Source organism: Esox lucius, chromosome 13 (genome assembly GCF_011004845.1).
Source record: "Esox lucius isolate fEsoLuc1 chromosome 13, fEsoLuc1.pri, whole genome shotgun sequence".
Classification (NCBI taxonomy): domain Eukaryota; kingdom Metazoa; phylum Chordata; class Actinopteri; order Esociformes; family Esocidae; genus Esox; species Esox lucius.
In genome coordinates, this window is record NC_047581.1 from 35,304,145 (window position 1) to 35,592,502 (window position 288,358).

The 288,358-nt window shown below is 40.0% G+C and overlaps 1 protein-coding gene across 4 annotated transcripts; it reads right to left on the minus strand.

The window, feature by feature from the left end:
* Positions 1-25,573: 25,573 nt before the first annotated feature.
* On the minus strand, positions 25,574-187,766 carry edil3a (EGF-like repeats and discoidin I-like domains 3a). Of its 4 annotated transcripts, XM_010877132.4 has the most exons (11): positions 187,241-187,766; positions 153,260-153,295; positions 150,019-150,048; positions 135,201-135,329; positions 112,105-112,218; positions 91,946-92,127; positions 81,363-81,518; positions 79,948-80,092; positions 78,398-78,582; positions 37,435-37,590; positions 25,574-25,971 (listed from the first exon to the last, which is right to left on the minus strand). In XM_010877132.4, the coding sequence occupies exons 1-11, from the start codon at positions 187,302-187,304 to the stop codon at positions 25,822-25,824; spliced, it is 1,347 nt and encodes a 448-aa protein (XP_010875434.1). In that variant the 5' UTR covers positions 187,305-187,766; the 3' UTR covers positions 25,574-25,821. The 4 variants fall into 4 exon arrangements, with proteins under 4 accessions (XP_010875434.1, XP_010875436.1, XP_010875435.1 ...); XM_010877134.5 differs by lacking the exon at positions 153,260-153,295 and having other exon boundaries at positions 150,019-150,045; positions 187,241-187,765; XM_010877133.5 differs by lacking the exon at positions 153,260-153,295 and having other exon boundaries at positions 187,241-187,765.
* Between the last annotated feature and the right edge of the window lie 100,592 nt (positions 187,767-288,358).

A 288,358-nucleotide genomic window follows, 5' to 3' on the forward strand; every position in this document is an offset into this window, starting at 1 on the left:
TCAGTCTTATCTCGATCGCCCACTGGAGTTGTTTTTTAGTATTACCTCATTTGATCGCCCTCTGGATTTATAGTTTATGGTTCGCAATGAGGGTCGTCCACTATCACCTGAAATCCATTGAAGTTCGAAATGACTACAGGGTAAAAAAAGAGACTAACAACATACTTAACATGTCAAGCCATAACCTTTTAATTATGTTTAAATATATTTACTGAACAAAAGATATTCAGATAACTTTTTATTTTGGTTTTATTACATACTTGGTAGGTTGAGGTAATTCAGTTGGTCACACTCACTCTGGCACCGTCATAAATGAGTCCTAGCTGTCAAATGAATACTTCTTCTATAATTGGTGAATGTGTCATATTGTCTCTCATCTCAGTCTTAAAACACATTGGACAAGGAAGTCGGGAGATGGTTTCTGAGTTGGAGAAGGTGAGAAATTAAGGAATTCCAATTGAGATTCCTTCCTTTGTTTTCCTCTCAAACTGCATTGGGGGAGATTGGTGAAGGTTCCTTCAGTTGGGCTTGAATGCATTTTCAAGGTGTGGAAGTAATAAGGACAGAAGAAGCAAGCATTTAATAGCTGAAGAAAGTTGTATGTATATATATATATATATATATATACATACAACAACAAAACAAATACAGATGCAGTTTATCTTTTTCGTTCTTAAATTAGCAAGCAATTCAATTAGTTCTAGTCTGATCATAAGATTAGCTATGACAAAGCCCAAGGACATCGAAAATAAGGCTGGAAATACGCAAAGCCATTACGTTATTAGGTTTGACCATGGAAAATAGAGCTACTACTTTCATAACATTCAGCACAGACTGTTTGAAAGAACAATCAGATACTTTTGTGGGAAATATAATTACTAGCAGCAGTATGGATAATATGCAGTAAGTGTGACTTCAATGGTCTACTGTGGGAATGTACAAAATCATATTTTCTTGCCAGACCAATTTTTGGTAGGCAAGCGATGTTTTAAAACAGTTGCCTTCAGCATGTAAGGGTTAACGCAGATTAGTTACATTTGGTTTTGAAAATACCCAAGGACTCAAATCCACATTAATTAAACTTCCCAAATTTCACTAATGCTACCTTGAGGGTCTTTAGTTATAATTAGATATTATATAATTTTAATTTGGTCTGAAGCGAGTGGAGAGCAGCAAGCACATTCCAAGTGAATTATAAACAAGCTATTTGAGCATGTTGGCTGGGTTTCATAAGTTTACTGCATCACAGGATGATATAAGTCTTCATAACCTATTCAAATCTCAGAGTTATTAGATAGCAAGCGCTACATCAATGTGTGTGCCCTCAGAACTACTCTCCCTCTCTCTCTGTATGTATTGTATGCATACATATTTCCAAAAAGGACAAAGAAAAAGGGGCCCCTCGGGAAGAACATTTGAAAATGATAATTATGTTAAAACCAGAGAAGAAAGTATAACCTGAATGTCCCCTGAAAGACTGCTAGGGAGAAAGAACGCAAAAAAGGGAGGGAGTAATTGTTATATATTTTTATTTAAATGTTTACGTGCTTTGTAAGATAACAATTTCCATAATAATCTTGCTTAGCCAACAGGAAATAACTTATTATGTTAAGTTACCTGATGGAACTTAAATGAACAAGGTCTACAATGAAAATACATATTTTATAACACAGCAATGATTTTATTTGATTACTGATGTTGGACATTTTGTAATACATTTTTAGGATGCGTACAATAAGTCTTATTCTGTAGACTGAGCCTTTCACACACATTCTTTAAATACTTGAATTACACCATTAAAAGTGTGTTTATTTCTAAATTGTGTAGGTGATAGTTGTGAAGCTTGCAATTATTGGTAATCACTGTAAACTATAAAATAAAGTTATGAAGTGAATGTTAAAGACTGTTGATTCATAGTTTTTTTTCCCCAAATGCCATTGGATAAAATTCTCAGTGACCAGGCGAGGCCCGTTAAAGCTGGAATGGCAAAGAAACAGGCTTGGTTCATAGATGTGTTTATTCTAGACTATCAAAGCAGTGCAAGGAGAATGTTTTCTCTTTTGGAGAGTATCAATATTTTGTTGAATATGTTTTAAGTAAGTACATTCAATTTGCCTGCCTTATTTTTTTTGTACTTCTGATTTTATTCTACTGACAACCTTTCAGAGGCAAAATGCTTGAGGATCCAGAATGAAGAGCACCTAAGGCTGATTTTAAAGTTCTCAAGCTCCTTCCCTTTGGCAAAGAGTCCTGGTCCTCATAAAATTCTGCAGGAATGGCACCAGCCTGCTACTAATTTGAATAAGAGTGGGCCAGTCACTTTGTTCCCTCATTGGCTAGCAGATCCTGAACCACATGTCTAGCAATAAATGACAGGCGCACAGAGAACTGCATCAACTTAAAGGAAGATATGAAGAAAAGTTTGCAAACCAACAGACACTTTATTTTTCAACACAATCACCTACAGACGCTGTATGTGCTGCTAAGACCAACAAACAAGATTGTTAATTAAATATATGAAAGCAGCACCAAACACTATGGTGCTCAGAATAAAGAGGTACTGTGGTATTGGTGTCGAGGGTTGTGGTAAATCCTCGAGTAGGCCTAGTAAAAATGTTCAGAATTCCCCATTTACAGTGGGGAGAACAAATGTTTGATACACTGCCGATTTTGGAGGTTTTCCTACTTACAAAGCATGTAGAGGAAAATCACATTGTATGATTTTTAAGTAATTAATTGGCATTTTATTGCATGACATAAGTATTTGATACATCAGAAAAGCAAAACTTAATATTTGGTACAGAAACCTTTATTTGAAATTACAAAGATCATAGGTTTCCTGTAGTTCTTGACCAGGTTTGCACACACTGCAGCAGGGATTATGGCCCACTCCTCCATACAGACCTTCTCCAGATGCTTCAAGTTTCTGGGCTGTCGCTGGGCAATATGGACTTTCAGCTCCTTCCAAAGATTTTCTTTGATGCTTCTTACGGAGCCAGTCCTTAGTTGCCCTGGCTGTGTGTTTCGGGTCGCTGTCATGCTGGAAGACCCAGCCACGATCCATCTTCAATGCTCTTACTGAGGGAAGGAGGTTGTTGGCCAAGATCTCGCGATACATGGCCCCATCCATCCTCCCCTCAATACGGTGCAGTCATCCTGTCCCCTTTGCAGAAAAGCATCCCCAAAGAATGATGTTTCCACCTCCATGCTTCATGGTTTTCTATTTTATCCCTGATGTTCTTACACAGCTCTCTGGTCTTGGCCATTGTGGAGAGGTTGGAGTCTGATTGATTGAGTGTGTGGACAGGTGTCTTTTATACAGGTAACAGGAGTTTAAACAGGTGCAGTTAATACAGGTAATGAATGGAGAACAGGAGGGCTTCTTAAAGAAAAACTAACAGGTCTGTGAGAGCCGGAATTCTTACTGGTTGGTAGGTGATCAAATACTTATGTCATGCAATAAAATGCAAATTCATTATTTAAAAATCATACAATGTTTTAGATTCTGTCTCTTACAGTTGAAGTGTACCTATGATAAAAATTACAGACCTCTACATGCTTTGTAAGTAGGAAAACCTGCAAAATCGTTCTCCCCACTGTATGTCCTCGGTAGGCCTGACGCAGGCACTTACCCACATTACTACCATTGGCCATGTCCACTGGACTTGCAAGGGCAGTTGGGAAGGACCAAGGTGGGGTCACAAATGTGGTGGAGTATGTGCTTCAGTTTGTAGAAAATGACTGCTCTGACCCAGGAGCCTATATGAGGAAGACCCAGAACACAGGTTATTACAGCAAACCAGTAGACAGAAGCCTGGGCAGGACTCTAGGTGTTGTTGTTGCTGTCTTTGCTTAAGGACATTTGGCATCTGGCAAGGGTCATATGAGGTAACATGAAAGTTTGCACCTCTATTATATCTATAAGGTCTTCATGCTAACAAGGCTTAAGAAAGTGCAACAGTTTCCCATGTATCTCCTGAATGAGTTTAATGCCAAGAAAGAGTCTGCAGAGACCCAAATGTTTTTTTTTCTGGGCAGAGAAGAGAACTGAATCACATAACCCTCCCCAAACATGTCACATCTCACTCCGTACAAATAAAAGCTAGGAGTTATTTAGCCCAAAGATTTTTCAGGAGTCACCAGGGCACAACACAAAATCTGCCTGAAGGAAAAGGCTACAGTAAGACAGAAGCACTATAGTATTCCAGAAAAACTGCTTGCAATGTTAAAGGAGACAGATATTTTTGTGAGCCTGGCAATGACTAAAAGGTTATTTAGTGACTGGTCAATTTTTTCATGGACTTGAATGAGTATTCACTGAGCACAGCTGAACAGATGGGGAATTAAAGCTTCATCTCCACGTTGGGTCTGAGTCGGGCGTAGTATCACATCCCCCTAATGGAGGAGGCAAGGGAGCTCATGGCTTATGGGCTCTTCTACAACCCTGTTTTCCAAAAAGTTGGGGCGCTGCAGAAAATGCAAATAAAAACAGAGTGCAATGATGCGCAAATCATTTACCCCTGTATTTAACTAAAAATAGTACAAAGTCAACATGTCAAGTTTTGAAACTGAGAAATGTTATTGTTTATGTAAAAATATGTGCCCAATTTGAATATGATGCCAACAACACATTTCAAAATAGTTGGTGCAGGGAAATGTTCACCACTGTGCTGCATCACCTCTTCTTTTAACAATACCCTGTAAGCGTTTGGGAACTGAGGAAACCAATTGCTGTAGTTTTGAAAGTTAAATGTTTTCCCATTCTTGCTTGATATACTGTAGGATTGCAGCTGCTCAACAGTTTGGGTTCTCCATTGTCATGCTTTTCATTTCATAATGTGCCAAATTATTTCAATGGGTGAAAGGTGTGGACTGCAGGCCGGCCAGTTTAGTACCTGGAATTTTTACTATGGAGTCATGCTGTTGTAAAATGTGCAGAATGTGGTTTGGCCTTCCCTGAAAAAGACGTCATTTGGATGGCAGCATATGTTGCTCCAAAACCTACATATATTGTTCAGCATTAATGGTACCTTCACAGATGTGCAAGTCACCCATGGCATGTGCACTAATGCACCCCCATACCATTACAGATGCTGGCTTTTGAACTGTGTGCTGATAACAAGCCGGATGGTCCCTCTCCTCTTTAGTCCACAGGACGTGGCATCCATGATTCCCAAAAAATATTTAACATTTCGATTCATCAGACCACAGGACAGTTTTGCACTTCGCCTCAGTCCATGTGCTTGGGCCCAGGGAAGGCAGCAGAAGTTCTGGATCTTTATTTATTTATGGTTTCTTCTTTGCATGGAAGAATTTTAACTTGAATTTGTGGATGCAGAGACGGACTGTGTTCACAGACAATTGTTTTCGGAAGTGTTCCTATTTCCATGCAATGATTCTCTGTTTTTAATGCAATGTCACCTGTGGGCCCGAAGATATGGCCTTGTCCCTTGCATACACAGATTTCTCCAAATTCTCTGAATCTGTTAATGTTATTATGTACAATAGATGAGGATATCCCCAAACTCTGCAATTTTTAATTTAGTTATTCTTACATTGGTGCACTATTTGCTTGTGAAGTCTTTCACAGAGTGGTGAATCCCTCCCCATCCTCACTTCTGAGAGACCCATCCTCTCTGGAATGATCTTTTAATACCCAGTCATAATACTAACCTGTTTCCCATTTGAGCTAATTAGCTGTGTGATTTTCCACCAGGTTTAGTTTTTTATCATTAAACAACTTTTCCATTCTTTTGTTGCCTGTCCCAACATATTTGTAATGTGTTGCTGGCATCATTTTTCAAGAAACAATAAAATGTCTCAGTTTCAACATTTGATATGATTTCTGTATTCTATTTTCAGTTATATATAGGGATAAATGATTTGCACATTAATGCATTTTGTTCTGATTTACATTTTACGCACAGTCCAAACTTCTTTGGAATCAGGGTTATTGCTTTTTTGGCAACCAATTGCTTTAGGGCTACACTGGGCACCAGCTAACGTTCAGAGATTGATGAAGCAGGTACCCCATAACACCCAGTGTTTTGCCGCTGGGTACATGGCCAAGTGGCATGCCTTAAAGACGAAAAAAAGTAAAAGAAGCAGATTCTACACGTAGTGACAGACTGTTAAAGAATTATGGAAATCTTGAGGTTTTACTCAAGATCTGCAACTATTTTACATGCTGATAATGTCAGGATTTGAAAAAAAGTATTGCAAAACGAGCATCTCCAGGCAAACACTTTGATTTGCTTTCCCAACCCATTGCTCATCTGGAAAAACACCTTATGACCCCCAGCACTGGAGAAACAGCCAGGCAAAGTCTCACACCGTCGCCATGGAATGCATGAGAGATAATTACTCTTGCAATTCCAATTTGTAATTTTCTGTAATTCCAGAGTAGGCAGGGACACATGGCTGCAGTTGTGGTACCCTGGTTTAATGTGAGGCATAACATGGAACACCCCACCCCAGACATATGATGTATTTTGGTACATCATATGTCATTATTTTATTAAAGTGATATTTATTTGTTTACCCATTTTTACATGGATGGCACATTCACACATTCTTTAAAACAGAAATATGCACGTGTAGATGACTACGTTACTCAGGCAATTAGCGGTCGGCTTAGGGATCTTCAGGTTCTATGCGCAGGTGTTGCAACATTTAGAACGAGACCTTGAGTTTGAGACATAGGACGAGAGGTAATCGCATGTGCCTGTGTTTTCATTACAGGTGAGCTATTAAGTATTGATTTAAAGTATTGTTAAGGATAATGGCTTATGGCTAATCTATAGAAAGCAGTAAAGAATGAGTAATCCTTATGGTGTATGTTTCACCGTAATATCTAGCTAATTGGCAGTGTGGAACTTAGCATGAAGCCCGGAATATGAGCAGCATTACTGTGTAATGATTGTCTATGAATGTGTGGGCGGAGAATTTGTTAAAGTATTCCTACATTTAGATGGAAACCTTGTGTTCGAGACATGACGTGCAGTAATCGCATGTGCTTTTGCTTTCATTACAGACAAAAGAACTTTAACCATGCAGTCATGTAGTTATTGTAAGTGGCTAACGCAGTCATGAGGTATTTTCTATCCAAGTTAGGTTTTTTCAATGTATTTTTTTACTCTTTGACTGAACCAATCTTTTTTGGACTGTTTCTTCATAAGACCTCTAAGATATTCTTCAGATTTTCAGGGCATACAGAGCATAATTAACTTTCAGAGAGAAATGTTTTGGAGAGCCCAGATATTATACACAGTAACAGAGACATTTAAAGAGGTCCATTTCCACCTCTGGTAGCCTGACGCCTCCACCCTCTCCTGCCCATTCTAGGGTGGAGGTCAAACGGTAAGGTCTTCATGAGTCAGCAGAGTCTGCGCCCATTTCCCAAAAACCTTTGAAACCCTTTTTTGTCCGAGGTCAGAGAAAAGATCCACGGCCATGACATAGAAATAAACACCAGAGAGGGTTCACCACATCTAGTTTAAGGAGAAAGGAACCCAAAATAGTACCTACACTACTGTATATAGAGTACCTAAAATAGTTCTACAGCCACCAGCTCTGTTGGCTTTTGTAAACAGTTTCTGTTTTATGTTTATTATTTGTGTAGTGTTCTTTCCACCATGAATCTTTGCTTTGGTTGTTTCACCCCTCCCATTTAAAATGCATGCACTCAATATAGGCCTCACTGAATACATTCCTCAAATGCAAAATGATAATTATGTATTATGATTACAAATCTTTTAATTTGTTTAGTTTAACCTTTATTCACGGAAGGATATTAAGCTGAGATCAAGGACTCTTTTTCAGTCGAGCTCTGTATAATGGCAATATAAAACATGTCCGATAAAATGGCAGCAAAAGGAAAAACTACAGAAACATGGATATGAAGCATGCATACATTAAGATATTAAGTCACAGTTAACAGTAGAAATACCATGGGTTAGGGTGAAGGTTAGGTTTAACAAAAATATGAACTGCCTAAAAGGCACCAACACTTCATGTTTAGTATAAATTGCAAGGCATTCCATCAGTATTGTGCTTGGTAGTAACACGCAGTTTTACTCAGAACAAGCCTTCAGTATCTCTAGTACTAGCCGTCTTGTAAGGGCGTCTGATAACTGCTGTTTAACCAACATATTTCTGAGGTGAGATAATTAGGTTTTGGAAGACAGCTTTTAAGAGCATTCATTTTGTTTTATTGGAATTAAGGAGTAGTAGGAGATCCAATTTATAAGAATATTTCTTAATTTATGGTGGGTTGGGCATTCATGCTAGTTGAGGGAGCCTAACTGTAAAAACAATTATTCTGCTGACTTGGTTTTTGGATGCAAATTGTATTTTTTTATTATTGAAGCCACTGCAATGAGACAAGGTTGTAACAAAAAATTGCAGAAAAAAAAATCTCCAGACACCATACGTTTTAGATTTTTAAGCATTGGTGGCAAATTTGTAAAATGTGTCTTTGAATGGCATCTGAGATCAAGTAAACAAATTTGCCTGAAAGTTTTTTTTTTGGTCACGTCTAATGTTTCTATTTTTCAAATATATATTACATTCAGTGTAAATGACAGCATATGTTCACAAAATTCGATCTCAGTCATATTCTTTCAATTAAGAATTCTCCATTCAGAAACTTTAATTTTTTCCAGAAAAGTTTGATTGAGCCCACTGGTGGCATTAAGGCAAGCGACAGGAGAGAGAGACCCCAGGGAAGGGTTTTCAAAATGTTCTTTAACACTTAATATTCAATTAAGCATAGTGTACTAATGGGCTAGGACAATATTTCCACTCTCACTTTAAAAAGGTGCCCCAGACCCCAAAAACTCATTTTCCTCTTGACATTAGCTGGGAGCACCCTGGTACCCTGCACACGCATCTTTCAATGAGTCCGTACCTCTGTCTCTCCCTCTCCTTCCTGCTTTTTCCTTCTCTCTTTTTCAATTCCAGTTCATTTAAAAGGCTTTGTTGTCATGGAAGTTGCTACCATAGACACATGCTGCATATCAAATCAATGATAACGGAAAGATAATGAAACTAAGAAAATGTCAGTTGTCGCACGTCAGCTTTCGAGGTAACGCGGGACACTTCTGACCGACTTTCGACCTGCTGACGTCTAAAGACGCCGTCTCGCTTCACGTCTGTTGGAGTGGAACAAGTGGTGGAGTGTTTCCAGCTCCATGAACAGAATGGGAAAAATAAAATTGATGTTGTTGGGAAGCAACTGAAAACATCTAACACTGGCACCGAAGCATTGTCAGAGTTCTCATCAGGTTTTCCTTGAAACCCGGACCATTTCTGAAATATTGTTATGTTCAGGTTGATTCATTGGCCTTGTCTTACTTGTCTTATGATTATTTTACTCTTTTGTGGAAGATATCCATGCCACATTATTGGATCCAATAAAAAAAAAAAAAAAAATATATATATATATATATATATATATATATATATATATATTTTACAATTCTATACACATATACCCTGATTTTATCTCACTACCCGATCTCAAGGTTCAGGGAATTGAACAATTCTTGTGAAAGTGCACGCATGTTCTTTTATCCAGTCCCGCTGGATGTGTTATTTTTTAAATAAATGCATATTCAAAGCACACCCACTTACGAAGGAACTCCCACTTCCACGGTCAGGTGTGCAGGTGAAAGTCATTTTTACCTCAGCAAAAATAGAGTTGCACAGTTACAACATGCTATTATTTGATTGTAAGGGATGGAAACAAAACATTGTCTGTATCAGAAACGTAAGTCCCAACAGTTTCAGAACTGCTGAAGTTGATCAAATGGTTGACACAAAAACATTATGTCTGGATACAAACACCATTTTAAATGTCCATGTTATTCATTTAATTGAATCTGTTTTTAGGTCCTGCACAGGCTAACGATCCATCTACCTTAACAATAATAATAATATGCTGCTGCTACAAAATTGGCATTATTTGTTGAGAACCAGTTTTATGTTTTAACAATAACCTGAAAAACATTATTGCATTAAGGCAACAAATCAACACTTTATACAACAGGACCCATTAAAAAGGTCACAGATACATGTTGAATGGGGATGCTGGCGTGAAAGTGAATGCCAGTGCAGTAAATTCCAGTCAATTTATTTAGGAACTTTTTTCAGCAAGCTTACGGATTAGTATTTCAGGTGGAGGATTGGGTAGATTGACAATTTACCAAGGGTGTACTTAGCAATGTGAGCTATGATTAACGTTTCATTAAAATAAACAATTTCTATATTTAATTTATAGATAGATAGATAGATAGATAGAAAAAAAATACTTGGGTATTAAATGAGAGTGAGCTGCCAAGCAATATATATAAAAAAAATAATAGATTTGCATGTTTTGGAATAATCTAACTGGGCGAGAATATTCGGGGACAGGTGATTGAGGCGGGACATGTTTCATTGTTTCATATGAAAGAGTGGTGAGCACAGGATTTGATAATGCCCGTGGTGTACACTACAGTGTACACCACTGTACACTGTACACTGTACAGTGTCCTCAGCACAACGGTGGATGATGGAGTTACAGCAGACAGAACATCATTAATATCAAGCCCGGTTTAGATTCATGGCATGAGATGCAAAGTTTGGAATTTCAAAGACACCAACGATGAAATAATGAGGAGCTTGTAATGCTGATGATTAAAATTGTTCTCTTTCTGTTTCTTGTTTTTTTCTCTTCCAGTCACGCCTGGCTCTAATCTCCCTAATCATGGTCACTGCTGTACCAAACGTGTCGCTGTTCATCACCGCTGACGCAATACTTCTTGTTGTGTGTCTCCTGTCGTTCCTGTGCACATTATCAGGCAAATTCATACTTGTTCTTTGTCACTGGCGTTTCACTTTCTTATTTTTTTCACATTGAAAGTGTTGCTTTATTTTTGCATCACTGCAGTGTGTCTAGCCAAAGATGTGCTCCACATGAACTGTGTGCATTGAATTATCCCTTTCATTCATTCAGCAGGCAAGATGTCTTAGTCAGAACACCACGTGTTCTGCTCATTCTATAGACTTAATACCAGAGAATGGGGAGAAGTTATGTTGTACAATTGCAAAGCAAGCAAACAAACAAACACATATTCAAAGTATTTAATTCAAATGGTTGGTTTGGTTCCCATATAATTGATAGATCAGTCAAGTGAGGGTCAGTTCCACCTATGGCTGTAGCCAGTCCAGTGTTGTGGATATTTGCAGTTAAATAATGGAGGTGATTGTCTTTTAGATCAATGGCTCTTTTATTTCTGAACTACAGAGGAAATCAGAGATACACATCAGAATATAAATAGCTGAATACCCTGTCTTCTACTGAAACATATAGCTTATATATACATTACCAGTCACCAGCCTGGCCACACTCCTCTACCATAACAAGGTCAGGAGATAACAACATACACTCCTCTACCATAACAAGGTCAGGAGATAACGACATACACTCCTCTACCATAACAAGGTCAGGAGATAACAACATACACTCCTCTACCATAACAAGGACAGGAGATAACGACATACACTCCTCTACCATAACAAGGTCAGGAGATAACGACATACACTCCTCTACCATAACAAGGTCAGGAGATAACGACATACACTCCTCTACCATAACAAGGTCAGGAGATAACGACATACACTCCTCTACCATAACAAGGTCAGGAGATAACGACATACACTCCTCTACCATAACAAGGTCAGGAGATAACGACATACACTCCTCTACCATAACAAGGTCAGGAGATAACGACATACACTCCTCTACCATAACAAGGTCAGGAGATAACGACATACACTCCTCTACCATGACAAGGTCAGGAGATAACGACATACTGCACGAATGGAAAACTGTTTTGACAAAGACAAATGGAAATGTACTCTACATAGGATGTGTCTGTTTCTCTACATACTTTACATAAATAATAATTTCATATGTTTCTTTTGACTGTTTGATTAAATTACAGTTAAAAGGCAGTTTAAGGGAAACACATATATATCATAGATCCTTGGTTTTAGCATCACAGTAGGAACTGTTATGTACTAAATAACAGCCAAGTATTTGTGACATCACGCCAAGATCTGCCTTTTGTGCATAACATACATAGTAAGATTAACACAGTTACAAATGTATCATGAAGGTTATCAAGTGAATAGTGAATCAATTATCGTAGGTGTAAGTATAGTCATTCATCTCTATGAACCATTCCAATCATGTGTTATGTGTGACAAGTCATTGATCCTTACATCTGTTGTAAATGGCAGGTTAGTCGCATGGAGTTAGCCAGGAAGTGAAAGCCATAGAAATGCATAGCCTTCCTTAAACAGTGTGGTGCCTGGCACAGAATCAAAACAAAGCATGCATTTGGGCCGTGTGTCACCCTTGTTGCCCAAATGAATGGATATCACTGTAATGGTGTGGATGTGACCTAAACTTTGACATGTAAACATTGAAGGCTCTGGAGTAATCAACATGTTATCACAACAGTAACAAATCCATTTCACAAGAGTAAAACAGTAGCAGTAGTAATATTCTCAAGTTAAATTACACTTACAATGTTATTTCAAATGGAGTTTGTTTATGACTTTGATGATCAAAGAGTGGAACATAAGATACCTTTTGCATTCTCCCTGTTACTGTCTTCTTTATGTTCAATGGCAGGAGCCAGGAGCAGAACAGCATGTTTTTTTTATACGTTTTACCTTGACAGTTCGAGATTTAGAGCCAAGGACCTAATGTTTACTGGCCCAATTCTCTTGATCTGCAGTCCCCCATGCTCTCAGCTATCATCGCCGCTTGATCAAGACATCACCCCTTGATCAAGACATCACCCCAGGACCAAGACATCACCCCAGGACCAAGACATCACCCCAGGACCAAGACATCACCCCTTGATCAAGACATCACCCCTTGATCAAGACATCACCCCTCGATCAAGACATCACCCCAGGACCAAGACATCACCCCAGGACCAAGACATCACCCCAGGACCAAGACATCACCCCTTGATCAAGACATCACCCCAGGACCAAGACATCACCCCAGGACCAAGACATCACCCCTTGATCAAGACATCACCCCAGGACCAAGACATCACCCCTTGATCAAGACATCACCCCAGGACCAAGACATCACCCCAGGACCAAGACATCACCCCAGGACCAAGACATCACCCCTTGATCAAGACATCACCCCAGGACCAAGACATCACCCCAGGACCAAGACATCACCCCTCGATCAAGACATCACCCCAGGACCAAGACATCACCCCTTGATCAAGACATCACCCCAGGACCAAGACATCACCCCTGGACCAAGACATCACCCCTCGATCAAGACATCACCCCTGGACCAAGACATCACCCCGGGACCAAGACATCACCCCTTGATCAAGACATCAAGGGGTGATGTCTTGATCAAGGGGTGATGTCTTGGTCCACCCCTTGATCAAGACATCACCCCTGGACCAAGACATCACCCCTCGATCAAGACATCACCCCTTGATCAAGACATCTTCCTGTGGCTTGACAGTTGTAGTGAGAATTAGATAGCATTTATATTTGCCACATTTATTAGATGGCTCTGAATGGTTTTTATGTACTGTCTTTAACATGACACCATGAGAGAAATTACTAAACAATTTTTTGTTGGATCACTTCAGATATGTTTCTGTGAACTTCATTAATCACTGTATTTTCCATTTACCATTTCAAGCTGTGAGGCACAGCTGATTGCGTATACCTGCTATGGGCATGCACTGATATCATTGGGTTTTTTATTTAACTGGTGGTCGTTCTTACAGTCCTCCTGCTTTTCAATAATTACCTGCAACTTGCTACTGTATATGAATTACTGCTGGGGTAAAGAAAGTTGATATGTTAGACTACTGTAACTGCAAAAAAGATATTACAATTCTTTCAATCTGTGTTTATACCTTGCATTAAGATTTTTAATAAAATGTGTATCTTGTCCGCCCACGGACTCTGCATGTGACCAGATCTCCTGGTCTCTCGCTGAATGCAAAATACCCAGCCTGCCCTGAACTACCCCTGAACTACCCCTCAATGTTTAAATAAAAAGAACACGGCAGACTTTTACAATCATTTGTGTCATACTGTTGTAATTACAGCCTATTTTTGTTATCCAATGATTTAGGACCAGGCATAATAGCATCCTGAAACTATTTCATAACATTACATAAAACTAGCCACTGTATTAAATCAACACAGTGTATTTGCGGGATAGCATTGTCGTTACATCATTCACGTCAAAAAGGATCTACATACAGCAATGTCCAAAATCTCATAAATGTCATTATTTTGGTATGCAAAACCAGAATATCAACGAGATCAGGAAAATTTTACAGGAATTGAATTGAAAGACCACACTTTCAACTTACTGTGACAGTTGAAAATAATTCTGTCAGGGAATGGGTGGGGGTGAATGAGGTAGCTTGTATGGTGAGTGAGGTAAGAATTATTTTTTTGATGTAACAATTCGGTTGTCCGTGGAGGTTGTTGATCGAAAGCTCTTGGTGAAGGAATACATTTGTCCGAAAGCATGCTGAAGAACAGGATGGTATGATGAAGAGCCGTTGCTCTGGGGAGATGTGGTTGTCTGTAGGATAAGGGACAATAGAGGGGGATTGAGAAAATAATAAAGGAATACATCCTCAGTCAGAAAGCAAGCAGGCTAACCAGTGTAAAAATGGGTCTTAGGAAAAGACAAGCAAGTGCTCTAAAGTTGCTATGAACTTGCAAGACTGACAAAATAAATGTACTAAACTATAGTTTCCTTTACAAAAGAAGCTACACAGTGCCACATAAACTCATTTAGCGTATTTTGTTGAACATAGTTTGTTGTGGAGAATGCTACAATACTTTGCCCTGATAGTAAAAGCCAAAACAGAGAATATGTGCTTAACACACAGAACCATCACTCAGTGTGTGGAAGGGATGTGTGTGGCAAGCTAAAACCAGTGCTGAAAATAAAAGCAAATGGTTTCAGTTTCCTATCTGACATCATAGACACCACTCATCTTTAAATTGTATCTAAAGAAATTAGTGCTAACTTGAAAAAATCAGAGGACCTTTCTGCAACAAATTGACGATTGGGAGAGCCAGAGACTGGGACTTATGGGACAGTGCGATCTACCTGATGGGAGCACGCTGTCGCACACGAGATGCTGACAGGATCTACCTGATGGGAGCACGCTGTCACACACGAGATGCTGACAGGATCTACCTGATGGGAGCACGCTGTCACACACGAGATACTGACTGGCTGCAACAAGCTATGTTATGGGAATGAACAGTAATCCAATACCACCCTGACTTTTTTGCCCGTCCAAACCAATGTGCAACACGCCTTTTGCTCCTTTGTCTCTCACCCGCAGCAGTAAAATGGGCCCCCACCATAGTGTCACACATGCAGCAGCTCTTTGATCGAGTTGCATGCTGGGAAACCTCTGTTTTGTCAATTTGACAGGATTGTCCTGAGCTGGGCTTGGATCATCACAAATACAACTGGAGCTCATTGACAGACAGTCTGACAGTGCTTTGAAGGAGAAAGACAACACCGCCACAGTTTTATGGATCACTGAATGAAACAATATTTACGGACGTGAATAAGCAGCCCCATTGTTTACTACTATTCTTCTGGTTCGTAGATGAGTGAACAAACATTCTCATTGATGAACTACAACTACTTTCACAGGACACACTTAAATCAATGATGGCAGTCAGCTGTCCTGAGAATGTTCATGTAAAAAAGGAAACTTTCTTCTGTATGGGGTGTATTCAGTTCTTTGTAAATGTTATTGTTTCCTACCCATGATTGGAGTTTTTGATTCTTATTCAAAATTTGAATGGTCATTCGTCTTCATGTTTTTGATAATTTTACAGGCAATGTACAATTATCAGTGGGACATCCCAGAAACTGATGAATGCAATATGAAATCACGTGTAACATCTTGACTGTACACAGGTGGGCTTCCCATAACGAGTTAGATGACATACCCCCAGCTCATTCAGGTGTGCTATCGCAATTCCTCTGCAATCAAGTAGTTATCACTAATTCATTTCTTTTTCACTTTGCCCTGTGTGGCTGTAAAACAGGTAACCTCTAGGACAGGTTTTGTTTTAATCGCATCATGTTTTACATGGTTTGAGCCAGTCCTCTGTATTCATTTCCATGGATCGATGTGGCCAACCAAACAGGATGAAATGGAGTGTAACATCTATGATATGGTGTGAGAGCTCTGGATGAAGACTAATTGTCGGTGTGACTCTTTTGTCGTGCGAGTACTGTCAGACATTGCATCACAGTCACTCTGTGACCTTGTGCAAAACATAAAAGACACAAAGGTAAAATGCAATAGTTCTTGGTTACTGTGGCACATTATTTAGTGCCCTGGAAACCATATACAAGACAGATTTAGAAAGTTCACCTCTGGTATTTCAAAGCATTTCAATTGTGTTCAAATAGGCCTCTATGTTTCACCAAACCACCAATTACTGGGATACTCCTTATCTAATTATACTAATTGATTAAAGTCGCTCCCACAATATTAATTTAGAAACTTTGATTCTTTATAAAGATCTTCTTATGCAGTCCACTGACTATGCATGGCAGTTCATTTTATCAAGACTTGTCTGAAGGATGTCCTTCTGGAGTTGGACACTAAGAAAATCCTTTTTACAAGAGGATGAACAAGTCCAAGGTGGTGCTCACTGCTAATACATAATTCATTTTCAGGGATATTGTCAAAGAACACTTTGTAGTGATTGCATGTTATGTTCATGGACTAGAAAGGAAATCAAGTGAAAGCAATCCACAGTAAAGAATAATACTTATGATACTAGTAAAACTAATAGCACACAACAGAAATACAAACTTTGTACTTTCTAATATTACCGAAATAGTACTATTTTATTTTTAGATCTTTTGACTCTTTCACCAGTGTAGCTGGTGTTAGCTGGTTACTCTTATGGGTGAACTTACAGCTAGACAGTAAATCTACAGACATTGCAGGCTTAAAGGAATGCCCTTTTCCACAGGCAACCACAGACACAGAAATGCAATGTTTCCTGTAAAAACAACGTATTGCAGGATTCCTGTAACATATTTTCTGCATTATCTTCGGGACATCAGGGAGATCTTAGACCGCAAATTGTTTTGCATATGCAAGCACCATCATGTAAAGGTCAGCCTAAAATACAACGTTGTAAGGAGCCAGGTTTCTGAACCAGATGTTGTCGAGATGACCTTGGAAAAGGCATTAGGATGGAGCTGCTTGTGTACTGAATGTTCTCCTCTCCAGCTGACAGGGGAGCTGTGTGTCGCTTCAACAGGAAACACTGTTCCCAGACACATCTGGTGCAGAATATACTGTATAATGCTTATCAGTGCTCACTGTAGATCTGACCTGAATTAGATTCAGGGGAGAAGTTTGTCTGTTGGTCTCTGAAGCTTTTTGAGCATGTGACTTTAATGTTCCATAGGTAACTGAAATCCGAAATAACAGTAGCAACAATTTCATTAGAGAAGTGAGATTGGCCCAGTTCTGCCAAAGACTCCCCACAGACTGCACAAACCAGATAACGAGCACGGTTTCGTACCGTATGTAAAACCCATGCGTCCCCAATTGTGAGTGTGACAACCACAGAGCAATGCCGACAAATTAGGTAAGTGTTTACGACAAAAAAAAAAGCAGCTATAAATAACAAGCACTGGCTTCTTAGGAAATTCAGTCCACTCTTAGAAAACTGCTGACAAGGCCCTTTGATGCTTTGCATACCAAATATTCCTCTTGAGAATTATTTGATTGAATAGTTCTGTTTGTCCCCACACACTCTTCAAAATATGAAGTGAGCCTGAGAGACAGCAAAAAGCAAACCATGCTGCAGTCCACTCTGGCACTGGAGATAAAACACCACCTCAGTGTGACGTAATACAATCTGTAAATATGTTAACAGATTACCTGTACTTTTCTCTGTATGAAATATATGCACTCTACTGAGTAGTCAGTGACTATTGTTAGTCACTCCAGACAAAAACCAGATGAAAAGCAAAATTAAAAATCATGTAAGAGATCAATGTTAATAGGGTTATTACATTCAAACGTGATGGGTGGCAGTTTGAATGGAGGGCAGTTAATTGCATTCACACCGTTCTTTCTGGTGGCTCCATTCTATTTTCGGCACCGAAAACAACCGTGAAACCACAATGCAAGTGAATGTAGTTAACCTCTGTGGATGCGTGTGTCAAGACACTGCTGGATTCATTGTCCGCTCACACACTCATTAAGCTAACAGCATTTCATAGTATCCTACAGTCCCATTTCTTACAACAATGTCCATACTTTAGCTTTTCTGGAGGGGGTGACTGTGAAGGTCACTGCGTCTTGCAAACTTAGCTAGCCGTCTCCTACCGACAGGTACTTGTTTAGCCACTTTGCGTAAGATCTGGAAATGTTTCCTTCCATGCCGACCCTCATAATGAGCATCAGAATCCAGATTTTCCACGGCCACATAACGAGCTTGACTCAGACACAGAAGCCTTATACATTATAAACCTATCATCAGTCCTCAAAATCACATTATGCGTAACTGTGGCTGTCTGTACGAGCTGGAAGCTACCATTGTGGTTCAATGGTAAATCTCATTACGCCAGCTTGGCCGTGCATCCTTCATCTCTGTGACATGTAAAATCAAACGTTTTCCCATGAACACCTCATAGGAATCCTACGCATACTAAAAAGCACCAGTCAAACAGCCATGCTCCCCTGTTCCCTCGTTGCCTCCCTCACTCACATGCTGAAGAGTGCATCGATATCTGCGTCCATATTCACTCCAAATTGTTTGTTTGTCCTTATTTAATGGGTAACAGGCGAAGCATTATTGATTTTGCTAATGGAATGATTCTACCCCACTGAGGGTTCAGAGGACGACTCTGACAGCAAACATCTGCTTGAACAGGAGTGTTACCTGCCACTGCTGAAGATCTTCAACATGTCATCTACAGAGCAAGGGAATATTGAATGATCAATGTCTTACCATGCTTCATACATGGTTTTCTAGATGTCACCAAGGGGGTTCCATGTTCTCAGAATAGGATCCCAAAACCGAAAACACAGGAAGAGGCCAGCACTTCATTAAGGTTGAGCAAAAGAAGAACATGACCAGTGCTATATTAATTCTGTGCTTCTTCACGAGTCCCCTTGCTTCTCCTTTGGCCAACCCGTCTGACAGTGAACGTGGGCTCCGACTTTCAGAACAAATGGGACCAGCGGGGGAGACTTCTCTCTCATGCTAGAGCTGTCATTCCTGTTCAGTTGATAATGAGCCGCTTCACAGCGTGCCCACAAGAGTTGGACCCACTCCTGATGGGAACAAGACCTCTAATCTCCATGTCGTTCTGCAAATAGCCTGGCGGATACTGACAGGACTCCGAATTAAATTCCACCCACCAAGCACCAATTTTTGTTCTCAGTACTTAATGTTGCGGCTGAGCTTTTAAATAGAGATATTCTGCGTTGCCTGCTTCCTAGTGCAGTCACGTGCACGGTTGGAGAGCAGAACAGATGAGGGACAACATTATTATAAAATGGGAAATATCAATGTCGTTCTTATCCACACCATTACCTGATCATTATCCGGGTATTATTTTTATTTGTGTCACTCATTTTGGTTAAAATAAAGTACAGCTGAATTATGGCAGGCGATTTTCTTTTACCTTTATTTTTACTGCTAATTCCACTTGAGACCCAGGTCACTTACAGTTGAGCCCTGTATTAGAGCAAAAAGAAACATATACAAACATAAAGATTTAAAATACACAGACAAGATCGTTGAAAATGTCATTCAAGGACTGAAGTTGTAGTGCCCACTCTTACACGCTATTTTTGTTGCACTCACCTGATGACCCAGGTCTAAAAATATTCCTGATCAGAGGGTTGCAATGAATAAATTTGAGTAGAACTGGCTTTACGGCCTTGAGTTGTGTTTAAAGGGTGAAGGGTTTAGAGATTGGCTACTTTGAGATTGGGGTCCAGCGTTAGTCATCTATCAACATTTCAAAGGTCAGAGAATACACATGAAATGAGACAAAATGGTTGTTGACCTTTATAAATTAGGCAATGGTAATACAAATTTACTATTTAGGCAATAAAGAAGTTTAAATCAACTGAAACTTTCAGAAACCTCCCTGGAAGAGGAACCAAGTATATTTTGCCCAACATACAGTTTGAAAGAGGACTGTTTGAAAGTTTAAAAAAAAAATTAAAGGGTCATGGATTGATCGGATGGTTGAATCTTCTGGTCACCTAGTCTCCAAAACTAAAATTAGAATTCACCTCCATACTGACAAACTATTTGGATGCCTTGCATAAGAAAAATGCTAATGTAATCAAGACAAAGACATCTGACTAAAGAACCTGGTTCTGCTCAAATGACATTCAGCCAAGTAAAAGCTGATGTTTATCTTTTGTTGAGAGTGGAGTTGCATTTATTGAGTAGGCAACTATATTCTTGCAGGGCCATCCCCCCAATTACTGTCATTCTTTGATTCAGAAGTCATTCATACCCTCATGTCATTATGCATTCAAGGGGCATTGACACTTTAGCTAATCGCATTGTCACTTGTAACATCCAAATGGTCACCGATATTCCAAGTTGTTCATTCTGAGTTGGCCACATGTGGTACAGCTGCAGGCTAAGGTTATTATCACTAGCTATATAATAAATCATACATACAATAATCTACAGATTTAAAAAATATATATTTATGTAGAATTACGGAAGATATTGCACATCTTCTCACAACTTGCTCTGGGAAACCTCATTTACTGATATTGGGGACGTAATGAAGAGCAAAATATTTGTAAATTGAAAGGCCAATTCTAAAAAAAAAAATAAGAAAAGGAAAATAAGGGCTTAATTAAATTGTATGAAAGGACCAGAAATGAGAAACATATTATAATTCCATTATGGGCTGCATGATTTAGTGAATTTACAAAGTTATTGTTTTGCTAAATCACTGGTTGCTACTAAGTGCTCACTCTACAGCTCCTGTTTTACTGGTGCTATAAAAATGTAATGTTTGGCATCTGTTTGGATTCCCTCATGCTCACTGACAGTATCAGCATTTTTTGAGGATATCCATAATACCATTTGACCTTTTTGTTTGAAAGCAATTGCATACACGATTATACACACACACACACACACACACACACATACACACACACACGTGTGCACACACAGACAGGATGTGACTGTGATAGATTTTGACCTTTGTCCAAGGGGAGATAAATGTCTATGTGTTAAGGGAGGGCATTTAAAATACAGGAACGTTTGGAATAGCCACTGCACGTATGTGGTTAGGGGTTAGTGATTAGGGTTAGGCATTCATTCTGAGTGGTTAATGTTAGGGTTATGGTTCAGGTTTTAGGTTTGGGTAAAGCGTCAAACAAACATGCAAAAACATTCTGGTCAACGTTGGTTGTCCAAATCAGCCTCCTTCCATTTGAAAGGGATGCTCTCCATTGCCTTACTGGCTGTTTGTCCAGGTGGGAAAAGTCAAATGTCCAGTATTGGCGTTATCTACTGAGACCGGTCTCCACACACACGGAGAAACGATGTGAGGGCTTAGAGGGTTTGTGTGTGTTTTTTTCTGTGTCAACAGTGTCAGACCTAGTTACTGTCTGGGCAGAGATGCATGGGGGGGACTGACAGGGATTGACATTGGATCTTCACTCACACTTCAACAAGAGAGTCAATGGAGTAGTCAGGACCTGTCGGAATTGAGGCAACACACAGGGATTCACCCGTCACCGAATCAAGGTGATGGAATAAAAGTCTGGCAGGTCAAATTCAAGGTCCTTCTCTGGCTTTGACATGTGAGGCAATATACAATAGGTCTATACAAGCCTTCATAAGTACATCTCTGTTTCGTTCTTCATTCTTGGGTTATTTAAATTAAGTGATCTTGTGATTGCCATGCTTCCTCTGTCAGTAAATAGTCTTCTTCACTGATGTGTTTCTTTTCTTCTTGGTTCTTGTTTACCATTTCTCTTAAGTTAAACCAGAGTTTTCGAAGATATTACTACCTCTACTTGTATTATTTACAATACTATTTCAGTATTTCTCTGAAATAAATGAATGCCTCCTGTTTAGTTTTTTTTTACACCCAACCTCAATGGCGTCATTGTAGTTACTGCCAGAGACATTTGCAGGTACGTTTGCAACATACTGTCACACACCAGCAAAGATGGAGTCAAGGCTATGTCTATGATTATGCTAGAAGGGCCATTCTCTCTATAATCCTCACACCTCATAAGAATTGCCAACTATTATGTGACTGTAGACAATAGAAACTGTATTAATGTATGCATAGCAAAGGTATTTCTATTACAAAGGTATAACAACAGTAATTCGGTTGTTGCCGAATCAGTCAGCCATTTCTAGTCCATGGCTATGCAGAGGCCTACTAAGACACAATCCCTGTTCGAACGTGACATCTCTCCTTTTCCTGATCACGCTCTAATGGATGGGACAGGCAGGCTAAACAGATTGTTTTCTAATCAGCTTTTAATTGCTGTGCAACTTTAGTCCCTTGAGTTATGAGGCAATTATCTCCCCATACGGCTCTCACATAACTGAATCGTTACTGGACAGTGCAGTTTCTCGCTTGGCCTTTGACTCGTGCTTTGATCGCCTGCCACAGCAGAGTGACGTTGAGAGTGCTGCAATGGGACGAAGCGTGACAGCCTGAGGTAAATCAATGTAGGCGAAACACTGCAGCCCAAATTCACATTGTCAGACGCTGGGAGAAATCGCAACGGTTCACGTAAACGAGAGAAAAAAGTTAAATATTAACAAAGACAGGTAACGTCACCTTTCAGAACAAAAGAAGGCAATTCAGTCAATTCACAGACATCTTTTTTATTGGTCAAACTGAAATAGCTCTTGTTTAAGCAACATTTTTTTCAGCTGTACACAGTCTTAGTTTCAGATTCTCTCCTCTGCAAGCTTAGACTAATCAGCATATAATTGGTACACTTTGCTAGATAGCGCTTGATACTGAGACTGAAAAGATAAAAACAACAGAATGTGGAAAAGTAGACACAGAAACACGAAGTGGACCTTCTAGTTTCCATCCACCAGTTAGCCAAGGTTTTACAATGCAGCAATGGTGAGTGCAAAGTAAAGAATCTCAAACATAACAACAGAGCAATGTGCCTGTGGACATGGACATATTTGATACTGTGTTCCTCCTTATACATTATGTTGCCATCTTCATTGGTCAGTAACACTGTGGTTGTGTGAAAAGTGTACACGGGCAGACATCTAGAATGAGTCAGGTGGACAACCTTGTGGTCAGAGGAACAGCTGGACAAAACATAGTTGTAAACAGCTTGATCCAAAGCCAAGAAATGAAAATATTAAATAAATAAAAAATACAAATAAAACACTATGCCTAGCCATATACATCCATTATAAAAAAGTGAGTTAACCGAATGGCATGGTGCTTATGCTGTGTCCAAAAGAACAAAGCTAATTTTAGATATGGTTTTACACCTATTATTTCACATCCTATGTTGTTAAAAAGAAATTCTATCAGGATATGTCTCAGGATCCGGATATATGTCTCAGGATCCGGATATATGACTCAGGATCAGGATGTATGTCTCAGGATCAGGATATGACTCAGGATCAGGATATGTCTCAGGATCAGGATATGTCTCAGGATCAGGATATGTCTCAGAATAAGGATTTGACTCAGGATAAGGATATGTCTCAGGATCAGGATATGTCTCAGGATCAGGATATGTCTCAGGATCAGGATATGACTCAGGATCAGGATATGTCTCAGGATCAGGATATGACTCAGGATCAGGATATGTCTCAGGATCAGGATATGTCTCAGGATCAGGATATGTCTCAGAATAAGGATTTGACTCAGGATAAGGATATGTCTCAGGATCAGGATATGTCTCAGGATCAGGATATGTCTCAGGATCAGGATATGTCTCAGGATCAGGATATATGACTCAGGATCAGGATATATGACTGAGGATAATCATTCAAATGCATCAAGGATTTCTCTGTTCGAGACCAAAGATCCCAATAAATACAAATGTCCTTGTAAATTTCACAAACTGTTTAAGTGGTTATTTTACAAATATTTTAGTAAAATATGGGGATACGTAGGTCATTGACTATTATGCTTTTCTGATTTAATTCAATTACTTCCTATGATGCATGTGATACTTTAATATGCAACACTGAAACAGAGTGGAACACTGAGTCAACTGATTCATTGCACATATCAAAGAGATGTACGCTGTGTGTTTATAGGTTCAAAGTTCTTACATCTTTGTGGAAAAAGTATAAATAAAAAGCTGTTTGTGTGATGGTTTCATTGTCTTTTGAAATATATATACAGCTCTGGAAAATAATAAGAGACCACTGCACCTCTTTCTTTCCTTTCCAAAAAGGTCGAAAAGGAAAGTTTTGAGTGAGGAACAGAAGTGTTCAATTTCCAGTGGTCTCTTAATTTTAACCATTCTATTCCTCACTCAAAACCTTCCTTTCCAACTGTTTTGGAAAGGAAAGAAAAAGGTGCAGTGATCTCTTAATTTCAGAGCTGTATACTATTTTATATATCAGTCATTTTACTTCCTGTGTAGTGAAATTACTTTGTTGAAAGTAACTGTATGTACGTAATTAGTGACTTCTATCCTGAGCTTTTCAAATCGATTCAAATTTATAAATGTGAAAGCAGAAAACAACAACAATTGGGCGTACAGATACAAAAGCAGTTAAAATAAACAAAGTATAAAATTCTACAAATGTGACACACTTCCCAATAGATATTTCGCAAACAAGACAAATAAATGCCAATTACACTGAAATAAATTAAATACAAGATAGAAAGGTGAGAGCATTTGGACACTTCAATCAGCCAGCCCATCAATCTCAGTGTCTTTACTGCAGTGCCACTTTTTTGCTTGTCATTCATCTAGCAGATCAGTCTCTCTTAAAGATTTTGCAGTGTGTATCAGAACTACTTTAAAAATGCACGTAAAAATAGATCCCTAAAACAAAGCAATGGCTTTTAGGGAAGAGGGTTTAAATGATTTGTCATAATATACATTTAATATCATAATTTATGCACCATGCAATTATTTAGTGTTTTACATATAATACAACAGCATTGGTATTGATTTGGAGTCACGTTACTATGTCAGTGTTATAATCAAAAGTAAAAATATATTTGCAACTTTAGCATTTAGATGTGATTGTTTTATGATTCCTTGAATAGTTCAGCTATGAGTTTAAGTGGAGTTAATAATGTCCAATGAAGCATGGTAGACATGTTTCATGTTGTCTGTGTTAAAAAGTGACACTGTACAGTAACTTCCATTGCAATAAGTTTTAACCACAATGTGATTTCCCTTCCCACTCCCACCCCGATCAAATATGTTACACAAGTTCATTCCAAACATGATGGAAAATATCTTGAGAGCAATAAAAATACATTGACCACAAAAAAAAAAAAAAAAAATTCAAAGGGACAAAAGAAGAACAAGGGCAGGTTTAAATCATGGTACAAAAAAAGAAACAGAAAGGAAGAACAGCAACCCACCACTACCAAACACGTATTCTTGAAAAATCCATTGGAAATTGATTTCTTTTTACAGGTTGCACAGTTTATATTGAAATACTGGATCTGGGATCGACGATTCAGTATTAAAGAGAGGGAGAGAGGGTCGAGGCAGGGGGGTTCAGGGGTGGTCACTCTTCCTCTGTGCAGCCCAGTAACTCCGCACGTAAGGTGATCCTCCCGTACCACGACCACGGAAGAATCCGAACAAATCGGGCGTAGACGGGTGGATCCATGACGTTCTTTCTGTGCGTGTCATTGTCAAAGTTTCCTTGGAACACCTGGGGAAAGAAGGTCCGCAGGAATGAGATTAAGCGAATGGTGACACTGAACACCCGCACAGATCTCAGCCAGCTAGTTTATTGCGCGTGAGCCTCATTATGAAGAGGGACCGAACGGGATCAGAGTTTCAATGTTTTATTGGTCACATCGCAGATTATACGTAGCAGATGTTGTGGCAGGTGTAGCGAAATGCTTTGTATGGGATAGAAAGAACAAAGGCTTGAACACGCTAAATACAGATTTATTTTCAAATACGTGTTGTGTAGGCCACATCATTCTGGCCACGACATTTCCAGGATGACATTCCCAGAGGTGTGATCGAGACCTGTCCTTTTCGTGCATGAAAAACACAAAGCAGTGTTGTCGGCAAGCTTTGGTCATTTGCCTCACAGCCAACCATCTTTTAGTACAGTTGCGTCCAACACCAATCAACAAACAGGCTGAACCACGGCCCAGATGTTATTATCAATCTCTCCACTGATATGTAGTTAAGCGAGCGAGAATAAAATATTCAAATATAAACAACCATAACGGACGTATTGGGATGCATAAAGTGTTGTCGATACCCATAAGCCTTAGTGTCTCAGTGTGGTTAATCAACAGGAAAATGAAATGGAATATGGGAGAAATGTACCTTCCGGGACAGCTTCATTGAAGGGCATGATCATTTCAATTAAACAGGCGTGATTATGACTATTTAATTGGGATTTAATGGAAATCATAATTATGTGAAATGTAAAACCAGTGGGCCGGAGTGCTGGACCCCTACAGGTGCTGAAGACAATGGCCTGCTCAGACACTGCATAATGGCCTGCTCAGACACTACATGCATCAACCAATGGCCTGCTCAGACACTACATGCATCAACCAATGGCCTGCTCAGACACTGCATACATCAACCAATGGCCTGCTTCTTTTCACAATGCACACTTAACCAGTGGGACATACTGCTTCTTTTCACAATGCACACTTAACCAGAAAGACACACTGCTTCTTTTCACAATGCACGCTTAACCAGTGGGACATACTGCTTCTTTTCACAATGCACACTTAACCAGTAAGACAACCAAACCAATGTGTCAGTGGAAATCGGAGAAGGATAGAGAACACATCCATATCCATATATACATTGGATTTCCAATGATGACGTCTGTGAGAATACTTACAGAACCATTGAGGGCTTAAAGAAGTCAACCTGTTATCGGCTGATACCTGAATCCAGCAGGGTCATAAGTCATGAGAATGACCCAGAGGTTGTCAGAAGAAAACAGAGAATAAGGGCTTCTATCATTTTTATGCAGCAAACTCCACTCACTGTTGATGTCTACTGTAATGCAACCTTTTGGCCACTAGAGACCTCTATTCTACTCTGTTCTGCTGAAATACTGTTCAGCTGCTGACCTTAGATTGCTTTCAGGCTCACAACCTTCCCCAAAGAGTCTCGAGAATGCAGTGCGTGAAGGAATGCCCAACCCTTTCTTTTGTATTTAAATGTTTTGAATAAGTACAGGTTCTGTAATTCTACCATAACTAAATAGATTTGGACTTTCGTGCAAATATCCCATTGACATCTACACCTTTGATTTATGACTATTAGTGTGTTTTGTGCCAAGGATTTGCCAAATAAGACCAACCATAATAACGTGATTCCAGACATGGTTACCCAAGAGAGAAATGCCCCCACAGAAACAGTGGGAGTGGTGAGGCCTATGGCGGGACGCATGGAAAATATAGTATAACAAATAAAGTATTAAATACCATAACGAGATGCATACTGTATACAGAATAATACTGGACATTATTCTCAGAACGATTGTTATGAATATACCATTCTGTAAGAATACACAATAATACAGCACTGTGTTTACATTCAGAGGGTAGCGGGTTTCTGTATTATAGTTCTGTATGTACATTTGCCAACCTATTTTACCACTTAGAAAATATGCACTCAAAACATTTTGTCATTAACAACTAGTAATATCTATGGTAATTTGGATTTCGTACAATATCATAGTAGTTATAATCAAGGTAATCTAGGTTCTGTACATGATATATGTAAAAAATTTGAAGGCAGCTACTGTACTGTATATCTTGGCATATGGTCCATCATTCTGGTCTTAATCACTGATATGCCCCCTGATGCACTCCCATTGTATTAAAAATGTGTTATTATCTCCAGATAAACCTATGGCGGTTTTAAGAAATAAAAAGAAAAAGAACGCAATTTGATTAGAAGCTACACAATCACAAAGAGGTCATTTCTGCAATTTAACCAAGAAGCATTTTCTGGTACTATCTTAAGTTGACACTACAGGTGATTTGTGTTAAAATGGTCCTGGCTTTCTTTCAAACTGATGACTCAAACATGTGAGGCAACCACTGTGTAATACTTGTCTTCTGGTCTCAACAGTGCAATCACATTAGCACAGGATAGGTTATGACTGTTTCCCCCCAACTTGGCTCCCCAATCATTTTACACCCCAACTGCCCTTGATAGCCTCAGCATTAGTTAATAAAGGATTAGAGACATATCTCAATTAGCTTTTTTTTTTTGCTTTAATGTTTGACTAAAAGTTCCACAGCTGAAATATAAAATGCTGATAAGTCAATCAACTTAATTAGCACGGATATCAAATTGAATCAAGGTTGACTGTGAGAAAAACTATTAGGTCCTTTTGTAGGAAGTCTGTTTGCTCAGAGTTAGCTACGTGCCTTGACACCTAAAAACACACAGAGTGACAGTGTGTAATGAAAGGGCAGAACTAGTACTGATGATAACACATTTTCATGCCTATGAGTCAGATTTTGTGGAAATGTGGTTCCACATTATTGTAAATCGGCTGGCCTACATGTGTGAACGTTCAATATATAAAAGATGCTAAACGAGATTTTGTTTAGCATCTTTTATAGAGTGAAAAGTATTCATAATATATTGTGTCAAAAGCAAATCAAAATGAGTTATTTCCACCACTGATCAAAACTAAAAAAGTCCATAATGTTGAAGTGATAAATAAAATCGAAACACTTTACCAAATGAATAACAAACACAAAACAGGAAATAATTGATAACATAACTATTCACCCTTTTGGTCAATATTTGGTTTTGACACTGGCAGGAATCACAGCCATTGGGATAAGTCTTTACCAGCTTTGCACATCTGGACACAGAAATGTTTTGCTTTCCACATATTATCAATTGGATTGTGATTCAAGCTTTAACTAGGCAACTACACAAAATGTATCTTGTTCTTTTTAAGCCCCTTCAGTGTGGCTATGGATGTATGTTTGTGCTTATTGTCATGCAGGAAGATCTTTTCACAAGTCCCAGGTCTCTCGCAGACTTCAACAACATTCCTTCCAGGTATTCTCTGTACATTGCTGCATCCATTTTGCTCGATGCCGATGTAAAGGAAGCACGACCTAGAATCTTCTTCCACATGCCCTTCTGGTAAACTCTTCCAAATATATATTTTTTGGCATTTCAAAGGCCACTTTTGTGAAGCACCCAGTTTGTTGTTGCAGTATGCACAGTATCTCCCAGCGCAGTTGTGGGAAACTAACTCCTCTGGTGACCTCCATTACAGGTGCAGTTCTGGCTGGATACTCAGCTTCTGAGGACGGACTGTTCTAGACAGATTCAATGCCTTGAACATATTCTTATATCCTTCCCCTGATTGGTGCTTTTGAAAAACTTTATTCCAGACTTGCTTTAAATGTTCCTTTGTTTTCATGATGTCGTTTTTTGTTAGGACATTTACAAACTAACTGTGTATTTAACCTGACGTCAGTTCACCTTAATTGTACATGGGTAAAGTTGTACAAAGGGAGACTCCATTCAAGTAATTATATGACTTTCAAAGACAATTGGTTGTAGCACATTGCAAGTCATTCAAGTGACTCATTACAAAGGTGGGAAATACTTATGCAGATATACATTTTTTATATTTGTAGTTAATTTTGAACAGTTTTAATATTTTATTATTCAATACGAAATTATTGACTTTTGCAAAAACTCAGATAAAATCTGTTTGTTTTCATGTTGCAACACAATCAATTTAGAAAAGTCTACCGGGGAATATCCCCCCCACTCCCACCACCTGTGAAAAAAAAAGCACTTGTCTTAGATTTTTCTGGCACTGACTTTGCCAACTAACAGCTTCAATTAAGGAAAGTGTACTAACTATGATTGTCAGATGTTGGTTTTCCAAGACACCTTAAGAGGAATGCACTTAGTGTAAGTTGCTCTGGATAAAGGTGTCTGCTAAAGGACTAATATGTAAATGTAAAAATGGGATGAATACTTCTGAGAGCCCCTGTATGTACTCAAAATCTCCACCTTTTACAAAAGATAATTTTTTCTCCCTACAGTTAAATATTATAAATCATCCTCATGCTTTATTAATCATCGACAGCAGTCAACAACAATACATAATTGGTCATTTCTTGGTCATTCCTTTCACACTACAGCCTTCACTGCTAGACCAGGACCACTCTTCGGAATACCCAATTAAAAGAATATCTATCTCAGGATAATATCTCTTAGGATATTCAACCTGTTCACAAATTGAATGCACTTCTTAGGTTTGTACTTCCGTTTGTTTTTTTCACCTCCCTGGCTGAACCTCAACGCCGTGAAGCGGCACACTCATGAATGTAATTAATTACCCTCCTATGCCTTTTTAGAAAGACAGTAATTCAACATTGCTATGTCAAGTTGACAGTGTGCAGAGAAAGTCTTAATTCCATAGAGGGCATTTTGTTCTTTGGGTGTTAATGTGCCCCTTGTTAGGTCCTGGTAATATAATAGTATACTGGTATTCCACTGATGCAAAAAGCCTGAGTAACAAGTATCCCTTTCCAGATCATGAATCTGGCATTGTGAATGCAATAGATCGCTTCTGTCATTGCCAAAATAAGTGATCCATTATTTCTTAAAAATGACCGACTTAATATTGACATTGCTATGAATAACTTTTCTTCTCTCTGTGTCCAAGACCCACCTCTTAAAAACAAAGAACAGAGGTGACATTGAATCCGGTTCTCAGAGGTGAGAAGCATTTGAAAGCAGATTGAAATGACAGATAGAAAGAGCTTCAGTATTTGATCTATCACAGAAAAATCTTGGAGTGCAGGCTAAAAAACATTTTAGAGGTGGGCGCGGATCAAATCTTACAACTTTTCAAATTGATCTGTATCAACCTCAAATCTTTACTCGTGCTATTTACCGTAAAGCTGAATTGAAGATTTTGGACTTGGGAGATGAGAACCAGTGTATCAATTCCAGGAGTTTCTGCCACAACTGTAATGTGGTAGACAAAAGCTACAAAAGAGCAACAAAACAGGGATGCCAAATAGAACATAAAAGCAGCAGTTGATTGAAATGTGACAAGGATCTCTCCGGGGCTGTCCAGGGACTTCCACACAGACAGATATGTCTCTAAAACACAAAGGGTAGCAGGACCACTGAAAAAGAACAAACAGTGGAAAAAATAAGAAGATAGCGATAACAAGACCATGCGTCCTACTGACTTAACCTTGCCACTTTATCTATGGAAATTGTTCCCGGTGTTAAATGCACTATATACAATAAAATGTACAGTAGGAAGTGGATTCAATGTAAAACTGAGACCCAACCAGGTACAATAGAATTTTGAGTTGAGCTCAACTTTCGTTCAATGAATATTGAGAAAATCTTCAATACAAATTCAGGTTGCTTTACGGTTTAATGTTGAATCAACCTCAACGCTGGCTACCAAAGTGACACCCTGATCATCTCCTTCCCTTATTTCCAACCAGAATGTAGGTCTTGGAACTACAGGATGAAGACCTAGCAACAACTGGAACTATAAGTCACATGCAGTAAGGGTCTGAAGTATTTCTTCAGGTTCTTCGAAGGCATTTTGGCACACTACAACCTAAATAGTGTATTGCCATAACCAAGTGGGCAGGCTTGAAAACATCCCCCATATAAAGTATGTACTTTATATTTGAGTCATTTTGCTAATGCTCTTATCTAGCCTGACTTACATACATAACTCATGACGACAGGTGCCCCCGTGAGGTCCAACGTCCTCTCTCCCTCACTTGGACCACGGACACCTGTTGGTTTTACTTTCACCGGTGTTCCTGATTAAACTCTTCCTGTTTAAGTTCCTCCCTTCTCCGTGTGTCGCGGCCATTACGTGGTCCCCACACCATTGTAACATTGTCCTGCTCAGTTTCCTTGCCCTAGTTTCTGTTTTTATTGAAACTCCTTCGTTCTCCCTGCGCCTGTGTCCCGCCTATCAACCTGCAACGCAACAGGAGGTTAGGGGTTCAATTGGCTGGCCAAGAGGGCCAGATTGGAATTTTAACCCGGACACCTGCTTTTACAACACGTGATGGACCTCAGACAGTGAGAAAACCTGTTTAAACGTACTAGCCACATGGAGGGCAAATTTATCTAACACAGTATAGAGTTTATGAACAAAACCAGTACTACATGATGAATACTCCCAATGCTACAGTAACTCCACAGCTCAGCTACCCTTCTTAGACTCCTGAGGCAGGTGAGGTAGGGCGTCACCAGCCAGCCAGGATATTACAGAGCTCCACAGTAGAGATGTCTTTTTATCCCTGAAATAGAACAGCTGCAGACAAAAAATGATGTTGATATTTCTTGACTTCCTTTCAGCCTGTGCAGTTAGAGTTGTCAGTACTACCATAAAGTTAGGTATCCGAACGTATCACCCATTGTTTCTGTCAGAAAGGATACAAAGTCTGTTTTTTCGTTTGAATAATCTCTGATGAAATGCAGTCTGCAGTATGTGTTGCGGTGCTGTCCTAATGGTCATTTTAGTAGTTGTACTCTTCTTTACTACCGCTGGACAATCAGATCTCTTTTGACCCTTTCACCATAACGGCCTGACTAAACTACCCTGATATTGCCAACCTCCATCTCATTCTCCCTAACAGAGCTATTCAAGGCAGTTGCCTCTTGTTCCTCAACACAATTACAAGCTTTTTACATCTTAGTAACTATATCAGTTCTATCAAACAGTCTGCAGTCTACAGCGTAGGGCTATCTCCAACACATTTCACATCTCAGCTCCATCTGCAGATCGGAACGGTTGGATCAATGGAAGAAAGCAGAAGAATTTGCGAGTTCTTGTGTTTTTTCAACGTGGAAGTCCCTCCAGACCCACAAAGGCCAGACTCAGGTCAGGAGGGACTCCACATTGAAAAACATGAGAACTCACAAATTCTTCTCCTTCCTTCCATTGATCCAATGATTCACCTCGCAGACATCGACCGCTCCAGGAACCTTTCTTAGCTCATCAGCGTCAACTTCCTCTGGCACTTAAGAAACTACTTTAATGTTCTCTGCTCTGTATTGGAACGCATCGCAATGTATAATCATCAGATGGATTGAGGCCCACCACACCCCCTTTGTGGTCAACAGAAATAAAGACAAGACTCAGGCCTGGGGTGGTCTACAGGTCTAAGCCACTGCTCCCTGTACAAATGTCTGGGTGCAGCACGTGTTTGAATCTGTCCCACATCTCTCTCAGAAAAAACATTCTCATAATATATTTTTTCTTATTACCATTGAAATACAGCTTTGCGGGTATGGCGCTAATAATGCTTCACTGTCCCAATAGTTATCAAGGGCATTATAATATATTATATATAAGCTTCCTTATACCCAGCAGTCCTTCCAGTTGTTGGATGTCTTCACACTGGTGGGGTTCTGACAATAATTACGTCACATTACTTTTCAAGTGTGTTTTGAGAAGATGCGTGTTTTCATAACAAAAAGGCATGGCGGCTCATTGAATGTGCCCTAGTAGCGGCGATAAGATGGTGGGGTTTATCAGCAAAATAAATGTACACGCTTATGGCATCCAACTGTGACGGGATTGGGAATTTGTTCATCACAGCTGGTTGCCTTAAAATTTTTGTTCAATCCACATGATATTTTTTTAGTTTTTTTTACAGTGCATTCTTTCTCCCCCTTCTGCTTTAATCTAATGGCCAATGGTTACATACTGAACAGTCCATCTCCTTCTGTTTTTCAGTAAGCCTGAAGTTAAACCCAGCTGCCCTTTTCACCAACATTGATTTTACTAGCTGAGCCAGTCAAGGATGTACATTACTTGAGAATCTAAAGGGACTAAGGGGCTTGACCACTGGCAATCCTCCATTATTTAACTACCGCAGAGGCCAAGGGCGCGGGTCCCCGAGTCCTAGCAGACTGACCTACTGTAGCCAGTGGCAAGCTAGGTTGACGCCAAGGCAATCTTGGCTCAACCCTGTTTCATTGGAAAGATGATAGTGGGCCACCTGAGGAGCTAAGATCCGCTCAATCAAACTCACGTCTACGAGCCATCCACTTCTTCAAGCCGAGAGGCAATAACAGACCAAATCGCAGCTAATCTTGACCCATGGGTGTGTGTTTCAGACTCAGTAGCATACACAGCCCTGGCAATATCTTCTATAGGGGAGGAAAGGAGAGCTTTAAGTGGCAAAATCTTAAGCTATGACTGCATTTACTGACATCTAACATGCTGTTACCCTCTGACCTGAAGGGAAGTGGATGTTCCTTTGGCTAATTAACCCCTGGGCACCTAAGTGGAACCCCATTTAACATTAATCAATCACTTTTGCACTTGATTGCCCCAATCAGCACTCTCTGTAAATACTGGCAACTAGCAAACCCAGCGCAGTCTGCAAGTTCCGCAGTCGCTGCAGCTTGGAGCTATAAGCTCGATGTCTGCCCGATGTTTCGATGTCTGTTGTTAAAAGTGAGAGGTGTGGCGTGGTGGCAAGTCTGTTTGCATTAAATCCGTGTATCAGCGTGTCCGTGTTTCCTTGTATAAGTGCATTGTTCGATAGACACAGAGGACAAAAATGTACAGATTCTAAATATACGCAACATACAGTATAAATGAGTGACAGCCTGTGAGTCTGTGGCTATCTGTATTCTGATAGTGGCCTCACCACTCCCAATCTAGATCTAACTGCCTGCAGTATGTGCTACACAGGGGCTCAGAAGGGGAGAGACCTGAGGAGAATATTTACCAGGCTAAGGCACTGGGCCTGGACAGACATTTTGTCCGACCCCCACCTAGACACACACGGACAAACAAACTGCCTGTTTTGTCACACAGACACATGAACCTGCACAAAAACACACGTAAAAACGTACACGCATAAACACGCTCACTCTCTAACTCTGATTTTGTCTTGCAGTCATGCATGAATTCACAGACACACACACACACACACACACAGACACATATACTGGGTTCTTAGCCAGGCCCAACCTCCCCAAGCCTGTGGCGTGACAGGAAAAGCCTCTGGAGTCCGGCAGCCTAATATGTCCTCTAGCATTAATCCGCTGCTCCAGTCAACTGAGAGGTGGAAACACCTTGAGAAGCCATACATCTGGAAAGTTCCTCACAGCTCTGACCTGGGACACAATGATTACCATTCTTCCAGGTCTTTCTCTACAATATGCTCAACAATATGCTGTAGGACCTGAAAAATATTATGAGATTGACCTGACAAACATCCCATTGGGAACTAAAGACTGCCTGTTTTTGAACAAACAAATACATTTATCATGGGAGCATAGCATTGTCGCAGGTATTCTTTTCAATTTTTATTTGTTTTTCTGTTCAACACCTGTGAAGTCTCTAAAGATTATAGGACATAATTGGATAGTTTAATAGGATTTTTTGTTGTGAAATTGACATTTTATTGAAATAATATTTATTTCGTATGTAGCATATTACTGTGTATTAGGAATTCTTAGTCGGCACTCTACTTATGGAAACAATTTCAGTGGGGGAACTATAGACAAAACACAAAACGTTTTTGACAGCGTTTTTGATATATTCTCGGCCTTGTCAGGCTTGCCAAATGTTTGAAAGCCTTCCAGTTTGCAAAATTAAGATTGCTGGGCTGACAATCAGTCAGTAAGCAATGGCCCACATCCACAGACAATCCACTGAAATGAGAAACTCCTCAAGAAGGGGGGGCAGCAGGGGGGCCAAGTGTTCCAAGAACACGGGCCGCTAAACAAAAGTTTACGGGTTCTAATCCAAAGCCGACAAGGTGAAAGAACATGTCGTTCTGTCCCTGAACAAGAACGCTAACCTTGACTGCTCTCAGGCCATTGCTATGAATAAGAGTCTGTTCTAAGCATGGGGAACTGGTAGAATGCCAGGCTTCTGATCCGTGGATGGAGTTGTTCAGGCATGGGTTGCTACAACTTCAGCTCACAGGCACACGATGATGTGCATTTGTGTGGCTATTGGTAATGGCGAGTGTCATGAGAAGGCACAAAGAGACAGTTTCTGTTTGAGCACCCTTCCTTGTGTATGGAAGCCTGCTGCAACAAGTATCTCTGGTAATTGTGCAAATTTGGCAAATGTTTCTGGGAATGTATTTCACTGTGGCCGGTCCTTTGAGTCTCCTCGTGTTCATCCTCACATTGGTATTCTGACATTTTATGACTAAACAAAATGAGGTCTGCTGTTCAGGAAGTATATAAGACCGATGTAGGTTCATAAACGGTTCGCCCAATCTAGCCAGTGACAATTGTGTGGAGTTTGTCAAATCATTCAGAACCTACCAACATTATAAGGATCTGCTGTCGATACACCAAAAAAAAAAACACAGAAGCATGTAGCATCCTTCATTCTTACAATGTATAAAGTTATTTAGACTCAGAGCACGAAACTCTGGTGTAAAAAAAAATCCAGAGATCTGTGTGTGTGAGTGTGTTTCCTCTCAGGTTTGCCCCATTCGGTTCATTGTAAGTACCTGAGCAGCAGTGCCAGGAAGTGGTTATCTTTAAACAACACAGCGAGAGTAGCAGAGTAAACAGGGCCGCCACTAAAACAACAGGCTCAGCAGAGGGTTGCTCTTCTGATAGCAGGGGGCTGTCACTGCCGCTTTCCCTTTTGCCGGCTGGCGTGAGCAATTGGAATGGACTCCGTAAACACGATTTGGGCAACATGCCGACCAGGACTGCTAGACAATGAGCCCTTATCTGATCCCGGTGCCGAGACAAGAGACAGAGACAGGCTTTTGCAAGCTGTGCTGGAGCCCAAGATAAGAAGATGCAGCGCTAACAGGGAAAGATGAGACCGGGTCGGAGCTGGACAACTAGAGGCTGCCCAGCACATTTATAAAGTCATTCAGTCAGTCACGTTTTGGTGCTGGATTTCTTTGGTTTTTCATTTGTAGCATTTCTTCTTTCACTTCATTGTGCTTCGCTGACTGATTTAACATTGCATTCAGTGGGGTGCATAATAGACATTTACTTTTGGATGCATTTGGGAATATGGCCGTTGGCTGTTGAAATATTGTTATTCCTTACAGCTAGCAAGACCTCTGTGAAGGGAACTGTTGGCAATTTGCCATCAAATACTGTTCTGCATGTTATAACAAAGCATAGTGTGAAGACGGCTCACCTTGTCCTTCCTTTGTTTTTCATCTTGATATATTAGCCATCTCACTCCATCGTTGCTGTAGGCCACCTTGTAGGAGCCAACAAACTGGACATGGCCAAAGTCCTTGGCTCCCTGGGTGATGATGCCAGTGATTTTAGTGGGCACAAGCATGTCAACCTGGGAAGGAGGGAGAGAGAGAGAAGGGGAGAAACAGAGATATACTTTAACTCTATCAACATTCCAACCTCGGGTAAACAAAGGTGTCAGAGATGCTCAATTTCCTCCGTCCAATCAATCTGAGTCTTCTTATCTCCTGAGAGGATTTATAAAGACATTGTAAATGTTTGCAAGACGTCTACTTCCATTTTTCACAGTATGTCGGACAACAAGGCTAAGCCACAACCTCTTCTCAGCGGAACAGAAACTGATGGCCACAGCGGCTTCTCCGACCCAGGCAGCACCCATTTGGGTTAATTTTTAATGCGCTCTCATTTGTAGCTTGCACTTGACAGCACGACATGGTATGGGCACAAACAGTGTAGCTATTACCTTTTAATGGGTGCACGACGACATGCACACAATAATAACTTTATTGTGCATCGTCATGAATAATATGTTTTATTAAATACAACAATTTAAGTTATAATCCTGTTTACAAGGACGTGTCGGGAAAATCCTCCGGATTAATGCAATTGCCAATCCTTCCCCTAATCAGCATTTATGCGATTATGACCTCATGCGGACCAAGATAAGAAGAGTAATGTGTTAACATGCATTATGCCATTCTCTGCCTCCTGACTTGATAACAATCAGTTTAATATCATAAAATTAGGAATGTGCATATAAATGTGTCCATTTCCTGCCAAGGTGAAATGATGTTATTACTTTCAGGTGTTGCCTCTCAGTAGGGAGGAGGTTACTTTTAAATACCTGGTCTTTCTGTATGTCTGGCACACCCATTTTTTCTGACCAATGTAGCCTGCAGATGACCTAGCTCAATTGGAAAAGATTTGAATCATGCATGTGTGTTTGTTGTGCAAGTGCACATCAGTGCTGGCTCTTCCTAAACGCAATCACTACTTATTTTCTGTTTTTAATGGTTGTTTCACTCACTGACATCCACTCAATCAAACCGTGCTGTCGCATCTATCAGTACTTATACAGTGGGGAGAACAAGTATTTGACACACTGCCAATTTTGCAGGTTTTCCTACTTACAAGCATGCAGAGGTCTGTTATTTTTATCATAGGTACACTTCAACTGTGAGAGACGGAATCTAAAACAAAAATCCAGAAAATTACATTGTATGATTTTTAAATAATTAATTAGCATTATATTGCATGACATAAGGGATTTTCTGGATTTTTGTTTTAGATTCCGTCACTCACAGTTGAAGTGTACCTATGATAAAAATTACAGATCTCTACATGCTTTGTAAGTGTGAAAACCTGCAAAATCGGCAGTCTATGAAATACTTGTTCTCCCCACTGTAGATGGTTTTCCAGTAGACATAAGTCAGGTTTGTGCACGCAACTTGTAGGCAAAAGAACGCAAGAACCCAATGTGACTAGCCTGAAAAAAATAAATATATATTAAGATCTTTTCAATATGCTTAGACATTTGTGATGCATCCATATTACCATGTTACCGTTGACACTTGTTGTAACGCTAGTCAATACACCGAACCCTGTCGCAACGAAGTGAAACATAGCAGCTAATCTTGAGCAGATGGTGTCCAGACTCGACCGTCTTCAACATACCATGTCATATCAAGATATAAATTATAATTAGGAAGACTGTTGAGATGATGACATGATACCTAACTGAAACAGATTATGTTCTTTTGATGTCTTTGCAGGAACATATTGTTTGCATCCATCTGCTATAATTAGCTACTTCCTGACCAGGAGCTTGAGAAGGTATTGGTCGACGTGAATGGCGGTGACATATCCATTTCGGTGTAACCACTATGCAAAAATCAATGTAGCTGTTTTATAATTCAGTGACATGCAGTAATATTCAAGGGCTGATGTCAATAAGCTTATCTGTATTAGCACACGAGACCCGAACAGTGTTCCATCATTTCGTTGGGTCGTCGTAGGCTGCTAGGGGATAGAGTTCAGTGGAGCATCTGTCACAGTCTGGCAGTAATATTCTGAAAACACTGCGTGAAAAACTTTCTCTCACTGTCTCCCTCACTTTGCTCCATTCAGATTTAATGATACTAGTTAAATGATAAACCATTGATTCCTGTGCTAGCTTGGTGGTGTTTCTGTCTCCATGAAGAGCACACATCACACTCTCCAAGCAATGTTTATAAACACAGAGAGGAGTGTATATCAGTAGTATTACATCGTTCTTGCTCTCCAATGCTTTCTAGTGGAGCAGCTGAGTAGCTATCTTCCTGTCAGAGCTATAGTTAAGCAGATTAAAGAAGCAGATCCATATTTCTTAGTCAATAAGAGTCTCTATATCAAATCTTACTTAGGGACCTGAAAAGGCTTAGAAGAGCCCATATTCCTTCAGATCTTTTCTCATTCTTCCTGAACAGTCCGTTATTAAAAGCTAATGTTGAATTTAACTCCTGTATAATCAGAGAGAGATTGGACTGAAGATAATGGCTGACTGATGCAAAGCACTGAGATCACTGCTTCTGCTTGCCTTATTATAAAAAATAAAACCAAAATGTTCAATGCTGTCCAAAATCATTATAATGTTTATGCGTCAGCCGTTGTGTTTTAAGAATCTGTGCTTTGTTAATATTCTGCGATATTATTTAGTTGTACATTTTTAGGTTAGGCCTGGACATGCAATAAGGTGTACAGAATGCACAGACCCTCCGATTCGAGCCAGGTTCATCTGGCTTGCATCCCTTTATTTCTTCTCTATTAATTGTATGCTGAGTGAATTGCATTGCATCATTGCATCATCTTCCGCTTATCCGGGGCCGGGTCGCGGGGGCAGCAGTCTAAGCAGGGATGCCCAGACTTCCCTCTCCCCAGACACTTCCTCCAGCTCTTCCGGGGGGACACCGAGGCGTTCCCAGGCCAGCCGGGAGACATAGTCCCTCCAGCGTGTCCTAGGTCTTCCCCGGGGTCTCTTCCCGGTGGGACGGGACCGGAACACCTTCCCAGGAAGGCGTTCCGGAGGCATCCGAAACAAATGCCCAAGCCACCTCAGCTGACCCCTCTCGATGTGGAGGAGCAGCGGCTCTACTCTGAGCTCCTCCCGGGTGACCGAGCTTCTCACCCTATCTCTAAGGGATCGCCCAGCCACCCTGCGGAGAAAGCTCATTTCGGCCGCCTGTATCCGGGATCTTGTCCTTTCGGTCATGACCCAAAGCTGAGTGAATCATGTATGGAAATTGACATTGTCAAAAACAATAAATCATATGAATCTAAAGTCGAAAAACCTGAGAGAAATGTTGACAGCATGATATAAGATGTCTGACTGAGGAGCATAAAACAGTGCATTTAGGGCGATCAAGTGAGTTATCTTAGCATAGGAATTATGGGAATTTTCAGGTCATCTTTTATAATTTAGCATGAATAAGCATAGCTTTGCTTCAGTGGAGAAAAACAAACCACTGTGTGCGTATGGAATCCCTAATTGCCCAGGCTGCCTACCACCGAGCAGAAGGGGCGAAAATCAGGTAATGTTCAGGTCAAAATAAATAAATAATTTTATCAAAAGGCCTCAAAAAATATATTAATACATGGCTTAGGAATCAAACATTTTACAGCAGGCGCTGTTTTACAGCATAACCTGGTTACCGTGGCAGTTTGAAACACAAAGTATAAAAATACTCAGACTTCAAAGAACCAGAAGTCTGCTCTTTGTATGAATAACGTGAATGCAAAATATTTAATGACAGCTCTTCCTCACTCTGCACTAGGTTCAACTCTATAAGGTTTGGACAAAGAGGGAGTACAACCGCCCATAACTATTTGCGCAAATAATGGGATACGCTTCCCCATTCACTATGACTGGGAGTGTATGGTAGTGGCAGTTAGAAAACCATTGCCATCACAGATGGAAATAACTATCTGTAGGAAAACATATAATAAGTCGTTCACTGTCCTTCAATGATTTTGGGCTCACATTTTCAATGCTAATTAGGTGTGAAATTTCAAGAATGAACCTTGCTTCAAGAATGACTCTGGCTGACTTTTGTCATTGCAGTGAAATAACAGCGGCCAGAAAGAGAAGCCCAAAAGGCAAAAGAAAGAGAGATCTGAATTTACAACATCAGAGTCCAAGCAAAATCCTGATTAGTTTGGTCTTCTTGCACTTTGTATGTATCAGTATGAGCAGATACAGAGAGACTTCTCACACACTCTGTTCCCAAGACCGTTGCCTGACCATCCGATGGCATGATGTGACTATGCACGGCATCACAACGCTAGAAATCTCACTGCATTACAAACAAACACAATTCTCAAACACGCCTCAGTACAGTACGGCACGTAGTACACAAGCTCACATCAACACAACACAGTTGCTTCAGAGCGGGCCTTCGGTCCAATTTCAGGTAGCAAAAATCTGTATGCTTTCCTCAAAATATCCAGGTTTTCCAGAAATCCTGGTAAAAGGAGTTTGGATTTCCCCCTTTCACATATGATTCAAAGAATCTATAAGGGATTTTAGGGGGAAGTTGACAGATTTTTGCAACACTAGTCTTATTCAGCCCTCCCAAGTCCTGGCAGACTTGGTGGTGATTCCCCAGGGATTCATAGGGGTTTTCACTGGAGACAGCCGGTTGGATAAGGCTCTGGCATGGATCTCTGATACATAACAGAAAGCCATAGCTTGCCGTCAATCTTTATTTGTTTTTAAAGGACAGCGTTAGAGGATGTATAGAGTTAGCAGACATAGTTTGGGTCTGAAAACAAAATAAAAAAGATTTGCTCCCTGAGACATTTTTATTTTTTTTCATGTTACAGCAGCACTATACAATGAAGCTATACGTTTTTACTAAACAACCAAAACATGCCCATGTTTTCAGAGTTGAAATAAAAGATCCCAGATATTTTCCCTACACAAAACAGCATAGGTTTGTCTTGTGTACAAATGTCAATACATCCCTATTAGTGAGCAATTGTCCTAGGCCAAAATAATATATCCTCTTTACAGATACATATCAGGAAGCTGATCGAAAAGCATGATCATTAAACAGGTGCACATTGTGCAATGGATAATAAAAGGCCAACTTAAACATTTTCAATTTTGTCGCCTCTGAAATTTTTAGTGTGTGCAATTTGAATGTTGACTGTAGCAATGTCTAACAGAGATGTTTCCAGACACTGAAATGCCCATTTCTTTACCCCTAAGCACCCTCAAACATAATTAGGGTTTGGCAATATGTCCAACCGGAATCACAACCACAGACCACATGCATCCAGCCTGGGACCTACACAGCTGACTTCTTCTGCAGTATCATCTTTGACCAGCAAGATGGCAAGAGGAAATTATTTAACTTTGAGAGAGGATTCATTATTGGGGCACGGATGGCAGGAGCTTCAGTCACAAAGACAGCTCAACTGGCTGGTGTTCCAACAGGATCAATAACTGAAGTTATATCTGCATTTAGATCCATGGGACAGATGTCAGTTAATCGGGTTGGAAATGACGGTCTAAAGAGCACATTCGACCGGGATGCTCATGCATTACTGCAATATGTAAGGAAAAACAGAAGAACAACTCTTTCCCAGGTGACTGAGAATATCAGTGCAGGATGTGATAAGACTGTCAGTAAGAACAGTGTGTTGAGGACTAAACAGAGAGGGATAACATAGCAGGTATGCAGAACACCAGCCCCTAATGACAAAGGTTACATACACAGGAATGGTCAGTGAATGAAAAAAGTATTGGATCCCCTGCTGATTTTGTACGTTTGCCCATTTTCAATGCCCTGGCTGAGGGAAGGAGGTTCTCACCCAAAATTTGACGGTACATGGCCCTGTCCATCGTCCCTTTGTTGTGATGAAGTTGTCCTGTCCCCTTAGCAGAAAACCCCCCCAAAAGAGTAATGTTTCCACCTCCATGTTTGACGGTTAGGATGGTGTTCTTGGGGTCATAGGCAGCATTCCTCCTCCTCCAAACACAGCGAGTTGAGTTGATGCCAAATATCTCATCTGACCACAACACATTCACCCAGTTTTCCTCTGAATCATTCCGATGCTCATTGGCAAACTTCAGACGGGCCTGTACATGTGCTTTTTTTGAGCACCTTGCGGGCGCTGCAGGATTTCTGTCCTTCACGGCGTAGTGTGTTACCAATTGTTTTCTTGGTGACTATGGTCCCAGCTGCCTTGAGATCATTGATAAGATCCTCCCGTGTAGCTCTGGACTGATTCCTCACCGTTCTCATGACCACTGCATCTCCACGATGTGAGATCTTGCATGGAGCCCCAGACTGAGGGAGATTGACAGTTCTTTTGTGTTTCTTCCATTTGCGAATAATCGCACCAACTTGTCACCCTTTCACCAAGCTGCTTGGCGATGGTCTTGGAGCCAATTCCTGCCTTGTGTAGGTCTACAATCTTGTCCCTGACATCCTTGGACAGCACTTTGGTCTTGGCCATGGTGGAGAGTTTGGAATCTGATTGATTGATTGCTTCTGTGGACAGGTGTTTTTTATACAGGTAACAAGCTGAGATTAGGTGAACTCCCTTTAAGAGTGTGCTGCTAATCTCAGCTCGTTACCTGTATAAAAAACACCTGAGAGCCAGAAACCTTTCTGATTGAGAGGGGATCAAATAACTATTTCACTCATTAAAATGCAAATCAATTAATAAATATTTTGAAATGTGTTTCTCTGTTTCTCTGTTTTTTTGTTTTGTTATTCTGTTTCTCACAGTTCAAATAAACCTTACATTAAAATGATAGACTGATCATTTCTTGGCCACGGGGCAAATGTACAAAATCAGCAGGGGATCAAATAATTTTTTCCCCCTCACTGTATGTATGTATAACAATTATAGATTACAGCGTAAAGGGCTCCTACAGGACTGGGAAGCTGCTGCTTCAGGAAGATGTTGCTCATTACAAAAAGAGCAACATGTCAGTGTAGCTTGATTACCCTCTGAGCAAAGAACAGTTCAGAAGTAATCTCATTCTGGCCTACCAGTTGAGTCTGCCACAAAAAGAAGAGACAACTGGAAGGGGAACCTGTAATTGCTGTCACAGGTAGAGACAACCACCCTCTGGCACCGCCATCCTCTCAACACTTTGATGGCCCAAACCAAATTAAAGGGCAAGATAAGCTTGCTCAAGCCAAGCACCCCCTCCCAATACACTCAACTCTGCCGGACTCCCTGGGGGATTTGAGCCTATTCAGACTATGATAGTTGTATCTCTATGAATGACATTTGTGGCCAGATTTGTGTTAGACATGCATTTTTGCAATGGTGTAAAATCTGAATTGTGGCTCCTTACGTTGCCAAGTACTTGGGAATTCTTTACTGATACTCCTCGCAGATAATGAGGTCTAAAGCAGGGATGGGCACGGATATTTTTTTTACGTATATGTATTTTTTTGGTTGAAATAAATAGACTTTTATATTATTTTTCTAAATACTTTAAAAATTACAATATATATATATATATATTTTTTACATAAGACATTTTACATATACCATGACATAAAAGTTTAAAGTCGTTTTTAATAACATGAGCTCGTACGTGTTTGTTGTTTACGTTCCTCAATCAGTGGTAGTAGTGTAGTGGGGCCCAGTCAGTCAGAATCATGCAATATATAATTCTTAGCCTACTGTTAGCAAGTGGATGAAAGTCAACTCATTCAAGGGAAGATGGATTTACTGAATGAAGGTTACCTCCGGAAAAAAACATTTGGCCACAAAACGCTACGTAAAGTTCAGCTGTGGAATCGGAAGGCGGTTGAGAGTGCAGAAAAAGGTGAGTTAAGCAAATAGCATATAGCTGGCTATCTTAGATAACTAGCTTCTCTAGACTCTTCCATCCAATAATCTCAATGTTGTGTGTTGATAAATATTGTCTTCTAGTTCTGTAGTTTTGCGTGTCAACCACACGGCTTACTCCAGACAGCTTTTTTGTCACAGGAACGGTCATTGAGCCGATGTTAGATGAGAACAACAACCTGCCCTTCGCGCGTTATGTAACATGCATTCTAGTTAACCGAATACTATTTGAATAACAACACATACTATTCGGAGAGTAAAATATGGTGCAATGCACATCCCAAGTCTAAAGATGATGTCTTTCTCAGTGTGTTTTAGAGTGTAATGTCCAGCTAATTAGGTCTTAAGATGTCTTGCGCAGTGTGCTTTAGAGTGTAATGCTCCGAAACAATTCTACTATCCCGAGCAACAGCACTTGTTCAACGGAGAGAGCGCACTACGTTGGTAACCAGGGTAAAAGAAAACGTGAGTTGATATGCCTTCCAGGTCAGAGGTCTGGCCAAAGTGCTGATTGTGCATGTGTTTCGCCTCACCGCAAAGAGAGAGTAAATTGTTGCTGGTTTTTACATTTTAAGGCAATACTTTTTCTTTTGGCCTTCCTCAGGTGAATGAATGAAGACATAAACAAAACCTGCCATAATCATCAAACCCCTGCATTCTGCCTCCCATACCCAATGTTCAGCTTCATCAGTGCCTGGCCTGTCTTCCCTAACAGCGGAAGGAAAAACACAAACAAAATGATTTATTCCAGAAAATTAATTTGGTACAATTAATTAGAGCTGCCCCTTTAACACCTGGTGGTGCTGGAGCTCCTAGCAAGGTGCTAAGGGGCATCACATGCATGTGTTTCTGACAGACAAAGAGGGAGTGCTGGAGAAAAGGGGAAAAAAAAGAAGAAAAAACTGAAAGAAACTCGCTCCTCTGCTCATTAAGATGAGAGCCAGGCTGAAATCAAATGGGGAGCGTTCCATCAATGGCATGCAATTTGTGTGTGTCAATTCACATATTCCAATTGACTGGGGGAAACAAAAGTAATTCAACTGAATTATTGTCATGAAATCCATAATAAACTGTTGTTATGTCTGTTAAACATGAATATAAATAATACTATCCAGTCAAGTCTGTCAGGTTTTAGATAATGGATGCATCATTAAAATAACGGGGCAATATCATCTTTGTGGCTGTTTGTGTGCTTCTGCCACAACAGTGTTTGTGAATATGCCAAAAAGCTCTATTACAATTTCATAAAAAAGAGCTGTACCAGCATATTTCCCCCCACTGGCCAGTAATAAGCCTGTGACTTACCTGCTTCATTTTATTACTGAGAACAATGGTGCCTAAAGACCCCCACAGGGTGGAAGTCTTAAGCAAACACTGGTGTATCATATAATGCATTTCAGCATCATACAATGACTACGATGACTCTTTCCTTGTAACCCATTAATAGCCCTCATCCTTGTCAATATTAAGTTGTCTACACTGGTTTATAATCTACCAATGTATTTTCCAATTAATTAAACATCCACAGTATAAATAAATCTGTCAGGGTAATTAACTGCAGTTTTCCAATCACGTGTACTGTAAAACAAAACAACAACAACTGGAGTTGGAATTTACAAAGGGCTGAAGGGCCCTTTCAGAAAGAGTATCATCCTCAACTCCCTGATACAAACTCATCAGTCAGAAGGACAAGAAGATGGCAAGTCAAAGGCCTTTACTGGTGTGTTGGGGAAAAGGCATAGGACAGCATATATAATATTAAGTCCATAGACTTTCCCACGTAACAGTCACAGTTCCAAAACCAAATCAAATTGCAAGATGTAAAGAAGGTTGTTGCATTCATGCACAATATGATCCCCCTGGAGGAGTAGACTTGGGATGCTAAATGCAGGCCAAGCCAGCCCAGGGCAAGGTCTCCCAGACAGGTAAGGCGGGGAGGGTCTGGATGTACTGACTGTGGGTTTGGGTTTCAGAAAGTGCAGGTGACGCAGCCTAATCTGACCGTCTAAAAGACTGATGTCAAGGTCTGCACGCCAGAGCCATTTGTTAATTCCCGGGATGGTTTTGTCTCCGTGTTTTTCCGTGCATTTGGAGTTGAAAGACATGCCTGTGGGCAACCCGGCAGCTTCACATCATGCTACTTTGTTCTCCACCCTGCAACAGTTAGCCTACACATAACATTGGAACTGTCATTTAAAGAAGTATCAACACTAAATATATACTAAATATCTACTTCTAAAGACTACAGATGCAAACTTAAAAAAAAAAAAATTCTGACAAGTGATCTGCTCGCTGTAACATCAGTGTTCTGTATAATAGTGGGGATTTCTTTAAGACTGCAAGGGAAGCTCGGCTTCCCCTATAATGTCAAAAAAATTATGGTCAAATATGTACTATTGTTTAAACATTTTATTGACAAAAAATGCGTTAAAACATGTTCATCTCTAAAACTAGTTAGTTCAGAATCAGCTACAGGTCGGCTGGCTCGACTTGACTTCTCATACAATCCCGCAGCGTCACAGTGCATTTCCCTGTTGAAGACGAGCGTCCATTGACTTCAATGGGGCTGCTTAGAAGTTTTTTTCAGTGCTCCGAAAGTAGACAGTGATTGGACGCTCAGCGTCTCTGGGGGTGAACGAGGAGTGGGCTGGCCCGGACTCCGGGCTTCCGCGTGATGATTGGAGGATCTGACGATCTGTCAAACTGCATCTCCTTTTGACTGACAGCGGTCTGTACTATAAGAAGTCACTGAAGCTATTTCGCGCTCAGTCCCATCGCAGATTTCTCAAGTGTATTAGAAAGACAAACTGCAGCAATATTTCTTGATATTTGTTTGGCGAAATTGCTAGCTGATTTGCATCATACATTTCACTACACCACAATCCTTGTTTTAGTTTTACAAAGTTTAATATATAAAACTGTTCTGTTTTGTTCTGTTACAAAATTAAATGTTATTGTCTGGCGTCCAAAAGACCCCAAAGACCCCGAGTGTCACTACAAATGAAGACCATCAGAGGGTTATAATGTAGGCCAGAAATGAGCTTCCCCTCTTTGAAAAACCAGCAGCCACCACTGCTGTATAAACACCAGAAACAAATACTAAATTTGAGGCTTGACCGCTGAGGAAGAAGCATTAGGGTTTGCACATGCATACATATATATAGAAAATGTTTGCTGTATATGTCAGCATTTTATCTTGGGGAATCCAAAGTAGTTACTTTAGATACTCCTCTAATTGGTACGGCTTCAGAAGTTTTCTACAAATGGGTAGGGACTCTCTGCTTTTCTAACTATAAGGGAAAGACGATTCCACCATTGAGCTACCAGAACAGAAAACAGTTTTGATTGAACGGAGCAGAGGTCATACAGGTGGGAAAGGTAAGAGACCTGCGGGGGCAAAAACAAAAAGTTCAGGTAGGGATGTAGGGTTTGTGTTATGTATAAAGGCAGGGATGTAGGGTTTGTGTAATGTATAAAGGTAGGGATGTAGGGTTTGTGTAATGTATAAAGGTAGGGATGTAGGGTTTGTGTAATGTATAAAGGCAGGGATGTAGGGTTTGTGTAATGTATAAAGGCAGGGATGTAGGGTTTGTGTAATGTATAAAGGCAGGGATGTAGGGTTTGTGTAATGTATAAAGGTAGGGAAGGAGGGTTTGTGTAATGTATAAAGGTAGGGATGTAGGGTTCGAGTAATGTTTAAAGGTAAGGATGGAGGGTTTGAGCCTGTTACAAAGGAGAGCACAGGATTTCATCCTAGATATACTTCACTTTTACTAAGCCTGAAATTTAAACTTTTGACCATCTCAAATCATCTCCTTTCCATTTAATTAGTACATGTTAGCACACAAAGGGCTGTTAAGTTATGATACTCTTAGAAAAGGTAGGCATTTGGATGTTTTCTCAAAATGGGAAAGAACTCCACTTTCCAAGTCCAAAAGGGAAGCTAGTTGCAGCACTGGGTGCAATAACAAAGAAGACTGACTGGGCAGATCGGGAAAAGGAATAGACAAATTTCCAAGACCTTACCTACAGTGCCATCTGTGGAAATCTGAGAAAACTGGATGGAAGTGTACGTTATTGTATATTAGGGAGGTTGTTGTGCACTGAGATGCTGTGAAGATGCTCTTTAGAACTGTAAGAATGCAAAATGGATTGTAAAATGAATACCTTTTCTGTGATTTTCTACATGACAGAATTTATCCAGGTCCATAATTTCCCTAGCTATCACAGTGATTAAATTGATTCAGTAGGTCACACCACACTCTCTGGGAAAGTATTTTAAAAGGAGTGTTTGTATCGAGCAATGCGCCCGTTGATCGGTTAATCACTGTCTTGACACTTAACATCAGACAGCACTCAACAGAGAGACTCCACATGGTGTCAGAGGGAAATCTTAACACACAATGCACCACACGCGCACACACTCCCACGCTCCCAGCCACCAATACCTTTCATGACTACTGATTCCATTGAAGGCGGTGGGATGTCAAATCACATAATGCCTCGGCTGAGCGCTGACTTGGCAAAAGGCGGGTCCTGTCAGATAAGAAACATGGACCCAAGCAGAGGTTTTGTCAGGCTCATGGGTGCCTGTATTGGCATGAGACCATACCTTGCAGGGATGTGCTAAGCACCAGACACGCTAACAGAGTACTTCTTGCTCGCACTGACAAATCGACTAATGCGCTTAGCTTTGAAAGTTGCCTCCTTGCCCTCCTTGAGCAAAATAGGATTGTAGTTGTGAATCCACACAATATAGGTTAAGCGTTGAGTTAAAATACTTGGCGATGAAAAGGTTTTATGGATATTGGTGAGAGCTTCCCTGACTGGTGGGTATGCTCCAAAACGGGCTAATATCTTCAATCAGGAGAAACCCATCAGTGGCCTATCATGCCCCTTTGACACATAGTCGGACACTCAGCCTTGACCAAGGGAAGTCCTAGTGAAGATGTTTTTGTCAGCGTCTGGAAAACACATACAATTGGACTTGGAGTTTTTCTCGATTTCCTTCATCCAGGAAGAATTAGCATTTTCAAACAGTTGAAACACAGCAGAACAAAGTGAAGCTAGACAGACTGACCAACTAGATGGAAAAAAGGGCAGGCGCTTGCACCCCTTTTTCAGTTTTACCTCATGGCAAAGCAAAAAACTGCAGCCTATGGTGAAACGCTGTAGATTGATTTGGTGATTAATAAAAACTGACATTCTGATGGGTGGTAACACTAAATATAAAACCCATCCTTGAAAGGAAATATAGACTGAAAAAAAAGTTATAGGACAATTGACAAAAACCACAGAAACACCCATATTGGTTGAATCATGGCCAAATATATCATACTTAGACCAAACATTACAACATAAGGGGTTAGCTCTGATCATCATCTTGCTAGTTGAGAAATTGGAAGCTGGTGAGAGGCTTTAAGTAATTACAGTAATAGTGATTACATTAAATTAAAGGACACTATGAAGCAGAACGACGGAAGCAATTCAGGCATTCATGGCTTGTGTATTATTATGCATCACCAAGGTTATTGCAGCAAAACCACATTTAAAAAAATATATAATTTCACCTGTTTTGGAATTTGAGAACCATGTCTATTTAACAAAACAACACGTTCTAAAAAAGGTTTTGGGTTAGAAACTACAAGCACAGAAATATTCAAATAATGTAAAAATGGACATGAAATGTCAATGTCATAATTAATTATTTTATTTACATTGACTAAATATATATTTTTCCAGGATCACACTTTCTCCATCACCTATCGTAAGTACACATCTTGTTTTCCAGAACTCTCCTTTGCTATATTTGAAAGAAAATGCATGATAAAACTGTTGACTGCCTCTAAGGGTCAAAACCGATCTGAATTTGATGCAGGACACACAGGTGAAAAGACTTGACAGGCTTTAATTTAGTGGGAGCCTTTTTTCCATATACATTATTTAAACAACCATTAGAAAAAAAAATCTACGGGGGGGGGGGGGGGTGAAGTTTACAGTAGCATTTTACACCCCTCTATAATGTAAATTCCACAATATGTAGAGACAGAGATAGAGAAACAGTCGGCTGATCTTGTTAGACTGTGTTAAGAAAGTGGGGGTGGAATCAACGATGCTGACAGATCAAGACATGACACTGTGGAGGGACTCCCCATATCTGTTGGAGGGGAGAGGCCTCTGTAACCACACGCAACAATCCAGTGGGTGCATTCTGACAATACTCCTCTTTCTCCTAAAGTGTGGCACACCCTACATATTTAAAGTCATTTACTGATGGACACGTGGACTGGAGATAGTCTCCACATTCCAATAAGTTGTTTTGCACAAGCAGAGAGATCTAAGAGATTTACCAAAATCCGAAACAAGCCTGTTTTTCGCAAACCCATACTGGGAAAACAAGGCGAAACCTCAGATATGAGCCGTACTCAGTTTGCTCACAACAGACGGCTTTAAATGAATCACAGCCGTGTAGTGTGACTGACACGGGTCTATATCTACAAGGTGCTCTATCGTCTTGTGTATGCTAAATAATTATCTCAGAGAGAAAAAATAAATGAGATGGGCATATGGATACAGTTTGGTTTTGGAGTGGGACCTTGGCTTAGATATACGCTGAAAGAGCCAGATACGCACGCGGATCACATAGGAGCCAATCTGTGTTGCACTGATATGTGTTGAGGTGTGTTCAATCCCTGCATTCCTCCAGATGCCTCAGATTAAGGCTCGCTCTGCTGGAAACTCATGAATCAATCATTCAGAGATGAAAAAGACACAAGAATCCAGCGAGAGAAAAGGAAACTGGCGGGGGGGGGGGCGGGGGGGCGTGTGCTCGAAGATAAGAAGAGATGGAAGATAATGGAGGAAGAGGTGTAGCGTTATACAGGGTCAAAGGAGGGCTGTTCATTTAAAGCTCTGATGGCCGGGGGACACTAAAAGGCACCCGATTGAATCAAGGAGGCAGATGAATCTTGCGTCCCCACAGTAACTTCATTTGGAGGCTAATTGAATAAGCACGCTAGCTGCAGGGAAACTGAATAAAAAACTAGCAAAGAAAGAGTTATATTAGACTGGATAAAAATCAGACTCCACCGATAATGTTTCACAAGAATTTGCATCAGATGTGTTTTTCGAATGTGTTTCAGTTACTTCTAAGGTCATTCTGGACTCTTGAATGCACATCTGATGTCCCCATGACTACAAAAGAAAACGACATTTGGCAAAAACAAGTATTCCTGAGCAAATGCTTAGACGTGCTGGTCTCTATTAGACACAGATACTGTGAAGATTAGCAGGATGGTCACATCACTTTCTCTGCACCGAACGGCCTGTACGTATACCTGAACTGACAGTTTTGGAAATGCATGCAAGCACGCACATGCGCACACACACACACACGTTTTTCTTTTTTAATCCCCCCTGAACCTAAACATACTGTAACACTTCCCTCTATCCTGACCTTTACATCGCATTTCCTAATTAATGTGTCTACGTTTAGCCCTGAAACCTCACCATAACCCTAAACCTAACATGCCTAAACCTAAAGGTAATCGCAATTCTAACCTGAAATGTAAATTGTACCAAATTTCAAATGTAACCTCTAAGCCAGAAATATCACTTTCCCTAGCAGTGACCAAAAAAATAATAATTCAGGACTGACTTGTCAGTTTTTACTATCTTTGTGGAGACATAGCAAGCAAGTTTATTAATATAGCACAATTCATACATAGAAGCAATTCAATGTGCTTTACAAAGAAAAAGAGAAATATAAAAATACAATAGAATAAAAACAAACACTAGAATAAAAACAACAAAACATCATAATAATAACCCATAAAATAAGAAAAGAGAAATAGCATAAAAAACTAAATAAAAACAACTGGCAGATTCCGTAGTAGATTCCATGAGGAAGCTATGAAAGGTGAAAGGCTAAACAGTGCGGTTAAGTTAAGTGCTCAGTCATAGGTGCGTGAAAAGAGAAGTGTTTTTAACCTGGATTTAAAAATGTATGTTTGGGGCACATCTAAAACCTTCTGGTAGTTTATTCCAGTTGTATGCAGCATAACTGCTAAATGCAGCTTTGCCATGTTTAGTTGGGACTTAAAATATGTTCTCTAACTGACTGGAGTTAAGAACCGGAGTGATGTGTTCTGTTCTCTTGGACCTGGTTAACATTCTAGCAGCAGGATTCTAAATGAGCTGCAGCTGTTTTACGGTCTTTTTGGAGGATCCAGTTACGAGGTTATTACAGTACTAAAGATGAAAGCATGGATTCACTTTTCTTGGTCATTTTGGGACACCAAGCCCTTGATTCTGGCTATATTTTTAAGATGATAGAATGCTGTTTTGGTGACTGTGTTGAACGTGAGATCTGAGTCTATCAGAACACCAAGATTACACCATTGGTCCCTGGTTTTTAGGGCCCGAGTATCCAACTCTTGACAGCCATATACAGTGGGGAGAACAAGTATTTGATACACTGCCGATTTGGCAGGCTTTCCTACTTACAAAGCATGTACAGGCCTGTCATTTTTATCATAGGTAAACTTCAACTGTGAGAGACGAAATCTAAAACAAAAATCCAGAAAATCACATTGTATGATTTTTAAATAATTAATTTGCATTTTATTGCATGACATAAGTATTTGATCACCTACCAACCAGTATGAATTTCGGCTCTCACAGACCTGTTAGTTTTTCTTTAAGAAACCCTCCTGTTCTCCAGTCATTACCTGTATTAACTGCACCTGTTTGAACTCGTTACCTGTATAAAAGACACCTGTCCACACACTCAATCAAACAGACTCCAACCTCTCCACAATGGCTAAGATCAGAGAGCTGTATAAGGACATCTGGGATAAAATTGTAGACCTGCACAAGGCTGGGATGGGCTACAGGACAATAGGCAAGCAGCTTGTTGAGAAGGCAACAACTGTTGGCGCAATTATTAGAAAATGGAAGAAGTTCAAGATGATGGTCAAATCTTGCTCAGTCTGGGGCTCCATGCAAGATCTCACCTCGTGGGGCATCAATGATCATGAGGAAGGTGAGGGATCAGCCCAGAACTACACGGCAGGACCTGGTCAATGACATGAAGAGAGCCGGGACCACAGTCTCAAAGAAAACCATTAGTAACACTACGCCGTTATAGAAAATCCTGCAGAGCATGCAAGTTCCCCCTGCTCAAGCCAGTGCATGTCCAGGCCCGTCTGAAGTTTGCCAATGACCATCTGGATGATCCATAGGAGGAATGGGAGAAGGTCATGTGGTCTGATGAGAAGAAAATAGAGCTTTTTGGTTTAAACTCCGTGTTTGGAGGAAGAAGAAGGATGAGTACAACCCCAATAACACAATTCCAACCGTGAAGCTTGGAGGTGGAAACATCATTCTTTGGGGATGCTTTTCTGCAAAGGGGACAGGACGAATGCACCGTATTGAGGGGAGGATGAATGGGGCCATGTATTGTGAGATCTTGGCCAACAACCTCCTTCCCTCAGTAAGAGCATTGAAGATGGGTCGTGGCTGGGTCTTCCAGCATGACAACGACCCAAAACACACAGCCAGGGCAACTAAGGAGTGGCTCCGTAAGAAGCATCTCAAGGTCCTGGAGTTGCCTAGCCAGTCACCAGACCTGAACCCAATAGAAAATCTTTGGAGGGAGCTGAAAGTCTGTATTGCCTAGCGACAGCCCCAAAACCTGAAGGATCTGGAGGAGGTCTGTATGGAGGAGTGGGCCAAAATCCCTGCTGCAGTGTGTGCAAACCTGGTCAAGAACTACATGAAACGTATGATCTCTGTAATTGCAAACAAAGATTTCTTTACCAAATATCAAATTCTGGTTTCTGATGTATCAAATACTTATGTCATGCAATAAAATGCAAATAAATTACTTAAACATCACAATGTGATTTTCTGGATTTTTGTTTTAGATTCCGTCACTCACAGTTGAAGAGTACCTATGATGAAAATTACAGACTTCTACATGCTTCGTAAGTGGGAAAACAAAATCGGCAGTGTATCAAATACGTGTTCTCCCCACTGTATTTATATGTAGTCCTTATGAGTATATTTGACCTGCTGGTTATATCTTGGCGAACAATACTGGCTTAACATCCACCAAGCTTCCACATCTTCATTGTTTGCTTTAGATTTTAGGCTGGCTAAAAATTTACAAAAAAACTGTGGTATTTACAAAAATAACTTGCTAACAACCGCTGATGTAAAAAGGGCTTCATGGAATACATTTGATTGATTGATTGAACAAACATACCAACAATGCAGGCTCCATTTTTCATATTTGCCACCTTCATTGACTATCACAGCTGTGGTTAAATGGTTTTGTGCGTTTCTCTGATTGCATTGGGAACCACCTGGAGACTTTGTCACTGTAACACTGTTTCTTCAATTAGTTCAGCAAGCCAACTTGGCCTCAGGTGCTGTTCCTATTGATTCCTTTATGCATGTGGAGTAATAGGACAAATAATGATAAAATGCTGAGCAGCACAGAGAATAAAGAATGCATTTAAACTGATTAGAATTTCGAACGCTTATTGTTCCGTAGTATGTGGGCACAAAGCGCCATCATGAATACTTTGGACGAGATCAATACGGGAGGCTGACGATGACAATAGTGCCGTGCTACATGGGTCTCTGTTGACTGCCTGAGAATAGATGAGAAGGTGCCAACAGCGGTCCAATGAAAGGCGTATCCTGAAGGACACTGAGGACAGATCAGGCAACGTCATTGACAATAACATGTTGCTTTACCATGTCATTTAATCAAAACACCAGTGTCTTCTTTCTCCCAGACAATCAGAATCCCTCTTAAATCCTTTTATTACCGTTGCCTTTTTCCTCTTAGAGAGCTTTTCACTCCTTGTGAGAGAGACATGCTTAATCTCTATGCTGTGTACTGCATGAACACTCAAGACGAGATGTACACTACCGTTCACAAGAAATGATGATTCATTTTTTTATGTAATTGTGTCCTTCAAATTTTGCTTTTGTCAAAGAATCGTCAATTTACTGCAATTACAGCCTTGCAGATCTTTGGCATACTAGTTGTCAATTTGTTGAGGTAATATGAAGAGATTTCACCACATGCTTCCTGAAGCACCGCCCAACAGTTGGATTGGCTTGATGGGCACTTTTTACGGTCAAGATGCTCCCATAACAGCTCAGTATAGTTGAGATCTGGTGATGTACTGGCCACTCCATTATAAACAGAATACCAGCTGACTGCTTTGTTGGGTACATTTGTAATATAGTATGCATTTATCAATATTACTAGAGAATTGTGCTTACGTGACTAACCTTTGATTAGCCTTTGTGAGAACCTTAATGTCACCCACAGATAAAGGCTTGTGCAAAACTAATTTACTAAATGTAGATGTTGTTTCCTGATATTTGCTGGCTTTCAGCAAAAACATTGCTAAGAGTAGAAATGACCTGATGAACTATCTGATGAACTCTCTAGAATAGCAGGGCTGTGGTTAAGGGTGATAACAAATTGCATATACCTTTTATACATTTTTATTTTCTTCATATGCGTTTCCTGTTTTTCCCCGCATGTTGCCGTGTAGACAAAGGTCAGACAAAGGGCAACCCTCCACAGGTGTCACATTATAACCGTCTTAGTACACGTGTAACCAATACGAAGAGAGAGGAGTAAGGCTGTCTACTGATGGGTATACAATGTATGTGTTCTTCCAATTGTGTTAGAGCTCTCCGAATAAACGCTTTAGACCAGTTCCCTGTTTCCAGTGTTTTATTGGGTTCTTTCGATTTACGACTAATAGGTCAGAGCCTTACAACCTGAACTTGACATGCTTCTTCCCTAAATAGTTCACACATAGTATGGAGCTGTGATTTGGGTCACTGTCCCATTGCAGGAGGAAATTTAGGGCCCTACGAAATCTGTTTAATTGTTTCCAAATTCCGTCAAAAAAAATCCCAAATTCTGGTTTTTCTCTTTACATTTTTCTGATTTCTGTGTTTTCTGATTTAAACTAATTGTATTATTACAAAGAGTGTCTAATAATCTGAATGAATGCAACTTAAACAATTTAACAAGATATAATAGTAAATTTTTAATGATGCAACACAACATTACACAGATTTTATCAAGTCAAGTAATTTGTGTTAACATAACATAGATACAGTGATAGTTAGCTACGTAAATGGAGAGACAGCTGCTGACATTATGCATCGCAAAATTTCACCATGATAGCTCGTCGTTTGGAATATCACAATTCGCCAATGCCAATAATTCCCACTGCGGCATGTAAACGTAGGCTATAGCAACGGCATTTGTAATAAGCTGTTCATATGTTGGTCGAACACACAGAGAACGTGAGTTTGACCCAGCAATGCTTCTCCCTGTATGCAATGCCTCACTAGAAATGGCTGTAGCTTTCTTAGCTTTTCTTCGGGGATGTCGGGCGGTGCACACAGCCACAAAGACCTGAATAAATCCTCGTCTTTAATCTGCTGCTGTCATTGCACCAGTAACGGCCGTTTGAAGAGGCACGCTCTGGCTAACACAATGCTTTTCCTTGTTCTTCACATGGGCTTGAGATTTTGAGTGCTTATCACATATGGTTTCAATTAATAGTATGTTGACAGCATTTTCCAAATAGCTTCAACATGTTTCTCAAAGTGACAGCCAAGTTGTGAAGTGACCTGAGATTCCCATGCACGACTGACCCCCCTCAAATCAAAAACTTAATTATTTTACAATTATGAAATTATTTAGGTTGCTACAATAATTAGGCCTATGTTTGATTTTTTTTTTAAATACATTTCAGCCAAATTATGTAATATTCTGCAATATACCACGTTCTACAGTTGATTCCATTTTTATAACTAAATTCCATGATTCTGTCCACGTTTTTCTCATCGTGAAAATCATAGGGCCCTAGAAATCGTCTCCAATCAAGCACCGTCCAACAGAGTATGGCATGGCATTGCAAAATGGAGTGATTGCCTTCCTTCTTCAAAATCCCTTTTACCTTGTAGAAATCTTTACCACCCCCAAACCATCACCTTGCCTCCACCATGCTTGACAGGTGGCGTCAAGCACTCCTTTGTGATTCATTTTTTCCCAGTGTTCTTTTGCTCATCTATGTCTTTTCTTTTTATTGGCCAGCCTGAGATATGGCTTTTTCTTTGCAACTCTGCCTGGAAGGCCAGCATCCCGGAGTCCCCTCTTCACTGTTGATGTTGAGACTGGTGTTTTGCAGGTACTATGTAATGATGCTGCCAGTTGAGGACCTGTGAGGTGTCTGTTTCTCAAACTTCAGAAGAGAGATCTTTGTTTCTGGACATTTTGGGCCTTTAATCAAACCCACAATTGCTGATGCTCCAGATACACAACATTCTAAAGAATGCCAGTTTTATGGCTTCTTTAGAACAGCAGCACTGTATCTGTGCTGTATCTGTGTTTTCTAATGATCAATTAGCCTTTTAAACTGATAAACATAGATCAGCAACACAAGGTGCCATTAGAACAAAGGACTGATGGTTGCTGATAATAGGCCTCCAGCTACAGTAGTCATTCACAACATTAACAATGTCTACCCTTTATTTATGATTAATTTGCAGTCATCTTAAAGGACAAAAACATTTCCAAGTGACTCCAAACATTTCAATGGTAGTGTACGTTTCAACCCGGAAGACAATTGAACAGTTTTCCTGTGAAGATGGAAACAAACCTCTAGTCATCAACTGATTTGAAGCAGTGTAAAGCCTAGTAGCCATAATACCATTCTTTGATTAACACAAATGCCCATGAAGAGGAAACGAGCAGGAATGGATCTAGCGTCACTTCTAATTAACATCCCTGCACCTTTGGATCTGACAATGTCCACGGTGTGTTAGGGTCCACTGCATCTTGCTTCATGTTTCTTGTCTCACACATGGACGCTGTCATACCGATGAATGAATCAGTATCATAAAGAGTAAGCCAACTGTGAATAGTATCTACAAAAGGTTTAGGGTCCATTCAAAATTAGCAAGAAAATTCTGTAGAAGGTAGGCTTGAATATTAAGAAATATCATAGTTGTAAAGGAGACTCAGTTTGAGAAACACCACGTCCGTTAAATACTCTTATTGAGTTGGGATATAACATGTTTGCTGCCTGTCACTTGTATATTTACTCTCCACAAACATGTATTTGTCAATAGACGACAGATTTCAAATTCTAATCTCCTGCTTAAAATAGGATTCCATTCACACTTACTATATGTATCAAAGATTACGGATGGATATTACAGAAAACTAAAATACTCTTTACAACTTGACTTCTGACAGAAGGATTAAGTCCACTTTTTCACAAGTAATTGTAGTCCGTTACTCCCCAACTCTGGGTATGCCTATGAATGCAGTAAATATTTTAATAGGCTTGTGAAAAAGTGGACTTAATCCTTCTGTTAGAAGTCACAAAAAAACAGTAACTGTAATCCATTACGTTACCAACAAAAATATTGTAATCTGATTACAGATACTTTTGAAAAAAAAATATGATTAAGGTGGACATGCATAACCAGTTTAGTGACAGAGGAAGCGCTAGTTTAAATTACTCCGGGTTTGGTTGGTTGGATGGCTGGAAAAAACAGAGTATATCTTCAATAATATAAGCCGAGTCATATAAAATGTTATTTAGTTATCTACTCTACGCATAATTCTCAGAACAATGATAGGGAATAGGCCTACCTGGTGTTATATCTTTCAAGGTTTATTTGTCAAATGCATCGAACAACACAGCCAGGATGAGTTTTATCGAATAACTTTTACAGGAATTGTTTAATAGATTAGGCAACTATTTGTTTGATAGCTATAATTGGTCCTGCCTTCAAGATAAAACATTATGTGGAATTTACCACGACATTTGAGGAGAAAAGGTGTGTTGGGAAGCACTCTGCCAAAGGATGATTATTTGCTTTTGACGCGGCCACATCAACTCCGTCCATACAGGTAGGCCATGTGATTCTGCTTGCATTGCATCTCTGAAAATGTTGTTCATTGGTTATCATTGGCTGCTGATGTCATTTACTTTAAACTAAGAGTTTATAATCACAGTTTGTTTCTTTCATTTGCGTTTTGAAAAACCATCACTGGTGGCCGTAATAATCGCAGGTTATGTTAGGCCGGGTAAATCTTATTTCTATTCCGGGTGTTCACGATTGCAAATGTGCATTCGCGTGCCGGGGGTTTTTGCAACATTACTGCAACATTTTGACAATGTTGGTTGTGGTGCAAATCATCAGAATACTGCAGATTTAGTTTATGCGCGAAAAGCTACGGATTTCTTAATGTTTATTTACAACAATGTCAATACCCATTTGAGTAATAGCCATTTATTTTTCAACAATGTTTTGAAGCAATTTAAAAACATGAATAAAACAGAAACAACAGAACAGGCTTAAGCATCATTAGATTTTGGGTTATGTTCAGATAAGAAATCTGATTCTGGAAGATCAAGGTTTATTGGATTAACTGGAATGACTGCATATCTGACAGACCTTTAGCTTGTAATGTAGAGATGTAGCCCAATCATACTAAAGTAAAAAGCAATGGTTTCGAAACCCATTTCCAAAGGCATTGTAGCCTACACAACCCATAAGGTAAAATGCGAATTCCATGTAAACTCTAACATTGAAAAGGTGTTCAGTTGGGTATAAGCTATTCCTTTTTGTTTTCCAATGCCTCTTAATATGAAAGTAATCTAAAAGTAATTCAGTCTGAGTAATCAAAAAGTCACACTACTGATTACAAATGTGGACAAGTAACTGTAACGGATTACATTTAAAAAGTAACCTACCCAACCCTGGACATACCTTTTCATTCGCGGACATCAACCTTTAAAATCAGAACAATTGTAAATGAATCAAGCTCAGCAGGAGAAAGAAGAATCCATACTTTCTTTAACAATCGCCTTGTTTTGAAGCTCCAATTCCCTGCTGGGTCGAATCCCCCTAGAAATGTACAACAGGTTGGCCTTTTCACTCCATCATGATGCTTTACTCATGCATACAGTCCAACACGCTGTGTGAGCTCATAGCCATCCGGGCAGTACTAAAGCTACAGCTGTAGCGACTATATTAGCGTAGTGATTAAGGCGTGACTAACGCAGTTTGCAATGTTGGCACGAGCAAATTATACACAGACCAAACTTGTTCTCTCTCAAATGTCCCTTGCAGAAGTTTTAAGTTTTCTACCCCCGCCCACTCCACACCATCAGAGCCGCAGACGCTCACCGCACATATTTATCACTGCACTGGAGATAATTAGCTGTGAAAACAAAGAGGCCAAGAGATGACAAACGAGCAGGCAAAATATAATTTATTTTATAGCTTGTTTATAACCTCTGCACGTTGATACGACTGGAATAAATGGATACATCTGAACTGAGGTTGCATGATAAACACAGATAGTGTGAGGACGGTTCTGCATGATCAGTGAATGACATAGGTCCTTGTAGCAGTATGGGAAAGTGGTTTGTTATGCTGGTTGTTTCAGTCAAAAACAACCAAAAGCATCAATGTGTTAGTTCAGGAGGGGTCAAAATGTGCCCTTTAAAACTGTAACAAAAAATGTCTGAGGTCCAATAGGTAGGCGTAAGAGAACATATTCATGGCAAATTATTGTCTGCAAAAAGTGAGCGCTTTGAGATCTACTTCAAAGAAAGTAGGAAAAGAGAGAGGAATGAGCCCTAGCATTAATCAGTCCTGCCTCATAGCAGAGGAGTCTGGGAAATCCCCCCATGCTTTTATTTAACATGTGATCCCAGTTTCTGAATTCATCCCAGCAGACTTTCCAGTCAATGTTTTCTTCCTATGTATTTCAACCTGCCACTGCACAGCAGGGATGCCATGTGTAAGCACTGCCGGGACGTAAACATCATGGGGTTCATTGCAACTAACAGGACGACAGTAGCGCCAATGGCATATTAGTGAAGCAGTGCTATTTGTCAAGTCTCTGCCCCACCATTGCCGAGATCATTAACTGCGTTTGAAGTGACAAACGGCAATGTATAGCCTATCTCCAGCACCGTGGACAGCTCCCTAGGCACGGTATGGATTTGGCAAGGGATATAGGTTACTAGATAAAATAGTCGTTCACCAACAGCCTAGGTTAAAGCAACTGTACCCAAAGCTCATGAAAATAATGCTAACAAAGGGTTATTAGCCATTGTTTTATTATTCAAAGAAACCACACACTGTCAGTTTGGAAAGAATACATGTAAATAAGTAATCAAATGAATCCATACAGCCAACAGTGAGATGCAGCCATGTACAGTAAAATGCTAATTCATTATTTAAAAATCATACAATGGGATTTTCTGGATTTTTGTTTTAGATTCAGTCTCTCGCAGTTGAAGTGTACCTATGATAAGAATTACAGACTTCTACATGCTTTGGAAGTAGGAAAACCTGCAAAATCGGCAGTGTATCCAATACTTGTTCTCGCACTCTCCTGGTTTCTCATTTACAGCGTGGGACATGCTATTTTCTAAATAATTGATTGAATCTTTTTCATTATTATTGTAACCAGGAGAAATATACCAAACTAGTTATAAGCTGGTAAATATTACAAAGAAGTAAAAGAAGGAATGTATTCTGGACAGATTAGTCACTCAACCTTATGCCATATCTAGATCTATTATTGATAATGTGGACACTGACAACCTATCCTGGCCTAGAGTAGAAAAGCAAATGACTTCATCAGTATTGTTTTTTGTAAGAAGGGTATGCTATATATGATGAACGGTCTGTTCAAACCCTTAACACACAGCTCAAACACCCATCAATAAAGACATTCCACCAGAGGTCTCTTCAATATCCCCAGGCTAGTATGGGGTCTGAAAGGTGTGAAGTATGACATTCAGACATTATGGATGCCTTTTCTAACGCAGGTAACTCAGTCTAGAAATACAATCAGATGTACAAAAAAGAAATAAAACCACACCTAATAGAATGACAGGGACTGTGAAAGGTACACAGATACTACTGGTACAATGTTTTGTATTTGTATTGTCTTTATAAAAAATAAAATACAAATTATTCTATATTTTTTTCGTTTTAAGATTTGCGTTCTGAACCCAGGAAGAGTAGCTGTTGCTTGTAGCTAATGGTATTTTTAACAAAATCACAAATGGGACTATGTCTCCCGGCTGGCCTGGGAACGCCTCGGTGTCCCCCCGGAAGAGCTAGAGGAAGTGTCTGGGGAGAGGGAAGTCTGGGCATCCCTGCTTAGACTGCTGCCCCCGCGACCCGGCCCCGGATAAGCGGAAGATGATGACATGACAAATGCATAACACATTGAAATATATATATATATATATATATATATATATATATATATATATATATATATACACATGTATAAATGTGTGTGTGTGTTTCCTTGATTTACTATACATGTGACAACCAGAAATCCATGCTAGGATAGCAAAACAAGGAATGTGACCTTGAGGTTAGAATAATGTGGTATTATAATGTCACAGGATGCTATTGTTGGGCTGTTAAACTACTGCACTCTCCCCTCATCAACATTTCTGAACGTGTGACTGTAAGAGGACGCTTCCATAACCTTTCACTATTCCCAAGCCACACGAGTCAAGACCAGAATAGATGTTAAAGGGTTCTTTCGATACTCTCAGTATATCACATTTTCACAAATGTCCACATAAGTGAGCCAGTTAGAACAGCTTTGTCTAATTAGCCTAGGTCCAAGGACACAATGAGAAAGGACACAAGGACCAAGAAGACCAAAATCAATGTTCACTCTAAATAATAACAGTACTTCAGCAGAATGCCCAGTTTCTATTTAGACAGCTATTGGACTAGCAGACACTAAGAGGCAAAGATTAAGCACTTTATTCCTCCTTTGTTCATCTCTTTTCTGAGGCCTGTTTAGCATAATCAGCCAAAGTTTTATTACTGCTCAAACAACACTTGCCAGAAGTTCCTTCTCATACTGTGCAGTGGCAAGGATATTGTATAACTTGAAAAGCACAAGTCTCTGCCATTTTCCCTTTGCGATATGGACATGTTAATGTGCATAATTAACTAATCAGCTTATGCCGGCTGGAACACTCGGCAGCAAACAGTGACAGCTTCCAGTTTCCGGCGTGGAAACATCTTGAGGCTCCTTGCGCGTAATCTCATCTCCCACAAGGCGTGAATAGATTTATACCAGAGTGAGTTAGTATGTTAAATGTTATGTTTTGTTAAACAAAAAAACAAAAAAAGTAATTCACTTGTCACCTGCCATTTGTGTCTTTTATGACAAGGAAAGGTTGGGGTCACACAATCAGGTCAGGACATTTTTTTTTTACAAATAATTGCCTGCCCCAATATAATTTCTACACCAGGGGCTGACCAGCAGTCAGATTTATACTAACCAGCACCACTGAAACTAATTCGCTGTCGGTTCAGGCTACGCCGGCTAAATTAACAACATCCCCACCGCGCAGATCACTTGGCACAGAGCAAATAGCAGCACTCGAATCACTTGGATTGGTCAAAAAGCTAAAGCCCTGACTGCCTGGGTCTGGTGACTGCCCTGACCTACAAACACATTTCATCATGTTTTCTCGTTTTAGCTACAGGACGTCTACTGTAATTATTACAAAACAGACATAGAACCTTAACATCTTCCAGTAGTAATAGTATTAAGAACAACAACAAGAATATAATGAATGGCATTTAGCAAACAAAAGTATGGGAATTGACCCTACCCTCCTTGTATTGCCACAGTCTCAGAGACAGTAAAAGTGCATGTTTCAATGTTGATCGTGATAGCACATCAAGCTCATCTGCTAGTGTTAACTCCGCGTCAATTGAGAACACATGGCAGACAATGGAAAATGTGTGGTAATGTACTATAATAGCCAGGCTAGGCAGCACTAAAACGCAACCCTTAAATCTTTTACCGAAAAAGAACAGTCACTTCGCTGCCGTTAATATGGCTGTAAAACTTTGGATTATTCTCCAGGATGAGAAATAATTGTGCACAAATGTTTTTGAAATTGCTCATGTGTTGTCTGATGTTTACAAATTCAGTTTTCTCAGACAAAGATGCTTCAGCACTTCACACAAAGGAAGCCACCCATCAAACTGCCTGTTCACACTTGATCACAGTAAATAGTACAGGATTAAAGGGTGTAAATTGAGGGCTGAGGTGGAGGTAAATTGCCAGATGGCAAGTAAATGGTGCTTGTTCACAAATGATCACAGAGATTACATGAAGCTGCCAGGAGCTGCCAGGTAGTGGTTCAACTAGACGGTAAATACAGGATGCTGAAGGTTTGAATGATAACAGACCAGTTTCAGGACTCCCTGTCTTAAGTACTAGATAGAATGGCCAGGGAGTTTATGGGCCACATGTCCGGGGTTGTGGAGCTCAGACAAAATAATGTTTCTTACATTTATACACCAAAAGAATAAGAAGAATCCAAAAACCCTTTTCTGCATACCAGTCTGTGAGTGCTTAGTTCATGAAACATGTTAGATCACCTAAGTTGTTGCTTCACTCCCAATGTCCTGGACTCAGTATTGGCTGTTCAGTCACTTTTTGTCATGGATTTATGGCAGAGCTGTCGTCCATTTTTTCTCTAACAGACAAACACAGCGTTTGTCTCTCATTGCTTTATAATGCTCATCAAACCACATTATCTGACTTTCTTGAGGGGTTGTGTACTGTTCTAAACTATGAATGCACTGCTGTAGACATTTGTCCAAAGGGAGTATGTGTTGGGTAGTATTTAATATTATTTCAGATCAACCTTTGAACTGGGTTTATTGTGGGGATACTACATTTCAAGGGCTTTTTGGTTGTAGACAAACGCACACGCTATCTCTTCACTCAGTGAATAATACAGATTACTGTAAATCCTCTAGCGTTCATGTGGTCTGCTGTGACTATCTTCGTACTAATGTGTCTTATCCCTTCAAACCAGTAACACTCTGGCAAACAGGCTGCACAGTCAGTTGTTCTGCTGATGGGCGTGGCTGTCTTTTAGCTATACTCTTTATCCTCTAGTCTTCACATACAGGCAGGAAAAATAACTGCCTGGCACACAAACCAACAATCTTTATCCTAACTCTTCTCCCGTCTCTGACAATGTCACTGCAATGACTACAGTACAATACCTTTGTGTTACTTTCAGAAATGTTTTCCCCATCAGGCATAGCGTTTCATGGTCTGATTTGTTCATGTTTTGTCATTTATTGTAGTTCCTCATCGAGCAAAGAAAGCAGATCGGATAATTGTCAAGACAGCTGTATATTTGCCAAATATCACAATACGAATTCAGTTACATAATTAGTTACGTTTGTAGGGATGGGTCCTGCACTTTATACCGTATAAGTATTGAGAACATCTTTATTAAAATGCCCATGACACATTGTGAGTTGAAGTGTCCCACCATTAATTATATTAAATTGCCACTCCAGTCTCCTGTTCACATAATTTAACCACTGGTTCTCATGACAATAGAGACTGCTCAAGCAAAGGTGCTAGCAAAGTCTTGAAATAGCGCAGGTGGGATGTGAGAAATTTCCTTCATAGTTATCTATTGTGTCACAGAGAATGGGGAGAGCTGATTACATAATGAATCATTTATTGAATGCTTACTTCCCTGAAATGTTGCACTCTAAAAAATGTATTGTGTGCTTTAATGATAACATTTGTCATAAATAGATTATATCAAGGCAACATTTTCGGAATCAATGCATTGGGGTCTACTGTCATCATACCTTCACTAATAAGCACTGTGCTGTGTTGACAGAGAAGTGAAGGCTTCTCACAGCAAGTTTTTCTGGTTGACACAAAACTCTATAATCATCATTACATGAGCTGAATAATATCTAAAAGGATTTCAATAATAAACGCTCGGCATATTCCTAGTGAATTCTTGACTATTCAAAGAGATAGCATTTTTGGTGATTCATGTTGGAATAAGAGATAAGAACAGGAATTTGAAATGACATGCCACGTCTCAGAAGTGACCTCCATCCCCTTATATCTCTTTTGTTTATGTCCTGCAGGTTTGAGAATAAAGATGAGTTCAAGGGGAAAGTGAGCCTGTCCTACAGATCTTTCCAGCATAGATGATGCTGTGCTATCAAGAGTTGCATGATAGCAGTGCAGACATTTCAGTCCCTTTAAAGATACACTCTATGACCAAAGGTATGTGAACACCCGACCACTGCCTATATGAGCTTGTTGGACATCACATTTCAAAACCATGGGCATTAAAATAGAGTTGCCCCCCCCCCCCCCCCAGCTAAAACAGCCGCCACTCTTCTGGGAAGTTCCACAAACCATGAAATACAGCCCCAGATCATTATCCCTCCTCCACCAAACATTCCAGTAGGTAGCGTTCTCCTGGCATCTGCCATACCCAGATTCGTCCATCAGACTACCAGAGAGTGAAGAGTGATTCATCACTCCAGAGAACAGATTTCCACTGCTCCAAAGTCCAGTGGTGGCATGCTATACAACACTTCGGCCGACACTTGGCGTTCTGTATGTTTATGTGAGTCTTGCGTACAGTTGTTCGGCCATGGAAACTCATTTTGTGAAGCTTCCGATCTGACAAACTGACTTGTGGCAAAGGTGGCATCCTGTGACAGTGCCATGTTTAAAGTCACTGAGCTCTTCAGGACCACCCATTGTACTGCCAATGCTTGCCTATGGAGTTTTCATGGCTGTGTGGTGGATTTTATCCACCTGTGAGCAGTGGGTGTGGCTGAAACACCTGACCTCAATAATTAGTAGGCGTGTCCACACACATTTGGTGATATAGTGTATAAACTCAGCCAGCCATTGGTGAAATACATTTAATTGCTATTGCATGGGATGCATGTATATAAGTATGCATTTTTGTGAGTTATTTTGTGAAAAAAAAAGGAACTATGATGTATGTTGGCTTAGACTAATAATTCTCGCTTATACATGCAACTGTTTAGGTCAACACAAAACATACAGATAGACATTAACTAATCTTAACAGTTCATGTTACTACTTCATTTAGGCAAAAGAAACACTGCATAACCGAATGCACATGTAGCCTAATGTAGGGTATATTTTATCTTTATTTCACAGGGTCCTGAAGCCTTTCTCATTAACATTGTCTTTCCATGTTCTGTTGTTCCCTCCGGAGCTATTTTTAAATAAAATGTATGAGGTATGGCCAATGTATTCTGGCACTTACCAACCGCCATTGTATGGTGAGTGATTGAGTCAGTAATGAGTGAGTCATTGAATTAGAGAAACAAGGATTTTGGTACAGAAATAGGGGGTTTATGAGTGAGGGGAAAAGAGAGTGAGGTAAAAAGCCTAGAGTGGTGATATATTGTTTAAGCACCAAGCTTGGGTGGTAAAATGACTCCATTTCCAACAAAGTTGGGATGCTGATTAAAATGTAAATAAAAAGAGAATGCCATGATGTGCAAATCATTTAAACCCTAAATTCAATAGAAAATAGTGCAAAGTCAACATATCAAATGTTGAAACTGATACATTTTATTGTATCTAGAAAAATAAATGAAATCTGTTAATCAGCTAGCAAACTGATTAACAGTTACTCTACATTAATACCAGCCTAGTAGATAGCCAACTATCATCTGCCAGTTGCTAGCTAGAAACGTTTGCTAACATCCAAGCTAACCAATCTAAAAAGCAACATTGTAACAATGCAGGTGCAATGTAGGACACAGGTGAACCGAGGACTTTCATGAATTACTAAGATATCGTGAAACTGAAGCTAAGACGCGAATACAGAAACGTCGTTACATAAGAGCAAACAAGGAGCCAACAATAAGAAAGTTAACACCAACAAAAAAAGAAATGCAAGCTAGCTAGTTTGTTAAATTCATTGAGATTTACAGCAATGTCTATGTAACACATGGATGCCAATGGACGTATCTGTCAAAAAGAGGTCCGTATAAATAGATCTCTGGAATTAACAACGGGTCATGCACATCTGGGAGCAACAGGTTGCTGTATTTCAATAAAACATTATTTTAAAAGGTATTGATTTCATCAAATAAAACATGATCTGAATTCACTGGGCAAACATACAGTAGATATATTTTTTACACGTTTGAGTGAAAGTAGAGCTTGTCACAACTGCTTGTCACAAATGGACCTCCTTGTCATGCTACTGTAGCGCGTACAGTAGACAGGGTTTAAGCTACTTTCAGATGGCTTAAGAAGCCTGGAAAGAATTACCATCGAAGACAAAGTTCAGAGAATGTGTTTTTTAGTCTATTGGATACAAGTCTTTACCAGAAATCTCTCAGCTCCTTTGTGAAAAATCTGTCACAAACACATAACTTCAAGCTGAAGGTCCTCTGTAATATGAGCACTATATTTCAAAATACATTCATGCAGACATCATTCATATGCATTCTCTATTTGTCTCAGTTAGACAACAACATTGAGTCACAGTGGTCTTGGGAGAGAAATGTTTGACAGCTTAATCTCTCTTTCAATTTAGGACCAAACTGCTTTTACAGTATGAAAGACATACGGTTTTAGATAAACACAAACATGCAATGGGGTGACAAACAAAACAAAAATACTTTTGACTTGATTGATTACACTATAAAACATTGAGCTGTAATAAAAAAGGACTTTAAAAAGAAAATGCAAGTATACATTTGTATTATCATCTTCTACAAGCTAATTTGTATATAATGTCATCTATTATTAGAATTATCCGTCTAGTGATTCTGATGCTGGTCCTCATTTAATTGCTTTCCCTTAAAAATAGGCATTTCTTTAGCGTCCTTGCCAAAGCACTCCATATCCCTGTTAAAACACATAGACAGAGAAGGGCTTCAGATCAGTAGTATATGTAGAAGAACAACAGACCCAAGTAGAACATGCAGGGTCCTTGACAAGAAAACAAACACATGATATGGTAAACAAAGCAGTCAGGAGTGGAAGGAGGAACGCTTGGAAACACACTTTAAATCCGTAATTTGAATACAAACTTGGAGTCTGAAACCAATTACAGGGCTTTCACACTAAATTGGTTTAGAATGGTTAACCAGATTCTGGTTCATTCACCTTCTCAGTTTTCTTTTGACTGGTGTGAACAAAATAGCACAGTTGGCTCAAAAGGGGTTTGTCTTCTTCTGACTTCATTTCCATGTGTCTCAACGTTACGAGTGAAAATAAATCAGACAGGCAAGATTAACAGAGAAAAGATCCATATGATTCTCACAGTCAGGTATTGCAAAGGGAAGCCTGTCAGACTCTCTGCTGGCTCATTAATTTTGAGAGAAGTTAGTCGAGGATTCGCAGAAACAAACTAAAAGGCAAATGTGTGACAAGATCTCAGTGTTTCAAAATCTCAACACTGGAGACGTCCAAGAAGAAAGTGGGATATTATGGTGTTTAAACAGAGACAATGGTGTTCACTGGTTTATTCGAGCTGGTCATTCAACCCAATGACTCCAGACTTCAAAAGAACTATTCACAGATCATCTTGATTTCTCAATCCGTGTCATAACAAAAATATTACCACAGACTACTATCTCATAGCATTTCACCTAGGTCATAACAGCAACACTGTTATTCATCTCTGCATAATAGTTTTAATGTCAACAACTCTGAGAACACCTGCCAGAATATTGCTCATATTTCCTGCCTCAGTGGAGGATCCAGATGATCTGTGTGAAAAGTTGTGTTTATGGACACATTACTTGGAAAAGAGAGTTTCTTGATCAAGTCAAGATCAAGATGTTGGTCAATAGGGAGGAATGTATTGATTTTAGAAATCGCACCAGTTTTTTTTTGTAAATTCATAAACTGTACTTACGTTTGTATTGCAATATGTCTGACACACAAGAACCATATTCCTAAATGTTGATTTGTTCCAGCTGACTGTCAGAGGGCAGGAGGAATGATATGCTGACTACACAGTCTGCATAAGGGAAAATAAATGAATGGTACGTGTAAGTTAAACATTTTCCAAGGACATAGCAGTTCTAACGTTTGGATACATCAGTTGTGTGTGGCCTGTCCTTCACCGGATCCTACATCTCACTGATTATGGATATGACCCATTTGTGTTGCATTCAGATCTGCTCCTCCAGAGAGGTTGGTTCTCTAATTCCACCTGCACACGATTAATGTCCCACTCTGCCTCCGTTTGACACCTCATAGTCAAGTGAACGTTCCCTAAAACACACAGGCAACGTCCTCTCAACGTTCTAAATGGGATACGTCTCCCGATCTCAGTCCGCCGTTGGCGAGATGTCCGTGTGTGCGCTATCTGGTTTTCACACAATTTATGCAGCCATGAAAGTAGTACCATGGAAGACAAGGAAAAGGTACACTGTTAATTGAGCACTACATGAAAACATAGTATGCATACATCATTTACTGGCTTTCTCTATTTGCTCCAGTTACACAACAACACTGATTCACGGTAGTCTGGGAGATATATGTTAGACAGCTTAACATCACTTCCAATTATGTAGACAACTGCTTATACTGTACGAAAAAGATACGCTGTTAAACAAGTACATTTACATGAGGGTGTCAAAAAAAGGCTTTTGAGTTGATTGATTATACCATTAAACATTGAGCTGGAATAAAATTATCTTTAGGACTTTAAACAGAAAATACAGAAAACCATTTTATCTTTCATAGGATAATTATGTCTTCATCTATTATTTGAAAGTATCTGTCCTTTGATTTGAATGCTAATCCTGATTTCATTGCTTTCTAAAGCATCCCCTAAAAAATACTTTTTGCCAATGCCCTTTTCAAAATATGAATAGAAAATATCTTAACTTCGGTACTATGTGTACAGGCACATCACACAGCCCCAATCACGCTACTGAAGGTCCTTCATGGGAAAACAAAACAGATGCAGTAAACAAGGCAGGCAGCAGTAGAAGAAGGGAGCTTAGAAACAAATGATAAAGCCGCCATTTGAATAAAAACTTGGAGACTCAGTCTGAAACCAACTACGGGGCTTTCACACTAAAATGGTTTAGAACGGTTTTCCAGACTCTGGTTCATTTACCTTCTCATTTCCTTCTTTCTGGACCGGTGTGAAACCTCTTAACTCATTCGGAAGTGCACTTACAATAATAACAACACAACCGCAGATGGCTCAAAAGAGGTTGTCTTTCTCTGATTTCATTCGTCTTAACATTATGAGTAAAAGCGTCATAAGTCAGACAGGCAAGACTCTCTGAGAAAAGATTCCTATGATTCTCACAGTCAGAGGGAAGCCTGTCAGACATTCTGCTGGCTCATTCATTTTGAGAAAAGTTAGCAGAGGTTTTGCAGAAGCATACTCTGTGTCTCAAAACGTAAACTTTTAGGTTAAGAGGAAAGCAAGAACGTCATAGTCTTTGAACAGAGACACTAGTCTGCAATGGTTTGTGAGAGATGATCATTAAATAACCAATTACTCCAGACTTGTCACGAAGATGAATTGTTCACAGGCTGTCTTGATCTTTTGAGCTAAGTCATAAAAGATGTATCAACACAGACTCAACACTATCTCAAAGCAACTCCCCATGTCATAACAGCAACACTGTTAATCTTTGCATGATAATGGTTCTAAGAAACCGAATGTCAACAACTCAAATGTCTGCTCAGGGACTACACCCTTTTGTAGTCATGTTTCTGGTCAAGACTATTTCTTTCTTTTGGGTAATAAATCCCAAAAACTTAAAGTGCTATTGCATGAGTGTTGTCGGACACTGCACATTCTAAAGGACTGTGTTAACCCTGCTGTCATACACAACTGCTACAGTACTAGGATCATTAAAACTCATCTTAGGTACGGAAATTATTGTGAGAGCCAATGTGCTAATTAGTGGTCCATTCTAACACAGGTTAATGTGTTCACATGCAAACCAGGGGAGCTGTCATAACCACCCACCCAACACCTTTAGGGGAAAGGCTGCAACACTTTGTTTTTCATCAAAATATCCAGAAACTACCAGCACTGATTGCTTCTGTATTTTATCACTGCCCAAGGAGAACTTCACTACTCTGATCCAGTCTACTCTGACTGCATTAAGAAACCAAAATCTGCTTGGAGATCTGACAGAAAATATTGGTCATATCTGAAGGCTTCACTTTTCAGGCCTCATTTAAAGTGATGTGGCTTTGACCAATCTGGATGATAAAACAACTGGAAAGGAAGGCAGGAGGAGTGTGGCTTGGTTGAGGTCACCTAAAGTGAGTCCTGGAGGAAGTTGCTTAAAGTTAAAATGGAGTTTCCCGGTCACTTAATGACCAACCAAAGTGCATATAAGAGGAGTGATGTGTGTGAATGTTTGCACCAGTAATAAACTGCAAAGCTGCATTGTACACTAAATCCAGAGGTTGTAATACTGACACTTAAGCACATCACAAAAATCTAGCGCCAACATAAATGTTGCGTGCAAAGTGTCATTTATATGGGAAGACAGAGATGATTTGTTTCTATAAAATAAACTAACATGACATATCATTTGTTTTCTAGATATTGTAAATTAGACTGTAAGTGTGCAAATGAAAAAGGCAAAGGGAAAAGCCTCATAATGTACTTTGTCTAATGAAAATGACAGTTTCTCATAGAGAATCGGTTATCATTATCACAATGTAAATAGTATAGCACCCAAAATTGAAGCCTGGGGAACACTGTTGTGAATGTCCAGAAATATATTAATTTCAGTTACAATAGTTATGGTTCTATTGTTATGTTTTTTTTTACACACAACTGTCTGTGGCCATGCAAAAGCAGTTTAGTATGTATATAAAACACTGTGTACTGTACCCAAATGTTCTTTGAACATCTAAATAAATCATTTCCAGTACACATAATGCCTTTTCCTGTGCAAGTCACAGATTTCAAAAAATAATAATTTGAGTATATTTCATGTAATCCTGTGATATGGTGTTGTTTTCTTTTTCCATTCAAGGTTTTGGCAATATTATTTATCTGTTTAGAATGCTACAGTCAGATAAACAATAACACAGCTGCATATTTACCAATGACTGCAGAATTTTATCAAGACAATTCAGAGACAGGACTATAATTGTCAAGGTCACTAGCGTTGAAGCTGAGATGATATAACTGTCACTATACTTAGAGGCTTGGCATTTCTTGTTTAGGCCCACCGTATATCTATTCCTCCGTTTCCATGGAGACGGATAAGGCACCAGACATGACCATCCTGGGACGAAGCGTTATAACACAAGGTCAATTGTTAGATGGTGGGAATCAACAGAGAGAGAGAAACTAACACTGGCGAGAGCTGTGACTGTACCATCTTGAGACATGTACTATGACTGCTGGATAAACATCGAAGAAGCCTATAACTTTGATGAATTCTTTCACCGATACAAATCTACATGAATAACTATTAGCCAAAGTGTTAAAGATCCATTGATCCAACAGTCTGGCACTGCGAGATGGTTGGCGGAGTTGGATCGAAAACACTCCACGTGCCGTCAGCTAAGTCCGGAGCCAAGACAGACGGAAACGGGGATTGTCGTTCAAGCAAATCCGGAGAGACGGCAATCCTCTATTCCTGACACCTTCTGGCGTCCTCTGAAGTGAATGAACAGCTATAAATGAATATAGCACATGCAGTGAGTCGGTATCCATCTGCGTGAACGTCCGAGTGGATACGACTCTTAACTACACTATGAGCTTTCATAGCCACATACAGTAGCTTCCTCACAGAATCAATTACGAGGGACAGTAGCATCAAAGTCTGCAGTCATTTTTACATCTACATTGATGGAACCAGTATGCGTACAACTGCAATACATTTAGCAGTGTACCTATTGTTATAACATTATACACATATTTGTGGGAGAAATTGTGAGGCTATTTCAAAAACTGGTATCTGATGTACATAATCTTCCAGAGTGGTACGCCAGGCACACTCTGATTGCACATGACCTGTATGTAAAGCTCAAATCTATTACATTACATCCTTCAGAGGTGCTACATGTATCTGTGACCAGTGTGTGAAGACAAGAGTGTGGCATTTGTTTAGAAAATCCGGTATTATTGGCTGTTCAAACAGCATAAATATAATAACTCTGGTACTATTGGCCATTTATCAAAACGTAAAGGTTAATTTGAAGTTACCTCAGTGGTGTCTGTGGCAAAATCCTCTCACAGAGAAAGGGGGGGGGGGCCTAACCCCTCCCGCAGTTAAAGTAAATGACATTATCACTTCTCGGGTCTGATGAAAAAAGTTTCAATTGGACAAATGTCGGCGGGACATAATCAGAAAATATGACAACTCTGGAAAAAGATGGCATTTTTGAATTATCAGATATCGAAACAGCCTGGGGTAAAATACAGAGATTGTCAAATTCTTCCGGGAAAAAAAAAAAGTGCCGATAAGAACGAGAGTCACACGAGAAAGCCATGAAGAAGGAAAGAGAGAGCGTGAGAGCGTTGACTGAACAGAAGCAGAACAAAGATCAAGGGAGAAGATAAGGAAACAACAACTGGAGGAGGTAAGAGGAGAACCGTCTGTGCTACAGACTCCAGTATCAACATGTCCTCAGGTCACATCCATACATCCTCACACAGAACCGAGGAAGACTGCTGGGAGCCCATCCCTGTGGGACCCAACATGGGAGGAGCCAACAGGCAGCCCATTGGATGATGATGATGATGATGACGATGAGTATGCACATTATCGTCTCAGGTCTCTGTGCAAGACCGTGGTGAAAGAAGATAAGGACAACACACACGGAGTGACTGTGGACACTCGAGCGCGGCTAGACATGAGACATGAATGCGACACATGGCTGATCTGTGATCGGAGTCATTCAAAAGTCCAAGGAGTTTTCCGATTCTTCTACAGCGAAAAGAACCTGTAATTACTGCGGGCGCACAGGACACATACAGAAACGATGCAGGAAAAGGCAGAAGGATGAGGGACATGAAATGAAAACTTGCAATTCCCCTTATGTTTGGCAGCACACGGGCAGTTTTCCATAAGTAACAAGGCACCTTTAGATAGTCCTCTTCTTAGAGATAGCAATGTCATCAACATTTCTCATAATTGGCTGCAAAATGATGTTTCAATATTGTACATATACCTGTGTAAGCCACTCTGATGCAACAGTTAGGCTAAATGTGAAAATGATTACTGTCAAATAGCAGACCTGAGACTTTACGTGCCAGGTAATGACATTACCGTCAAGGATGGCCTGAGTTATCAAAGGAATCCAATGTGTGTAGTAAAAGGTGCACGGAATTCAATAAACTATCTGTGTCCCAGAAAAGCACAATGCTATCTAAGCAGAGGCACTAGAAGGCTACTGCCAGTCACCCATCTGGTATGTCAGGCACCGTTTGTTTGGAAAACGGTCTGGGCTAAAATAAATAAGTCGCATTTTGGTGGCGGGCTATTTGGTCAGATGACAGCGGGATCAGGACTCCCAACATGCGGACGGGTGCGTTCACTCTGAAATGTTTCATTCATCTTTCTTTTGGCTGCTGCTGCTGTCCTGTAGTTGTCTTGATTCATTGAAATACTTAATTTGTCATTAACTCCATTAATTAATTCCATTAATCTATACATTTAAAAGCCATCCATTAATGCCATTGGGAATCAATTGTTCACATTGGTAACTAGTGCAGAGAGGACATTTAACTGCGAGGCGCATATATATCCATTCATCTGACAAACAGATATATACGATACAACCAACACACAAGCACATCACCGCATTCTCACGTGGACACTGATACTTCCTGTTACAAACGTGCACGTTGAAGACACCCATGTTCCTATTTGTTTTCCTTGCCATAAGTCTGGTAGGTGCGCTGAGAAGCGGATATTGCCATGTATCGCTTCTCGTTAGAGGAAGCCATTGATTTTACAGCTGCCTCCATTGTTTCTTCCTCCTCCTGTAGGCACAGTGTGTAATATCACACTGCGTGTTTCCCCTCTATCCACAGCAATCAATTCAATTGAGCTTCATGGCCTGTCTGGGGCCAGTCCAACTGCCAGTCCCGCCTAACGCACAGCCTGGGTTCTTCCTTCTTAAAAGGCTTTTACTGTGATAAAAACATGTTTGACTGCAGGCTCAGCCAATCTAATTATGGCTAGACAATGGGGCGTTACTGTGAGGTGCTGTGTGTGTGTGTGTGTCTCCGCTAAACATTCACAGACCACCAGAGGTAGAAGGAGACAGACACGCCGGGGGAGCAACACATCCTAGATACCAATGATATGCCTTTTATTTTCATTCACTGGAAAACCAATGATTGCTATATTTTCTCTACATTGAGTATAGGGCCTAGAGTTTTATCTAACCATGTGACCTAAGAAGCTAGAAAAGAAGTGTCTCTTTGTCATAATAAGAGGAATGATTTATAACAGGGCTTTTGTAATGCCGAGAAAGCTTAACTCATAATTCTGGATGCAGTGAAGTCCGTTGGGGGAGAGCTTACTGCACTGGAATATGTTAACATCCAAAGTCAACAATGGAGATTGAAATAAACGGCATAAACACTATCTAGGTCTATTTTGAATCAGGATCAAAACATTCAAATTGAATTCATACTTGGCTAGGTCAAAATGCATTTCAAACAGCTGTGTCTTGGTCAGTTATGTCCTCGTCAAACTCTTCTGTTACCCTCGGTAAGTCACACACTATGGTAACCATAGCACTCTCTAGTCCCTGCTAAGACAGCAAACACGTGTTTATTGAGGAATGTTTCTTTGCTAAATTCCCCAGGCGAGTATTGTCTGAGACCACTAGTTATATTAGGATGACACAGAGCCATAACCCGACAACACAGGCCTGAAGCCAAAGATTACACGACAAAAGGTGAACAGACACAACACTGAAGGAGAAGTGGGGTTTTGCTTTCAGGAAAATGTACGGAAAAAGTGGTTGAAACCGAGCTACTTTGGACTAGTGGGGGTTATAAGGTTATGATGGGTACATTTTTAGGTAGACAGTCCTATGTTTTCTCATCTAGCTGTGAAAAACTCTGGTTCCTAAGCGTCAGTTAGGAAGAGAGTTGGCCTCCTACCTGTAACCACTGGGACTGGTCACTGTGTCCAGATGTCCAGGCGTTCACCTTGCCCTGTTTGTCCAGACGGGCCTTGCCAGGCTCCCAGGTGAACATGTCCATGTTAAGTGTTCTGAAGAGGCTGGACGCTGTGATCTGATAGTCCTGGATGTGACCAGACTTCATCCCCATTGGCTCAGAGCAGCCTGAGGAAACAAACTTATTACTGGACATTTAAAAAGTAAATAGAAAAATTATATATCACATATATCTCAAACCATTTGACAATTCTTAAGTGCGCCTCCCATAACTTGCTTTCAGTAACAGTCACAGTAAGCAAGCAAGTTTTTTTTTTTTATATAGCACTATTCATACATCGAAGCAATTCAATGTGCTTTACAAAGAAAAATATATGAAAGTACAATAACCTAAAAACAAATACTCAAATGAATACATCATAATAATAAAAAATACAATAAGAAAACATATAAAGATTAAACATAGTACACAGATTGTATATTGCTTCTGTGGGGCAATGAGATGTCCAGATCCACTTGTACCATTGACAACTATGTGCTGTTTGTTTTAATGAATCAAACAACTATGTTATGTTGTAACATTCTGTATGTTGTATTACCCACATCGGAACTGGTCATTTCTTTTCGTTGCAAAACCATTAGACATATATAACTCTATAACACAGTTACAAAGCAAGCAAAAGCACATTTTTAAAGATAACCAATTAGCTAACATCCTGTCATTTCCTGAGGCAATCATATTCATTTAGCATTTGCTTCCCTCATTTAGCATTTAACTTGCATCATCACATGTATTAGGACAGTGAAGCAAAGATATTATTTCTTTTTGGCACTACTGTACACTGCAAAAATACTTTTGGAGGGCATTGTAGGTACTAGTTATCTGCTGAGAGCTAGAAGTTGTAAGCTAGCCAAATTGACGTGATGAGTCATTAAATACACGGATAACGATTAATGAATTAGGTAATTGTGAATTTGACCTAGTTCATTAATCATTATCCGTACAGGCTTTCAGCAACGGTCGGGAAATCATATCTGAAAAAGGGGCGGGGGACGACGACATTACCCTCCCATTTAGTGAAAAATCTTCAGAAAGCACATGGCTGACCAAAAAATTCTAGGCAGTTACAGAAGGAAAAATGTGCCCTTATGCTACTTGACAGACAGCACAACGATTTGTTTTACATTAACCTCACAGTTTGTTAGCTAAAGTACAGTCATTTTGTACATCAATCAAATATCCAATGAAACATAGACAATGTTGAGAGGCAGAGGGAAACAGTTTCTGTACTGCATGGGAGCAGAACACAGACTTGCCCCCCCCCACCCCCACCCCCCCCCCCCCGCCAAATCCGGGAAAGGAACGTAGGAGAGCCGCTTGATTTAGAAACAGGTCTCCATTGAAAAAGATGCTGATTTTAAAAAGCCATCTTCTACCCGAAGCTGAATTTGTGAGCCTTTTGAGAGAACCTCTAGACACGCATGTTTCCGCTTGAACCGCTAATTACAGGAGGTGACGGATCCCGGACCCACCTGAGAGCTCGCAGCCCAGCAGCTCCATGCGCAGGGTGCAGTGTCTCCGGCAGACCTGCGGGTAGATGCGCACAAGTTGCGCCTCGATGGGCGGGGTGAAGGAGTTGGCGGACGGAGCGTTATTTTCCACATTTCCACGGAATATCTGAAGTGGGGAAATGATGTGAGAGAAGAGAGGTTAAACAGGAAGGGGGACGTGACGGGCTCTCGTACCGTCTCTAGGGCCCACTTGACGGCGCCAAGGTCGATGAGCTCAAGTTACATGGGAAAAAATGGGAACATTTTTCGCACCATTTAAGCTGGTAATTTGTAAGCACACCGATGTGTTTTGAATTAGCAGACCAATTACCTTGCTGTTCAGACGGCATTACGGTGCTATCCCAGAATGAACTGATACAGTGATGCACGGGGCCTATTCCGATGAGGGAATGTGTGTGTGCGTGTGTGTATGTGTGTGTGTGTGTCTTAGGGAGTGCAGGTCAGTGTCACAGTGTGGATGGCACCTATGGTTGAGGACATCGATGACTTCACTCTCTAGCCAGCACACAGACCTCTCAATCAGACCCACCTCTCAAGCACACCATGCATAAAAGTGAAAAGCCCTTTCTTGGGTTTAACCTTCTAACTAAGTGTTTTGCACGCCTCATTACTTTTTACAGTTCACCTCACTAGTCAGACACAAGAAAGTAAACAAGACACAAGTGTGGCATTAGACCATACCTTTAAGGGTGAAGTAAAAGGGGATGACAGAGAGAGAGATTTGGGCAATATATACATATTTTAGAGAGAGAGATTTTGGCAGTGCGGCTAAACAACACACACGTGCCTCAGCTTCTCCCACAACCATTGCTATGTGATTGTCCACACTTCTGGGTTGAGGTTTTCAAAACGTTTTCACGAAAAAAAAAAAAAAAAAACACTACAAATAAAATTGTATGTCGCTGTTCTGGTTTGCATGTTCTCAGCACATCATTTCATAGTGGGCAATATCGTATAGTTACATCACCAACATTTCAAGAACAAAGGCACTAACATGGCGGCTGTTTTGAAACATGGCCAAACACTCTCTCTACGTGTCTCTGGGGGGGCCCATTTGGTGGCTGTTCCCCAACTAGTATGAAAATTCAATCTAAAAGTCGTAGAAGTGGAGGGGGTAAGTATCAGGAAGATGGGCCCGGTGTGAGTTGGCTAATTAAAAAGCCATCTCATCATGTCCTCCACTCTGCCCTTGAGTTCGTGTGGTCCCCAGTTGCTGTTTCGGTATGAATGTGTGTTTGTGTGTGTGTGTGTAAGACAAAGATAAAGAGCGTTTTGGTGTTTGGGTGTTTTGGTGTTTGGGTGTTTTGGTGTTTGGGTGTGTGTGTGTTTTGGTGTTTGGGTGTGTGTGTGTTTTGGTGTTTGGGTGTGCGTCTCACCATGTCCTCATCTGTACCCTTGACTTTGTATGTCCTCCAGGTCTTGCCATCGTCACTGAAAGCCACTTTGTAAGACTTGATGTACTCCGGGCTGCCGATGCGCTTTGCACCCTGGGTAATTAGACCTGTGACCCTCATCCTCCTCTGTAGGTTTATCTGTGGGGAAATTAGAAACGAAAACAGCAATCAAGTGTGTGAGTGTGACTGCCTTTGCGCGTCCGCGTGTGTGTGTGCGTTTTTGTAGTGCTATGCTTGTGAGGACCATATTTCAAGTAATCACCTGTTGTCAGGTCCTTGCTTTTTGTTTTAGGGATTAGGGTTAAGTTCAGTTAAATCAAGGGAATAACAATGTTCGATTTAAATAAATAATCACCCGACCAAAGGCCTCGGATGTCTAACACTACAAGTATGTATATATGTGTCAGACATCCCCTGGCCTTGGCACTCGGATCAATCATCTATTTCTTTCACGTTCTTCCATCTTCCTCAGGCCTGGACTGTCTGAAGTCTTCAGTCCACCTTCAAACACCACAGCCAGCCAGTGACTCAAATACACTATATCCTGTCAATGTCATGCCAAACTGAAGCACATTAGGCAGACGGGTTTGATGCACAGCCGAAGTATGACTGTAATATGAGTGAGAGAGTGAGTGAGTGAGAGAAAGAGAGAGAGAGAGTGTGAGTGAGAGAGTGAGTGAGTGAGAGAGAGAGAGAGAGAGTGTGAGTAAGAGAGAGAGAGAGAGAGAGAGAAAGAGAGTGTGAGTGAGAGAGTGAGTGAGTGAGAGAGAGAGAGAGAATGTATGAGATAATGTAAGGAGAGAGACTGTGTGTACATGACTGAACATAATGGTTCAACATCTCCACATGAAGGCGGCTCACATGTAATGGAGGACAGCTTGTGAAAGGCTCAGTCACCACGACCAAGGGCCGACGCTGAGCTGAGACGACACACTCAGAGGCGCACCGTCGGACAAACACACCGACGCATACACAGAAACCCAGGAAGGCAGATGCCGGCGCAGACACGCACACCGGGACATACAACCAGACACACACCCACACACACAGGCACTGAGACACACACACCCACACACACAGGCACTGAGACACACACACCCACACACACAGGCACTGAGACACGCACACCGGGACATACAACCAGACACACACCCACACACACAGGCACTGAGACACACACACCCACACACACAGGCACTGAGACACACACACACACAGGCACTGAGACACGCACACCGGGACATACAACCAGACACACACCCACACACACAGGCACTGAGACACACACACCCACACACACAGGCACTGAGACACACACACCCACACACACAGGCACTGAGACACACACACCCACACACACAGGCACTGAGACACACACCCACACACACAGGCACTGAGACACACACACCCACACACACAGGCATGCCCACGCACTGCTGGAGCTCTGCTGTATTTGCACAACTGTCACAACATGGGTGAAAGTAATACTTGGCAACTGCTGTCTCCTCAGAATGGCTGCTACCCACACCTATCATCCCAGGGTGAAATGGGGGAAACACTAATTAACAGTATTTTCAAAAGGAGAAGATACTTCAAGATACTTCATATTGTGACATGTGAACAAGGCCCCTGTTCATCGTAATAACGGAAAGGAAACACTTCAGAAAGAAACAGCACAAGGGCACAACTCATCCCTTTACAGTGAAATATGAGTGGGCACTCTGAGCACGCACTTCTTCACTCGCGGATTACAGTGCAATCAATGCGACACCACAGTCAAACTCACAATTAACTTGCGCTCATCTCTTGTTTTTCTGATTGTCTAAAGGTGGCATCTTTTGTTTTTCTCATTAGTCGACCAAAACTGGAAGGCAAGTGCTCAGGTAACTGGGATGATCCTCATGTGGATAATGACCACTTACGAAACCGCGCAGTCACTCCACAAAACACAGACGCCAACCTGCTTTCCGTCACCATTACGCGCAACAGTGTTGTGAACATCTGCCAGGATACTGCTCAGCAGTGTTTGCCCGTTTGAGGAAATTGATTCCGTGTGTGTCGACTGACATAAAAGGCCTGTGATTCCCCGGACCGTACATCAAAATGACAGGTATCACATGAGGATAATTTCACCAATCACAATCTCAATTTCGCAGTGACAGGAATACGAAAGAAGTTCCGTGTGAGCTCTGTGGACACACAGGAGGGAGAGGGAGGGGGAAACATAGCCTGCTTCAGAGACTCTGATTTGGGGAAAGGCCCTTTGTCATTACCGCGGTCATGGCTGCTCTTCAAATGCTTCTCCTGTGCTGCTGTTTATTAGTCTGGAATCTCTCTTGTCTGTACATTGCTTCACATTTACCACACTAACAATATAGCATAAGTATGTCTTCAAAATCAACCCTTTACCAATTTACCAAAGTTACCAAAACAGGTTGAAATATATTTAGATTTGTCCTAAGCATCTAGTATTTGGCCCAAGTGTATTCCTTTGGCATGTTTTTTGCAATAATACTTCAGTTCCTTGTTGCCAGTATACATCAAATCCAATATTTGTCAAAGTTAAACCTGTCTCTCAGCAAGCTCATTATCTCTATTTGTTCCCAGGTCATCACTGGAAATAATAACATGTCATTCATCTTTTTAAATCAAAATTGTTTTAAATTTGGAAAACATTGTGACCAACTATACAGTTGTGCTCATAAGTTTGCGTACCCTGGCAGAAATTGTGAAATGTTGCCATTGATTTTTTAAATATGATCATGCAAAAAACTGTCTTTTATTTAAGGATTGTGATCATATGAAGCCATTTATTATCACATATTTGTTTGGCTCCTTTTTAAATCATAATGACAACAGAAATCACCCAAATGGCCCTGATCAAAAGTTTACATACCCTTGAATGTTTGGCCTTGTTACAGACACACAAGGTGACACACACAGGTGAAAATGGCAACTCAAGGTGAATATCCCACACTTGTGGCTTTTGAAATTGCAAATAGTGTCTGTGTATAAATAGTGAATGAGTTTGTTAGCTCTAACGTGGATGCACTGACCAGGCTAGATACAGAGCCATGGGGAGCAGAAAAGAACTGTCAAAAGACCTGTGTAACAAGGTAATGGAACTTTATAAAGATGGAAAAGGATATAAAATATATCCAAAGCCTTGCAAATGCCAGTCAGTACTGTTCAATCACTTATTAAGAAAATTTGGGGGTCTCTTGATACCAAGCCACGGTCAGGTAGACCAAGAAAGATTGAACAACAGACTTTACACCTTAAACAACAGACTTTACACCTTGAACAACATACTTTACACCTTGAACAACAGACTTTACACCTTGAACAATAAACTTTACACCTTGAACAACAGACTTTACAACTTAAACAACAGACTTTACACCTTGAACAACAGACTTTACACCTTGAACAATAGACTTTTCACCTTGAACAATAGACTTTTCACCTTGAACAACATACTTTACACCTTGAACAATAGACTTTTCATCTTGAACAATAGACTTTTCATCTTGAACAATAGACTTTTCACTTTGAACAACAGACTTTACACCTTGAACAATATACTTTACACCTTGAACAACAGACTTTACAACTTGAACAACATACTTTTCCCCTTGCCAGATCTGGAATTCCATTTAGCAACTTTCAGTTGGTGTCAAGATGCTCTAACCAAATAGACTATCAGCCGCACCACGTAATCTTCTCAAAATAATAATAATCAATGGCTATATATATATATATATATATATTTATTTTATAGATTTTATTTTATTTCTAAAGGTTAGAGCACCTCAGGAAGCTCATTGCTGCTATCCCTGCATTTCATTTGGCATCTGCCTTGGTTGCAAATTCAGAATGCCATTGTGTTTTTTATAATTGCCACTTGTATCCACACTATTTATCCCACATTTACCCCCATTATACTTAATACTTGTAAATGTTCTGTCCTCCATGTCCTCTGTTGCTTCCACTGCACATTTAGAATTGCCTTAATTGCCCATCTATACATCCCACTTGCACATACTGTAATACTTACATTTTCTGCCCTCCTCTATATGCACTTGTGGTTAGATGCCAGCTGCATTTTGTTTTACTGTACTTGTTCAATGACAAAGTTTATTCTAATCTACTTTTATAGCTGCATATTTTGTGTGGATACAAAATTAAATCAGAAGGAATCCATTTCGATCCTATTTCAAAATAAATATTTTAATTATATTCACTGTTTCTTTAACCAATGACATTGAAGTTAGTAGGGTTGTACATCTTGCCTTTGAGTACAATGTCTGAAGCCTACAGAGGAAGATGTCTGCTTCCTCTTGAGTAAAATGTCAAACTGAAATGAGCTCAGTGCTGCAGTCCACATCCACATCCATCCACCCTCCACCTGCAATATTAAATGCTTCTGTCATCCTGAAAATCCACCCTGCTTTTATAATTGTTTGAGCATTTTCAATTAGTTTAGGTAAAAGATCTCCTAAACAAGCATTTATTTTTATTTCCCTGTGGTCTTTTGAAGTGGCAGAGGAGCTGCCAAAGTACTCAAGCCCAAAATGAAGGAAGGGCTGTGTTTTAATCCGCTAATATGGCACATTGGTTGAGGCACACTGATCCATTCCCTCTTAGTGCTGACACTGACATTTACACAGGCTGCAATAATACCCGAACAAACACTTCCCAGTCAGAAAGGACCGGCTGCATAGTTGTGCACCTGTCAGATTTATGAATATGCTTCCAAGTAAGGATGAGGTGTGATGTCAGAGAATGACACTGCTCATCACTACATGGCTATTATTTGCCTTTTAAACAAGTTATCCTGAAATATAACCGTTCCGTTGGATTCTGAACGATGATACGATCAATCTGACGCGGACCTACATAAGACCACGAGTGGTGGAAAAAAAAAAATGGCCGCATTGACAGGCTGGTGGTCCACTCCACGATGCAGCAACCATATCGCTGATAACATTGGTTTTCCCGAACCTCGTCACCGGCCCCACAACCAGGGGCCCCACAACCAGGGGCCCAACAACCAGGGGCCCGATAGCCAGGGGCCCAGCAGGAATGGTCCCGAACTCGGAGTAGAGCTGCTCTTCCTTTGCGTCGAAAGAAGCCAGTTGAGGTGGTTCGGGCATCTGGTAAGGATGCCCCCAGGACGTCTCCCTAGGGAGGTGTTCCAGGCACGTCCAGCTGGGAGGAGACCTCGGGGTAGGCCCAGGACTAGGTGGAGAGATCATATTTTGACACTGGCCTGGGAACACCTCGGGTCCTCCAGTCAGAGCTGGCAAATGTGGCTCAGGAAAGGGAAGTTTGGGGTCCCCTGCTGGAGCTGCTGCCCCCGCGACCCGATACCGGATAAGCGGATTAAGATGAGATGAGAAACCTTTGTTTGCAATTACAGAGATCATACATTTCCTGTAGTTCTTGACCAGTTTGCACACACTGCAGCAGGGATTTTGGCCTACTCCTCCATACAGACCTTCTCCAGATCCTTCAGGTTTCGGAGCTGTCGCTGGGCAATACAGACTTCAGCTCCCTCCAAAGATTTTCTATTGGGTTCAGGTCTGGAGACTGACTAGGCCACTCCAGGACCTTGAGATGCTTCTTACGGAGCCACTCCTAAGTTGCCCTGGCTGTGTGTTTCGAGTCGTTGTCATTCTGGAAGACCCAGCCACAACCCATCTTCAATGCTCTTACTGAGGGAAGGATGTTGTTGGCCAAGATCTCACGATACATGGCCCCATTCATCCTCCCCTCAATACGGTGCAGTCATCCTGTCCCATTTGCAGAAAAGCATCCCCAAAGAATGATGTTTCCACCTCCATGCTTCTCGTTTGGGATGGTGTTCTTGGGGTTGTACTCATCCTTCTTCTTCCTCCAAACGCGGCAAGTGGAGTTTAGACCAAAAAGCTCTTTTTTGTCTCATCAGACCACATGACCCTCTCCCATTCCTCCTCTGGATCATCCAGATGGTCATTGGCAAACTTCAGACGGGCCTGGACATGCGCTGGCTTGAGCAGGGGGACCTTGCATGCGTTGCAGGATTTTAATCCATGACGGCGTATTGTGTTACTAATGGTTTTCTTTGAGACTGTGATCCCAGCTCTCTTCAGGTCATTGACCAGGTCCTGCTGTGTAGTTCTGGGCTGATCCCTCACCTTCCTCATGATCATTGATGCCCCACGAGGTGAGATCTTGCATGGAGCCCCAGACCGAGGGAGATTGACCGTCATCTTGAACTTCTTCCATTTTCTAATAATTGCGCCAACAGTTGTTGCCTTCTCACCAAGCTGCTTGCCTATTGTCCTGTAGCCCATCCCAGCCTTGTGCAGGTCTACAATTTTATCCCTGATGTCCTTAAACAGCTCTCTGGTCTTAGCCATTGTGGAGAGGTTGGAGTCTGTTTGATTGAGTGTGTGGACAGGTGTCTTTTATACAGGTAACAAGTTCAAACAGGTGCAGTTAATACAGGTCTGTGAGAGCCTGAATTCCTACTGGTTGGTATGTGATCAAATATTTATGTAATTCAATAAAATGCTAATGAATTACTTAAAAATCATACAATGTCATTTTCAAGATTTTTGTTTTAGATTCCGTCTCTCACAGTTGAAGTGTAACTATGATAAAAATTACAGACTTCTACATGCTTTGTAAGTAGGAAAACCTGCAAAATCGTCAGTGTATCAAATACTTGTTCTCCCCACTGTACATAGCGCCTGTTTAGTTCTAAAACGCAAATAAACATCCTTCACTCAGAATGGCGCGCGTGCACACCAGTTTAGGCATCAACGGGTCTGTTTGGCTGAAATGGTAATAGCAGTGGGTTAATTTCACTGTGCTGAAAGCATTTATATTTAAAGGAAGGAACAGATTTGCATTGTAGATTATCTGACATTTTGAAACGCGTCTCAAAGCCAGGAGGTTGTTATGGATTAGAAAAACAAAATCGATCCCTAGGCTCCTCAGTACACCGGTGACCAAGTCTAGAACGTACTCTGTGTCTCAGACAACAAGCACACAGAAGAGGAACTGAGGACGGTGTGATGAAATCAAGTTATGCCCACAACAGAGTGAGAGGCTGTTACTGGCAACACAGATCCATCCTAACAAGTTAACCTGCCATACAAACACTATCACGGGGTGCACACACAGCAACAGAGCCAGGCGGAAGAGATCGAGTGAGAGAGACAGAGAAAAGGGGGCTGGAGAACGTATCAAAGCAGAAAAGAAGGAGAGGGTGTAGAAAGCCAACGATCCAAAGACATCATCTGAGGTAGTGAGAATACAGAGACACATGGGTGGAAAGGAGAGGTGAGAATGACAGGGAAAGAGAGAGAGAGAGGAACGGAAAAGCAGCCAAACGCATGGAGTGGATCAGGAAAATCAGAGATGAAACACCGAGGCGGTTTGTTTGGCTTTAATGAAGCCACGTGGGATGAAACTAGGGATGCTGGGAACGCTCTGGGTTTCAGGAGAGTTACTGCTGGGTAATTGGGACATGAGTAGCGAGGTGCAGACTTCTCTCAGCGCTATGGGGTTTTAGGCTCGTGGGCGATGTGTTGGTTGTATGTGCGTATGTGTGTGTGTGTGTGTGTTATCTGATCTGAAATCAGTTTGAGGATTAGGGCTGGCAGCCCTTTCATGGTGTCAGGTATAACGCCCAGGCTCTGTGCATCTGTTTGTCCCTCATGGGGACCCATAGCTCTCTCTCATTACTTCCTGACTCTGCCCTGAGCCTTGTAACACTGAAGAGCAAAATCAATCCAACACAGTGTCATCCTTTTAGGAATACTAAAACAGGGGGTGTACACCAGAGGTGTCACTCATACAGATGGGGTCACATCAACATCGGCGAGACTAAATAATAAACTTAATAGTATGCGTCAAAAATAAATTAAATAAATATACTGTAGAAACAATATTCATACATTTTTGACAGTCAGGGAGCATGGATAATTCCCCAAACTACGTCACTCTTTATCATTGGATGGTTAGACATTTTCAATGTGGCACCACCGACCTCCTTGAAATCTGAACGCAGCTCCCAGGGCAAAATACGCTTGACAGCCCAGGGTATACACTATGTGTGGGTGTACTTCTATGTCCTCTATACTTCCTGTAGTACGTGTCTGCGTGTCTGTGTTTCTTCACACGTCGGTCTTTGTAAGAGAGACTAAATTGTTGTCATTAAGAGGCTCACACATATGAAATTGCTTCAGGACCCTACAGGGAAATATAGTATTGGTGGTTCTAGGATGGATTCAGACACAACAATGGGGTGTGAATGTCTAAAACAAGAACAGAATGACTTGTTTAACTCGTGAAAAGGTTCAGGCTAGACATAACCCTCTCCCATGGCTACTGCACACCAGAATTGGGGTCAAACTGAAGTTTATTTAATTTAAAAATTATATTTCATTCAAATCCAATTCAAAAATAAATGTAAGTTTAATAATACAAACAGTATGCATAGAAAGTTAAACAAGACTTTTAACTTATTATTATTTGTCACAATGTTACCTTCCATGCCTCAATATTTGATTAACCCATGTGTTATGTTAACATTTTGGTTCCACTCATTATGTTAGCGGGTCAAATTGACCCAGAGAGTTAAATCACTACCCAGTACTCACTATTGATACTTTAGCCCCAAACCAATGTGTTTGACATCCATAACCAACTCATTACTCATATAAATTATAACATTTACTACATGTTTTTATTATATAGTCCATTTAAACCACATTTACCATATGATCCCAAAAACAGAAATGCTCCTCTATTCTCTATGATGGACAAAATTAACAAATACTTTAAATGTTCTAGACAATGTTCCACTTAATAATATCTAGATGTTATGATCATGGTGACAACATCAATGTTGCGATTCAAAACATGTTGCACACAAATCAAAAGTTTAGGGAATTAGATGGACCAGGGCTGGTCATCTCTGCACAATAAGCCATGACAATGTTCACAGAGGCTAGGTTTCTGGGAAGGCTCTCACACCATGTGCTGTTCGTCTCTAACATGACATGCTGGTCTTGTGTCACAGCTATCGAAGCGAACTACTCTGGGGAATATATGAAATCGCACAAGTGTCATGGTTTCATGGGGCATATCTCTCCCTGTCTTTGTATCCCACAAGCTAGCCACTGATTAGCCACTGACTCATTTTTGGACTTAGCAGTCTGTATTCTGCAAAATAAGATGACAATTATTTACCTCATATGACCTGGTAAAGATGTACTGCAAAAAACACTGACCATGGCAGGCATAGTTTGTATGTGTGTGTTCTGAGGTGTAGTGAGACAGTTTCTACTCTATATCTGCAGGATATTCAACAAGCATTTTTATCTATTCTCCACCAATGGGTCATTTTGACCCTAACTTTTTGAATCTAACACTTTTTTTAGAGGCCTTTAAAACTGTAACATTTAGTCACCTTTCAAACACAATGTTGAGAATATCATCAAGTTCTATGCAGATCTTAAGGGTTCTATGCACAACTTAAGGGTGAAAATCATTCAGAGAAATGTATCCCATATACACAGAACATAAAACATGAATGGAAATATTGATTATTATAGAGAAGCCGTTTTATTAAAGATAACCAAAATTATCTTTTGTCTTAATTTAAATGTTTAAAACTTATGCTACATGATAATGGTAGCCATCCATTATGTCAAAATGAGCATTACTATGCTGATGTGTAAAATACATTTTCATAAAAATAAAGAACAATTTGTAAGTAAACCAGTCAACAGCTGTGAAGGATGTCTAGCTAGCTCATTTCTGCTCTGATTTGTGGGCTGATGTAAGCAAACATTTGCTAGCTTGCATTCAATGGCTGACTTGTTGTCTTGGCAAGTACGGCATAACAAGTCTGAATTCTAATCGAGCTGAGAAAGGTTGCGCAAGCAGTACCCGATGACCCGGTTCATTTCTGACCCAGCTGGCATGCGAGAATTATATTTCAAGAAGCTTAAATCTGGCCCTCATTTGGCCCCCGATTTCAAAAGCCAGTTGAAATAGCACTCCAGAAGCCTGAGTTGAAATACAAGACAAATTTTCTTGTACACAAGTGAACAGTTCTAAGTTATGATACACATCTGCATTTCAGTACTAAAGAACCCTGGAAGTGTAACATATGTACGCTGTGATTCGCTTCTGCTGCCTCACTAATACACAGAGGAGCACACCAACAGCTGTCCTATCCAGTGCTCACGGCGTAATCAGTTACCAAACCAGCCGTCATAGTCTACACTGTGGCACTAGTCCAGCGAAATGCTAACTATAAATTCCTCAGCAAAAATAGGACCTAAAGCAGGACCAAAACGTACTGCATAAGGTGCTTCAACTCTCAACAGAAGCATCACAGGTCAGAAATACTCAAGCTAATATTGAATCTATGCCAACATTCGTACGTACACACTATCAGGTCGACTTTCTCTCACTGGCCGTGCAAGAGTTTAAGTGGCCAGATTTGTCACTGACTTGTAACCCAAGTGACTCCCTTCTCCCAGCTGGTGTCCGAGTCTTACCTGAATCCAGGGCCATCTGTCGTTCTCGGCAGCCGTCCAGGCATTGACCAAACCCTTTTTGTTTAGCCGGGCGAAGTAGGGGTACCATTTCTGCAGTCCGAACAGAGCACGGTGGGTCGACGAGGCTGTTATCTGCTGGTTGGAGATTATTCCTCCCTCCATGCCTAGTGGCCCAGAACATTCTGAGGAAACATCAAACAAAACGTATGAATTTAGAGAAAGGAGGAATACAATATAATGCAACCACTCATTTCACACATTTCCTCCATGTTTACTGGGTTATAATACAACAGGTTTTACAATTGTAATCATACTGAATACAACTGTGTACCGAAAGGGCAGCCTTTCTTTGTAATTACAATAATCTCATTGTCTATAGTCCCATTTTCAGCAACACGGCTGCTTTTCATTGTTCCATGATTTTATGTTCATGTCCATTTCTGTCTCAGAGATGAAGGCGTAGTCTTTGTTTGGGCTCCTCTCATTTAGATCAGGCAAAGTCTCAGACAGTGTGTGTACCTTTCTGCCAAACAAAAGTTTGTTTTTGTTGCGGTTTTCTCCAAAGGGATTTCTTTGCTTGATGTTGTCAAGAAACAGGTCTCTGTGAGTAATGTACATCAAACTCTTCTTATAGCTCAGACTCAACGGCAGAAAATCCTCAGTGTTTCCATCATGCCGTGGTACTAGCTCATCTTTTCCCTCAATTATAGGGCACTTCTGGTGAACCTTCACAGCCTCTGGAGGAACAGTGAGTCTCCAAGTACACCAAAAAGAGAGCCCTCAGACTAGCCCCTAAGGAGCTCAGACTATTCAGTCTGGACAACATCATTGTCACAGTCCACTGTAGCAGAGTTATATACCCCGCAGAGCTTAAGTGGAAAGGCATGACCTCAATAAGCATCTAATGAAATTTACCCAACGTGTTAGAATCCTTTTTAGAGCACTCAACCATTTTGAGGGATGGATTCTTCCCACTTAAAAACTGTTAAGCGGCATGTCTAGGCACAATAGCCACATTTTAACAGCCGCTGCCAATACCTTCTCATGCTGAATTTGAAGTGCTTCTTTGTGCTCCCGCTGTGACATGGACCTTGTCAATGGTGTCATTTAAACAAAGTCATACAATTGGGTCTCATCCCAGAACTTACAAAAGACTAATTTCAACAAGCCAAGGGAGAGGTGAAAACAAATCACACATAGATTTGTCACATGGGCCATTCTAGTCAGTGACTGTGTGCCAAAGAATTACATATTTTGGCTGCACTTCCATCAGTAGGCTACTTGGAAGTGGAAGCATAAACAACAATTGTGTTGATTTTAACAAGAACACACAATAGCCGTGGACTAGCAGGTGTTTAGCACCTCTCCTAGATAAGAAATTGTATAATTGCTAGCTTCTCTGCCTTCTCTGGCCTTCTCATAATTTACATTGTTTGTTTCATTTCAGCTCACATTGCAGTCAATAACACTGACAAGTCAATAACACTGACAAGTCAGTAACACTGATAAGTCAATAACACTGACAAGTCAATAACACTGACAAGTCAATAACACTGATGAGTCAATAACACTGATGAGTCAATAACACTGACAAGTCAATAACACTTATAAGTCAATAACACTGACAAGTCAATAACACTGATAAGTCAATAACACTAATAAGTCAATAACACTTAAAAGTCAATAACACTGACAAGTCAATAACACTGATAAGTCACTGACACTGATAAGTCAATAACACTTAAAAGTCAATAACACTGACAAGTCAATAACACTGACAAGTCAATAACACTGATAAGTCACTAACACTGATAAGTCAATAACACTGACAAGGAACTACTTACTGTGTAACACTAATAACTGTCAGGTTTTATTTCATTCATTGATTAATATGTATTTTATAAACCAGTAATGCTATTGAAATGAGTCAGCTCCAAACCTGGTATCAGCAGAAAACCATCATTATGCTAAATATTTCCCTCGCTACAATGTGTCTGGGAATAACACACAAGTAAATATTGAATTAACAGCAGAACTCAACAGATGGTTTAATCCAACACAAACTATATCTGATCAAATGTTGATTGTCTCGCCTAAACTCTCTTTCTATGTTAGTGTGTTTCCTTTGCCCAGGCCATCAGAGTAACAGTTTAGTTATTAGAAATTGTGGGAAATTTCACATGTTAAACACAATCACACTCCGGCATCCCAAACATCTTAATGATCTAGTTTTGCCTAATATAAAATATTTTGATCTGCCACGTTTTAGAATGGTTCGACATCTAAGAAAATATATTGCAAATATAGACTTGAGGAAATTCTAAAAAGTCTTATTAAAATGTTTATAAGCAATGAATACAATGAAAATAGAGAGATTCTCTGTAACTCAGTAATTACACAACTCATGTATAAGCACTGGTAATTTAAACACTCCTACTAGACTCCAACATTTTATGGAGCTTTCCACAGTTTGACTGAACAGCCCCCCCCCCCCCCCGAAAAAAACTCTCAATAGGTAGTACATTAAACACATTTTCATTTATCACATGCTTTGAGAACAACAGGAGTTCAAACTATATAACACTGTTTGAATTTCAACAAATTGAATCCAATCAAAAATGTAATTTAAAAGATAATGACACAAGGAATATATGTAAAAAAAAACATTGCAAGTATAGCAGCAGCTTGGCTATTTTACATGCAGTACTAGTAGCGGGTTGTTGCGAGAGGGTATACATTGTTTAGTTTTATGTACACATACTAATTAGCGGTAACATGCCTATGCATGTATTCAGTGCTGAAGGGAAATCTCCTGGAAATCTGTTTTAAATGTTGGTAAAGCCTATTATTATATAATTTTGCCTATATGTAACAAAACATAAAGGCATGGCCGCTAATTAACTTTTGAGAGGGGCCAAAACGTTTCTCTTTCAACACCTAGCCTATGCCACAACATTTGTACAATCAACATTTACTTTTACATTATTTCATGTCAAATAGTCAAATAAACCATATTATGATTAAATACGATATTCTAAATTAATTCTAATTCATGCATTACATTTGCCTTGGAGAACAATCTGAAAGCTGTGTGTGTCTGTGTGTGTGTGTTGGGAAGTTGAGGCAAGGAAGACTGTCTTCAACCCAATGTTTGCTGCTAAGAAAATTATGTATATTGCAAGAATGTGCAGGCTATAATTCATTGGTCAAACTGTTTATGTATTTGTTTAATTTTCTCGACTCCTTCCCTTTAATTTCCCTGTAAAACAGAATGGAGAGGGAAGGGTTTAGCAAATGGGTGAAAGTGAATGCAGACTTCTCTGAGAATCCAGTCATAGCAGCATGCTCAACAAACACGACATCTGTGTCTTTACTAACAGCAGAATCACTTATTTTCTTAGAATTCCATGCCATGTGAGTGACATGAGAATGTCTGGTTTCCTGTTTCCGGCAAATTGCTCATATCCCTAATGGTACGTTTCGTCTGAGTTCTTGGCACACCCCAATTTAACCAGCTGTAACAACAATGTGGTGTTACTGAAAATATATTTTACAGTGATTTAGCTGGTAAGTGATTCCAAACACCTGGTCAAATTTTTTCAAATAACAAGAAATGTTGAAAACATTTTAGGGTGGGTGGGGACATAGGCAGTGCTTAATATGTAAATGTAGAAAACATTAAAGGGGGGGGGGGCATAGGCAGTGCTTAATATGTAAATGTAGAAAACATTAAAGGGGGGGGGGCATAGGCAGTGCTTAATATGTAAATGTAGAAAACATTTTAGGGTGGGTGGGGTCATAGGCAGTCCTTAATATGTAAATGTAGAAAACATTAAAGGGGGGGGGCATAGGCATTGCTTAATATGTAAATGTAGAAAACATTAAAGGGGGGGGGGGGCATAGGCAGTGCTTAATATGTAAATGTTGAAAACATTTTAGGGGAGGTGGGGACATAGGCAGTGCTTAATTGGTAAATGTAGAAAACATTTTAGGGGGGTGGGGACATAGGCAGTGCTTAATTGGTAAATGTAGAAAACATTTTAGGGGGGGTGGGGACATAGGCAGTGCTTAATTGGTAAATGTAGAAAACATTTTGGGGGGGTGGGGACATAGGCAGTGCTTAATTGGTAAATGTAGAAAACATTTTAGGGATTGAATGCCAGATCGAATGAGCAATAGCATGATTGCACTGGTGAAATTACTGAGAAAAAGCTTCACGCATGTGCTGATAAAGAAGTAGAAAATATAAATATAATGAACACAATACCTTATCGCATCCATAACTGTCATCACTGCCAAAACTGGTCTGTGGCCACATTATTAAATGATGGGACTTACACCGACAACCAAACTCATCTCTTACTATAATTCAAGCATAGTTAGCCAGGTCTTTAAACAGGCTAAATACACCATAACATATACATTATCGGTGTGTGATGCAGTGATGTTTTTTCATATTTCTTTTTTATTTTAGTTATTTTTGACCACTTTTTTGGTCAAACTCTCCTGTTTTAAACTAATTCGGACAGAAAACATTATTTGTCAAATTATGTGCAGGTCCCAATAGGTAGCGGATAAGAGTTGCCAAGTACCGGAACAGAGGAAGGGAAGAAAAGAAGGGGGAGGGGGAGGGAAAAGGGGAGAGAGGGGAGAAAAGGTTGCATCCTGGGAGATGGGGTTGCATCCTGGGAGAAGGGTAGGGTTGGGAAGAGGAGTTCGACAGGACAGTAATCCACTTCTTATTTCTTTAACATGCGTGTTTTATTTTGTTTGGTGTATTCCTTTCCTTCATTGTTTTCTGTTTCTGAAAATGATTGCATGTCCGCAATCATAAAACAGGGAAAAGAAAATGTGGGTCACAAGAAAATTGGTCAATGTACTGCATCTCAGCCATCTGTCCTTGTGCTTCCCATGAAGGGGACCCCTGTGGGGGATTTGAAGAGGTAAATGGGGCCACAGGACATCTTCCTCAGTACTTGACTGTGTTTATACATTACTAAACAGTACTTTGGGCTTAATGCATTTAGAGGGTTTTGCTTAGTGGTGCATTAACCGGTTGCTATGACACTAATTTGCAAAGCCATTTTTAAGTCCTTTGTCAACAATGTACTTGAGCAACCCCAGCTCATGGCTGAGCTAGCCTGCAGAATACAGGGGAGAGCTTCCACACAGGGTAAATACACCATTCAGTAGCTAGTTAAGGCACTACTTATACCGATTAACCAGCTTGTCATCAAGTCTAAAGATGTCATTTCACACCTGCTGTGTACTCTTAGTCTATGAGTGAGTGCTTTACTGGTAGTCCTTCACATAATTGTACATCATTAAAGATAAGTATTTATTTTTATTTTAAGAAAACAGTATTTCGGGCTGAGGATTAATTATAAATGACTTTTTATATATTTATACACCATCTGCTTCCCTAAACGTTTCAGTATTAGAAGGTTGTTCATTGGTCTAACAGATCCTTCATAGATACCACGTTAAATCAAATCAGTTGTATTTTATTTCTGTATCAAATTACATACATGGTCCTACTGATAGAAATAGTGATGGGCCGTGTAAATAACCATATTAAACAATGTGTTTCATTGGAATGTGTTCCTATCAGTGCTCTTGATTGTTGAGCTCAACAGTGTATTTCATGTTTTTATTGATGTTCCAAACTAATGTTTCTGGTGAAACTAAGGTTTCGACTATGTTTAAAATGATAATGTTCTTCAGCTTGATAAGACTCCTTATAGCTTGCTTACATGAGTTTCACTGACACCTTTTTGGTTCTGGTATTAAGAGACACAAAGAGCAGAACAGAAGGGAAATGCAAGGCTTAAAATGAAGACTAGACATGAATAGCTCTCTTATGCCAGCACAACAATGTTTATAATATGTCTTAAAAGTAAATGGAACATAGCACATTTACCTTACCTAATCAACTCACTAACCAGAAACAACAATCAGAAACAACAGTCAAGCCAATTGCCCTGATCATTTTGATGAAATTGAAATAGTGGGACCTTGTATGAAAGATGTTGTAATTTTGAAATAGTGAAACCAATATGTACACAAATACCCTCAAACACTCTTATAGTTATTGTTCAATTTCACATCTAAACTAGTAAAGAGCCAAACTATTAAAGAGCCAAAAGAAGACAAATAGTACATTGCCTTACATGTGGGAGGGCATGTGTACACAATATGTCTGTTAACTTTGCATAGATCTATTCAATTCTGTTCCTATGCATTGCCTAATAGTAGCAGCAACATTACACCAAGTAATAGTCTGTGTATGTGTGACCTTCAGTAGCATGTGGAATACTAAGCTATAGTCTATTAACAGCATTCTCACATAGGTATTCCTGTACAGCAGTCCAGGTGAGCGAGGTCAGTGTCTGTGGAATGGTTGCGGTGGTCTAGAGTGTCTGGGATAATGTTGTTGATGTGAATTCTGACCAGCCTATCAAAAGATGGTATGGCTACAGAGGTGAGGACTACTGGACTAAATGAACTATAAACAAGGAGCTGAACGGGGACTAGTGAGGCATAACGTCACACCCACCCAGATCGACAGGGCTGATGTAGAGAGAGAAGGGCGAATTCAACCAGACCACATCACCTACAAAACCAACAGGGTCCACACACAGTCAGACAGTTGGAAGAGCTCGTCAGAGCCTCTCTCCTCTTAGGAGGCTGAAAAGATTTAGCCTGGGCCATCAGATCCTTAAACAGTTCTACAGCTGCACCACTGAGAGCATTTTGACAGACTGCATTACCGCTCAGAATGTCAAATGCACCTCCCCAGATCGCAAATATGGTGTGAATGGCCAAGTTCATCACCAGACCCAAACTCCCTGTCAGACACAGGCTCTACGTCAGGCGGTGCCAGAGGAAATACCTAAAAATAGTCAATGCCCCAAACCACCCAAGATATAGTCTATTCTCTACACTAGCGCACGGCAGGCGTAGCTTACAGTACCAGTGCCTCAAGTCTGCAACCATTAGAACCTTGCACAGCCTTTACCCCCAGGCCATACAAGTGTCAAACACACCTGAACTCACACAAACAGCTCCTTCCTGGAATTATTCAGACACCTTCTTCACACTTTATTGTGTTATGGGCTTAATTGATAAACAAAAAAGGATGTGTTTTTGTCAACAATCTACAAACAGTACCCATCATAAGAAAGCAAAAACAAATATATTATTCATTTTTGCCACGTTTTTTAAATGAAAAACTGAAATATCTAAATAGCATAGTAAGCATTCGTAGCCTTTACCATGATACTCCAAATTGAGCTCAGATTAACTGTGCCTGTAGATCAACAACATACTACACTTCAAAACCAAAAATTGTCCCAGACTGCATCTTTTAGTGTATAACAAAAAAGAACATGGAGAAAGTGAAGGGTTCTGAGAAAGTGAAGGGTTCTGAGAAAGTGAAGGGTTCTGAGAAAGTGAAAGGTTCTGAGAAAGTGAAGGGTTCTGAGAAAGTGAAGGGTTCTGAGAAAGTGAAAGGTTCTGAGAAAGTGAAGGGTTCTGAGAAAGTGAAAGGTTCTGAGAAAGTGAAAGGTTCTGAGAAAGTGAAGGGTCCTGAGAAAGTGAAGGGTTCTGAGAAAGTGAAAGGTTCTGAGAAAGTGAAGGGTTCTGAGAAAGTGAAGGGTTCTGAGAAAGTAAACGGTTCTGAATACATTCCAAAGGCACTGCAAATAACATACCAACTTCGCACGCACCTTGAAACAATCCAGGACGTTGAATGTTTTTTCATGGACCATTAGGTAGGCCAAGAGTAGTAGGGTTTTACCTTTCATAAACACATGATCATTTAAGTTCTTGATTAGGTGCAGTGGTAGTATATTATTTAAATTAGAATCATGTTAATTATCAAAAATCCGTTCATAAATGGAATGATGTGTGCACACGTATCTCACTCAGGGACATACGTGTTGAGATAGTGTGAGTGCAGTGTCATCTGGTTATATAGCTCTCCCCCCACAAATTCAATTTGATAGAACAATTTGATAGCAAAACAACGATTATCCACGTAAAAAACGAATGTTTCGTCACACAGAAACCCCAAAATTGTGACCCTATTCGATTGTGGTACATACCATATACATTTTGTGTGATAAATGTCAGTTGCAGATTTTAATGTGAACCTTTTCTAACATCTCCAAAGACAGCGCATAGGCTTTTGCAGTCAGCTAACAAGTTGTCTATTTTTTATATTAATATTTAATCCCCTGTAATACTAAGTGTGTGATTGGACTGCATCAACTTTGTCCCGCCCATATTGCAAGCCCATCCATGTTGACTCTGGGGATTCTAGAAGATCAGTACATTGACAGATTATATGTTACTACTGTATGTTGCCCAGTGACATTTGACAAGGGTCTCCATAAGGCATTTAGGCGTTCTCAAATATGGTACCTCAGCTTAATCCGTGCTCTGATCAGCTTCGCCTAATCATCACAACAAACTAAAACTATTGATGAAATGTATGTTTATTATTCGCAAAATAATTTGAGGAAAAATAGCTCTGTCCCTCAAATGTTGAAATGGTTTAAGAGGAGGGCACATATGAAATATTAGTATTAAAGTGATGGCTAAGCACTGCCAATGCTCACCCAAGGCAATGTGTTGACATATAGTATAATAAAAATTCTATTTGCAGGCTGGCAATCTTTGGCCAATCCCCTGGATTCGAAGGTTTGAATACTAATGTTTACCAATGGAAGCCTCTCTGTGAGATATCGTAGAAACCATCTCAATCTTGTTATGCAAGGGTGGAAATTGAACATAGATTGTTTTTTCCCTCAATGAAAAGAGGGTTGGGTGGGATCAAAGAGAAGCACATCACAAGATAAACTTATGACACCTACATTCATGAGGAGTTTTCACCAAGATTATTTTCTTGAGCTGTGTTTGTGTTCACTAAGAGTTCAGAAAAAAAAAAATTCTGTCTGTCATTCTGTTATTTAATCTTCTCTACAAAGAATTTCTCTGAGGCCTATTTCACGTTTTTCCCCCTGAGTTGATTTCCAACTCAAATATTCCCTTATTGCATGAGTCAATACGGTGCCTGGTTATTTATAATTGTCCTTAAGTACAGTACATACGTAGGTGATATGATTAAAATACACTCAACCATAAGATCAGAAAAGTATGTATAAGATGCCGGCGCGTAAGCACAGATGGGCCTGTAGTGTCATGTCCCTGCCCAGTCGGGTTCCAGGCTCTCTCAATCAGATCGGGTGCTTAAGCTTATTGACTCTTCAGCTCCACAGTAGTGATGGGAAGGTGAACTATTTTTACTGACTCAGGTCTTTGAGTCGCTCATTCAAAAGAGCAAATCTTTCAAGGAATCGTATTCGTTTGAAACGATAATGCATCAGGCACTATCTGCTTATAACAAACGGAATCCTCAAAAGAGTCGTGATTCTACAAGCCTCTTGACTCACACCTCAGCCAGCACAAGCAGCTTATTGCTGCCATTTAATTGCTATGAATAAAAATAGTGCTTCTTGAAACATTTCAAACGAGATCTAGCTGCTGCCGCAGCCGGATTAGATCGTGAACAGATTTAGCCTAACTACTGCAATGGTGATAACCACATCATTTGCCAACTGTAGCAGCCCCACAAACGACAAATTTTCAAGTTTATTGAGCAGATGCTCAGTTTTGCCTGGGTGTATGATTAGATTTTTCTGCAAAGCTGTGTCTATCGACGTTAAATAATCAATAAATTGCATTCATTTTCGCACCATGAATCCAATCATCAGTTCTAAACACATATTTTTCTAATGTTGCCTGCAGCTTGATTAGTATTTCCCCTGTGCACTTGTAACAAACAGTTGTTGGTCGAAGCAGGGTGTCGGAGGACAGTGTCAGAACTCCGTCTGTGCAGCTGCTGTAGTGCTGATTGCTGCCAGACATTCAATACATAAACTATGAACTTTGTTGCATGTTAGCCTTGAGACACCCCCTCCAAAAACTCTGCCGTGGGAATATATTATACCACACACAACGTGCGTTGTGGTCACGTGGGTGGTCACGAGGTCTAGATACAGAAGACAAAGGACACTTCTGGCCCGGATGGAAACATTAGGTTACTAAATAATTCTCCCAGAGTAGTGAGGGATGACAGAGCAGATGCAGAGCAGAAGAAGAAAACAACCCTTACCCCCCAAAATGTCTGCCTGGCCTGTCCAGCCACACAACACTTGGCTAATAAAGGGGTGGTGAGTGGTTCACGAATGAACAGGACCTATGACTAACCAGAGCCACCCACAGGGGATGGAGAGTGTGAAACGCGAAAATGAAAAAGGAGAGGGGACGACACCCTTTATGTCTTGGCTTATGTCCGCTTAGCCTAAACCATCTCAAACATCTAGGGAACATAACAGACTGTAAGCCAAAAACTGAGAGACCTCGGGAGATCTCGGGAGTCCAGGTCTGTCTCCTAAATTGGTGAAACAGAATCTGAAAATCACAAGTGGGAAGAGACAAAGGGAAAGCATCTTGTTACTTCACCTGAGCTTCTGCGAAGCGAGACACTTTTAATCTCCAATTTGGGAAGGTCCAAATGCATTGTTGGGCTACTAAGGCTAATATACTAAAGTGTATTTTATTAACCAGCCACCAAATAAGAAGCCTATATCTGCATTTTGCTGTTAGCCATAGACTTTCATTTACCCAGAGGGCTGTTCAGCAGTGACCTGAGGTCGCCACCAAAATTACTCTGTTTCGGACAATTCAAAAAAGCTCAAAAAACAACATCTTTACAGTATAACTCTTTCATTTTCAGCCGAATTGTATATGATGTGTAAGAATTAATGAGAAGGAAAATGTGTATAGGCATTGTAATATAACAGGCATGTGTATAATCCAGGAAATGACAAAGTCAATCAGTCTCATTGAGTAGATACTGACAATGGCATAATTCCTTGAGCCTATTATGAACATGGGCATTCCCTATGGTACAACTGATGTAATAATTTGCTTGTTTGAGAATTTTGTAATAAGTGTGGATTGTGAACAAGAATGCAACAGAATGCAATTATGTGCAAATCAGTAAAACCCTGTATTCAATAGAAAATAGTACAATGACAACATACCAAATGTTGAAACTGAGAAATGTATGCCCACTTAGATGCAAACAACATGTTTCAAAAAAGCTGGGACAGGGGCAAATAAAGACTGGAAACGTGGTGTAATGCTACAACAATCTGGTGGAACATCTCACAACTAATTAGGTTAATTGGCAAAAGGTCAGGAACATGATTGGATATAAAAAGAGGATCACAGAGAGCACGAGTCTTTCAGAAGTAAAGATGGGGATGTGTTCACCACTCTGTGAAAGACTGAAATGTCTTGCAATAGTGAGTGCAGTTTGAAGTCTAGCAAGCTTGCAGATTTATTTTATTTTATTGCAATATTGGACATGATATAAACTAGTTATTCCTCGTTTCCACTGGTGCCAAACACTGGTGTTTTACCCTAAAGTCCAGAATTATTATTGTCTTCATTCAACGCCATTTGGCCACTAGGCCACGTCACTTGGGCCCAGCGACTTAGGGCGGGGTTTGCGGGTGGACGCGTTCCATGCTGTGAAAACGAGGCATGTTGTTCTCTTCGAAGGGCGATGTGTATCGTTTGCTTTTGGCTTCTCGTAATGGTTTTCATCCAGTCTAACAAACAGATCCCTGATAAAATAAAGAAAAATAAAGCAACAGTACAGGGAAGCAAAGACACGGAAAGAGTTGGAACAACAGTGGAGAAGGAGCTGGTTGCAGGAGTTTGATGAAGAAATTAGTTTTACTGCTCAAGTTCAAACGCTGTTTTGTAAACAAACTGAGCATGGGGCTATTGTTCATGTTATTTTACTAACAGAAAAATATTACCTTTTATTTTTCTTAACCAGAAAACCCAATCGCGTTGATAGTTCCCCTGCCCCCCCCCCCCCCCCCTTGTCTCCTCCATTTGAGCCCTCCTTAAGTCCTTTGTACCAAATGTATAATCGAAACAGGAAAGTCTAGAGCCAACATTACCATCAATCACTGGTGTAGCCCTGGTACCGGGGGAAAGCACCAGTGGAAATCTGGCATTAGTGAGTTTAATGACAGGACTTTCCAGGTCAATTGCCTGGTCAAGGTGCTGTACATGCATGTGGTGAGTCAATCAACCAGCTCAGACGGCTCCACACGTCACAAATGGGAATTGAAAAGGGTATCTACATGTTATTAAAAGTTTAATTGAAGTGCATCTGCATTGCATTCAAATGAATGTATGAACATACATTGAAATGTTATCCCAAATACCTTTGTGTTAATGTGTAAAGGACCTTTGAACACTACGCCATATTGTCTTAACAAAAGAAGACATCGAAATAGCAGAATAGCATTTTTGGTGTTTACTGTAACTTATGTTACTGTGCCTGTGAAAATGTCACATCACACATGTATCAAGATATAAAGGGCAGCAGTTCATTAAGTGCATGTTTTCGCAAATCAGGATACTCCTTGTTCTCAACACACCAGAACTATGACAGGTTTTTTTTTCTGACTACCATTTCTTTAGGCCACAGTCTGGGGTCACAACAATATTTTCCTGCAGACTGGTCAGAATGTTTTTGCTACAAATGTCAATGAAGGGATTACGCATGCAGTCACGTTTCTGAGACTTTTTATAATTTATAAGAATGTGTTGAATTAAATGTTCAGTTTGGATAAATGAGAGCTTATTATTTGCACTACAGAATCTTGGTCATGATCATATAAAAAGGTTTGGTGTCAAGCTTCTGGAAAAAACGTACTGTACATCCCCATGCTCTTGCACAGTTCGATGAATTCACACATATCATAAATCTGTAGAATGTTGCACTGGAGCTGACCTGCTGTTCTGTACTCAGAAGAAGTTAAGTGCTATTTTCTTTTTTATGCTTTGTTGTCATTTATCTTGCGAGTTAGAAGCTATCAAGTAGTCTGTGTAAATCTCTGTAATTGGGAGGCAGTTGCTTTGTTTTTGTAATGTTTGCAGTGTAAACTCACAACCAGGCTAAGCAGGGGTGTGGTTTGCCCCTCTTTTCTGCTTTTAGTTGGTGTGAGTATTTGGGCTTCTTCGTTCTCTCAAACAGCTTGAAGCAGCAGCTTGTTTTTTGCAATTACGAATGTCACCAAACCAAAGACATTTCTGCTGAGTTATTCAAGGAATGTTAGAGGGGAAGATACCCTGTTTTGCTGCGTTAAAACAAACCCTGTCCACCTGTCTCCTCGTCATTTCTACAGTCACCCCCAAAAGTCACCTCCAAAACCTTTCTAATCCTGCCTGGACAACCCATGTGGAATACAAGCTAAACAGCAGTGTTTGGAACTGTTCTTCTGTTATATTGACTTCTTGGCCCTGACAGAAACGTGGATTTCCCAAGAAAATAGTGTTAATACAGCCGCTCTCTCTTCACCTGACCATGTATGTTCCAATAGTCCAAGAGCATCTGGTTGCCACAGTGACGGCACAGAGCTAGTTGTTCCTTCAACTTGGAAATGGTCTGTCTTCCCTCTTATTCAACTTACCAAGTCCTCTTCTGAAGTCTGTGCTGTCAATGTGACCTTTCCATTCAACCTCAACATTGTTCGTCCCTCCATCATCTGTGGGGGTGCTCCTGGTGACTTCCTCAATGAGCCTGACATGCTGATCAGTTCATTCTCAGATGATGACAAACCACCCACGTTATGGGGTGACTTCAACCCTTCATTATCTGTATTTGAATCATTTATTTCCAATGTCAGAAAGCGGGCCATGCACTTGGTTCAAACCACGATGCTGTCTGTCAACTATTCTCAGCACCACACCACTCCAGCCGTCCGACCACTTTGTCTCGTTGCCTCTTCCTCTCTCCTCAAACCCAACACGGTCAGCATCTGAATGTCTGACACGTCGTTTACTCTCCCCAACTGCTCTCTCATTCTCAATCCAGTCATCTCTCCAATCTCCTAAATCCTTCTCTCTTCTTTCTCCAGATTGTGCCTCTTCCAGCCAATTCTGAAAGGCACGCATGTCATAAGACTCTTACTGTCCCTTCTCCTCTCGACCGGCATGGCCATTCCTACCTGCTCCATGGCTAAATGATTCGAGGAAAACTAAGTGGAGGAAAACAAAACTTCAGAATGACCTAGCATCATTCCAACACCTACTCGCTACCTTCTTGGCCTCCCTATCTGCTGCTAAAGCCATTGTTTATCACCTGAATTTCCAGGCATCTTCCTCTAGCCATAGGAATTTATTTTCACCCTCTCCGCAGTTCTTAACCTCCGCCTCTTCCACCACCAAATCCCTCTTGGTGGGGCTCCCGGCAAGTGCAAACAAACCTTTGTAACTCATTCAGAATGCAGCGGCCTGCCTGATGTTCGAATCCAATTCAAGGCTATGGTTCTTCCAGACGAAGCAACGAGAGGAGTTTCTCTTGCCTAGCTTCAGACAATGCACGCACCTAACAATGCATCCCCAACCTTTGTTTAGTCACCTCTAGGCTCTTGGCTGTCCCGCCCCTTCAGGGCCATCCCCGAATCAAGCAGTCAAAACTCTTCTCTGCCCTGACACCTCAATAGTGGAACCAGCTTCCTTGTAGGCTAGGATAGCAAAGTCTCTTTTGTTAACTTTTTCATGTTCATTATTTTACGGTCTTCTTTCCAGCACTGACCTTGGCCAATAAGTATTTCATTGATTAGAATGCCCTTACTACTAAACTGTGCGGTTGATTCACCTAGCTTTTATAAAATGCTGTAAGTCATCCTGGTAAATAAATGACTAATATTTAAATGTATGAAGTTTGCGTCTTTAAAAGGCATATTGTAGATGCCATGCCACCCAACAAGAGTAGTAATGGTCATTATGAACGAGTTCTTTAGTTCCTAAGTCTGCATATGTATGCCAGCTGAAAGTCATCAGAGATGGCATTCCCAAGGTATATTCCCAACCTGTCTCAGAAGATGTACTACTCCTCAAACAAGAAACATAGCGGGATGAACCATTATACCAGACAGCGAGGATGCAGCCCTCTGCCTGCGATGTCTTTTGGCCTACTATAATGTCTGTAATCACATTTTATACATGATATTGTTTTACTGTCTTTAAGCATGTGAACCTCGAACAAAAATGGCCAGACATGTCTAGACATTTGCAATGGACATATACTTTTATATTTGCAGTTCAAGTGTGTTTTCTTTTAGTTAAGACGCCTAAAAGCTACACCCTGTCTATCTAGGTATTCAGGCACAAACTAAGGCCAGAATACACACACACATAAACACATACTAAATCAAGAACAGTACATTTGTTTAAAAGGGATATATAAAACACTCTTGTCAGGGAATCTCTGGGAGCATCATGCACAATGAACCATGTCCTGGTTATTCACCACTTATCCAGAAAACACGTTGTAATTCTTTACACTCGGGAAGCACCGCTGGACCTAAGCCTTAGTGAGTGGTCTAACGCTGTACCAATACTGCAGGAGTATTACAGAGACCCATAACCACTCTGTCTCCAATGGGGAAACCAAATAGCAATGTTGTACACCATCTCAACCAACCCCGGCCAGAAACCATGTACCAACGTTACGGCAACTCCGTGGCAACGTTCACCTTGTGGAGCTGACGGGGGGGCACCTTTAATGAGCTGTCTGGCAGCCGTGCTTTTGTGTTAGAGCAGAGCAGCTGTAGCTGGCGGGCCCGGGCCTCGGCCTGGTGCCCCCTGTGCATACATCAGCCCCTCCGACAACACATATCACTAATGCCACCGTCACCACTATGTGACAGCTGAATCCATCTCCCACAAGGCCTACCTACAGCCTCAACAAATTAGAGCCACGCTGAAATTAATGCCACCGCGCCAATACTAATGAGAAGGAAGACTGGAGGAATGGAGGGAGAGAATAACAAATGCATTGCAAGTGGAGGTGGTGTACAGCACACACGCACGCACGCGCGAGCACACACGGTTATGTTATATTAATGCACTGTAAATGCCCAACGGCTTGATGCAGGCATGCACACAAACACTGACACACACAAACGTTTACCAGAGTGACTGAGTTCCAAAAGAACAAAAAAATCCTCAGGACAGTCCTTTAACCCACAGTGTTCCTTGAGGTAAACCATCCCTGGATTGGCCCTGTTGCCCTGAACACTCAAAGACACCCCCCTCCGAAAAAAGATTTTACAGGCAGTTGCAGTTGCTTGGTGACATATTGTAGCTATTAGCCCAAAGAGACAATCACAGTTGGTTGCTAACTGAAAAAGGCCACTGAATAAATGGCCTAATGAATGATGAGCCAGCCACTTTCAGCAAGGTTTACAAAAAAAATAACACTTCTGAAGATGATTAGTCAGTAACCAATCATATCATTATGTGCATATGCAAACATATGGGGAAATGTTTTGATGTCCATAATATATGTACATTCCATTGTTTACACATTGCAACCAAGGCACTTTGAAGTGACATTTCTCTCCATTAGAAAAATACTGTGCTCTCTGGCAAGAGCAGACTTTTGTCTAAATATTATTTTATAGCTCAAGGCTTCCAACTGTTCAAAAAGACACGTTCTGCTTGCTCTTGAGTCAGTCCATAATTATTAATAATTCAAAAATACACATCAGAAATCAGAACTCTGGCATTATTAAAGAACATGCTAAAAACGGCAACAGCTGTGCTGCCATAATCTCGTAAATGTAAATTATCTTAATCGAGAGACCTATGAGTTCTTTGGAAGATTGTGCATTACAAGGTAGGTGTGTTCCATGATGTAACAGAGTTTCTATCAAAGAAAACTTTCATAGAAAACATACCGAGACTATGAATTATCATACCGTAAAGACCTTAAACAATTAGGGGATACCACTGCACCTTTTACTTTCCTTTCCAAAAAAGTCGAAAAGTACGGTTTTGAGTTATATATACATATATAACAATTGTTCTCTTCACTTTTAAATCTTAAAATGAGCGCATCAACTCAAACTCTTAATACAGTGGAATTTGTTAGCACTGTTTAAATCAAAACTCTGAGGATAAATCTTGCATAGTTACTTATCGGGAACAGTGGCAGTTGCATGAACATGCTCAGCCAATAAGTGATTATGCTGCAGAAAATGTAGGCTACCTGTCACAAGAAAATAAGTTAACAGCTAATGAGAAGATGCATGCATTGTGAACAGCACTCTGCACTGAGATACGCTGTCTGTCCCTACCCTAAGCATTGAGGTTTGATCAAGCAGATAGCAGACAGAAATGGGTATAAAGAGAAGGCATACTCAGACATAATGTAGCATACAATTTAACTGTTCCATTTCATGTAATGCTGTTAAAAAATTCACCACTTCCTCAGTTTCTTATCCCAGGAAGCAAGGGTAGGTTTGCGCTGAAAAGCTTGGTAAATCCAGTTCATGCTAATAAACACAAACACCAGCCAATTGCAAGAATAGAGAATTTGAGCATGGCTGAACGGTGTGACCTGATAAAACACCACATATGTGAATCTATAGGGAAAGATCAGTTAAGCATGATGATGTGCACACAATCTGACAAACATTGTACATGTCCCCCGCTCCAGGTTTTGGCATATTTATGAGTGTGCTGTATTTTTAACACAGATTCGGTTTTCACTGTTTGATCTTGCGTAGGAAATGATACATTTAACACTAATTTACCTCTACCAGTTGATTGTCTTAGAATAGGATGTTGGTTTTTGGGAATGTTTTTATTTTCATTTTAAGCTCATCCCACCAATTGATATTTAAATGTACAGCGGAGAATGACAGAATATAGCAAAGCAAGGCATACATTCGATATTTACATAAATGTTGACATATAAAAGTGCTCACCTTATGTGTTAGATAGGTAAAGACATTCAGACTTTACTACACCTGTGGCATTATTTCAGGTACAGTCTCAGAGGTCTCATTAAAATGGGCTGAAACTCATTGTCCTAGCTTCACTGGGACGTCACTTCCACCATTCCCAGTGTAGAAGTTCATAGATTAGGCCAAGCAGAGGCAGCCTAGGGATGGGACCTTCAGTAGTGGTGGGACCTTTCAGTAGGGATGGGACCTTCAGTAGGGGTGGGACCTTTCAGTAGGGATGGGACCTTCAGTAGGGGTGGGACCTTTCAGTAGGGATGGGACCTTCAGTAGTGGTGGGACCTTTCAGTAGGGATGGGACCTTCAGTAGGGGTGGGACCTTTCAGTAGGGATGGGACCTTTCAGTAGGGATGGGACCTTCAGTAGGGGTGTGACCTTTCAGTAGGGATGGGACCTTCCAGTAGGGGTGTGACCTTCCAGTAGGGGTGGGACCTTTCAGTAGGGGTGGGACCTTCCAGTAGGGGTGGGACTGCCAATAGACCGGAGCTGGTGGAGCGAGTAACATTAACATTTCTTGGACCTGCTCGTTTTGTGCAAGTCTAGTTTGTAGCTTATAGGTTTGTAGCTTATTATATATTTTCAATCCAATAAATCTGGCACTTATTAGTTCTCAGTTTAAAATTGGGTAATGTATGGTTAACTTTAGCAGTGTGCAAGGAAATGGTCTCATTTACCCGCTTACTTTTTTCTAATAAATGTTTTATGTATATATTAGAAATGAATCTACTCTAAAAACAAATTGGTGTTACATTGAAGTCATTTTTAGTAAATACCTTTAATCTGAAGAGAACCACCCAACCAGTTTACAATTTACCACAAAATAAGAGGTAAATTATGAGTCTTCTTACAGCCATGTGGTTTTAGACCTTTCTGGGTAAAGTCTATCCAAACATATTGTATGTGTTGGTTGTGACACCATGACAATATCTTTTGTATTGCAGAACATATATTCCTTGTAGCCTCACACTGGGAAATATGCTGAATAATTGCAGTATAAGATTTGATTTTGGCTATGAGATTCAAAATTTTTATGGACAGATTATAAATAGGCCCACATGTTTGGATTTACAGTGTCAACAACACATTTAACAGTAAAAGACCGCATCTGAACCTGATTGCAGACGGATTCTCCAGCAACAGATTAAGATGCGAGTCAGTGCCAAAATTACATTGATAAGTTATACAATATTCAGTTCACCTCCCATCGGACTACTCAGAACTAGCACATTGCTATAACTGTAAGAAACTGTGTCCTGGCCCTGTCCCTACACAGTGACTGTCTACTGAAGTGCTGGTGTTTACAGGTTTGACGTTATTTCTTGGTATCAAAAATCCCTGCAAAGTGGGGGGAAAAAGTTTATTTCTTGGAGGTTAGTTCAGGCGTGAATGGTACAATTGGGGCTTGTATTTGAAATTGGGTTAGGGGAAAGGGGTAGGAGTTAATTATAAGTTAGGTATGGTAGTATTTTGAATGGGAATCAATTTTGTGTCTGTGTGTGATCCAGGTCATAAAATTATTGTTGGGATTTGTTAAGGTCACAGGTCCCCACAAGGATAGAAAGAAAAATAGTATGTAATTGTGTGCATGCATGTGTGTTGACAAGCCACTCATGTAACGCATGAACAGCCTCAGTTAACGGCGCAAACTTGTAGTACTAATATTCCTGAGTCTGGCCCATGTGGCTTTTAAATGGCAGGCCCACAAAAGTCAAGGGTGAAGCAGCTAGCGAGATTCTGCTCTGTGGTTGTTGCCATGTGCAGCCTCACAGTGTGGAGATGGAAGAGTTATCCCCTAGGTGTCCTTACATGCAGAGAACATATTCATATTTTAAGTCATTTCATAATGGCACAATTCTGGGCTCAAATAAATAATTATTATCAAAATCTTGCAACACACGCATGTACCATTGATTGTCTTTAGTCATGTAGGAGCTTTTTTTCCAAAGTTATTCTCAGCTTGAGCAACCTGAATCCTCAGAACAATCTGCGGTACACAGATAAAGACCCTTGTGGATTTAGATACAGAAAGATGAAAAGAGAGATAAAGAGAGATAAAGAGAGATAAAGAGAGATGGAGATGGAATGATCTCATTCCCTAAAGCCGTCCCAGAGTGAAAGATTGTCTTGTTTCTAAGCTCCAGCTACCAGCGTCACCAGGTGTACACAGATGAGCCAGCCAACCGTGATCATGAAATAGAGGAGGAAAAGGAACAATAGAAGAAAACAAGAAGGAAAAAACACAGCCCTTACTGTATTGGCAGTTCCTTCCCATGTACTCTCCAGGGCATTCACAAGAGTAGTTGGCAACCAGGTCTGTGCAGATCCCCCCATTTTTACAAGGGTCTCGCTCGCATTCATTAACATCTGCAGGAGCCAAGAAAACAGAAAAGAGGCACATTAATTCATTTGAAGCAGAAAGGTTTGGCAATTAGCAGGACATCACTCTCATTAGCATGCATTGGTGGGAACTATTTATTGAATTTGCACCATTTGTTACTTGACTCTGTCTTGGCCGAAATGCTTTCACTGAGAACACGGAGCAGGCTACCGAGACTAAGAGATCAAACAGCTTTCTCAGATTGACTAGTAAGGCTACACATCAACTTAGGTTTGACACTTTCAACATACACCCTCTGTATGACCAGTAACTGCACCTGCAATCTGATAAAAGTACTTTTGTTTTGTTTTTCTTAGTGTTTTTAAGTAATGTATCAATTGTCAGCACAGCTGGAACTAGCTAGTCTCCTGTCATTTAAATCTACAGATCACAAAATTCATGTGAGACATTCTTTCGAGGCAGATCAAAATCAACTTAGTACGTTTTACTTAAAATCAAAATGTATTCTTCACTTTGTTATCTGTTTCTGACACTAGTTAGTATTTGACATGAAGTCCTACTGAGAATAGATTGCTGTGAATTGTATGGGATTGATTTCATGAAGAAATACATTTTATGACATAAGCGCATGAGAAAAAGATTGGCTATGATTTTGAGAACGACCATATCTTTTCATGAAGTACGGTTTAAATCATTTCTATAAGGAAAGGGCTAATTCCCCCTCTCGTAACGTATACTAAGAAACATAATCACACTCTAAAACATGTCCCTACTTTTTCTGTGACTAATAAATGCTGACTTCATAGAAAAAAACTGCAAGCTTAAGAACTGGAATGTGATTAAAGTATAAGCCTGCTAAGATACATCATTTTTCTGAGATGCTATCATCAACATAAATCAGGGCTGAGCAACTTCGAAGCAAGTATAGGTCACAAATAATACAGTACATATACTTATTTTAGAACAAGTTTCATGCTTTTTTTGCCATCAAGCAAATAGAAAATATAGAGGTGTTAATGCTAATCTCAAGCAATTTTACACATTTTGTCACTGGGTGAAAAACTTTTTTATTTGATACCTGAGTGAGAGTGACTAAAAATGGTGACTTACCAAGAAGCTACACACATGTGCTAATGCAAAACAAATTCTACTTTTCTAACTTCCACTAAAACCATTTTTTATTAGCCTTTTCTATCAGTTGGCCTCAAGATCGGAGTTCCAGTAGTCCACCCCTGATCTAAGTGTAGTATTCAAGCTATTTCATAATGACTCATTACCTCACATCCGTTTTTGCTAAGCCTATGGTGTACAATCTAAATCCATGTGTTTCTAACGGCCATGTAATGTCACTCTGCATAAGAGCATCTGCTTAATGACTACATGTTATGCATATTATTATATTAAACTATGTTTCTGCATAGTGTCTTTAGTCTGCATTTGTTTACTAGTGTTTTTGTTAAAACTAGAATTGTTACTGTATCTTGATTTTGAATAGAAACAATCCGCTTTTACAGTTTTCTTTTGACATTGAACGCATTTTTGTAAATAAAGGGGTATATATGTGAAATGAACTCCAGTAGGTTTGGCAGATGTCGTGAAAAATGTCACTTTCACATTGGTACTTCTATGGCGTCACGTGATGTTTTAGTTACCTAATATTAGCACTCAGAAGTAGCAATATACAAACAGTGCAATGTTGAGATTTTTTGTCATTTTGACCAATCACACCAGATCATTTCACTTCATTGTGCAGAGCTGATCTGACTTGAGTTTTGCTAAACTCCAGCACAAATCACAGTGATCAAAAGGACACCTCTATATTCAGTCCTATTTGACATTCTCTTTAAACTCTTGAAGCGGGCCTACAGTGGAGAAACATTAAATAACCCTGACTGCTCAGTTTGGGGGGAAATCAAGCGCTGGGCGGCAAGAGCTGAGTTGAAAACAGAGTGCATGCACTCTATTAAACTAGGCTTTTTTCACTCCCTTCACGATTCCTAAGAGCTAATCACACATGAGACATTGTTCTGACTGTAAGGTAAATGACATACTGGAAATTCCAGTGGGATGCTGACATACTATTGCATAGTGCTGAACATCTGATGTCAAAGAAAAGCACGATAATATGAATTTAAAAACAATAACAAGAAACTCTATAATGTGGCTGAGAGGAATAGAGCACACGCCACATACACTGTTCATCTCCATTTCCTCCTGTTGAAGGGCTTTAGATGTGCTCACTAATGTTGCCAAAGGACAATCACAGGTAATTAGCCATCCTTGCAAAGGGCAGCAAGATTGAAACGAGACCCTGTCCCCCACTGACTAACACATTATTAGCACAGAAATGAACAAACAAGCAATTGTCGAAGGGACGCCATCTTGATAGCGGGAGGCTGACTCACAATCAAGGGGATATGTTTGAATTAATTTAACCCACAGGGGCCGAATAATCTCAATGAGAACTATTAACCTGACAAACATGGACAAGTGTCTGCATTACTGATGACAACAAGGGCCAATCATTAGCAGTACTGAGTTTGTCAAAATACCTTTTAAACTCATTATCCTCCATTATTTCATAGAATTGGATGCAACAACTGTATGAACAATCAAATAGGAATCTACTCATAGCAACGTGAGTCTAATGCATTCCACCAAACACATGTGGCATGCCTTTCAGAGCTGAACACATATTTTCTGACTAGTGGGTCTATTCACATGCTGGACGATGCTAATTCATTGATGAGCAGAAAGCAGTTAATCGGTCTATAAAATAGGGATTCTAACATTATATAACACTTAATGCGACTATATAAGAAGTGACCTGCTTCCAGCTTCAACGTGACTAGGAGTGGAGGCTGGCAGCTCTGAAAGAAATCGTTGGGAGTTTCAAGTCAGTGAATACATAGCATAACTGCTCTACTGTCATTCGGTAAATTCAGACATTGAAAAAAAAAAATCTCTGACCATTTCATTTCCCGTCAATTGATCAAGGCAATTTAAAGCTAATCCTGTAGAACCCAGCAACATCGCCAGTCCCATGGATTTGATTATTATCAAACGCTTCCACTTATTCTTATCTTTTCCTGACCTTGTATTGTTGAACTTGTTTCCTAGTACTAGCATGTAAACACAGCATGTGGGACTCAGATTTGTATTCAGTAAAGGTGCCACCTGCCTGTGTCCAGATTTGGTTGCAGATAATTTGTTTACTTTTGTATGTCTTTGAGGTCATCCAAGCATCTTGAATACAACTACAGCCACATGGGTAAGTGTGATGTATATGTTCATCCTATACAATGCGTATTATTTCTATTAGCGGTACACAGTGTGTCTTTAATTAATACATCTCTGTCATCATAGTAATAATCTCTGGGTCAGAGGTTCCCAACTCTGGCCCCTTGAGTACCCCCAAAATGACACATATTTGTTGTAGCCCCAGACAAGCAAACCCAATTCAACTCAATGAGAACCCGATGATTAGTTGCCAAGTTGAATCAGCTGTGTCTAGCTGGCAAAATGAACATGTGTAGTGCCGGGGGTACTTGAGGACCAGAGTTGGAAACAACAGCTATTGGTCGTTTCATATGATTTGTGTCTCATCTAGTGGTGGACACAACATACACACAAACTCTCAAAAACACATGTGCAATGTGTACCTCCATCTCCTATAGTTTTGTTTGGCATTCAGGTCCAGAAAGTCACTTTCTGACCACTTCAATCATGAGCAAACGTATGAAAGGTGTTCTTCAAATCGAATTGGTATAGAAATTAAATTGAAATCATATGGAATGAACCCTCTCTCTTTGTCCAGTTCATGACCACCACACTGTAAAGCTGAGCCATTCATACTCTCAGCAGAAGCCCATAACACAGAGAGACAAACACAGCCAGGGCCAGGATTTGATGCTTTGTAAGAGGCCAGACACCCCTAGAAGCCCAGCCGCGGAGAAGTGAGACTTTAAAGCGCTGTGTCGCCGGTAAATCAGGTGAGAGAGAGCGGATTACTTGGGGGAATGCAGTTAATCCGCCCAGCGAGACAGTATGCTATTCCGCATTGGTAAATAAACACACCTCTGTTCCATCTCGCTTCACCACAGGCAACATCCGCAGGCATAAGGCTGAAGACATAGGGACTGAGACCAAGGCAGCCTTTTTGCATTTCTTTCTGTCATTAACATATAATAAGCTTGCATACTTTGCACACTGCATAATGGTTCAATTAGCTAAGCTGATTTGATGAGCATGATTACTGCATGTGCAATCACCATTAAGCAGTGTCGAATGGTGTTTCAAATGTGGTTTCATCTACTGTACTCTATAACATTCATTTTCAAGGGCACACAAAACGAACATCACATTCATCTGTTTCATAGTATGTAATGCAGTAGGTTTTCCAAGAGCCCAAGTTCCAATTTTGAATGACTCATCTTTCAGGATTGTGCAAGTTATTACTGAGGACAAACTCATTTCAAGTCATTACACCACATTATACAAATATGCTAAGAGAGAATAACACACAACAAGCTCGTGAATATTCCGAATGCAGAGTGATTTAATCATCTTCATCATAAAATGTACCATTATGCAAGTGCTACCATTATCATAATGTTACTGAGCTGAGTCAGGGAGGGAGTAAATCTTCAGATGATCCTGAGGCACTTGTCTGGGTGAGACAGATGAAGAGCTCTTGCAGAGAGAAGACAGAGCAGAGGCTTAACCTGATTTGATGTTCAGAGCTCGTCAGGAGGTTTTTAAGCCCTCAACATCAGGCTAAGAGAGGTGATGAGGGACGGAGTGAAAGGGTATCTACGTGCGTGTGTGTGTGTGTGTGTGTGTGTGTGTGTGTGTGTGTGGGAGAGGGGGGTGCAGCAAATCAATGTTCTATATTTACTCCACTGACTTGCTCATCTCGCTCAGAAGCTGTGTCCAGTCAGTCCACTGCAATCCCTGGCTTTTTCCAAGACCATATCAGCTCCTTCCCTTACTGGGAGTCACTACAGTATTGTGGCAGGGGGGGGCAGGGCTGGGGCATAAACGTATGCATACTATGAGAAACAACACTAAAATGTACGCACTTAAGTATTTACACACACGCACACATACACGCACGTTTAACTGCCCCACAACAACACCCCACTCCATAGGTAGGCCCAAGGCGTGTTAGAACTGGACAGACGTGATGAGTAACTCCCAGCCCACTGCTGGTCTCTCCGGCCGGACGGTAATGAGAGCAACGAATGGCGCTCTGTGGCAGAAAGGGCCTCTTGCGATGAGCACTAAATTGTCTGCAGCTTGTCCACGGACCGAGAACATGTCTGGTCGGTCGAGGGTGGGGAGAAAAAACGTTGCCCCCTCCACTGACCTCCAGGGAGGCTAAACCCTGCTATTGCTGTGTCCGTGCTACAGTCTTATGCAGCTACGGGGCCTCAAGCCACACAAATGCTACTTACGCCCACAAAACAGCATTGATTACGGCTCTAGCTAGACTCCAGCCATGCTACTCTACAGCCATTCCAGACTAAAGTTAAGATCAGCTCCATTACGTAGTCTTTAAAATTAATAGAGTCACAACTCACAGCAATTTGGGAAGAGAAACCTTCTGACAGATCCCAAGCAGAGTGGTAAGCAAATCCACTGTGCTCTGCTTGACTCAGTGGCTTAACTGTAATTGCTGTAATATTTACGTTCCTCATCTGAAAGGGTTTCGGGAAGTGACACTCGGCTTATACATATTCAACGGACTGTCAGTAAGCCCGATAAAGAGCACGGCTAAATGACCCTCATTAAAACAAATGCCGGCTAATAGCTTGTAGTCCTGTCACATTTGTAAACGCCCCTAAAATAATTAGCAAAGTGAAAGGTAATCTCTTCACAGGTGCTGCCCCTACGTCAAGCTTCCACCTACTCCAAGTTATAATCCCACTTTCGTGAGGCTAAATATCCAGTTCCCATTTCCAAGGCATGGCAGGCAGGTCTGAGGGAAATCCTCCTGGCATCTGTGTTTGGTACACTGGTGACTTGTTGACTTGCTGGTTGGCCTCTTGCAGTCGTCTGTAATGTCCAGAAGATAAAACCGCTGGGTATATTCGAGGGTGACACGTTAGGTTTTAATGATATGAACTTTGGAGCCAATAGTGGGAAACTGTTATCAAAATGTCAGTCGAGACGTGTCTTAATGTCAGTCAATCTGTTAAACAGTCCATTTACAAATGGTTTATTGAGTCTGTCTTAATTTGTATTGAAGTCGTCTGATTTTGCAAACCGCAGAGTTGTGGAGGTTAGTAAGATTTTATAGAGGCTGCAAAAAGCTCTCTGAACACATTTAGAAGAGTCCCAGATTTTATTGATCCAATTTACAGACAATATGCAATACTGCCATCAGGACCATGCGCTGGTCTTTAACTTGAAACCAAGGAAAAAACTAACAGTTGAGTACTAACATCAGCATGACTTTCTAATGCTTCATTTTTTATGCTTGACAAATGTCTATCTCATATCTCATATATGTGACTATGGATTTGCATCTGTCATGTGTATGTTGTTGTTTATATCATTACTAGGTAAATCATGTATTTTATCTAGGTAAATCATGTATCCTACCACATCTAAAATATCTTCTGGAAATGTTATGTAATTCAGTTAAAATCAATTAATATACAGTAGAACTAAATAGAAATGCAGAGTAGACAATTATTTATTGCACATGATAGAATAGAGAGTTGTGTCCTAGAACAGAATGCATACTTTCTGCAAAGTTGTTCCCTCGTGAGCAAGCTGGAGTTGTTTATACCCGGCAATTCAAGTTAACGACCTTGTCCGCCCTTTCCCCACTTATTATAACAGTAATCATCCTTGAGAGAGGTCAGGATGTTCTCAAAGACAGGGTCAAAACCTAATGATTCATAGTGAGCCTTCAAGCAGATTTTCAAAACAATGATGTAAAAATTTATGGCAAACCATATCTCTTTCCTGACGCCTAAGAAATGAAAAACCGATCTCATGGATGAGCTGCTGCAGCTACCCCTCACACACACACACACACACACACACACACACATACACACACACACACACCTACACACACACATACACACATACGCACGTTAAGATATTTAATGGGACACCAAAGTTGACAGTCCTTACAAAATTCTGTTTTTACTAATCCTAACCCCACACCGCAACCTAATCCTAACCCTAAACTTAACATCAACATAAACCCTAAACCTCAATAACCTAACATGTATGCCTAAACCTAACCTAGCTCTAATGACTGACCCTAACCCTGAATCTGACCGTTAAAGCTTAACCCTTAATTCCAACCCCACCCGCAATTGTAACTCGTGCACTGGGTCAAATATACTGTACATTATCAGCTGGTCAGGCATTCTACAGCACACTTTGGTGTGAGAAACGTGTCAGTCATTGATTCAATAGCAGTAGTAGTAGTAGTAGTGCGTAATAAATGACGTGGTATTTGGCTTTAGGTGGATCCAGGCTGTGGGAATCTGTTGGTCAGAATGCAGATGGTGGATGCTGAAGTCTGTGTCCAGCTGGTTTCTTGTCCTCTCACCACCCATGGTTCAGCACCTTTGTGAATATCTTAAGTTGTAAAAATACAAAATGTCTCTCTCTCCCCCCTCTTGCTCTCCTCCTTTTTCATGCACACATACAAAGAGACAAATGAATGTGCTCACGCACACCCATTCACTCACACTCACACACACACACACTGAAATATATTTTAGGAAAACACTAACAATACGGAGACTTCAAAAAGAATAGCCCAACCTCTTATCTACCAAAAAGTATTCCTATTCACGAGCAAACGCTTCTAACCATTACTTGTTTTTATCGGTAAATATGCTAAGAAGACATTCTTATTTACAGCAACAACCTGGGAGCAATTAGGGGTAACTGTCTTGCTCAGTGACAGAACACGGTCTTGCTCAGGATTTGAACCAGTGACCTTTCATGCACTGGCCCCACATGGGTGACCACTAAGCTACACTGTTGCTCAGCGTAACGTTACCCTAAACCTCAATAACCTAACATGTATGCCTAAACCTAACCCCTATGTTGAAAATGGCCTTTTCCTCTGGTGACTAGAAGGTTCCTTTATTATCACAATCGTAGTTAAAAAGAAAAGGACACACTGTACATCAACAGACACACCAACACACACATACGCGCAAACAATGTACACCCCTATGAGCACATTTACACCCTGTGAAGTACAAATGCTCTTCTTGGTCCGTCGATCTCTTTATTTGAGGAGATTTTGACAGCTGCAATTATTTTACAAGTGTAATTAAAGTCATACCTCAGGGGAGAAATCCTATTAGCCGTGTGAACTGCATAGACAAGAAACAGTCACAACGTTAAATCACAACGGACGACACTTCAGAGTTGACACTTGTAAAATGTGGATGTGTACTACAGCCTTGAGTGTTGTTCATGTGATGGGTGATGGATGCCTGTGAGATGAAATGTATCCTGTTTATATCTGTTTACAAACAAGGCCATCTTTCACACCACAGAGCTGCCCATCTAGATATTTGTGTGTGTCCAAGGCCCCATGCGGTGAATTAGAGTCAGGGCTTGATAAAGTCATATGCAGTAACCAACGTAACCGTACACACATAGTCAACACACGCATCCTTAGAAATGAATTTCTGATTGCCATTGGCTTGGGTCACGTCGGCTGGGGTCATGTCGGCTGGGGTCACGTTGGCTGGGGTCATGTCGGCTGGGGTCAAGTCGGCTGGGGTCAAGTCGGCTGGGGTCATGTCGGCTGGGGTCACGTCGGCTGGGGTCACGTCGGCTGGGGTCAAGTCGGCTGGGGTCATGTCGGCTTGGGTCATGTCGGCTTGGGTCATGTCGGCTGGGGTCATGTCGGCTTGGGTCATGTCGGCTTGGGTCATGTCGGCTGGGGTCATGTCGGCTGGGGTCATGTCGGCTAGGGTCATGTCGGCTGGGGTCATGTCGGCTGGGGTCAAGTCGGCTGGGGTCAAGTCGGCTTGGGTCACGTCGGTTCGGGTCACGTCGGCTCGGGTCACGTTGGGTTGGGTCATGTCGGCTGGGGTCATGTCGGCTGGGGTCAAGTCGGCTGGGGTCAAGTCGGCTTGGGTCACGTCGGTTCGGTTCACGTCGGCTCGGGTCACGTTGGGTTGGGTCATGTCGGCTTGGGTCACGTCGGCTCGGGTCACTTCAGCTTGGGTCACGTCGGCTCGGATCACGTTGGGTTAGGTCATGTTTAGCGACAACAACACATAGGGCCGGATTCGTAGACACCATCTAGGACTAGAAATACAAGCTCAATTGAGTTTTCTATTGAACTTCATTTCTTAGTCATCGACTAGGCTTAATCCATGTCGGCGAAACCGGTCCATAGATCTCACAGCTCAGCAGCGTCAGTGTTACGTCCATAAAGAAATGGCTTGAACTCCAGTGCAATACACAGCTTACCAAGCTTCCCTTCTTGCAGCATTGTGCATGTCGTGTGAGAGATCCTCACAGAGGAACATGATGATATGTTTAGGGTGGAATGAGGGATTAAGAGAAGTGTATTGAAAGGAAACACATATTGAAGTGGGATTAGACTAGCGAGGAACTATTCCGAGGCATACTGTGCATGGTTGACAAGGCGACTTAGGATGTTGGTAAGAGTCACATAAGAGGCAAAGCATCTTGGGAAGAGACAGAGACACCAGAGGTCTGGGATTCAGGGGAGATGTGAAGTGCCCTCAACTCCCCGGCTGAATGGTACTTTGAGGAGGACTGAGGGTGTAATCTTAAACTCAGCGAGCATCCACAAGAGAAGTGAAAGGAATACTAATCTGTGTCAGAACAAAAGACACCATCGTCAAAATGCTGTAACAATGACGTTAAAAGTTAAAAGAGAGATAAATTAGGAGGATATGAGGTCAGAGGGGTTGTAATATTGGACTGGGTATTAGCGAGGGGCTCTGAAGGCTGATGGATATGTACAGCATTTATATGTCATTCTAATTTAAAAATTATATCTAGAGAACAGCAAATCACACAAGTTAATTCACCTCAGTAATCAGACATACAGTACTGTCTACTGACTATGGAAATGTAGTTATGACCAAAGTTTTACACTGACGTGTAGCATCAGTGAGCGTTCCGTCAGTTTTCATGATGAATAGGATGAATTAGGAATACTTAAATGTATTCTTCTGAATAACTAATGAAACTGCAAAAACTGACATTATCAGAGCTACAGTACATGCAGTGCTTTCTACAGTTTGCGAACATTCCTATCTAAAGACACTTATTCAGCTATTTCTAATATCGGAATTGAACCAGTGATGTTTGTGCAGTTAGCACCGATATCTTGTCAGCTTTGAACTTCTAACACCTATGGAGAAGAAGTACCATTGGAATGGCCAATCGAACAGGTTTATACCTGCCTGGAGGACACCCAGAATGTATTATACATACAGACAAATAGTTATGGTAAGCTAGATCCCTGTGGATTTCATAATGAACTAAAAAGATACGGTTTATGCAGACTTTAATATTGATATTGTCGTGAGAAATTAAAACGCTGCAGTGGTAGCTCCGGAGAATCAATTGAAAGCCAATTGAATTAGTCAACTTCTTCCTGACCCTTTGTCTCTGTGCTGTTCATTTTACTGTTTAATGAACACACACGGAGAGCATACTAACGTCTCTCTATCGAGATACATATTCAGCAGGCAGAACTGGCCCGCTGAATGAAAACTGTGCTCGGCTTAAGGTTTGGAGCCAAACTGGCCATGAGGTAAGACTTGCAACAAACCACTTTACAGCACAATGGTCAAAGCATTAAAAAACATCACACCTTTTCACTCGTTTGTCATCTTCGCCTCATTCAACATGTACACTTCCTTATAGCCGACGATGTATATTCTCACACTGTAGTTTTGGCAACATACACGACCACACAGATTTAATAGGGGCTTGGGCTGTGCCACCTGAATATTTACTACTAGTATTACGCTGTTGAGGCCAGCTGAACACCCAAGGGCAGCTCAGCGCTACTGCCACCTGGGACTTTGGAACATGACTCTATTCATGCTGTTTGGCGGTGTGCCAGTGAGGACAACCCAGCCTGTTTGACACCGAGGCTGAGGGGATACCATGGCCCAGATGACCAAGGATACACCAGCGCAGCTAGGCTTGATAACTACCCCAATCCCCACCAACTGACCACAGGCATGAAGACCCAGCGAGGAGAGCAGAGGATGCCAAGCATGAAAAAACACCCCGAACTACGAAATGAATGGCTGTGCAGGCTTCCAAGTATATCACCAGCTTTTTTATTGACAGTCTCTAGAGTCCTCTATTCTCTATCCTAACAAAACTACTGTTTCTTTTTTACTCTTATCGCTGTTCAATTTCAGGTTGTAGTGGTCATATGCATAACATAAACAAATACAATTATTGAGTTATTGTGCTACGAGCTGTATCTACTATTTTATTTGTCTTCCTAATTTCTCTCTGTCCTCTACGCTTCACTCTCTCCATCTCCTTACCCCACTTTTATCTTTCTTTCTCTCCTCTATGTTCTTCCTCTCCCTAAGCTCAGGCAGGCAATCATTTGACTGACAGCAAAGCTCAGTCACTCATGAGCACTGAATGCGGAGGCAGATCATGTCACTCAGGCGATGACCCTACCCAGAGATGGAAAGGTCACTCCTGATCTGTGGGGACTAAGGGTGTAGCGAGATGAACTGAACAAGACATCAGGGTTTAAGGCAGGATTCCCAGACCCCCCCCGGAGCACCTTGATTCCTACTTGTTTCAGCAGCTTGTTATCCCACATACCACCTGACCAATCAGAGATAAGGTAAACTCCTCCTGGGCCAATGAAATGGCCGGTGGGATACAAGGGGGGCAAATTATCATTTGATGCCCAAACCCCGACTTCTTCCTGAAACATTTTAACCTTTTTCAGTCACACAGAAGCTTTGCCAAAAACAGCCACGCTTAGACAGATGCCCTACATGCATCCACAAATGCAAAGACATCTGCACTACGATGCCACAAAAGAAGGCCATCAATGGATTACACAGTCCCAGACATACAACAAAACCGCTTTTAATTAGCTCTGTAAGCTAATTAAAGCTATAATGCCTGGTCTTGCCTGCCCAGGAATTTAGTTAACGTTTTTTTAATATTAATTCCATTCACCTAGACTAATGGTGAAAATTATTTATTGCCACATGGAGTTTTGGACCACATTCAACCTAACTCCTCATTTCATCTTCGCTCCCAGCTAAGTGATATTCAATCAGCGATGCCTTTATTAACTAATTTACAAATGTATTATTGCATGCAAAATATGTTGTGCTGAAAAGAATAGCCTTTAACCAAGAACATAATGAAATCCACTTAAATGTAAATAGATGTTTATTTTGCTACCACAAATCCTAAACATTTAGGATAAGAAAGTGAAAACCTGATCTAACATTGTATCTGTTTAAAATAGCTGATATAATGAAAGAAAGTATTGTCCTTTTCTAGTCCCACTGTTAAGGTTTCAATGACTAACCCTTTGGGCTAAAACCAGAAAAGGAAGCCTTGTTCAGTGGTAAATGTTGTTGTCCTCGTGGGATTTGAACCAGGGTCTCCCACATAAGAGGCTGTGTCTTTTAACCACTACACCACAAAACTGCATGCTAATCATCTGTCTGTATGGCGTTTCAACATTAGATCATTTTGTCATACATTGATATCACGCAAAGTTTGAATATTTCACTAGACACCATTAACCATTGTGTTAACCTGACATTTGTTATTCAGTTTACCTCCACCACAAATAGCATCTATGAAATGTATGGCTTTTGCCACTGGCCATTTTAACAGCTAATTAGCCATTTGTGAATGACATTGATACAGTAACTATAAATATAGGTGACGATAACTGACGAGAGAATAATGTAGCCTGCAAAGTTTTTGTCTATCCTGAACAAATCCTAAGGCATAATTTGAAAATCCACCAGATATAGTTGCAATGTAAAAGTAAACAATTTTATTTTAGGCTTCCTCTAATGCAACTCCTGAAGGTTGTAGCCAGCTAAGTCTTTTGTGTATGCTGAACAAGTCCCGGGAGTCGAACATGGGACGTGGTGATTGGTAGTCTGTGTCTCCAACCACTACACTATTTAACAAGGGCCAGTCAGTCAGTCAGGCAGTCACTCACTCAGTAACAGCCAGTCACTCTTCGCTCTACATTTCATATTGAAAGATGTGTTAAAATAATTTATCTTTGTCTTGTTTTCTTCCAAGCTTCATGGGAAAACAAGGGGAATACTGGTGACATCAGCTGAAGCTTCTGGGACCAGTACTACCAGAGGGGAGTTCAACACCAGCACCAGCATGGTCTTCATCAAGCTTCGACACACGCCATGCAAAAACCAAGTCATAATCTCTTCTCAGTTTGGAGAACCATGAGACAGTTTGCCTGTGGGTTCTGTGAAAATGCTGTGCTCTGTGACTGAAGGCCATGGGGGCAAACACACAAGAAGCTAACTGGTTTGGTGTGTGAGGAGGCTGGCAACAGCAAAAAGGAGTTCCGTGCTGTTTCGTTTCACTGTGGGTTTAGCTTTATTCCTCATGTTTGTTTCTCTTTGATGGAACACTGACCATTATTCTTTTCTCTTGTTCGGTCTGTGCTCAAATGAGGGTTTCTTTCACAGACCATGAGCAGTAGGTGGTCTGGGAGGTTTGGGGTGGACAGTGGTAAAGTCCCTGGAGATATGTGATTTCTTATAGGGCCTAGTGAGAAGACACTGAGTTATTTGAGAGGAAGTGAGTATTGAGTCTCATTATTTGGTTGCTCAGTACATTTATCACATATTCAACTGCTACTATGCTACATTTATTCAATGTCAATTGAAACACTCAAGTGAGACATTGCTCTGGTGCTCCCTCTCTTATGGGAAAACATTAGTTTACTGTAGGTCTGGAAGGTTGGTTTGTAAACTGCCAAAAATATTCAGCAACATGTCTCATTTATCTATGAATCAAACCAGCGTTTACTTATAAATTGCAAAAGTCCTTGTTGATAAATTAACATAATTAATGTGAAAAATATACCTATTGTAAACCTGGAGGCTATTTCACCTACAACAGCATACTGAAAGCAATAGGACTTACCAAGTGTTCTTCCCACTGTACATTTTTTAATTTTTTTTTTTTTTCTGTCCAAACCTCCATGGTTTGGTATTAATGTTTGGCTTTTATTTAGCTATTACAAGCATTTTGTAGTGTCCCTCCCTTAAAGTTAATGTGTATAAATTATGCAAATAGAAATGCATGAACCAAGTAAATTAGTCAGCCTCTCTAATCCAAATCAGATGGGACCGTACAGACAATAGATGTGGTTGAAAGACACAAACATTTTCTCAGAAATGGTTGTTGTAACAATATATTGACTTTGTGTGTTCGACCCGGACTGGAACTGGAAATAAACAATGAAAGGTCTGAATTGAACACAGAACCTTGTTCCTAGTCAGCACGGCATACCCTCTCCCCCATTCTCCCCCTCTACCTCCCCCTCTCTCTATTTCTCTTTGTGGGTGGCACACATAGATGTCTCTGGCCTGGGATAAAAGAGGAAGGCTGTGTAACGAGAGCTGCCTGGCCATCACTCCATGTCTCGCCTTTAAAAAAAGTCCTCTTCTGAAATTCAGTGACAGGCACACCAGTAGGTTTGAGTAGGGTAAATCATTTCTCACTTGGAGAGGTGCCGTCAACCAGTCTCAGGTGATCTCATAAATGCGGGGGTGGGGTGGGGGGTTGGGGGCGAGGAGGAGGGGATGAGGGGTTTGGCTGAGCTGCAAAGAAAGACATCTTACTCAGTCCTCCCCCCGCTCTGTGAAGACACCCATAGATGACAGTCTGATGGCTATGATTATATGGTGGAGGAAAACCCGCCCTTTACTGCTCACGGACAGACACTTGTGCACACACACAAAAAAAGTCTTGACTGGCATGTATCTTGCTCGCGTTAACATACAGATGCACACACGAACACACACACACACACACACACACACTTAAAAAATTTACTTACGTGAATCTACAAAATCAAGCGTATGTTCAGATAGGATCCAAACATAACAAAGGCTGTTCAAAGCTCAGCGATACAAACAGAACCTCATCCACACAGCAAGGCTGCCCATGACTGCTGACACTGAGTGTTCCTTTGCCAGCTTCTCTGCTTTTGTCTCGTGAAGGCCTGCGTTCAGAATGCCGATAGTGGAAACCACTCAGGCAAGACACCAGGGGCTGGAATGTCAGTACCTCGTCAGCAGAGGGCTGCTCCATATAGAGGTGAAATGTGCCCACCTCGCCCTCTAAGGCTGTAGATGGACCGTTGCTGTGTTTACGAAATCAGCACATGCTCTTGAGCAGTAGACAGAGCACAGCAAATGGAGGGGAAGTGGAAAACAGGGAGTGTTATTGGAGACGAGGCGCTGTGAAGGGACTGTAACTGTACGCTTTCTGTGTGTGTGTGTCTGTGTGTGTGTGTCTGTGTGTGTTAGGTGATTTGCACATTAAAATGTGTTTATGTATGTGTGTGTGATGGTGGTAGTGACTGTATGTAGCTGTGTGTAGTACAGATGGAAATCACACATATACCTCACTGTACTCTACTGACATACTTAGGATTCCAATATTTATTCATCCCTATTTGACCAGCGACACTGACTGGCATGTTCTCATTACAGAAAAAAACCCGGGGAAATGTATGATTAAATAGTGCAATTACATTTTAATTTGATGTTTTAAACACATTGCTCACCGCGCCCGCTTAGACATACTGGTTAATCTCCAACGGCAGCGTTACATATTTGGTATATGCACATTCAAGGGTAAACAAAGACCCAAACTAATGATTTGGCACAAGTAAGGCAGAGTAGGAAATAAACAGCACTGCACTATTGTTAAAAATAAATGTGATATTAAACCCTTCAGAAGTATACCAAACAAACTCAGGCCTAACTCAGGCCTAACTCAGGCCTAACTCAGGCCTAACTCGGGTGCCCAAAGTCTGCCGAGATGTGGAGCTACTGTCTCTGTCAGCTGTGCAGATAAAACGCCCCTCAGATGTTGCAAAGGTGTATTGACTTACAATAATGGCTCCTTAATGCTCACATTACACCACAATATAAACACAGGCTAAATAACCCTGAACATAGAGCAGAAGCGGCAGGGCTAACAAGCCACGATAGCACGTGTCAATGTGTGATGAAATGTGGAGTGCCCTCTTTCAAACATCCGCACACGTTTAGCTCGAATCCATAGTGCCCTGCTGGCATGGTTTAAAAAAAATTAGAGGGCAAATATTGCGCATTGATGAAAAAAGGGAGATTAAATGAACTCAGAAACTTCTGGCAGAGGAATAAAGGGATGGAGGGAAAGCACAGCCCCAGCCCACTCAGGACAAGAACGTATAACCTTGTTTTCCATGGAGCCTGCCCAGGAAAAATACATATCACTACAAGGCTTTTCCTGCAGGCTCGGTTTCTGTGCCCTCCCTGCCTAAGTTTTCCTCTTTCAGGTGGAGTGTTGAAGACACTATCAAGTGCATTGTCAACCTTTTTCACTGTTTACTCTTTCTGAGCCCATGTGCTTCATTCTTTGTTTACATCAATAATACAGACTAATCACCAACTGATCTAATTATGGTGCACTTCTCTGACTATGCCTACTTGGTCATATCCCTTCCATAAAGGCCTGATGTTTTGAAAATAAATGCCTCATGTTGCTTTATAAAGAAGTGGTTGCCCTTCTTTGTGATTTTTACTAGGCTAATATTTTTGGTTATTTTAAGGGGGAGCTACTTTGGATCACTGGCCAAAAGTTCATTTAAAGTTTTATAATGTCATTATCCCCATTTTTTTATTACAGAGAACTTGGTCCTTAATGAAACTGTAATGAAAGTCTCTTTAAAGCAAATACGTAACATGGCTGACAGTTGGTCCCCAATTCTTTAAAGTATGTTTAGCTGTGCTTATCCTACAATACATCTATTAGATTAAATAAAACCAGCCAAAACATCTCTTGACCAGAGTATTCCGAATACTCTTTTTCAGTTTAAACTGATGACGTACTACAGATGTTTTTGACACGTCTGTGTTTTCTTTGATTCCGGTTGTCTTATACAACAGAGCAACCCTAAATTATATGTAATGCAACACATAAAGACCTTGCCATAAACACATGACATTCACTAAATCACACTAATTGGTGATAAGGGGTTGCTATGCCTATGAAATGTGTTAGCTGGAATATCCCAGACTCCAATGTCCCAGTGCCATTGTTTTATGAAGGTTCTGTGAATGGCATGTCTTGCCATGAAGATCTCATACTGATCTAAGTCATTGCCCCAAGAGGAGAGCTGTGATCATTGGAATATTTTAGTCAAAGGCAATAAATACATCAATAGGCCCAAGGGAGGTGGTACATCATTTGTGGGAGACACAATTTACCTTTGGTAGCATAATGCCACATAAACCATTTAGCAAAGACAGCCATAAGAGAAGAAAACAAACAGAGATACAAAATTGAAACAACAAACCACTAAAACTAAAAAGAAAAAAAAAAACATCTGTCATCTGACAGCTGACCTTGGTGGACTGAAGATACAGCGCGTGTATCCAGAGCATGTTGGATCCCCGAAGACGCAGGGGTGATCACTCCCAATCGCCTGTCAGTATGACACTTCATTACAATAATTGGCCATTTTCTTGATACTGTGGTCTGCCAGTTGGTCCCCTGTCACCACGGGAACATGACAGCGCATCATTTGAGTAATGATAATGCAGCAGCACTTTCTCTCAGAATAAGAGACGCGGTAATAGTGTTGATTATAAGCCAAACCGAAAGAGAGTTGCAGTGCCTTTCACAGACCGTGAGGAGACTTCTGCAAGGTCATCGGCATGACAACCACAGACCATGAGGAGACTTCTGCAAGGTCATCGGCATGACAACCACAGACCATGAGGAGACTTCTGCAAGGTCATCGGCATGACAACCACAGACCGTGAGGAGACATCTGCAAGGTCATCGGCATGACAACCACAGACCGTGAGGAGACTTCTGCAAGGTCATCGGCATGACAACCACAGACCGTGAGGAGACTTCTGCAAGGTCATCGGCACGACAACCAAAGACCGTGAAGAGACTTCTGCAAGGTCATCGGCATGACAACCACAGACTGTGAGGAGACTTCTGCGAGGTCATTGGCATGAAAAACAAACTAACTGCAGAGAACAGTCACTAATAGCAAACTTGGATTGCTATGAAAGTCTTGGTTTAAATGCGGATGAAAGTCTTGGATTAAATGCGGATTGTATTAGATGAAACATATGCAAATAAGACTTGTTTATGTTTTTTTAATTCTTGGATAAAAACCCATTTTGTAGACATTTACAATTCCGACGTGTGGTAAGTGAGAAGTACACTGACCCCATTTAACATAGGGGAGAGTGGATAATGGTTATATCTATATTTTCCCAAGGGAGTTCCATCAATATACACTCAGGCATGCATTGTGATCTTTTATTATTTTAGGTCAGCATGCTGCCTAAAAATATCATATATCCATAAGAGTCTAATTTTCTTTCAAAAACAAGATAAACCATGTTCTGAATCAGAGGATCACCACTAATAAATTACAACACATCCTATTTAGGTACAAGGTAAATATAATACAAACTAAACATCAAGATCTATACATGTTGCCCTAAAACAGATAAGTTCTAAACAAGCGCTCAGACTTGATCAAATAGTCTGAACCGTCCTAAAGCATTCTGAAACATGTATCCCCCAACACGGCGTACTTCAGCTTCTGACTGATTGAACAAACCTATCAAACTGTCTGTGAATCGTTTGCCAGGGTGTTTGAAACGCCCTGGGAGTTCTGTGAAATCTCCCCACCTCGACTTTTCTCTTAAATACTTTACCTCAACACAAAAACAGGTTAACTCCCCTGTAGACCCGTCCATCAAAACTTACTTAAAGTAGCTTGTATTTCTGGAACTGCACATGCCATGTCATCTCTGTCAGGGCTTCATAAACCAGCTCTAAAGACCACGGTGTACACTGCCGTCTGTGTTTAAGATAATGCTCAAAGGTGTGAAATTGGATTTGGGTCTGCCAGATTGAGCAGGTAGAGGAAACCGTAAAGACTTAGGTTTGCCTGCTGCTCACACTCATGCTGGAGTATTGGTGACAACATCCACAGTGTTGATAACATGCATATTATGTAGAACATGTTCATCGGAAATTCAAGTGCGCGAGGGAGAAACTTTGTATGGTAACACAATGTGGCTCAGTGGACCGACCACGGTTAGCTAGGTATGTAGTAAATCAAACGGTGAAGTGGTCTCTCGCGATTATATTCGTCTTGTGTGCTACGTGATACTTTTGTCATTTTAGTTTTGTGCTGGATTCCCTGGCAACATTTCCACATTTACAACGAAGGCACGGGAGCAGCCATTCAACTTGGTTTTGTTCCTCCCCGATAAAATCCGTCTGACTGATTCTTATCATTTCCATTAAGCTTGTCAGCAATTAAAAGCCCAACCGAACCACAGCAAAGGCAGCTAAGCTGTAATTCTGAGTTAAGATTTTTTGCCACGCCTTTATCATTTAATTGCAGAAATTACACAGATGTTAGATTTTCTTTATTAATTCCAATAGATACAGATTTTTCTCATTGGACTGTAATGAGTGAAAAGAAAACTGTCAGTCATTAGTACATATTCAGGCCATATCAAATAGGTTTTTCGCCCTAGAGCTTAATATAGAGAACAACAACTGAAGGTTCATTGCAGAAGTCTCTTCCACTCTGAAATCAGCCTCGGGCATAATTCATGAGGCGGATGTTGACAAGATCAGGATAGCATGTGGAGCTGTCAATCAACGAAAGAACTTGGCCTTTTCACTCCATAAACACAAAATGACAGAAGCAGAACAAATGTATGTGTCATTTATCACACCATCCGATAGAGCAGAACATTATGAGTCTGTGTTTTATATAGATACAAAACAAAATTGTGATTATATTGATACAACATGAAGCATTTGGTTGTGTTCTAATGCATCAATAAGAACAAATCTCAGCTATGTTTTGTTAAGAGAAGACTCAATAATAAAGTGTATTTATTAAGCACTATAGTAAAGTATAATAATGCTCAGTTGTCAAAGCAATAACATTAAAAGCAAAGTATTTATTAAGTAAAGTACTAAGGTAAAGTATAATTATGTTCAGCTGTCAAAGCTACAAAATTAAAATCCAGCTATTTATCTTTATTTTCCTCATTTAATATTTATAGTACAGCCATAACTCCCTGTAGAGTCTGTCTCAAATTCTGACAATATCAGAGAGGAAGAGAAAATCACTTTTCTCCAGAACGTCTCTGTTTATCTCCTGTGTCTTGTTTAACCTTGGTGTAAGTGAAAAAGACTGTGGAGGAGTTATGAGACAAACGCATTTGGTTCAGCATTACTCTCTCTTTCCCCCTTTATCCATCTTCCTTCCCCATCTATCCCTTTCCCCTGCTCTCTCTATCTATCCCTTTATGTCTCTCTATCTGTCCCTTTATGTCTCTCTATCTATCCCTTTATGTCTATCTATCTATCCCTTTATGTCTCTCTATCCCTTTATGTCTCTCTATCTATCCCTTTATGTCTATCAATCTATCCCTTTATGCCTCTCTATATATCCCTTTATGTCTCTCTATCCCTTTATGTCTATCTATCCCTTTATGTCTCTGTATCTATCCCTTTATGTCTCTCTATCTATCCCTTTATGTCTGTCTATCTATATATCCCTTTATGTCTCTCTATCTATCCCTTTATGTCTATCTATCTATCCCTTTATTTCTATCTATCCCTTTATGTCTCTCTATCTATCCCTTTATGTCTATCTATCTATCCCTTTATGTCTCTCTATCTATCCCTTTATGTCTCTCTATCTATCCCTTTATGTCTATCTATCCCTTTCCCCTGCTCTCTCTCCCAACCATTTATGTTTGGAAGAGATCCATCCCTCCCTCTCTTTCTCTAAGCTAATATCCATCTGCCCCAGACATCCCCAGAATGCATTAGGAGCTGCTTTCCATCATCTACAGACGCACCTGTGAGAAAGACGGCATGCGTATGGCTAAGCGAATGACCAGATCAGCCAAGCAGTGACACAGAGCCAGGGAACACAGCAGCTGACCTACATATCATCCAGCAGGATATAGAGACGTTTAGCGCTCACAAACAATGACTAAATACTAGTCTCTAGGTCAGTGTTAGTGGCCAGTGGGGGGCACTACTTTGTAACTCGTTCATGTGTGGGGATTCTGATGGGTACAGATTCAGCTAGACTGCCAAGCCATGGTGGGAACCCCATTATACATTTACTTCAATGTAAATGTATAATGGGGCGGGAGTGCTATGACAAGGCGTTTCAGGGCACATCGTTTGACAGTTTTGCTTCAAGGTTTGGGTTAGGTTTAGGGTTATGGAGAAATTCCTCAACTGACCTACTGGAGTAACATATATTTACAATACCGTGCAAAAGTCTTGGAAACCTGAAATTTGAACTAAAGCCATTTATTTGGGTAGTAAGTGTGCATTTGTTAAATATTATGTTAAATACTATTTTTTTTTTACAAATAAACATTCCCCAAATAAATGTTAGTTGGACGTTCAGGTGACTGAGACTTTTGTGTATTAAATATCTATATTTCTTCATACACATGTTCTGTTTATTGAGACATACAGTACAAACATACACCAACAACTCTCCCCCATTTTTGTCTCTCTACAGGGAAGGCAAAGACATTCATCGGTTCCAGAGAGCTCAGCACATCCAAAAGTGCCCCACATTTCCAATAACCACGACCCTTCTGAGTATCTGACCTGCACTGCCCCCTGTTAAATCAAATAGGTGGTCATTCTTTCACAAATCACAGAAGAAGAAGAAGAGGATAATTAGCCTCAAACAGGCCTTTGTGTCCATCCAAAGAGAACTGGATGTCATTGAATATTAGAGGCAGTGTGTATTGTCACATGCCTGTTGGAGTGTGTGTATGAGTGAGTGTCTCTTCAAAGTCATTAGTTTGATTTAAGTGTTGTTTTATCCTTTATTTTTTAATCAGATTTTACTAATCGCTTGAGTTCCTTGAGGTGAAAGACAATTCCATGATGTCAGGGCTCTATACTGTGACCAGTCCCATGGTGGTAGGTCTTGTTGGCTTATTATGGGTGTCTATGCTTTATGTTATGTAACTGTGAAGCAATTTTCTGTCACAATAATATTTAAAAAAAGAAATGGTGCAGCCTCTCTTTCTCTGCTATAAAGCAAGAGAGACTGGCATGCATACTACCTGTATTAGCCCTCCCATTGTCAAAGTCAGTTCTGTGTGAGTTGTTTTGAGAAGCAAAACTGCAGCTTTGCTAGATCTTTCTCTGTTTCACCTGATTATAATGCCAGGCAGTAGACAGGGTTGGTAGACAAGAAGCAAGCCTGAACAACTAGTGCACTTGATCACTGTATCGAAGAAACTGTAGTCTTCTGAAATGTTACCTGGTATAAGGTAAGGTCATTTTGAGGACAAAGTTGGAATGACATCTGATTCTGGACAATAAAAACAGACAGGGCCGTGCATAACACTCCCCAAAATGATCCGCTTTACCCCTGAACCTCAGTTTAATTGGAACTGTGAATGGTGGCGACATGCCTGAGCAGGACGAAGTCACGTTCCCTTCATTTAAACCCGTTTGTGATGGTTTGGAGGAGTGTGGCACTTTTCAATGGGGTGATCACATGTCCGGGGTGCAACTTCAAAGTGTGACACCCCAGGCTTACCAATACCTTTTCTTTCTCTCTTTTTGACCCTCGCTCCTTTCCTTTTTGTACGTGGAGATCTTGCGGAGAACGGTGAGTGTCCGCAGCTCAGAGGTTTGCGGTGATCGGCCTACTTACTGTGCTGGCAGTGGATACCGTTGAAGCCGGCTGGACACTTGCAGACGTAGCCTATGAATGTGTCGCCTCTGTAAGTTTCACTGATTTCACACACTCCTCTGTTGTGGCACGGGTTCGGCTGACAGGGTCCTGAGTGGGGGGGTGGGGGGGGGGGGGCAGAAGAGGATTCCACATTATCAAGGGGTCTTTTTGTCATTACGTGTTAGCGTTACAGTGGCGATGTGTTGAGATTCAGCCTTTTTCTTTTCCAACTAAGTGAATGCAATACACTGGTTGGAACTCTGAGAAACTGATAAGTACTGACATTGACAGATACAATGATGGCTAGAGAGATGGAGGAGGAATGATAGATGAAGAGAGTGTGATAGATGAAATGCCTGTCGTTCATGGAGATTTAGTTCGAGAGTTCTGCAAGAATGCCCAAGGCACAGGGGCTGTGCTAACTATCCTGGAATAACCCCTTTTTGAAAATGCTGCATTTCCTATGAGTAAAAAAGAAATACGCCCACACAGCAAAAACACACATACATTTTAAGCAGCAAAGTTGAAATCTCAATAAGTGCAACACATTTTCTTTGAAAGGACAGAATGTCTTGTCTGTCTTGGTTGAGGCTGATTCATAACACTCCTGTGTTTTCCTTGAGCCTCAACTACTTTTCCCATTTCTCTTTTCTCTAAGGGAACAATAATGACAGCAAAAGCTTGGATTCAAAGTCACAGTAACCAAACACTTATGACAAAACACTATTTTACTGCACCTCAACATAGTGCCCTCCACACAGTGCTCTAACATTGCTTTGTAAAACTTCTCATCGACGACTTCAATATGCAGCGTGGGCAAATGTGAAAGACAAGGCTTATTGGTTTCATAACTCACAGTCTGCCAATATCTCCCTCATGTTTTAAACAACAAGGTATACAACTGTCTGGATGCTGTCAAAGATTCCAAGATGGAGTTTGATGGCAAAACTTTCTCTCACAGGGAAGATATTAATACAAAATATTTGGGAGCGATGGAGGGGATCAACTGTCAAATGTGTTTCACATCAAATCATGTCTTTTCTCCTGACTGAGACATCTTACACATGTGTATTGGCTCGTTAAATAAAAGATGGGTCAGTAATGGTGGACTGTTCTGATGCCCAGGTCAGTTGTTTTGCTCAGTTGCACCTGCCTTGTGCCTGCAACTCCTAATAACTCACCAGCAACCCATCTGCCTATAGGTCAGACTAAAGTCTGGGGCTGAATCAGGCCCACGTCCAGTTCAATCTGGCCAGAGGTAGGTTTGATTATAAAGTTAAAACATTTACTGTATAGGGGCAGAAAGAAAAAAACAACCCAGTCTTACACTACATTCACTGAATATAAAAATAATATCTGTCCTTTTCCGGCTCCTGAATCAACTTTGACCTAGAAATGATGCATTAAACGTTCAGCTCTGCATTGAACTTTGCCCAGCCTTTCTATATGCGGTAGAGTAATCATCTGACACACACAGCATGCTGGACATGTTGACACAGAACAACTCTACATGCAGGTCAGTGTCCGCTGCCCGGGGGAATTGGGATTTCATCTTCAGACCAGAGAGAGAGAGTGCCCCTCTACTGGCCCTCTAACACCATTTTCAGTAGCATCTGATCTACCGTCCAGGGATTGACCCTGATTAGCTGCAAAGGCAAGCCAACAGGGATTCTGGTGTGCTATGCCGTGGCGTGATGACAGACTGGAATAAGTGGGAATAAAGGAACTCTCAACTCTGCTCTCTCAAACCCTAAACAAACCTAATCCAGTTGTGGCAGCAACCTTAACCAATACCCTGCCTTGTGTATATAGACACCAATACTGAGCCAATAGTCATTTAGAACAAAAGCACTTCACATTGTACAGGCAGCTGAAAATTATAAAAGTGTTTCTCCAATCAACATTGAATCCTGTTAATCCTGTTCCAGGAGGTCTTCCATCCAGTACGTTCTCCCTCCAATCCCAGTTGTGACTAACCTGACTTGGCTTTTCATCCAGCTCATCATTAGAATCAGGGTTGGAGAGAAAACCTACAGGGTGGTAGTTCTCCAGGACCAGGGTTGGAGAGAGAACCTACAGGGTGGTAGTTCTCCAGGAACAGGGTTGGAGAGAGAACCTACAGGGTGGTAGTTCTCCAGGAACAGGGTTGGAGAGAGAACCTACAGGGTGGTAGTTCTCCAGGACCAGGGTTGGAGAGAGAACCTACAGGGTGGTAGTTCTCCAGGAACAGGGTTGGAGAGAGAACCTACAGGGTGGTAGTTCTCCAGGAACAGGGTTGGAGAGAGAACCTACAGGGTGGTAGTTCTCCAGGACCAGGGTTGGAGAGAGAACCTACAGGGTGGTAGTTCTCCAGGAACAGGGTTGGGCAAGATGGAACGGGGGGGTGTTTTATTAAGGTCCTGTATTATACCAACTCTCTGGGGTACCATAACATAGTTACCAGTAAGTTCCCAGGACTTCAATGATAACCATGTCAGGACGTTTTAAGTTTTTTATATGTCTTTGTTATATAATTGCTTACATTTCTTAACCAAAATTGTGCGTTACAAACATTTGAGAAATACAAATGAGGATCTTAGACTTGCTCCGTTTGGCTTTTTTGTTTTTCTTCTTTGGGAAGAGAAAGTCTCTCTCTAGGATGTCCTTGAAAACAATACAGACAGTGACATGTCAAAAGTCTTTCAGGAATTATGTGAACTGCTGAATCTAGCAGAGGTCAAGGTAGACTACTTGAGTTCTCTGGCAATGTAAGAGGATTATTTCTCACTTTGGTCACTTGCCTTAAGCTATAGTTGGTGTCTGAATGAAACAGATAGTCGCCACCGATCTGATACATGATCCTGGTGGTCTTGAAGCAGTCGCTTACACTTCATCATCACAAAGATCTGACCAATGAAGCTTTCTCTGCTTCTCCTGCGGTCTTTGAAGGTGTACAAGCTCATGCCTGACATACTGGATTGGTCGGAAGCCCAAAAACCCAAACGACATGCGATGGAAAATGCAGTTATTCCGTATTGAAATGATATCATATTGCTTATTCCTATGTTAAAGGGAAATTCTAAGTATAATCAAGCAACTGAGCAAGAGCATTGTGTGTGTGTGTGTGTGTGTGTGTGTGTTTCTGCACTTCTCACAGATGAGTACAGCTATGTCGAACTTCTCAAGGGCTATAGACACCCTGTTATGCCGAGCTTCCACAGAACAGCTTGTGAGGCATGTAGTCTTATCATGCATGGGGAGGGTGCCACAAATGGGCTGTACTGAGTGCTTATAGGCCTGAATGGAGAGCATATGAATGGGTAGCATTTGACCGGACTCTGCTGGGAGTGTTGTCAACCGCTCCAGGTTGGCAAATCTTTAATATAGCTATAATTGTGAAAAGAAACGACAGAGTCTCTGCCTTTCTGATTAGAATTTCCGCGACAGGCATCACAGCCCTTGAGTGGTAACGGAGACCTTGCTCTGTGCCTGAGGTGATGTGCGCACCCAGTCTTCTCTATGTTCATTCTCATTGCGTCACACCTTGTCAGTGTTACGTGAATGAGGTTTGATAGAAGAGGAAAAAAGTGGCAGGCCTGGCCTCAGTCTCCAGCCCATCGATAGTTCACATGGGCTGGAGCCTTTTCCACGGGGAGCGAAATGGTGAACTAGCAGTCCGTTTGTCGGGTTCATTTGCTTTCATTAGAAGCTACTTTGGTCCTTTCAACACAGGTCCTCGCTGTGCTGTCTGGCTTGGGGAACAGGAACTATGCCGGTCCACCAGTCCGTAGGCTCGGTCCCTCGTGATGATGCTGAGCTCTTCCACTTTTGAAAGTTCAGCTTTGAACTTGGCCATTTATTGGAAGTGGTTTTCTCCTTGCTGTGGTCAGAGGGTCCTTAGTTGGATGCAGTGCTCCTCTTTCAGCTCTCCTAGACCTGTGAAAACCTCAAGATAGCACTCCTACCACTGGACATCAACTAGTTAATGCAGCCTGCTTTGAGATTCAGCTTCTCAATTGTGCATCTCATGCAGTTGGACATTTTTCCTTTTTGCCTGAGTTGATAGTTATATTTTGGGAATTTTGTTTCAGCATCAACCTTATCCCACAACTCTGTCTACTGTTGGTGGTTCTCTCTGTGTCTGACCATAGTGGTGTCTCTCTTTAGTGTGAGACTGGCATGCATATGAAGTCGCACTGATATTTTGGCGTCCAGTAGCCCTTTGACAATTCTATCTCTGATGAGTTCGTCTCTTAGATTTTCATAATATTATTCAGTGTTCTGACAGAGCATACAATTCTGTGTTGAAGTAATATACACATTCATTTGGCGCCTGTTACATTTTGCCACATTCTGCTTTCCTGTGAAATATTCTCAGAAGTTGTCCTCCACTGTGTTGTACTCTATATCTGAGCCTTTGTTAATCCTAATCCACAAATTATGTTGTCTGCTTTGTCACTCATGCGATATATTAGTGTGCTCACTTGATGCTCTTCTGAAGCCTGAATGAGATTGCATGCATCTCTCAAGCTCTCAAAAGATCTGAACCATATCTCAACTTCCGTTGATTTTGAGACATCAAATGTCTCTTGGTGCCTTATTTGGTAAGTACTGTAGATGCCGATATTTGCTACATTTTGGCAATTTTGCTTGGGCGGGATGCCTTTTCTCCTCCTAAGCTTCTTTTCTCTTCCTGAGTTTAACTGGCAGTCACTGCTACTGTATGCCAGTGCCTCTGTGCACATTCCCAGGCTAGAGATGATCAAAACATTATAGTGCATCAAGTTTTAGGTGCAGCTTCAACACATTGCCTAGCAACCATGGCCCTTTCCCAGCTCACACCTCTAGCTGCACAGGGGTAGCAATGGAGTTTAGCATGAGAGCTCACTTGCATTTCTCATAGAAATTTGCATAAAGCAATAGCCCAACCATGAATTCCTCCATGTCAGGGATCTCACTTGAGGATTACTTGTCCTGACAATGACTTGTCAATGATCCGTCCACTTCTGACACAACGCTGTGTTTTTAATGAGGAATCGGCCCAACCTCATCTGGCAACAGCTTGCAGTTCTGCTCAGTACATTGTTAAACTCCTCCCAGGTGGGAGTGTTCCTTGCTTGACCAGTAAAAAAATAAATAAAAAAATTAGGACAATTGCCTTTGGCATAAGGAAATACGCTGTCCTGCAAATGAATATTGAAGAGTCACCTATTGGCTTCCCATCCTCAACAGCTCCCTCAAGTAGCACAGGTACAAGTGCCATGATTGTGGTTCAGCCCAATAAATGAGTCATGTGTCTGCTTTGAAACCACATTCATCAGCGTATTTCTTGGCATCACATGTCATCAGCAAATTGAGTGGAAGGCCATTCTGTTCACGTACTAGTCTTGGGGTGGTACATTCATATCTGGGTGTCGTCTATTCCGCAGAGGAGAGATGCTACGTGGAAGTGCACTTGAGTGGCATTCATTATCTATGATTATTCAACGATGGTTTTGCACATAATTTGCCAACGGAATGTACTTTGCATTATTGTTATTATTACAAATTAAAATGACATTAAAAACGACACCTGCTGAGGAACATTTCAGGAATTCTGAATTACTTTAATTATTGTGATTTTTTTTCTCCAAATTAACTGGCCTATATTTGAGAAGCAATACCCTCATTCCACCACAAAGCATGGCTATGGCTATGGAGAAAAATGTACAAACATATCCAGAGCAGCATACTGGAGGAATTAGGGTTAACTGTCCTGATCGAGGACAGGGTGACAGATGTTTCACCTTCGGATTTAATCTAGCAGCCTTTCAGTTACTAGCCAGATGCTCTAAACGCTAGCCACTCTGCCCCAGCAATATTAGACAATAATATGGCCAATGTTGAAAGAATAGTCAGATGAACTGAGATCAAAAATAACAATGCATTTTGCCATCTTTCTCCAAGGACAAAGAACATGAATGCTAGATAATGACTGTGCAAGGGACTTTGTGGCACAGTGGAAGGATCGGCAAACTCCAAACCAACAGATTTTGGCTTCAAATCAGTGTCAATCTGCCTTGGTGACCATGACACTACAGGCATTGCTGGAGTACACCTGGGTAAGCCTCAAACACAAATTTTAGCCACAAATAATTTGAATAGCCTTTCTTCTCATAGGGACATTATAAGTACAGTAAAACAAGGACACTTTTTTTTTTTTAAATATCCTTAATATTAATTAATATTAATTTCAGTCACAACAATAGAGTAGCAAGACAACAACATAAACCCAGTGGAGAATGATGTTTTAGAATGGACACCAGCAAGTATTACTGTACATGTTGTTGGCATTTGCCAGAAGTTGTACTGTACATGATTTGCAAACGAGGGTAACCCTATCAAAGTGAAGCCTATTTTCGCCTCTGCCCCGGTATCAGTTATACTCCGACTGTTGGCTAATTAGTTGAACAGAGGAAAGTATAACAGCTTTCACAGAGGCCTTGCTCTCTGAGGAGAGAATGTGACAGGCATCAGGGCTGTTTTGACGTGACGATCCATAACAGAACAAAGGAACCCTGACAGCCTCTCTAATGGAGAATGCATCCCTGCACAAGTGTAGCCACAGCTGAAATGGGGGGGGGGGCTCGAAACGCAGTGGTCTATATTAGCATGGTGTCCTTTGAGATGTCATACTGCTGAAATTGTCTTTGTCCTACCACATTGTTTTCTTTACTGCCATTGTGTGTGCATAGAAGAGGTTGGGAGCTTGGCTTTTTTGAATGTCAGCCGGTGTAGTCTCATGTGCACTAGCCCTTGGTCTCTGATTGATGTGGGAAACGCTTCGCCGGTGCGGTAGCCACAGTTACCTTTCGGGCTGCAAAGAGAGCAAAATCAATCAATGGTGAAAACCTGACCGGCGCTTAAACACCGAAAATCATCCCACGTTTCCGCTAAGATCAATCACCAAAGGCTGACATTTTGTTGGGTGCAGTCAAACCCCTAAATCCTATTTGGCAGATTACAGGAACGTTATCTAATTCCAAAGCTGGGGGATTGTATATTTACCAAGCACAGTTTAATTACGCCGAGGGATAATCCGTATACATTACAGACTGGCATCTAAACTCAGATAACTGTATGTACAGTAATTTTTTAGATCATGCACCTTTAAAGCTGAGTTATAATATTAAAGCAAAGGCAATGTGCCATGCTGGCAGTGAGCAGTCTATATTAGAAGGATTTTTCCTCTGTGGTTATTCGTCATGTTACATTTTCTTCCATTCAAGTGTAGGGACACAGCATGTTTCTTACAGTACGTTACACATGCATAGGCCACGACAAAGTGACTAGTAGATAATGCCATAACAATGCATACTTTGACAGAAGAGACCCTCACTGGTTTACCGTATAGCCTTGTACCAGGGGGTATATCAGCAAGATGACCTATCTATTCTCAGAGAGGCTACCAACCCCCACTCCAGCTGATAATTTACCAAACCCCAAACCTCAACCATCCTCAAGCCTGACCCAAAATCAGGGCAAAAAGAGAGGAACCCTCCCCCATTTCTACTCCACTGTTGGAGGACTGACAAACATTTGCGGGCAGTGGATACAGTCATGTCTGACTACCAGACATGACTGCCGAGGGCATAAACTGACAAAGAAGTCTGCACATACTGTATCTGTGTATTTACATGGATAATTGAGCGAATCTAGTTGGTTTCTACACTATGAACATAAACGTTTTGTGGAAGATCATTCAGAGGTTCTTCCAAAAGCATTGTTCTGAAACTCTTTGAAGGCTTTCTTAAGTTAGCCTCTTCCAATGGTTCCAGGAAATGCCCCTTTTGTTTTAGAACCGTTTGTGTGTAAAGTCCAACCGTCTAGACGCCAAAGGCCAACAAACTGAAGGAAAGACGAACTATAACATTTACAGACCACGTTATAGATTAAGCGAACAAACGTTAGTTATCATATGGTGAATCCCTGATACATTACATTACACATTTGTCTTTTGCTTCCATTCATTAGTGTAAATTAGGAATTTCAAATTCAGAGATGCTCTAGACTGGCTCTAATGTTGGCCTGAATATGTCACTTCCTTTTATTTTTTCCCTGCTTCTTCTGCCTCTTGAGATGGTCTCACTGGTTCACAGGCTCATGGTCACTGCACCCACCCTTCTCAATCCACGCTGATAGCAACTGGCATGGATCCACAAATGGGCGGACAGTGCCTTCTCAGCAGGATACATCCCTTGGTGCTTCTAATAAGTCTGTTCTTCTTTACCGTTCTACTTGTACACATTCCGGCAGATTCTCATGACGAACTGGTTCCGACCCAGTGACATTAGACAATAAAAATGTATTTGCGAAGTCACAGTGTAAAAATTAACATAGACGACTTGAAAAGGAACTCCCGGGGTCTTTGGTACATCAACTACTTCCCAGCTGGGTCAAGACAAAGTTCACTGCTCAAGAATTTGAGAAAGAGCAGGGAGAACTAATCAGACCAGACTAAATGCCACAGGAATGTCTGAACACTGGCATAGGGGACCTTGGAAGAAAGCACCTCCCGTCCTGACCTTGTGAGCCAATCAGACCTAATCCTGCCCCAATCAGACAAAGTCACCACAAAAGTGTTTTTCTGCATATGAGTGTGAATCATTCTCTGATTCACTTCCTATTGGCAGTTGCAGCTTATTAAAGTCCCAGCTGATCTATAAGTCGCTTTTAGGCAAATCCCCTCTTTACTTCAGATCATTCCTCAGCATCATCCTGGTTAACAGAACGCTGTGCTATGGTTGAAAAGTCACACTGGTCATCACCAAAAGCCACCGTCTCCGTTGGTCCATACTTTCCAGTGTTTCTGCTGCTAACTAGAACGAATCAACACCCCTTATTCATTCAAAGTCCAAATGTTAAGTCTGATCTCTGCACCAGCCATGCACCATGGCCAACTTTATATCACTTGTCTCCTCATAGGGTGATTACTTCTGCACCTTGTCCACCTATAAATACAGCCTGTATCACATCATATGTAAAACGTATTGACCTTTTGCATACTGCACCATAGTTGTTTTGGACTGGATTTGATCTGATTTGTATTATATTCATGTGTGACTGTCTTCCAGTTGATATGCCTTTGGCCAGTCCCTCATTGTAAATGAGAATTGGTTCTCACTTGGCTTACCTGGTCAAATTAGGAATGAATATCAGACCTAATCAGATTTGACATTTTGTTATTTTCAAGAAATAATGTTTGCCCAATTTCTATAAAGCTTCTGAGGTCTGCGAAGCACATTTCTCAAAAGGAAGATAGCACAAGAGGAAAAGCCACTACAAAGAGATGCATAGAGGAATTCCTTCCCTTTCATCTGGCATGCAGTACATTTATATACAGTATGGTATATGGTCCTGTACAAGCTTAATAGAGATCTTAATATTCACAGAATAATCCCCAGCCGACTCCTCTGGTGTACGGTACAAAATATGGACATTGCTACTTTCTTAACATTGAATTAATAATAAGGACCAAACCTTATATGTCAGCACTGCTTCTGACACCTTATTCATTAGAAATAAATCAGCACATAATTATGTGTACAAGAGTGTCCAACATCAGCAACATGTTCAAAGAGCGCTTTAAATAGTGTAGTAGACTGCACTGAAAAGATCATACTGCGATTAGGCGGAAAAATGTGCTATAAGGAGAAATTTGCATACAATGTCTCACTCCCACACTTGGAATTAAGGAGGATGAAAATGCTGTGCCAAGCTGTTCTCACTCCCTTCAGCTTCACAGTACCTTTTCTCCAGCAACACAGTGGAATATTACAGATCCTATGTGGTTTGGAGGAGAATGGAATTGGCTAATGTAAGAGCACCATTAATGCATAGCGTAAGCAGCTTGCACTGTGCAAGGACCGAACGCACCGGGATGGTGAGAAGCTTTTAGCATGTCAGAGTCTGAGTGGGCCAGGTCTCAGAGTGGATGTGGAGTGTAAAAATGCTGCGCGGCCCATATACTGCTGTGTTCTGCTACACAGGCCTAATGGCCGACCAGTGTCCATAACAGTAAACCTGTTACTCACTCCCAGTTTACCCCCAAAAAAATATACATAATTAATCTATTTCACAAGTATGTGGTGACTAATAACCCTTACAGTAGAAAGAATGAATGCTCCCTCATCACATATTAAATATACATATCACATTCCATGATTAATTAATACCAGTGGAGAAACAGGATGGTGATGTAATTAGAAGGAAGGTGCATTTTCTGTCCAGTAAAGATAAGTGGTCCATCCTTTTAAATGTGCTGAGAGTTTACTAAGATCTTTGGGAATTCAATGGAAATTCGCCACCCCTTACTTTGCATAGGGATTGCATTGTGTTTAGGTACGGTTCTGTTTAATTGTTACTTACAGAAGGAATGTGAAAGGCATATGCATATAATTTCATCAACTGAAAGAAATCATTTGGAAATGATGGGAAAAGCATTAGACCAAAGGTGAAAACACAACAGTTCATTTGACAAAGTGAGTCTGAGTAAAAAAATAAAATAATCTATTTTCTCTCCAGCATCTGTGGATATTTAAATCTTTAATCACTCTGGATACATTGAATAATATGAGGCAAATATTACTGGAAAATGTTGACTGTGTAACATTGGACAAAAAGTCAAGTGAAGGATTGAGTGGCAGAAGTTACTACGGTTTTTATCAGAACAGCCCATTATAGCCCATTATAATGTGCGATCTGGATGAAATGGGCATTATGTGAAGGGTGGTTCTGTTGTCAACATCACTTGCTAAGTGAAAAAGGCAATTCAGAGAAACCAACTGACGAATCAGGACACATAGAAAGGACTCATGATTCAATCTGTGTTCCGTGGTTCCTTTTCCTCACAGTTGATGAAAGTAATTTTATTCTGTTCAGAACGACTGAGAGTATGAAGCTGTACTGCATGTTATGAGTTTGGAGTTTATGATGTTGTAGATTGGAGTGGACATCAACTCTGTATTTATTATAAAGACAAAAAATCGTCCAAGTGGTGGGAGGGATGGGGTGCTTAAGTTCAGAGCGCCTTGTCAATCAAATCCATACCATATGTAAAGTGAAGAGCCTTAGGCCTGACGCAATTTATAGCATATTACTGAACATCCAGTGAACAGAGACATCATGAACAGCACATTACTGAAGATCCAGTGAACAGAGACATCATGAACAGCACATTACTGAACATCCAGTGAACAGAGACATCATGTACAGCACATTACTGAAAATCCAGTGAGCAGAGACATCATGTACAGCGCATCACTGAACATCCGGTGAACATTCTGGTCACCCCTCTGAGCCTGGGCCCTCTCTAGGTTTCTTCCTAAATTTTGGCATTCTTAAGGAGTTTTTCCTAGCCACTGAAATTCAACACTACTGTTGTTTGCTCCTTGGGGATTAAGGCCAGGTGTTTTGTAAAAGCACTTTGTGATATCTGCTGATGTAAAAAGGGCTTTATAAATATATGTGATTGATTGATTGACAAAGACATCACATATAACTATGATTTAGTCTACAGCAACTGCTATCCTATTAATCAGCTAACTAGATCAGTGTCCAAATCTGCCATTTTCATGTTTATTTGGTTTTATATGACCTTAGGGAGGGTATGGTTTGCTTGCATGCGGATGTGTTGACATTTGTGGACGAATGAGCGCCTGACTAAAATTCCATCAACTGCGGTGTGCATTTACATGTTATACAATTTTATTTCACAAGTTGAAAGTGGACACAATTTTCACATTCCTAAAACTGATTGCTATGTAATTGACTGAAGCACGGGGATTGTCCATAAAAATAATGTGTCCTACAGAATATGATGTTAGGTTTTATATTTTAAAATCAACAATGAAAGCCATTTCCCATTTAGGGTCATTGTACTAAAACACCATAGTAACACAATATACTGACCTCAATATAACTATCCAAAGCAGAAAAGTGAGAAGAGGACATTAGCATGGATGTATCTGGGCTGTGGTCTAGTGACAGCTATTCACTGTTTTGAATATGTCAGATTTGAGGTCAAATCAATCTATATGCATGGTTTCAGGAAAGCTATTCCATTCGAATGGACTAATTCCATTCCCAATTAAACATGACTGAATGCGAAATGAAACTGACCCCAACAATACCCGTTTTTATCTGACTAGCAACCTCAGAAGATGGATAACATTGGATTGCGCTCTCTGACAAGTCTGAAAAAATTATTCAGTATCTCTTCCTTTATTTACCATTAGATATTATTGCCATACAACAAACATGTTAAAACCTAAATCTTCGAACAGGCTTCTGAGAAGTTCATTTCTTTTAGGAACATTGGAAAATTGGCTTTCGTAGGCATCAGATGCTATACTGGAATACATTTTCTAAAAGTCCATTGGGATGATCTTAGCCATACTGTGCACAGTATGCAAATAGAAAGTGAATCAAACATGAGCCAGCTCCTCTGGGGAAATGTGGGGACAAGATCACAGAAATGCTTATAGAGGTACGCTAACCAGAGTTAAGCCACAACATGAGCAATAGGGGCATGGAGAGTTGGAAAGTCCTCAACTGACAAACTAACCTGATTCATAGCTACAGTCGCTTTTAAGTGTGAAACATTTGCAGAACGCTTGTTGAAGCTTATTTGTTAAGGAGGATTCTCGAAAGTGTTATCTAATGGTATAATCACCTAAATATTTAACCATATTACAGATCACTTAATTTTTATAGCCTTTAATTAGTCTCTTTCTAACATTCCTATTTACTAGATAAAATGTCTTGGTTTGTTGTTTCGGAGTGTTCTGGATTAATATGGTTTAAGTACCCAAACTCTGGAAATCTACAGTGCTGAGAGACAGCATGTAAATTGTTCAGCATTTTCTGAATTGTTGCATATATTTCACTTTTTTTTTAAAGAAAATAACACAAAGCCATTGTACTATACTATACAATTTTACTTTAAATTTCTGTTGTTAAAAGTGATAAAATATGAACCTCTAGTCTAATCAGTTCAATACACTACATAAGTCAACTTATTAGTCACTTATGTTTGACTTATGTGGTGTAAGTTAAATAGTCATACCATATTACTTGCATCAAGGCTGTAACTACTCAGTCTTGACTGGGCAATGAATAATGTTTTGTGCCATTTCGTCACAAGTCACTTTTACTGTAGGAACAGAAGACAATTGTAGACAACTTCAAAATTCACATGGATGTTAGAGATGATTATGGATACTCATTCAGTGAGGAGATGGATACTGTTGGAGCCATTTCATTGACAACCAGCGTGTGGCGCTGGGAGTGGGAAAGGTATATTTAAATGTGGCCTAATTGGGTCAGCTGTGTTGCGCACAGCAAGGTCACAGTGTTTCTGGACCGTGGTTACGTGTATGATAACATGGTAGGATCAAGAGGAACTATTCGTTTTGTTTGATTGTGTTGATGTTTACTTAAAATAAACAGATTGTCATATCCAACTCTTGGACAACAAGTTATTCCTTGGCAATTGTTTGTACAAAACGCGTATCTACAACGATGCCACACGTTAACTGACGACCAACCAAAGGAACAAATGTGCGCCAACAGATACCATTTGTTTATCGTACTGGATATGTTCAACTTCTGCAATGATTATGAAATACATGAACCAATCACGAATAATAATAATTAAGAAAGTTACATTTAAATCCACAAGACATTTCTTATTGTGAATCTTTTAGCTAGAGACAGGTTTTTGACTTCCCCTAATTCTCTGGTTTTAGCAAAATGACTTAAGGGGCTGATTCATACTCTATTCTAGGACTTCATCTGTGTCTATGAAACAGTCCTACAAAAAAGTTTAAATAAAAAGAATACTGGTAACATTTGTTCAAAAAATAAACAACAAAACACTTGTTTTTGTGTTGTTTGTTTAATAACTTTCATATTATGTATTATAACTACTTAGATGAAGATCTGATCACATTTTAGTTCAAACTAATGGCGTGGAATACTGTCTCTATAATGCATCACAGCCAGCTATGGCTTTAAGTAAATTAATTTAGCTACCTAGCTAACTGGCTGGTCTGTTCCACCGGTCTCTCTCATAGATTTGAGTTACAGTAAGCATACACCAGTAAGCATACACCAGTAAGCATACACCAGTAAGCATACACCAGTAAGCATACACCAGTAAGCATACACCTTGGGGCATTTCAGTAAATTAATTTGAATAACATTAATTTAATTACCATGCGATGGTCCTACAATGTATTGTTAGCAAGCAATGCCTCACAAAGAGGTGACAAGATTTATGTCATCTTCACTGGCTTTTGAAGGTCTTTTTTAACTTTTAAGCTTTTGTACCTAAATGAGCACTTCTGTAATGTTAAGAAACGTTATTTGGTGTGCAACTTTCTACACTTTTTCCTCATGCTGACTTTCTTAAGCTGTTATTTTACCTGGTAATTATGCTAAGCACACACTCATTTACAGCAACAACATGGAAGCAATTCAGTTTTACTGTCTTGCTCAGGGACAGAACAACAGGGTTTTTAATGTATAACATGTATATGATAAGAATGTGTGGTCTTGGACGGACTACTCCATTGGTTAAAAACATATTTTTTTTAACACTCGCTCTAAGAGTTTGTGTTTGTGAGCAAGAAAAAGAAAAAAAAAATGTGGAAGAGAACTGAATGGACAACTGAAAGGTCATATGAAGGAACTGATAATGAATAGTACAGACACATACAGCACAGAAAGACTGACACACACACACACACACACACACACAAGTGCAGAAATATCCCACCTGCTGAAGTCGGTTCCTCACCATCTGCTGCTGTGGAAGGAGAAAAGAAAGAGCAGAGAAAATGAGCAGTTATTTTATTGTGAGGCTTTAACATAACACCACTAGAGGGTAACTTACTGCAAAGGCTTTAATAGTGTAACTCCATTATGGACCTCGAAGGGGTTTGACTGTATAATGAACTAAAATAATGATCTAATCAATTGACTGATGCATGGATCCATAACTCATAAACTCTCAATATTCCCTTGGGGAGTCACAACATCCCAGTAAGCCAATGCTACGACCAAAACCGCTTCAGTTCATACCACGCAAGTCAAAGGGACCCATCCAGTACACAGTGCTATCGTATATTGCTAGAGCTTCAACAAACCCTGTCCCCCTCATGCCCCCTGTGGCTTTTAAACACTGGTCACTGGCCTTTGACTAATGTGGACTCATCATTCTGGACCAGTGTACAGTAGGATTACTCCGCAAGGCGTACAAGGACGAATGTCTCCCCTAATCCCACTCCTATACCACGGGTGAGTGACAGACCCGAGACCTAGACTGTCTCCCATCATTATTACAGCTCTGTTTCTCTGCCCTATCACATGCTAGAGTGGACCTGCCACAAGCACAACAGTCACTGAGGACACAATGCTGTTGTTCTCCTACACATTGTGACGTGTTCTTTTTTTTTTCTCATATTATATATTAAAGACAAAACACGTCCACTTTATTCTCTTTCCAAATGATCAGCCACTTTGAATGGATTTTATAAATATTACTCTGTGTACTGAATGGATTTCTGTTCTTTTATAAATTTAAACATAAGGTTGTAATCCACCTACAGCAGAGTGTTCGTATTTCTTAGGGGATGAGGGCTTTTCGCACTGTAATTGGTTTCAAGTATAAAACGTATTTGTTTGTTTAGGGATGTTACCAGCAAACAGCTTTATTTTGAAAACCTATATGATTAGACATTACTTTCCAACCATGAAAGGATATACATAATGACTTCTCTTTCGGCAACGACAATCAATTCGGCATTGAAAAAAGCACAAGTATAAGTTAGTTCTGCCTGAACTCATCCAACAATTGGAAAACACTACGATGACCAGATGTATGTGTGAGAATCGTTTGTCCTCTGTAACTGTAACCTAGTGGGGCCCTCCCAGAAGGCGCCAGCGGTTAGAAGTACTACACTGAAGCGTTAATGCGCCCCACTACACCCTGGGTTTAATACCAAGGTGTGTCATTGCCATTCATGACCAAGAGGTTTCAAAGGGCGGTTCGTTGCCCGGGGCGAAGGCAGTTGGAGACAGAGAAGCCAGTCCTTCTCTCCATGCGTGCTCCGACACCGAAGACAGGTTGGATTACAGGACTGGTTCTGATAACGCTGAGTTCACCCCACCAACCGGTTTCATAAAGGCAACAGTGAAGTCATCCCCGGTGTGACCCCACACATCCAAGCCTGGAGCCTTATATTAAAAAGCAACAACATCTACAGCGAGCTAAATGTCAGAGCTGATGCTCTCCAGGAGCACAACACCAAAATGGCCGCTTACAGGAAGCACTCTATAGAACCGGCAAAAATGTCAACAAAGAACAAATACACGACTAAGAACAAATCCTACAGCTGCAGCTATTTATTCATGTTTTACCATTATGTTACCTGGTAAGTATGCTAAGAACACATTCTTATTAACAACAATGACCTGCTAGCAATTAGGGTGAGTGGTCTTTCCCAGGGACCCAATGACAGGGTTTTGACCAGTACTGTAGGCTACCCTGTATCCCCATGGTCATGGCACATTAGGCGTCGTCAGAACATCCCAGACCACAAGGTATCACCCTGCAGAGCCTACTGTACAAGCCTATCAGTCAACCCGAATGTCTTCTATGCTTGTTGCCAGGCATGTAACTCTAAACCGTGCATGAGACCACCTGTGGAACCGTAGGGATTTCTCAAAACCGTAGCGGAAAGCCTTTCTAAACAGGTAAACATTGGCATGGTCCGTGGGGCCCGACATTATACCAGGGCAGACCCGCTGGCAGGTCTCTTCAGGGACATCTCCAACCTCCCCCTGACCCAGATTGTAACAACAACCAGCTTCAAGCAAACTGTCATAGTCCCTGTGCCCAAGGACGCAAAGGAAACCTACCTAAATTACCATTAGCCCTCACATCTGGCAGCCCGGAAATGCTTTAAAAGGCTGGTCATGGCACAAATTGGAACCATTATCCCGGTTCAATTTGCGCACCCCCAAAAAAAGATCCAGAGACAAAGAATTCTTATTTGCGCTCCACACTGCTATCTCCCACCTGGACATGAGGAACATTCATAAGTAAGAGCCCTGTTCACCACAGATCAGAGTTCAATACCATAATATATGCTCCAAGCTCATCACTAAGCACAAAACCTAAGGACCGAACCTCCTTCTGCATCTGGGTTGGGGACAACAACACATCCATCACGGTCATCCTGAACACAAGGCATGGTTAGTCCCCTCCAGTACTCCCTGTTAGTTCACGAAGTGGCCTAGCACAACATGACATGGAAAACACCAGGGACACTGGCAAGTCTGTAAATATCAGGACCTTGCAATGATTCTATCCCAGGCCTTTAGTCTGTTAAACAAGGGTGCCAAATGAAAGATTGTATAGCTTGGTAGAGCAATGGGCTTGAAACCTCAGGGTTGCGGTTTTGATTCCCATGGGGGGAGGGCCAGTTCATGAAAGTAGTATCACTACTAGATAAGTGTCCGCTAAAGGACTTAAATGTAAAATGCTAATGTATTGTCTGTTTCCCTTTCGGTATTGAAAATATCCATAGGCAATACACCCCCCCCCCCCCCCCTACATACGCTCCAAAAACTCAGTCATGCATAGCAAGAGCACACCCAGCCCTGAGTAATTACAATGCATTTATTTTGTAGTAGTATCTTGCATCAGAAAGTGATGTATTTTGGAGTTTGTTTTCAGGCTTTCAGACCTACCTTATCCTCAAATAGACAGAACAGCCAATTGGCTAGTTATCAGAATTGTAACTGATAGCGGGCACAGCCTCTGGGTTCTCTGTATATTGTAAGCCTTAGGTTGCAAAGAACTCTCATGGCTTCAATGTTTCCACTCCCAATATCAGACATGTGCCCAGTGCCTAAAAACACTTGATCTAAGGTAGAACACGCTGTTAGTTCCATGTTTTGACACCAATAACAGCCAATGCATCATGTCATCTTTTCAGCTGGTACTCACGTACCTTCAGGTAACTCTGCAGAAGCATGCGTGTGTCCTTCTGTGAAAAAAAAACAACACTTGCATGTTCCTCAAAAATGTATTAATTCTTTGCTCAAAGCAGTTGAAAAAAATTATGATTTTGTTAGAAGAGAATTTCAGGGAAAAAACCTGGGAATTCCCGACTGAAATTACTGAAATGTGAGAAAGTCACAAGCAAACCCAACAGATACCATATTATCGTCTGCATGGGCAAGTAATTAGTATCTAGCTCAATGTCACAGTTGGTGTAGTGGTGGAGATTGAAGGAACCAGGCGCAAGCAGAGTGGCAGTCAATGTTGCGGGTTTTTAATTGAAAATAACACTGAGCACTTAAAAATGTTAAATGAAGGGGGGGAAAAAGTGTAAACCAAAACGACCCACTCACCACGTACATTGACAAACTTAGACATGGAACAATGACCGACAAGGACTGGGAGAACATGGCTGAACTAAATACACAGGCTCACGAGGAGAACAGAAACAGGTGGGGGCTAAATGCAGGTGAAAGGAATAGACTGTTAAACTGAAACAAGAACAGGAAGGACCATACAAGGACAAGACAAGTCAAGGACAAACAGAAAACACGAAGCGTAACGGTCCCATCAGGCTGGGACCGTTACACTCAAATAATATGGGTTTGTAGAGACAGTTTCAGAACCTACACTCTAAAATACAGTATGCACCTCAAGAGGTTTCTCTCCCAATTCTCTCCCAATTTCTATTTAAAATCTGTTTCCCTTTCTGTAAAAGGGAGGTTCCTTAGAAGTCCATTCTCAGTAACTGTCACTGGCCACTTTAGTTATGAACCAATGGTTGCCTGACACATTTTGGAACTGTGCAATTGCTGTCCAACGTGCATGGAATTAGAGACATTTGAAAGTTTCAGCCATTTTCTCCTGAAAAAACTTAATGGAAATCCGTATAATGACAGCAGAGAATGGTAACGCAGTGTTTTATTCAAGTTAGTTGAAGATTTTATCCAAGTCCTCTTTTTCCAGAGAGAAAGAAATAGAATGACACAAGCATGGAAGTGATTCAAGATCTTTTTCTCAAACATCAACATTGTCTCTGCCAATACTCTCTGAAGGGACCCTAGTCTTTTCAGACAGAACCATGTCCAGGGGTAGTGTCCTTCTGTGCACATTAAGTCCCTAATTCAATAAACAGAGTGTCCTTTCTGTCTTCTTGTCAGGCCGTATAACCACACGTGACACAGAAAACCATCTCAGCATAGTGGTGACTACAGTATTATGACAGCTTATCTGTACTATCCAGGATATTTCCCAAGAAACGCACATGCATAAAATCACATGCACATAATAATGTCATCAAACACGTGTGTAGAAATAATGTCATCAAACACATGAAGAAAACCCTAGCTGATGAGTAACCAAGGGTGATGACAGTGGAAAAAAAGGAAGTCTCCTGCAATCCCAGATGTCTGGCAGAAGAAGCGCCTTGTGAATTTTTCCCAGGCACCAGATGACTCTACTGATCCCAAGACCAAGAGACCAGACAAACTCCACAGTTCTCTTAATATAGGTTCCCTTTGCATCCCATCCTCTTCAGCCACTTGAAGAGATTTAGAAAATCCTCTAAAGACCAACATTGGTACTGTCTGTTGGTGGATCATTTCTGTCAAGTCTGGCAATTGCTTTCAAATCACATGTTTTATGTTGTTTTTTTGTTTTGTTTTTTACTGTCATGTTACTAGGTAAGTACTGTAAGAACACGTTCATATTTACAGCAACAATCTGGGAACAATTAGGGAGGACAGTCTCCTACGTCTGGGCTGAAGCAGAGCTCTGAGTCAGTGGATCGTACATTTGGACCTGAGGTCAGCACTGTTGGGGGACCTGTGGGACCGTAGCGAGGCAATAGGAACCATCCCTGTGTGCTTGAAAATAATGGATTCCTGTGGCAGCATTGACACACATAATGAAGTTCAAGACCCATCTCAAACACCGAGTTAAAATAGAAGGATATGTTGCTTAAGGAAACAATTACATGCTAAAATCCTGGGAAAGATTTGTGGAAAGTTTAGAGTTTTATTTGAGAGTGATTTGGTTAACTTCTGACATTGTACCAGGAAACAATGGTTTGCTAAAGAGGTTGTCATCTGTTTTTCTCCAATAGGGTGTGGTTGGACTGGGTGGGACAAGGATCACTGAAGGGTGAAGAAGAAGAGAGGAGGTGGGCAGAAAAAAAAAGATCTGTGTGGGTTGTGGATTATTTGTTTAGGTAAAAAGAGCATGAAAAAGACAAGGGAATTACATATGATCCAGGCAATGTTGTATGTATTTTGATGTATCCATTAGCGCATCGTTATGCTTTATTTGATAGGATATCGAGGAAGGATAGAGTTTTCTAAAACAGCAAGGGGCTGGATTCAAACACACGTGTGTTCCACGGACAGTGGTGCAGAACATTTGACCAACTGAGACCACAATATATATTTTTCAAATGGAAAACCAGCATTATATGTCTGATATAACGTAATTTACTCCGATGTATGGGTTATTGGATACACAGTTAATTCTTATTATTGCTGTCCAAAGCAAAAACACCATACAAGAAAGGTCCCAAACGGCAGAGAAAAATCACAGATTCAATAACATTTCACGTCACCAAAGACATGGTACCAATTAACACGGTTACCAAAGAGGGTTTTAAAAACATTATCCGGTCGCTTGAGAAACGGTATGTAATGCCATCACGCAACTATTTTTCTCAAGTTGCCATCCCAGAGCTGTACGAGAAATGCAAGGCACAAGTTGAAACAAAGCTGTCACAAGTGGAATATTATACAGCTACAACAGACTTGTGGTGCAGTCGGACAACGGAGTCCTACATAAGTCTGACCGTACACTTTATTAATGAGGACTTCCACCTGAAAAGTCGCTGTTTGCAAACTGCATTTTTCTCAGAGGATCATACAAGTGAGAACATCACAACAGGGACGAGAAGCTTTAGCTGATTGGGGCCTAGATGAGAGTCATCTAGTCTGTATAACAACAGACAATGCTGTGAACATGGTGCAGGCTGCACCTGAACAAGTGGACCAGATTGCAGTGCTTTGGCCACAGACTGCCTCTTGGTAAGTTGGTAAGTTATGCCCAATTGTGCATTCTATTTGACTACTGTTGCTATTGCTATACTATTACATATTAATACCTAGCAACCTGTTCTGCAATATAAAAATGTTCATAGGTTTCATACATTTTAATTTTAGAGGATGGGGCTGGGGAAGAATAAAGGATACAGAATGTCAGGTTGATAGCCAAAGCTCTTTCTGAAGACATCCTCTGTTTTTTCATATTGCAATACATATTGCAGAAAAAAAAAATCGCAATATCAGTTATTTCCAAAATCGTGCAACCCTAATCAATACACACACACACACACACACAAACAGAAACACAGACACACCCAGAGGAAATGGGATGTCAAACACATAGAGGACAGAGACAGTTCCCATGATTTCCCCTCCTACATCAAGTGTGTGTTCCAATGTTATCTCAGGCTGAGTCCAGCCCACAAACATTAGGTTCCTGTCCGGGACGACAAACACAGAAACATGGGCAGCGGTCCATCGCGTGCACATATGTGTGTACGTGTGAAGCTAAATATTATCATTTACACAGCACGCTGTTCTTGGAGCTAGCTGACTAAGGATACATTTTTCTCTGTAATGTTATTTTATTGTGGCTTGCCAAAAAAAACAAAAAAAACACTGTTGACTTTGATCAGCTCGATTCAGTTTTGAAATGAAGTATAACAAAGATTCATTACTCCAGCCATATACGGTAAACTTGGAAAACTAAAAAATGCTCAGATGAACTATTGGTCTCAAGTTGTCTTCCCTTTGCTTCCAAACATTTCTGTATATTGTTGATAAAAACATGTATTTTCTTACATTGTTTGTTAAGAATGGCTTTCAGCAAGACATTTTGGAGTGTAATTACTCTGCCAAATATTACTTGCAAAAGATTCCGTTGTCATTTCCCAAGCGCCACAACAGAAGGAAAAGCTCAAAGCAATGATGGCAACTTTAGAAAAGTACTCAAAAGATGAAACCATTATAGGACACATTACAACATCACTTTTCGTACAATTTGCTGAATTTCATTGAAAGAAAACGAGATTTCACACAACCTGCCAACATTGTCCTATCAGAATCACCCTCTGAACACTGGACAGTTGTGATGTTTTAAATAAATTGGAGGGATTGGTTGTTTAAAAACAAGTGAAGTCTAGGGCATTTTTTGTGACAACTTTGAGTGGCAGTGTCTGCTAAGTACAGTTCCATTGTTGGTGTGTGTTCATTTACAATAAAAACAAGGACAAACGAAGTATGAGAGTCTAGACAGTTGATCTGTTGATTATGTGTAGTATGCATTGCATTCTGTGGTTCTTCTACTATAAACTGACACTGTTAATGAAAAAGAATGTACAGGAACATTTGTATCAATAACTTATACAGTGGGGAGAACAAGTATTTCTGCCGATTTTGCAGGTTTTCCCACTTACAAAGCATGTAGAGGTCTGTCATTTTTATCATAGGTACACTTCAACTGTGAGTGATGGAATCAAAAAATGCTGAAAATCCAGAAAATCACATTGTATGATTTTTAAGTAATTCATTTGCATTTTATTGCATGACATAAGTATTTGATACATCAGAAAAGCAGAACTTAATATTTGGTACAGAAACCTTTGTTTGCAATTACAGAGATCATACGTTTCCTGTAGTTCTTGATCAGGTTTGCACACACTGCAGCAGGGATTTTGGCCCACTCCTCCATACAGACCTTCTCCAGATCCTTCAGGGCTGTTGCTGAGCAATACGGACTGAAATTCAACACTACTGTTGTTTGCTCCTTGGGGTTTAAGGCCGGGTGTCTCTGTAAAAGCACTTTGTGACAACTGCTGTTGTAAAAAGGGCTTTATAAATACATTTGATAGATTGATTGACTTTCAGCTCTCTCCAAAGATTTTCTATTGGGTTCAGGTCTGGAGACTGGCTAGGCCACTCCAGGACCTTGAGATGCTTCTTACGGAGCCATTCCTTAGTTGCCCTGGCTGTGTGTTTCGAGTCGTTGTCATGCTGGAAGACCCAGCCACGACCCATCTTCAATGCTCTTACTGAGGGAAGGAGGTTGTTGGCCAAGATCTCGCGATAAATGGCCCCATCCATCCTCCTCTCAATACGGTGCAGTCGTCCTGTCCCCTTTGCAGAAAAGCATCCCCAAAGAATGATGTTTCCATCTCCATGCTTCACGGTTTTCTATTTTATCCCAGATGTCCTCACACAGCTCTCTGGTCTTGGCCATTGTGGAGAGGTTGGAGTTTGAGTGTGTGGACAGGTAATATACAGGTAACAAGTTCAAACAGGTGCAGTTAATACAGGTAATGTGTGGAGAACAGGAGGGTTTCTTAAAGAAAAACTAAGCGGTCTGTGAGAGCCGGAATTCCTACTGGTTGGTAGGTGATCAAATATTCATGACATTTGCAATAAAATGCAAATTAATTATTAAAAAAATCATACAATGTGATTTTCTGGATTTTTGTTTTAGATTCCGTCTCTCACAGTTGAAGTTTACCTATGATAATAAATACAGACACGCTTTGTAAGTAAGAAAACCTGCAAAATCGGCAGTGTATAAAAATACTTGTTCTGCTCACTGTAGCTGTCATGGACATTACACAAACAAAGCGATGGATAAGTGTATACTGTCCATTCCAAACCTTCGCCAGTTATGTACAACATCACATATGAAAGCAATGCCTGATGGCTGCGTTTAACCTGTACTTGCCAATAGTAGCCATCTTTTTATATTGTCAGCCAGCCTATTTCATTGTGGCAGAGTAGCAGTTACACCAATAAGCCACATTTGATTTTGCTGGCTTAAATAGTGATGTCATTGAGTTGCAGAACAACAGCAATTTGAATAAGAACTGACACAAGCAACTGTGTCGAATAAGACCTTTTGAGAAAATGGAAGACTACTTTTCTATACAGAAAGGTGTTCAAGACAGACAAGCTCAAATACTGTCAAATAATTGTCACAAAAGTCCAACTTTACGATCATTACAAAACCATTCTCTAAAGCCACAAAATGATTCCTAATATTTTACTGCACATATGTTGATACCATAGGATGGATCTCATGTGTTGGGACAGATCTAATAACTATGACAGGTAACATCCAGGCACATTCTTCCTCACTTGTCTACACGAACAACACAAGAGCATCCAACAGAGCGAGGTGAGCAAACAATCTAATGAGGGAACAACAGATCCAACTTCTACAGCTAGTTTGCTAACACATGCCTCTGTCCACATAATAGGAGTCTGCTTGTCTGAACATGGTGCCCATTAATCAGTGCAAATGTAGTTCATTTACAATACTAGAAATGTGCATAAAAGTCATCTAGTTCAGTAGCTGGGTAAATAAAATGATCCACATGCTCTAAGGTGATCTAAAGGTAGAGGTTATTGCATAGCTGTAGTCATAGAAAAGTATCTTGGATTTATAAGCATCACTGCCCTCACTAGGTTAATTGTGTTGACATTCCTAGTAATATATATACATAAAAATGATTTTTATTTATTTTTTACTACCCACAGAGGCAAATGAACAGTGGTGCACAAGATGACAGTCTATAATGCAACATGATCTATTAATTAACCTAATTAATTTGACTACCAAGCAAAACAGTATATTGGTGAATTACGTAAATCATTCATTTAACAGTATAAAATGATTCAGCCAAAAATTATTGACTCTACATCATGCACTGTTGAGTCAAATATATCCTATTTTTAAAACCTCATGCAAAGCTGGTTTTGCAGCACAAAACTTTAAAATACAGTAACACTTATATAGACACACACACAGCATAAAAGTATTAATGACAACACCGATTCAAACTTCAACCATCATTGCAACAACAGATGGTCTGTATTATAGCAAACTAATGTTTTCAGACAAAAAATCCTATTAAAGTACAGTTCTTAGCAAACATCCTTACAACCATTCATACACTGTTCTCCTCTTGCTAAACATAATATTTGTATGTGCTGAATTCCTGCAGTACACTTGCTTTAGCTGCACACGCCATACCAGCCAATTTATCCTATAAAAACATTTAACAGCCCATGAGAAAGTGATTAAAGGAGGCATGATCCGAGGCATCTGGCTGTGTATTGCTCCAGATCATGACTTCCTTTAACGGCACATTCACGGCTATATTGTGCAATTTATTGTATTCTATATGCATTTGTCCCTATTGTGGGTTGGTTATGTTTACGGAGCTACACATCAACAGTTGTTTCACATACTTTAGTTAGCAAGCAACTTAGTTAATTGGTTTTCAGTGGAATGGAGAACTGCCTGATTGTTAATAAAGAAATAGGCCTAGGCCTACATTTCTATTGCATATTTATATTGGCATAAATATTTATATTTATGCCAACTGTTGCATTCAGTTTCTGAGGCAAATGTACACACTGGGTGGAACTGGTAGGGAGTGGTGTGATGTTAAAAGGTGAGTGCCAAGTAAAACATGGACTAGTATCATGAGTACATAGTGCTCCTAGACAAGAACAACAAGGAGTTCACGGCAGAAAAAACTCATGAAACATCATTGCCATTTACATATTTACAAAAACCTACAGGTCAATATTAAAATGTTAGCCACGCACAAAATTAGTGATTTGGTAATGTGTGCATCGACAATTTCTGTTACTGCGACTTCTGCTTCAACCATTACCAGTTCTAATAGTCAGATACGTAAAAAGTACAAAGTAAAAGTACTTGGCAGTGTTTACCAGATGAGGGAAATGTTTAAGTTAGACCTAAATGACTGGGGTAAATGTCATTCATAACTAACCAGTGACCGATGAACTGGTGTACTGGTTAATTAACATTAACTCTACACACCTCTGCTAATAACTCACAACCTTAAAGTCATTTTCCAATCTAGCTTACCTTATTAACGTCTACTTAACTTGTTTACCTAATAGTCATGTTCTCAAAGCATTATTTTTCAACATTCATTCAACCTTTAACATGTTACCCCACACAATGCAGATGGGAGTCTAAGAGGGAAATACTTAATGTAGCTAGCTTAGATACATACAGGCCCGCTAGTCAGCTAGTACATGTCAGCGACATGTGTCACGTGTTGTCACGTTACCAACGTCAGCAAACTGATATGTATGCATGGGTGTTCCTGGCCACACCCTCACTAGAAGCCAAAAGTAATAAATTCCAGGCAACACAGCGTGCAGCTAGCAGGGGATCAGAACAATAACAGCTTTTGGATAGCCTCATAAAATAACCACAGGACTGTAGTTTCCCAGTGCTACTGATACACTGACTCAGAGCTCTGCTTCAGCCCAGACGTAGGAGATAGAAGGAAATCTCACATCAATCAGATCTGGCTCACATGCAGTACTTTCACTGCCTTGTACACTGAAACCAGCAGAATGGTAATAAAACCCTCTCCAGCCTGCCTCTCGATATTCAGCATAACCAGTGAAACGGTAACATCTGTTTACATTAACTGATGGTACATTGAGATACCGATGTAGCGGTATTTTACGAAGAACAGCAGGCAGTGACCTCGCTGAATAACTAATGAATGATAAAATGAACGATGGAGTCGATCGGGCACTTGAGGGCTCACAGTTACGTCTGAACAGTGGTGCGCGGTGCTGACGGGCCCGGTGTAATGACGTGGAGAGGTAACGTGTACGAGTCCTGCTGCGTGCCCCCGCGGCCCACAGCCCGACATCAAGGTCATAACCAATCTGGGTAATGGATCTTATCTCCATTTTGCAGCGTGGCATCAGGGAGTGACCGCGCTGTCAACGCTACTGCTGGCAGCCCAGACGCCACTCTCAGAGGTTGACAAATGCTGTTTGTGTCTGTCAAGTGGCCAAGTGATGAATATCGAACACTAGAACACTGACTCTGAGATTGTGTTCATTTATTGCTTAAGCATTCCGGTTTTGCCAAAGAACAACTGACGTGATCAATGTATGTTTGGTGAAATACGGTTTTATTGGCCTAGCGATGAATCTGGGACACTAGAACATCGGTATGGAGAATTGATTAATGTACTGGTTTAGCATTGAAGAATTGCAGAAGACCAACGGACATGATCAATGTGTCTACAGTAAAGTTGTTTTCTTTTTCATTGTCCTGTTTTTTTTTTACTCATAACAGAAAACAATATAATTAATCCGCATGGCTCTCTTTGGATCTGTTGTTTTGATAGCATGCAGTGAATGTGCATCAAATAATATTACTTAATTTACATGTATTACATTTTGTATGCTGCTAATCAAAAAAATAAAAAATAAACATGAGAGAAACTCTCTTTTTTGATTGATACAAATATCTTTTGACTGTGGTCAAATTCTCTAGCTATGATGGGTTTGTAAATCAAAGGTAAATCCCAGTCAGTCCTCTTCCAAACACTATTAATTAGATGAGCCAGTTTCTGTACTATGGGGGTATACATGAGAGTCCCTAGGACTAACACAATATACTGTTTTGGCAAGTTTTATAAATTAGTATTATTTTAATGAAAACACTGCCTTTTTGGAGACATTGTTTCAATCAATAATTGGCTTAATAAGTGTTTAGGTGGCAAAATGGGAAATAAGGAGCAGTTAGTTCGCTGTCTTTGTTTTTCAGAGGCGAAGGTTCGTCTCACATACCTGCTGGATATCATCACTCCTCCAACGTTTTGTTCCATAACATACAAGTTTATGAGAGTGGGTGGAGTGAGCGCTGACTCAGTGTCAACTGATGGAAACCTTGCAGGACTAAAAGAGTAGTACCAATAAGACACGACCAATCACGTTCAGAGATGTGATCACTGGGTTATCTGACTGGCTTATATCATTTCTCAGCAGGTCTCTGAGCGCTTGTCTTATAAAATGACAAAATACATCCGCTAGAAACACGAGGTACACCCTAGCATATACTTTTGCATTAGGAGTCTCATTATAGCCTTTGGCTATCCCTGTGGAGAGTTACGAAATGTGTTAATCTTAAACAGACTGATGGGTTAAGATAACCATTGGTTTAGTCATGACAGGATATACAATCATTCCCTTGCAATGTCTCGATTTCAGAAAGTCAAGACCTTATCTTATTACTCAAAAGATTGACACTTTCTTCTTTCTTAAGTCGTGTATTCATCCTTCGCTATTTTCCAGTCATGTCAGCACAAGTGATGGGTAAAGCCAATAGCTGTGTTGACATGTGGCTTTGGTAAAATAAAATACTGCACTCCCAAAAATGAGCTCTGAGTATCTGTTAAAACTCATCTGGCTCGTATTATTGATGCATTACATGTCTTTTAAAAAGCTTGCAACCAAAGTCAAGCGTAGTAAGTAAAACACAATATAAATTGTTCACAATCCTTTTGGTGTTGTTTTTTATAAACATATTTTTCCTAAGATTTAATAGAAATTCTTGGGAAATGTACATTAGAATGGTGGAAACATTTCAAAGCCCTTTAAGGTAGAATCATTATTTTTCCTCTAGCTGAGTAAATAGTAAAATATGTCTGCCTGTAAAAAGGCACCCCAAAAAAGAAATATAATTTTTCACACAAACTGGAAGAATACGTTTATCGTTTTATGTCAGGCCAAAAGTTGATTTGCCCAAAAAAAAAACATATACCTTCCACTTTTAAACTATATGTTTCCCACATCTGCTTTGAAGTGTCATGAGTGGTGCATGAAGGTGCTCAACAGTCTACTGTCTTTCCACCTAAACATCCTGTTTGAGAGATTACATACAGAAACCCTTAGGTGATTCTAATGAGGAACATCCCATCTACACATGGCAATACAAGAATTCTGTTTGTATCCACATCCAGAGTGAGATTATACATTTGGCTGGATATACAATGCATTGAGGTTAAAGATACAGCCAGATTTTTACGCATTTGTCTTTTATTAATGCAATAAGAAACATAAAGCATTTTTGACCTAGGAAAAATGACAAATGTCAATGCATGACGCATGTTCAAGTATGCATGCATGCAAACCAAGGGCTTGTGGAAATCCTTTGTCACAGAGGGACAAGCAAAGCTTTTTCACCCCCATCGTATTTTTACATAATTGTTGAGTTCTTGTTCTGGTACATCAAATACAATCTCTTACAACCGCAACTGTTATGTGGACGACATGTAAAGGTCTCAAAGCTCAAATTTACTCCAGGCAGAGCTAAGAATCTGTCTGATGCTACCAACTCTCCCCAGAGAGTTAAGGACCAAGCTGACTCCAAATAACACACAGTAGCTTTTGTGCTGTTCAATACAAAAATACTTTCCACAATGGATTTATTGTGTTTTTAGAATTCACTGTGAAGAATATTCCACATAAACAGAGGAGAAGGTAGCCCACATTGGTTTGATTGCAAGAACGTATTGTAAAAGCTGTTAATAATATGCGAATATGAGCCAGTGGCTGCTCTTTGCCCCTCTGAAAGTTAGAGTAGTTGCATTCTGGTGAACATGTGGTCGGGTCAAAGCGCCAAATTCTTGTATTTAAGTTTTTCATGACTATTAAAGCTGTGAGTGTAAGTAAAACAAATCAAAAACACATGGGGAGAGAGAGAGAGATAAGGCATACACATTATATCTGTAGGACTGACGTGTCTAGATGACTGATGCATGTGAATTGGGATTAAGGGTCTCACTGATATGAGGAGGCCAGGGTTGATGCGAATGGGGGGGGGTGCACAAGCCAAGGAGACAAGCTGCCACAAGCCAGATGGGAAACCATGTTAACAATTCAAACGGAGATCATACCTCGCCACCTGCAAAGTTACCCACAAAACCACTAATACCGACCTGACTGCACATTTTGGAACTGAGAAACCATTGCAACATTCACATGAAGAGGCCTAATCAGTCAGAACATTGGTACAGGCGGTTGATGGTTCCACTGCTGCATAGATTGATTGTTCCCTTTCTAAAACCCAGGAAACAAGAGAACAATGTCTCTGTCACAGTCTTTCTTTGCTGAAAGGGGTTAAAAAGCAACACTCGGTTTTGCATCCTATTTCTTAAATGGACCAATGTGTGGTCTGTGTGTATAGGGTGAATGGACCTTGAGTGGGAGACAATAGTACCATCTGTTGTAAAACGGTGTTAGGTTTGATCCGTGGTCCAGAGTGGTACAATGACAGAGCGTATCTGCCAGACAGTTGCATTGATTGATGGTAGATTAAAAAATATATTTTACGCATGTTCTCCAAAAGGTTCCTGGGATCAGAAAAAGAGAAAATAAGGCACGGTAAACACTTACCAAAAAAAGCGTCATTTAGACAATGACCACCAACCCCCAAAAAACTCTTGTTGTGCTTCACAAAGAGACACAATTGACTGGAGACATGCCAATATAATTAAATGTTCAGGAAACACAAAAGCCCCTATCCTTTGCATTTCATACTGGTTCCAAAATTACTAAATAAATCCAAACAAGGGGAACAAAGTACAATGAGGCTTTTTGTACACTTGCCAACTGACTAGAACGTGATTTGTTCTCATCAAAGAAAAGCCTACTTCCTCCCTCTATATTGGACATATTGTTGGTATAGAAATAGGAGACAATACACTGTATTCTGTTAATTGGATGGAATGGCTAAAGGGAGTGAGTTTGTTTGGCCACAGGCAGGAGAAAGGAGAGAAATAAAAAAGAATCTACAAAAAGACAAAGAGACGAAGCATTGCAGGAAAACATAAAATACAGACATTCTGGGGTTTAACAAGAGAACACAGTGACAGTCTGTTACCAAAGAAAGGCAGCAACAAAACAATACAACGAGAAATAAAATGGAGCAGACGAAATCAGATGAGAAGTAAAAGAGGGGAAAAAGATCATCATACACGCCGTGACAGCCGTTAAAGGTAGCAACGACATGAAGCAGACCGGCAGTTCAGCTTCAAATAGCTCAATTGCTTTTGGGAGGATGCTGCCCTAGGAGATGGATAGAGGTTTGAAGATGAGAGAAGCCTTCGGTACTACTGGGAATCCTGCGAATGGCTTTAAACTTGGCCCCTCTGTGTGGTTAAATGATGAGCCAATGAGATCCAAGATGCAGCAAAGAAATTATTTCAAATAAACACTAAGAATGACTAGCATGCCACTTACATTACATACAGTATATGACCAAAGACAAGATAGCACAATATCATGTACATGATGCTCAAGTTTGAGAGCTTTGGATTATTTGATGTTGGCCTGAAACTGAGATAATTATTAATTGACTGTTTGCTTTCCGACTATTAAATATATGATGTCAGCTTCTGGCGTTCACAACCCAAACCACTACAGTCGTGGTCGTGATGACAGTGTTTTTGCTTGGATTCAATGTCAAATAAACGGATTCAGCAGCCACAGAAATCGCTATGTCTACTTCAAAACCATTCAAAGGAACTGAGGGTCTCTTCTCCCAGCAAGAAGCCAACAGTACACCGCCCCCTGGTCTGACTTAGCTTATCCACACACATTACTTTGTCTGATAAGTGCTTCCATCCACATGAGGCGACCTCTTTAACTTTCCTTACTCAATACCAAGATTGACTCAAAATTGCTTTCAAACCGTTTGTGGTAAGAAAGTTCCAGGAACCACATGTTGGCCAAAATGAGTGTGGTCAAACAGCGAAGCTAAAAATCTTTTTCAAAAAGATGAAAGTTGGCCAGCTCGCTAATTTCCCTGTAGGAGTAAAGCATTTTGCTCTAGTTAAGAATGATTTGGTCACATTTCTAACCTCTAAAGCCTTAATTGCTGTGCATTACTTATCCTTCTTTGGTCAGTTCCAAGCCATGCAGAGGGACATAAAGGGATTCCGTCCCAGGAAATGATCAATACCTCACCTCATCATGGTTGAGGGGCAGCCATGATACACTCTGCTTAGAGCATGTATCGTTTAGGAGCTCCCACACTAACCTGTAACATGGACCAATGCTTTTCACAAGCTAAACCAATGGCTTAGGTATATGATGGTTACAAACCACAACATTGTGGCCATCCGCAGACATCAATCAATATGTTATTTGAGTATTTTTCAGTAACATATTTTTTCACTTCTTGAGTTATAAAACAGATCAAATGTTAATTCATGCACTTTGATAAAGAACACAATAGTGATGAAACAAAGTTTAAAAACACATGTACGATGATTTGTACACAAGAGCTAATTAATGTACAATTGATTATTATTATGGACATCTACAAATATAATCTATTTGTATGTGTGGTAAAATCCCTCACGGTATTACACATTTTTACTTTAATCTTTGCCCTAATGTTATTAACATATTTATAGCACTTATGTTGACCACATGCCAAAACGAATGGACGATACAGTAATGTAACAATACGTGAAGCAATTTGCTGATATTCATGTCTGTCTCTTGAATTCAAAGCCAAATTGTGTAAAATAACAAAAAACTAATCAAGGCACTTCACACAGGGAGACGAGCCTCAAGGGAGTCCAAACAGCCGCTGGCAGAAAACGTTACCCAGTTGAAGTTCACAACAAAACGCCGCTTGTGGATCTCCAATGCCAGTTGAGTGTATCTAAACAAGCACACATGCATCTTGAGAATCCCCAAGTAGCTGAGCCAATGTTTCCTTTGAATTCCTAACTTGTTCTGCTACCGTTGCCAACATTAAGGCATTATGGTTTACCCTTATGATAGCTTTGACATTCTCCACTACCCACTCAGCACCACGAAACAATCCAACGACCGTGTAATCGTGCAGGCAGCATACCATACCACGAGTACAAAACACATGCATTATCAAAAACACAGATTATATCATATGTACCGATAACCGTTCGAGCACATGTCGGCGTCGGCCTCACTGACAACCCGCATTTATTTCCTGCTAAAGTGCTTGTCATGTGACAACCCTGTCAACCCAATCATCTTGGTTACTGATCCACCTGATCTCAGGCCCCAGAGGTTACAACATCAAACATCGAGTGGTGTGATTGCTCCCTTCTCTACTGCCTCACTAATGATGCCCTACTTCAGACCCGAGCCCAGCCCGGACAGCCTAATGCCGTTTCAGTCATTAGAGACCTGGAGATCTCCACTGCCTTTGCAGCCATCACTTCCAGAGAACGGATCTTTCCGATTCATTCTCGCGGCGCATTTAATACGATCCATAAACCATGTCATGAAAGGAAATTCCCATCTGCGTTGAATGCATTGTGATGAGTGCGCGACGTTAAAGTCGGGAGGTAATTTTTATATTGCACTTGTGTCAGAGATCCAGAAAATGTATGAATATTTAACAGTACATTGAGGCATCTCGGAGACCTTGTTCGTTAAATGTGTATATGTAAAATGTAAATGGTTGCCTCATTAGCATTCCTGTTTGCCTGATGAAAATTCACAAGGAATTGTGGATGAATAAGTATTCACTCCCGAAAAACAGAGCGCATTCAGATGACTAATTCCCCAAATCCTGTGAAGCAATATTAATACTGACTGACTGGGAAATCCAGAAGAAAAGCAGAGAGTTGTTAAAGCCAAAATAAATCACAATTCAGCTGTCAAAAGCGTGTTCTGAAGAAAAAAAGGATTTGGTTCTGTATCCAAAGACAGTATCGTTCAGCATCAAAGACACATTTAATATTAACAAAAAGACATGATCAATGACAATAAACAAAAATCATAAAATAAAAACACATGCACATGAATATGTGCTTTTCATACTGTCCCCAATGTATCCAAAGTTCAAACCAAAAACATCCTTACCCAGACACCAGTTGCCATTCCCTCACAGTCTATATTGCTTTGGATATCCTTCATAGAGATGTCTTGAGAAGAAGATGGCACTTCCTCCACATTAATGCATGCAGTGCCAGTGTGTTCGTGGTCACAGCTGTACCAGCCATACAGATCCCTGGCGTTGTCCCATTGTGCTGTATGCCAACTTAAATTCCCCCCATCTCTGTTGTGGCTCCAGCTCAGCAAGTTCCTTGATACAGAGTTTTTTTTTTCTTCAAATAACTTTTTTATGCTTGGTTTGAAGTGTGCATGGGGCTTGACACCAACAGGTCTCTATCCATTTACCCTTATGTACTGCTGCATTCACCACACACACACTCACACACACACACACCGAGAGAGAGAAAGAGAGCGAAAGAGAGCGAAAGAGAGCGAGAGAGAGGGAGCGAGAGCGTGCGAGAGTGAAAGACATACGTCTTACCATACTGTATGCTAGCAAACTCAAAGTGTTTTGTTCCTGACATCAAGCTAAATCGAGAGGAGGTGCAGTTTTTTGCCGATGAATACATTGGGAAGTCGTGTGATCTAATTAGGGCTTTCTGTGAACACGCATGATCAGTCTTTGCCTCCAAGGCCTGGGAATGTGAAGAGAAGACGTACAGAAGACCTGTGTTGTTGCAGCTAGTGAGTAGTTCATGCTCCACAAACACTGGTAAATAATGCAGTGAACAGTGATGCCTCATGCAATACCTGACTCGGAACTGCAACAGCTCTTTCTGAAAGAAGAAATTAACGTAGGTGATTTATGTTGAGGTCCTATAAAATGAAATAAGAAAATCTAAATAAATAAATTAATAAATAAATAAATATATATACATAAATATATATATAAATATATATGTATATTATATATGCGGTCTCCGCACGCTCTCATGTGCATCGACATTGCGTGAGCTGACGTATGATTGGTCTAGGTAAAAAAAGTCACGGGAGTCTCCGGTCACGTACAAACTGACAGCGAGAGACATTCATCAGAGAAACAAATAAAGCACTGACATAGGTTACCTAGCAAGATGGGTTAGTACCTAACTCACTTCTATGCAATGTTGCAAACATATTACATCAAAATAAAGAGGAACTGTTGAAGAGAAAATTACAGAAGTTATAATTAGGAACAATAGCTAGATAGCATTTGGTGGAACATATTCAATATTGTGTGCTGCATTGGTCAACAGCATTCTTACGTTTTGTTTCCTATTAAATTTGACTTGCTGCCGTTGTTAGCTAGCTAGGTTAATGTGGACGTGTGTCGCATCTAAGCAATTTTGATCCGATATGTTCCCGTGGCAAATGTAAATGAATATTGTTTATATGCAACATTTCAAATTAAATGTTGACCCTATAACTCTCATTAATGTAAATAGGACTTCAGCCCATGTTCAAAATTGGAAGAACATGCTGGATTGCGTGAATAAAGAGGATGTGGTGCAATCCAACAACATCAAGCAGTGTTTTCATTTGAGGGCCTTTGCTTTTAAGGCCAACATCACTGCAGCCTTTTTGTGGGTTTTTTGTAATTGTCTCTGGGGTAATTTATTGTAAAATAATGTAAGAGACCTCCCTCAGCGGTAGACATTTAAGTCACATAAACACATCTCACGCTTCATACATCTTAAAATGTTTGTTTTGTAACGCCCGCAATTTGGTGTGAGAGTTTATGACCATATTTGTACACTGGGGGATTTAATATTCTTTTGAAAGGAATGCTGAACTGACATATCAAATTCTGACCTCCATCTTCCCATTTGACCCAGCTGATATTATTCACACTAGCACAGTTTATTACATCTACAACAGAATGAGATACATTTTATGACCACAAACTGTAAGAAACAGTGGAGGTTCACAGAAAGAGTGGAGAAAAAAGAGAGAGACATTGAGTCAGACTGACTGAAAGACAGACCAGTAAATAGAAAGACAGATGAGAGAAAAGGGACCATAACATTGTGTCAAACTGGCTCACTAAGAATTCTGACTGCTATCACAAAACGAAACATCTGAGGTTGGAATCCAAGTTCCATCCAAACACCTAGGGGTATAACTACTCCATGTCACATTAATATGTTGAAGATGGGTTCCTTGAATGATGAAAGAGGCTGTTACTCACTGAGGGGATTGAGGAACATTTAACTCGTTCACGCCATTTAAAAGAACACTGAAAGGCACCTAGAAAAAGACATGCCCACTGAGTGGTCCCTCGACAAACTACAATCTTGTCATTCAACAAGCTTCAAAAATATAATGCACGGATCTACAATATCACATTTTTTGTTACAGACAATATTGTAATCTGTTTTTAGGGATGCATTCACTCACGTTCACACTTATACACACATTATTTAGCAAGCACTCCAATCCAAAGTGCCATTCATCAGTGGGTTGTTAATGGAAGAGTGATATAAATAAGAAACAACTTTTATATATTTGGTTATTTTTAGGGTGTCTCATCTACACTTCGTTGGTGCATTTTTTTTTGGTGCGACATAGTGCTCAATATTTACAGTATTGGCTGAACCTTAAAAATAGGAATTTGCATAATATATCGAGAGTACAGTCTCAGAGGTGAAATATCTGTGGTAAAATCTTTGGGGTTGATAAGCTGCTGAACCCCCAGATTATCATCCAGAAATGACACGCTGGGCAGCTTGAGGCCCCCAGCTATGGTGTGGATGCCCAAGGTATCCAGCGCTCCCTGATTAGACCTGGCATCCTGCCAGCCCACATCCCCAAGGTCCAGCCTGCAAACGGGCCAATGTGAACAAATCAAAGGCACTCTGTTACAAGTCCTGGCCCGTACACAGACTGTCTTGGGGACTGGAAGAACTTCAAGGGTAGCAAGGTCGCTAAACATACAGGGGACGTTGATCTTTAGCCTTGCGACAGTGTAGGCATTCCACTAAACATATTGCACAGTGATAAATTTTTTTTAAATAATTGTTAGAGTAAATGTGATTTCACTGTTACAAAATAGGCAGATTGTGTATGATTGTTTAGAAAAACCATTCCATTACACACACAGTACACACACACAGTACACATACACAGTACACACATCGCTGGGGAATGTCTGGTGTGGTTAGCAGTTAGCTTTTGGCGGGACACAGCCCATCACAGCACCAGGCATGTTTGGATAGTATCAAATAGTCCACGTAATATCTGAGTCAGTAACAAAAAATACAACTTTAACAGAATATATCCATTTCAAACTGACAGATATTAAAAAGCTTAATATGCCATGGAAAGCAAACATTAAGGGGGAATATCCAATTTCCAGTAGTTAATTCAACATAAACCATTGAAACCTGATCCTCCACCCCCCAGCCTTTTGTTTCCATGATACATGTCAGTTATGATTTCCCAACTCTGTAACATCAGAAAGGTATTTCAAAAACCACAGCTAGGCAGAAATGTACCAAACTTTCCAGGAGTTGGTTTTCTCTTTAAAACACACACACACACACAACAACAAAGTAATGGGGTTATCATGAATTGAACAGTATTTTACAGGCGACTTGGAGTCCAGAATAATTTTGAGTTTCATGTTATTATACAACCACTTTAATATAAATACTCCCAGAGCTAATGATCAAAACAAGTATTGTGCAATAACACACAGTACAATAATTTAAATGTATTGAGGTACAACACTAAATAATATCATAATTGAAATGTATGAAAATATTTATGATTACATGATTTTCAGTGACTTGAGGAGTTTATATTTTACTGTATTTTACACAAATGGAAGGATTATCGGTTAAAGCAGACGGCTGCTTGGTGAAGTTTTTACAGCATTTATACATCTAACAGCACCATATGAATTGCTGTTGTCTGTTACAGAAAGGATTCAAATGTAAAAGTTCAACAGAAAAAGCAACCGATGAAATCCAGGTGCCGAAGTCAGGATTACACATGATTTACACACAAACATGAACATACACCTACACAAATGCACAAACCAACGCTGAAAAGAGCATAGCTTTTTCCTAAGTGAGATGAGATTTTAGGGGACAATAGGTGTGACAAGATAAAGGTCTCCACACAAAATAATTTTTGGTTTGTTGACATTCCAATGAAACACGTTGAGTACTTAACAGAGAGAAGAAGAAAAGAAAAAAACAATGCCTGTAGAAGTATATATTTCTCTTGCTTGTGTTATGGTGCCACGCATATATCCCACTGGCAGATGTTTTTTAAGAAGAATTACATCATTTCCATTTTAAACCGGTTGGTTTGAATCCTGACTCTAAATTGGTTAATAGTCTTGATGTATGAGACTGCATACCACAGTATAAAATCACATACACTACTATGTTAATTCCGTCGGTAACTGCTTTATAACAGTTATAAGTCACATTGGGGGTTCGTAAGGCTATGCGTTTGTTTCCTAGGCACTCTCCGTTTCGTTGTGTCTAAGAACAGCTTTTGGCCATATGCCAAACCACCTGTACCTTATTGCGTAAATATCCTATGGCTACATGGCTTAAAAATGCCATATTACACATGAAGACAATCACAAAAATGTTGCCATTAAAATCCAGTGGCCTCAATCTCTTTCCTGTGATGATGGCAATAAATGCCACTTTCACATTTTATGTTCACCCTCGTTTCGCGTCCTTTCTACAATGTGCAGCATATGTGCAGCGCAAGACATAATAGATTATACAAAAATGGTTTACAATAAAAGGGGACTTGAAAGCTTCCACAATGAACCCTCTGAATCTTGGGAGGTGGAGGGGGGAGAGAATGATCATATTGTAGCTCAAAGGGAGAACCAGTGGCATTGATGCAGTGGGAAAGAAATGTTTCAGAGGGGGGAAAAACAAATCTCCTCGTTCCCTAAACAGCCCAAACTCCCTTCTGCATGGAGGCATTGTACCATGCTGGTGCAAGAGACTACAAGCCTTGCACTGCTGGACCCATGCCCTGTATTGGTCTCTGGAGCCGAAGGGCAGAGGATGTTTCCACTAAACGTCAGCCTTTCACCGTCCCTGACCTCCTGCTTCATTTGTGGTTAGGCATTGTTTAGGGTGAGAGTGAGGGAATGCAAAACAATGTGCACTTTAGCTGAGACATTCCACACATCGTGCTTTGTGTTAGTGATGCTATCTGTCCGAGCCAGCACCTTAAGTGGAATTTTAAACAGCTGGACAGGAGATATTTCCAATAACTCAACTGTGCCTCCATTCACTGTATTTTGTCCATAAATAAACACAATCACATTTTGTCTAGTTTGCTAGTTCTGAGCTACTCCTACTAGTTAGCACACACACACACACACAAACACACACACAAGAACTTACTCAGAAGCCAAATAATTATTCTAACAAATATCAGGTATATAATACTAGAACTATAGTTGAGGCCATATACAGCACACAGTAACACTTACATCTCAGTCATTTAGCAGACTGTAGTCCAGAGCAGTTTAAATACTTAGAACCAGGTTTCATCAGTATTAAGATATATGGTACACAATATCACACTTTTGACTGTTGAGTCTGCATTGTTGGACAACTGAAGCTTTGTGCTCTATAACCATAGCGGGAAAACAAGAGAAAGAGTATCCTGGAATAACTCTTTTAGCTATGACATTTCTGGGTTACCTTTCAAAGCTTTACTTTTCAATAGATATGCAAGCAGCCTACATAGCTGATATTCTAAAAAACACACACACACTCACCAGTACCCACACAGAAACAGAGAGACAAGAATGCAGAGACACACACATACACAAACTTACAAATATGCAGATCCACTGTAAACACACAACTGACACGCAATGACAGAACAAACAGAAAGATGCAAGAACAAATGTACACACACACATTAGGGTTGCACGATATTGGAAATAACTGACATTGCGATATTTTATTTTCCTGCGATATATATTGCAATATGAAAAATGTCTTCAGAAAAAGCTTTGGCTATCAACCTGACCTGGCTATCATCCTTCATTCTTACCCAGCCCCATCCTCTACAATAAAATGTATGAAGACTATGAGAATTGTTATATTTCAGAACAGGTTGCTAGGTAATAATATGGAACAGTAATAGTATATATGCGCAATTGGGCATAACTTAGCAACTGCAACATGCAGTCTGTGGCCAAAGCACTGCAATCTGGTCCACTTGTTCAGGTGCAGCCTTCACCGTGTTTGCGGCTTTGTCTGTTGTAATACTGACTAGACGACTCATCTAGGCCCCAATCAGCTAAAGCTTCTCTCATCCCTGTTGTGATGTTCTCACTTGTATGATCCTCTAGGAAAATGCAGTTTGCGAACAGCGACTTTTCAGGTGGAAGTCCTCATTAATAAAGTGTACGGTCAGACTTATGTAGGACTCCGTTGTCCGACTGCACCACAAGTCTGTTGTTGCTGTATAATATTCCACTTGTGACAGCTTTGTTTCAACTTGTGCCTTGCATTTCTCGTACAGCTCTGGGATGGCAACTTGAGAAAAATAGTTTCGTGATGGCATTACATACCGTTTCTCAAGCGACCGGATAATGTTTTTAAAACCCTCTTTGGTAACCGTGTTAATTGGTACCATGTCTTTGGTGACGTGAAATGTTATTGAATCTGTGATTTCTCAATGCCGTTTGGGACCTTTCTTGTATGGTGTTTTTGCTTTGGACAGCAATAATAATAATTAACTGTGTATCCAATAACCCATACATTGGAGAAAATTACGTTATATCAGACATATAATGCTGGTTTTCCATTAGAAAAATATATATATTGTAGACCGATATATGTTTACCTTAATTACTAAATCGCACGTTCTGCGATGTGACTATTGCGGATGCGTACATCGCAATGTCGATGCTGAAACGATATATCGTGCAGCCCTAATGCACATGCACACACACACATGCACGCACGCAAAAACACCTGGTTCTGGCACATTAAATTAAATAAAGTTAACAGAGCATGAAAAATTCTGTGAACTCTGGGAGAGCTGATGAGTCTGAGAATGGGATGAAATGCACAGACAAATCTTGGGATATTGCCTGTGCCTAATGCACTTAACATGCCTAACAACATCACGCCAGCTAAAGGAAAGGGGGGGGGGGACAAAAGGCAGTGGAGAGAGACAGAGAGACAGAGAGAGAGAGAGAGAGAGAGAGAGAGAGAGAGAGAGAGACAAGCAAAGACGTTGAGCAGAGGCAGTGAAGGAGAGAGAAAGACAGACAGATTGAAGGGTGGGGTTAGTCTGAGTGGGGATAGGTATAGAGAAAGACTGATTGACGGGTGGGGTTAGTCTGAGTGGGGATAGGTGTAGAGAAAGACAGATGGAATGGTGGGGTTAGTATGAGTGGGGATAGGTGTAGAGAAAGACAGATGGAATGGTGGGGTTAGTCTGAGTGGGGATAGGTGTAGAGAAAGACAGATTGAAGGGTGGGGTTATTCTGAGTGGGGATAGGTGTAGAGAAAGACAGATGGAAGGGTGGGGTTAGTCTGAGTGGGGATGGGTGAAGAGAAAGACAGATTGAAGGGTGGGGTTAGTCTGAGTGGGGATAGGTATAGAGAAAGACAGATTGAAGGGTGGGGTTAGTCTGAGTGGGGATAGGTGAAGAGAAAGACAGATTGAAGGGTGGGGTTATTCTGAGTGGGGATAGGTGTAGAGAAAGACAGATTGAAGGGTGGGGTTAGTCTGAGTGGGGATAGGTGAAGAGAAAGACAGATTGAAGGGTGGGGTTAGTCTGAGCCCAAACTACAGTATGGAACAGCTCTCACAGCTCTCACAGCTCTCACAGCTCTCACAATGCACATTTGAATGTCAACTCATGTTCAGAGATTTTCTTTAGTGTAGTTTCAGCAAGTTGTTGGACAGTCTATGCTGAACCCTCAAATAAAAAACCCAACCATAACAAAGTTCCTGTTTTCCAAGATGAAACGTACCCATGTTGACCCAGAAGTGGAGCGTGTATAGAGCTCGCCTCTGCAGGGTAAATAACATCTTCAGTAATTCACAATATTCTCAGTGGTTCACAGACGCAAAGCCTTGGAGAGACCAAGGTCCTTTCAATTACACCTGCTAACTGCAGGTTTCTGGTTAAAGTAAGTTACAATTATATTGCATTTAAGTATGCTAACATTGTCCCATTCCGCCTACATACAGCTCCGGAAGAAATTAAGAGACCGCTGCACCTTTTTCTTTCCATTCCAAAAAAGTAGAAAAGGAAGGTTTTGAGTGAGGAACATAATGGTTAAAATTGAACGCTTCTGTTCTTCATTCAAAACCTTCCTTTTCAACTTTTTTGGAAAGGAAAGAAGAAGGTGCAGTGGGGTCTCTTAATTTTCAAGACTAAATGTTTGTGTAGAAAATGGGGCCTGTCATTTCTTGTGGTTAGTCTTCATGGAAGGCAGTATTTGGGCTTAATGTTTTATCAAACAATAGTTTAGTTTTACAGTATGTCCGATTGTTCCAGTATCTGTATCTTTCTCCTAGTTTCAGTTTTGCTGATACAATGTTACTTACTTATACATTGACAACTTTCCATTCCATTTCCACTGCCTAGTATTTAGCGTCAAATCACCATGTGTATATGTTTTTATACTGTGTCTTTATTTTTTCACAGCTCTAAGCTCTGTGTAATCTCCCGTTAGCAGCTTGTTGAGAAATTCAGCTGTAACCTGAAGATAATACGTGGTCCTGCATCTTCATTACAATCACACTATATTTATATATCATGGACAGTCAGTGACTGCATCCATAACCCTGTCCATGGATTCAAACATTTTTGCATACCTTCATGCACATCCCTCAGCCAATAATTACAGTTTAATTGGGAGGAAGAATAACACAACCTGTATTCTGTGACCTTAAAAGACATTTGGAAAACATTTAATGAGTAGAATTTTGGCAAAATTTCTCAAATAACAATAAAACAACTACTTCATATAAAAGATCTGGCTATGGTTTCCTGTAAGTGATCACAATCAAAGCTCTCTGCATCCTCCCTGCGTTTAACACCTGGATCCATAATCTCTTTAAAATGACTGTTCAACTATAATCTCAATCTCAAAGCCCTTGCCTTGTTCTAAATATATAACCCACTGGAAACCTACTTGTATTGTTGTTCTCTTTAATCACACAACATTCTCTAAACTAATTTTAAGGTTCATCCAAACAATAAATTAAGCAACATTTTTAAAACGCATGAACCAATAACATCTTCCAGTTAAAATTATACTAGTTTGCATGGTAGCAGAAAGTGTTAAAATTGTGTTACTTTGTTGTTAAAGCTTTTAGGCCTAAATATAACTTTATATGGCAAGTGGTAATATGGTTCAGGGAAAAGGGTTATTAGGTTCAGGGATAAGGGTTGTTAGGTTCAAGGATAAGGGATGTAGGGTTGTTATGTTAAGGGATAAGGATTGATAGGTTCATGGATAAGGGTTGATAGGTTCAGGGATGAGGATTGTTAGGTTCAGGGATAAGGGTTCAGGGATAAGGGTTGATAGGTTCAGGGATAAGGGATGTTAGGTTCAGGGATAAGGATTGATAGGTTCAGGGATAAGGGATGTTAGGTTCAGGGATAAGGGATGTTAGGTTCAGGGATAAGGGTTGATAGGTTCAGGGATAAGGGTTGATAGGTTCAGGGATAAGGGTTGATAGGTTCAGGGATAAGGGTTGATAGGTTCAGGGATAAGGGTTGATAGGTTCAGGGATAAGGGATGTTAGGTTCAGGGATAAGGGTTGATAGGTTCAGGGATAAGGGTTGTTAGGTTCAGGGATAAGGGTTGATAGGTTCAGGGATAAGGGATGTTAGGTTCAGGGATAAGGGTTGATAGGTTCAGGGATAATGATTGTCAAGTTCAGGGATAAGGTTTGGTAGGTTCAGGGATAAGGGTTGATATGTTCAAGGATAAGGGTTGTTAGGTTCAGGGATAATGATTGTTAGGTTCAGGGATAATGATTGTTTAGTTCAGGGATAATGATTGTTAGGTACAGGGATAATGATTGTTAGGTTCAGGGATATGGGTTGTTAGGTAAAGATTTTAAGGGTGGTTATGTTAAGGCATAAGGGTTGTCAGGTTCAGGGATAATGATTATTAGGTTCAGGGATATGGGATGTTATGTTAAGGGATAAAGGTGGTTATGTTAAGGCATAAGGGTTGTCAGGTTCAGAGATAAGATTTTTTGGTTCAGGGATACTTTCTTTTTTTTTAGGTTAAGAGATAAGGTTTGTTAGGGTATGTGCTAGTATGGGGTAATTTTTAGCATGTGTTAAAGGGTTTTAACATAAACATTCCACTTTACATATACAGATTCCTACATACATATACATAATACTTTCTGCACTCTACTATTTGCACTTCTGGTTAGAAGAAGTACTGTACTGTACTCCAACATGTCTGGCAGCTCATAAAGAAATGCACGTTCATATTTTGATGGTGTGATAATTTTTGCAATAATGTGTCCCATCTACAGCACCAACTACACTGGGGGGTCCAGCTATGACCATGAATTCGCCATTGTTTCTTTGTAGTCGGCGAACATGATGAGGAAACCGAATGAATTGTTCCACGATATGGGGTCTGGAGAGGGCATTAATAGTTTGATGTAAAATTCTACTGACAGATGACTGAGACTTATGCAGTTTGTTGGCGCTGCATAGCGTCAAACTGTCACAACCTTTATCTCTAGTGTTATTAGGTTGTTTCTGTTTGTTGATAAAGTGACTGCACAAATGACTAGCTCTACTATGATCATAATACTCGCTATTAAGCCAATACCTTCTTAAAAGCTCTTCTAAAATGTTAAAATGTAATATGAGGATTGTTTTTAGGATTGTTTGTGATTTGGTCTTGGAGTGACTTAATGACTTAGGAGTACTCTTGACAACTCCTAACTTTTCCCAGATTTTGGATCTGGTTTTAGCGCTGAAATGCTTTATGAAATACTCTAAGGCCAGAAATATAGGATTCCTAAAGTTAGGACTGACACGCCCATTTTTTTGAGTTACACCTAAATCAGCAAGTTAGGAGCTACATTTAGTCTGAAGATGTTTTGTGAATATGGCCCCAGAGATGTAAGAAGACTTGACTTTATCTTCAAATTTGAAATGAAGTGCCAGCTGCGCAATTCTTTACCTCAGGCAATGTCTGGTAAATAAAAAAGTACATTAATTGGAAAACAGAGTCTGAGACACATACAAGGCAGTGGACATCATTTTTGGTAACAAGCGTAGTATACCTAATGATGTACATATTGTATTCATTTATTTCCCTATGAAATTGCTCACAGGGCACTGCTTCAGAAACTGGGATTCTTTTTTTAAAGTATACACAATGTGCATGTGTAGGCAACAGGGGCGCTGTGTTAAGCAGTTCTATTGTTAGATTAGATTACAGTAGACCACATTTTATTGTCAATGAACAAGTACAAGTAAGCCTAGAGTACAATGAAATACAGTTAGCATCAAACCAGACGTTTTTCTCACTCTATCCCAAACATGAACACAGCACAGCTAGTGTTCATGTGTAATTAGGAAAAAAATCACAGAGGGAAATGGGGAGGGTATTTTTTATTTGCTTTTTTTATTTCAGTCCTGGGGAGGGGTTACAGTTTTTTTATTTAAGTCCAAGAGGGTCATTTAATTTTATAATCAATTACATTTTAGTAGCCTCTCTGTTAGACATTTGGAATTTGACTGGCAAGGAATTCATATGGACTGGCTAAACATACCTTATTTCTATATCACTATTCTCTTTGTGCTTAGCGTATCCAGATTGTGGATATTGCACAATATATAGTGGAGAAAATGCTTGAAAAAGCTAAAAACAACAACCTTCATGGCACTGCAGGATTACAGAATGGAACACAATTGTGAACGCAAATGTTCTCTTCCCAAGAATTTAAGAGTTTCAGTGCAGTCTTTGTTCGCTGTAGATTGTCTTGAAGTAAAAACAACCCTATAATATGGGCTTGAATTTTTAGGGACAAGAAAATCTTTATGTTTGAATACTTTCAGCGTTTTAAATATATAGCTAATCTAGGCAATATCCATTTTAATATTTCCACTTTTAATAGGCCAATTGTTCTGAATAGTAGGCCTATAGTATAGGCTACCTCTGTGTGTGTGCTGTTGAGCAGGAGAGTTTATCTTTGAGACCAAATGTGCTCTACTTTTTGATTGGTATTTTGAATCGGGAGGGACATGTTTTTTGTTTTTTTTGCTGAAGGCTCAGAGAAGGTGATGTGAAAATATACTTTGCTTGGGGGGCTTAATCATCTGGACACCCCATGTCACAAATAACGATCAGTCCCTTAGTAGGGGTGTCCACAGACTTTTGCCCATATCGTGTATAAATTAAACCGTCAATTTCAAATGTCAGTTTTGATCAACTAAGGTGGGTCTACCCTAGATTATTACAGTAGATTATTCCAACTATAACAATTGTAATAGCTGTGATAGTTACTCGGTGAGTCAAATTCTAATAGGAAACAGAAATAAATCAGTGACCTTGATGTTATTTTGTTTTTTCCTGTTTCGTGAAAGTTGAGTAAATGAATCGACTGCGCAGGTGTAGGGCTACAGCTGAAATGTCTTTAGGTTGCAGAGGAGAGGGTGTGGGAATCCTGCCCTAGCATGTGTAATCATTATGGTTCGCCCTGCTCCTCATGCTTTCCCAGTAAGTCGTCCTAAGTCTGGTAGGATAAATGCCAGAGCAATTAGCCTGTCAAAAGAAAAACAAACCCCCTTCCAAATATGAATATCACCAAACAATTACAAATAATAATGCAATGATTACGCATGTGTGGCCAATGAGTGGGGCCAATGTCTGGCCCTATGTCTGTGTGTTACATTTTTATTGGCTTGGGTTGTCATCCAATGTCCACCCAGTATTTTCAAGGTTATTGCGGCTAATGACATCAGAGTTTGACTCCTCTCCATTGATTGAAGACCATGCCATTTACAGGGAGAGTGAAGGGCAGTGAAGCAGATTGCAAGTCTGCGTTATTAAAAGTGACCTTTACATAAGCCATAACCTTCAGAGAATGAATGGTGGATGTCAGAAATAGGCTTTTAGATTACTTGGTATTATCTGCATTTGTGTCACAATGTACTAATATGCATGCGACTGTGTGGTAAAGGAATCAAAACAATCAAAATGAAATTAGATTTCAGAGGCTTCTTTTTCTTTAGTTTAATTTACTTTCATCATCAAAGCTACCCAGACTATTTAAATTGCATTTAATTATGCAAAAAAAATATTTTTACTTAAACAGCACCCATGTCTGCATACATACATTATAAGGTCACAACAATTGAGAACAAAGCACACATCTACACATTCAGTATTTTTCAAGTATGAATGAGATGTTGAAAAAAAATTGGTATTGTAGCAAGTATTGTAGCCATACTCTGTGTTACATTACACACCTATCTTGTCATGACAAAGCATCCGTAAAGCTTGTCCGAATTAAAATGAAGTTAGGTAAAATACTTCTACTGTCTCGCCCTCTGGAATCAAGCACCCCATTACTTGAAACTGCTACAGTACACTGACTCAACAGTCAACAGTATCCAAAAGTATAAACAAACATTTTTTTTCCTTTTTCATTTCCAATCCACAGGCTTAATTAAATAGGGTCATTCAATTGTGCAATCATTTTAATTGCAGATTGACAGAGACCACTGACAGTCAATGGAATAAACCATTCCAACTTCTCTCACAACCTCTCTCTTATTCACTCACTCACACATATTCCAACACACAAACTAGCTCACACAGCTCTGATATTCACATTCAAAGAGAGGGCCTTGTGGTTCAATAGAAAGAGGTGTCAGTTCTAGGAGGCCAACCCTGCATCATGTGCTGTGACCAGACAGGGACGAAGACAGTGGGTGAGCATCCGCCTCCGGAACCAACCAGGGGAAATGATGTATTGCACACTGACAGGAAACAATGCATTCCCTTTTACCTGAAGGCAGATGTCTCTAAGACCACTGATTTATAATGGTGGACAGAGCTGCGCTGTGAAACTGCAATGGGTTGTTCGTTAGCAACTGTCTCCAAAGACACTAAACTCATAAGGATGAATTTACTCCTGCAGAGAGATTAAGTCTTTGCTAAATTTGCTCACACGGATTGTCTGACCGAATATGACACCAGGAGCAACATGATTACATATTTGGAGAATTTTTCCCACTGCTAATATGCTAAGGAGATTTCAACTCCACCCCCAACCCAGTACACCGATATATCCCTGAATACGCTTAAGGCCAAGCGATGAACATATGGATGAAATTCCACAGTATTTTCAGAACTCTAAGATGGAAATGATTGATTGAAAACATTGGTCTGGACCTCAGTGAGCACAAACAAAATAGACCCAAGGTATCTTGGCTGTGTGCTCGTTCAGAGGGACTATGAAGCAGCAGCATCCATTTTTACACCTTACACAGGGAGATGACAAAGGAAGACCGAGGCCTTTTTCCACTTTCAGAGACAGAGAGAGACAGCGTATTTCTCAGCATCATCTATGTAACGTTTCAGTTTACATTGGCATCTACCGATAGATAAGCTGAGAGAGGGTAGTGGGCTGGAATCAATGGATATGTGCGTCAACCACTTGACCAGCCCCTTATCAGTTTCCACTATCCAGGCATCTTTTTGTAGTCAAAGTTATACTTCATATATTTATTTTTTATTTTTATTTTTTTTTAACACAGTTGGCACTTCAAAAATCTGGTCACCTTCTCTATTTGTTGCCAATTGGTATTCTACTGTAGCAAAAAAGATGCATCTTTTACACTGTAAAACTCTGAGAGAAGCAAAAAACTTATGAATGTGCACAAACACACAAGGTGATGTCTTGAGAGTGTGATTTACGTAAGATTTTATGTTTTGATCATGGCAAATGAAAATGTGTGAAGCTTATTCACTGCTAAGAGAAATATTATGATGTTGGTCAGACATTGGCATGGTCAAGGCGCTGTGCATTCATGTGTAGCGCCTATCACAGCACTGTTAGTCTGATAAGTTCACTGCTGAATGTGAATACGAAAATGTATCCACATATTATATGAATTGCATTCAAATCTTGTCCCAATAACTCTTGACAATGTGAATAGGCCCTTACGTCCCCAGAAGTCATAAAAGCACTGTTGTTTTGGTCAGTGCCCGACCGGGGGAATCTGAGACGTGCCTGAGCAGACTAGATCCTGAAGCTAACTTAATGACAAAAATTATGTCACATAACTTGGTCATGCAGAGAAGTACATACAGTATATGACCTATTTACTAAAAAAAGGCATCTACACTTGAAATTAAAGGGGAAATTCACCAATTTCCCCCTTATGTCCATTGTTCAAAAGTTTGGGATCACTTAACAATTACCTTGTTTCCAAAAGAAAATATTTTATTTGTCCATTAAAATAACATCAAAATGATCAGAAATACAGTGTCGACATTTTTTATGTTGTAAATGTCTATTGTCGACTGATTTTGAATGGAATATCTATATAGGCGTACATAGGGCCATTATCAACCATCAGTCCTGTGTTGCAATTGTTTCAACATCATTTGTGTTTGCTAATCTAAGTCAATAATTTTAAAAACTTTTGAAGGGTAGTGTACATGGCCTTATTTTCATTCTTTCTATCCTTGTGGTTGATCGCCCAATACGTTTTTGGATTATTTTGTGTATTTGCAAAAACAACGGTTTGCCACATTCTGCTGAACCATTACTTGCCACTGACTTAGAATAAAACATGAAAACAAACCATGACATTTGTTGTCAATCTAACACAAAGTCCAAACAAACCCCAAAAATGAGGAGGTGCAGGGGGCAGTATTGTTTTTCTGTGCTGTCCAAGGACAGAAGACCATGTCATAAGACAATTTGGTAAGTAATCTATGAGCACATAAATTCACCAGAAGGTTTCACCAGTGAAACTAATGTCAAATGTGATGTTACTAGAAGTATATCTTCTTTGAACTGTAGAGAAGGTAACAATTGAAAGTAAATAGCCCCATCAGCATGATTAAGCTAGCTGTGCAGTAAGTAGTGAACAGTACATTGTTAACTCAGTTACAAAAGAATAATGACTAAAACATGAAAATATAAACAATGTAATTTGTTGCTCATGTTGTCATTTTTTTTCTTTTAAGGCTATAGATTGATCACATTCTCCCACATGGAAAATGTAGGGATAGCACCAACAAAAGAAGAACATTAGCAGCCTTCATAGTTATCAAATTAATGAGTGGGAAGTGTCCATAAAATATAGAGCTAACTGAACAAACAACGGGGTCAGGTCTGTAGCAACCAAAATATGAAAATGTGTACATTTATTAATAAACATATTTCAACAGAAATACATTAATGCTGATAGAATGTTTGCTTATGTAGAATGCTTGCTTATCTGAGATAAGCACGATAATCACCTCCATAAATGTTGGCCTTTATTGCTTTAAATGAAGGGGTTTTGTGGCCTCTTAGGTCATGGCTAGGTGTCCCGTAGTATATCTGTCCCGAAGACTTCAAACTGTCTCATATATCAAGAACTAGGGGGATTCCAGAACTCATGTCTAGCCATTCAGCAACAGGTTTTCAACAACACTTCGGTTCATAAGAAATTCTGACAGTTTTGGGATCACACTATCTGTAACTTATGTACACCATTTTACTTCCTCTGGGGGATATATACTTGTATATGGACAGACAGACATACAGACAGATTTTGCATTTGCCAAATTCTTTACAGCTTCATTACCAAATGTAGTAATTCCTCACCAAATAGACTAGTGTCCAGGGATATAATAAACGTAAATCAAGCCGCCTTATGCTACAGGAAATACGTTTCTCCTCTCACCAAGACTTTCCAGCATGCAAAAGCCACGAGTTGTTAGAAGGATATTTAAATGATTCATAAAAAATGAATCATCCACGGTTACTGCTTTGTCAGGACTGTCTTCATTCACTTCAACAATTATACAGCTCAAAAGAGTAATTGTTGGGACAATCAAGTAAAACATATTTTTAAAAGAAATATTTTATGGTGATGTTTTGTAAATCATAATGTCACTATGTGATGACTCATTCACATTCCACCAATCTGACTGTAATTTAACCCAGCAGAATTTAACATGTAACTGTCAGTGGACTGTTCCAGTGAAATCCATATCTTATAGGCATAGTCTACTGGCTTGAGATTTTTTATGATGTCATGGAAAGCCTAATATGGGTTCCGCATTGCAACTAATGAAATAATAGGGAGAAGAAGCGGTTTGACGTTCCCTGAAATTCTCTTGCAAGATTACATCTCGTTCCATCCTTCCCAATAGCTTCTACATTCTGATCTAATCGAGACATGGCTTTTGCTCGCTTCGGTCCCCTTGATTTCGTCCGGTAACAAGGCGTAAACACAGGCTATATTCTTTAACACATTGGTTGGTACGAAACATAAATTAAATTGCTGCTATGAAATTGCGGCTATGAAATTGTGTAAATTAAAAGCAAACTAGTTATCACGTGCTAGGAAACGCATGAATATAGATTAAAAACAGTACAATTATAACACCATTGAGACAGTTCTCACATGTTACAAATTAATCTCCAGTTGATAACAGTATCGATAAAATTGCGTGAGTGAGTGGTCCTGGTTATCTATCGGCAACACGACAATAATAATAATAATAATCGTGTTTTCAAATACTTAGCCTACTGTTGTTTGTTCAGATTGGAGGTCTAGACACTCCAACTAACTAAAATAGACAGCATTTTTCCACAATATGTACAGAATTTCCGAACATAAATACGCGTATCCATCTTTCAAAGCTGCTACGCTTACTCCATAACAGTATCATTACTACTATTTACAGAATCCCCAAATAACTCACCAATTCATAAAGGCTACGTAAGGAAACATTATGACCCTGGTCTGCATCGCTAAACACTCGTTTTCCTTATAACGATGCGTTTTTAGTAGTAGCATTGAGTATTTCTCATCCCTTATAGAAAAATTATATTTTGATGGGAAGTAGCCTACATCTTCTTTCTTGCTACATGTTTACCTGATTTACTTTGTTTTACTGACTGACACCCATCCATACATTAAGCATTGTCTACCGCCATCTACAACCAGTAATTGCGCTTCTCACCTTTTACAAGCTGCGGGACAGCGGCGCTCAAGCAGAGGACGATGAATACGAGTAACGGTCCCATCCTCTCTCAGATACCAGGTTTCACTTCCAAGGTTAAGGAATGTGGGAAAATCACGAAGCAAAATAACAAAAGTTGTATCTCTCAATGAGCCGTACGGCTAGTTCCTTGCCGTAAGCCTACCTCCTCCCCGACTAGCGGTTTTAAGTCCTTTTATTTTCCGGAGAGATTCGCGGACCGTACCGCACTAGCCTACCTGGAATGCCGAGTGTTGAAACAAGTGACAGTGCCAGGGGTCCACTGCCTGCCTTCCCCTCTTACCGCAATGATGCTCGATGCGCTGCGAAAGCCGAGTGAGAATGTGCGTGCGTGCTGGTCCCGGCAGACGGTTTCACCCAGAGTGCGTCTAAGTGACTGGGAGTGTGTGTGTGTGTGTGCGCGTGTCTGTGTGTGTATCTGCGAATGTGTGTCTAAGCACTGGCGGATGAGGAGCGCGCAGTAGACTACACCGTCGGTCACAGAAATCCGACTGGGGCGCTGTCTCACTGATGACAGACCCCTGCTCCTCCCCACACGTGCCGTTAATACAAAAGCATCGCAAAAATCAGAAGGGTGGGATCTACACATCAGTCACTCTTCTTCCAGCTCTCGGTCCTCCGCTTGGACCTCTGGGAAAACTGACCCTGACAACTGATGGAAACCAGGTTCCTTAGTTTAGCTGCTCTCAGCTTCAATGTGTATGCCTACGTCTTCAGGAAAGCGATTAAATTCCAGATCTCAGTTGACATGCCAATGGAATATTTCATTTGTAGTCCAGGGGACCTTTATATTCATTCAAACGTTTCCAGGAGCCTTACTTTCATCAGAATATCCACCCGGATGCATAAAGTGACACATGAAATCATCTGCTGTATGGGCATCTTTTCAGAAGATAGGAAGGGACTCGGTTTAAAGAGAACCCATGTTCCACCATTGGGATGTCAGTAGAGATGAAGTATTTGACTGGGATGAGTGGGAACCGAGCCTTTAGGGGACCAAAGCAAAACTCTGATAGTACAACATTGAGGTGCCCTTCTTGACTGGGGAGAGTGAGAGTGAGAAAGTGAGAATGAGAGAGTGAGTGTGCATTTGGAAGATATTCAGACCTTTTCAGTTTTCTAAAATTGATTAAATGCAATTATTCCTAAAACCAATTCACGAAGTTGAAGGAATGGTCCACAGCAATCCAAGACTGGATCTGAAGCTTGTTGTTTTTTATTCTCTATATATACAGCATTTGTAAAAAAAAAAGAAATTAAGATAATAAAAAAAAAACTTTAATGCCTTTGGATTCTGCATTTTCACACTCATCTGTGACATTCTGTATCAGTCAACTGTAGGTAAACAGTTACATTACATTACTGTTTTCATATCAGGCAAAACTCTTGTTGTACATTTCCCATTTCTGACAAAAAATTATTTCCATCCTGCAATCAAAACGTCGTTTTTTTTGTCTCATTTAATGTAACAAACACTGACAGAAATAAATGAAAGAAATTTTACAAAATAAATGTTTTACACACTTGAAGAAGGGTGGCACATGAATGGGGACGGTGGTCATATGCTTTCCATCGCCCTAGATGAAAATAACTCCTCATCAGGGTTAAGGAAAGCAGGATATGGAGCCAGGCGTAGAATCAGGAATCTGGGACTGCTGCACCCACATTGACCGGGCACTTAGAGATTTGCTCGTTGGCTGATGATATTGCGCCCACAGAGCCAAGTTTTGGCAAGGTTGAAGCCTTCATCGTCAACAAAGATGTCCTTGTGATGGTTCACAGCAGATCGGTTCAGAGTTTTGACCCTGTCCAGAGGCTCTTCAAGTCTCCTACTGTTTCTTGCAGCCTATCCCGTTCCATGTCGAAAGACACTGCCGGTGTTCGCACAACCTCTTATATGGTGTAACGGGGAGAGACCGGGATGGACACAGAGGATGTGTTCAGGGCCCAGTAGGGCATCATATTGACAAAAACAGATGGGTACGGGGTGGAGGTGAGGAAGCAATCTAAACTTAGGGACAAACCCTTTTTATAGGGATGTGGCTTCATCTCTGGGGCGGTCTACCGGGGAGGGGGATTTGGGAGGAATGGGTGATGGCGGTCATCATTTTGGTGGCCTCTGCACCCTACGTCTCCTGGCCACCTTCCTGCACATCTGCCTCCTATCCTTGACTGGCTCCACATCTATCTTTGCCTTAAAAAAACCACACAGTGTAAATGTTAAGTACGTGTGGGAATTTGGTTGGAATAAGCTGAAAAACACAACCGCTGATGTCAAAGCTTTCTTGAAGAACCCCAGTGCGCCTTTCCCCCGAGAGAGGCCATTTTTGGTGGTCATACCAATGCAATCGGTTTGTTTACGGCTCAAGAAGGGGAGATTAATGCTTGATATAGAATTGCAGCTGTTCAACAGTTCGGGGTCTCCTTCGTCGTACTTTTCGTTTCATAATGTGCCAGATGTTTTCAATGGGTAAAAGGACTGGACTGCAGGCAGACCAGTTGACTCTTTTACCACGAAGCCATGCTTTTGTAATACATGCTGAATGTGGTTTGGCATTTTCTTGCTGAAATAAGCAAGGCCTTCCCTGAAAAACACATTGCCTGGATAGGAGCATATGTTGCTCCAAAACCTGTATATATTGTTCAGCATTCAGAGAACATGGCAGCGTTTCCAGATCTTGTAGATCATTTTTAGTATTAAACAACTTTTCCAATCTTTTGTTGGTCCTGTCCCAGCTTTTATGAAATGTGTTGCTGATATCAAATTCAAAGTGGGCATATATTTTTTTAAGAAAAATATAGTGACAAAAACATAATTTAATGTATTCTGGAATGCCGCTATTTATCTCTGGTATAAGATCTTTAATAGACCATAGAAAAAACCTCTTCAGCATTCTCTGTCAAATGCCTAACTGGCAGAAACTGTACAATGCTGCAGTGTTATTGGCATATATTGACAACTTCGACCAGCTCTGGAAGTGGAGGAATTGTTTCAGGGAGAATAAAACACATCCCAACAACTGCAGAGCACAAACTCTCTCAGAAAGCATAAAACAAGCAGAGTGACATGCACAGACTCAGGCAATTCCCAATATTACTACTGTTAGCTGTGTTAGTTTGTTCTCTCAAACTACACCCTCCTACCAACTTATGTTTGTGGTTTTATTTCAAAAAGTCATAATAAACAAGAAAAGGAACCAGGCAACCTGCGATTAGAAGGGATGAATGTTGTTGGCCTCATTGCATTCAAACCTGGGTCTCTTTAACCTCTACGCCACAAAGCTAGACCTATGCCGACTGTCAGTCTAGGGTCTCGACATTTGATTATTTTGTCACGCATTAACATCACGCCAAGTTTGAATATTTAACTACACAACATTAAGCAATGGGTTAAACTAAAGATTTTTGTGAAGTTTCCTTCCACCACAAACAGCATCTATGAACTGTGTGTTTTTTCCCACTGGCAGTCTTAACAGCTTATTAACCAGTAATAGACTTACTAGTATCTACTAACTGACTACTTGGAATAGTCATAAGAATTGAGCAATTCTTTCATTTGTGAATGGCATTGATACAATTGAGTCACAGATGCCTACTTCGAAAATCCACCAGAAATAGTTGCAATATAACCATAAACAGTTTTATTTTTGGCTGACTATAACGTAGCCACTGAAGGTTGTATCCAGCAAAGTTTTTGTCTATCCTGAACAAATCCTACTGCATTATTTGTTTTTGCCATTTCATTATGGCACAAGATGTTTTTCTTTCATTTGTGAATGACATTGATACCATAACTATCAATATATGTGACGATAACTGACTTTTTCGTCAAGTGAAAAGACGAGAGAATCGTGGAAAACCCTCTTTTACTGCCCAACGGGTTGTGATCTGGTCAATATAACTTACTTAGAGTTTCCCAAACCACCACATATGTCGCTCTTTATAAAGTGCATCGTAAGTGTGACGTTACGGCCGTTTGGAATAGAATTAGATCATGTTTGGGATTTTGAATGGAATTAAGCCATGAATATGTTTTAAAATATAGCTTATTTCATTTCGATAGAGCTTGATTACTGATCAGAAGCATATAAAATCACTGGCTACCAGTAGCCTACCAGTAGCCTACGATGCAGGTGTCCAGACTCGTTAATTTTGAACACCTTTTCTTATTATCTCTTGTTTTATGTATGTTTTTCTTTATCCTCAGTAGACAATTGCATTCAATTACATTCACATATACTCACACACTTATTATATAATTTGTCTAAATAAATGTGTCTAAATTAAAACTGTTTTGATAATTGTTTTATTGCCTTAATATGAACCGTTTGCGATCACTCCTCGCATGTTGAGGGAGGCGCTATTTCACAAAAACAGTAAAGAGCCTGTTACGAAGCTCTAAACGAGTGGTCCGGAGCGCTAGATAACGAAAGAGCGATGTTAAATGCCACTTGAGTAGCGATGCTTTTGGGAAACGCACTGATAAAATAACAAGGCATTTACGTGCATCTTATGATCATCTTTGTGCTTTTGGAAACCGGGCCCAGCACATTACTTGTCCCAACCTCAATTAACACTTATGAAAAACTGACATTTACATATCTCAGGAAATTCTGACTTTTGCCCCTTTTATAACCACTGTGATTATCTGCTTGTGTATGAAAGCCAACTGACATTTACATTTACACTCAAGGAGTAGGAGCTGGTCATCTCAAAGTTTTAATATCTAAATGAAAGATCTGGCCTCAAAAGAGTCTCCACTGGGCACAGACAGAAAAGGAGAAGTCACCTGCAGGAGCTTCGTTCCTTTCTAGGTTTTTGCCTTTCTAGTATTTTGTACTTCAATAGGGATGCACCGATACCACATTATTTCAGATCGAGTACGAGTACTTATATTTGGGTACTTGCCGATACCGAGTAACAAAGCTGCCCTAGTTAGTTTTCTCAATAAAAAAACCAACATTTGTCCCCTATAAAAACGATATTTTATCAAATTGCTTGTGTTTTTCCTTTCCTCCTCGTCAGTTTAGCAGAGCAGAACTTGTACTCTTCTTGTGTCATTGCTGACATCTCCTTCTTTCTGATCTACCAATCTGAGTTCTATATTCTATGCGGCCAGAGGCGACACAACCATCGAGTTTCACTTAATGGTTCCATGACATGGTATCGGTGCGTGGTATCAGTGGTAACATTTCTATGAGTGCGAGAACGAGTACATGAGCCCTATACTTAAACATCTTAACGTGCTCATGCTTCAAATACAGTTGATGATTGATTTGATAATTTCCATTGTTTTTATATAATGGATACATACTTATCAGCAACCATACATTCTTCAATTGTAGCATAGTTTGTCATTATTAAATCACATACATATTTAGCACTTGACACATTTGATTCTCTTTTGGCCTAATAATAATATGGCACATAGTAACAACTCCCTTTGCATTAAAATATGTTCTCAATGCAGGTCATCTTGCTTCCAACCACACTGCTTGATCAGCCAGGAAGTATTTGCCAGAACCTATGCAGCTGGAGGAGAGTGCATGTTCTACATGTACTACAATTAGCTTTGAAGACCTGCCAAAAGGGTTGCTAGAATGAATGGAGGCCAAGCAGTCCAGTCTGACATTCAATCCACTAACCCTGACAGATGCTGTGGTTAAACGTGGAATGGCAGTCATCACTTGTACTACCCGTATTTTCAAAGTAGGATTTCACTTAAGTAATTTTCTTGAAATATATTATGCATTAATTCAAGTTCCCATTTGTAAGATTTCCAACATAAAAACACAAAACAATGCTGAATATAATATAAAGGTTATTAAAGAAAGATAATATTTGCAAAGGACTGCTTCACACAATTCGTTATTTTCTGCATACTCCTGCTAAGAGTTGGCGTGTTCCTGATGATTTGCTGGATACAACTCGAAAACAGGCATCGCTTTGAAGCAATGGAGATACACTGATATGGACCAGAAAACTGCGACATTTCTCCTCTCGTTGAGCTCTCCATAAGTAGTAAGCTGGCTACTTAGTACTAGTAGTAAGCTACCCATAAATAAATACCTCTCCGGTAACACACCATCTTGGGAAAAGTATACAAAAAGTTTGTTTGCTAGTTAAATTTACACTGACTGACTGATTACCCCTTGTTAAATAGCGTAGTGGTTAGAGAAGCGGACCTGTGAACTACAGGTCCTGAGTTCGTATCTCCTCGCAGGCAAAGCCAAGTAAGCATTATGAATCATTAGAGGAAAAAATAGAGGAAAACTTCGCTGGCAAAAACCTTCAATATCAACTTCATAGTAAGCCTGAAATAAAACAGTTTACAGTTATATTATGACTGTTTCGGGTGGATTTTTCGAAATACACAACCATGCATGCATTTTGGGTCAGGATAGACAAACACATTTGATGGCTACAACATACATTAGTTACGTTATAGTAAGCCTTAACTTAAAATGCATACGGTTATATTGCGTCTGTTTCTGGCATGGAAAGGTTCATCTTCAGTCTCACTAGCAATTGCTCAATTCTTACTATTATTCCTATGAAGTTAGTAGATACTAGTAAGCCTATTACTGGCTAATAAGCTGTTAAAACGGCCAGTGGCAAAAGCAATAAAGTTCATAGACGCTATGGTGGAGGTAAACTTAATAAGAAACGTTAGTCAGTTTAACACAATCCTCAATGGAGTCTAGACACTGTTGAAACATGTAATGCTGTAGCACAGTGGTTAAAGACATGTGCCTCTCATGTGGAAGACCTAAGTTCAAATCTTTTAAGAGCAACACTTATTATCTTTTAAGAGCAACATTTCTTATTTATTATTTCTGGTAGATTCCACAATTATCTCGTCTTTTAACTTGATGAAAAAGTTAGTTATTGTCACCTTTATTGACTACATACTGTATAAATGTAATTTCACGAATGAAAGAAAAAAGTATGTTGTTTTGCCATGAAAGAAAAAAATAAGTTCTTATGCCATGAAATAAAATAGCTTTGGCAGACTCGCCAGCAATTGCTCAATTCTTATGACTATTCCAGTTAGTAAATACTGGTAAAGCTTATTACTGGCTAACACCATACATAGACGCTATTTGTGGAGGAGGTAAACTTAGTAAGAAACGTCAGTCAGTTTAAAAGTATCAATGTCTTTCAGGAATGGCCAATTAACTATTAAAATGATCTGTGGCAAGAGGATTTGTTCAGGATAGAGACAAGAGGCTATAGTGACACCCAGCTCCGTGGTGTAGTGGTTAACGACACAGCCTTTCACATGGGCGATGGGTAGTTCTTTGAGTGCCTAGAGTGAGTAAAAGGAGATTACACGTCAATGGAGTGTGATAAATTGGCAAGAAAATCTAAATGGGGAATAGCTCAGGCACTCCAAATAACTTAGTAGAAAAAATTATTAACATTAAACATTAACTGCAGATGTCTTCTGGTCATTTATGTATTCATGCCAGTAGTACAGTCAGCATCTTACAGATGTCCCTTTTAGATTTAACAGTTAATGCAGGTAGTATAAAACTAGCATGCGCTTAGAGAGACAGGTATCGTAGCCAGTGGATGACCTATTCCTTCTGCTCACGTATTTCGCTCTGGGGTGGGAAGACCGAGATCTGGGTCAGCGCTCTCACATACAACCCTTTACGGTCAGAAGGATCATTATTACTTGGACCAGCTTCCTCTACATACTGCTCAGAGCAGCAACCATCTGGATGGCACAAAAAAGCCAAGGCCAACTTACTTGGAAGGATTTTAAAGCTACCCAGACACACAGGTCATCGTTGAATGAATTGAGTTAAGCTATCAGCCACCTAGAATATAGGTGGCTGATAGAGCACAATGTGCTGCAGAGCACATTTCCTAACAATATATCCCACGGCACACTGGGAATAGCTCCACGTGGACCGATCACCGTTGTGTCCTCACAGTACAGAGGCTCCATCAGCAACACACATTTTTTGTTTAACAGTCAGGCTTCCAACACCTTACAGGCTTACATAGAATTCCCATTGATAACCTTGTACCAGAGAAGGTCTATAGCCCCTGGAATGCTTGCTCTCCTACTACCAATGTGGAGCTCTTTAGAAGAAATGGGACAAGATGTGAGGTGAGTTAGGTGGCTAGAAAATGTTTTGCTTTTGGAAACACATTTGAATGTAAATGTAATACTGTAAATATATTATGCATATAATCCTGCTGTAATTGCTACTGTAGGATTACATTGCTCCCCCCGCACCATTTATTGTGACATTTAAGACATTTGTATCATGTTTAATAAGATTCTAAATATTTGTATTTATAATTTCTTACCATGTGAGTGGTCATATAAAAGTTATCTTAGGTTTTAAAATAGTCTATCATGATTAAAAAGTTGTAAATTAGTTTAACACACATTTCATTACACGCTTTTTTTCTTCTATTGACATAACTATTCCAAACATAGACACATACAGGTGCATCTCAAAATTAGAATATCGTGGAAAAGTTCATTCTTTTCCATAATTCAAATAATAAAATGACACCTTCATATATTCTAGGTTCATTACACAAAGCGTAACATTTCAAGCCTTTTTTCTGTCAATCGTGATGATTACGGCTTGCTTACAGCTCATGGAAATAAAAAATTCCAGTATCTAAACAAATTTATAATACAGAAATATCGACCAGAGTTGGTCAGTAAAAGATCATTCCAGAAAGGATGGGTCTGTCAGAAGTGAGGATGGGGAGGGGTTCACCACTCTGTGAAAGACTGTTCAGGCAAATAGTGCAACTATTTAAGAATAATGTTTATCAACGTAAAATTGCAAAGAGTTTGCGAATCTCATATAGGGTACATAATATCCTTAAAATATTTGGAGAATATGGAGAAACCTCTGTATACAAGGGACAAGGCCGAAAACCAATATTGGATGTCCGTGATCTTCGGGCCCTCAAATAGCACTGAATTAAAAACAAACACGATTGTCTGATGGAAATCACAGCATGAACACTTCCGAAAACCATTGTCTGTGAACACAGTATGCCTCTGCATCCATACATGCAAGTTGTAAGTCTACCATGCAAAGAAGAAACCATCTACAGTGGGGAAAACAAGTATTTGATACACTGCCGATTTTACAGGTTTTCCTACTTACAAAGCATGTAGAGATCTGTAATTTTTATCATAGGTACACTTCAACTGTAAGAGACGGAATCTAAAACAAAAATGCAGAAAATCACATTGTATGATAATTAAAATAATTAATTAGCATTTTATTGCTTGACGTAAGTATTTGATCACCTACCAACCAGTAAGAATTCCGGCTCTCACAGACCTGTTAGTTTTTCTTTAAGAAGCCCTCCTGTTCTCCACTCATTACCAGTAATAACTGCACTTGTTTGAACTCGTTACCTGTATAAAAGACACCTGTCCACACACTCAATCAAACAGACTCCAACCTCTCCACAAAGGCCAAGACCAGAGAGCTGTGTAAGGACATCAGGGATAAAATTGTAGACCTGCACAAGGCTGGGATGGGCTAAAGGACAATAGGCAAGCAGCTTGGTGAGAAGGCAACAACTGTTGGCACAATTATTAGAAAATGAAAGAAGTTCAAGATGACAGTCAATCTCCCTCGGTCTGGGGTTCCATGCAAGATCTCACCTTGTAAGGCATCAATTATCATGTGGAAGGTGAGGGATCAGCCCAGAACTACACGGCAGGACCTGGTCAATGACCTGAAGAGAGCTGGGACCACAGTCTCAAAGAAAACCATTAGTAACACACTACGCCGTCATTGATTAAAATCCTGCAGTGCACGCGAGGTCCCCCTGTTCAAGCCAGCGCATGTCCAGGCCCGTCTGAAGTTTGCCAATGACCATCTGGATGATCCAGAGGAGGAATGAGAGACGGTCATGTGGTCTGATGAGACAAAAATAGAGCTTTTTGGTCTTAACTCCACTCGCCGTGTTTGGAGGAAGAAGGATGAGTACCCCAAGAACACCATCCCAACTGTGAAGCATGGAGGTGAAAACATCATTCTTTGGGGATGCTTTTCTGCAAAGGGGACAGGACGACTGCATCGTACTGAGGGGAGGATGGATGGGGCCATGTATTGCAAGATCTTGGCCAACAACATCCTTCCCTCAGTAAGAGCATTGAAGATGGGTCGTGGCTGGGTCTTCCAGCATGACAGTGACCCGAAACACACAGCCAGGGCAACTAAGGAGTGGCTCCGTAAGAAGCATCTCAAGGTCCTGGAGTGGCCTAGCCAGTCTCCAGACCTGAATCCAATAGAAAATCTTTGGAGGGAGCTGAAAGTCCGTATCGCCCAGCAACAGCCCCGAAAACCTGAAGGATCTGGAGGAGGTCTGTATGGAGGAGTGGGCCAAAATCCCTGCTGAGGTGTGTGCAAACTGGTCAAAAACTACAGGAAACGTATGATCTCTGTAATTGCAAACAAAGGTTTCTGTACCAAATATTAAGTTCTGCTTTTCTGATGTATCAAATACTTATGTCATGCAATAAAATGCTAATTAATTACTTAAAAATCATACAATGTAATTTTTTGATTTTTGTTTTAAATTCCGTCACTTACAGTTGAAGAGTATCTATGATAAGAATTACAGACCTCTACATGCTTTGTATGTGGAAAAACCTGCAAAACCGTCTGTTTATCAAATACTTGTTCTCCCCACTGTATAAACAAAATCTGGGCCTGAACTCCTTTACAATGGACTGAGGCTAAGTGCAAAACTGTCCTGTGGTCTGACAAATCAATATTGCAAATAGTTTTTGGGAATCATGGACACCGCAAGCTCTGGACTACTGCACAGTTCAAAAGCCAACATCTGTGATGGCCTGGGTGTGCGTTAATGCACATTCATAGCATTTTATAGTCAATAAGGCATGAGACCCCGAACTGTTGAGCAGCTGAAATACTATAAAGCAAGAATGGGAATACATTTCCCTTTCAAAACCACAGCATTTGGTTTCCTCAGTTCCGAAACACCTATTATTAAAAGAAGAATTGATGTGTTACTGGCCTCAGGGTTACCTGGACCAGTAGCAAGCGCTACACAGGCAGCTAAGTCTGTGGAAACAGTAGAGAAACAGCACAAACCGTTGAGCACATATATTTCTGCCCAAAACAATTGTTCATTAAAACATATTTCATTATCCAATTCTTAACCTCCAGAAGTATTCCAACAACCATCAATACACATACAATAACAGTCACTCACTACAATATATTCACCATGCAGTTACTAATCTATTCAGATGAAAGTAGAATAGTCAGGTGTAATTATCCTTTCAATATAACTGTATGTAATATAATAGCATATCCTGAGTAATTGTATAATTTTACATTTCCATTCTAGCACTTTCATTACCATTATTTACTGGACATTCTTTAATACAGTAACAACAATAATCGTTCCCTCCAGGCACAGCAGCACCTACTCACGTTAGATATTACATTAGCTGAAAAGCGCGGCCCCATCACTAACCTCACACCAATACCATACTGAGGAAAGTTTCTTAAAACTTGAACACCTTTCTGATGCAACATATATTATACAAACTACAGTACATATTATCTGAATACAATATAAGAACTCGTAAGACAAACCAAATAATCAAATACAAACGGGATGACTCAGACCTACTACTAGCACCATGGATAGCTAGCTTTCGCTTGGTAGAAAAATTCACGTTTCCTTTACACTCAATAAAACAGTTTCAGCTCTATTATTTGAACTTTTGTTTGCAGATTATCCTAACTAACTAGATTATACAAATCACACACAATTTTGAGCCAAAACTAACGTCTTCTGAAGTAGTCACAGAAAATTCAGGACCGTTGCCTCCCTAATGCAACTCCGCAGCAGCACCTTTTGGTCAGTTGGATTAACTACAGTTTTGTTACTGACAAGATAATAGTTAAAATAGTACACAAAGTTAAAACAAATAATTGATAAAAGGATTACCTTTTAACACAGGCCATTTTCTAACCTTCTACAGATGCAACACAGGTGTCTCTTTAAAGCACTTTGTGACAACTGCTGTTGTAAAAAGGGGTTTATAAATACATTTGATTGATTGATTGATTGATTGATTGAGAGGTAAACATGCCTCTGTCCCAACTTTTTTGAAATGCGTTGCTGGCATCAAATTCAATATTGGCATGTATTTTTCCAAAAACAATAACATTTCTCAGTTTCAACATTTGATATGTCATCCATTGTACTATTTTCAGTTAAATACACTGATATATGTATCCTTGCATTTTGTTTTTATTTGCATTTCACGCAGCATCCCAACTTTTTTGGAAATGTTGTACATAAATATATGAACACAATAAAACCAAGAAAAGTTACATTTTGGATCTACACACATTGTGAGGTTGCATTTGAGGTACAAGAAACTTGCTGTGGCTTCAAAGATAAGTACTTCTGAGTGTTTGAAGTCATATCTACTTTCTCACCCTGTGACCTTTTCAAACATGTACTGTTGTCCTAGGGTATTACCATGGTTTTTCTGCCTTTATACATCTGTAAACTGAAGGCACCATCTCAAAAATCTCAAATCAGTGCAACAGTTGATTGCAGAAAGTGAAGGGGGATGAGTGAGGAGGACTGGGTCAGAATCCCTAAGTACAATCCAAACAGATCCTAGAACCAAAAGTATATGATCAGAGAAAGTCTTATAAACATTAATGGCATTGTGAAATATTGGCCGCTTAACCAAATGGCAAATGTATAAATATAAATAGAATTAGGAAAACCAGGCCAGCATAACAAACATTCAGGACAATATATAACCCTAAAGCTTTGTATCTGCCAAATAAACATTAACATCTGCATTAAAACTGGTTCAAAACATAAGACCGATTCTATCTTTTTCCCCACACAGAGTGTAACACTCAGACTTGTATTCATTGACCTGTAACAACAGTTACATACGGACTGTTTGAGTGTCTTTGTGACACTAATAAACAATGATATATTTTTTTTTACAAATAGTTAAACTAATAGCTTCAACGATAATTTGTAGCATATTGCAATTCAGCTACCTTCACACATCCAAACATTGTACATAATTATGCATTTAAGTAACATCATCTCAGCAGCTCAGGAGTAGTGTACTTTAAGCAGCCAATGAAAATATAAAGACAAGTATGTGTGTAATTACTGAGACGACGCTGAAGTATCAAGGAAGACCACATGCTAGGGCCCAGAGGAATGAGGCAAAAACGTGATGGTCCCTGGCACAAAAAAGCTTGAGAAACTCTGGCTGGGGAAAAAAGTCACTAACCAACAATGATTATCTCAATTTTGCCTTGTTTGTGCATGTTTTTGAGTTTTTGACTGACTTTCAATGCAGCTCTAGTAGGTGTTTTCAACATTTCTGCTAGCTAGTTTGTGAGCATCTGCCTTTTAGAAGACCCACTTTCACCACGCACCACATTTCGGTCGTCACGCCCGCTGGGTTTTGTAAGTTGTCACATTATCCTGAGTTACTCCCACTTAATCACTCCTCTCCGGCATGCAACATTAATACATCCGCTCTGCTAAAAATCTTAGTAGGCTGTCTGAGAGGAAGCGCTTCACATTTCAACAGTTAGTAGTAGGCTACAAACTGTTTAAATACTCAGCGCTCTGACCAAATTACGCACGTTCCACTTCAGCTCCACTGCGCTCTTACTCTGGCTCAGGCCTCTTTAATTAATTTAGAATGTCATCAACAAAGCATTGATTCTCTGGAATTAGAACTAGATTAAATGTCAGCTGAATCAAGTAAATGAGTGATGCTGTGATTTTTCTTATTCATTCATGTCGACACAATGTTTTAGAGTATAATTTCCCCCACAGAAGGCCCAGGTGCAATAGAAACGGTTCACCTCTGGTGTAACCGCTACTCAAAAAAAGAATGTACATGGTAAAAAATTACGGTGAAGTCATTTTCAAGTGTCGATTGGTGAACTCCCTTATTTGAGACGTCAAATAATGTTATTTAACTAATCAAATATTGTTATTTCACGCTCATTTGTATTGACACGCACATACCCAATGTCCCATATATCACTGATGTACTGTGGAGACTAATGCAATAAAAACAAGCTAAAACTTAATGCAGAGAAAACCACTTGGTGTCAGGAAGCACCCCTCACCTCCTTTCATCTCAAGATTTAAGGCTCAGCTGTTAGTTCGGCTGAATCAAGTCCTAGGGAGCATAATTTTCCACATTCTCAGGTGGGAGGAAAACATCAAAGCAAACACTAAGCAGGCACACAAGTGAAGGTGCTGCTTACGGTAATTGAAAACAGTAGACATCTAGCAGTCCATCTTGATCCGGATTTACACATTGATTTTAGAGTCCATCTTCACTTCCTCATCACCATTTTGCTTCTTCTGCCAGCATCAGGGGTAAACTGCCATGCACTGTACAGTCTTCAGAAAGGGTCTTCAGCTGTCGCCGTAGGTAAAGTAGGTGCACAAGTTCATCACTGACCTCACTAACCCAGAACTCTCCAGCTCCAAAAATGACCATGGCGTGGGTGGAGGGTAAGCAGATAGTCAATCATGATGAATAATTTCTTGCCATCTGAACAGTGTCCCATAGAGACTAATAAGACCATGACCACCACATCAAGAAAACTCCAAACTTTTAACTGAATAGCTACACTATATTGCACTATGTTCTAAACTATGTCCATCTTTCTCCATCCAGACACACTATACACAGAGTGTACATTTAAATCCACTCTATGAATCATATATATATCCTTCCCTCATATGTCATCCACATGTCTGTGGAGTTGTCTAAATATTGTCTACCATTACAAGTCGTTTTCTAATCATGTGTAAATGTATTTAGAAAAGAAAGGTTATATGTACGCTGATGACACTCCATTATAAACTAATGAGCTAACAAGTAGCTTCAGTCAGTTTTAGAAAAGGTTACTGGCAATAAGTATAAAATGAAATCTCAGCACTAAACTTATAATAACCTTGTATTGAATAAGGTATAGGTTGTGCAAGTCGAGGTGTTTTAGCTGCTGTGTCACATTAGATTGAAGCTGACATGTTCAAAGTACATACAGCAGATTTTAAAATTGTTAAGTTGGTGAAAGGAACATAATAACAAAAATGTGTTTCTACTTTCTTGACATTACACTCCACCAAACCAATAGACCTTAATTCTATCAAATATAGACTATGGCCCAGTTATATTGTCAAGTTACACAAAGAAAGATGAAGACAAACTGCAGTTTGCACAGAACAAAGCCGCACACAGCCATCAACCGTACACTGTGGGATACTGTCAACAGCCTTGACTGTCACTCTCTGCTGGATTAGAGCAGAGGAGAGTGATTGCATCAATACGCTTTATGTAGAGCCATGACTACATGGAATGTCTTGTTATACTGCAGCACATTCTATGTCCATGTGTAAACAGAACATTTGTCTTTGGTGCCTTCCGCTGTCCCTGAGGCATCCTCAGACAATGGGGACACTGCCAGGGGATCTTGCCATTAAGCTATTTAAGTAGACAATCAGATTTAAAAAAAAATTTAAGCACGATGTGGCCAGAAGAGACACACAGACAATGTTTATTGTCTCGTGTACAATATTGTATAATTTATGATTTGTGGGTTTGCTATTGTGTGTACTTATACAATATCTTTTATGTGTTTTGGTTGTTTTGATTTATTCTTGAACCCCGTGGAAGAGTAGCCTCCGCTGCTCATGCAATCTATACACACACACACACACACACACACACACACAGCGCTGTGAAATCCTCCTACCAATGCATATTTGTCACACTGAATGATTTCAGATCTTCATAAGCAATGTAATATAAAAGACAAAGAGAACCAGAGGAAACACAAAATACAGTGTTGAAATTGGAATTGCATTCATTTAAGGAAAAACACTGGCCCGTAAAAAGAATATTGAAGAGCATTGAAGAGCCAGAGCCTTTGATGAGCTGTTGTATGAATTGTCAAGACATAGATCTGTGAAAGAATTGCTGTGGCATTGAAAGTAGCAGGTGCACAGTGGACTCGGTCACTGTCAAATGGAAGAAGAGCGGAACCACCCAGACTTGCTGCGTGGCTGAACAAAGTAACCGGGCAAGATGGGTTTTGGTCAAGAACCCAATGGCCACTAACAGAGCTTATTGAACAAATAGGCTTGAATGGAAAGCACTACATCTGGCCAAAATAACGTAACTGCTCATCACCTGGCTCATCTCAACAGTGAAGCATGCTATGGGGAGGCTTATCAGTGGGCAGGGACTGGGAGATTTGACAAGATTGAGGGAAGACACAAAGGTCCTTATTGTTGTCACAACAACAATACAAAAAGGTGCCAAGATACAATCCTGTGCAAAACAATGACATATTTTGACCTAAAAGGCTACTGTTTCCTAAAAGTGACACATTTGCACCCCTGTAGACAGTCCACCAATGTTCAAAATCAATCAAACTTCATCTTAGACAAATGGGGTCTTACATAACTAGGTTTCTTACCTTCAGGTTTCTTCTTGAACTTGTATTTCTTGTTGGAGCGTACAGCATTGAGGAGAACCTTCTCTTTCACTACATAAGTGTAGAAGTCCTTGCAACTGAATGTGAAGTTGCTCTTCACTATTTATACCTTTTCAAAGATTACAGTTGCTTTTATTTGTTTAGTTTGGGAGATAACGAATAGTGAAATGTTGCTCACAATCATGTAAGGATACACAGAGCCTGGTTTCACGAAGGCACGGATGAGCAGCATTATGTTAGCTAACGTTAGCTACTGATGCAATTTCAGTGAACTGAAGGAAAAGTTGACTTTTAACATACCAGTAGAAGATGATTAGCTACAATTAGCTAGCTAACGTTAGACAAATAGCTAACACACAACAATGTTACATCCATGAACATAACTTCACCTTTGGTTGTTGCCTCTCGTTGCTCATTCAGTGGTCTTCTGGACTTACAAGCAATCTTCGACGGAGGCAGGGGCAAGCACATCCGTGACAATGGCTTCTGCCTTCGTCCGACCACAGGCCATCCTCTTGGCAATGTCCGAGTCCGGATAAATCGTTGGGGCTAGCTTTGTGCCACAATCTCCTGCTCGATATGATGTAGCGTGTTGGACAGTGTGATGTACACACTCGTCACCTCTGCAGGAGTCACTTTGTCAGCTAGAAAGTCCTTTTTAAGTCGGAGGAAAGCATCCATAGATTTGGATGTCTCTTTCTGTTGGACACGTTTCTTGTGAGTCTCCGTGAGTCTGTGTCGTTTGACATCGTATTCCCCTCCATGTCCGATTGAGAAGGACGTTTTGCAAAGGTCACAAAAAGCCCTCTCGGTAGCCCCCTCAACACCTTTCAGCCACAAATTTTCATTTTCCCAGTCTTTCTTGTACCCACACCTTCTCTTTTTAATTGATGTTGGCGGTGCCTCAGAGTCAGACTCAGTCTCTTCCTCCATTTTTCGAATTGGAAAACGCGCATCTAAAAGTTCCTTCCCAGGGTGTCTGGTGTGCACGTGCGTGCGCTGTCATGACAACAACGAAAAGGTTGACAACAACCTAGTCAGCAGTTCAACTGAGGGGTGGGTGTGGCAACAGTAGCGTGCTGAACTGTCAAGCAATGTTCGTTTGGCTGCCTGGGGCTCGAGGATATAGAGCGACCAACTTTTTTTTTGAGCAAGCATTGATTATGCGTGACACGGTCTCAATTTGCGGGACGCATGAATTGGGCTTCAAACGCTGTGCGCGCACGCGCTACGCGGGACGGGTGGTCACCCTAGGCACACCCAGGAAGACTCAAAGGTCTGATCACTGCCAAAGGTGCTTCTACAAAGCACTGAATAAAGGGTCTGAATATCTTCAGTGATTTACTATCAATAAATTGAAACAAATTTACCAAAAACTTGATTTGGCTTTATAATTTTGTATGCTGATTGATGGTAAAAAAATAAACTAGTAAATCCATTAACTAAAAAAATATACATTTAGTAAAAATGACATAATGAGCAATTTATTGGCAAACCTTTTATCCATAAAAATCCAACCTTGGAAATGAACAGTTGTCTCTGGGTGAAAGAAGATATAGATCTCTTTTGTGCACTTGGTCAAGCCAAACGACCAACACCCCACACTCACACACCTACTCTCTTCATTCTGTGACACAAAGCTTTGCATTACTGAAGACCACTAATCCCTACACTATGCTAGATTTCCCCTTTACATCAGTAGGTCATAGTGTTAGTCATAGTATAATGTTTTTTGCCTTCTGTAAATATTTTCTATTGTTCTATTTGATGATGTGCATATTTCTTTTCAGTCTATATGTTGATGCTGAGCTTGGTTTTATTTTGAATGTTACCAGAAACCAGGATGAAAATGTTCATTGATCCAAGCTGCCTGCTGTTCCTCCTCTTCCTAGGTGTGATTGACAGACAGCTTTTCACTGAGGCTACACTTGGTTGCATTGCCTTGGTGAAAATTTTAATTAATTGTAAAATTGCAATATACAGGTGCTGGTCATAAAATTAGAATACCATCAAAAAGTTGATTTATTTCAGTAATTCCATTCAAAAAGTGAAACCTGTATATTATATTCAGTCATTACACACAGACTGATATATTTCAAGAGTTTATTAATTTTGATGATTATAACTGAAAATGAATGAAAACCCCAAATTCAGTATCTCAGAAAATTTGGATATTGTGAAAAGGTTCAATAATGAAGACACCTGGTGCCACACTCTAATCAGCTAATTAACCCAAAACACCTGCAAAGGCCTTTAAATGATCTCTTAGTCTATTTCTGTAGGCAACACAATCATGGGGAAGACTGCTGAAAGGTCAAGACACAAAAGGTCATAGCTAAAGAGGCTGGCTGTTCACAGAGCTCTGTGTCCAAGCACATTAATAGAGAGGCGAAGGGAAGGAAAAGATGTGGTAAAAAAAAGTGTACAAGCAATAGGGATAACCGCACCCTGGAGAGGATTGTGAAACAAAACCCATTAAAAAATGTGGGGGAGATTCACAAAGAGTGGACTGCAGCTGGAGTCAGTGCTTCAAGAACCACCATGCAAAGACGTATGCAATACATGGGTTTCAGCTGTCGCATTCCTTGTGTCAAGCCATTCTTGAACAAGACACAGCGTCAGAAGCGTCTCACCTGGGCTAAAGACAAAAAGGACTGGACTGCTGCTGAGTTATGTTCTCTGATGAAAGTACATTTTGCATTTCCTTTGGAAATCAAGGTACCAGAGTCTGGAGGAAGAGAGGAGAGGCACAGAAACCACGTTGCTTGAAGTCCTGTGTACAGTTTCCACATTCAGTGATGGTTTGGGGTGCCATGTCGTCTGCTGGTGTTGGTCCACTGTGTTTTCTGCGGTCCAAGGTCAACGCAGCCGTCTACCAGGAAGTTTTAGAGCACTTCATGCTTCCTGCTGCTGACCAACTTTATGGAGATGCAGATTTCATTTTCCAACAGGACTTGGCACCTGCACACAGTGCCAGAACTACCAGTACCTGGTTTAAGGACCATGGTATCCCTGTTCTTAATTGGCCAACAAACTTGCCTGACCATAACCCTATAGAAAATCTATGGGGTATTGTGAAGAGGAAGATGCGATATTTTTTTTGTATTGGTCTTAAGTAATATTCAAATTTTCTGAGATACTGAATTTGGGATTTTCATTAGTTGTCAGTTCTAATCATCACAATTAAAAGGAATAAACATTTGAAATATATCAGTCTGTGTGTAATGAATGAATATAATATACAAAATATATAAAAAGTTTCACTTTTTGAATGGAATTACTGAAATATGACCAGCACCTGTATCATTTTCAGATCCTGCTCTCCCATTGCTACAGGATGACCGCAAAGGGGCCTTGCTCAGAGGAATAAAATCAGATGCCATCCACGGGAGCGCACACAATATTTGGCCTTGCCGCCAAAGTCGAATAACGTTAAATGTTTGCCTCTCATCGCCGGATGTCTGTCAGTCACCGACAGTGGGCAAGGTTGGTGCTAACTCCAAAAAAAATAACTTGTTATAACTGTGATGGAGTACCTAATTATGGTGTACAAGATTTGAAATCCCTACTAAAATGTGTCCATAGATAGTACTCGCAGTAATAACTACCAGAAGTGCATCATTTTCTATCTATCTAGCTAGCTACTGTAGCTATCTCTTCTGAGACTGCCTACTGCTGCCTTCTCTTGCCAAAGTGTTTATTCAAGTGCTCTTTTTTTAGATGCTTCAGTACCATTCACACAAGTATGTGGTTATATTTCACCACTCATAAAGCAAAAAAAAACAACAACAGATCATCAAAAATGACCTTTTCCCACAACTCTAAGTACATCTGACAGACTGAGTACAAAAAACATCTACAAAAACATGTTTCACATTGAAATACATTATGTTCATACAAAGTACATGCATCTCTTTTCATAAGATTTTCTTCTCTATTGGTAAAATAGTTTTTACCATCACTATGCTCATTGTTCCTAATTGATCATCACTCAACCATTTGGTGTATAGACTATGTGTTTTACACTGTTTCACCTTCTGTTCATAAAATTCAGATTCACCACCCTAAGGCCATAGATTTGTATGCGATCTAAAATGCACAAATTTGATGTTCAGTGTGAGCCATAAAAGACCACTGCAATTCCTATGTACAACGCAATATTGTCAAATACAGGACATGGTTGCTATCTATAGTAGTAACGACCACCGCTAACCATATAAACCACTGGCAATGTCTTCAACATGGAGCAGGATAGACAGCAAGGCAAAGGAATAAACCAGATTCCCCCTGAACAGGGTCAAACTACAAACTGAGCTGCTCTGAATCATCACAAGTGTCTTTGTTGATAAAGCCTGCTTCTACTGCGGCAAAACCCGACAGTGACAGCACAATATCAATACCCAATGAACAACGGTCCATGTGCCTGGACAGCATGGGGGAAACGTATTCCTGTGTGCAGCCATATCTGAAGATAGGGTGGTAGGACATAAGACACTTCTTATGTCTCACAATGCTGTGGCTGCACACCTCAATGAGTTCTTCAAAGGAATGAAATGATGTGTGATAATGTCAATCTCTGCTTAGACTGCTGCCCCCGCGACCCGGCCCCTGATAAGCGGAAGATGATGATGATGATGAATGACAGAGGTGATTCAGGAATGGTTTTGGGCCAATCACTGATTACTTAACCTAGACCTGGTCCCATAATCTACTCTTCATTATGGAGGTTGAAGGTCTACGACCCTCCTTCAGCTCCTGGATAAGCCATGTCATGACATCACGGGTGACCAATGTTAGGTTAGGATTTGCCATGCCAAACGTTTCTTCCCGTAGTGCATGAAAAATGACGATATTCATTGTGATGTTGACAAGACATTGTCCAAATGCCAATGACAGAATTGACGCAAGCTAAGCATTGATTTTATTTATTTTTTACAATTGATTAGACAAAATTAATTAGACAAAAAAACATATTCAATGAGTGCTGAAGATGTTTTCATTGATCACACTTTTAATTATGGGATAGAAACTATGGAAATAATTTTCTGTCAGTTTTGATGATTTAGAGTTTTGTCTAATGGGAAAACACTGAAATAATCTGTAAGAGATTACCTTTAGCACTTCAAAGAGTCATTTTGAAACAAATGTCTAACATTGTTGGGTCTTGGAGCAACTGATTGGTCTTGGAGCAACTGATTGTTACAATGACTGAACTGACAGAATTGCACTAAGTTATATTTGATTACTTAAGGATGTACTCGTATTCATTTTCACCAAAAACCTGTGGTGAAAGATGCTTACAAACCAAAGCAAGAGTTTTGCACTAAGAGATTTGAAACACTGCATCATACTATTCAAAATAGTAACAAAGCAACAAAAAAAACTGTAATGACACTTGGAATTTGACACAGTTTCAATGGAATTATCAAACAGCATGAGGAAGACAAACATCAACCCTAAAAAGTCTGATGGAGAACCTGAAAACAGGCTTCATTAAGTTTTTCCTCAGAAAATGAATCCTTAGAATGTCAGATTTGCAAAAGCTTTCACTTTCTCTGAATTTAGGGACACTTTCAGATACGCTTCTGTACTGACCTCTCCTTCTCGATATCACCAGAAGCCATGCGGACATACATCTCTATGCAATGGCTGTCTTTTTGTGACAACTTAGAAATAATGAGAACATGGCTATACATACAGTCTCGGCTTTGGCCTTGTCCCGTCTCCTGAAGCTGCATCATTGGGGCAATCTGTCAGGTTGTGTCTCCGCCAGGTATGGTAACAGTAGCTCCCGCAGGCAGCACTGGCTTTTCGCAGGGTTGCAGGACACTTTATACGTATGGTGCCACATGAAGGCCAACACAATGATGAAGGACCACCTGTGCTTCCGACAGTTGTTTTTGTGTCAATCGTGAGCAGTAAAGGTTTGTGTGCCAAAAGGCTGATTGATCAGGACAGTGAAGGAGAGACTCGGGGAACACATTTCTGTCAAGCCTATGTTCCCCTTGGGCTAGTTGCGCATATAAAGTAAATAGTGTATTACCTTGCAGTGTGGCTTAATGATCACCAGCCATCATTTTAAAAAAAAATAACAATAACTTCAAGATGCTCCTGTTGGCTATCCTTACATGTTTGTCCATATTCTTAAAAAATCCTTCAAACTGTTAACTGATCACCTGCAATTTGATGAACTGAATGAGAAATCTGTAAAAAAAAAAAAAAAAAGTTATGTACAACAACTGTCAGTTGGACCACAACAGATGTAGCCTGTATAGAGGGTATACATAATTTTCTTATTTTAATCTACATGTACCTTTCAGTGTATATACTGTACAAATAATGTACCAAATATTAAGTTCTGCTTTTCTGATGTATCAAATACTTATGTCATGCAATAAAATGCAAATTAATTACTTAAAAATCATGCAATGTGATTTTCTGGATTTTTTTTTTGATTCCGTCACTCACAGTTGAAGAGTACCTATGATAAAAATGACAGACTTCTACATGCTTTGTAAGTGGGAAAACCTGCAAAATCGGCAGTGTATCAAATACTTGTTCTCCCCACTGTATCTTGCCACCCTGACAATGTCTTTTTAAGGGAAGGCCTTGATTATTTCAGCAAGACAATGCCAAACCACATTCTGCACGTATTACAATAGCATGGCTCCGTAGTAAAAGAGTCTGGGTGCTAAACTGGCCTGTCTGCAGTCCAGACCTGTCACCCATTGAAAACATTTGGTGCATTATGAATTGAAAACTATGACAAAGGACACCTGGACTGTTGAGCAACCGAAATCCTATATCAAGCATTAATGGGAAAAAATGTCACTTTCAAAACTACAGATATTTGTCTCCTCAGTTCCCAAACGCTTACAAAGTATTGTTAACACTATTGTTAAGGTAAAATTGACTTTTTTAATACTTTTATATGTATGTTTTTTTTGATCTGCATGAAACTTGATGACATCCCCAACATAGTATTTATGAACATATACAACAAAAGGCACCCAATTTAACAGTTTTAACGGCCTCTAGAAAAAGTGTTACATTCTTAATGTTAGGGTCAAAATGGCGCTAGAATTTTCTGAATGCTTAAACCCTAACCGTGATTGTCATAGCACAATTTAAAAACTAAACTAAATTAAAACTATTAACACTCATAGCAAAACCACTAAAAGCACAAACACTGCTTTGCACTCAGTTTGCAATTTTGTAACACACACTTTGCAAAACTGTAGGTACAATCCACTGCACAGCACTCGTTCTGCGGAACTGTAAACACAACTCACTGCTTTACACTCATTTTCCAAATGATCAACAAACTCCTAGCAAAACTATTGTTCACTTTGCAATCAGCCTAAGCACTATAAATAAGCCACAGGTGAGCTGTCCATGTGGAGTACAATGGAGGGAGCAGGAAGAGCGAGAAGAGTGAGAATAAGAGGAGGCAGAGGAAGAGGAGGTGGAGGTGAAGAAGTAGGAGGAAGAGGAGGAGGCAGAGGATGTGGAGGTGAAGAAGTAGGAGGAAGAGGAGGAGGCAGAGGACGTGGAGGTGAAGAAGTAGGAGGAAGAGGAGGAGGAAGAGGACACGGAGGTGAAGAAGCGAGAGGGAGAGGACGACAAGGACAAGGAGGTGAAGTAGGAGGACGAGGAGGGGGAAGAGGAATCAACCATGGAACGACCCTGAGGGAAGCTGCCAAAGGGTTCAGCATAACTTGAGCCACTACACTGTAGCAAGCATCATAAGGACATGTCGAAATGAGAATCGCTTAGTACAGTCACTTTGCACTAGGTTTTGTAGCACTGCCATACTCTAATGAGAAACACAACAATACCATACGTATGTAAAAATACTGAAATTGTTACTTTACAGAATTGTTAGACATCCAGATGCTGGGTGCAGAGGAAGAATGTTCACTGCAGAACAAGAGACCCATATAGTCAGTATGGTGAATGCAAATAATTCCATAAGGCTATGAGAAATACAGCAGCGCATAATTGAGGATGACACCACCTTCCAAAACATACACAATGTGAGCATTTCTGTATTATGTTGTGTACTTGCCCGCAACAGAATCCGAATGAAACAAATCTACAGAGTCCCTTTTGAAAGAAACAGTGAACGTGTGAAACAACTGCGATATGACTATGTGCAGGTAAGCTATAGTATCATTGGTACTGAATCTGGAAGTACATAATGTAGTGCTGTGCATGGGCCTGCTGTGCTGCATTTGTTTTGTCTTGTCCAGAGAGTGATGGAGCTAGAGGCAGATGCCATGGGTCATGAGCTGCTTTTTGTGGATGAGGCAGGTTTTAACCTCACTAAAACAAGGAGACGTGGCAGGAACATTATTGGACACCGTACCATAATCAATGTCAGTGCAGCTATAAGTCAAAATGGTGCTGTTCACCATCATGCCACCCTAGGCCCATATAACACTGCACACATCATTACATTCCTGGACACCTTACATGACAGTCTCACTAATGTTCAGAGACCAGAGCAGACCAGATACGTCATCATATGGGACAATGTTAGTTTCCATAGGGCTGCTTTGGTCCGCAACTGGTTTTTCAGATCACCCACTCTTCAAAGTACTCAACCTCCCCTCATACTCTCCATTCTTGAATCCAATTGAAGAGTTCTTCTCTGCCTGGCGCTGGAAGGTCTATGACTGTCATCCCCATCAATGCATAGCCCTTTTACAGGCAGTGGAGGAGGCATGTGGGGATATTGACCAGGCATCATGTCAGGGCTGGATACGGCATTCCAGAAGATATTTTCCTTGGACTGTAGACAAAATTTTGTGGCCGGACCCAGAGAGACGACATTATGTAGACTGATTATTTTTATTCTTCTCAGTGAAATTACAATTTTGTGTTTTGACTTAGAAAAAAACACTTGTGTTAGTTTTGATGTCTGTAAATAGAAGTTTGGATCACTGTATGTTTACAGAACTATGACAAAAGTATGACCTCAAACGGACATAGCCTACCTTGTGCACAGAGAAAGCAAAAGCCAGATGTGTTTTTCATCCATGCCATCAGTGTGTAGTTGGTGCATTGTGTGCTTATTAATGTGATGGCTTGTGTTTGATAGGAAAATACAAATTTTACGAAGGTTTGAACAGTTAAGCAAGGTTTATTAGCTTTTGCAAGAGAACTACAATGTATTGCTGATTTGGTGAAAGGTTTTCTTATTTGTGTGTAGAGTTTTGCAGAAATAGCCAATAGTTACAAGAAATGTGCCTAAGCCATTAGAAAAAAAAACTGTAAGTATAGGTATAAATGATTTGCACTTCATTGCATTGTGTTTTTACATTTTTGGAAGCGGGGTTGTATTTATAAATGTGTGTTGTTATGTTTGTATTGAAGACAGGGATCAGCCTATGAAAGACACTCAGTTCGACTCCCTGTATGAATAAAGGTAAAAGAAAATCATGCAAAAATCATGCAGCTGTAATGCAGTACTGTAAAATAGTGGCGCATTTAATTTTTATTTTGAATTATTTACTTTATTATGAATGACTCACGCCTTACCAGTACCACTCACACATTTTACGGAGAAAAAAAAACAGGCACCACTGGATTACTTCACCTGCATTCACATAATTTCATTTGCTTGCTGTCTCCACACACACCCGTGTGCACATACATATCGCATACTCCCTCTCATACTGCTTGGCCTTTGATCCAACACATTTATTGATATTTGTTCCTTTTTATATTTTTTTCTATGCTTATCACAGACTGCTGTTCATTTCTTGTAACGCCATACACCATCAACATTCACTGAGCATTTGTGTTTTTACATTTAATTGGTGTTCTGGCTAAATTGCAGTTGAAAGGGATAGATCCTTCTATGGTTTACAGGTGCTAAAATTTGAATATCATCAAAAAGTTGATTTATTTCAGTAATTCCATTCAAAAAGTGAAACTTGTATATTATATTCATTCATTACACACAGACTGATATATTTCAAATGTTTATTTTTTTTAATTGTGATGATTATAACTGACAACTAATGGAAATCCCAAATTCAGTATCTCAGAGAATTTGAATATTACCAATACAAAAAAAATATTTTTAGAAATGTTGGCCAACTGAAAAGTATGAACATGAATAGTATGTACAGCACTCAATACTTAGTTGGGGCTACTTTTGCCTGAATTACTGCAGCAATGCAGCAGTCTGTGGCACTGCTCAGGTGTTATGAGAGCCAAGGTTGCTCTGATAGTGGCCTTCAGCTCTTCTGCATTGTTGGGTCTGGCGTATCGCATCTTCCTCTTCACAATACCCCATAGATTTTCTATAGGTGAGTTTGTTGGCCAATTAAGAACAGGGATACCATGGTCCTTAAACCAGGTACTGGTAGTTTTGGCACTGTGTGCAGGTGCCAAGTCCTGTTGGAAAATGAAATCTGCATCTCCATAAAGTTGGTCAGCAACAGGAAACATGAAGTGCTCTAAAACTTCCTGGTAGACGGCTGCGTTGACCTTGGATCTCAGAAAACACAGTGGACCAGCAGATGACATGGCACCCCAAACCATCACTGAATGTGGAAATGTTACACTGAACTTCAAGCAACGTGGATTCTGTGCCTCTCCTCTCTTCCTGGGACTCTGGAACCTTGATTTCCAAAGGAAATGCGAAATGTACTTTCATCTGAGAACATAACTCAGCAGCAGTCCAGTCCTTTTGGTCTTTAGCCCAGGTGAGACGCTTCTGAGGCTCTGTCTTGTTCAAGAGTGGCTTGACACAGGGAATGCGACAGCTGAAACCCATGTCTTACATACGTCTGTGCGTGGTGGTTCTTGAAGCACTGACTCCAGCTGCAGTCAACTCTTTGTGAATCTCCCCCACATTTTGAATGGGTTTTGTTTCAAAATCCTCTCCAGGGTGCGGTTATCCCTATTGCTTGTACACCTTTTTCTACCACATCTTTTCCTTCCCTTCGCCTCTCTATTAATGTGCTTGGACACAGAGCTCTGTGAACAGCCAGCCTCTTTAGCTATGACCTTTTGTGTCTTGCCCTCTTTGTGCAAGGTGTCAATGATTGTCTTTTGGACAGCTGTCAAGTCAGCAGTCTTCCCCATGATTGTGTTGCCTACAGAACTGGACTGAGAGACCATTTAAAGGCCTTTGCAGGTGTTTTGGGTTAATTAGCTGATTAGAGTGTGGCACCAGTTGTCTTCAATATTGAACCATTTCACAATATTCAAATTTTCCGAGATACTGAATTTGGGGTTTTCATTAGTTGTCAGTTATAATCATCAAAATTAAAAGAAATAAACACTTGAAATATATCAGTCTGTGTGGAATGAATGTATACATTATACAAGTTTTACTTTTTGAATGGAATTACTGAAATAAATCAACTTTTTGATGGTATTCAAATTTTATGACCAGCACCTGTATATCGCTTACGACTGAAATGACCACCACTCTGTATTCAAAACTATGCTGCACTACTAATGACAAACACACAAACACCTGTGTCAGGTCCTGGCTAGGCTGCCTCTAGGCATCTCTATTCGCCTGGAGGGCCACATCCAGATCCCGACCGTGGGGATGCCTCTAGGCATCTCTGCGCTACTATTTTAGGTTACCCCCAATCAGAGGCAGCTGCATATTGTTGTCTCTGATTGGAGACCCTATTTAAGTTGCTTCTGTTCTTCAGTTTGTCTGTCTTTTAGTTTTTTTTTTATGCTAGTCATGCTACAGTTTGTGGTGTACTGCTCCTTTTGTTGTTTTTGTTGCTGGAAAGAACATTAAAAGGAGTGTTTCCCTTCCACTGCTCTGTGCCTTGTGTCCTTCCTCCCCCGTAAAGTGACACTCAGATTATCTAAATAAGACACAAAGAATAAAAGCTTAGGACTATTTAGATTATTTGATGCTAAAATATACCAAATAATTTACTTAATTCATATTAGTTATTAAAGAAACTAATGAATATTAAGTCTGAATTGTTTGTCAGATTTTAAATAATATCAGACTCACAACATGATGAAGTGATGATCAAGTGATGAAGACACAGATGTCTTATCGTACAGTGGCTCCAATTTAAATGCTTCTAACTTGTTAATATTATATTGGTTTTCAATCCAATAAATTACTTTCTGACCTCTTCATTGTGAAAATATGTAGGGATGTTTTTGCTCAAGCAAAGGCAGCGATCAAATGGTGATTAGCTGTCTTTAGCCTACATCTGGTTCTAATGGGCATCATTTTAGCCATGAATCAAAAATGTAGGTGAATATGCACACCCCCAACCACCCATCTCTCTCTCTCTCTCTGTCACTTGCTAACTCTTCCTCCCTCTCTTTATAGAGGAACACATTTTTCATGTCCTCTCAATGGCTGTTTCATCTCCTGTCTCTGCAGGTCCTTGTGCATTCCTTCCCAATTATGGGCCTTGAATTCTGTTTAAGGCCTCCATTTCTCCCCCTGCCACATTCACTACCAAAGCCATTCTAACAAAGCTATGATGAACATTTTCCGTAACTCACCACTGTTTGACCAAAATAACGGCATTTTGCCACTAAACACCCCTTCCCATCTGTTTCCACTGCACATGAAGCCAACAGAAGTTGCTGGCTGCTTTCTGAAACACTTAATAGCCTTCATCGGGATTTCCAAAAACCTGCATTTTCAATTTAAATGGTGTTGGAAATTATATCTGGCTGAGTTTGCTGACTTTTCTTTACTAGGATACGGTTAACTGACATTACGCTGTGAAACTTGTTTTTCAGTTCACTCTGAATGCACAATAATTCTTGGCTGAAAGATATGTGTATGGTGTGCTTCTGTTATGAACTCTTTCACTAGAAAAACAGTTAAATATTTTAAATGTTAATTGATTCTTGAAGCAAAGCCATCTGGCATTCTTACCCAGTAAACCTTAAATTATTGGATTTTTAAGACATTAGAAAACAATCTACTGACATTACATTCAGTTTGATTTCTCCCTTCATCAAATCTGTTTTGAAATCATAATGTATTTAGAGCATATGACCGATTTTGTTTAATCTATAAATATTTAAAACTTGGTGTAAACTGTTGATTGCCTCCGGGGAACATGCTTGTTTTCTGCAATGACTTTCAGAGTTGAAGCTAGGCACAAAGTCTTCGTCAAATTCGTTTTTTTCAGCAAGTGTCTCAAAAGAAAGACCTAATTGCAATGAACCTCGGGAATGCAGGTGTGGATTCAAGTGCAGAGCACAATGTTACAGGTAGGATGAAGATGAGAGATGTCACAGGTAAGTAATCCAGATATAGTAGTCAGGGGCAAAAACAGGCATGATTCAAAAACTGGTATAATGCAAGAAGAGAAGTTTAAGGTACAGAATGAGTCAGCAACAGGCGTAGTCAGGAGGACTCTTGGTCATAATAAAAGGAGCCAGAATATTTGGGATAAACGTTGTGGAAAGTAAGTAAAGCAGAAAAGCTAACAACACCACACACAGGAAAAGTTGCACTGGACAGAACTAAATAATGGGGCTGATGAGAAACAGGCGAGTGAACAGGTGACTAGAATTCTGGTGATTGGGATCTGAGGGTTGAGTTGTGTTCAAGGGATTTGTGGCTCGATTAAGGTGGTGAGTTGTTTTCGGTGGCATGATCGTGGGTGTTGGCTGGCAGGGGACGTTACACAAATAGCTGTAGCTGCAAACCAATAGATCCAGTGCCCTTCAGAAAGTAATCAGATCTGTCCCCTTTTATTTCTGTCCATTTCTACACTTATACACTGCTAAAAAAAATTTAAGAACGCATAATCACAGTATAGCACCAAGTCAATTAAACTTCAGAGATATCAGTCTGTCAAGTTAGGAAGCACAAGCGATTGTGAATCAATGTCGCCTGTTTTTGTGCAAATTTAAGTGACAACAGGTGCACTGGAGAGGCAACAGCAAGACAACCCCCAAAAAGGGAATTGTTATACAGGTGGTGGCCACAGACAATTGCTCTCTCCTTATTGTCCCTGGCTGATTCTTCTCAAATTTTGTGTTTTGCTAGTGTCTTTGTCACTACTGGTAGCATGAGGTGGTACATGCAGCCCATTCAGGTAGTCCAGCTCGTCCAGGATGGCACATTCATAGGTTTGCTGTGTCTCCCAGTATAGTCTCAGGAGCATGGAGATACCAGGACACAGGCCATTACACGAGAGCCAACGGTACCCTGACTGCTGTTAGGTACCGGGATGGAATCTTCATTCCCAATGCCAGACTTTACGCTGGTGCAGTGGGCCCTGGGTTCCTCCTGGTGCAGGACAATGCCCGGCCTCATGTGGCCAGAGTGTGTAGGCAGATCCTGGATGATGAAGGTATTAATGCCATTGACTGGCCCTCACGTTCCCCAGACCTGACTCCAATTGAGAACCTCTGGGACGTTATGTATCGGTACATCCGACACCACCAAGTAGTGCCACAGACTGACTGGGGGCTCACTGATGATGAGTTTAGTGAATCCGGTCCTAAATCACCTGATTTCAGATTCCATTGACCGTTGTGATGTTTTGTTCTCAACGAATTACACAATGATCTTTAATATATTTCATTCATCAAGACCCGATGTGTGTTTTAAGTGTTCCCTTCAGAGCTAAAGAGTTTCTATATAGAGATGGGAGAACCTGTGAGAATTATAACAATCTCTCATTTAGGCCTTTATTTTAGTAGTTAGACGAAAGCCAATCCTGAATGAAAGAAATACACCATGGCCAAAAGTATGTGGACACTGCTACTAATTATTCAGTTCAGGTGTTTCAGCCACACCCACTGCTCACAGGTGCATAAAATCGAGCACATTGCCATGAAATCTCCATAGATTGGCAATACAATGGGTCGTATTGAAGAGTTCAGTGGCTTTAAATGTGATAGGATGCCCACAATTTCTGCCCTACTAGATCTGCCCCGGTCAACTGTAACTGCTATAATTGTGCAGTGGAAGCGTCTAGGAGCAACAACAGCCCAGCCACAAGTGGCAGACCACGCAAACTCACGGAGGGGGACAACCGAGTGAGGAAGCGTGCAGCACAAGCCAAAGATTAAACTAGCGCTTCACTGGTCACTAACCTGGTTAATGCGCGCCCACCTTGGCGCACATGATGACCACACACAACAACTGAGGCGTGCAGCTGATTTTTGGATTCCAATAAAAACACTCCCACCTGAAGGTCTCTGAGAGCATGATGAAAAATGTCCTCTGACTGCTATGCCGTAATGCCATGTGCTACATCTCTCAAAAACGAGGCACCGCTCATTACATGGCCAATACCATCCCCGTGGTTAACCATGGTGTTGTGACCATTTTGCTGTGAGGACGCTTCGCAACGGCCGGGGACTGGAAAACTGTTCAGGACTGAGGAGACAATGAAACTTGGAGACATCCTTGACCATAAACGAGCTACTCAGCCTAGACAACACTGGAGTAGCTTTTGAGTCTGTGAATGTCTGTGAATGTCTGTGAATGTCTTTGAGTGGCCTATTGGGAAAACCAAAGATTGCTGTTCACTAACCCTCCCCATCCAATCTGACACAGAAACATGTAAAATATATGACATTCGTTTTCTCTGTATTCCAGCTCTTTGGATTTGAAATAGTACAACAGTTAATTTCAGACTCTCTTCTTAAATATCATATTAATCATTTATAAATTATTGTATGTTTTGTACAGTATTCTGACAATTGGCTTCACAGCTGTTTCTCATTATGCAGGTGTGTTTGTTTGCATCATTAGTTCATGCACAAGAGAGCTGTCTGTTTCTAGTCTTGATTCTACACTTTGCATTTAAAAGCTGTTGCTAGTGTGGGACCAGCAGAGGACCAAAGTGCCAATGCAATGCCAAACTGCCAATTATGAGGCAGATAAATCAGAATAATTTAATTAAAAACACAGCCAAAATATTAGGCGTGCCAAAATCAACTGTTTAGTACATTTCAAAGAAGATAGAAAACACTGGTGAGACATGACAGACAAGACCCATACAGTTGATGATCAAAGCATGCTCACCAAAGAAAAGAAAAAAGAAAAAGACTTACAACTGTCTGAGAGATCAGGAATACTCACAAGTAAGCTTGAATGTGTCAGCTATTATCAGATGGAGAAGTCTTACCAGTTGAATGTGTCAGCTGTTATCAGATGGAGAAGTCTTACCAGTTGAATGTTTCAGCTGTTATCAGATGGAGAAGTCTTACCAGTTGAATGTGTCAGCTGTTATCAGATGGAGAAGTCTTACCAGTTGAATGTGTCAGCTGTTATCAGATGGAAAAGTATTACCAGTTGAATGTGTCAGCTGTTATCAGATGGAGAAGTCTTACCAGTTGAATGTGTCAGCTGTTATCAGATGGAGAAGTCTTACCAGTTGAATGTTTCAGCTGTTATCAGATGGAGAAGTCTTACCAGTTGAATGTGTCAGCTGTTATCAGATGGAGAAGTCTTACTGGTTGAATGTGTCAGCTGTTATCAGATGGAGAAGTCTTACTGGTTGAATGTGTCAGCTGTTATCAGATGGAGAAGTCTTACCAGTTGAATGTGTCAGCTGTTATCAGATGGAGAAGTCTTACTGGTTGAATGTGTCAGCTGTTATCAGATGGAGAAGTCTTACCAGTCCAACTACAGATATCGGATTACTAGCCTAAAAAACAGGATGGTTTATCACATACCTGAACAGCATGCAGATTCTAAAAAAGGTATCTTAGACAGACAAGACAAAACTAAACATGTATCAATGGAATAGTAAAAGCAACGTTTGGAGAATAATCGGTACAGACATCCCAGCTCATCTGTGAAATGTGGTGGATAGGCTGTTACGGTTTGGGAATATATGGGTGCCACTGGAACTGACAGCATCATCAAGATGGATTCTGAAGTTGTCAGAAGCATTGTTCAGATACAGCCAAATGCCACTACGTTATTTTGATCGCACTAAATCAGGCCGCAGGATAATGACCTCAAACACACTACAACAGATACCAAGGAGTTTTCTTGTAAGAAGTGGACATTTCTTCACTGGCCAAATCAATCGCCTGATCTGAATCCAATTGAGCCTGCCTTATACTTGCTGAAGACAAGATTAAGAGCATAAAGGCACCAAAACAAGCAGGAACTGAACTGAAGTCCAAAAAGGCTAGAGTACAGGCTGGCAGAGCATCACTAGGGAAGACACGCATCATCTGGTGATATCTGAATTGCAGACAATAATTGGGTGTAAATGACAAGCAACAAAATACTAAACATGACTACTTGCTTGCACATGATGTGTAAATCATTCCAAAAACATTTGGCACCACGCAATGTGGTCAAAATGTACAAAACATGCTCTAATTATGTTTACAAAATACAAGGTAACCTGTTTCCCTTGTTCTTATGTTTTCCTTAGAATGCCCTAATTATTCCAAAACGATGTGGTAAAAGGTGTGTGCTTTGGAAGGCCATTGCTATAGGCCGTAATGGGTCAAGAAATAATGTCACTGATTCGTCCTTAGGTGACGTGACAATAAGCATGTCCTTTTTAACATGTCCTTTGCTGCCTTATTTGATATACAGGCCTGGAATCTACTGTCTTTAGTGATGAGAAACAAAATTGCCTCAAGAACATACTATATAGGTCAGCCATATAGCCATAATGGATTTTCCGCAATTTTTGATTTAACTATAGTTTGATCAAAGCTAAGCAATACATTTTAAAATAACACAAAAAGTGGCAGATCAGTGCAATAAATACAAAGGGAAAATTACAAATGCTTGTACCAAACTAGTGATGTGTGCACAACACTACGATAAGTGAATAAGTAACATATATAAAAACAATTATAATATTCTAAAATATGGGGAAACTATAAGCAAATTAATCTTTACCCAGCAGTGTTAGCATGTTTGCTAATGCTAATTCAATATCTCTGTGTGAACCCAGGGTTTTATATGTAAAGCCTTTGAAAAATGTGTGAGCAAGTGTGATGAACACCAATCCGTACTGTAATGGTGATTTTGTTTTTAATTTGACAGCTCTAAAAGAGTTTTCAGAATATTGCTATAATTGCACTATATCAACGTTATTTCTAACGTTGATCCATGTTTTTGCTTCACTGACATGCCTTTCGAAACAGAGTCTTACAGGCTTGACTGAACTGTTCTCTAGACTGGTGTTTACTGTGTATCGCTCCGTCCATATGTACTGTTCAAAGGATCCAGTATCGGGTTACACTGGCTCAGCATTTGCCAGAGAGAGGGATTATGGTTTGGAAGCGTTATTGTCAAACCATCATGTAGTGTTAACAACATAGCTGATGGCTATCTTGCTATACAATTTGTTTTCAGAGGAGGGGCAATCCACTGTCTTAGCAGTATTTTCTTTATTTAGACAATAGGAAAGCAGACACATTACATAACTTCCGCGATGCGGCTGGACCACAGTTATGCTTTCATTGTCATAGGAAGGCAGGACACGAGGCGCAGAGCGAGTGTAAGGAAACATCCTTTTAATTTCAATCCCAGAACAACAAAAGGAGAGCCAAACCGCAAACTCAACCGCAGCAACCACAGACAGCTAACCCCAAACAATAACCCCACAAACTGAAGGTCCAAAAGGGCAACTTACATAGGGTCCCCAATTAGAGGCAACGCAGGGCAGCTGCCTCTAATAAAGGGTGATCAAAACAGGCAGTGCAGAGATGCCTAGAGGCACCTCTGCGGTCAGGCCCTGACTTTGGCCCCCAGGCGCATAGAGAGGCCTATAGGCCCCCAGCCAGGACCTGACATGAGCAATATGTTTTAAAACGTACATTTTGTGTAGATGGAAATCCAGAACTCTCAAATCAATGCTAACAGTTTGTACTTTAACCCAAAATTCATTGTAGAGTTTCCAATCAAAGTGCTGGAATAGAGTGCCAAAAACACTCCCTGTACTAACATGAAAATGTGATTCTGAATTCCTGTCAATGATTGAGAAACGTCCTCTACCTTAAGCAAAACAAGTGTGAGAAGATGCCATCACACAAAATCGTCAATGGAAACAAACTATTGTCTTTCTGTTGCTCTTTAAGGCTTTGGTTACTCAGCCACAGACAGGTCCTACTTCAGAGCGATGCCTGGCAGGGTGTCATTTTAATGGACTGATTGGAATATCTTGCCTCCTGCATGCCTTTGTGCTTCAAAAAGCTTTGTTTACTTTCTGTTTGGGCAATTTAACAGGATTTCCTCTCAAAAGGCCTGTACTTATTATTTTGTTTTTTTGCATATCAATATTTCCTTATTTTAATTGGTGCTAAAGTCATGCCTGCGCTGCGTACACTGTATAGGTACAGAATAGGATCCCCTGTGGAGATGTTGGGCGCCTCACACTGCGTGGTAACGCTGAGCTGTGGCTCTTATGAGCCAAGTCAGAGCGTTCCCAATGCGTCCCTGATCTCAGCCTTGTACATATCCCAAGTGCCTGCTCTACTCAGCATCACAAGGCCATATATCAACACAGGGGGGAATGGGTTGGGAAGACTATATTTTTCAAAGCACAAAGATCAATATGCCGTGCACCCACATGAGACAGCCAGATTTACAGCACAGCAGTGTGAGTTACGGACACATCCACACTCTGTTCCGTCTTCTCCATCCTGATGATCATGAATGGCGTGAGACAACAGGGAATCCACCATCTTGTCACAAGTGTAAATATTTAAGTCCAAAAGTCATTTATATATCTGATGGTTGACAATAATATGTAACTAATATTACAGCAGACCATATATTTATTTAATGTGGCGGTGCAAACTCCGGGTATACAGGATATACAGTACATAGAAGTTGATAGAAGGAAGAATCATGAGAAAAGTGACAAAGGACAATGAAGATGCACTGGGACAAGATCAAGGAGTTGGAGAGGAAAAATATACACACTTTTAGAGAACAGAAGTATGTTTAATTTCACCGACCTGTCAGTGATATGCTTTGACATCTATCATAAACTAAAATCTACCAAAGAGATATTGAGGTCCACTTGAGTCACTCAGACATTATCCATTGAACAGTGTATGTTATTAGTAATGTCCCTGCGTACAGGAAGTGCTGAGTCATGTCCCTGCCTCTGAAGTTGCTGACTGGCCCAACAGTGAACATTACTCGACCAAGCTAAACCAATAATTGACTCATCCTTTATTACCACAACGGTCAGGAAATACACACATGCTTGTGGTTGTCTAGTATCCTCCACTTACATGTGTTGAGGATTTTAGACCACCATGATGCTGTGCAGCCCACTGAAGCCCAGTGAAGCCCAGTGAATTTAATAGAAGACCTTTGGACTGAGGTTTTGGTCAAGGTCTCTGCAGTCCCGGCCTCGGATGAAGTGCTTACTATAACCCTGTGAACATCTCCAAGCTCCGTCCATGAATAAAATATGACAAGTCTATTACAACCTTGAGTTTATATATGGGTGAGTACAAATCCCTGTGATATATAATCCATGTGATATGTGAGAGGGTGCAATATTCAACATAACTCGTTGCAAGATTTTTCATCAGCAATGCATTTTAATAAACAACTTCATTTCTAGAGAATTTGGGATGCTGCGTAAAATGTAAATAAAAATTGAATGCAATGATGTGCAAATCATGTAAACCCTAAACTCAATAGAAAATAGTGAAAAGACAACTTATCTAATGTTGAAACTGAGACATCATATTTTTTCTTGAAAAATATATGCCCACTTTGATTTGAGTTGGGACGGAGGCAACAAAAGATTGGAAAGGTTTTGTGGTCCTAAAAAACTCAACTGTTTAGGTCAATTAGCAACATTTCAGAAACATGGTTTGGTATTAAAAGATAATTCCAGAGAGGATGGGTCTGTCAGAAGTGAGGATGGTGAAAGACTGTGCAAGCAAATAGTGCAACAATTTAAGAATAGTGTTTTTCAACGTAAAATTGCAAAGAGTTTGGGGATCATCAACTACAGCACATAATATCATTAAATGATTCAGAGAAATTTCTGTATGTAAGGGACAAGGCCGAAAAACAATGTTGGATGGCTGTGATCTTCAGCGGCACTGCATTAAGAACAAAAACAATTCTGTAGAGGAAATCACTGCATGAACAGGAACACTCTGAAAACCATTGTCTGTGAACACAGTACCTCTCTGCATCCACAAACTAAATTTAAAACTCTACCATGCTAAGAAGAAACCAAATATAAACAAGATCCAGAACCGCCGCTGCCTTCTCTGGGCCCAAGCTCATTTAAGATGAACTGAAGCAAAGTGGAAAGCTGTCCTGTGGACTGACAAATGAAAATATGAAATAATTTTTTGGAATCATGGACTCTGTGTCCTCCGGACTTAAGAGGAGAAGGAACATCCAGCCTCTTATCAGCACGCAGTTAAAAAGGCAGCATACGTGCACATCTCTGAAGGCACCATTAATGCTGAACAATACAAACAAGTTTCAGACCAACATCCAGATTACGTCTTCTTGCTTATTTCAGTAAGACAATGTCAAACCACATTCTACACATATTACAACAGCATGGCTCCGTAATAAAAGAGTGCAGGTGCTAAACTGGCCTGCCTGAAGTCCAGACCTTTGACCCACTGAAAACATTTGTCGCATTATGAAGCAAAAAATATGACAAACAAAATCCTATATCAGCAGCTGAAATCCTATATCAAGCAAGAATAGGAAAACATTTCACTGTCCAAACAACAGCAATTGATCTCCTCAATTCCCAAATGCTCACAGAGTTATTAAAAGAAGAGGTGATGTAACACAGTGGTAAATATGCTCCGGTCCCAACTTTATTTGAAATCAAGTGAAACTTGATAACTGATAAAACCAGAAAAGGAACCAGGCAGGCCTAGTTCATTCTGGTCTCCAATTAAAAGTGATAGATAATGTTGCCCTCACTGGATTCAAACCGGGGTCACCCACATGAGAGGATGCATCTTTAACCACTACACCACAGTGCAATACATCTCCCTAGTTGCTAGCATTGTGTTAAGCATTGTGTTAAACTGACTAGCGTTTCTTAAGTTTCCTTCCACCACAAACAGCATCTATGAACTGTGTGTTTTTTCCCACTGGCAGTCTTAACAGCTTATTAACCAGTAATAGACTTACTAGTATCTACTAACTGACTACTTGGAATAGTCATAAGAACTGAGCAATTGCCAGGGATACTGAAGATGAACTGCCAAAGCTATTTCATTTCACGGCACAAAAACATTCATTCTATCATTCATGAATTACATTGATACAATAACTAGCAATATACAGTAGGTGACAATAACAGACTTTTTTGTCAAGCAAAAAGACGAGAGAATTATGGAAACCCCTACTCTTTTACTGCCAAAGGGGTTTGGATAAAGCCTATACATTAAAACCCAAAAAGCATGCGCAGATGCATACTTCGAAAATCCACCAGAAATGGTTGCAATACTGTATAACCGTAAACAGATTTAGTTTAGGCTTACTATAACGTAGCTACTGAATGTTGTGGCCAGCAAAGTTTTTGTCTATCCTGATCAAAAAGCATGCACGGACGCGTACTTCGAAAATGCACCAGAAATATTTGCAAATCTACCGTAAACAGTTTTATTTTAGGCCTACTACGTAGCTAGGGAAGGTTGTAGCTAGGGAAGGTTGTAGCCAGCGACGTTTGTGTCTATCCAGAACAAATCCTAATGCATTATTTGTTTGGACTGTGGCGAAAATATAACGCAGGACCTACTGGTTGCAGGTCTGCTTCTCTTACCACTACTCTATTTAAGGGTCGGCCAGCATTCTTTGGGGGGAATTGTACACATGTACAAACTAAAGAAGATATACAGCCCAAATGTTTGTGTCAGCATTTCAAATGCATTTTTGAAAAAGTAAGAGCAAGGAAAGACGCATGTGTTTCGTCTACCACCAAGCACCATCGGCATAATAGGTTGCCATCGCAAATGTGAATACAAAAGTGTATTTACATGTTGTTTAGATTTTATTTCAACTGAAATGTTTTTCCGCCAACTCTTGTAAATGGGACCAGCCCATAGTACATTTCCTCCAACCGATAAGGGAAATAAATAACTTGAAAAGTGTTTCATACCCTTTACAACTGTTATGATTTATAAGAATTGTGTTAGCAATTAGTGTACAGCCTTGCTCAGGGATAAAAAAGACATATTTTCACCTGCTTTTGGGAGCAGATTTAGCCACCTTCCAGTTATTGGTCTGATGATATCACTGTTAGTTACCTGATGCACCTACTTAACCATAATTGTGGCCGTAAGTACTCTGGTGTCTGTTAAACTACAAAAAATTGACTTGAAATGCCAGTGTTGTGTGTTCGACTCCCATGGGGGATGAATATGTAAATTGATGCACTCACGACTCTTCAGTTGCTCTGGATGACAGTGTCTAGTAAATGACTCAGATGTGCATAGTGAATATTCATGAACAATGTAACTATTGAATATGTGACCGTGGACAAGATGTGGTTCCACGGTCATTGCCCATGATCTTACAGGGACAAGATGTTACATGTGTTCATATGTGTTGGGTTTTTAATTGCGCTGATCAAAGCTGTGTAAACAACTCAACAAAGACTGTGGTTTTCCTGTGGTTATAGTGTGGACCTCCATACTAAGCAATGATTGAGTTACTATAATGAACATCTAACTGTGTGGTACGTGATTCTGCAGTCCTCATCATTCTAACTCTTTGTTGGGATTAATATTCCATTGACCATTAATAAGAGGTGGCAATCGAAAACATACCAGCACAATGTAGAGGTAATGGCCCAAAAGCTCAATTTTGTAGAAAATGTAGGGATAACATGTGCTTAGACTGTTTGGAGCTAAGCGGAGACATTAATCTACTGCAGTCTCCCAGACCTGTCCCGGCTTCTAAGAGCAATTGTTTCTGTGCCTGTCTGTTAGTTTTTCTGTGGCACAGTTTCCGCAACCAAGCAGCTCTGATGCATCAGATGCGTCCGGCAGCTCTGTGGTTGCAGCCTGTGAGCAGTAACTAAAGACTGTCAGATTGAATCCCTGAGCTGGCAGCGTAAAAAAAAAAAAATGTTGTTCGGTCCCTGAGCAAGGCAATTAACCCTAATTGGTCCCTAGGTTGTTGATCAATGACACTCTAGAAACCCAGAGCGGAGGGGAAACTGAGAGTGGATCTACATCTAGTACCTACGAAACTCTAAGTACAGCCACGTTGCAGTGAACTGCAGGGGGCATTGCTTCCACTGTATAAACAGAGAATATTGCCTTTCAGAAACTCAAGACATTGGCTTTTTCTTCTGAGGGAACATTCCAGAAGCCTTTAGATTTCACTGCATCGTTTTGAAAAGCAATTTTGTGACATTCAGTAGTTTTGTACACAGTACCGCAGGTCTATTCTAAAGTTCGAATGCAAACATTTGGTTTTAAGAACTGGAACATAATGATGTAACGTACACTCACCTAAAGGATTATTAGGAACACCATACTAATACTGTGTTTGACCCCCTTTCGCCTTCAGAACTGCCTTAATTCTACGTGGCATTGATTCAACAAGTTGCTGAAAGCATTCTTTAGAAATGTTGGCCCATATATATAGGATAGCATCTTGCAGTTGATGGAGATTTGTGGGATGCACACCCAGGGCACGAAACTCCCATTCCACCACATCCCAAAGATGCCCTATTGGGTTGGGATCTGCTGACTGTGGGGGCCATTTCAGTACAGTGAACTCATTGTCATGTTCAAGAAACCAATTTGAAATGATTCGAGCTTTGTGACATGGTGCATTATCCTGCTGGAAGTAGCCATCAGAGGATGAGTACATGGTGGTCATAAAGGGATGGACATGGTCAGAAACAATGCTCAGGTAGGCCGTGGCATTTAAACAATGCCTAATTGGCACCAAGGGGCCTAAAGTGTGCCAAGAAAACATCCCCCACACCATTACAACACCACCACCAGCTTGCACAGTGGTAACAAGGCATGATGGATCCATGTTCTCATTCTGTTTACGCCAAATTTTGACTCTACCATCTGAATGTCTCAACAGAAATCGAGACTCATCAGACCAGACAACATTCTTCCAGTCTTCAACTGTCCAATGTTGGTGAGCTTGTGCAAATTGTAGCCTCTAGTGGAGATGAGTGGTAGGGGTCTTCGGCTGTTGTAGCCCATTCGCCTCAAGGTTGTGTGTGTTGTGGCTTCACAAATGCTTTGCTGCATACCTCCGTTGTAACGAGTGGTTATTTCAGTCAAAGTTGCTCTTCTATCAGCTTGAATCAGTCGGCCCATTCTCCTCTGACCTCTAGCATCAACAAGGCATTTTCGCCCACAGGACTGCCACATACTGGATGTTTTTCACTTTTCACACCATTCTTTGTAAACCCTAGAAATGGTTGTGCTTGAAAATCCCAGTAACTGAGCAGATTGTGAAATACTCAGATCGGCCCGTCTGGCACCAACAACCATGCCACGCTCAAAATTGCTTAAATCACCTTTCTTTCCCATTCTGACATTCAGTTTGGAGTTCAGGAGATTGTCTTGACCAGGCCCACACCCCTAAATGCAATGAAGCAACTGCCATGTGATTGTTTGATTAGATAATTGCATTAATGAGAAATTGAACAGGTGTTCCTAATAATCCTTTAGGTAAGTGTATATCTATATGTTAACCTACAAAGTTGGATGAACAAAGATTCTGTGGCAAAGAAACCATGGGTCTTCTGGGTGTTCAGTATCCAGAGAACTGTTCTGAGCACAAGCCAGCAGATGAAGATTTAATATAATAAATTAAATGTAATCTTGTCATGTTGTACATCAATACTTCTTTCAAGAACACTCATACATGTTTTTTTTTTCAGCTTACCTAGCTCTACCATTAATGTGTAGGTGATATTCAAAATATATATTTCATAAAGGTTAATGCCTAATCGTTCTTCAAATAGAAACTGTTAGGGAACCCCTAAATGATTTAAATTGGTTCTTCTACAAAATCCATTTAAATGGATCCTAAATACTATTTCTAAGAACCTTTCCAGGTTAAATATCTACTACTCAAAACAAAAACAAAAGGTTTTTCAGAAATTAATGTTTCCTCCTTTTTTTTCTTTATTTGTGTTAATGTTTGTATTCCTTTCTTTTTTATTATGTGTTGGCAGTAACATCTAGTATTTAGGTTCTATGAGTCAGTAAAGCTACTCTTTTCAACAATCAAGCATTTCATTTAGAAAATAAAATAGCAAATTAAATGTACTTTGTATTCCTACAGTAGAAGAAAACAAAAACTGAGGAACACATTAACAAAGAGACCCTTGAATTATTAAATGGATAGGCACCTTAGACTTGGTCTCACAAAGAGGCCTTTGCTGTTACAGCAAATCCCAACAATGTTCTCTACAGCTCTTCTTGGATCTTCTTGGATCTTCTTGGATGTTCGGTAGCTGATACATCCCACATGCAAAATTAATGCTTGAATTAGTGTATTTTTTTGTGTATCACTTCAACATACAGACTACATCAACACAACACATGAAAGGAATACAACCATCCACTTTGCCTGATATGCTTTGCTTGTCATTGAATCAGAAAATGTCTTTAAGTTTATCTCATTATAACAAGATAGTATCTCAAAACGAGATACAGTTTTTATATACTTAAGCTCATTAGAATGAGATACTAATTTGAAATCTTGGCCTATCATTACCAGTTTTGATTTGGTATTGGCAGTCATTGGCAACACCACCCCATTCAACCAAACAGTAGTAGGGTAAAATTCAAGATACATTTTTGCATTATTATTGGCTGTGTTGGCTGAAACTACTGAAGTATCAATAACTGAAGCATGACACTTCAAGCTGACATGACACTTCAAGCTGACATGACACTTCCCTTGGCCCCTGCGAAATAATCAATTTGTCCACATACGTGGTGGATATCCATTTAAACTGTCTCTATCCCAGCATGTTGTAAAACGATAGCTGTCACAGAATGTTTGTGCCCATTCTCACCTAGCCAGCCGTAGTCATGTTCATGCATCCAAGTAAAAATATCTAAATAATTCAGGAACTTTGCTAAAGATTGTCTTGGTTGAGTGTGTGGCTCTGGCAATGAGAAAGATGGTCTGCCAGGCAAAGAAGGATTTTTCTTTTCTCTATCTCCATCTTTGCGAAGCAGCGCACTTGACATTCTTCCATTCCAATTTCAAGACCGTCTTTGAGGATCCTCTGAAAAGCGGCTTCTTTTTTCCAAAACAGAGGAGATGGGAGTAATTTGAAGCTAATGGAGCTAATTTGCCTCTGGAGCTGAACAGTAAGCTGTAGAAATCTGCACCTTCTGATCGCCAGGAAGATTTCAGTCTCATTTGAGGGGTTTTGAAAATGTCTATCTACAAGGACCACTTACTTCTAATAGATTTGAGTACAGTTCAGTAGGGTTCAGCTCAGCTCTACAGAACAGTAGACAAAATTGGAGGGATGAACTGCCCTTAGATGCACATTGACAACTGGGTCTTTCCAAAAGAGTCACAATTATTTCATTAAACGATTTGCTAAAACATTATTCATTTTGAGTTTCTTCACTAGCTCTTAAAGTTTAAACAGCTGTTGAAATAAAGCCAAGTACCCCAGAAAGACCGGAGCCAGGGACCATGGCAATGTAATTATATTTATGACAGGGACTATGTGGTATGTTGCAACCTCCAAGTGATGTAAACATCCTGCCAATAAAGGAGTCAAAAATTATTCAAATGTGGCATGTATTTATGCAAGAATTAATGACATGTAATTAATAAAGAGCAGATTTAAAAATATGCTACAATTTATCCTAGCATTTCAAAACCAGATAATGCAGATAACATATCCGAGCAGTATTTTAAATATACAATGTCCTATCTGTATTGGACATATATGTGCAGCACTGAAAAAAATCATGAATGAATGAATGAACATCTACAAATCTATATCCATTACCGAAACTTAAACACAAAACACCATATTTGAATATCATGTAATATATAAGCGGTATTTAGCATGCACATATGTTTTCTGTAATGGAGGTTTAAAGAAAAAGCTCTCTTTAAGGATCCCCAGGACCTGAGCAGGTAAAACCTCCTTCTACCGCCCACAGCAGTATCCATAGAAACCAAACACCTCTAGAGGCTAAAATGAAGTAAACACAAACAAATTCAGATGAATAGTTTTTGTTCTGCATCTTTGCCACAGTTAATTGCACACTTTTGCTTGTTATTCCTCCATATGTTTCACATTCACGCTCCACACGATATTAAAACAAAACAGAGACCAATGCAGTCATTAATAAAGGAAACACATTTACAGTACACAAACATAAACACCCATGCCTACAAACAGGTTGACAGAAACATGGGCACATAGAGACTTGCTAATACCTCGACCATTGCTTCGTCTTTCAGACATTGTAAACCTATGATTTTTGCTTAGCCATCCCAGTGGCATACCATTTGGGATATGGCTGTACGTGGAAATCCCTTTAACACTCTACCAAACACATGCAGAGTTTTCCTTGGGCCTCTTATTGGCTATGATGAGATAAACACATCCCGCATCCCTACTGTATGAGACATGACAACCGACCTACCCACTTTAACTACGGCATACTAAATACACACACAGACCACACTTAATAGGGAACAGCATACACTTGGTTCAACTGTTCAGTTGTTTTTCGTCACTGTGAACATATGGCTTCTCCTGAGACCAATTCCTCCCTAAGGCTATTAACTGGAGTCACTTTTACCAGAAACTTACAATATAGCTTTGTATTTGGAAAGGTTTTACCAATTGTTGTGTAAATAGTACAATGCAAGAAAGAAAAATACTAATATGGAAAATCTGTAAAAATAATTGTTTGGATGCATCTGAAGGTAAATTGAAATTAATGTATACCTGGATGTTGTGTATTTTTATCTACAGGCATGCAGATAGCCAGTGTACAGTGGGGAGAACAAGTATTTGATACACTGCTGATTTTGCAGGATTTCCTACTTACAAAGCATTTCAACTGTGAAAGACAGAATCTAAAAGAAAATCCAGAAAATCACATTGATTTTTTTAAAATTAATTTGCATTTTATTGCATGACATAATTATTTGATCACCTACCAACCAGTAAGAACTCCGGCTCTCACAGACCTGTTAGGTTTTCTTTAAGAAGCCCTCCTGTTCTCCACTCATTACTTGTATTAACTTCACCTGTTTGAACTCGTTACCTGTATAAAAGACACCTGTCCACACACTCAATCAAACAGACTCCAACCTCTCCACAATGGCCAAGACCAGAGAGCTGTGTAAGGACATCAGGGATAAAATAGTAGACCTGCACAAGGCTGCGATGACCTACAGGACAATAGTGAAGCAGCTTGGTGAGAAAGCAACAACTGTTTGCGCAATTATTAGTTCAAGATGACAGTCAATCTCCCTTGGACTGGGGCTCAATGCAAGATCTCACCTCGCGGGGCAAGCCAGCGCATGCTCAAGCCAGCGCATGTCCAGGCCCAACTGAAGTTTGCCAGTGACCATCTGGATGATCCAGAGGAGGAATGGGAGAAGGTCATGTGGTCTGATGAGACAAAAGTAGAGCTTTTTGGTCTAAACTCCACTCGCCGTGTTTGGAGGAAGAAGAAGGATGAGTACAACCCCAAGAATACCATCCCAACCGTGAAGCATGGAGGTGGAAACATCATTTTTGGGGATGCTTTTCTGCAAAGGGGACAGGACGACTGCAACATATTGAGAGGAGGATGGATGGGGCCATGTATCACGAGATCTTGGCCAACAACCTCCTTCCCTCAGTAAGAGCATTGAAGATGGGTTGTGGCTGGGTCTTCCAGCATGACTACGACCCGAAACACACAGCCAGGGCAACTAAGGAGTGGCTTCGTAAGAAGCATCTCAAGGTCCTGGAGTTGCCTAGCCAGTCTCCAGACCTGAACCCAATAGAAAATCTTTGGAGGGACCTGAAAGTCCGTATTGCCAAGCGACAGCCCCCAAACCTGAAGGATCTGGAGAAGGTCTGTATGGAGGAGTGGGCCAAAATCCCTGCTGCAGTGTATGCAAACCTGGTCAAGAACTACAGGAAACGTACGATCTCTGTAATTGCAAACAAAGGTTTCTCAACCAGGCTTTTCTGATGAATCAAATACACTCACCTAAAGGATTATTAGGAAAACCTGTTCCATTTTTCATTAATGAAATTATCTAATCAACCAATCACATGGCAGTTGCTTCAATGCATTTAGGGGTGTGGTCCTGGTCAAGACAATCTCCTGAACTCCAAACTGAATGTCAGAATGGGAAAGAAAGGTGATTTAAGCAATTTTGAGCGTGGCATGGTTGTTGGTTCCAGGCGGGCCGGTCTGAGTATTTCACAATCTGTTCAGTTACTGGGATTTTCACGCACAACCATTTCTAGGGTTTACAAAGAATGGTGTGAAAAGGGAAAAACATCCAGTATGCGACAGTCCTGTGGGTGAAAATGCCTTGTTGATGCTAGAGGTCAGAGGAGAATGGGCCGACTGATTCAAGCTGATAGAAGAGCAACTTTGACTGAAATAACCACTCGTTACAACGGAAGTATGCAGCAAAGCATTTGTGAAGCCACAACACGCACAAGCTTGAGGCAGATGAGCTACAACAGCAGAAGACCCCACCAGGTACCACTCATCTCCACTACAAATAGGAAAAAGAGGCTACAGTTTGCACAAGCTCACCAAAATTGGACAGTTGAAGACTGGAAGAATGTTGCCTGGTCTGATGAGTCTCGATTTCTGTTGAGACATTCAGATGGTAGAGTCAGAATTTGGCGTAAACAGAATGAGAACATGGATCCATCATGCCTTGTTACCACTGTGCAGGCTGGTGGTGGTGGTGTAATGGTGTGGGGGATGTTTTCTTGGCACACTTTAGGCCCCTTGGTGCCAATTGGGCATCGTTTAAATGCCACGGCCTACCTGAGCATTGTTTCTGACCATGTCCATCCCTTTATGACCACCATGTACCTATCCTCTGATGGCTACTTCCAGCAGGATAATGCACCATGTCACAAAACTCGAATCATTTCAAATTGGTTTCTTGAACATGACAATGAGTTCACTGTACTGAAATGGCCCCCAGTCACCAGATCTCAACCCAATAGAGCATCTTTGGGATGTGGTGGAACGGGAGCTTCGTGCCCTGGATGTGCATCCCACAAATCTCCATGAACTGCAAGATGCTATCCTATCAATATGGGCCAACATTTCTAAAGAATGCTTTCAGCACCTTGTTGAATCAATGCCACGTAGAATTAAGGCAGTTCTGAAGGCGAAAGGGGGTCAAACACAGTATTAGTATGGTGTTCCTAATAATCCTTTAGGTGAGTGTACTTATGTCATGCAATAAAATGCAAATTAATTACTTAAAAATCATACAATGTGATTTTCTGGATTTTTGTTTTAGATTCCATCACTCACAGTAGAAGAGTAGCTATGATAAAAATTGCAAACTTTTAAATGCTTTGTAAGTGGGAAAACTTCAGTGTATCAAATACTTATTCTCCCCACTGTATGTCACAGGACAATTTTAGTTGATGTGTAACTGATGGAATACACAGTGAATATACACTGAAGTTATATATAAAAATATAAAATTAGCGGTTGTCAGTGACATGAAAACAGACCTAGTACATAACTTGAAAGCATGGATAGTCACGGACATGGAGTGATTTTCGAGGAAGACCTGAACTGTATTAGTAACGTAATGTATTATGAAATGTTGTAAAGAAAAGACAATTCTTCCAAGGTTACTTCATGTCAAGGACACGTATATGGTTTGATTTACAGCAACTCATTGGGTGTGTTTGATTGTCTGCTTGAATGTGCATATTCTGTTAATACTTTTGTCAATTGATTTGTTCCCCAAACTCTGATGTGTAAGCTGGAACAAAGTGTTACCACATTGTATCAGATTTTCATCCAGAACGTTGTGAAACACATTATTAATTCAGCAACGACACCTGGAATGGGCTTTTGTGTTTTTTTGGCATGTTTCCGAAACTATGAAGGCACTTTTGGCTCCATTACATCTTCAGTCTCATAGCAATTTAAAGAATTGTTTAAAAGGCACTCAGTAGCACAGAGTATGTAATTTGTTTTCATAGCCATAGTGGATTATAACACTTGAGGTACAGTAATTACTTCAATCAAATTTGTCTAAAAGTATTTTTCTCAATCCCCAAACAGTTTTGCTAATTTTTATTCTGTCGACATAGTTCCTGTAATAGACACAGTCCACTGACCTGTCACTTATCTGTTGTCCTCACACAACATTGGCGATAGCTTGAACATTAAATCGATTCCATGATTTCCATTCATATTTGTCATGCTCTTTGTATTGCACTCCTTCTGACATTCGGTCTCCCATGCTCTCTGGGGGACCTTGAGTTTTTCTGAGGTCCTCTTGGTTTGAAGGCCTATTCATTGTTTCTCTATGTTGGCATTCAGGAGAACAGCATGTTGTCTGACTGAACATGAACATTGTCACTTTGATGGGCAGATCACACTATGATAATGAATGAATGAATGATGAGCGCAGGCACAGGATTTCTGTAACAAATGATTAGCGTAACCACTTTCGTGCGAGTTGTAACATTGTCGTAGTGTGACGCAATTTTAAGATCAATGTAAAGTAATAACAGAAACCATAAACACAAGCCACATACTATGGGTTTGTTCTGGGCACTGTGTTTTATAGTGGCCTTTCAATTAAATGAATGCTTTGTATGACCTATACTCAAGAAATGTATATTCCAATTAAATATTATAACAGTTTCAGTCAGCAGGTACACTATAGTTCAAAAGTTTGGGGTCACTTAAAAATGCCCTTATTGTCGAAATAAAGCACAGTCCTGTGTTACAGTGGCACGCTGTGTTTGCTAATCCAAGTTTATTTTAAATGGCTAATTGATCATTAGAAACCTTTTTGCAATTATGTTAGCACAGCTGAAAACTGTAATTTTTTTAAATTCTTTAGTTGAATAGCTAGAGCCTTTGTGATTACGGGTTCAATTACAGGCTCACATCGGCCAGAAATAAAGAACTTTCTTCTGAAGCTTGTCAGTCCATTCTTGTTCTGAGCAATGAAGGCTATTCCATGCAAGAAATTGCAGCGAAACTGAAGACCTCATATAACATTCTGTACTATTCCCATCACAGAACAGTGCCAACTGGCTCTAACCGGGGCAGAAAGAGGAGTGGGAAGCCCCGGTGCCCAACTGGACAAGAGGACAAGAGGAGCGTCTAGTTTGAGAATTAGAAGCCAGACAGGTCCTCAACTGGCTGCTTCATTAGATTGTACTGGCAAAACACCAGTCTCAACCAGTTGTAATCTTCTCTTTTTATTGTCCAGTCTGAGATATGGCTTTTTCTTTGCAACTCTACCTGGAAGGCCAGCATCCCAGGCTCGCCCTTCACTGCTGATGAGACTTGTGATTTATTTTAACTATTTCAATTAATAATTAATTCATAGAATTTTCTGGATTTTTCTTTTCATTTTGGATATTGTGGGCCACTGTGTGTAAATAAAGCCAGAAAAAGTGAGATTTTGTGTTTTAATTCCAGTCTTTAATGCATCAGTCTGTAATGCATCAGTCTGTAAAGCATCAGTCTGTAAGCATCAGTCTGTAATGCATCAGTCTGTAATGCATCAGTCTGTAAAGCATCAGTCTGTATTGCATCAGTCTGTAAAGCATCAGTCTGTAATGCATTTGAAAGAGGGTAAACTTTCTATACCCACAGTATGTCCTTTTTCCGTATGCATTTGTCCAAGAGTCTATACCAGAGTGCAACTAGCTCCTTTAAGATTTATTTTAAAAAATGGACCGAGACTGTGAAAATAAAATCAAAGGCTGACTCTCCAACTCTATTGGAGAGATGGCATTAGGATAGTTTAAAGGCCAGTACCAGAGGACCTGCTGTGGGATGAACTAGGTATATACCCCAAAAGCATGTTGTATTTATTGGGTTGAAACATTTTAAAGTGTTTTAGAATTAGAAAAATCTAATTCTAAAACATTCAGGCAGCCATTGCAGAGACTTCAAAACCAATGTAATGTGTTCTGTTCATTGGTCTTGGTAACTATCAGTGCTGCTGCATTTTGTTCTATTTTGCAGTTGACCAATGGCTTTTTTGTATAGACCAGACAGGACAGCATTATAGTAGTCTAGCCTGCTTGTAATAAAATAATGGATTAATCTCTGTCAGCCTGAGATAGAAAAGGCCACGCCTTGGCAATGTTCCTAAGATGAAAAACATGTTTTTAGTCAATTTTTTTATGTGTGGGTTTCCTAAAACTCTGTTCACAATCTAAAATGTCACCTAGGTTTTTCAGCTGGTGACTTTTCTTCAGTGTCTATACTGAAAAATGTGCAGCCAAATTCTCTCGGATGTGGACCAAAAATATGTATCTATGTTTTCTAGTTCAGTTCCAATAATGTGTGCGACACCATTATATGTATTTCCACAATACGGGCAAATAAATTAACAGTAGAGTTAAAATCGTCGTATCCCTTGTAAACATTGTTTTCTGAAGTTCAGTAATGTCCGTGTTGAAGTCAAAATCAAAGCTGTGCTTTTCTGGGCTGTGGCATTATTTGATATACTGTGTGGTTTGGTTTCTTATCATTTTGATAAGAAACCATACCTTTAATCAAACCATAAATGGTATGGTTTCTTATCAAAAAGGTTCAAACTACAGAAGTTTGAACCTCGTGGAAGGCTTCATGAGATATTGATTTTCTGTCAGTTGTGGTCACCAAGGGTGACAAAAATCTCTTCCAAAACTCTGGCCAAAGCCAGTTATGTACAGGACCAGAGATGTCAGAGGCTGCACTCAAATCCAAGGACAGGAAGTTTCTTGTCATCTGTGTTGACCCTATGTACCTGAGCTCTGTCTGGTCAGTCAATCTCTTAAGGCTTCCTTGAAGTGCTGGAATAAAATCCAAGACCCCAGGTGAGTTGGGTGGATGACATCCTGTCAATACAAAGTTATTTGCTTCAAGAAAGTGTAAAAGTTTTCTATATAAGTTACTCCCTTGGATTTGTAGTAATCCTGCAGTCTTGCTTATAAGCCTGCTGAAATATTCAAGGCCACAGTCCATAGAAGACAACGCACCAGATACAATAGGTTGTCTATGGCTAGTGAGTTAAAAAAAATCCAGTTTCAGCTGTTTCCTAATGCCATTTGACCCTAAATGGACAATGACATAATCAAAGATTTGTGTTTGTGCAGAATGCTTGGGTAATGTCCTTCATGTAAATACCTGGATAATCCTTTTTACCTCTGGAACAGTAATGTTTCTCACCATAGAGGTGACCAGAACAATGGCCAGTGTAGAAGAAGACCTTTCACTTCGGTTTCTCTGATCTTTTGGCTTCCCCATCCAGGCCTGGCTCACAAGCTTGCAGCTCCCCACATATAGATGCCCCACTTTTTGCAGGCCGCAATCCCACTCTCGACACACAAGACCCCAACAAAGATGAGGAAGGTGCGGGGAGCTCTGGCTGTAAAGGAGCGCAACTTCTTGAAGTCAGTAATCTCCTAGTTTCTACTTATTCCGTTCCACCTGGAGTTGTATTGCACCATTTATGGCTTCTGAAACCCATACTGCTTCTGGGTCTGCATTGCAGGGCTAACAATATCTGTGGCAGTGTCTGACCCGTCTCAAGGAGCTGTTATACAGTTGGGGTGAAACTCTCTGCGATGAACTTCCTGGAAAGCAATGGCCACTTTGCCAGATGACAAGGTGGCAGTGGAACTTTTAATAAGCTTGAATATCATCCAGCGTCAAAAAGGAAAACAACACTATCTGAAGCTTTCCCAGAAGGTCTCTCAGTGATTACAGTTCCTTGCTTGGATAGTTACAGTACCCTGGACCTGTAGGCAACTGTCAGGCAGCAGGTTTCCACAGGAAAATGAAGTATGATCTTCATTTGCCAGCATCGGCATGAAGTAAATACACCTCCTGGAGTAGGGAAATGCTGGCTGTATTCTCTGAAGCAACTTCGACTGGAACCATTAAAGCCACGAACAAAACTTAAGTCCTGGCAGCGATGGCCCAAGGGCCGTAGAAAATAGCAGTGCAATCCCAACCGGAGGTAACTGGAGGCACAGGATTGAACTGGCCATAAAATCTTGGAGAAGAGCTGTCTTGGATTATTCTGATTCTCATTGATTCTCATTGATTTTCATGTGGCATTTAGAAATGTCTTGTTATATACATAAATTTGCTCTTTCAGAGACCATATAATTCTGTTCAAAACCAAATTATTACACAATAATTCTAGTTTTTACACCTGGTGGACACAGGAGAGGCTACAATTCGAAGAGGGGTAGCTCTATTGTCAAAGGGCATGCTAGAGCAAGCATGCAAGGAGCAAGCTACAGGAGAGGAAAGGTGGCCAGAGGTGTAGTGACCCGCCTCAGTTTTGTTTTAGTGGCTGCTGACGTTTTTCTATGGTGTTGCTTTCAGGTTATATTTCTGTGATGCTCTGGGTTTCAGAGGTTTTACTCTGTTATCTGCCAATCATAGGAATGCCTGGAATGCGTCTGGCAATGGCATCTTTGTGGTTGGTGGACAGCTTGATATAGCACCATGCTTTTATTTTTTCTGCTTTTCATGTCCAACAGTGAGTGATAGTTGTGGTTTGTTTGATAACAGATGTTATTTGGCATATGCTGTGGTTAATCAAGAATCTAGAAATGGTGTAGACATATTATTGCATTTATTATCATATTTAAGAATTTTTCTTATCAAGGCCATTGCAATATTCAAAATATTTATTTATGCCTCTAAAGGATTTTTCTTTTTCACAATGCAACTAATTTCTTATCGTGTCAGCCATATCAGAGACGTTCATCCCTTATGCTTGAAAAGTTTCCTTCTTTCAAGCTGGATATCTTTGCATGGGTTACACTTCCCCCAAACTCAATACATGATAATGTATTATCACAGATAGAAATGTGTTCGATAGATACTTCTCACATCTTATCAGCAGGATGCCTTACAAATTGAATAAATACTTTACATACATATGCCCTCTCACTTGGGGTTTGTATTTCAAGCTGGTAAGGTGAAAGTTTCTTAATAGCAGTTTCACTGTATCTAATCGTAGCTCATTGAAAGCAACTCTAGTGACCTCTACATAATACACTGATGAACCAAAACATTGACAACACAGATGAAGCGAATTAGGTTGATCATCTCCTAACAAGGACACGGGTCAAGGTCTGAGTAGATTAAATGGTATGCGAACATTCAGTTCTCATAGTCACTGTGTTGGATACAGGAGAAATGGGCAGGGGTAAAGACCTGACCTTGACAAAGGCCACATTGTTATGGCCAGACGTCTGGGTCAGAGCATCTCTGAAATGACAAGGATGTGGAGTGCTCCCGGTCAGCAGTGGCGAGGATTGACCGAAAGTGGTCCGAGAAGGGACAAACCACAAACCAACCAAGGCTCATTGATGCGCGAGGGCAACGAAGGCTATACTGCCTGGTCTGAACTGACAGAAGGTCCACCGTGGCACAGAAAATTGTACTGATGGTTTCCGGAGGAATGTGTCACAACCCACAGTGCATTGCCTGGTCTGCGGCTACGCAGACCCTTACGCAGCAGAGTGTCCATGATGACCCATGTCCACTGTCAAAAGTGCCTACAATGGGCCCGTGAGCAACAGAACTGGACCTTGGAGCAGGGGAGGGTCAGCTGGTCTGATGAGTCCTGTTTTCTTTTACTGTACATCACGTGGACAGCGGTGTATGTGTGCGCTATTTACCTGGGGATGTGATGGTACCAGGTGATGGTAACGGGTTGCACTGTGGGAAGATGACAAGCCAGTGGGATTATGATGCTTTGGACAATGTTCTGCAGGGAAACCCTTGGTCTGGGTATTCATGTGGATGTCAATCTCACACATGCCATCTACCTAAACATCATTGCAGACCAGGTACACCCCTTCACGGCAATGGTATTCCCTGATGGCAGATTTTCTGATTTTCTGGACCAAAAAGTCTGATCCACGATGGCTCCACCAGACAACTTAGAGGACTTGAAGGAACTGCTGCCAATGTATTGGTGCCAGATAACACAGGACACCTTCAGGGGTCTTGTATAGTCCAGGCTTCGGCGGGGCGGTGCTGAGAACCAACAGCATATCAGGCAGGTTCTCATAAAATGTTACCTCATCAGTGTAGGTGAAGTGGATGATTGAATAATATTGTAACACACTACTATGTACAATAAATAAAACAATTAATTTCAACTTTATTTGTGTACTTTTAAGTGCATTTAGTGTTTTGTACTTTTTATTAACTGCCCCAAGAAACATTTAGAAAACTGTAAATGTTTTAATACAATTTATTTTTAATTAAAACACATTGACAATAAAGGGGTTGTTTTTTTATTACATAGTGATACACTAGTGACAGATGTAGAGTCAGTGGGTCAATTGTAAATTGCTATACACATTAAACAGAGACATTCTGGGTGATTCTTCTTTATTGACTTGAATTAAGCTCATCACTTAGACCAATAACTTACAAAATGTATACAGGGACTTAACTGCTGAAAGCGTTCCAGCAAAGCCTATATTAGTAATGCAACTCCATTCCCCTGCCCAGTACATCACTTCCAGCTTTGATTGTTGTAGTTTGTCTTTGTTCTCCTCTCCCACATGTCCCCTGCTACGTTTCGCTCCAGGAAGAACACATGTACATGTGTAAGTGAGTGCTACGTGAGTTATTCAGAGTACAAATCTGGAGGTGATGCACATAATGTATTGAGAAAACAATGTCTTCGACAGACCTATAGGACCAGCTAGATCCAGGACTTTGGTATTCCAAAATATTTCAGTAGCACTGTACTTCACAACACTCGCCTAAGCCCAAGGCTCTGAAGGCATTGAGGAGATACCTCCAGAGAAGGTGGTTCAGCTCCAGAGCATTTCATGTCTTTTCACCCATGGAGGGATCTCTGACTAAACAGGATGCTATGATGGAGAAATTCAGGGGGCCGTATTCACAAAATATCTTAAGACAAAAAGCACAAATCTGTGTCCAAAAAAGTTGAGACGCTGCGTAAAATGCAAATGAAAACAGAATGCAATGACGTGCAAATCATGTATCCCTCTATTTAATTGAAAATAACTGGATTTTGACCCGTTTTAGATGCAAAGTTAATTAAATAATGTAACAAATGAATTTAATATAAAAAGAGAGTATTACAATTACAGTACAAGTACAAATTGTATAAGTATCAAACGTTCTCAGGGGAATTTAAGAAGCTGCAAGAGCAAAGATGCAGGCAGGTGCGAGGAAAATGCAAGAGAGAGCTTCCCCAAACCCCGCTCTGGTTTATATTTATATTCCAAAAAACTCAAGAAATGGGGGTTGATTAGCTAACCTTCAGATTACAAGACTAGTACTGAAGAATAGCCCATCTTATCAATTAGGGACACATTCCAATCTATGCTTCCTGAAACTGAGGAATTTTATTGTTTTTGGAAAAACACATGCCCATTTAAAACTTGATGCCAGCAACATGTTTAAAAAAATCCATACCTGATATAGGATTTCAGCTGCTCAACAGTTTGGGTTCTCCTTTATTGTATGTTTCGTTTCATAATGCACCAAATTATGTCAATGAGTGACAAGTCTGGACTGCAGGCAGGCCAGTTTAGCACCCGGACTCTTTTACTACGGAGCCATGCTGATGTAATACGTGTAGAATGTAGTTTGGCATTGTCTTGCTGAAATAAACAATTACCCTTATAAGTTATGAGATGTTCAGTTTTTTTTTGTTTGCATTACACATTTTCCAGTCTTTTCTTGGCCCTGTCACAGTTTTTTTGAAACATGTTGCTGGCATCAAATTCAAAGTGGGCATATATTTTTCAAGAAACAATAACATTTCTCAGTTTCAACATTTGATATGTTGTCAATGTAACATTTTCTATTGAATACATGGTTTAAATTATTTGCACATCATTGCATTCTGTTCCTGTTTACATTTTACACAGTGTCTGTCCCGAATTATTTGAAAGCAGGGTTGTAGCTCCCAACTTGCTGATTTAGGAGAAACTCTTAAAAATAATGGTTGTGTCACTCCTAACTTTAGGACTCCAAAATGTATGGTCTAACAGTATTTCACAAAGCTTTTCAACACTAAAACCAGCTCCTACATCTGTCAAAGGTCAGGGGTCGTCAAGAAAACTCCAAAATCCCAAACAATCCTAAAAGGGCTACTGCCGGCAATCTGCCTCATAATCAGGTCGACTTCTTAGAAACATTTAATGATACTGAGCTTTTAGAAGGGTATCGCCAGAATCGTGAGGGTGTTATCATCATAGTAGAGCAAGTCAAGGATGCAGTCACTTCACCAACAAACCCAATAACATCAGACATCAAGGTTGTGACAGCTCAATGCTACTTGGCCACAGGGAAAATGCAGCTATGGAGCGCAGACGAACTACGTAAGCAGCTTTGTGAACACATTTTAAGAGGAAACTCTTAAAAGCTAAAAAGCTAGAAACTTTTACTGCTGTTGGGAGGCCCCTTACTGGTAAGATAAAATGCATTGTGAATACGGACCCAGATCTTTTTAGACAGACAACTCTTTTCAGAAAATTGACACAAACACACACTCAGAGAACGACACGTCGTTATGGTAGATTCCATGTCATCAATAGGAACCTAACAATGGCTTTGATGTGGTGTCCTTAAAACCCAGCGCTGTTTACAGTCTAGATTACAGCAGGCCAAAGTGCTGAGTGTGAGAAACCTCAGTGTTGCCAACTAGAGTCTATCAGTTTATTTGCATGCAATACATACACAAGATGTGTGCGCTGTGTGAGACTCGCCCCCATATTTACATACTTCTGACCTCTTATTTTCACCATATTTGATTTTGCCTTGATTAATGTTATGGACCAAAGAGAAACACATCCATAAAGTCATCTGAAATGATGAATGGTGGTGTTGTAAACATGAGATATGGCATATGCAAATTGCGAACAACTCTTTGGTGTAATGCAAGTGAATTACAGTGGGAATTAATTCTCCCAGTGCCACAGCTGGGGCGTCCCACCAAAGGAGAGCAGAAAGGGTCTCACCAATTTATAACAGATATGTCTAAACCACTGAAGCGCAGCATAGTTTTTAACGGGGATCGCTTGCTGTTGTCTGCCCGACAATGATGTGCCTTTGCATCTACACGAGCCAGTTTATCTCAGGCATTTACTGTGAAGGTGCATTTCTCTTGAGACATTGAACAAATAGGTCACACACTGCTCTGTAGTCAACCATAGTCGACCATTGCAGAGCCACATGTATAATTACATGACATTAATTACACATCATTGTGCACACATCAACAGTAAAAAAACAAACAAAGGAAGCTCTTTTTCTAAACAGACTTCAAAATGACCCGTCTTATTTAGCGTTCACGTTTGTAGTTGAATAACCAGCATAGGCTGGACCACTAAACATACTGCACATGCAGTGATTTCCCAGACCAGTCCAACAACACCCGTGAGTAATGTTTCAATGAATAATGGACATGATCCTGTACTCGCATCAAATAGTTTGACATACTTATCAAACGGTGCTTTAACACCAACGGAACTGCCACCCATGAGTAATTATTGCATTTTGAAACACAAAACACCATTTAATACATTATATCATTTCTGTGCTGTAAAAGAAAGGGCTCACCCAATGCCTTCATGTAACTGAATAGAGGCTTTAACTGCTCTCAGAATCCCTCCTGGCGAGTGAGGTCAGTCTCACCCATATTAAGTACAGTTGATCGGCTATATAATCATTGTGACAAACACGCAATAGATCAATAGCCTGACCTGGGCGACCCCTGGTAGACCCCTGGTAAGGAGCTAGCTATTGTAACAGCAGTATCCAGCCAGCCGGCCTGGCTATAAGCCCGATACCTGTGAGAACAGTCAGTGAGACTCACTGCATCACAGCTCTCTCTTCCTAGTCAGCACACAATAATCACATGGCTGGTGGGAAAGACATGTTGGTATTGATTCATTGAGCTGAGATTCCTGTAATTCATGGGTCCGCCCGCAGCTTTAAAAGTATCCAGTAGCTTGGATTTATTAGGCTGTGCTTGGGTAGACCGTTGAGACCAACAGAAGCTTAGCCGTTCAAAAGATGTGATATACCTGGGTAAACTGAGGAACTGAGGGGCGTTCATTCATGTATTTAAAGGGAACAATGGAAACAAGCTGAAGAATTTATGTGAGGGATTTCACAACATAATTTACTAATAGAAATGTTTCGAGGTGAACAGAATTGTGGACATGAACTTGAATATCATTTAAAACAAAATCAGACTGAATATTATTTGTCCATCCTCTAGAATGGACCATGTTGATTTTTCTTTACATCTGTACAGTAGTTAAAATACACAGTCAGTGTTCGTTAGATCTTGTCCTGATTTATGGTTATCCTCTGATTTATGGTAGTGTTACCTTTCTTTGCCTTTCTTTTATTGATTTTATTTGCTTTTTTAGAGACTTGAATATAGTCAACTCACAGTTGAGAAATACATTTGCTAATTGCAAAGTGTGATTTAAAGCCAAGTGTAATTATTCTCACAACAATATAAAATGTCAACCAACATACGGCATGCCATTTTATTTAACACGGCAAGTCAATTTGTTTGCAAATGGGGTAAAGTTTTCATTTTTATTTTTTTACTAATTGGCTTTACGTTAACAGAAATAACAAGAAGTCTGCAAATGACAACAGACAGTTTTCAACCTTTAGTTCTCCTGTTTACAAGGTCAGGTTTTTCCCCATTATATGTGATTGTGTCACCTTTAGATTCAAGTGAGCTTAATCTATTTCAGCATTGACCTTTCAACTACATTTAAGTTATTTGTAGTCTATATCATTAACCAACAGTAACTGGTAAATTTAAAATGCTCAAGGACCAATTCATGTTAATTCATACTATGAGATCTGGGGGGTGGGTATTTATTAGTCTATGTAATATTAGCCTGATTTTATTGAATGTTTCAAACAATCAAAAACAAACTATGTCATCATTTACCTGGTTGGCACACAAGCTTACCACCAGCTTTAACTTACCTTGCAGTGTATGTTATCCTTCTTTGCTATTATTATTATAATTTGTGGATATTATTGTTATTATTATGCCATAAATGTATTAATCATTCATGCTTTTAATTATAATAAATATTTTGAATTGTAAAATGAAATATCAAAGGGAACTTATGATTTATGAACTTATGTTCATAAATCATGAAGCAACTCTATTTGTTTTACTACACTATTATAGCTTAAATGTAGGTTGTCAACAAACACTAAAACAATATAATAGAAACAGTTTCTTTTGAGACCGCTACCCCAGGAATTGTTTAATTTCTTAACGCATGCGAGTGTCAGGTGAAAAACAGCATGGAAACGTTTTAACCTTTCTGTGACTGAATAACAGCACCTTCAACACCACTGGGATATGGCTGGGAATTCTGTCTGCACTAAACTCAGGCCCTCTTTGGCGCTAATGGAGAGAGTGCAAGTTTGTTTTACGACTTATTGTGTGTATTTATTTTTCTAGAATTACTGGGTCACAAGCTTGGTCCAGGCCAGCCGACTCAAGGCCTAGCCTGTCCCAACTGTCGGGCTATTTGCACTAAATAGTAACGCCTGGACAATGCTCGACTTTAGGACATTTAAGTTTATTAGGGCGAAATAGGTCTTTCGAGCTTTATATATATGACAAAATGTGTCAATATCATCAACATGGGGTTTCAGAGAAATGAATAAACATGAATGCACAGCAATTAGCTGGGATTTTGGTAATACTCTATATATCATTTCTAGTGGCTGAGTAGCACCACTTGCTAGTTAATGGAGCACAGATTGTTGAGAGAGACTTTAAGTCGAAGCAGAGTATGTAATCAAAGCAAACCAGAAATGTTACTTGGATAAACTGATGGACTTTAGTGAAAACATTGAAACAGTACTGTACAGTCCATGGGAATCAAAACATATACTGACCAAAAATTATGAACGTAAGAGTGTTGGTCCCATGTTTCACAACCTGAAATATAAGATCTCAGACATTTATTTATCAAGCTTATTTCTCTCAAATTGTGTGCAGAACTTTTCAGTGACTTAATCTTACAAGTGTTGCTTATGCTGTTTACATTGATGTTCTGTGTAATAATTACAGCTGAGCTAATAATACTTTTGGTATTTTACTGAAAATTTGTATATTCATTCTCTCTTTCTGATATCTCACTTTTTTCTGAGATTTTATTAGATGAACAGAAGTGTGTGTGTGAACCATTCTAATATGCAAAAACATTCTAATCATTCTGATTGGTCCAGGGAACCAATGAGTTGGCCTAGTGCCAAGACACACATATTATTAACATTATTGTAACATGTCTCAGACTGAATGACATAGCGAACATCTGAGCGGCGGAACAATCCAGTTGGAGATAATTATTGTTATTTTGTGTAGAGAAAAACACTGAAAACCATGCCTGTCATTACCACATTTCCCAGCATGTTCTCTTTTAAAGGGTTTTTTGAAGATATGTTGATTGGTCAATTTCTCAAATCAAAATGTAATTGTATTTGCCACCAGCTGTGTAGATAAACAATGGCATGCTTACTTACAGGCACCATTCCAACAATGCTAGAAATAGAGGAATCGGAAAACCATAATAAATAACAAAGGATAACAGTAAGAAACAATAGCCTGGCTAGGTATATACAGTACAGGAAGTACCAAATTCTGAGACTATGTGCACAGTCCGAGATAAATTAGGTCCATATACATCTAGGTTATGCAGGGGTAAGATGACTAGGCAAGAGGACAAATAACAAACAGTAGCAGCAGTGCATGTATTGAGTGGTAAAGGGAGTAAGTGGGTGGTTGAGTAAGTGGGTGGGTGAGTGAGTATGTGGGTGGATGAGTGAGTATGTGGGTGGATGAGTGAGTATGTGGGTGGATGAGGGAGTATGTGGGTGGATGAGGGAGTATGTGGGTGGATGAGGGAGTATGTGGGTGGATGAGGGAGTATGTGCATTAGTGATGCAAAGGTTGACTCACAACCTAAAATCTCAGTTGTTATATTAGCATATTCGAACACATGGCCACAATGACGTCGTTGTACTTGAAATTAGCACCTCAATAAATCCCAACCTAGTAGATGGATCGGCACTGAAATACAAGCATCTTCCATGAGACCAACGTTCTTTAATCCAAATATTGGTAGGAAACCTACAGGACCAGGGAAGACAGACATCACATGAAACAATGTCTGACCAAGACACAGGGAACTGGGCAAACATAATAGGTGATGAGGGGCAAACGAGACACTGGTGCCAAGTCTTAACACAGGCGAAAGCAATGAACACAGGTGATTGAAACAACACAACACAGAAATAGACTAACTAGACCAAAAATGCACTGAACATAGAAATGCACATACAATAGAAATACAACATAGTTGGGCAGTTGCAGGACATTTATTAGCAGTTGTGTGCTTCACTAGTGTCAACTGAGTCTATTGCCATTTTTGTTATTTCTTGTAGTGGGAATCATATGCTGCTCAAAGATAAATAACACAGTGTGTTTTTTTTCTAAACTAATCCAATTTGTTAGCAGTTGGCTGTGTTGAGCCTCTTACTGAAATAATAGTTGTTTCAGTTTAGATGACTTGGGTAATCTACCAGGTAGCCATTCTAAATGTAAATTTCGGTAAATTAATACAATTTCAAATTATTGTATACTATCTGGGTTGTTTTCAATACCAATTACAAATCAAGGCAACCCAGCATAACACCACTTGAACGCTTGATGTGGAAAATACACAACCATTCAAAAGTCTGGGATCACTTCGAAATGCCCTTGTTTTCCATGAAAACATACATGATATTAGTTTGAATAGGAAATATAGCAAAATAAATAGGAAATCTGTGTCCTTCATACTGTGAAGAAATCACCCACTTTACCTCCACCAAAGCACGCCCAGACCATCACATTGCTTCCACCATGCTTGACAGATAGCGTCAAGCATCTTTCCATTTTTTCTGCATCTCACAAATGTTCTTCTTGGTGATCCGAAAACCTCAAACATCCAACATCTATTCCTCCTGTGTTAAGTGTCTGTGGCCTTTTGTCCATCTTAATCTTTTCTTTTTATTGGCCAGTCTGAGATATGGCTTTATGCAGCTCTGCCTAGACTGGTGTTTTATGGGTACTGTTTAATGTATCTGCCAGTTCAGGACTGGTGACGCGTCTGTTTCTTAAACAATACACTAATGTATTTGTAGTCGTGCTCAGTTATGGACCAGGGCCTCCCACTCTTTCTATTCTGGTTAGAGCCAGTTTGCACTGTTCTGTGAAGGGAGTAGTACAGTGTTGTACGAGATCTTGGCAATTTCACAATGGAATAGCCTTAATTTCTCAGAACAAAATTAGACTGTTTGGCGTCAGAAGAAAGTTCTGTGTTTCTAGCCATTTTGAGCCTGTAATCGAATCATCAAATGCTGATGCTCTATATCCTCAACTAGTCTAAAAAAAGGCCAGTTTAATTGCTTCTTTAATGAGCACAACAGTTTTAAGCTATGCTAAAATAATTGTAGAAGGGTTTTCTAATGATAAATTAGCCTTTAAAAATGATTAACTTGGAATAGCTGCTTTGTCTAAAACTGAATGTTGCAACTTTTTAAACAAAGGGATATTTATCTTTAAAAGTCATATGAACAAACTTAAAAAGTGTAATTCTAAGTGGATCACAGTATGCAATATAGTCAAAAACTGTCAGGAAAGATAATTTGAAATGGATGCCTTTCATGGAAAACAAAATGGTGTTTTCAAAGGTGTCGCTGACATGTCAGACAAATAAACCACTGTATACATTTTTTGTGTCTGGTATATGAATCTTTGTATGTTGTTCTGTGTTAACAAAATGTCTTTTAAAGTGACCATTATCATGCATAGAAATTAGTTTATGGCATGTTTCTATATTCAATGTCAGAAGAAACTGTATTTTGCAGGAATAAAAAAACAAACATATACTGGACTATATTGCACTGTACTGTTTATTTAGTAAATTGCTTGCATTCTTTCAATTGCCAGATTTGGTATGAAGTGTTATCCATTTCGGTCATTCAGAGATAAGTAATGTGGTGTGTCCTGAGGGGTCCAACATTTTTGTTTTTTAATGTGCTTTAAACACTTGTCAGACTGACCCAGAGTCAGCTGCTTTTGACATATGTGAAATGAAATCCAAACCCTGAGGGACTTTGAACCTTTATTACTGTCTTCCTTTCTGTTGGAGGAATAGCCCAGAAGGCCTCAGAGCTTCAACTCAACTCTAAAGCAAAGTGGGAGGACTTGAATCCAGGGAGGCCTGGAAAAAGTAAAATGAAATTCCTTTGAACTCAACTCACACCCTTGAGGATACAGCTGGTCAGTGAGCTGCTAGCGTAAAATACGTTTAGTGACCCTCGACTTCAGAGACTTCAGAGACCGAGAGTTCAGAGACAAAGTCTACTTAGGGTCATCCGTTTAAGTGACTTTGAACAGTCCTGGATTGGTTTGGACTGACATCATTCTGTACAGAGCACCCTCTGAACGGCACAACATAAATTGCCTTTACTGGCTGACAACACTCCTCGTGCTGCTTAGAATGCCACTCTCCTTTGTCAGCTGTGATGCAGCGTGTGTTATCTGATACCTAATTTGCATAGAGAGTGACATGTCTCATTTATTGACCTACCCGGAAACAGAATGGATTTCCTCAGCCTGCGAACCTAACAGACGTGCTAGGGAATTTAGAATCCAACAAAAGTGACAGTGGCAGTTTCATCTCACTGCGATGTTCTCCGGCAGATTGAAATGTCTGAGCATGAAAAAAAATACTAAATCATAATAGAAAGCCCCGTTTGTGTCATCAGTTATATGAAACGTAGCCAATTAGTCACAATCATTGTGTCACAGTTCTAAGACAGGTGCATTTTCATTCATAATGTCATTGAAATTGTGTTTCAAGCCCTTTTCTCACACTTTTGTTGAATAGGCACATTTATTCGTTTTTTTTTTTTTCTTCATAGATTTGTTCTATTTCGGGTAAGTCTATTCAGGTTAGAAATCTTTAAGGAAAATGTCCCTCTTTCTCTCTCATTTGCGCCTTTTCTCCCCCTACTAATCTCCATTCCTCCCTGCTTCTTCATCTTCATCATTATCTTTCAGACAGGTGTGGGAAAGGTAAGAGAATCTAGGAGGTCATCCCTAACCTCATTTCCTGAGCTGCTGCCAGCCATGGCAACCATTTGATAACTTCGATTTCCAGCTAAGATACTTTCATAAAAAATCTCCAGGGGAGTGAATTCAATATCCATTTCAAGTTTTTTGATGTTCAGCAATAAACAGGCATGTGGCTCTAATCTAATGCCTGGGACGTCTCTACATGTGTCTCTTTTATTGTGATTGTCTCGCTAGGGTTTATGACAGTAACAACAGGCTGTAATGATGTTCATTTGAACCCCTGCGGTCAAGGTGAGGGAGAGGCCAAGAGAGTTGTAGACCACCTCGTCGGTACAGCGATGAAATGCACTCAAATGTACTTCCTTTTTACCCTTATTTTACCAGAAAGAACTGAAGGAGCTGTTGCACAATGTGATAACTTAAAGGGGTAATCCACAGAACTACAGGCCTATGATAAAATACATTGTTGGTAAAATGTGGACAAACAAGGAAATAGAGAATGCAAATACATCACAATATGTAAATACTTGAAAATATGTAAAGATGTCTGTTTTGAGCAGAACAAGCAACATGGAATAAGTTAAACATTGATGTCTGTTGACACCATATTTAACTACATAACCGCAATGCAATGCTCTCTCTAGACAGTGTTATGGAACAGTGTGTTATCCCTCGTCTCTAGTGACCAGAATATATAGCTAAGGCACATTACTATGGCACAATGCTTCACAGACAAATAACTTGAAAAAAGTTATTTTACACACTGAAAGAGAAGTCCCAAAATGTATTGTAAAAAAAAGATATTGAATCGACATATTTCACAAAAGAAATGTTAACAGTTATAGTGTTAAAACTACGGATGAATACTGATTCCGATAAAATAACAGTTCTGGTTCTATTAGATCAGCATTTAACCCCACAGATCATAGAACACTTTTGGATAGGCTGGAAAATTGGGTAGGACTCTCCGGGACAGTCCTTAATTGTTTCAGATCTTATCTGCATGGCCGGAGTTACTTTGTCACCATTGGTAATCATGAATCTGATAGGGGGGCTATGACATGCGGAGTTCCACAGGGATCAGTTCTCGGACCGCTTCTGTTCCATCTTTATATGCTACCTATGGGCCAAATTCTAAAGAAAAACAACAATAACAACAATGGCTATGCAGATGATACTAAAATATATATGGCTCTTGAACCATATGACAACAGCTCAATAGACTCACTGAGTCACTGTATACAGCACATAAATAACAGGATGAACCAAAATTGTCTACAATTAAACCAAGATAAAACAAAGATTATTGTGTTTGGTAACCAAAATAAAAGAACTAGTATTAGTAAAGAGCTGGATTCTCTGGCCCTAAAAGCCAGGTACCAAGTGCGTAATCTTGGTGTTCTGATAGACTCAGACCTCACATTTAACTGTCATATCAAAGCAGTCATCAAAACAGCATTCTATCATCTTAAAAATATATCCAGAATCAAGGGCTTGGTGTCCCAGAAAGACCAAGAGAAGCTCATCCATGCTTTTATCTCTAGTAGGACTGACTACTGTAATGGCCTCTTAACTGGACTCCCCAAAAAGACTGTAAAACAGCTGTAGCTCATTCCGAATGGTGCTGCTAGAATGTTAACCAGGACCAAGAAAACAGATCACATCACTCCGGTTCCTAAATCTTCCACTGGCTTCCAGCTAGTTACAGAATAGATTTTAAAGTGGTGCTTTTAGTTTGTAAATCACTAAATGGTTTAGGCCCTGAATACATTTCTGATATGTTTGAAGAATATAAACCAAGCAGGGCTCTTAGATCCATGAACACAGGTCAGCTAATAGAGCCCAGAGTCCAAACTAAACATGGTCAAGCTGCGTTTAGCAGTTAGGCGGCACACAACTGGAATAAACTACCAAAAGATCTTAGACGTGTCCCAAACATATACATTTTTAAATCCAGGTTAAATCCACTTCTCTTTTCACAACCCTATGACTGAACGCTTAAACTTAACAGCACTGTTTAGCCTTACACCTTTTATAGCTTCCTATGTTTTTATCCCATTTTTATTCTAATTATTTTTTCTTATTCTTTTTTCTTATGATGTTGTTTTGATGTTTTCATTCAAGCATTTGTTTTTACGCATATGTATTTTATATTATTTTATTTTTCTCTGTAAAGCACATTGAATTGATTCTGTATGTGAATTGTGCTATTTAAATGAACTTGCTTGCTTGCTAGTGTGTCTTCTAATCGTGCTGCCAATCTGATCTTAGAAACAATTATTTTTGTTATGTGGTTTGTGCTTGCTATACATTCAAAAAGGATTAAAACGACTTACTTTTTCCACATTTTGTTACATTACAGCTTTATTCCAAAATGTATTACATGTATTTATTCAATCTTAACACAACTCATGGAAAAGAAAAAAAACATGTTTATAAAATATAAAAGTTATAAAATATAAAAAACAGATATCACACCTACATACTGTAAGTATTCAGCCTCTTAGCTATGACATTTTAAATTGAACTCAAGTACATCCTGTTTCCATTGATCGTCCTTGAGTTGTTACTAGAACTTTGAGTCCACCTGTGATAAATTCAGTTGATTAGACATGATTTGTAGTCACTCATCCACCCATTTTAAGACCCACAGTTAACAGGGCATGTCAGAGCAAAAACTGATCAATAAGGTCATAGATCCGCAGAGCTTTGAGGTTTGTGTCGAGGCACAGATTTGGGAAAAAGCCTTGACGGTGCAATGATCATGCTGCTGAATATTATATTTGTCAGTCCGGTAAATGTTTAACATATCTGAATTGTTTGAAAATTTGAAAAAAACAGACGCATTAGAACATGTTATGTGAGGAACCTGCAGACGCACTAGAACATGGCAGATCCATCATGTGTGCGTTCCCTGACACACGATGGATGATTCAATGTAAAGGTTTAACATACAATATTAATACAATTTTGTCCGGAAGAAAGCTTTCATGGGAATGTTGATTCATTGCCCTGTGATGAAGTACTTCCATGTGGGCACATGATAAAATGGACTCCCAAAAAGTATCTTTATATTTTACATTAAGAAAGCATTACTTATAGTCAACAAATATTCACTCAAATGTACAGATCCAGAGAGATTATGAATATTAGAAATATCTACAGCCCTAAAATATTTCACAACGTTTTTGGATCACTGTGGTGAGTGATGCAACAGATGATTTTTACATGCTTCAGCCCTCGGCAGCCCTGCTCGGTGAGTTTGCGTATTCTACCACTTTGTTAATGCTTCTAGAAGCTTCCACTTCACAATTATAGCACTTACCACTGACTGGAGGGGACTTGGTAGGGCAGAAATCTCGTGAATCGACTTGTGGCAAAGGCGGCGTCCCATGACAGTGCAACGTTTAAAGTCTGCAAGCTTGTCAAAAGTGACGGGACAAATGAAACTGATGCTCTGAAGCTCCGTTCAGTTTTCAGAGCTCTACTGTTTCGATGCAGCGGACCAGGAGCTTGTGTCAAAATACAACACCACGTGACCAGTGAAGCTTTTTGAAGCTTTTGAAACTGCATGGATAAAAGGTTAACGAAATCCAGACAATTCGAGGGCTGTCAGAGGGAGTTTGAGACACGCATGCAAATGGAAATTAGAGAGAAGTATTTCAAAGAGCAATTTAGTCAAGAGAGACATAAAATGTAGCTTGTTATTTGAAAGTACTCATAGAACAGTAATTTGAGAGTTATTCAAGAGAATAATTTAGTGTTGGTTAGCTAGTTATTTGAGATTCATAAAAAAGATTAAGTAATTTGAGAAGTAAACACAATAATTATTAAAAGTGTTGCTTAGCTAGGTTGTGCATATATTTATAAATGAAGGCCACACTATGTTTGAACAGTCTATGCAGAACAGTAATGGTGTAACACTTGTCGTGGTGTAGTGTTGGTTAGGAACCAGGCGCAGGCAGTAATCTCGTTTGTGGGTTTAATACTCAACAAACAAACCAAACACGAACGGAAAACAATACTAATGACTGAATGAAATAAAAGTGCGCAACATGCGTCTTAGCAATAAACATTCAAACAGTACATTAAACAACACTCACCGATTAACTAACAAACAGCAACAATGATCCACAATGTGGGGAGCAGAGGGGAAACATATATACACATACAAACGAGCTAGATTGGGACCTGGTGTGGAAGATGGGAAACATGTGACAGTCCGGGATGTGTTCGTGAGAATATGGGAACTTGTGGAAATATGGCACGGTGGCGCTGCTGCTCACCGCACCATGACAAATGGACTCATTGGCTGGGATTGTATTGCTTTTTTAATGTTATTTATGTAGCCATTATACACATTGCCAAACAAAAATTGCTAAGGTCTGTGTCCAGGCCCTCTGTAGTCTGTCGTGCCTAAAAAGACCAACACAGGAACATCCAAAAGTAAATATTGTTATCCATTATTGAAGCTTCAGTAGTTTGGCAGCTTAGATGCAAGGTGGCTTATAGTAGCATCTAAAAAATATTTTGGCATGTAGAGGTTACAGGTTAGAATCCCTGGTTAAGCTTCTTTTTGTTAATATTTGGTTTAAATTACTGTCACCTTTTAATAATAACAATAACACATAGTTCTAATATGGCCGCTGTTTAAGGATTAAACAATGCTTTACAACTAGCACAAAATCAAAACTAAGGCAGGAAAGAGTAGTAACACAGCACACAAACACACCCGCACACTACAGAGGGAAGTAATACCGGTATTACACAGGAAACGAGACGAGGGAAGGAGGTGTGAGGGTGATTGAAGACGTTGACACAACTTTACAGCTTCAAAGGGACATGATCATGTGATCGATGACTTCCGAAGCTTCGTCTGACCAAGTTCTTTTCAAACCAGAACTCAATACACCACACTGAGTTCTGTGGTTTACTGCATAAGTAATGCACCAGTAAGGCACCAGTAATGCACCAGTAATGCACCAGTAATGCACCAGAGGCCAAAGACCAAATCAACGTGTCTAATATTGTTGAGCAACCGTACTGTTCCAGACTGCTGTTCATGTGGACACGGGTTTGGTTCTTCCTGTTGCGGGTAATAGGATTTTGTTGAAAACAAAATGTCAGCCTCTTTTATTGAGCTTAGCCTTTTCAATGGTCTTTGTTATTCATTCATCCTTACCATTACTACGAATGCACCGATAACAACTGAGGGCTGGTGGCTGCGAACCCCGCAAAAATATGTACAGATCTGGGTTAAATACAATACTACTACATCAAACATATCATATTACATTTTGTCCAGCTGATGTCCCTGCTGTGCACTGTGTTGGAAAGCATCGAGCAATTAAGCGTTTTTAAAAAAAAGATCGAAACAAGCCTCAATGGTCCAGAATGCCTTTATTTCCCATCCCTACTTGACAGTATGACCCACTGCACATCCAATGTTTTTCTATGGATATTTTATGGCTATGTGGTGGATTGTATGCACCTATGAGCAATGGGTGTGGCTGAAACACCTGAACTCAATAATTAGTACGGGTGTTCTAATACCTTTTTACCATACAGTGTATGTCAGACTATGGACAGAGTCAATGGACACAGGATGCATCTGAGCTCAAACTGGGAGTGTCAAAAAAGAAGGGTGTGAATACTTATACACATGACATATTTCCGTTTCTCATAAGAATCGGCTCAAATAAAAATAAGTTGTTGCTTTGTCATTATTGGGTGGTGTGTATCGATGCCAAAATAAATTGTAATTTAACAAATTCCATAACACAACAAACTGTGCAGAAAGAGAAGGGGTCTGTATGCTTCCCAAAAACACTATGGACGTCTTCCCAGAAAAGACAAAAACATCACCTGAACTGTAACTGGAATCGGGTCAGATGTCAGATTTGTTAGGGTTGTTAGAAATCGGCGGTTTCGTATAGTGGTCAGATTCTACAGGGTCCACTTCAATCAACTCTTCCTCAAGTTACCTGAACTGTGACTGCTGGAACTAAAAAAAAGAAGACATCAGTGTTCTCATGTCTGTGCTATATGTAGTTAAGATGAGGATTTTATTTACATTATCCCTCAATTTGACAGTATTCCAGAACTTTTTAGGATCTGAACCGCAGGGGTCAAATTGTTGTTTGTAAAATCCTGTTTTTGCTGTCCAGAATGCCTGAGTGCTCGGATTCATTTCTCCTCTCAGGAGTTCTCTATTAGAGGGGCTTTTGGAGGCTATGCACCACAGCAATTGTTTATGGTGGATTAGTTCAGACAATTCTGAGCTAACCCAAGGGCTGTTGCAGTTTTTGGTACATACTTTCATGAGTGTAGCATTTTTATTAGGAACTAAGACATATTAGTGATAATGCAATCCAAGACAGTAGATTTGTCCAAAGACATGGAGTTGAGCATATCACATTTTGCAATGCCTAATAGCAGACGAGGAGGAATAAGTTCACTTAAGGTAGTTAAAGGGAGCAAACAGGAGCAGAGAATGGCCTGTAGTAGAGAGAGCAACAGTGAGAGAGATGTTTCTTTAGAGCTGGATTTTCTTTAGAGGGGCTAAAACATCTTGTGCTTAAATATCTGGGTAACAGCAGGATAGTAATGAGAATCCAGACAGATACAAGACTGCAACATCCCAGCTATCAACATGGACAAAACATGTTATTAACCATTTGATTAGGCAACACCTTATTCAGTAATAAGTAACATTGGTAAATACGTTATTACTTAATTAACCAAACTAAACCTTTCTGTAGCAAAATATAGCTTTCATTCAGTAAGTTCAGGTAGTTCACAGTTTCAGACTATGCAACACATTTTACTTGGAGAACAGAATGGCTTGTTTGTCAGAATTAATATAACTCAAACTAAAAGGTGTAGGGCACCTTTTAGTTTGAGTAATATTAATTCTGCCAAACATCTCTCTCACTGTTGCTACAGAAACTAAACCTTTCTGTAGCAAAATATAGCTTTTATTCAGTAAGTTCAGGTAGTTCACAGTTTCAGACTATGTGACACATTTTACTTGGAGAACAGAATGGTTTGTTTGGCAGAATTAATAAAACGCAAACTGAAAGGTGCCCTATGCAACTTAATGCTACCTATCGGCAGTGAGTTGAATATCGGTTCTGTTACTCCATTAGGATCTGACATTGTCATTACTAACTATGAGCATACTGACCGGTTTGAAGCAGTGTCACTTCCAACCGTCGATGCTGGAACAATGAATACAGACTTTTGTTTCAAAAGGGGTTAAAGTTGATTGGCCCTTTCCATAACTACGGAACACAGAATGAACAAAGTAAACAGCTGAAATAATAAAAACATCTGGGCTATCTATTGTGTTAGATGCACTTCCATAATTCAGAGACTCGTTGATGGCTATTTAGTGAACATGAAACCATAAATAAATGTCCTAGCTAGCACTAGCTGGAACAATAATATGCTCACTTTGACCAGTTTGCACAAGGCTAATACCTAGCTAAAAGGTGATACAATTGCTTCTGCTGAGCAATATCCGCTTATGCATAAAGTTTAATCAAACAACCCACAATGCATATGTTCATTTTCCTTAACATCTTCCAGAGAACACAAGGTTGTAACAGTAAATTCCAGCAAGAAATGTAATCAAGGAGTGTCTACTCAGACACAACTTAGCTTGTTAACTTATTGTCTTGACCAAAGACTTTGGAGAAACATTCCTAAAATATATGTCATCATATATATAGAATAAACAAGAACATAAAATGATTACGTAGTATTTTTTTTTCCATCATTAACCTACACATAGATTTCCTTGACTATCTAGCCAACTAGCTTAATGAGGTGATGTATCCTACTCTGTAGCCAACTCTGTATCACTGTGCAAAATTCAGCTCTCGCCGTAAATGCTAAATTTACCCTTGTTTGTCTTATGCTCATTGCTTATTGCTTCCATATATTCTCATATCTGGAGCATTCAGTGTAGGCTACAAGAACCCAAACAAAGCTTCTTCATTGGCTTTCACCTCACACACCTACGAACTTCCCAGCCTTCTACTTAAACCACAGCCTATATGTAAACATTTTAAGGAGCATGACCTGTGCCATGCCAGCTGTTGCATTTCTATGTTTTGTTTGAAACCCCTGTGTTCATTGATTTCACCTGTGTGTAGTCTAGGCATGCCACCTGTGTCTCATTTGCCCATCATTGCCTCCCTATTTAGTTTCCCTGATTCCCTGCGTTTCTGGTTGGTCATTGTCATTCCCTTTTGAGTCTTTGGGTCCTTTGAGTCACTGCCTCTGTACCTGTGTCCGGCTGCTACTCAATGTGACAGAATGAACGACCCAAAATGGATGCAGTGGCGGTGTACCTTCAAGGCGTGGGACCTCAGCCGACCGGTTTAAACAGAGACCCTGAAAATGCTGAAGCCTTCGTTTGGCAGGTCGACCGCTTCTTCAGCCACCCTGAGTCGCAGAGTCCGACGGACTGTCAGGGTGGCAGAGGACCTGTTTAGGCTGGATGGCAGGGCTTGGCGCTGGGTCCTCCAGTACACCAGGACAGAGGTGTGGAGGCGGTGGTCCAATGCAGAGTTCCTGGTGCTGTTCCAGGAGGTGTTTGGAACCGTGTCGTGACTCCGCTCCGGTCAATGCCCTCCCCACAATTTTTTTGTCAGGGGCTATGGGGGTCATCGCATCGTCCCCTACCCTTGTTTTGTGTGTGTGGGTGTGTGTTTTGTTTAAATCCCCTGTGTTCATTGATTTAACCTGTGTGTCGTGCCACCTGTGTTTAGTTTCCCCAGTTCCCTGTGCTTCTGGACAGTTAATGTTGTATGTGATGTCCCCTCTTTCAGTCTTCATTTTATTTTTTTTGAGCAAGTTATTAAGTCTGTTTGTTAAAAGTCCTTTGATCCACCACCACTGTGCGTGTGTCCTGCTGCTACTCAATGTGACAAACTGAAAGAAAGAAAAGAGATGGAAACTAGTGACAGAATTGTTCCTGCTATTGAACTATTTCCCTCCCTCTTGTCTTGTATATCTGGTGTTTGCAAAGAAAATGTAAAAGAAAATCAAAACAAACCACAATCTAGTCTATGTACAGACCAATGTCATGTTTAATAACAATATTCAAGGCTGGTTATGCTGGAGCTCTAGTCACAATTCAATGTACCACAGCAATTACCTCTGACTATGGCTTAGCAATTAGTGCTCCATTCCAGGTGCTTCCAATTTGTACATCGAAAGCTGCAGCTGTAGATAAAACTCTTTTAAAGGTTTCAATCCTACGCATTACCAAAATAAAAGCAGAGTATCATGCTTTGATCACCCCCCTTCAAACAATGATATATATTTATATATATATATATAGAACAAGTAAGACCAACAAACTGGTCTGCATAAATTGTAAGGATCTGGAAAGGGTTTTTAGGAACAATGTTACAAACAAAGGCTCTACACACATCCAGTAACCTCCATTATTTTTGCCAACCTTGGTAAATAAGAGCAAAACAGGTTGTGAAAATGTTCGTATTGTTTATCCTCTTGATCTTTCAAAATATCAGTAAAACAACCGAAAGAAGTGTGCTGCAGTGATTGTCACCCATTTATTTCCTACTTTGTGCAACCTCCATTTGCCAAGATAACACCTCTGAGTGTCCTATAATGCGTAATCCAGTTGGAAAACACATGACAAGGGGTCCAAGACCACTCCTCCATACAGGATGTTTCTCCACAGGGTTACCATGGGGACAAAATATTGACTCTGCAGTCAGTGAACCATTTTTGAGTTGATTTTGAGGCATTGTTTGCATTAAAACACTGTCGTGCTGGAAGATCCAACCACAGCCCACTTTAAGCTTCCTGGCAGAGGCAGTCAGGTTTTGATTCAATATCTGCTGGTACTTGGAGTTCATGACACCATGTATCCAACAAGTTGTCCAGGGCCTTATGACGTCAAAGATCCAGAATCATACCTCACAGTGCAATATACGTTTAACACACAGTTGTGTATCAATTCACAATGTATGAATGTGTGGAAAAAAAATATTTGGCATGGCAAAACAAGGATTTTTTTCATGACCACAGTGATTGGCACATTTTCAACATTTTCAATTAACAAAATGCAAAGTGATTAAAAAAATAAAAAATAAATAAAGAATAAATATTTTGACTTTCTTGCCTTCAAAACATCCATTGTCTTAGGTACACTTGCACAAAGTCATGGATTTTGTAGGCATATAGTCAGGTGTATGATTAAACAATCCTAATTGTTGTCCAAGCTATTTTGAAGCACAAAGAAACTGGGCAACAACGTTGAGGACAGTAGACGCAGTGGTCAGCCAAGGAAAGTTACAGCAGCAGATGAAAAACCCATCATGCTTACTTCCCTTCACAATCACAAGATGTATAGCAGTGCCATCAGCTCAGAATTGGGACCCTGGTATACCCATCTACTCTCCGGAGAAAAGCCATATCCATGACGTGGAAACAAAGGCAAGCACCTCAACTATGGACAAACCCACAGGCCCCGGAGTGCAGAAAAATGGCAGCAGGTGCTCTGGACTGAGGAGGCAAATGTTGCAATATAAGGAGGAACTTAAATAGGGACACACGTGAGGACAATAATCATAAACAGGTTCCCGTGCTTCAAGTGAGGGAGAGAGGCCATTGGATTCCATGGGCAATTTTGGCCTGCCATGCCAGAACGTGACAGTGTGTTGTGTTTTCTCTAATAAGAGTTGTGAAAAATGACCACATAATTAAAATACTTTAATTATGTGATTAATAAAAACTGGAAGTCAACTTAAAATTGTAAGGCAACCAGCTGCAAAATGATTATATGGTTACACAATGAATTTACACTCACGCAAAGAGCTGCGATAGAATTATCAGTTTGCTCGACAAAATGGCCCCAGTGTTGTTTCAACATACAGTACAATTGTATGTCTACCAGCTCCAATAGGAACAACCAAACTCACTATTCCATTGCAACAGGTTGCCATGCAATTGTCTGTTGAATGTCTTTCTCTCTATCTCCATCCTGCTTCGGCTGGTCGGCGTCAGTGTCTCTTTCATATTACCTCAGCCTGCATCGAAGGCTCAGAAAAACAGAGTCTGGACTTTCATAAACAGAATTATCCTGGCCTTGAGCACAGGCACTATCCTATTGAAAACATAGTACTTTATATGTAAATGCCAGGAGTGAAGATTATTTTATTCCAATCAAAATATTATTTAGTATTTTCTAAGTTACGGACAGAAAAAAAAGAAAACAAATGATGTGGCTTAAAAGTCCTTCTCTCTGCCCTATTCTCCATGCCTACTAACTCCTCTCGCTGTTCCTGAGCTTTACAGAAGGTAAAGCCTTTTTGATGTGCCACTTTTTTTTTAACACATAAGTGGTTGCTTCACACTCTTAAATTAGCATGTTTATTGCTTACTGTTGCCTTGCCACGCTCTTTTGCATATCAAACTAAGCGTCCAAACACCCTCCAGTCTGGTTTGAAGTTTAGGGATTTGGTATGGGCACATATGAAAAGGAAGCCCCTATTCACTTCAAATCCTGAGCTTGGTATTATGCCTCATCAACTTCAGCTCAGGTTGGGCATGGTCTAATGATTGTACTTAAAATCAATCATATGCTTACTTTCCCCTATTCATTTTATTACTCCCCTTACTGTTGCAATTTATTTCTTTGAGTCCCAGCCCAAACAAAAATGATAGAATTTAAAAGGTAATGCTCTTTTATTTTTTCAACTCCAATAGATGGTGGGGTAGCCATCTAATGTAAAGAGAATCAGCCATGCCCAGTTATCCTACAGAGAGTTTTGTCTAAAAAGTACATTTCACTTGCAAATGTATAGTTCGAACTGCGGCTGCCTGCTATAAAACTTAATTGGCTCCTGGTTACACACTTGCTAATCTCAGTGAACCTATTGCTCACTTGTCCTCAGGTGATTTAAACTGCGGCATGCTTAATATCCCTTCCCTTAAATCTCTATCAAATAATTCAGGAACCCACTAGATACAATCTGAAATCTATGAATAAGTACAATCTCAATGATATTTTCCTCACCAACATGCCTGCCAAGATCTTTGTGACCAGTGCCTGAATCTGCAACTGTATAACAGTCAAATGTCCTCCTGTGATTATTGTCAAACGTTTGCTCAAACACTTCTATGAGGAGGCATTCCTACATGACATGGATGACTCTGAACGCAGACATCCAAAACCGCCTTATCCCCTCTGTTGAGGACACCCATCCTTAATAAACTTGCTAGGAGTAGGAACATCAGATATAAAATATCACTACAACCCCTGCCTGGTTCACCATCAAATGGTCTGAGCTGACCCAGTGCAAGCACAGACTTGTTTATGTAGCTATAGCCTCCAAAAGCTCTCTTACTGGCAGCTCTTTAAGCTACCACTACAGTAGGAATCAATACACGGTGCTGCCTTTGTCACTAACCCAAAAAAGTATGAAAATAAAAATGCCTTCACCCAGTTGGCTACAGCAGTAACATTTGCAAACACTGTTACGTCAGACGAAGGCAGAACAATTGGAAGCTTTAATAATCACAATTCAAAGTGATTATTCAATTCTAAAATCTGCTACACCTATTTCTGCTACCAGGCCTGCTTCCCCCCATTACATGTATAGATTTTCCTCAGAAGTTCCCCCCCTGTAATGAACAGCGAGACCAGGGGTTTGTGGTTCCAATTGCGGAACGCAACTGTCGATTTATTTATTGGCACAAGGGAGGAGGCACGAGCAAAACGGGAGAGACGGGCAGGCAGGTTCCGTAACTGTGAGATCAGTCCACGATGGCAACAGTACTGGCAGGCAGGTCAGGATAACAGGTGATCAGTCCAAGATGGCAACAGTACAGGCAGGGGTAGACAGGTAGGAGAGTCCAGGGGCAGGCAGGCAGGTCAGGAGGCAGGCTTCTATATAACGAGATAGGACGGGGACGGGTAAGGAGAGAACAACAGGCTGGGAGTCAAAAAGCAATGCAGAGAGCTACAACGGCGTGGCAGGTCCACTAAGAACAATACCTCACACTAGAGTGGAGGTGGAGAACAGGCTAAATAGAGAGGCAAACAGGGCGCAGGTGTTCAGTATTCCGGCGATTGGGATCTGGATTGCTGGGTGCGTTCAGGTGCACCGGGAAGTGAGCGCGTAACGGTGGCAGGTGAGGAGCGCGAAAGGGAGGGGCTGGAGCCGGAACGACACGAGGACCTCACACCCCAGTTTGGAAGGAGCTCCACAATTTGGACCCGTAAAATCATCCAGGGTTGATGATCCGGATTCCCTATTTTCCTAAGCTTTCTGCTCTTATTCTTGCACATCCAGTATGCGGCAGTCCTGTGGGCGAAAATGCCTTGTTGATGCTAGAGGTCAGAGGAGAATGGGCCGACTGATTCAAGCTGATAGAAGAGCAACTTTGACTGAAATAACCACTTGTTATAACCGAGGTATGCAGCAAAGCATTTGTGAAGCCACAACATGCACAACCTTGAGGCGGATGGGCTACAACAGCAGAAGACCCCACCGGGTACCACTCATCTCCACTACAAATAGGAAAAAGAGGCTACAATTTGCACGAGCTCACCAAAATTGGAAAGTTGAAGACTGGAAGAATGTTGCCTGGTCTGATGAGTCTCGATTTCTGTTGAGACATTCAGATGGTAGAGTCAGAATTTGGCGTAAACAGAATGAGAACATGGATCCATCATGCCTTGTTACCACTGTGCAGGCTGGTGGTGGTGGTGTAATGGTGTGGGGGATGTTTTCTTGGCACACTTTAGGCCCCTTAGTGCCAATTGGGCATCGTTTAAATGCCACAGCCTACCTGAGCATTGTTTCTGACCATGTCCATCCCTTAATGACCACCATGTACCTATCCTCTGATGGCTACTTCCAGCAGGATAATGCACCATGTCACAAAGCTCGAATCATTTCAAATTAGTTTCTTGAACATGACAATGAGTTCACTGTACTGAAATGGCCCCCACAGTCAGCAGATCACTACCCAATAGAGCATCTTTGGGATGTGGTGGAACTGGAGCTTCATGCCCTGGATGTGCATCCCACAAATCTCCATGAACTGCAAGATGCTATTCTATCAATATGGGCCAACATTTCTAAAGAATGCTTTCAGCACCTTGTTGAATCAATGCCACATAGAATTAAGGCAGTTCTGAAGGCGAAAGGGGGTCAAACACAGTATTAGTATGGTGTTCCTAATAATCCTTAAGGTGAGTGTATATTCACATAAACAAGGTATAAATAAGGTATAAAAGAGGTATAAAAGAGGTATTGTTAGTCGTAATGTTGTTCCATTCAATGAAATCACACCAACTGCTTAAAACATTTGAAGGTTTCTAGCCATCCTGCATTGTTTGACAATACACATATCTTTGAAAATCATAAGGGTCTTGGATTTTTTCACCTAGATATCCATAATTTACTGTCTAAGATTACTTTTATTAAGATTTTGGAATGATGCAGATATTGCACTTCATTGAGTACAATGTATATAGAGCTGAAAGGTTGGGTAAATGTGGAGGCATGGCTGTTTTTACAAAACAAAATGACATTTCATTCTTTCTTCTAAACTCTGTCTCTATTCACAAGCAATTTCAGGTCTTAGCCTTAAATAATGCTACAATTGTTGAATTATATTGCCCACCATATGCCCTGAATGGTATGCTAAATCACCTAATGGACCAATTGGCCACATACTGAAATAATTATTACTGAAAATTCTGACCAAGACTGGGAATCACAGGAAGCATGAACTACTAAGGAGTTAAGTGTTGGCCTTAACCCAGCTAATCTCCAAGACAACACGGCCAAATTTAAAGGAGCCTTTTAAGTCCACACTGAATGATTATATATTGACAAAAAAAAAAAAAAAAAAAAAAGCAGTGTATTTTTCCACAAGACCGTGACCACTGCCTGATTGTATGCTTTAGAGATGTCAAAACTCTAAAGGCCAAAGCACGTTTTATCACTTAAAATCAATCTTTGCATTTCAGTCTGTAACACAACAAAAAGTGAAGTGAATGGCTCTGAATGGTTTTTGAAGGCACCACATCACCTCATATGGTGAACACCATCTCTCTGCATATAGGTAACATAATTAATCTCTCTGTATGTAGGTAACACCTCATCTGGTGTCATTCATCTCTCTATATGTAACACTGCATTTGGTGTAATTTATCTGTCTGTATATACTGTAGGTAACAACACAGTGTCATTTATCTGTCTGTATATACTGTAGGTAACAACACAGTGTCATTTATCTGTCTGTATATACTGTAGGTAACAACACATATGGTGAAATGTATCTCTCTGTACATACTGAAGGTAACAACACATATGGTGTCATTTATCTCTCTGTATATACTGTAGGTAACAACACATAAGGTGTCATTTATCTGTCTGTATATACTGTAGGTAACAACACATAATGTGTCATTTATCTCTCTGTATATACTGTAGGTAACAACACAGTGTCATTTATCTGTCTGTATATACTGTAGGTAACAACACAAATGGTGTCATTTATCTCTCTGTATATACTGTAGGTAACAACACATACGGTGTCATTTATCTGTCTGTATATACTGTAGGTAACAACACAGTGTCATTTATCTGTCTGTATATACTGAAGGTAACAACACATATGGTGTCATTTATCTCTCTGTATATACTGTAGGTAACAACACATATGGTGTCATTTATCTCTCTGTATATACTGTAGGTAACAACACATATGGTGTCATTTATCTCTCTGTATATAATGTAGGTAACAACATAGTGTCATTTATCTCTCTGTATATACTGAAGGTAACAACACATATGGTGTCATTTATCTGTCTGTATATAATGTAGGTAACAACACAGTGTCATTTATCTGTCTGTATATACTGAAGGTAACAACACATATGGTGTCATTTATCTCTCTGTATATAATGTAGGTAACAACACATATGGTGTCATTTATCTCTCTGTATATACTGAAGGTAACAACACATATGGTGTCATTTATCTCTCTGTATATAATGTAGGTAACAACACAGTGTCATTTATCTGTCTGTATATACTGAAGGTAACAACACATATGGTGTCATTTATCTCTCTGTATATAATGTAGGTAACAACACATATGGTGTTATTTATCTGTCTGTATATACTGTAGGTAACAACACAGTGTCATTTATCTGTCTGTATATACTGTAGGTAACAACACAAATGGTGTCATTTATCTCTCTGTATATACTGTAGGTAACAACACATAAGGTGTCATTTATCTGTCTGTATATACTGTAGGTAACAACACATATGGTGAAATGTATCTCTCTGTACATACTGAAGGTAACAACACATAGTGTCATTTATCTCTCTGTATATACTGTAGGTAACAACACATAAGGTGTCATTTATCTGTCTGTATATACTGTAGGTAACAACACATATGGTGAAATGTATCTCTCTGTACATACTGAAGGTAACAACACATAGTGTCATTTATCTCTCTGTATATACTGTAGGTAACAACACATAAGGTGTCATTTATCTGTCTGTATATACTGTAGGTAACAACACATATGGTGAAATGTATCTCTCTGTACATACTGAAGGTAACAACACATAGTGTCATTTATCTGTCTGTATATAGGTAGCTCCATGGTGTAATTAACATTTGTATAGGTGTGTGAGGGCATGGCATTCTCTAGCTCAACAGAAACAAATGTTGTGTTCCTGAGCAAAAATATCTTGTGGTGTTGACCCACTGAGTTGCTGGAGTTATTGCAAATGAGTTTGTTTTGCTTGGCTAGCTGGGTGGATAGCTGGCTACATCGCAATCTCTCACACAGTGCCAGGAGGCTTCTACACCAATTTTTTTTTTTTACTCTCCCGTTTCTGGAATGTGGACTCTGGTGTGACGGGATGCAGAGGTTTGAGACGATGCAGTTTGTCTGGTACGTTGACTGTACCACCTACTAATGATGTGTGGTGGTCTTTCAGTGCAGATTATAGTTCACTGCTGTCGAAATATCACCCAGGCGGTGCTGTATTTTAGTGCTTCATGATCCAGCTAACTCGCAGGAGTGGAAGATACGGTGAAGGTATGAAGAAGACCATGACTTAGATGTCAATGCAGTGCATTCTCCTATAGGAGCTGGATGAGTTTCTGCGCTCATGAAAAGCCTCATGTGACACAGTTGAGCGTTATTGAGGCGAAGGAAGAGCGAGAAAATGGCAAGAAGCCCACTGTTTTTATTCAATTTTGTGTAGCTACATTTATTTAATAAACATCTTGTGGGAAAATATATTTGGGGGCCGGTCAAGTTGCTGCACATACATGTCACTCGTTTCAAGCCCACAACTCTTTCAGCATACCTGTATCCTACAAGCCATTGTAAATTAAGTTACGTAAATCATTGTGTCTTTTTTTTCTCTCCTGTTTACCCTCTCACTCATAGTCTAAAGCCATCAAAAAAAGGAATCCTTGCATACAGTGGATAAGCGGAGACTGCGTCGAACGTACAAAGGTGATTCACTTTGACCTAGTTGATGTCAATTTAGCACATTGCTTCTAATAGTAGTCAATACCTTATCTTATTATTTCCAACCCACCCTGGCCCACAGTGGTACAGCCCTCCTTTTATCATCAATTCCTGCATTTATAACCATTTTCCCCCCCCACACATAGAAGACAGGAAAGGGAATTTCAGATAGGGTCCCTCAGGTATAAAGAATTAGGTCATGTTTCAGGGGAGAAAGAAGGATTTTCACATAATTCATGCAGGCTTTCAGGGTTTCTCAAGCAGACTTGGGTGTTCTGTTTTAAGAAATCTTCTGTATTCCTCCATTGCTTTAAGCTAACCAGTCCTATCTACAATATATTTGGCATAGATGTGATTACTTGGAACACTGTTATCTGGCTAATTTAGATGTTAATTTCCTATTTGACCTTGATGGCTGTTTTAACTTACACTCATATGTGAGAAAACATCTAGGCCAAGGTTTCCTGTTGTGTCTCACAACAATCACAAGTACTGGTATTAACAGACATGTTTGATGTGTCTTAAATGGTTATGCACAGACATAGTACACAATAGTATACTTAACAAACGGCTACACCTCATAATGGTTCATTCGGCAGCTTTATGTATTCGTACACATTTTAGCTTTCAGCATGCTCAGAAACAGTCCTTATAGACCAAGTGAAACAGTGACATTTAATGGTGATCTTTTCTACGTAGCGGACAAGAGCTACCATATGGCAGCGAGTTTTCAAGATGATACAATTACCTTTATGTGGTAAACAATGATGCACTCTATGGCTTAGATGATAACGCACCACTCAATATAGCATTTTCATTCAATGTACAGTATTGAGGAAGTCATATTTACATTTGATAAACAGTATTCCTAATATATAACTTATTTACATAACTCCTTTGCTGCCACTGAGAATAAATCCTTTTGAAAGGCCTCCCACAAAACAGTCAAACCATAATGTACAGTATTTGCCCTAGTTTCAACCATATGGCATGTAAATATATGCATAGCAAATGAAATGACAGCACCAACCACACTTGTAGGAAGATAAAAATCTGCAGTGATATATTTCAGGATGTACTTTCACATGGAATTAGAAAGCAAACCAAGGCCACAGCCACCTGGGGATGAGGTTCAGTGAGTTAAGTATATTTATGTTTAGAAACCGAAAATGACATATTAAGCATTGACTTAATATATTCTTTGCTTCCATCTTAAAGAATTTTAATTTTTGTTAGATGGTTCCTCATCCAAGGTGTTTATAGGTAAGAAATCGATGGTTCAGTTTTGAAAAAAACTGCCTTTATCAACCTCAGCTATCCAAACATGGATGGAAGCAATATGTGTGAAAGACCTCATTTTCATGGTATGGTAAAATCATCTTTAAATGTGCTATACATGGAACTCTTTAGAATTTTTACATCGAAAGGGCAGACATTTTTCATATTATCTGCATGCTTGGATTGTAGTGCATGTGGTACAGTAGTCTACTGCATCATTCTTTTTTCTACAGCTTTCTATAGAAAACAAAATAACTTTTTAGTAAATTGTGTTTGGTGGTAATATATATGATTGAAATATATGATGATAATGAACAGGACATTATAAAATAACAATGCTAACAAACTATGCTGTAAGGTAAGTCAAATTGTTTTCATTTTGGAAAACATGCACAACAAATTGACTCTGGACCAATATAATACTAATACTAACGCATCTATAGTATCCAGAGGTTGTGTAAGATTGACGGATGCTAGTTCTGTCATTTTATTCAACAGTTTAGGACATCAATCTGGTTAGGGTCATGGTATGATTTAGCTGCGCAGAAAATGTGTATACGCGAGCTGTCTCGTTTGGGCTTTATCATGCTGGGTATAACAGATCACTTATTTATACATTTTTTCATCTTGACCCTGATGTTCACTGCCTATTCTTCGTCCAAATATGCTTCGGTCTCAACTAGGCAAATAATGCAGAAGGCAGACATGTTAGAATGGTAGCTAGCAAGCATCAGTCGCAGCCCATTGTAGAATTAACATTGGCTTTCACACTAGCGAGCTAAACAGCCATCTACTGTCCCTCTTCAATATACATTATAGTTTTTTCCAGTGACTGAGTTATCAGATGTTAATAAGGAGCTAATAAGACACAAATCCCTAACGATTCTGACCTTTTCTTCCTAGGCCCTATAGCGTGGGTGACATCTTCCGTTTCACGGCTTCTGACGTGACCATAGATTCTGGCTAATTTCCGACGTCAAAGCATTCTCCCAAAAATGCAACCACAGTAGCAGAGCAGAGTCTGATGCAAATGAAAATAAAAATATTCTCTTTGAAACTTTTTAGGAATTTTATGTTTATAAAGAAAAATAAATTTAACAAGGTCAGCAATGGTTGTTGCTGTTTTAATCTTTCTTTAGCTACTCATCTTCTCTACATACACGTCCAAGACAATAACTTTGCATTGATAATTTTTTACATGGTTTTTTAGGACAAATCTAGCTTTCCTGAAAAATTATAAAATATTTCATATGATTATGGAAGTGCCTTTAGTATTATTGTACATGAAGACAGATTCCAATTTTTTTTAAAAATAGTTTGGTTTAATGATTTACTGCTTTGCTTATTTTGTATGGAAAAATGGGGGAAAACCTGATGAAGGGGATTTTCCACTGACTTCTTAACTTAACTTTTGGTTAACAGCATGATTTGTGTGTGTCTAAAAGCAAAACTAAAAAAAATAATTTGTTAAAGACTCTCCGGATTCAAATGAAGTTACTTATGAGTTTGTAGCTCCAACCATTTGGTTATGGCCATTGTCTACGCGTTGAACTGCATAATACTAATATGCAGAAATACATAATGCTGAAATAACATACTTTGCAAAAGGATTGGCTGGTACTGTGGTAGTAGTCGTACGTTACTGATGGTTCTAGCGGCATTGTTCCATGTTGTACTTCTCTACTCCTATGAACATTCGTATTCATCTTAACTGTATCATGATCATGATCCAACTGCAGAATAATGTGCTCTTAGCACTTCAGTCAGCTGTAGAGTGCAAAATCATTGCACAGTTACGGGGGATGGGTGAAAATACTACATCAGCATATTGCCAAGTGTGCAGAAAAGAAGCCCATCAACTATGAAACTGTCTAGAACTCACTTGCACACAGTCTCACACATGCACACACACAGACATGAGCAGAGTAACACACCCATGCAAAGTAGAACAAAAACAAGGAAACCCAAAGTGCTATTCAAATGCAAGAAAATGTTCTGGGATTTCCATGGATTTAGGTGTGATCATGTTTTCCCACATTCTGGCTTCAGACGTGAATATTACACGACATGGCTGAGAGAAATGCAATGTCATACATTCATCAAAGCTATTAAACTCCACATTTAAGCAAATACAATTACTAAAAGTAAATTATAATTATTTGTAACTTTGGCTATATACATGCATATTGCCTTTATATGGCATTTTTATATCTAGCTACATACCTGCATGTGGACCTGTATATGTACATGCATCTCAAAAAATGTGAATATTGTGGAAAAGTTATTTTTGTTTTGTAATTGAAATCAAAAAGTGACACCTTCAAATATTCTAGATTAATTACACATAAATCGAAACATTTCAATACATTTTTGTTTCAGTCTTGATTATTACTGCTTACTGAGCTTACTGCTCATGGAAATCAAAAAATCCAGTATTTCAAAATATTATATTAGAAAATGTACATACCACTTTATGTGTAATGAATCTAGAATATATGCTGGTGTCACTTTTTGATTTGAATTATGGGAGGGAAAATGAACTTTTCCACGATATTCTGATTTTTTAAGATGCACCATTATATCTATACATGTCCAGCATCAAGGCCTTTCATGATTCCAGGGCTGGAAACCGTGCAGGCAAGATCATCGTTGACTCCTTTCACCCACCGCTCCGAACATTATCCTCTGGCTGGTGGAGGGCAGGCACTACACCTAAATCAGGACTAACAAATCCTACCACCTGAAAGGTTTTGGGTTGTTTTCTGTGTGCTGTGGCCGTACAAAGACAGCACTAACAGGGCAAACCTAACTGCATAAAGACACCTAAGTCTTAACTTCAGATTAAATAGCTGTGCTATACTATTCTGAAAACTCTTCATCTCCCAACAGACTTATGTAAGAATAAAAGGATGATTTATTAATGGGGCTACATGTAGAAATGTTGCAGTGTAATTTGGGAAATAGCCCACCACGTCTTCAGTGATAGTGGAATGATATTGTTTCACAACATTTACTCAGTGGAAATGACATGTGTTGTAGCAGGGCAAAGCAAGGATAAAAAATGGAAACCCTAGAGTGAAGCCAGAGGGTGTATTATGTGACTCAAAACGTGAGGGAGAAAAGAAACAAGAATTCAGGAATGCTATAAAGAAACTCAACTAAGATTGGGGTACATCTCTACACAACACGATAAAGGTCTGTCAGATATTTAGTCATTCCAATAACCCTTGATCTTACCTGAACATAACCCGAAATCTAAGGATGTGTAAGTCCGTTTTGTTATTTGTGATTTATTCATGTTTACAATTGAAAAGGTATAGAAATTTTTCTATGCGAACATGACCTGTGATTAGGCCCACCAGCGATGGATTTTCAAAACGCAAATTAAAGAAATGCACTGTAATTATACACCTGCACTCTTAAATCAAAGTAAATTTCGTCAGCAGCCAATGATAACCAGTAAACGCAATATTCTGAGATACAAAGCAAACAGAATCAAATTGTCTACCTGTATGGACCGAGTTGTGGTGGCTGCATCAAATGCAAATGATCATGCTTTGGCAGAGTGCTTCCCAACACACCTTTCTTCTGAAATATCGTGACGAATTACATATAATGTTTTATCTTCAAGGCAGCGCCTTGAGAAAGATGCGTCTATAGTAGTTCACTAAATCACATTTGATATGGGTCGGCTATTACCGTAGATATACTACTGTTTTTACCAGCCATCCAACCCACCAAAACCGGAGAAAATTAAACAAGCGCTTCATCTGTCACTAATCTAGTTATGCGCACCTACCTTTGCGCGCGTGATCGGTGATCACACGCACAACTGAGACGCGTAATTGTTATTTGGGTTCAATTACAATTCAAATTTTTCAGTCACGCGGTTGCTCTGACAGCTACTACCAAAAGAGCGCGTACAAAAGTACAGGCCGCTATGTGTACATTTGATCAGGGTGTGTTAATAATGCACTTTTTATTTCAGAGGTGAAGGAGAACAAATTATTGTCAAAGTGAAGTTTAATGCTAATTAACCTAAATTACCGTTGCTGTGGTTCTGTGAGTGGTCAGTGTAACGTAGTACATCCTGTATAACACAGAATCTTGTTAAAAATGTACAAACAATAATAATAATTAAATGGTAATAATATAATCGTTTTCCGAATGTCAGGTAAACCATTCCTACTGTTAAAATGACATACCACTGACAGCCTGGTTTGCTGTGAAAAAGGTTGGATTATTGTGCACTAAAGCGGGATGCCTCACACCCCAATATTAGGTTTTATTTATAATAATCCTTTACAATAATTTTGGTCATAGCACAAATGACAATGAACTGAATTAAATCTAAACCATTTATTTCAAATAGTTCAAGAAGCATACTACAGCAAGTATACACAATTGACATGCAAATGAATTGAAATACTTTTCAATTAACAATATCAAATAGTGCAAGAAAACGTGTCCAGCAACAGATATAGTAAAATTATAGTATTTGAATGTGAAAAAGTACAAAATAAACATAATAGAATACAAAATAAACAAGGGCTAGAATGGCAGTAATGTACATAACTATGACCTAGCAGCAATCGATAGTTATTGAATCATAGATACATCAGTGCAATAAGCTTATGAAAGGTGGAATAACACTACAACTACAGTCAGAATTAAGAACATTCACACAGAGCTATAAATATATGAGGATAATGAGGATTAAGAGGATAATGTGATCATATATATAACACTGTACATAGCAGCAGATACAAAAAATAGAGTACTGTAGATTAGCAGCAATATTGGTTGTGCTGGAGATGTCATTCATATTCACGGCAGGTTCCTTGTACCGACGCAACGTCTTCTCCCACCTGCACGGTCAGCTGCCCCTTTCTGGTACCTGGGGACCTGGTTCTGGACAGCCTCGTCAGTGGCATCCCGGTTGGAAGGATTCTTCCTTATGGCTCCTGTAATCAGATATTGTACTTAAATGGTCTGACATGATTTTGAGAATTGCATGACATTCAAGACAAATTAAATGTTTCATGAAGACGACATGCTAGCGCAACTATAGTCTTGTTTTTACCTGGTTGTAGAGCCAGCTGTGCCCTCAGTTTGACACTCTCTTCAGTCAGATGTTTATCAGAAGCTAAAAAGCACAATGAAATGTCAATAGCTTAATAGTGAAATGAACAAAACTGCCATATACATGTAATTTCAGAAAGGCTGTACAGTATTGCATTTTAGTAAAGGGCACACGTTCAGACCAATGCAGTTTCATTTAGACAAGATGCTAGCATAACTACAGTCTTGTTTTTACCTTATTGTGGAGCCAGCTGTGCCCTCAGCTCGACCTTCTCTTCAGTCAGCCACTTGATCTTCTCCAAATGTTCTGAAAGTAAAGACAGACAGTTAATAATTCAGTCCTAAATATCTGGTTATTTTACAATCCGCACTCAAATCGCAGTGTCCGCCTTTACAGTGGGGAGAACAAGTATTTGATACACTGCCGATTTTGCAGGTTTTCCTACTTAAAAAGCATGTAGAGGTCTGTAATTTTTATCATAGGTACACTTCAACTGTGAAAGATGGAATCTAAAAACAAAAATGAAAATCACATTGTATAATTTTTAAATAATTAATTTGGATTTTATTGCATGACATAAGAATTCCAGCTCTTACAGACCTGTTAGTTTTTTGTTAAGAATCCCTCCACTCATTACCTGTATTACCTGCACCTGTCAAGTGGATGAAGATGAGAGATGTTTGAACTCGTTACCTGTATAAAATACACCTGTCCACACACTCAATCAAACCGACTCCAACCTCTCCACAATGGCCAAGACCAGAATGCTGTGTAAGGACATCAGGGATACAATTGTAGACCTGCACAAGTCTGGGATGGGCTACAGGACAATAGGCTAGCAGCTTGGAGAGAAGGCAACAACTGTTGGCGCAATTATTAGAAAATGGAAGAAGTTTAAGATGACAGTCAATCTCCCACGGCAGGACCTGGTCAATGACCTGAAGAGAGCTGGGACCACAGTCTCAAAGAAAACCATTAGTAACACACTACGCCGTCATGGATTAAAATCCTGCAGCGCATGCAAGGCCCGTCTGAAGTTTGCCAATGACCATCTGGATGATCCAGAGGAGGAATGGCAGAAGGTCATATGGTCTGATGAGACAAAAATAGAGCTTTTTGGTCTAAACTCCACTCGCCGTGTTTGGAGGAAGAAGAAGAATGAGTACAACCCCAAGAACCCCATCCCAACTGTGAAGCATGGAGGTGGAAACATCATTCTTTGCATCACAAGGTCCTGGAGTGGACTAGACCTGAACCCAATAGAAAATCTTTGGAGGGAGCTGAAAGTCTGTATTGCCCAACGACAGCCCTGAAACTTGAAAACTCTGGAGAAGGTCTGAATGGAGGAGTGGGCCAAAATCCCTGCAGCAGTGTAAGCAAACCTGTTCAAGAACTATAGGAAACGTATGATCTCTGTAATTGCAAACAAAGGTTTCTGTACCAAATATTAAGTTCTGCTTTCCTGATGTATCAAATACTTATGTCATGCAATGAAATGCAAATTAATTACTTAAAAATCATACAATGTGATTTTCTGGATTTTTGTTTTAGATTCAGTCTCTCACAGTTGACGAGTACCTATGATAAAAATGATAGACTTCTACATGCTTTTAAGTGGGAAAACCTGAAAAATCGTCAGTGTATCAATTACTTGTTCTCCCCACTGTAGGTGGCCGCGTCACAGACGAAACAAATATTAGGCCTTAGGGATTGTCCGGGATAGACTAAAACGTTGCTGGCTACAGTAGCTACGTTATAGCAAGCCTAAAAAACAAATGAGCCGTGGAGTGATTGTAGTCATTGTTTTCATTTCTGCATAGCTATTAGCTAACCTTTTTGTAATTTAATGCATAACTGGTCTTGGTTTGGATGTTAGCTAATGTATTGAACTTGTTTTGAGAATCGTGGAGTTTTCGACTAATTGGCTTAACAATGCAGAGGTAAACAGACACCACATCTCTGCACATCTATAGCATATTGGCATAGTGGTTAAAGACACAGCCTGCCACCTAGGAAACCCTGGATCAAATCCAGCCAGGGCAAAAACATTCATCCTTTCTAATCACAGGCCAGCAGAACTAGGCATGCCTGGTTCCTTTTCTTGTTTTTATATAAAGAGTTGTTGGTGTAATTCTGCTCATTTCTGTGGTGCGAGCAAATTAGGGATATAGATTTTAAAGCTAAAACACTTAATTATAGCAAATGAACACTGGACTGTATCAGTTGATTAGCCAAATTTCAGATCAGGGTGAAACTGCCTCATCTTGTCCCACAGAAGTGGAATAAGCTGTACAATGAAAAATGTGTTTTGTTTTATATTTGTTTTGTAACATGTTTGAAGTGCTGTTCAAACAAACACACACACACACACACACAGAGTGCTAAGGATAACAGAATAGGATGATGTCACATAGTGTAATCCCACTCAAACACATCTGACTTTAGACGGCATACGCCACATCATTCATTAATACATTGACTTGTTCAGATTACCATCAAAGAATACAGGTGGGAACAGAAGGGCTCTGGTCAGCAACAGCAGAATCTTTCAGGCAAAGTGTGGATCTGTAATATAACCAGGGACAGCTAGGAGACTACTTTTAATCATATTACATACCAAAGAGATGAGTCTTCATTAAAGGCTTAAATGTTTTAACAATTTCAAAACCCTCTAAGTAATTCACATGGATTAGCTGATCATTTATAGGACAAAGCCCCTGCATCTTGTGACTGTTGCGTACATATGGACGACAGGACTAATTCAGAGTGACTGTAAGTAAGAGAAAAAAAGAAAGATTTGATTAATTTGCTAGAAACTAAATTGGACTCTTGCCTGAACCAGATTTGTGGATGGATGAAACCAAATCAGATCTTTTTGGTAAAGCACACCATCTCTGTGATTACAGAAAACAAAATGAAGAAAAAACATGTTCCCCACAGTCAAACACTGAAGAAGTTCAGTGATGTTTTGGGGTTGCTTTGCTGGCTCAGGCATGTACATGTTCATGGAATCATGAAATTGGGATTACCAGGCATTTTGGAGAGCATTGATAAACCCAGTGTCAATTGTTTTAATTTCTGTATATATATATATATATATATATATATATATATATATATATATATATATATATATATATATATATATATATTTAAGTATTTTTAATCTCTGTGTTATTTAAATACATTTGGTAAAGTTGTCATTAGAAATGAGAATTGATTCTCAAAATGCATACCTGGATAAATTGCAGTTAAATAAAATAATTGCTAAAAACGTAGAGAACTCACAATCGTGTGGCAAGTAATTAACAGCCTAAGCAAAGGTACTCAACTCATAGGTTGCATGGTCTGACCATGTTGTGTGTGCTGAAGCCTATCATTGTTCTCTCTGTAAATGTCAAGTTTTGACAGTAATCTCTACAGACTGTAATTGTATTACACTGTGTTTTCATTTGTAGAGGTTTGGACTTTTGACTTTTAACATGAATTTGATTAGTCTAACAGAGTTATAGTCTGAGTGACTTCCCCCTTTAATGAATAAACAGGGTAGCGTTAGATGTGCTCACCCTTCCTCAACTGCTATCAGAATAACTACAGAGTTGGAATATAAGGTTCAGGGCATTCATTTGATATTGAAGTCCAGTTAGTGCAAAGTTAACATATACAGTGCATTTGGAAAGTATTCTGACCCCTTCACTTTTCTTTCCACATGCATTAGGTCATGTTACAGCCTTATTCTAAAAAGAATGAAATAGGTTGTTCTTCATCAAATGCAATATCGCATAATGCAAATACCTCTGTTGCTACGGCTGTGTAGGTCAGAGACGATTGCCAACCATCTGCATGTTCATCTGGCATTTTCCCTTGGATTTTTGGATACTACTCATTTATAGCACAAACTGTTTGATATTTACGGATGTCTTTGTGACTTCTGTCTCTTCTTGCACTCTACCTAGATAGATTGACAGGACTTTGCTGCGCACAGTAAATAAAAAGCTGCAACTTGCACAAACGCACAGGAAATGATAGGTAATTGAATGAGACTACTTAATTCTGTCATGCCAGCATGGATTACTTAAACACAGTCTTCCTTTACTTCATTGATAAGGAATGTGAAGTGAATAAAATTTTGTTGATCCTCATTTTGGTGACAGCATCATGTTTTAAGTATGCTTGTCTAGACATGACCCATTCAGACTAACAGCAGTGGTCAGGACAACATTTAAATTTAAATTAAATCAACAGAATATTTTATGTAAATACTCTTTTCTATTTAGAAATGTAACAGAAACATATTGCTCTTACAATGCATGGCGACATTTGGACACGTGCCCTGTGAAAAATGTAGGTTAATTTGGGCTACAGGGAGAGATTGTTATCTATTTTGCTTGATTTTGCTTTATTCACATGGACTGAAGTTTGTTTTAATTGGAACTATAGGGGACTATAGCCAGTAAATCAATCCTAAGAAAATCTAAAATGTCAACAGTTTATGGACACAGCTTTTTAGGATGGTACAAAGCCCAAGCTAATGCTGGCTTAGCACCATTCTGCAGCACACATCATTCTCTAATTGTTTTGTTAGTTAAATTAAAACCGTTTTGAGATGTGTGAAATATTGTTATTGTTCATTAGGTTCATTTTCACATGAAAAGACCCAAATTGTGTTCATAGCTGCAGTGTTTGGTGAACCAAATTTACTGCATTTAATTTTAACAATCATGAAAGTTAGCATTCTAGCTAATGAACTACTAGCTCAACCAACCAGTCAGACCTAAACATATTAAACTGGGAAGGAAATAGGCAATAGTGATGTTGCTAACAAATGCAGTGTGAGTTGCTACTGTGAGTTAACTAACTAGCTGATGTTTATAAGTTAGTAACTTGCTCAGCTAATTAACATGAGTCTTCATGAAAAAGCGGTTGACTCCCCCCACAAAGATGCTGCAATGTGCACAGCAGATCAAAATGGGCAGAGACAAAATGCTGACAGGCAGGCATACTGATATTCAATCATTTCAATTTCCCTTTCTAAACATCTCTGAATTTGGCCACCTAGACAATTATGTCAACAGGAAGCTTCCTTTTTATTTCTAGCATGTATAAAGTACAGATTGAAAAAATATGTTATTAACAATGCAGCTGAACACAGTTAGTACAGTTTCTGAGGGAAAGGGTTCTTTTGTTTCCATTTTTACCAGTGTGCATTATTAGAAAAACTGTCAAGCCGATGCCAATCTCATTATTAGTCTTATCTAATAAATACAATTATTGAAGCGTAAATAGGCTATTTGTTTTGATGAAAATAAATGGAAAAGGAACACATTTCATGTCAAAAGGTGGAGGGAAACCTATCTAATTCTCATCAGAAGCATTATCAAAACGCAGACATTTGTGCAGTCTCAGTTCTGACATATTATAAAGGTTTTTAGTACATTTAAACTGTACATAATAATCCTTCTCAATCCTGTCTGGCGTCTAAAGACATATTCAGGATGAATTAATTTGCTTCAAGCTTTAACCTTTAACTCACCATAAATAAAAAATATTTTCTTCCCTTTTTTCTTCTCGTATTATTGTAACTGGCTGAAACCGTAAACCAACATCATTGTTGGTTTACGGTTGTTCCTATGCGATAATTGGCAAATAGTACCCAATGCAGGAAAACATTACACGCTGAGATTTGATGTCTCTCAGCATATCAATGATGTTGCTGATAGATTATTATCATATACAGCCAGCTCATTATACAGTAGTTGTTGATAATACTAATACAACCTGTTTTAATCAGAATGAGTTCCATAGTGAAATCACAATGGAAATGTTGATGGTACATAGGATGTCTTTTGTTGAATGAATACGGTTTTAGGGCCCTGTTAGTTTCTGGTAACTTCTTATCATCCCAATGAATTTTAGGTTCATACATGCAAACACAGTAGTAGTAGTATTTGGGTGCTTCAGAATGTTTTTTTGTTTGACTCTGAGTTTCGAAAACACAATGAAGACCACATGGTGTCTTCAGTAATGTTCTCCTGAGTTGATTCATAAATAGAATTTCTGTATTTTTTTCTTTCATAATGCAATGCAGGCTCACTTAATTAAAAACAATCAGAATTGAGTCAAATACAACACAGAAGTAAACAGCCTGTTCAAGTAATCTGAGGGCAGCATCATGTTATGTCCTTGCTTCTCTGGGAGTGTCATAATGTGAAAGGAGCAATACCCTGGGAAAAAGAAGGAAAACCTTTCTCATTCTTCAAAACCCTGAGATGGGATTTTACATTTTTTTTGTGAGACAATTAAGCACATTTCTATGTCAAAGAATGGCTTTTGAAGAAATTGTTATTGTTTTTGAGCAGTCTATTCTCAGTGCTGATTTAAATTAGCTTGAGTATCAGAGACAAGGTTTGAATATTACTGTGCATCAATTATTCCTAACCAAATGAACTAAACTTGAGCGATCAAGTATTGTGCAAAGTTGTTAGAATATAATTTAAAAGGATTAGCCACGTTCGTCAAACAATAATCTATGAGTCGTGTGACTTGTGCTTGAGTAGTGATTGACCCTGAATAATGAAGGATACCTTTCCTGTCATATCACTGATGCTCATAGAATGAGGAAATAGTGGGCTAATTGCTGGTCAACATAAAATCATTAAAGTCGTTTTCATGAAATGACTCAGGTCAAGATCATGTAACCCATGTGGCATTGGAAGAACATGGAAACTGCTGTAAGTGGCTTTGGATCTGAAATTCAACCTCATTGGGAACATCTTAATGAGAAATTCTATCTCCATCAACTATACCACCTAAATAGCAGAGACTATTTCTGTGCCATTCTTTTCCATTAAAACAGATAGCTCTGAAGAATAACTCTGTGAAATAGGAAAAAATGAATTTGCTATTAGCTCTAATTACTTCTCCCATTTGACAATGACATGAAGATTAATGAGAGCTCTCCACTATTTTAAGCAAGGTTATTTAAATGAGTGATCTTGCTCTCCTTATATCACTGCATTCATCTTTACATCATAAAAGGTTTTTCCCTTTTTAATAAAGTTGTCAATCTTTGCATAAGATCCAACTTAGTATTCTGTCCCATGATCTGTCCCAATGCATATCAGCTGTAGAAAACAGAAGACCTGAACAGGAGTGGAATATGCAAATTGAGTTGAAGTTGATATTGGATAAAATCCAACCATCTTGTTCAAAGTTTGGATTAGGTTAATGCCTCCAGCGCTTAGACCTGTGATCAAATGTGAAGTATTTTTAATCTCACTCAGTTTCCATATGTCTGCATCATAGCTCAGAGTGTGAAACTGAAAAGCAATTAGTAAAATAATCTATGCACAATCATTTGTTTTGGTAAAAATCAATATGTAATTAATAGTCCTCTGACAGGAGACAAGCATGATTTATTTCTCCAAGAATTTCTAATTTGCGCACTGCATTTCACATTCATATTTAAAACTTACTGATACAGCTACAATTTATACATACAGTGCCTTTGGAAATGATTCAGACCCCTTCACTTTCTCCACATTTTGTTGTGCTATAGAGCTAATACATACTTGATAAGATTAACAACTTTCTCCATCATTCTAAACACATTACCCCATAATAAAAATGCAACAAAAAAGTTTTATAGGAATCTGTGGCACTTTAATATAAAATAAAAAAACATAAATATATATATATATATATATATATATATATATATATATATATATATATATATATAAATACATAGATATTCATCTTCTTGGATATGCATCTACCAGCTTTGGACACTGGATTGGGGCAGTTATATTAAATATTTTCTTGCTTATACATTCTCTCAAGCTTTGTCAGACTGGATGGGGAGCATGAGTAAACTGCAGGTATTCCCAAATATGTTCAATGGAATTCCAGTTTTTCACTTGACGTAGCCTAGCGCTTGACATTTAGGCTTAATACTTCCATTTCAAAATATGTTTCTTCTTGCTCTCGGAGTCCTTCACCACCCTTAATATGGCCTTTCTTGCATGGTTACTCAGTTTGGCTGGATGGCCAGCTCTAGAAGGTGTCTGGGTGGTTCCAAAGTTCTTCCACAATATGGCGCCCACTGTGCTTCTGGGAACTTTCAAAGTTGAGTGGGTATAATTCATTTTTGGCCCGATCGGTTCACGGGGGTCATTCTTCGCAGGACTCAGATGAAAGGGCCTGGGCAAGAAATGACCCTGGCAAGGGTTAGGGAGAGTAGGTCTTGCTGGGGAAAGGCAAAGACCATACCCAACGTGATGAGTAACAACTACCCCACAGTCACAAAAGAGGACATGTTGGAATCAGGCCTTTATGATTGAACTGCTACAAAGAAAACACTATGGAAGGACTTCAATGACAAGAAGAGACTTGCTTGGGCCAAGCAACACAAGAAATGAACATTAGACCTTTTGAAATCTTTCCTTTGTTCTGATGATTACAAACTTGAGATTCTCAGTTCCAACTGCCTTGTTTTTGTTGAGAAGAAAAGTGTGTGTATCGATGAACTCTGCATGTGATGATCCCACTGTGGAGCATGGAGGAGGAGGTGTGATGGTGTGCATGTGCTTTGCTGGTGAAACTTGGTAATTTATTTAAGACACACTCAACTTCTCTACCAGCATGGCTACCAAAGCATTCTGCAGTGATATGTTATCTGATCTGGCTATATATTATTTTCAACAAGACAATGACCCAAAACACACCTGGTTTGGGATGAGTTGGAATGAGTTGGACTAAAGAGAGAAGGAACAGCATCCAACAATTGCTCAGCATATGGGAATAATTGCAAGACGGGTGAAGACTCCAGGATGCTGGCCTTCTAGGCAGAGTTGCAAAGAAAAAAAAGAAAACATAAATTCAGACTGGACAAGGAAAAGATAACATTAAGATGGGCAAAAGAAAAAAGAGACTGGACAGAGGAAGAACTCTGCCTAGAAGGCTGGCATCCTGGAGTCGCCTCTTCACTGTAGACGTTGAGACTGGTGTTTTGCACGTACTATTTAATGACACTGCCAGTTGAGGATATGTGAGGCTTTTGTTTCTCAAACTTACTCTAATGTATTTGCCCTTTTGCTCAGTTGGGCACCGGGGCCTCCCACTGCTCTTTCTATTCTGGTTAGATCCAGTTTGCGCTGTTCTGTGAAGGGAGATTTTCTGTTTCTTGGCAATTTCTTGCATGGAATACACGTAGCTTTGATTTCTTGGAACAAGAATAGTCTGATGAGTTTCAGAAGACAGTTTTATTGCTTCTTTAATCAGCACAACAGTTTTCAGCGGTGTTAACATAATCGCAAAACGGTTTTCTAATGATCAATTAGAAATTTTACAGGGATGAAATGTGCCATTGGAACACAGCACTGATGGTTGCTGATCATGGGCCTCTGTACACCTATGTAGAAATTCCATTCAAAATTAGCCATTTCCAGCTACAATAGTCATTTACAACATTAACAATGTCTACACTGTATTTCCGATCATAAGATTATTTCAAAAACATTGACATTTCTAACTGATCCTGTATGTTTGAATGGTAGTGAATATCAAAAAAGAATCCATTAGTGGAACATTGACTGTAAAATAATTGTGATAGACCATTTAAACAACTGTTGCTGAATGCTAATGGTCTTGTTGTCCAGAGTGTCTCTGACTGACTTGGCATCATGTGATTGTTGTCAGGCATGGATGTACAAGATAATGCTCCAGCTAACAGAAGACTGGATTTGTTCTGTCTCTGAAAGAAGTGACGTTTAAGTCCTGTTCATCATATGCAAACAGCATTTTGGGTTTCGATTTCGATGTTTGTCTTTAACTTGTCCAGGGTCTTCAAGTGTCTTCATTACATTTTTTCTAGCCATCTCACAAGACATAGCACACCTAACAAACCAGAAACACTGGTCAGGTCGACTGAACCAAGACGTGTCTGTATTTCTCAGATTGAAGTGTCTTTGAAGGAGGGATGCATTGTGGAGCATGCAGGTTGATCGCTCAGGAGGACACCAGCGTGTGCAGATGGTTTCCTGTGGCCTCTGGTGATGGACTAGCCAATCTCTGCCCCTGGTTATTCCTATGTGTGTGGTAAGTTGCAATGGCCTCATCAGGAGACTGGAATATGCCCAGCATTGATTGGAATTTGAGGGCTCTAGAAGATGGCTAAAATTGTGGCCAAGGTGTCTTATACTAATGTATCCACCAATGGGGTCTGTAATGCACATTGAGGTTGAACAAATTGATATTATATTATTAAACCTTTGATGTTGTGGGAATTTGTATATTTTGAAGTACTTACAAATATATACAGTACAGGTTTTGACACACCAACTCTTTCAAAATTATTTCTTTATTTTACTATTTTCCAGATTGTGGAATAATAGTCAAAAATCTAATCTATGAAATAACACATGTATTGTACTGAATGTACTGAATACACATTTATTGAAATCAAATGTAATCAAATGTAGTTCTTTTTTTTTTTGGGTTACTGCATGATTCAATATTTCATAGTTTTGATGTCTTGACTATTATTCTACAATGTGGGAAATAGTAAAGGTACAGAAATGCCCTTGGAATGTGTAGATGTGTACAAACTTTGGTCTGATACTGTCATACAAAATCATACTATGCAGTTAAATAGGTTTTAATCATTCAATTATTTTTTAATCACAGCACATCACTTAAAAAGTTACTGTAAATGGATGGTGTGGAAAGAAATTGATTCATAGAATTTTATTCATATCTATGGCTAAGCCTTTTTTAGGCCATGTGTGTGGGGACCTATTGATTCCATGCAGACACATTTATCATTTGTATTCATGGCCAAGCTATTGATTAAGCTTGTCCTCTCTCCTCAGCTGATTTGCATTTAAAATCTAATTTTTATGAAGGTCAGGAACATTTATTTCCAGAAGGATAGACACTCTTTTATGTATATGGTTAATGGAATATGAATCATTTCCCACCTGAGAAATGAATGGATGCACTGGTGACATTTCTGGGATCTGTTTTAGTGGTAATGGCATAATTTGGATTTGATAAATAGCCCTGGGCTTAAATGGACTAAAAATAAGGTCAGAAACAACTTGTGCATCATTAACCGTTCTCACTGCTTTATTGTCACACATACTTTCTACTTGATAAATGACAGAATGTCACTACACTGCATGTTTGATTAGACACTTGCCGCTGCAGTGAACTCACAGAGAACTGGAAATGGGTTGTCTCTTCAATGTATAGACTAGATGGCGGCTAGCAAAACAACACTTTCAATATGGTCCTGCTCTGTTTGTGTCATGTGAATACATACCAACAAAATTTATATTGGAGCCATAAGAAATGTTTTATGTCACTACCAAAGAATTTGATTACATTGCATTGCTAAGAATATACTCTATATTGTTGCTTTATTGTTACTTCAAGCCTGACTGATTCTAGGTATTTTAACCTTTAAAAAGATTTAAGGTTTGAAAATGATTCATGTATCATATACTTTTTATCCACTGTCAACTTTCATCATAGCTTTGGAACAAAACACAACAAACAATTAATATATTGTCTATGTTCTGTATGGGGTCTAACAGTGTTCCTTTAGTCTTTCTTCTCATGTTCTACATGATTACCATCAACAGAAAACAGATTAATGAATAAAACATATTAGATGTGATTAGTCAAGCACAGCTTGCATTTTGTTGGTTATTCATACTTTATACTTGTTCTCAGCTAATGTTTAAGGACACAAATATCATTGGACCACATCTACAGATTATTTACTGTTTAAACAAGGTGCAATTATATTTACAGAATCAAAACATAAAAAAAAAAAACAGAATATATTTAGATTTCCTTCTTAATGTGCATAGTTATCTATGATCATTAAAGAAATTATCTAATACATACACTGCTATTATATTAATGCAAATGGCTGTTTTTCCCCAGGTGGATACATTTGTTCGTTCTATAGACCTTTGTACCTAGAGAAGATGGAGGTACTAAAAAAGTAATTTCCAAAATTATCCTTTTAATAATGCACATTGAAGTATGCCACATTTTGCAATAGATGATTAGATGTCTGCTTTCATTCTCATTTAAAGGTTTTCTTCTCTGATTGTGACAACCAATGCTTTTATAGAAAAAAACTGTGTGGAAAAACACAATAAGCCATTTACTTCTGCTTAAGAGGACTTCGATTTAATCACAAAGACAGGGACAAATGGGGAAAGCACTATTCATCAACAGTACACTAAGAGTCAATCAAATGGCTGCCATAGCATATTAA

Bases quoted from the DNA above. Each gene is read 5' to 3' on its own strand.
- edil3a (XM_010877132.4), bottom strand. From the start codon at position 187,304: ATGGGACCGTTACTCGTATTCATCGTCCTCTGCTTGAGCGCCGCTGTC. The intron at 78,583-79,947 runs GTGGGTCCGGGA...TTGTTTCCTCAG, and splicing joins GCTGGGCTGCGAGCTCTCAG to GCTGCTCTGAGCCAATGGGG. The intron at 25,972-37,434 runs GTGAGCCGTCTT...TTCTTTCCCCAG, and splicing joins AAAAACAAAGGAAGGACAAG to GTGTTCCAAGGAAACTTTGA.